The following is a 243,793-nucleotide window of genomic DNA, read 5'->3' on the forward strand; positions in this document are numbered from 1 at the left end:
CCACCTTCCCATAGTGGCCTCTGCCAGTTTAAGATTACGATATTCACTCTTCTACAGTGAACACATCAACCACATTCAAGTTTTAGGTTTCATTTCCTTTCCCCTTTCCTCCCATGTGTGTCCTCCCCTTAGTGTGTGACCCATGTCCAATAATATTACTGAATTTGTTTTGGGTCTATAATCTGTGAGGGAGAACATGAGATTTTTGGCCTTCTGTGCCTGGCTAACTTCGCTTAAGATGATGTTCTCCATCCAGTTCCATCTATTTACTTGTGAGTGACAAAATTTCATTCTTCTTTGTCCCTCAGTAAAATTCCATTGTGTATAAATACCACATTTTCTTTCTTTTTATTATTGTTTTATTATTCATATGTGCATACAAGGCTTGGGTCACTTCTCTCCCCTGCCCCCACCCCCTCCCTTACCACCCACTCCACCCCCTCCCTCTCCCTCGATACCCGGCAGAAACTATTTTGCCCTTATCTCTAATTTTGTTGTAGAGAGAGTATAAGCAATAATAGGAAGGAACAAGGGTTTTTGCTGGTTGAGATAAGGATAGCTATACAGGGAGTTGACTCACATTAATTTCTTGTGCATGTGTGTTACCTTCTAGGTTAATTCTTTTTGATCTAACCTTTTCTCTAGTTCCTGGTCCCCTATTCCTATTGGCCTCAGTTGCTTTTAAGGTATCTGCTTTAGTTTCTCTGCGTTAAGGGCAACAAATGCTAGCTAATATTTTAGGTGTTTTACCTATCCTCACCTCTCCCTTGTGTGCTCTCACTTTTATCATGTGCTCAAAGTCCAATCCCATTGTTGTGTTTGCCCTTGATCTAATGTCCACATATGAGGGAGAACATACGATTTTTGGTCTTTTGGGCCAGGCTAACCTCACTCAGAATGATGTTCTCCAATTCCATCCATTTACCAGCAAATGATAACATTTCGTTCTTCTTCATGGCTGCATAAAATTCCATTGTACCACATTTTCTTGATCCATTTGTCAGTAGTGGGGCACTGTGGCTGTTTCCATAGCTTGGCTATTGTAAATATAGTGCTGCAATAAACACAGGTGTGCAGGTGCTTTTGTAATAAGTTGAATCGCATTCCTTCAGGTATATTCCTAGGAGTGGGATTGCTGGATCATATAGCAGATCTATGTTTAGTTTTTTAAGAAGTCTCCATATCGTTTTCCAAAGTGGTGGTACTAGCTTGCATTCATTCCCACCAGCAGTGTATGGAGGGTTCCTTTTTCCTGCATCCTTGCCAGCATTTTTTGTTGGTGTTCTTGATGGTAGCTATTCTAACAAGAGTGAGGTGGAATCTTAGTATGGTTTTGATTTGCATTTCCTTGATGGCCAGGGATGGTGAGCATTTTTTTCATGTGTTTTTTTGCCATTTGGATTTCTTCTTTAGAAAAAGTTCTGTTTGTTTCAGTTGCCTACTTCTTTATTGGTTCATGGATTTTTGGGGAGTTTAGTTTTTTGAGCTCTCTGTATATTCTGGTTATCAGTCCTTTCTCTGATTTATAGCTAGCAAATATTTTCTCCCACTTAGTGGGTGGTCTCTTTAATTTAGAGACCATTTCTTTTGTTGTGCAGAAGCTTTTTAAATTTCATGTAGGCCCATTTGTCCATCCTTTCTCTTAGTTGCTGGGCTAATGGACTTCTACTGAGGAAGTCCTTGCCTATTCCTATTGTTTCCAGGGTATTCCCTCCTCTTTCACATACTAACTGCAAGGTTTTGGGTCTGATATTAAGGTCTTTAATCCACTTTGAGTTGATATTAGTGTAGGGTGACAGACATGGATCTATTTTCAGTTTTCTGCAGGCAGATAGCCACTTTACCCAGCAACATTTGTTGAAGAAACTGTCATTTCTCCACTGTATGTTTTTGGTGCCTTTGTCAAAAATAAGGTGGGTGTAGCTGTGTGGATTCATATCTGGGTCCTCTATTCTGTACCACTGGCCTTCATATCTGTTTTTGTTCTAGTACCATGCTGTTCTATTGCTATGGCTCTGTAATATAGTTGGAAGTTGCATATTGTGATACCTCCAGAATTGCTCTTTTTGCTCAGTACTGCCTTGGCTATTCATGGTCTTTTGTGTTTCCAAATGAACTTTAGGGTAAATTTTTCAATCTCTGTGATGAATGTAATTGGAATTTTGATGGGAATTGTGTTGAACAGGTAGATTGCTTTTGCTAGTATAACCATTTTTACTATGTTGTTTCTACCAATCCATGAGCATGGGAGATCTTTCCATCTTCTGTAGGCTTCCTTAATCTCTTTCTTCAGTGGTTTGTATTTCTCTTTGAAGAGGTCATTTACATCCTTTGTTAAGTTTACTCCTAGTATTTAATTTTTTTTTGAGGCTATTGTAAATGGAATTGTTTTCCTTCTCAATTGTTCATTGCTGGTATATAGAAAGGCTACTGATTTTTGTAAGTTGATTTTATATCCTGCTACATTGCTGAAATGGTTTATGGTGTCTAGAAGTTTTTGGGTGAAGTTTTTTTGGGTCTTTGAGGTATAGGATCATGTAGTCTGCAAGTAGGGGTATTTTGACTGTTTCTTTACCTATTTGTATTTCATGGGGATTTTGTTATCCTGGCCTCCTCCCCTCTCTTGTTTGCTATGTGGCCAGGAGCTGAGTTTTTCCCAGCCACATGCTGCCTGGATGAAGTAGCAACCCGACAGCCCTAAAAAAGGGGCCAACCTCTCATTGAATGGAACCTCCAAAACCATGAGCCAAACAAATGCTTTTTAAGTAGATCACTACAGGTATTTGTTATAACAATGAAAAGCTGACCACACACCTTTCCTCCCAACACCTGTTGGGTTTGCATTGAACCTAAAGCCCAATTTAGGGAGAACTGGAAGTGTAATGCTACTGAAGGTTGCATTCCATGAAAGTTCCATCTGTCCACATATTATATCTCATTGACCTCATCAGTGTTTGTACTTTTTAGGATTTTACACAGTTTTGATTAAATTTACTCAGAAAATACTTAGTGTTACTTGATGCTGTTATAAATGGTAGCTTCCCTAATTTCCAATTATTTGTTGTTGCAAATAGAACTATAATTCATTTTTGTGTGTTGACCTGATATCCTATACAATCACATTAAGCTCAATTCCTTTGTATTTCTATGTACAAATGATATTATCTGTGAATAATGGTTTTAATTTTTTCTGTTCAATTAATATGACTTAAAAAGTGTTTGGTGTCTTATTGCACTAGTTAGAGCCACTACTCAGTGAATAGATGTGGCAGGAGTGGACATCATTACATTCCTGACTTAGAAGAAGGTCACACAATAAGCCATCATTGATGAACTGACATCTAAACAACCAAGGACAAGAGTGAAAAAGAGGCCATGCTAAGGGGAGGGCACTAACAGGAGAGGGAGGGGAGATGTAGTAAGTAAAGAAGGTGGGAATAGTTGATGTACTTTCTATACAAGAATGAAAGTAGAATTTTAAATCTGTTGAAATCATCATAAGAAGGGGACTAGGGTAGAAAGGAGAAAAATGGAGGGGATGAACCAATTCAGGCTATAGTACATATATAAATGAAAATGTCATAATGAAACTCCCTGTATAGTTATCTTAAATTAACGAAAATGCCTTTTTTTCAAAACAAAGAATAGGAAGCTAAATTAGGTCTTGTCTGGGGGTTGGTGCCAGTAAAAGGGGGAGGATATAAAAAAAGGGTGAAGGAGGGTGAGTAAGTGGAAATATTATGCACTCCTGTATGAAAACAGAAAAATAAGATTTGTTGAAACTAAAGAAGAGAGTGAGGAGGGATAAAGGAGAATTGGGTAAAGTTGAATTTAACTAAGATATACTATAAACACTTTTGTAAATGTCACAATGTACTGCCAGTACAATAAAATTAAAAAAATGATTGTGGCTGGGCGCTGGTGGCTCACACCTATAATCCTAGCTATCTGAGAGGCTGAGACCAGGAGGATCACGAGCTCAGACCAGCTCAGGTCATGAGAACCCATCTCCAAAACATAACCAGGGTGAAGTGGACTGGTGTGGCTTAAGCAGTAGATACCTGCTTTGCAAGTATGAAGCCCTGAGTGCAACTCCAGTCTCATCAAAAAGAACAACAGTAACAACACAGTTTTTGTAGACCTGCTTTTCAATTGAGAAAATTCCCTCTATTATTAGTTTGTAGGGTGTTTTTTCTATGACCCAGTATTGACTTGAATCAATGGCTTTGTCTTCATCTATTGAGTTAATTGTGTGCTATGCTCCTTTATTTTGTTAATATGGTGAAAATGATATTGTCTGTCCATTTGTGCTATTATAACAGAGTACCACACCAAAGCAAAGAAAGTTATTCTCAGCATTCTGGAGGCTGGGAAGCCCCAGATTAAGGGGTTGGAACCCCACAGGGACCTTCTTATTGAGTCCTCACATGGCAGAAATAGGAAGGGCAAGGGAAAAATAACTCACTCCAGCAAGCCTGTTTTATAAACTCATCCGTGAAGGTGGAGTCCACATGACCTAATCCTCTCTCAAGTGGCCACACCTGTTGTACTGGGGATTAAGTTTCCAACATAGATATTTCAGATGGGACTTAAATGATGATATATACTGTTTGCCATTTGAAATGTTAAGCCTACTTTGCATTCCTAGAATAAATTCTACTTTTCATTAAAGCATTATCCCTTTTATATTTTGCTGAATTAATTTCCTTATAGTTATTAAGAATTTTTGTGTTTATGAGGACTATTAGTCTGTATTTTTCTTCTAATGACCTTTTCTCAATGTTTTATCAGTTTTATACACTGAGTTGGGAAATATTCTCTCTTCCTTTATATCCTGGAAGGGCTTATATATTATTACAATTACTTCTTCCTTAAAAATTTAGCAGAATTCAGAAGTGAATTCTGTGCCTGGAATTTTCTTTAAATTAGCCATTCAGTTCTTTAACAGATACATTCTCTTGAGAATTTTTATTTCTTCTTGTGCCACTTTTATAAAGTTATATTTTTAAAGGAATATGTGCATTGCTAAGGAATTTCTCAAATATATTGATAAAAAGTTTTTTATACTGTTCCTTCAGCATTTCTTTAATGTCATAGGATCTGCAGTTGTGCCCTTTTATTAATTCTGATATCAGCTGTAATTATTTTTCTCCTTCTTTTCTTGGTTTCCCTAATCTTCAAAAAATCTTTGGTCTTGCTATCTCTCCCATTTATCATTTTCTATTTCACAAGTTTCTTCTTGTATCTGTTGTTTCCCTCTTTTCACATCTGTGGGTTTACTTTGCTATTGTGGTTCAAGCCTCTTGAGGAGATAACTTATTTCATTGACTTTCTATATGCCATTTCTAATAAAGTGACGTCACTTAATAATAAGGACATATTCTGAGAAATGCATTGCAATTTTGTGATTGTGTGAATACCATAGGGTGTACTTATGCAAACTAGGTGGCTACACTATCACTAAGCAATACAGTATTATGGAACACTGTCATGTATGTCTGTTGTTGACCTATACCTCACTTTGTGACACATGACTCTGTGTGCATTTAAAGTTATGGAACTTTTTCTAATCATTGTTTTAATTACTTCCTGCAAATTTTGGTGTATCATATTTTTGTTATCATTGGGTACAAAATATTTTTCTGATTTCCAATGTGATTGCTATTTCAATCCATGGCTTCTTAAGAAGTGTACCACTGGTGGTGGTGGCTCATGTCTGTAATCCTGGCCACTTGGGAGCCAGAGACCTGGAGGACTGAGATTTGAGACAAGCCTGGGGCAGGAAGACAAGGAGGGGGAAGGGAGATAATGAGTGCTACAGTGAAACAAAGAAAAACTGGATTGAGGGAATGTTACCTAGGGTGAAAACAGAAGTGTCACCTCACCCTAGAAGTTAAAGTGGTCAATGAAATAGCATGTGACTATGTATGGGACAAGTTATACCCCTCCCCCATTTCTGTAGCCTGCTCTAAATGAAAGAATTCCTCTGTTCTCAGGGCTTAGCCTTTGGACTGCCAGCCTGCTTAATAAACTTGCTTCCAAAAGCTTTTGTGCCCCATCTCTCTGTCTGAGCCCTCCTGCAACATTTCTGGAGGCTCCTCTGGGATTTGGAGAACAGTACTTTCTCCTCCTGTTGTCAGCCCAGCATCCCTGGGCTGCTGGGAGGGCCACCCCTGTCAGGTGCCACCAGGCTGTGTTGATCCAAGGGGTGGAGCCTCTCTCCCAGTGAGCCTTGGAGGTGAGTTCTGGTTGCACAAAGGAACTGAAAATGCTCAGGAACTAACTTAGGAGCCCTGCTCATCAGACTGGTAAGAACCGAGTTTCAAATTCAGGCCTGCCTCAGGAGGCAGAAGGGGAGCCTGATCAACTCCCAAAGACACCCAAGTAATCCCATTTTTGTGGTGAAACTGTGTCTTTCAGGTTCAGGGAGTGGGGTTGAAGTACTGTGCTGTATGAGAGTGTGTGAAAATGTGAGCCTGAGACATAGCCTGGTTACAAAGCAAATGCAGAGCCCCAATCCACAGGTAGGTGGCAAACTCATATGGTCTAGGGTGAGCCCTAACAGGGCCTCCAGTCTGGGGCTTATACAGATTCTCCACAGCCAAGAGATGCCTAAATCCCTGCAAGGGGAGTGGCCAGAGATGGACGAAGCAAGTAGTGTTATTTGTTTTCCCTTGTGTGCCAGAAAGGATGACATCTTACCTCCTCCCCACAGCCTTCATCCCTTCCATCTTTATCTCTGTCTTGACATCTGGCAAACAAGAGAAATAGGAGGAAGTTAAAGAAAGAACACCCCCACTACAGTGCATGTTTAAGAACTTTAAGAGGGGACTTAATGGAGATTATGGGGTCAAGGTGACTCCTGGCAAGCTTAGGAACTTCTGTGAAATAGACTGGCCTGCTTTTGGTGCAGGATGGCCCTTGGAGGGGTCATTAGATAAGGTCATAGTCAATAGAGATTTTGAAGTGGATGCATGGGAACCTGGACATACCTGGACTTATATTGATTTCTGGCAGGATGCAGTCTTCAGTCAGCTCACATGGCTGAAGCTCCATCTAGATGAGGCATGTAGGGTCATGGAAGCCAGGGTGGCACAGCTTCCAAGTGCAGGGAAAAAATGTAAAAAGTCAGTGAAACCCACATGAGCAGGGAACCCTGCCCTCTTATGTGCCACTGTACCCACCTTTGCCACCACCATCTGCCTCTTCACCTCCACCCTTGGAAGGGGAGGCAGCATCCAATGGGGAAGCCCCAGCAGCAAGTACACCTAACAAGGCTGAGCCCAGCAATCCTTGAAACTGCAACAACCCCATCTTCCTCAGGCCTGATGGACCTCATGCTCACTCCAAACCCACCAGTCCTCACTCCACAGCTCCCTGCAAGACTGGGCCCTATGTTCAACCAGGAACACTTGAACAGCCCCACTATGGGCCTAGCCTTTCTCCCAGGACCCACTGCCCTGCAGATGCCCCTGAGAGAGGTCCAGGGCCAAATATATTATGACCAGCATAGTCCAATACAAGGAGGAAGGTGAACATTCTTCTGCCAGCCCTTCACCACCACAGACCTCCTTAATTGGAAGCAACATATCCCCTCCTTCATGGAAAAGCCTTGGGCCCTGATTGATCAAATGCAGTCCATCATCCAAACTCATAAGCCCACCTGGACAGACTTCTGACAACCTCTTCTTTATTTAATAGTAAGGGGCAACACTCTATAACCTTGGCAGCTCTAAAGTGGCTGGAAGACAATGTCCCTGTGGACACTCTAAATGCCCAAGCCTATGCTCAGGGACAGTTCCCTGAGGAGGACCTCCACTGGGACTCTAATGATGACCAAGATTACCAGTGGCTTGAGTGATATCAGGAGACATTATTGGGAGGCATGAAGAAAGGAAGGAAAGGCCATAAACATCAATAAGACAACAGAAGTCTACTAAGGGCCAGATGAGAGCCCCAGCCAGTTTTATGAGCACCTATATGAGGCCTTCTGCCTGTACACCCCTTTCAACTCATAGGCAGCTGAAAACCAGAAGATGATTAATGCAGCCTTTGTCAGTCAGGCCCAGGAGGACGTAAGGCAAAAATTGCAAAAGCTTGAGGTGTTTGCTGATGTGAATGCCAGCCAGCTTCTGGAGGTGGCTACAAAAGTCTTTGTCAATTGAGATCATAAGGCCAATAGAAAGATGAAAAAGAAGGTGGACCTCCTTGCTGCAGCTCTAGCTGGACAGTCAGGTGGGTCCTGGAGAGCAGGCCATGGCAAAGGAAGATCAATCCCCATGGACGGTGGTCAGCACTCCTAGAACAGCCTCACCCTAAAAAGGAACTGAGGTGAGACCAATGTGCCTACTGTTGTCAAGAAGGACACTGGAAAAAATGAATGCCTCCAATGGCCCAGGGACCCCCAGAAAGCCCCCCAAAAGAGGCAAAGACCAAAGTTATTGAAGGAAAGTTATTGGCCTGCTCAAGGGAAAAGTATCCCCTGATAATGAAAACATTATCAGACTGGCCATTTTTGAGGATTGTGAGGAGTACTAGGACAGATCAGGTTCCATTCTACTGGGCTGGAGTCAATTGTCCAAATGAAGATAGGGGGCTGTCTCATTGACCTAATTGTGGATGCTGGCATGACCCACTCAGTTGTAACGCAACCCATGTGCCCTCTCTCACAGAGGCATGTGACCATTGTCAGGGCCATGGGAGATCAGACTCACAACCCCTTCCTTGTATCCAGAGAATGCAATCTTGGAAAGCATGAAGTAAGGCATGAGTTCCTCTACCTTCCTGATTGCCTTGTGGCCTTGATGGGCAGAGATTTGTTGTGTAATCTAAGGGCACAGATAACTTTTGACTCTGATGGCAGCAGCCTTAAAGCTGAGAGGGCCTGAGGCTCAGATTCTGACCCTTGCAGTTGCATAATGGAGGAATAGCAACTTTATGCTTCTAAAAAAAGAAATTCCTGAGATGCGTTTGCTTCCCTTTAAGATTCCAAGACTATAGACTGAGGACAACCCCCCAACCCAGACTGGCTGAGAACATACCTCCACTGGGGGTAGAATTAAAGCTAGGAGCCATCTCCATTGTCCAGAGGCAATACTACATTCCTTGCAAGGCCCAGATTGGGATGCAAAAGCATCTTGACAGACTCCTGAAATATGGGATCTTTTGGCCTTGTCAGTCTCTCTCAAACATGCCCCACAGACACACTGCCCATCTAAAAACCAGGATCTGAAGACTTTAGGCCAGTTTAGGACCTCTGTGAAGTCAATTCAGCAACTGTTACCTTACACACTGTAGTCCCAAACCCGTACACACTTTGGGGCCTTATCCCAGCTGAGGCAAAATTCATTACCTGCCTGGATCTTAAGGATGCATTTTTCTGCATCTGCCTGGCCCCACAGAGCCAACCCATCTTTGTCCTCCAATGTGAAAATTCTAGTACTGTGAAAAGGGACAATTGATTTGGACTAGGTTGCCCCAAAGCTTCAAAATCTTTCCCACTATCTTTGGGACTGTCTTGATGTCTGACCTAAAGACTTTCTCAGCCGACCAGCATGGCTGCACACTCCTTCAGTATATAGGTGACCTGTTGGTTGGACCAAGTCAGGAGAATTGTATGAAAGGAGCTCACCTCCTTCTCTCCATTTTGTGGAAGGCAGGATATAAGGTTTCCCAGTAGAAAGCTCAGATTTGCCAGGATACTGTCAAATTCCTTGGGTTTCACCTGTCACAAGGACAACATAGACTGGGCCCTGAGAGGAATCAGGCCATCTGCTCCATTCGGACCCCCAAGACTATTGCCAGATTAGAGAATTTCTAGGAGCTGCAGGTTTCTACCAGATCTGGATCCCCAATTACTCTCTCTTGGCAAAACCTCTTTATGAAGCTACAAAGTGAGGGAGAGAGGAATCCTATGGTATGGGGAAAAGAGCAAGAAAAGGCCTTTAAAAAAATTAAGAGGGCACTTACAAACGCTCCTGCTTGGGGCTTGCCAGATGTGATGAAGCCCTTCTTCCTATATGTACCTGACAGACTGGGGACAGCTCTAGGAGTCTTGACCCAGCTGCTAGGTTCCTGGCATCACCTGGTAGCCTGTTTATCAAAGCAACTTGATGCAGTGTCCTAAGGCTAGCCACGCTGCCTACATGTCCTGGCAGCCACTGCTGTCTTGGTGGCTGAAGCAGACAAATTTACTTTGGGATAAGAACTCACAGTCCGAGTTCCCCACTCTGTTTTGAATCTCATGGAATATAAAGAAAAATATTGGTTAATAAACTCCTAAATGGTAAAATATCAAAGCATGTTATGTGAAAACCTTCATATCCAGCTAGAGGTTGTTAAGACTCTAAACCCTGCCATTACTGGTTGATTCAGGCCCCCCAGAGCATGACTGTTTAGAGGTTTTGGATGAGGTGTTCTCCAGCCAGCCAGACTTGACTAATCAACCTATCAGTCATCTGAACATTGAGTATTTCACAAATGGCAGTAGCTTTCTTTGGGACAGCACATGTTTTGCCAGATATGCAGTAGTGACTCTGGATGCTGTCACTGAAGCACAACCGCTGCCAGTTAGGACCTCTGCACAAAAGGCTGAGCTCATTGCTCTCACGTGGGCACTGCAGCTTGCTGCAGGAGTGTGAGTAAATATCTATACAGACACTAAATTTGCCTTCACCGCCATTCATGTCCATGGAGCCCTATAAAAAGAAAGAGGGCTCATTAACTTGGGAGGAAAAAGTATTAAGTATGGACAAGAAATTCTGGAACTACTAGAACTGTATGGACCCCTAAGCAAGTAGCAGTCATGCACTGCTGAGGGCACCAGAAGGGGGAGACAAAAGCTGTTTGGGGAAACCAAAAGGCTGATAGGGAAGCCAAGCAAACAGCCCTCACAGGAGAACAAACCTCAGCCTCATGGACAGCTGCCTTTTTCCCATGTCCCTTATCTGTATGGGACCCAGGCATACTTCACAATAACAGACTTGGTTTGAGACTGAAGGAGAAAATTTTCTACTGGATGGATGGTGGAAGTTTATTGATGGCCACATTGCCATACCTGAGTCACTGGCTCCCACATTTGTCAAGCAGTTCCATGAAGGAACTCAGGGTGGATAGCTCTCAAGATCACCTTGGCCCAGCATTTTTATGTCCCCAAGCTCTCCAACATAAGTAAGACAGTATGTGAGAGGTGAAATTTGTGTGCCAAAAACAATCCCTGACAAGGGCCAAGAGCACCCCCCCAGGTGCAAAGTGTCAGAGGAACTCCTTTTGAAAACCTGATTGTGGACTTTACGGAGATGCTACAGGCCAGAAGTTGTAAATATTTGTTGGTGTTTGTCTGCACGTTCTCAGGATGGGTGGAAGTCTTCCCCACTCAGACTGAGAAAGCCTGAGAAGTGGCCAGGTGCGTGTTAAAGAAAATCGTCCCTCAATTCAGAATACCTGTGTCTATTGGGTCATAGGCTGGCATTTGTGGCTGAGGTGATACAATTGATGGCTAAGGGATTAGGAATAACTTGGAAACTACACACAGCCTACCACCCCCACAGTTCAGGGAAAGTAGAATGTATGACTAGGACTCTAAAATTGCAATTGGGAAAACTATGCCAGGAGACCCACCTATAATGGGATCAATTACTTGCCATAGCCTTGCTCAGATGAGGTCAAACCCCACCAAATGGATGGGTCTCTCCTCCTTTGAAATTCTTTTGGGGCACCCACCCCCTTTAGTCAAGGGCCTGCAAGGGGACCTTAAGGAAATAGGTGACCTCACCCTGAGACAGCAGATACAGACCCTTGGGTTGATGCTCTCAAAAATCAATGACTGGGTAGGGGAGAGACTCCCCATTAGCCTGAAAACTTCCACGTACCCTTATAAACCAGGGGATGGTGTTTGGGTAAAGGAATGTGATGTTCAACCCCTAAAGCCCCACTGGAGTGGCCCTTTTGTTGTTGTTTTGTCCTCTCCCACTGCAGTTAAGGTAGCAGAGATCCACCTGGATCCACTGCAGCCAAGTGAAGCCAGCTATCCTCAAATGGGAGTGCATCCCTGACCCAGCCTCACCATACAAGGTCACCCTTCGGAATGCCTGTGCCCTTCCCCAACAGACCCTACTTCCCAGGAGACCATGGACGACGAGTTCTCAGCCCTGCTCTAGTCACTTCAGAAGCCGACTAGTCTATGCATGGTGGAAGCTTGAGGAGTCACCTATCTCACCTTTGAGGGTGAGTCTGTTCCATGTATTTTTCTTCCTAATCTTGGTCAGCTCTCTACCTGGGGACCCCAGGCTTTGGACTGTGACTCATGTATCTGCACTGCCTGAGCAGGGAGTGCTGTTAACAAAACTCAGATTTTCTATACTTATTATTCCTGTACAGGCACAGTTGTTGGGTCATGCACCCACAACCATATCACCTACTCAGTGTGCTCTCATGTTAGTTAGTATATCTGTTTTAACCCCATCTATTGCCCTCAGGAACAATGGCTAGAGGACCGAATCTTCACCATCAGTGGGAAGCTTGTTAACTGTACCCGGGTTAATGACCCTATCAAACCTGTGTCCACAAACTTTGATGTATGTGCTGCAATAGCTGAAAACACTGAGCCTTGGGGCAACTGTTGGGGGGCTAGCCTGGGAAAGGACCTATAGGTTAAATGACAAGTATATATGCTCGGAAGATGACAGTGGGACATCTGGTTGTGTGTCCTATGAACAACTCTCCTGCCCTTATTGGGGTTGTGAAAGGTGGGCAACTTGGTTAAAAAGGGAGGTCCATACCTCACATGGAACTGCTGCTCTTTTACAAAAAAGGGAAGCACCCCCCTCCCCCCGGCTGCACTCTTGGTGCCTGTAACCCTGTAAATTTCACTATTTTCAACCTAAATGAAACAGGCTGGGAAGTTGGGAAAAGTTTGGCATTTTAATCAATGGAAAGGAAACAGACTCCCATACTTTGCTGCATTTTCAACTCATCATGATCACTCCTGAGAGTGATTTCACTCCTTTTATGAAGCGATACAAAGTGAGTTTTCCATCTCAGTTACAACCAAAAACCTGTTCCTCTCACTAGCTGAGTCCATAACACAAAGTCTGAATGTAACTTTGTGTTATGTTTGTCAGGGAAGGAGTACAGGAGACCATTGGCCTGGGAGGCAAAAGAACTAAACCTGCAAGAGCCCTTTAATGAAACCATGCTCCCTAGCCTTGGTGAGAGCATTTGGCTCCAAAAAACCTCTATTTTTGGGAATTACTGTATCTGCCATCCAAAAGACTAATTCTCCACCCTGGTAGGAGACTTGATCTGCTTGGGACAAAAGTTTTACAACGATACTACTCAGGAGACTCAGTGGTGGGGGGGGGGTCCCAATCACACAGAGCCCTAAACCTCACCCTCTAGGTAACTTCCTAAAGCTTACAATAGCATGGAATAATCTAATCATGGGCATAGAGAGGTGGGTGCCTAAGGGGCCATATTGGATCTGTGGGGAACAAGCTTATACAATCCTTCCCAATGACGGGCTCTGATCCTGTGTTCTGGGAACCATCCAGCCTTCTTTTTTCTTGCCCCCCCTCAGACAAGGTGAAAAATTAGGAGTCTCCATAAATGAGGAAAGGATAAGCAGGAAAAAGTGAGATGCCCTACAAATAGGGGACTGGAAGGACAATAAGTGGCCTCCAGAGCAGATCACTCAAATATTATGGTCCTGCTACATGGGCAGAAGATGGCTCCTGAGGCTATCGCACCCCAATCTATATGTTCAACTGCCTCATTAGGCTTCAGGCAGTGGTTGAGATTATAACTAATGAAACAGCTAATGCCCGCAACATATTATCCAAACAACAAACTAAACTATGCAATGCTATCTACCTAAACCATTTGGCTTTAGACTATTTGCTAGCCTCAGAAGGTGGAATATGTGGAAAGTTCAGTTTTAGTAACTGCTGTTTAGAGATTGATGATGAGGGAAAGGTAACTGAAGTGATTACCGAAAAGACAAAAAAGCATGCCCATGTCCCTGTGCAGACCTGGAAGGGATGGAGTCCCAATGACCTGTTCAGGGGCTGGTTCCCAGCCCTAGGTGGGTTCAAGACCTTAATACGGGCAGTGTTCCTTGTCTTAGGAGTGTGCCTGATATTAATCCCCCCTACCCCGCCCCGGTACTGCGGTCTTTCAGGACCATTATGGAAGCCCCTATAAAAAGAAAGACAGCTAGCTGATCATATAATGGTCTTATGGAAATATAAACCTCTAGATCAAGATGATGCTCTTTGACCCAAAAGTGGGCCTAAGCATCAAAGAGGGGAATGTGTCAGGAAGGCAGGGAAGGGGAATAGAGATAATGAGTGCTACAGTGAAACAAAGAAAAAAACAGATTGGGGGAATGTTACCTGGGGTGAGACCAGAGAAGGGTCACCTTGCCCTAGAGGTTATAGTGGCCAATGACATAGCATGTGACCATGTATGGGACAAGCTGTACCCGCCCCCCTCCCATTTCTGTAACCTGTTCTAAATGGTATATAAGGAAGGCCCCCTTTGTTCTCAGGGCTCAGATTTTGGACTCGAGTCTGCTGAGTTGCTGCTGGCCTGCTGTTCCCGAAAGCTTTGGTGCCTCATCTCTCTGTCTCTGTCTGAGCCCTCCTGCAACAAACTCAGGCAAAAAGTTAGCAAGACCCCATTGCAACCAATAAGTTGGTGTTGGGGCACACACCTGTCATTCCAGCTAGATAGGAGGCAGTAGTTAGGTGGATGGAGGTCCAAGTGGATCTGTGCAAATGCAAGATGCTCGCTGGAAAATAACTAAAAAGTACAAAGGGCTGAGAGTAGTGCTCAAGTGGTAGAGTGCCCACTTAGCTTGGGTAAGACCTGGAGTTAAAATCCCAGTAACACTAAAAGCAAAACCAAACAATGACAAAAAGCACAAGTATACCTCCTTTTCATTTGGGGGTTTCCTAATTATTGTTACTGAGCTCTGGTTTAATTTTTTTGTGGTCCACTCCATTGGCACAGTTCAAGTCCTTTTCAAGGTAAAACACCATATTTCTTGAAATTTACTTCTTAACTACTTAACATGTAAAACTGTGTACTGTTTTTAAAATCAAGCTTAGTATTAGTCTCTTCTTTTTTAATGTGCCACTAACAAAATTTTTGAGTGCTGTGCTCCAATGCCACTTTCCCATAAATTCAAAAGTTTTATAGGGTGATTTTGAATACCATGATAAGTTTTAGTAACAACTACGCTGCATTCTAGCAGAACTGACTGTATTTAGAGAAAGGGTGAGATTTGGTGGATTGTGTTGATGAATAGGCTGTAAACTCCAGAGAGCAAAATAGAAGGGGTTTTATGAGAAAAGGGGGAGAAGAAGGCAAGGACAGAAAAACATATTCAGAACAGTAGGATTATTTGGATTCAGGCTATAAGGTATGCCCTGGGAGTCTGAGGATTGAACAAGAGACAAAGTGAAAAATGGGATTAGGACTGGGGTATCAAGGCCAACATTGGTGGTCAGACGGTGAGTGGTAAAGTCAAAAAGGGTAAAGTTCTTGATCTCTCACTATTTCTGCCAAAGGAAGCAAAGGAGTGTAGAGGTGAGAGGGTAGGGGCAGGTGGGTTTTCCCAAATGTTTCTTGTGAGTTAACACTTGAATGTGAATCATTTCAAGATTAAAAATGAGGTAATTGTTAGTGTCTGTTTAGAAAGAGGCAAGAGATTTCAAATGAGGAAAGACAATGCCTAAAAAGATGTGGAGGGACAAGATGGAGGGACAAGATGGAGGGACACAGGCCAATGCAGGAGGGAGAACATAGTACAAGGAGCAGGTTGGAGACACATGTAAATCAAAACAATTCTATGGCCTTCCCAGTTTTGCCCTGGTTTATTTTCAGTGCCAGAGCAGAAATTGTAATGGGGACTTGGAATTAAATCTGTCAAAACTGTCAGGTACTTTATGAAATGGTTTCAAAAGGGAAGATAACTCTTTGGATAGAAAACATCCTTACTTTATTTTAAAAATAAAGTTAATGTTCTTCCATAAAAAGTGAACAAAGTACTAAAAAAGCAAAGGAAGGGGAGAAAATATCCTTCTCCACCAAAACTTATTTCCACCTCTAGTATCTGAGTCTATTTTCTTTGAACATTTTCTGTGTTTTATCCTTTAATGCAAGTGGACCAGATAAAAAAGTATCTAAAAGGAGGATAACACATACCACTTATTTTTAAAACATTGCTTTCTGATTTTAAAAAACTTCATCTCAACATAAAAATCAGGAAATACAGAAAAATACCGAAGAAAATTAAGATTGCTAAGCATTCTGTCACTTTGAGTTTTATGTCTTCTTATCATCTAATTTATTTTACAGTTTGAGGCCATAATGTCGTACATGTGGTATGTTTAAATCATAGACATCAGAGGCCTATTTAGAGGTTCTATAGTGCTTCTCAAACTGTTGTGAAGGACATCTGCATCAGAAATTCCTTGAGTTTGTTGAAATTCTGGCTCTTGGGCTTTACCTCAGGGTCTTTGTATAGAAGCCTCCAAGGAGGGTGGGCTCAGGACTTAGTATTTGTTTTTTACAACTTCCTTATCTATTTCTTATAGTGAAATTTGAAAATATGATCTATATGGAAGATACTATAAAGAGGAACTTGAGTTAGCTATCTGACTCATTAGCCAATGAAAATAATTAAACTACCGAGGTCATACAGAAGTAATAAAACTTAAATTTAGTCAGCCATGAGGCTCCTGGTATTTTATATTTGAAGCCCAAATTTCCCCAAGACTCTGAGTACAACTTTAGAGACAGTAAAATCTTATTTCACTAAGGTGCATAACGCAATCCAGTCCTCTCCAAAGATTCTCCATCAGCTCCGGGAGCCTGTCTTGGCATCTCCTCTGTCCTCTCCAGAAACACTTGAGGATAGTAATTTACTAGTTTTAGAAATATTTCCCTCACTCTTCCCCCTTCTCTTTCTAATTCCACTGGCACCCGAGTTTCCCTAATTCAACCCCACTGGCACTCATAAAAGTTACATGAAGAAATTAAATAGCTTTTATGTTGTGACCTAATTATTAGAGATCATATATTATTATGTATTAAAATGATATTTCAGGTTATTTAAAGGAAACATTAAACTTTTTAAAACTAAATTTAAATTAGCAATTTCAATTAGCAATTGAATCTAATACTAAGGGAGAGGTTGTATTGGGGAGAATGTTCTGGTACTTAAAATGATTTCCTTTTCATTTTTAGCAAAAAATACTGCATTTCCTATTCTTTTATATTTCCCTATGTTATTTTATGTATACAATGGTTTCTTGAAAATAGAATATTTATGAACTTTCATTAATGAATATTTACTTCCTATGTGCAGTTACTAGAAACATTGGTGATCCCCCTACAACAGGCATGGGTGAGATGGAGGACTAGCCATGGAAAAAGCATCAGGCAAATCATTGTATAAGTAGCCTTCAGTGCCAAATGTGGGCACAGAGGAAAATGCAAGATGCAATGTGTAACAGGACCTTTGTCCTGGGGGCAATAAAGGATAAATTAGGGCTAATGTACCATCATATTGGGTGGAAGAAAAATGATTTCAGACAGAGGAAACAGAATGTACAAAGTTTCTGAGGCAGGAAAGAGCTTAGAGTGAACAAAAGAAGCATAATGTAGCTGAAGCCAAGGACTCATCCATGCAGACCACATAGCCATTGTGGAGGAGGATTTGGGACATTTTCCGGCATTGAATGAGAAACCTGTAAGTCTTTGAGGGAGGGTGGTACTGGGATCAGGTGTGTGTAATCTGAGATCACTCCTGATTCTTTGTGGAAAATAGAACGGGGGGTGGGTGGCAGTGGCCCTGAGATGGTTAGGAGGCTACTTGTAGTAGTCAGGAAGTTTAAGAGAAGCAAACCAACAGGATGTGTAACACACACGCACACACACATAAACACAGAGATTTATTTCAAGGCACTGGCTCATCTTACTATGAAAGCTGACAAGTCTCAAGATCTGTAATCAGCAAGCCAGAGACCCAGGAGAGCTGATGATGTCAGTTCCGGACAGAAGTCTGGTAGGCTCAGGACCCAAGAAAAGCCAATGTTTCAGTTCAAGTCCAAAGGCAGGAAAAGACCATGTCCCAGCTGAGGCATACAGGTATCTATTTTACTCACAGGAGGTCAGTCTTTTGGTTCTTTTCAGGCTTTCGACCGATTGGATGAGGCTCCCTCACATTAGAGCGGATAGTCTGCTTTACTTGATCTGCTAATCTAAATGTTAATCTCTCTCAGACCCACCCTCACAAAAACATGAAGAATAATGTTTGACCAACTGTCTGGCACCTTGTAGCCCAGTCAAATTGGCGCATAAAATTAACCATCCTACTGTAACTACTGAAGGGCAGTGAGGATGCCAGCTGGAATTAGTGTGATAGTGGGAAGTAGTGGACACCTTTACCAAATGTATAAGAGGCAGACTTGACATTCTTGGATGCAGATGAAGAGAGGGAGGAATCAAAATAATTGCCAACTGCTAGCACCATTAACTGTGAATGGCGTTGCCTTTTGTTTGGAAAGAATACACTGGAGGGGTGGCAGGCTTGAGGGGGAATATTTTGAGTGCAATCTAGACTCATTATTACCAAGATTTCTCAGGTGGAACAAATGTCAAATAAAAACTATGGTCTGGACTATTGCTACTTATATGGTCTGTTTTTAATCAAATCTGGGCAGACTAATTTTCTAGAATGAAAAGCATCACTTCCAGCTGGCCACCTGTTTTTCTACCCAGTTGGTTTTATGGTGACTACGTCACCAAATGGACTTTGGAAGAGAGCAATTTGCAATACTGGGGGAGGGAGTACGAGGAAGGTGAGGGAGTGCAGCAGCATTGTGGGTATCTCCAAAGAGGCTCATGCAGGATAGTAGCAGCTGTCCTTGTGTCTCCATGACTCAGGGCCTGGTATATCTGACCTGGGAAGTGACACACAGGCAGGAAGAAAGAATCTTTCCTTATTTTCTTCAGTTAGCCCCAGTTTGCATTGGACTTATGTTGAAATGATCCATACTACTAGATTTCCCTGGTGGTTTTCATTTTTATTATTTTCTGTGGTTGCACAGCCTGGAGCTGCCAGTGGAGCCCAGGCTGGTCTTGAATTTGTGATCCAGCTACCTCTGCCTCCTGAGTACTGGGGTTATAGGCCTGTGCTGTCATGACTGGCTATGCATAGAATGTTTGAAGGGAAGTTCACGAAGTCAGATCTGAGGCTGCTAGATAAACATCATGGCACATCAGCTCATAAATTTCTTATTTTTTCAAAAAAAATTGCAGAGCTGATTCTTTATAACTATATTATCATTATATTATTTAGAGCATTTCCCTTTAATTCAGAAATCTGTGAAAAATAATATTATATTATAAATAATTTTTCTGATTTTAAAAGCAGAGAATAGAAAGTGATGATGAGATTTAAATCCTGAGTCAAGCGTGGTGGTATAATCTCAGCCAGCACTTGGGAGGCTGAGGCAGGAGGATCTCAAGTTTGAGGCCGGCCTGGGCTACATGGCAAGACCTAGTTTCAAAAATCAAAACAAACAAAAAGAACTCATGTCCTTTAATTTACTAGATTTATATTTTAATGAGTCACTATTTACTATAAATAGAATATTTTGTTTTATCCCATTGAATAATTTATGTCTCAGAATTTAAAACCATAATAGTAACATAATGGACTATTATGTTTTCTTTAAATAAGGGAATATGGGGTTCTGAGTTTAAAACGAAAGTTTGGTATGTATACACATGTAAGAGAATTGTTATCTTTACCTAAGGATTTAAAAATTATTATTAGGCACTTGCTATCTAATTCATAATTAGTTACTGCCCAACTCAGTATGTTGGGAGATTGTAAAAGGTAACATCAAGCAGAAATGAATTGAATCAGGGTTCCTTCAATGAAAACCCCAGTGAACCCTTGTGCTTTATTCACTTTCTTTGTTTCCCTGGAGTGCTTGTATTATGAATATTTGGAAAAATATTTCATTATAGTATGTAAAATATGTTTGAACATCAAAAACCCATAAGCACTATCTTGTCCAAATGTCAAGTTTGTGTCTTTAGCATAAACTAAGACCATCTTTTAGTTTTAATTTATGCCAGTAAATCTTTCCCTTCTCTTTCTCCTTCCCTCCTTTCCTCCCTCACTTCCTTTCTTCTCTTACTCCTTCTCTCTCCTCCTCCATCCCTCCCTCCCTTCCTATCTTTTAACACAGGACCAAGCACAAAGCATTTTGCCAAATAGATAATGTCTTCATCCATTCCTACTACTATAACAAAATATCCTAGATTAAATATTTATAAATTATAAAAATTTATTTCACATAGTTTTGGAGGCTAAGATGTCTCATGAGGACCTAGTCTCTGCTTCCAAGATGGTGCTTGCTTCTGCTTCCTTCAGAGGAATAAATGTGTCTTCAGATGATAAGAAGGATGGAAGGCAAAGGGGACAATGTTGTGTCCTCACATGGTGGAGGAGATGCAGAAGCCAGGCAACTCTCTGAAGTCTCTTTTATAAGGGCATTGATCCCATTCATGAAGTCACTCTTAATCATTTACCAAAAAGGAAGTGATTTAATAATTTCCTCCAAGACCCTACCTTTTAATACCACTACCTTGGCGTTCACTTTCCAACATATGAATTTGAGGGGAGCATATGTATTCAAACCATAGCACATAAGAAGTAAGTATGTCTACAGCATATTTACCCTTTAAGGATCTACATCTAGTGATAGAAGACATTCAAAATATAAGAAGGAAAACCAAGATATTGAGGGAGTTGAATATGCACTAAATATGGAAGCAGTTAATTCCTGCAATCCAAATTGAAAAACTGAGTTCATGATGTGGTCTTGACAGAGCTAGGAGCAGGAAAACTGGCCAGATGGAAGGAGCCCTTTGAAATCACCTTAGTGTCTGTAGATCAAGCGATTTGCTGACAAAATTCCCAATTTGGTACTAAAAATGAGGATTTTTATGATTGAAAATTTTATGAGTAAAATTAGAAGCCATTAAAAGCAACACTTAGATCCAAATGACTTCACTTAACCAAGGGCCAAAATGGCTTTGTGGATCACAGTTGCTAATATGAATTGTGCTCAGTGGTGAATAAGGAGCCAGAGCAGACTGGGGCCCAGTTGTTGTACACATGAAGCCAGCACCTCTCAGTGAACCAGCTGCTGCATTCTGAACCTCCTGACACTTAGAGCTGCTTTGAAGGGTAGCTTCTAATAAAGAGACTTTGAACTTGGCCGTGATCCACTCAATAGTATTATAGATTCAAGGTAAAAATGTTTTATGGTTAAATAAGTGTGGGAAACACTGAGTCATAACAAAGTTACAAAACATTTTCTGCTGTAAGACCTCTCCAAGATTTTAACACACAAATACGAATTGTGAATTTACAAGAGTATTTCCCAAGTTTATTCATCCACTGAGCCCCCTTTTTTAGAGCATGTCTTAAAAGTTGTGCTCCACAAAATACATTTGGAGGAACATTTCATTAGATGAGTCCTTGGATACTGGTTATATCTAGGGGTAAGCATAGAATTTATTATATAATATAGGAGACTTTGAGACTGTGCAGGAGACTAGCAAGAATTATGCTTGACAGTAAATATAAACTGGGACTGTCTCGGGCAAACAGGATGTAGGATCCTTCTAGTTGTGGCCTATAAGGGATTACACCACAGCAATGATTATATTCTGACCATCAGTCTAAAAGCAGCAGGGTTAATAAGTGCATCAGTTTAAGTCTTTGGAAAAGCACGTAGTATTGAAGAGATTTGTGGGGAGAAACTCCTGTGAAGGATAAAGGTAGAGGGAACAAAAGGCAATAGATCTGATACCTGTAAAACAGAGGAGGAAGGAAGGAAGAGAGGGAGAAAAGGAGAAAAGGAAAGACGGAGGAAGGGAGGGAGGAAGAGAAGAGGAAGGAAGCAGAAAGAGCATTTTCCCTGCCCTGTCCAGGTCTGCCTCTCCTCTCAGAGAAAGAATTTACTTTAATTTCTAAATCTAGGTTCTGGAACTTTTTGAGGAAAACTTAAATTTGTTCTGCTCTTCTGGACCCTCTGGCAAGGTCTACAGCTGACCTTCAAAATGGAAGCTAGGAACAGCTGTTATGAATGAATGAGACCTACAGGGAGCCAGAGATCAAAAGGAATCAAAACTATGGAGTAAAAGAGAAAAATCCATTTAAAACAGGGATCTGGGATTGGAGTACAGCTCAGTAGCAGAGTGCTAACCTATCATGTTTGAGACCCTAGGTTTGATCTACAGAAGAAGAAAAATAATTTTTAAAATAAAATAAATCAGGGATCTGAATCTTTTTGTGTCTTATGAATCCCCTCTCAGGAAACTGCTTTAAAATGCATTAAATAAAACACATAGGATTACAAAGGACACCAACTATATTGATATATCATTACAAACGTTAAGAAATATACTTCTGATTTAGCAACATAAGTATTTTTTCTTGATGTCTTAACACAGCAAGATTTAGGAGTAAGTCTTGTAACTAAGGGAATTTCAAACTGGTGGCTTGTGTAATCTTTTGTGATGCCTGTGAACTGTTATGTTATGAAAATAAATGTGATTTCAAGTGGTTACAAAGTCACAGGTATTGCTAATGCTGTCGCAGTTTGTCCACAACATCATAACTGAAGAAAATACTAGATTCAGTTACAGGATAGTGAAATGAAGGTGCATTTTTGCCATGCAAGTTTCATGGATGCCGTATTAAGAACCATGGTTTTAAGAGGCAGAAGGATCAGAGTGGGCTGTGTACTGAGACCTAACTCAAAAGAAAGTTGAACTTTCATTATCTTAGCAGTTTCTAAACACTTCTCAACCAAGTGGAGACCAAGAGTCAACTTCAAAGGTGATTTTATTCTTTATTTTTGGAGGGATCACTTGAGTGGCCTCTGTCTACTGGGACAGTCAGTGTCATTCTTGTGCAATGGACCACTTGGTACCTTTTGTTATGAGACAATCACTCCTCTATAATTCTGTAAGTATTGGGCTGGCATGGAAGAGAGGAAGAGACAGGATTTAGTGAACTTCCAGGAAACGAAGATATTTCAGTCCCTTCCCTTATAAGTTTAAGGGAGACATGGCTAAGAGAATAGACTCTATATTTGTTAATGGGACTATATTTGTAAATTTTAATTTCCACACATGCACTCCTAGTATGAGAAATACATTGAATTTTGTGTGTTGGGTTTATATCCTGCTTGTTAGTTCTGAGAGGTTTTTGGAAAATTCCTTGGGGATTTTTCTGCATAGAACATCATGCCATCTGAATAGAGGTATGGTTTTATTTCTTCCTTTCTGATCCATATGCCTTTCATTTCCTTTCTTGCCATATTTCACTGGCAAAAAGTTTCAATATTATGTTGATTCAAAAGGATGAAAGTGAGCATCCTTGCAAAAAAATGAAAAATACACAAGTTCTGGAGTCAGCCATTTTAGTTCAAATCCCCCCTGCCTATTACTAGTTATGCTACCTTACTCCTCTGTGTCTCCATACTTTTGTCATAAAAATGGGGAACAATTAACATTTACTTCACAGGGCTCCTGTAAGCATTCAACAAAGTGCTTAGAACAAACTCTTAAGTATTAGCTGTTATTTTTGTTTCTATTCTCAAAGATCACATAATAGAATACCTTTGAAGAATGAGGTTGTATGATTGATGGACTTCCAAGATGGAACTCATATCAGGAGAAATGTGTCTGGACTGGTGCCTTGGATCAACATAGGATTGTTATGTTGATAACAATACTTGCTAGTTGAGTGCAACCTTTGGATAAGGCTGGAAATCACATGGCCTTCAAAAACTCTGGCAGCCAACACAAGCAATGGCAATGGCAATGAATGTAGGGACAAATCGAGTTCATTGCTTTCTCTTTACCTGCCATAGAGAACCAGGTAGATCACTTTTGATTAAGAATTTCTATAGTTGTTGGACCATTCTTAGCAATTAGGTATTTAAATAACTAACTTGAAATTTAAAGAGGTATAACCTTAACTTGTTTCCAAAGTTGGCGAGATAGTCATGTTTGTAAAAATGTTCTTTAGTGGATATTATAATAATTTTAATCTGTGAGTATATGTAGACTTGGAAGTAGTGTTGCAATTGAAGAATAAAGGAGGAATCACATTTAGGGTTTAAAATATACTTGAGACTTGTTTTTAAGTAATTTTGAATTAGCACTTATTTAAACATAGGGTAAACCATTTTCTAGTCCTCTGCAGTGGTACGGATGATCTAAAATTAATTCTCCCTTACAACTTCCAAAAACAGATATAGAAATTCAAGCCATAATTGATACTTTTTGAAGTGACAGTGAGTCATATCAGAGGTGTGACAATCCGGAAGGTAGGCTGAGATAATTCATAGTCACCCATCTGATGGACTGTGGTTTTGATCAAGTTTAAGCTTGTCCTCCAAAGGGACATTCTTGATTTTTAAATTTATTTTAATGCATATAACAAAAGCCATACATTTTTGCTAGCCTGTAAGTTGCAAGCTTTCTTTATGGGACTTTTATATTTACTTTGATTGGCTGGTGAGCAGTGACTTTCCATGGGCATTTGTTCCTATAGACTGGGTTCTCTTCCTCTATGACAGCTAAGAGGATGTCATCAAATGGAGAAAAGAACAATAAAAGGAGAAATAAAAAATGGAGTTTCTTGTCTTCTCTCTACCACTTGGTGACCATGTGACCTGAGAAAACCATTCACTTCACTGCATAAACAATGCCTTAGCTATTCAGGGTAAGTTACTGGATCAAAAAATCACTTAGGCTCCTTCCAAAAGAGGTAAGCTTTTATATAGCTGTTAAAAATTTTTGCCATGTGTCTGATTACAAGGATGATAGTATTTTAAAGTTATTTTATTTTTTGACTATTACACAATGAGTATATATTGATCATTGAAATTATTTAGTAAGGAACTTGCACCTTTATTACCATTTTCCAAATTGAAGAATGGCCAAAATGTTAACATTACAAATTTAAGAAGTTTTTGCTAGTGTAACTGGTTTCTATGTTATTTTACAAATGTAGTAGAAGAGTGATCTTGATGCTTAGTAACTGTCAGCATGAGGCTCTATAACAGATAAAAAATCTCTGTTATAACAGCCATCAAAATTCTTGCTTTGGCTTAAAATGTGAAGATAAGCTTTGGAGACTCAAATTCTTTCTGGTTGTGAGACCATGGGCTGGTTTCTTTATCTCTCTTTTTTGCCACCTGTGAAATAAGAGTTGCTGGATGTATTAGATAATGACTGCCATGACTTACAGATTACATTGCTCTAGATACTGATCAATATTTTGTTAATTAATTTCACTAACAGAAGAAAAGTCTTCTCAAGATTTTTCTTTGTATCAAAGTGGTTTTATTGTTTTTCCTATGACAGTGTCTGAGTACAGATTGCCGAACTTAAGTCATTATTTTATCTGTAATAATTTTTAAGTTGTCTTAAACTCGAATCTTGTCACAACAAGATGTTCAGTATGTTTTGATTCTTTAAAATCAAATGCTCTTATTAGAATACTCATACTTCAGATACAGGAAGAGTGAAAAAAAAAGAATCAACAAGTACTCATTACTTTATTTTTATCCAATTTCAATACACACTTGAATCTCTTCACTAAAATAACATTTCTACCTAATGAATTCATTTACTAGTGTACAAAAATTAATGGAAAGTAAAATTATGGAAATCTTCAAAGAATTATTAAGAGTTAAGCCTGTGCTTTTGACAGAATAGCAGTAGAAATATCTCAAAATTATAAGCAATTTAACTGGCTAAAATTTTAAGATCTATACTTTAGTAAATTTCAAGTATAAAGCAACTAAGTTGATTTGTCAAGAAACTGATCTAGATACAATCATTAGAAGGTGAAAATTCCAATCTAAATTTTTTCTTTTATGTTACACAGAAAATTCTTACTAAAGTTGCTTGCTGTACAATTTCTCTTTTGTCACCTTGAATATTTCTGTCATGAATACAATAATCCATTTGTCAGATTGTTTTGAAATGGCAGGCTTTTTCAGTTATTATTTTTTTATCTCGTTGCTAGATAACATTTATATCCTCATGAGACATAGTTTTTATTGTGCTACAAGTTTCTCGGGGACTTTGACACATTAATTAGTCTGTCACTTACTGCCCTAGAGTGTGGACATGCAGAAGTAAGAAGATACAATGTTCTTTCTGCAAAGCCTCTGACACATTAGACTTGTACATATCTTTTCTGTTGGGGAATCCTCTTCAGTCCTGAGATAATGTCGCTCCTTGTCTACCTGCACACTTGGCAAAGATCACAGGCTGTGAGTTTTATCTGGCTGGGACTGTCTGTGGATCTCATGTGTAAGCTTAATCAAAACTTCTGCTAATGTCATCTATCTCTAGAAATTAGTTTCCTGAAATATATATCCAATTCTTTCTCAGCACTCCTGGAAAATCATCAGTGCCTGTATATGTGTGTGTGTATGTCTATGTATATTTGGGCATATTTACTCATTAAAATGAGTAAAGCTAAGCTTGGATCAATCTGAGGTGTATTTCCAGAAATTTCCAAGAGATTCTCAACCACTAGCTTTGGTAACTGGCTTAATAACTTTGGTTACCTTCACTTCTTTGCACCAATTTCCCTCCTCACCTATCTGTATTCCTTTCACATCCCAGTAAACTGCCTTTTTATTCTTTTAGTCCACCCAGTCTTGCATGAGAGACCTCAGGAAGCAGTTTTTGCTGTGTGCATCATTCAGTTTTCTGGGATTCTACCACATTGCCTGAGTTTAGAAGTAAAAGGAAAATCTTCAGTCAATCCCAGTTTATCTTCTCTTTGTCTATTCAGAGCTGGCAATGGCCTTCTGAGGTTTGGATTGTTTCCTCTTTCCTACTCACCTTCCAGGATCACCGGCATACCCAGTAGTTTGCTCAAACATCTAGTCTAATCACCACTCAAGGCAGAAATGTTGTCAAAGTCCCTCTTCACTGTCACTGGAGACAGACATTTCAGTTATCTATCCCTCTATTACTCAAAACTATTTCTAAGCTGGATGTGGTAGGGCATGCCTCTAATCCCAGCACTAGGGAGGCTGAGACAGAAGGATCCTGAATTCAAAGCCATCCTAAGTAATAGAGTGAGAGATTGCCTCAAGAACAAACAAGCTTATTATAAAGCAACCACCACCATTTATGTCTTAGGATCCTTGGGTTCTCTGGGCTCAATTAAAATGTTCTTCTCCATTTAGTGTTGGTTGTACTCCCTTGGGTAGCTACATTCTGCTGGGAGCGCTACTGTAACTACAACATTCAAGATGGCTTCCTTCATATGTCAGGTCCCACAGCTGGTGTGGGGCTGGTTGCAGACTGGATGGGCCTCTCTTTCTTTGTCTGATCTCTCACCAGGTTATAGTCTTGCCCAAGTTTCTTTACACACTTGGCTTCCAAGAAAGGACAAGCAGAAGCTTCAAGGCATTTTAAGACTGTAGCTCACACATTCCAGTGACTTCCTTTGCTTTTTCTTGGTCAAAGCAAGTTGTTAGCCAGCCCAGATTCGAGGGGGAGAGAGAGTCTCCTTATTGATGAGGAGTGGCATGCATGTATAGGGATGTGGAGAATTATGGGTGACCACCTTGGCATTTATACACTAGAATATCTCATCATGTTCACTGATGGTTAACATCTTGTTTTCCTCCTCCCTTAATTACTTAGCCTACGTTGGCCAGAGATTTTCTTCTGATTTTCGTTGCGTTTCCACTCTATCAATGCCAATCCTCTCTATAATATGCCTCTTCTATGCATATATGCACAAGGCATAGAAGTACCATTGGGCACAGTAACCAGGATCTCTCCCATGTAGCTGCAATGGCAGAGCTCTTGATAATGACTTCAATAACACACTTTTATGCTTAAAATTCTAATTGATGGTTTCAATACAAAAAGTTGCAGGTATGTCAGGTAATTTTAATCTACCAAATCTTAATGCACACCTATAAGCTACTCAAGTGTTTTCACCATATAATCCTCTTCTTTTCATTTTACAAGAGGCACACATAACAGGAAATTAGAGTAGGCTGCTTGGTAAATTAGCTTTCCTTTCCTAGAATTTTAATAGGGGAGAAATCTAAGAAACTTACAGTTTTGCTTCTGCAGCTGCCACTGAGATGGCTTGGTGGCCTCGGCCTTGGGGAAAGCTGTTAGGCATTTCTGTCTCATTATCTACCAGTTTCTCCCAATGGAAAAGATCTGTGGACTTTAGCATTTGCCATCCTTTTCCCCATTACTCTCCTCAGAGAGCACTTCTTGAATTAAAAACAAGTTTAAAATCAGCCTTTTGGATGGGAGTGTTTATTCCTTTTTTATTACCCTCCTTTTCTGTTATTATTTTTTTTGGGGGGGGTTCTATTAAAAGATTTTCCCTACAGCCAAGAGAATTTTTTGGCAGTATTTTAGAGAAAAAATTAAAAGTTCCATTTTCTGTATCTTTGGTCTTAAATAAAGTGAAATTATTTACTGTTTGCCCTTTCCTCAGCTGGGAAATCATTATTCAGATGATCGAAAGCTATGTCCTCTCACCTCAATTTACAGATATATTTTGGATGCTTTTCCTGCCTCTCCAAAGTAGTTCAAGGAGCAAAGGAATTTGCATATTTAATGAGTCATGTTGTAAGTATAAAACAGAATCATCTAAGGAGCTGACAAGTTTATCATCACATTGCTATCATTTCATTCCATAGAACTTCCTTAGCCAGAACAAAAGTAGTTTCATCCACTGGATGCTGGGAAAATTCTATGTGGAGGCAGAAGAGACTGCTAGGGAGAAATATGATCAGCCAAGCAGCAGGCAAGCTAATAGTTGGGGGAGGGCAGCCTCTGGCAAAAGAGTTGGAGTGCTCCAAAGCCAGCCTGCCTTGGTGAGGGAGAATGCTGGCACAAGTAATGGCTGGAGGGTTAATCATGGACCCATAGAGACAGAGAAACTGCCATACCTAGTATGGCCTCCAACTACCACATAGAGATTTCAGTGGGAGCTATAGTTTGGATCTTGAGTGGTCCCCCAAAACTCTAGCTTGTCACTACTGGAATGTAGGGCTACATTTAGTAGGTGGGTCTTAGTGGAAAAAAGTTAGTTCTTGGAGGGGATATGAACTGAAACCTCTGAAACTATAAGCCAACATAAGTTGATTATCTCACATGTTTTTGTCACAGTAGCAGAAAGCTACTTTCCTCAGCTGGGAAATCATTATTCAGATGATTGAAAGCTATGTCCTCTCACCTAACATAGAGGAACATTAAATTTTTTTAAGCAGGTGACTCACAGAAGCAAAGCAGGATCTTAGTCCAAGAAGACCTAAGACTCTACACAGGGTTTCCAAGTGGGAAATGAAGTAAAGGCCATTTATCAGACAAGGAACACAGGTGTGTGGCTACTGGCTAAGCATGGAATCTTCAGACTCCTTCTAAACAAGGTGCCCATAGAGCAGCCACCTGACCTCTTCCCTGAGAAGTGAAGACTGCATACGTAGAAGCCAGCTCAAGGCTCTTTGGTCACTTTCTCTTGTCTATTGCACAAACTGCAACAAAGTATGGGAGAAGTTAGGGATGGTTTTAATCTAATGTGGTTTTATGATTCAAAGAAATTCTTCCTTGTGATCTATATATCCCAAAATTCTATGTATAGTTTTTTCTGCAGAAAAAAATTTAAATGACTTAAGTACAAAAATTCCTTCTTGTGTTTGACTCTCCAGGACAAGTTCTAGAACATTATAGTAATAGAGGATGACAGTGAGGTGGTTAGATTGTGGAGAGTGTTTGAGGGTATGGAATAGTTGATAAGGGAGGAGAAAACTCACTTCAGAGTTGCAGTAAAATTTAGTACAGAGGGCCCATGCTCATAATCCCAGTTACTCAGGAGGTGGAGATAGGGAGAATCACGGTTCAAGGCCAGCCTAGGCAAAGTTAGCGAGACCCCCCCCCATCCCACCCAACCTGGGTGAGGTGGTGCATGTCTTTAAGTTCAGTTATTCAGAAGGCACCTGTAGGAAGATCACCATCCAAGGTCAGCCCTTAGCAAAATCGTGAGACCCTATCTACAAAATAGCTAAAGCAAAAAAGGGCTAAGGGTATGCCTCAAGTGATAGAGTGCCTGCCCTTGAGTTCCAATACCAGTACCACTAAATAAAAATAAAGTTCGGACAGATGTGAACCATTGCAATATCCATATCTCATGTTGCTACCCATGATCCCTTGTTTCCCAAATTAATTTTATTCATTGAATCCAAACATTCACAATTTAGTTACCCCAGACTTAGCTGAGAAGGCAAGAATTGAATAAATGCACAATCTGATTTCTCCCCTAGAGAATTTTTAGAACTTGATAGACTATAACAGAAGACTATTTTTACCATCATTTAAAAAATCTCTCTCAGGTCAGGAACATAAGTTTGCAGTTTCTGTAGAAATTCATCTTTTCTGTTCATATGTCTGTAATTACTCAAGTCAACAAGTATACAAGCATATTTTGGATAATCCAGTACCATATTAAAGATTTTGGGCAAATCCAAATTAAGTAGATAACCTAGCTCTTGATATATTTATATACCCCATTCATTGAGTACTCCTTTTGCCAAAAATCTTGTTCTCTCTCTCTCTCTCTCTCTCTCTCTATATATATATATATATATATATAATACTTAAATATATTAATTCTCTTTGCTATTTATATATATAATATATATATATTAATTTTCATGATAGTCATTTGAGATATGATGCAATTATTATTTCTGTACAACATACAACCCCCAACCTTGCCAGCTTACAATGGTCATTTTTATCATAAGCACAGCTTCTGTGCAACAAGAATTTAGATGGCGCATAGAGGAAATGGTTTGTGTGAGAATCATGAATTAGGGTCTCGATTACATAATCATTTAAGAGCTAGAGAGCTATGCACCTGGAAGTGTCCTTCTTCATACAGCCTTTGGTACTTGCTAGCTATCAGCATGGCTCTTGACTAGAACACCTGTACGTGTAGCATGGAGGTCTCAAGACCTCCAAAACCTGGTGTTGACTGTATTGACTTTTCTGAGCAGACTTACAGGTCTTGCAATGCCATCTGTTTGTTCCAACTGAGTTACAACCTGACATAAATTCATAAAAATAGTGCATAGACCCCACCACTTGAAGAGAGGGCATCAGAGAATTTGCAGACATGTTTTAAAACAGCCATAATCGATCCTCATGCAAAACACACTTGCTTCCTTCTGGAGGCTCCTGAAAGTGACATCTTAATGAAGTCAGGATGAGACTTCAGGTCTAGAAAAAAGCAAGTACATTCGTGTTGATGGGTCATCAGGTACAATTTCTAAACTAAGGCTCTTCAAGTATAGTTCCTGTGTATCTGGAAATCTGTGAGCTAAAGAAACAAATGATCTGCTCCACATACACCCAACTTACCCTCCACCCAAAGTGAGATAGGCACAGGTTGACTGCTATACACGCTTGCAAACAGGAGGCACACAGCAGTCACAGGTTCATAGCAGTTCTGAAATCCAATCTGCACATGTTGCCAGAGCCCTGATTAAAACTCACTTCTGGTTTTTGTGAGTTAGCCTGTGTGAGTGCCCACTCTGTCCTCTGAGCTCCTGATTCCATTCTTTGCAATACTCTTCCTTTTCTATAAGAATCAACTCACGTTTGCAACTTAAAGTTTTCATTCTGCTTTCAGCCCATGGTAGTCAGGAGTCCAGCCAAAGGCTTCACTTCATTTTGTACTGTTTTTGTCCCTCTCAGGAAGAGCTGACATGTTTCCATCAATACAATTCCCTTAAAACTTTGTGCACTGTCTCTGAATGTCATTTTTGTTTACACCAACAGATAGAAGAGACAATTTCACCCCTTTTTAAGACAATTCTTGCTTTATCTTGGGGTCTTGAGAAGTTAGTGAGTGACAAGGACCTAAGATTACTGGAAGCCTTTTAAAATAAAAAGGAGGATCTATGAGCTATTTCCTTCAAGATCCTTAGAGGTCCTTTTTTACATCTGAAAGATTCTACAGGGCATCACCTTAAATCTTCTTGAGGCCTTAGCATATATTATAGTTCCTCTTCTAAATTTGATCTTTGCCCTGGAACCCCTTCTTAATTTGGAAATTTTTTGCCATTGGGAGATGTCAGGAATTAGAAATAGTTGCAACTTCTGGCTCCTTTGTATTTCCTCAAAATTTTGCTGCAAACTAAACAGTTTCCATTTTTGCTCAGCTCTCTTCTCTCATATTTTATTACAGACAGCAAGAAGAAGCCAGGTGGCTCTTTTAATATTTCATAGGCAAATCTGCTTAACTAGGTCATCACATTCCATAGGTCTATTTCCTACTTTTTTTTTGTATTTTGCCAAATGTAATAGTATAGCTACCTCTCCTCTACTAGGTATTAAGATTTTACTTTTGTAGAACATTTCCTTGATTTTCCTGAACCCCCCTCCAGTAACCTCATCTAGCACTGTCAGGCTTTCTCAGTCTTTTCAGAAACTGGACACATGGCTCAACTCTAGAGTGTCTGCCTAGTGAGACTGAAACCCTGAGTTCAAATCTTAGCACTTCCCCCACTCCCTGAAAAAACCAACCAAGCAAGCAACCAATCAGCCAACCAACAAAAAAAGCCCACCACAGTCTCTTCAAGACCTATTCAGCTCCTGCTAGACAGTGGTCTCAATGCCACTACCTCATGCTTTAGGTTTTCTATAGCATCACTCCACTTGTAGATATCAAATTTCTGTTCTAGTTATTATTGCTGCATAGAAAGTTACCCAAAATTAGTAGCTTAAAGCAATCATTTTATAGGACTCTGGCTCAGGAGTTTGGTCAGGGCAACACAGAAATGGCTTGTCTCTGCTCAGTGATGCCTGGGTCCTAAACAGGGAAGATTCAGTGAGCAGATGAGAACTTCATTGTTAAGAGCAGGAATCATTTGGAGCTGTCTTCACCCATGTGTCTGGCAATTGATGTTGGATCTTGGCTGGGACCTCAGCTGGGGCTTCCCACTGCAACACCTCACACGTGGCCTCTGTATACACAATTACAATGGTAATTGCAGTCTCAGAGTAGTTGGTCTTTTTTTTAAACTTAATATTTTTTGTAGAGTTTTGATAGGTTTCATTACATTTTCATGCATGATATGATGTACTCTGGTCATAGTGAACCCCCATTACTCTCTGTTGTCACCTTGTCTTCCTGTTCCCTATCTCCTTCCTTTTACCAAATAGGCCCCCTTCTACTCTCGTGTCTTTTTAATTTAGATTTAGTTTGTCTTTTTGAATCTCTAGTTCCATCCATTTTCCTACAAATGACATAATTTCATTCTTGTTAGTGGCTAAATGAAATTCCATTGGGTATGTACACCGCATTTTGGTTCTTAAATGATCATTTAAGTCTCCTAAAGTGAGTATCTCAGTGAACCAGGCAGAAGTTAGTGTGCTTTGATGTGATCTCAGAAGTTACTAAAGGTCATTCTTCTTGTATTCTATTGGTTACAGATAAGTCACAAACATGCCTAGCTTCAAGAGAAAGGTATATAGCTTCTGCCTAGTTATGAGAGGATTGTTAAAGAATTTATGGTCATATTTAAAGATGAGGTTTAAGGAAGTCATATTAATCCAAATTCAGTGTCTCCAAAATGAAACCTCTCAAGTATTTGGGTATATTGCTTCCAAAAATGCTAGAAAGTAAAGATTAGTCACAGAACAGTGATCATCTGGGGCTAAAAGATACCATTCTTAAGTTGAACTTAGGAAAAAGTGATAAAACAAGAAATATTGATGTTAATTTCAAAATTAGAGCTGGGCACAGTGGCTCATGCCTGTAATCTCGGCAATCTGGGGAAGCAGACATAGGATGATCATGATTGGAAGCCAGCCCAGACAAAACGTTAGTGAGACTGCATCTCAAAAACAAGCCACACAGTGGGTGTCAATGGCTCACACCTGTAATCCTACTTATTTAGGAGGCAGAGATCAGGAGGATTGTGTTTTGAAGCCTTACCTGGGTAAATAGGTTTGAAGCCTATCTTGAAAAAAACCCATCACTAAAAAGGCCTGGTGGAGTGGCTCAAGGTGTAGGCCCTGAGTTCAAACCCACCACTGAAAAAAAAAACAACAAAATACAACCAACCAAACAAACAAGCAGGCATTATGGCGCACGTCTATAATTCCCAGCTACATGGAAGGTGAAAGTAGGAGGACTGTGGTCCCGGGCTGTCCTGGGCAAAAGTGGGAGATTCTATCTGAAAAATAACTAAAGCAAAAGGGCTATTGGTGTGGCTCAAATAGTGGAGCACCTGCCTTGCAAGCCTGAGGCCGAGTTCAAACCCCAGTACTGTCAAGAAAAAAATCAGAAGGCAGTTTTCTTTGCCATAAAATAATCATTAATGAGTTGGCTTTCTTAAAATTAATCCAAGCTTGGAAGTGTGATAGATCAGAAAGAAGATCAACAAGCGTTATTTTCTGTACACTTTGGAATGGGGGGAGGGAAAAGCCTGGGAGGGAAGGGCAGAAGTTCTAGAAAAACACAATTTGCTTGAGAGGATGACAATGTGTTGGAAGAGCACAGGCTGCTCAGGCTTGGCTGGAATGATGATGGCCTGATGTGAAGACTGAACACCACACTTAGGAACTTGGACTTCATTCTGTAATCATGCCAGCTAAGGTTTCTCAGCAGGAAATAAAATGATCTCATCTTTGTTTAAGACAGATAATTATATAAGTAATATGATTATGTAAATTATATAAGAAATGTGATCTAATCTGTGTTGAAGACAAATAATTAATTTCAAGATGCTAGATGGATTAGAGAGTGGTAAAACTGCAGGCAAATAACTAGAGGATAATTATCAGGCATGATATTATTTTACTTCTGATCTATTTTTCCAAAGAGGCATTAGTCCTTTGTCTTAGTTTTACCTTCCCCACAAAAACAACTGCATTCTATAACAGATGGAATTATTTATATGTTTATACCCTTATTTATTTTATAAAGACTTTGATATAGTTTAAAAGCTAGGTACAGTGTGACCTTAATTTTAAAAAGATCAAGGCTAGAGAATATACAGGTTCTCTGACAACATAAGATCAGCTAGGAAATATTATGGAGCAAGGTAAGGCATAGGCCCTTTGAGTTTATTAAATTAGGCTACAGGTTTGATGTTGAACATCCAGGAAGCCAAAACAAAAGGGAAAACACAAACTGCCACAAAATTCATATCACCCATGCCATGAAAGATGTGGTGTAATTTCCTGGGGACAAATAGAATGACTGCAGCCCTGAGTTTGAAGGCAGCTATCACATGTATGTCAAATGAAATGAATCATTTGGTTATGGTTTTGGTAATAGAAGGAGGAAATTTGTGACAACTTTGAGGAACTGAGACAATGAGAAACAGTACTTGCCTTCCCTCAGCTTGAAGACTAAGAGACAAAGAATGAGCAAGGCAGGGATTAGAGAAAAAATCTGTCATGTCATGTCCTGGTCAGCCCACAGTGAGAGGACAAGATAGACAAGATGGTCTCACTCTGATTCTGTACCTCACAAAAAGAGTATGTGTAAAATATGTGTGTCACATATGTGCTCCAAACATTTAGTAGGTATTTTGTGGGTTTATAGATCTTTTATTATGTGCATATTTAATTTATAGTATCTGTACGTTAGTTTTCTGTAACTCTGACAAAATATTTGAGATACACAGCTTAAAAGGAGAAGCTGTTTATTTTGGCTCACAGTTTCAGTCCATGGTTAGTTGGCTCCATTGCTTTTGGGGCCTGTGATGTCACAGTACATCATGGCAGAGGAAGGCTGTTCACCTCATGGCAGAGGAAGGCTGTTCACCTCATGGCAGTTGGGAAGCAAAAACAGACAGAGAAGAGGCCGAGATCCTCTTAAGGGTATGCCATGTCCCCAGTGATCTCAGTTTCTTTCACTAGGTCCCACCTCCTAAAGGGCATAGCCCTTCCCAACAGGACCAGCAGCTGGCAACCAAGGCTTTTAGCACAAGTCCTTTGGGGACAGATCCAAACCACAACATTGTAAGATGTTAAAAGACCCACTAGTTTGATTGATTGACTTGTAGTGAAGGACCCTATTGATGATGGTCTCATAGCTGCAAAATTTAGCTTTATAGTAGAAATTATTCCAAGGTTCATGAAAAGTCAGGAAACATACAAAACCAAGCATTGTGCCACTGTGCCTTTTCTATGGCTTTCTGCTAGTATAATGTCTGCCATCAATATTCATTCCCTCTCACTTTTGTCTTTTTTCTACTAATGATCTTATTTTTGAAATATTCAAGGCAACTGGACAGGGATAATTTTCAGGGAAATATACTTAAAGCAAGACCTTTGCTGAGTGGCAATGACTCTGCAGCATGCAGCCGTCTGAGTCTCTTGATAGACAGGCTCCTCACAGCATAAAAACAACCCAAATCATCAGCATATAACCAACAATCTCATCCACTCTTCCTTTTCATAGCAAAAACAATTTGATGCCTAAATTTATGGCTCGTATTAAAAGCTTTGGAGTCTGAGATCTGCTATTTGAAGCATACTGTACCATTAATATCTTTTTTTTTTCAAAGGCTTCAAAGGAATGCACTTCTTCCCTCCTAAGCATCATCTTTCCAGCATAGAAAGTAGTTTTGGTTTGAAGTAGGAGAATTCAATTCTATTTGCATTTTCTTGATTCCTACCTATCACATGCAGGCAGCCATGGAAAGTACAAAGAGAGGTGAGATGATACAGGCATAGTTCAGGAAATGCAACCATATTCAAAGGAAATACAAATAGCTATGGGTAGGGCCAGGGTCAAGTTCTAGATACTGTCCTGTCTGATTGGGGTATAGAGAATCAAGAACAATTTTATAAGGGCGTGGGGTGTTCAATTCATGGAAATGAGAACAAGACGTTCAGTAAAATTAAGGGACACTTGCCACATTCAAAACAGATAGCTAACATTTAGGGAACATCTTTAGCCATACTACAAACTTAATGCACAACAGAATTTTAAGTGAATAAGAGAGGAAATAGTTCCTTAAGAGTAATGGAGATCCATCAATTGAATGTACTCTTCTAGTGACTGTCAGGAAAAAAAAAATGAGTTCCTCATCCCCCAAATAAGAACTCTGCCTGCAAGAGAATAAGTTGGAGTCATTCCACTCATACACCCATCTGCACAGCAAAGAGAGGAAATTCTATTTTTATCACTTTTAAATAGTAGAGTGGTCAACTCTAAAGTGTCTAAATGAGTGGAGACCACCGCAGTATGTTCCATAGGACCTCCTCCTTTTTCTCTACTTCCAAAAGTCATGATAGATTTTAGTTTTCTTTGGATTATCTGCAATTCAAGTAAAACCTAGGCTAGGAGTGACTACTTCTGAAATTTCAAGAGAAAATGAGCTCACAGATTAAGATGGTGTGACTTTTTATCTGAAGTATGTCATCCCACTGAGGCAATTTCTAACAGAGCTTTAAGCGTTTCTTGAGAAACAGCTTTTAAAGAAAGCTTTAGTTCAAAAAAATCCAAAGTAATGGAAGAATGACAGAGAAGTGACTTTGGTGCACATAAAAATGATTAAAACATTTACCAGTCTTCGTTCTAACAGGTCATTGACCGGCAGGACATTCATAACCTTAACACGCCAGAAAGAAGGCTTAACATGAGAAGAGCTGCTTCTGTGTAAGATCGATCTGTTGGTATAGTAGAAAAAACCCAAAGGAAAACCTGACATCTTGAACTGTAAGATAAACAAATCTGTACAAGTCCCCAGTCTGTGTTGAAATTCCTTGCTTGTTCCAAGGGAAGCTAAAATAGAATACTGTGTACTGAGCAAAAGAGGCCTGAATGGGAAGTCAGGGGACCAGGTCTGTATTCATGTCCTGTTCTTCCTCTTTGAGTTTAAAATCAGGAATAATAAATACTGTTATAAATCTCCAAGTCTCTCCTTGGACTTTTGTTGGGGATAAAATAAGATAATACATGTTGTAGCTTCTTTTTGTAGGGCAAAGTATAAGCTAACAATATTCACCACTGTTTAGATATATAGAGAATGTTTAGTATATATGCCAGGCCTAGGCTTAATGTGTAGTGTTTTATTTAAGCATCATAACAACCTTGCAGGTATCTCACTGTGCTATAAATAAGAACACAAAGATGCAGAGAGGCAAAGAATTTGCAAATAACCACAGCAATAACAAATGATAAAGCTAAGATTCTCTGATTCAGCCACTGCTACACAGTTACACATTTAGAAGTGAAAGGATCTATGGGTCGTTTTGTTCAGTCTTATAATCCAATAGGCATGTCTGTCTACTTTCTTATATTCTTCCTTCATTGTAAACCATTCTTCTCTGTTTTACATTGGTTCTTCAACTCAGCACCATTAAATTTATTTTTGCCCAAAACAATTCTACACCCTACTCTTCATCCTGCTATAACTCTGAAAGATTTCTAATTCAAATACCTCTGGAGGGATGAGATATCACACTCACCTCTGTATTCCTAGCATCAGCACAAACCTGGTCACTTAGGAGGAACTTTAATTCAGTGAAGGATTGATTGATGGATACTGAGACCCAGAAAAATGAATTCAATAGACCAATACCACGAGTCTGAGTGGATCCTCAGACATCTGAATCTACTGTTTTCTCTACTACATCACTGGGTCCTAAGTGTATTTCTTTTCATAAATAATGGGGTTTGAATTTGAATACTTAAACACAATCCATTAATTAAAATCTTAGTGATTCCTTGAATTAGTCATGCACTGTGAAATAGAACAATATATTATTTTGGTTTAGAAAAAAATCATCTGAAAGGAATATTGAGATAGATAAAATGAAATTTGGGACCAATTAATTACATGAGAGTTAGAAGGTAAAGGCAATATTCAGATATTAGAGAAAAGACTTGGGGCTATTTCATATTAATTTTTGTAGCATATGTAATATTTTTTGTTAATCTCATTTGAAGAATACAAAAATTCTCCTTACTACCGAGAAGTTCAATTTCAGCTTCTCTCTTCCAGGGTATAGCCATGTTAAAATAAACTAAAAGATTAAAGAAAAAGAATTATTATTATTATGTAAAGAACGGTTTTAATAAATTAAGGTGAATTTGTAATGCAGGGGCAGCATTGTAGTTTCAAAATGAGAAAAGATATTTTCATTTGTTAAGAAATGAGATAACTTAAAAGATGATGTCACCATGCCACAGAGTTGATATATGGTATTACTCATGTCAGTGGAATAATACATTTTCTCTTTCGCCTATTTAGTATAAAGCAATCACTATGCCACCTAGTGTTTATTAAAATTCATTGACAAATGATATACAGCAACATCAAGGGAAATGTGTCACACTTGTAGTGTGATTTATGCTTTCAACTTAGGGCCCATTTTCAACTAGCTTGGTAACCTGGAATGTTAATCTTACATGTTCATTATAGATGGACTGACTGAGATAAATTTGGAAGAGAGAAGAAAGCATGAATGTGTGTGTGCTTTTAAGCTCCTCCAGATAGACAATTTCAAACATCTACAGATACATAGAATATAGCCTAACATCCTACATTTTATCACTCTTTTAACAATTATCAGCTCAAGCCCAATTTTAGCCCATTTATACTCTTCTCTCTAACTAGATTGTTTTGAGGCATGCTCATTTGTCATTGAAGCAAATCTTATGATATTCTTTGATCCAAAAATATATAGTATGCAGCCCTAGAGCATAATAACTTTAAAAAATATAACCAGAGTATCATCTGTAAACCTAAATACATTAACAATGATTTCTTAATATTATCAACTGTTGGGTTAGTGTTCAAATTTGTCTGGTTATCTCACAGGTTTTCAATAGTCTATTTGTTTGAATTGAGATTCAAATAAGGTTTATATGGTGTAATTTGTTGGTATTGTTTCTTAAAATTGTTTTCATCTAAAGATTTCTCATATCTCCTCTCCTTTTCTTCATCATAAGTTCTTTCTTTTCCTCAATCTCTTCCTCCCTCCTTTCCCATCTTCCTTTCTTTTCTTTCTTTTTTTTGAAATAGGCTCTCCTTATACATTCAAAGCTGGCCTGGAATTCACCATCCTTCTACCTCAGTCTCCGGAGTGCTGGAATTACAATGTGATCACCATACCTGACTATAAGTTATTTCTAAAGAATACAAGGATATTTGTCTGTTGAGCTTCCCATATTCTGGAATTTTCTGATTGCCCCCTTGTAGTGTATGCTGTGATGTGTTTCTCTTTCTTGTATTTCCTGTGAACTGGAAAGTTAAGACTAAAGGCTTGATTGTTCAGGTTCAATGTTTTGGTAGTAATACTTCCTAAGAGATGTGTCTTTCTACCAGGAGGCACATGCTGTAGGGTGGGTTCTCTGTGATATTAGCAGCCATTAATGATCACTGCCTGGATCTAGAGTTCATTAAGATTTGTAAAGAAGCTCGTGTTCTATTTGGGTCATCTTTCTTCAAGTATTAGCCAAAATACTTCCAAAATTTCCCTTCATCAATTATTGTCACAAAGTGTAGTTCCAACACATAAGGCAAAGTGACTGCTTGATTTCATTGATTTGGAAATAACAAGTCCCCATGTGGCCAATGACTTTGTTTTGTCACTATTGACTAAAGGCTTGAAACATGTTTGATATGTTTCAACTAATTGCTCCCTTAATGTTCAAAATTATCCCCTCTTTGGCCAGTTGGAGTCTCTTCAATTTGACTCTTTAAGTCCTTTTGACATTTAGGCTTATCCTGGTATAACAAAAAATTTTAGGTTCACTTTGTACATTTCTTGACCTAGACCCCAAAGCAGTCATTTATCCAAGACGCTATGGTTTCTTTTGGTGCAAAATTATATTTATGTTTTGCAACTTGGACATTAAGGGGTGTTCATTGCTACTTGGGTTATTGTTATTAAGCTCTTTTAGTGGACAGAACTATGACATATGTTCTGAGTATATGTTTTTCAACTATATTAGTAGTTAATATTTATGTTTCAAATTGAAATGTTAGTATTACAGAGTTTTAAATTATTTCTTTGATTTTTATCTTTTTTCCTCATGACAAAAATCTTGGTTTCTGATAATCACAGGGTTACTCATTTGGCTTTTTTCTACATAATGGGTAACTGTTTTCTACATAATATGTAAGAGTGGCAGTGCCAATATAATTACTAACAATTTTATAGTGAAAAACAGTTTGATTTTCTGCTTGGTTATTTTTGGGGTATACATCACAATGATGTATCATCAGAGTACCATATTTTATAGTTACTTGAAATAATTCCCCTTTCTGCATTTATGCCACCAACTTGATGAATGGTTAGGCTTATTCATTTTGTTTTGCATTGATTTATAGGGATTTCTTTTAAAAATTGTGTTATAATTAGTAAAGCTGTGCTGTACCATATAACAACTATATTCTATACTGTCATCCTCATGAATCCGTTCTGCAGTATTAGGGCTACATATAAATATATATACTCAATATCCATCACCAGTCCTTATGTCAATGCCTCTTCAGTTGTTTGGTTGCCTGAATCATTTTCATGTAGCTCCTCAGGAAGGGTTAATGAGCACAGTACTCTCTGACTTTTTGTATTATCATAATTTGTGTATGACTTTAAATCTGAATGTCTCTTTGGTTGTATACAAAACCTGTGCCTATATTTTCTTACCATTTTTTTAAATTATTAGATTATTATTGTACATCATGACATTTTCAAAATTTCTAACAATATATCATAGTTAAATTCATCCCCTCATCATTCTCCTTTATTTCCCTTCGCTGCATTCCTAAAACAGTTTCAAAAAGTCTCATTTTTCCATTTTCATACATGACTACATAATATTTCTACCGTATTCACCCTCCTACTCTCCTATCCTTTGACATAAAATGCTGTTATTGAGAGGTCTACTTGTCAATTTATTTTTGTTTCCTTAAGTAATGGCTTGGTCATTTTGCTTTGATGTTTAAAAGTTTTGTTTTTCCTCCTTTTGAGGTTCAATACATTTACTAAGTCATATCTTATTTTGGTCATTCTGAGTTGATTTTCTACCTTGTGTGCTCTTTAAATATGTGGAGTTGGATTTTCTTTATTTTGGAACTATAATTTTAGTTTTTATCACTTATATTATATATACAAATATATAAGTACCTAGTCAGTTTTATGCTGCTCTAACAGAATACAAGCGTCTGAGTAATTTACAGAGAATAGAAGTTTATCTAGCTCATGGGTTGTAAGGCTAGGAATCCAAGAGTATGGCACCGGCATCCCACAAAGGTCTTCTTGCTGTGTTGTACCATGATGGAAGGGCAAACAGGAGTATGTATGAAAAATCAGACCAAGCTTATTCTTTTATCAGGATCCCAGTCCTTGGTTAGGTAACCCACTCCCCAGTAATGGCCTTAATCATTTCATACAACAGTATCCACATGACCTGATCACCTCTTAAAGGTCTGACTTCTTACTATTCAAGTCAATATCAGCATGAGTTTTGGAGGGTGTATTCTAACAATAGCAGTAAGTACTCATTGGTTGTCTTTACTTTTGTTCCTTTAAGTTTTTAAAAATTTTTCACCCATTCTCTTTCCTGTTTTTTTCTTTATGAGGTTTATTTTTCTTATGCTTGTCATACTAAGGTATTCCTAAAGTTATGATTTTTCTTTTACTTTTAATTCTTTCTCAAATTATCTACTTTAAAAACTTCTCATTTCTCATTTTTGTCTCATTTTTCTAATTCTGAATTATGCCATCCTAATCTCTAAACTCATTGGAAATAAAAGGGTCCAGATTTTTATTGTTGTATGGGCATGTCTTTATGGCATGATTTCATTCTCAATAGGAATGTGTCTCTGTCAAATATTATCTTTCTTCTTAAGATAACATGACATGGGAGTCAACCAGTTCTTGCTGTTGCCCCTGGCTCTGCTGTGTTCTTGGAGAGGATGGAACCAGAATATCTCCTAGCTTCAGTGTTGTAGGTCTCCACTTTCTGCTGTTGTTGGGTTGTGCTTGAATCTGTGGACTTAACCTCTCTGAGATGTGTTCCCTTCGCTCCCCCTCTTGGTGTGGCCTGGCCCTTGTCTCTTGCCTTTGGTGCTCCTGTTCTGTTCTGTTTATATCCAAGGCCGGGTACTTTCTCCTTGGTATGGGAATTTTCTCTGCTTTATGAAAGTGGCATTGAGTATTTGGATATAAATATTCACTATTGCACTTTTGTTGTGAATTTCAGTTTTTAGAATGACAAAGATTTCTTTATGGTTTACAACACATTTTGATATGAGCAATCTGAGAGTTTTCAGGGACTCTGGAGCCTGCAAACCCCTTCCCAGTTACCAGGGATGCTCTTGCTAGATTGGCCTCATTGATAGATTGGCCTGATTGATAGATGGCACCTTCCATACTGAAAGAGGACTTTTTTCCCTTGGGAGTTGAACTTGTTGGCATTGAACTTCTAGGTCTATTCATTGGAAGTCCCTGGTCTTTCTTCTGCTTCCTCTCGTGGTCTTTACCATATGAATCTTACTGCTCTCAGAGAGTTGAAGGCTCCCAGTCATGGGAGTACTGTATCACTGTTGTACATGTTGTCTATAAGGTTTTAGTTTTGTTATATCAATTGTTTCATCTTTTTTCCTGGAGGAATTTGAGGAAGATTAAAAGGTGACTACTGGGACTGCTGCTACCTTTTTGCCTGTGGGTAGCTTTAAGATACTGTGGCACTATAGACATTTTTAAACACATAGAACCTGAGGTGAGATTTTTACTTGTTTTTCTTTATAATTGAATTGTCCTCTCCCCATAAACATATCAGGTAATAAACATGATGCTGTTTGAAAATACAATGAAAACTGTTGAATAGGATTTGGAAAATCTCAAGGTTCTCAGGAGAGAAGGCCGTTTTGTCTGTGTTTGTAACATTGTTGAATAAATCATTCCAACTTCTTCAGAATAAATACCAAGAATTGTGACCTTTTTTCCTATGGTAAGCCTCTCGGAAATTCAAGCTTACAGAATGTATGAATACTAAGTCAAGAAACACAAACCAGATGAATGAAAAGGAAATGAACCTCTACATGTTAAAGATCTGTCTATTATTAGTCTGTTACTATACAATGTGTAACAGCTAACATCTTACATAATTTTTTTTCTATTCAAAAATGATGAATGGCAACTTATAATTTCTGATCACATGGTGTAACAATCAACTTACATAATTGAGTTCTGTTTTTTTTTTATTTATTTAAACTCTGTCTCAAAAGGATCTGATTTGCTTTAGGGAGGATTAAGTACAATGTCCAGCACTCAAAATCATTTCAATTGTCAGCTTCTATTTTGTATACAGATAGTGCTACCTTAATTAATATGCCCAATCCTGCAGAAATGACCATCAACCATTCAGTTTTCCAAGCTAGAAACTCAAACCTCATATTTGACTCTTTCTTCTACCTCCTCCTATAAAGGAACCATCATGTTCTGTTTATTTTATCTATATATAAATGTCTCTAAAGTTTTTCTACCTCTCTCTTATACCCCTGGCCATCATCTCTCTTGTCTGATCCATTGTAATACACACCTTTTCATTCCTCCTGCACCATTTCCGAATTTTGACTTTTCAAAGTACAAACTTTACTATGTCATTTCTCTACTTAAAACTATTTAAAGTCTTCTTGTTGCTCTGTGGATAAAATCTAGAATCCTCAATGTAAGTTTTAAAGTCCTCTGCCCTCTACCCCCTGCCTATCTCTGCAGCTTTTCCTTGACATACTTTAATCCTCATGTGTGCTGAAGTTCCTTTGTTGCCTGCATACTCTCTTGCTTCTAGGCCTTTCTGTATGCTGTCACCCATCTCCTCCTCCCCTCCTCATCAGTCTAGACAGTGCCTTTTCTACAGAGAGGTCATTCCCAAACTTGTACCCAGGTAAAGTCCTCTTACTATAAGTTCTTAGTGTTTTATTTGTAACACTGATCACCTGAACTGTTTTATGACCATTTCTCTCACTGGAAAAAAGGCTTCTTGAGGACAGTGGCTGTCTGTCTTGCTGACTATCCAATTCCTAGAAGTGAACCCATTTCTCGACATTCAGTAGGTATTACTGAGTTACAATAAGATTCACATATATAACATAAAACCTGTGGTCCCAAGGCTGGAATTTGGGTGATTTAGGGTCTTACCTCTAAATTCAGGTACCAAAAAAATTTGACATCAAGATAAATAATATTTATGATGATTAACTTTATGTGTCAACTTGACTAGACCACAAGATATCCACATATCTGATTAAATATTTTTTGGTGTGTCCATGAGGGTATTTCAGAGGGAATGAGTAGAGCAAGAGGCCTTCCCCAACATCATGGGCATTGTCTAAAGTGCTGAGGGCCTGGGTGGAGCACAAAGGTAGAGGGAGGACTGATGGGAGCTGAAACATCAAGATTCTCATCCCCTGGCACTCCTGGTTCCCAGAGCACATCAAAACTGAAAGCTGAATAACAGATGCTCCCGTCCCATGGAATTTCTTACTGGCTGCACTTTTTCTGCAGGGCACAATGATCCCCTTGCTAAGGGATTCTTCTTTCTTTCTATCCCTCTTCTCCTCATGCAGGGCTCTATTGAAGGGGTTCAGAGTATGAAGTCTTCAGACTCAGACTAGAATCAACACCATTGGCTCTCTGGTTCTCACACTTGTGAACTATATCACTGACTTTCCTGAGTCTCTAGTTTGTAGATAATGGAACTTCTCCATCCCTATAATTATGTGGCCAAGCTTTATAATAAATCTCCTCATATATATATAATATATACATAAAGTTTCTTATTGATTTTCCTTCTCTCTCTCCCCCCTTTCTTTCTTCTTTTCTTTCCTCCCTTGAATATTTACTTTAAATATGACACCCTTCTAAGTTCCAGAAATATAACAAGATGTAAACAAAGTTCCTACCCTCATGAAGTTTACATTTGAGCCACTGAGATAGGAAAATGGAGAGGACAGGGAAGGGGCAACAGAAAAACAAGTAAAATGTTAAAAATAAAACTTTCTATGCTATGTTATTCATTCCTGCACATAGAGGTCTGATTTCACAGAGTGACTCCACAGAGGACCATAAATAGCCCCACTAAAGCATGTACTGTGCCATAAAGGAAAACATGTTTAAAAGTCACTAACAACATCATGTCATTAATAACATAAAATATGTTCCTGTAGAATGGTAGTAAGTACTTATGTGTCCTTTAGTTTGAAACTTTTATTGTTTGAAGTCATACAACATAAGGACAAGAACCATTAGATAAGACTTTATGAGTTTAGTCAAAGTAACTGATGAGCCAAACGGTCAGTACAAAGAAATCTAATATAGGAATGAATCTTGAGAATGTAGCCCAAAATGTATATATACTTTGCTGAAGATAGAACAGTGTGTCTTTTTCACGTCTGCCTTTGGTGTGTATTTTTCATGTTTGCTAGTGAATCTGCTTAAATCTCATACCTAATGGAGACATTATGACTATATACTGAGTAGATAATAAACAAGCAAATATGCAATGTACATATGTTCAGAATGCCAGATGGTGTTAAGTACTGAAGCCACTCCATGACCCGCCCCCACTCCCAGCCAAAAGACAGCAAGGTATGGGGAAAGGGAGTGCTGGGGCATACAAATGTATGCAGCACAGGACCCATGCATTTACTACTTGTAATTTAGAAGTCTCTCCATCAGGATTCTTCCACATACATCTTTGCTGATGTGGAAAAGTGTGTCAGATTTACATCATTCTGTTCTCTGTAAGTTCTAAGTGCCTTTGCTGAATGTGTAGAATATTGCACTACTTGCTGTGAATGCTCCCAAATATCAGCAACACAGCCTGCAGATGAGACAACAGGAAGCCAAGGTCAAGTTTATTGAGAGTTGGAAGGTTGATTCAAAGTGAGGCCTTCAGAGTAGCTTGATTAGATTAGAGTAAGGATCATGTTTAGCAATTTAGGATGGATGCAAAGCAAGAAATTTGAGGCAAGAGATTCAAGTGCCTCAAGAACCATCAACCAACCTGTTGGCCCTTCCTCTGAAGAGTTGTTGGGTCTTCCAGGAATTTCTGGTAATGAACAATCAAACCATTGGCCAGGGCAAGATTATGCTAATAAGTCTATAAAGACAGTGTAATAATTAAGTCATGTTAATGTAGACACTGATTGTGTAAGTGAATTTAATACATTGTAAAACCAGGGCTTAAATTCCTCCTGTGAGGGAGCTCAAAAAACTAAACTCCCCAAAAATCAATGAACCAATAAAGAAATGGGCAACTGAACTAAACAGAACTTTTTCAAAGAAAGAAATTCCAATGGCCAAAAAACACATGAAAACATGCTCACCATGCCTGGCCATAAAGGAAATGCAAATCAAAACCAAAGATCCCACCTCATCCCCATTAGAATGGCTTCCATCAAGAACACCACCAACAACAAATATCAGCAAGGATCCAGGGCAAAAGGGATCCTCATACACTGCTGGTGGGAATGTCAGCTAGTACCACCACTTTGGAAAACAATATGGAGGCTCCTTAAAAAACTAACCATAGATCTGCCATATGATCCAGCAATCCCACTCCTGGGGACATACCCAAAGGAGTGCAACTCAGGTTACTCCACAGGCATCTGCACACCCATGTTTATTGCAGCGCTATTCACAATAGCCAAGCTATGGAAACAGCCAAGATGCCCCACTACCAATGAATGGATCAAGAAAATGTGGTATCTATACCCATTGGAATTTTTCTGAGCCACAGAGAAGAATGAAATTTTGTCATTCACAAGTAAATGAATGGAACTAGAGGAACATCATCTTAAGCAAAGTTAGCCAGGTACTTAAGGCCAAAAATCTCATGTTCTTCCTCATATGCGGATTATAGACCCAAAACAAATGCAGTAATATTATTGGACATGGGTCACACACTAAGGGGAGTATGCGCACGGGAGGAATAGAGAAAGGAAAAGAAACCTAAAACTTGAATGTGGTTGATGTGCTCACTGTAGAGAACATCTGTCAGAGGCCACTATGGGAAGGGGACCAGGAAGTAGAGAAGAGATCTAGCAGAGATGAACCAATGTTGTTTGCAATACACAAGTGCACAGAAGCAATGCTAGGAATTCCTCTGTATAATTTAACTATCTTTATTCCAAACTAGCAAAAACACTATCTCTTTCTTATTATCTCCTATGGTTTTTCTTTAACAAAATAGGAGAACAAGAGGACAGAACAGTTTCTGCCTGGAAGTGGTGTGGGGGGGCCTTAGAGGGAGGTGGCCCAAGCAATGTACATAGATGTACACATGTAAATGTAAAAACAATAAAATAAAATATCTTCCTATGATTCTGATAGATCATAATAACTGGGATAAATTTTTAAAGTTTTGTAAAGTTGGGTCTGGAAACTGTATACAGTATGATTGAAAGTGATTGTCAGTTTCAAATTTATTTTCTCTGTTTTCTATTCTGAAATTTTAGAGCTATTTTGACATACATTCTTTTTGTCATCCGGCTCCAAATTCTAAAATAGGACAAGATTTTGCTTCTAACCCATCTTAAATCTATACAGATAAATTATATGAAAGTACACTGTTCTATTTACCTAAGTTGATTATAGCTCAAATAGGGAGAGTCTAGGACAAAGTGTTTTTTCTTCATAACTTTGTGCAGATCATTAGGTCTTTATATTTTTTTCCCATTGTAAACTTAAGCTCTGACTTTATGCACTGCCTCATATATAAATGTAGTCCATTTATGATAGTGGCAGTGGTTAGAAAAGGGATGGGAGATAGTACAGAAAAGGCTTGTTTGGCAAGTTCCCCAAAATACCTTTTAAAAGGCTCTGGTCGATTTGAAGAAGTAGATCATAATTCATGTGTGGTTGACTGGGCCATTCATCCTCTTTGATACATTTCAGCTACCGCCCAGCTGTCAGGCCAAGGAAGTTATAAATCTTCCTACATGTTAACATTCACATTTAATTAATACTAATAGGCAAAGCTGTCTCTAGAGGGAGCTGATGTGATAAAGAGGCTGAAGTCTGAGAAGCAGATAATAAAGGTAGTAAGTGGAAATATTATTTCTAGATTAATCTGGTTTGATTGTTCAGAGTATTATCCTTTGTTGATATTTTTCCATAGTTTAATCTTTAGAATACTTTTCTGTGGTTTGGATTTGGGATTTTCTACTGCTTATTTTTACAAACTAGACACCTCTACTTTTTCTTTGGAAAAAGGAGTACACACTGAGACCCATCGAATTTCTCATGCAAGGTTTTAGAGCAGTTACTCTCATTCCTGATATCCATCAGTTTAATTATAGTCCCGGACAGTTTCTTTCAGGCATTGGCCTATGACAATGCCCAGAGGCTTGATTTCTAAATGGTCCTTGGGCTAAATCAAAGTCAAGTTGACTCAGCATCATTGAGAAATGCAGGCAATAGTCCTTTGACTATTTCCCCCTACACTTTTACACATTCAAAGACAGTCTCAAGGATGACCTTCCCCAAAGTCCTTAAGGCAATCCCTAAGTAGACAATGAGCAACCCACATAGAGTTTGGAAAACACCCACAGCACACCTAGGACAGTCTTATTCCAGTTGGGTTTAATGTGTAATGAGCTTCCAAAATTCACTGATGGGTGATGGGATAGAAAGCTTTATTGAACCATTTACCTTCAGAATCAGTCAAAATGATGCCTGATTAGGTGGCCCTCTAGGGAATTTCCAAATGTTCTTCTTCCTCAGAGATTATCTCACAGATGGTTTGAGTAATATGCAGCCACCTACAAACAATGAATAAAGTGGCCCAAGTATGTCCTATCTGGATGAGTTTATTTTGTTCTCCAGGCGCCAGTAAAGACACCTTCCCTTCTTTCCGGGACTAAAAGTTTCACTAATAAGATAATAGCTCTCCCATATCATCAGGGAATGCATTCCAAGAGCCCCAATGAAAAAGTTTGATTTATAAGTTAAAGTTGAATGTGGTGGCATATGCCTGTAATCCTAGTACTTTGGAGGTTCAGGCAAGAGCATCTCGAGTTCAAGGCCAGCCTGGGCTACATAGTGAGAAACTGTCTCAAAAAAGAAAAAAAGATAAAAATAAATTATTTACAATAAGAGATTAACAACAACAGTTAACAACAAAATAGGACAATTATAACAATATGCTGTAATAAAGTTATGTGACTGTGTTCTCCTTTCCCAAAGTATCTCCTCATGTTATGCTCACTCTTCTCCTTCTTTTATCATGGGCAACTGAAACCACAGAAAGCAAAACATGGATAAAGAGGGATTATTATATGCTATCTTCATAGGGCCACTTTAAAAATTTCTTGTGCATGATTTTAGCTTTCTGTGAGAATGGTGACCTGGAATGGACTGCTGACCTTCTTTCCTGAATCAACTTGGAAAGTCTAGAAGTGAGAAGGAAGCATGGATCTGAGAAGCTAACACAGAAATTCCATAGGCCTGCTGGGGAGCATGAATGACTGTGATGAAATGAGAGACATATGGGTGGGGGAGAGGTACAGCTTGATGAGAAGGACACTGTAGGCACAGTGAAAGCACAACATGGAAATGGCTCTTATGTTCTTCTTTTGCTTCTGCCTTCCAAGGCCTTAGTTCAGTTGTTACTAGATTCTTTATTGTAGAAATCAGCCGTTAATAGCCTCGTTCTGTGCTGCCAGGGTCTTTGAGGTAATAGCAGGGCAGGGTAAAATCCTTACAGGAGTGAGAAATGAATTAAAAATAGATGAGTAGTGACAAGCCACACTCTGGCATTTTCTTCACTTCTATCCCTCTATAGGGCAGGTAAATTGTGACTGAGACTACCTACTCACCATGTCTATTCATTTGAGAGTTTTAAAGAAGAATCCCTGACCAGATCAGGTGCTCATAAAGTGCCAAGTCCAATGTATATATTTAAAAGAATCCCTCACATGTAGAAGCTGTAGTAAAATGGAAGAACATCAAAGACAAAGAGAAGAATTATAAAAGTTTCTGGAGATAAATGGCATCACCTACAAAGAAACAAAATCAAACTTTCTGACACCAATACTGGATATATGAAAACAATGGCTAATTATTTTAGAAAGTATTGAAGATAAATAACTTTGAGCCAAGACTTTTATATCTTGTTTATTGGCATTTAAATAAGAGGGTATAAATAAAATTTAACTACTTCCTCTATGTGTGTTGTTTGTGTAGTAATAGTTGAGGACTAAGAATGCAATTTCCTGGTTTTGGGTCCCAGGTTCCTTCTATCATGTTGTTCTGTCATCCTTAGGTGCTAGACTTATCTGCCTGGGCATTGTGGCTCCAGCCACCACCATTGTATCTATATTTCAATCACTAGAAATGAGGATTGGGAAGCCATGCCCTAAGTTGTAACCAAAGAATGAACACATCACTGCTACTAATATCCCATGACCAGAACTTCATCACAAGTCTACTTCCATCTCTAGAAGGGATTGGAAAAGTCAATGTCAGTTCTGGATGAAGGTAAGTGTAGTTAAAGTTCAGAGGCTCTGTATCAAAATGGAAAAGTGAAAAAAGAAGGATATTTTTAAACCTCACTTATGTATTTCAAACCAAAACTATTCCCTTTAAGATAGGGAGAAAGAACTGGTGGAGTGACTCAAGTGGTAGCAGAGATCAAGCCTCAGTACTGCCAAAAAATATAAATAAAAGAAAAAGATATCAAAGACAAGAATACTTACTTGTTTCACTATTGCTAACATAATTCTAGAAAATGCTCTAAGAAAAAGAAATGGCATAGAATGCTTGGCCAAGAGCAAAATGGAACTTTCCTTGTCTTAGGTGGTATAATTTACCTTAAAGAAAAACAAAAAAATCAATATACAAGCTACTAAAACAATTAAGAGAATTAAGCAAAGTCACTGGATATGTAATCAACTTACAAAAATCAATGAATTTTTTTATACTTGTATTAACTATCTAGAAGGTACAATAAAAGGATTCACAATTCTAATAAAAAGTAAAGATAATTAGAAAATAACAAAGAATACAAAACCATTCTAAGAAAAATTTAAACTGAACAAAGAACATAGAAATAATTCTAAATAGACTTTCTAGGTCTCTGAGTAAATGTTAATATCATTGAAAGACATGAATATTTAGACTTACTAAATTTACCTATATACTCAAGGAAATCTCAATCAAATTTCTGCTTTAAATTGCTATAAAATTTATATGAGTGAATAAAAGTCCATGAACAGCTAATTCAGTCTTTTTTTTTATTTTTTATTTTTTTTTATTATTCATATGTGCATACAAGGCTTGGTTCATTTCTCCCCCCTGCACCCACCCCCTCCCTTACCACCCACTATGCCCCCTCCCCACCAATACCCAGCAGAAACTATTTTGCCCTTATTTCTAATTTTGTTGCAGAGAGAGTATAAGAAAATAGAGAAATGAGAGGGTTTTTGTTCTACCAGGCATTAAAAACATACTACGAAGTATCACAATAATAAAAACGAGGTGATATTGGCATAGGCCAATAGACCAATAGAAGGAAATAGACAACTCAATAGTGATATATGATAAAGATGACACTGCAAATTAATATGAAAGCATGCATGTTAGCAGATGGTATTGGAAAATTTGACTCTCCAAAGAAAGAGAAATGAAACTGATATCTCTCTAATACCATATACAAAGATGGGTTCCAGACAGATTAAAGACTGAATGTGGAACTATACATTCAAATTTAATAGAAGATGTAGTATGAAAATATATTCTTACATGGGGATTGAAAGTGTTTCTTCTTTGTTTCTAAATGGGACTGGGATTTGAACTCAGGGTTTCGTGCTTGTAAAGTAGGTGCTCTACCTCTTAAGCCACACACCCAGTCCATTTTGCTCTGGTTATTTTGGAGATGGGGTCTTGGAAACTCTTTGCCAGGGCTGGCCTCAAACCATAATCTTTCCAATCTCAGCCTCACAAGTAGCTGGGATTACAGGCATGAGCCACCAGTGCCCAGCAGAAAAGAGCTTCTTATACCTTATGCCATAAATTAAAAATTAAGTATCACCAACCTGAATCCAGATGTTGTTGATATCTTGTTGTCCTAGCTATCCAATATTGCATGCTTGCAAAAGTTAAAGTTTGGATGCTGATAACCACATGCTCCCAGATGCCAGCCATCAGGAGGGTATCAAGCATTCCCAGTCACTGAAGGAGGCCCCAAACTAGCGCCATCTGATCCAGAGACCATGTTGACACTTGAGATGATGACCTTGGGCTTATTGTAATCTCATTATAATGATAAAAAACACTTTCACTGGCACCAGGACAGATCTGACCATGCCCAAATTAGGGGAAAAAAAGTGGTGCTACCCTGATCTTGGAAATGTCCCCTAACCTTACAAAGCTCTAATGACAGCATGCATACTACTCTCCCTCCTAACCCAGCCCTTCTGAAAATCCAAGCCCCAGTCCTGCTTGTGGTGAAGGTGCCTTTAGAGCATGAGCTCCTCTTCTCCATTCACTGCTAATCAAAGAAAGCTTCCTGCCTGCTCCCAGAACTCTTTGGTTATTTGCAAACAGTGCCAAGTAAGAAAAGAGTCTGTAAATTCAATAACAAAGTTTTCCTTGAATGAAAGATGCCATTGACAAAGAAGTGACAGATATTCAAAAACTATTTGACAGTGCCCAAACCAGACAAAGGACCCAAACCTAGAATACGTAAAGAACTGGGAATCTGGAAATTAAGTAGAAGAAGGTAGGAATCCTAACAAAAAACAGGCTGAGAATATTAGTGGGCAATTTACAGAAGGGAAAGGCCTAAAGGTTAACAAATGCCAAAGAGTTGCTCAAATTCATTATTCATCAGAGTTGTAACTTAGTATTACAATAAAATATTCCACACATAACAGCCTGCCAAAATGATAGGGATGTAGAGTTCTGCCCTGGTGCGTGGCTGGGTTGAGTATAAATTGGTGCAGACATGCTGGAAAGCATTTTGGCAGGAAATAATCCAAGTACATGTACATTCTAAGATCCAGGAATTCTGTTTGTTGCTATTTCCCAAAGGAATTCACACACAGGCACACAAAAAAACATGTTTGTGGTTGTTCATCATAACATTGTTTGTGGAGTTGGAGGCAATCTGGGTGTTCCCCAAAGGATCTAGAGGATAGGGATATTGTTCCTTATGTCCACCCTGGAAGGCAGGGCAGCAGGTATGTACCCTCAGAAGTGCCAACAATCCTTGAAGACAGAGGACTGAGTGTCTAACATCAGAAAGAATGGTATCTGTGGTATTGATAACCAGTTGACAACAACACCATTTATGTAAAGCTGTAAAAATGTACACAGAATCAAAATAAACATCTTATAAGGATCAACATGGATAAGAGAATACTCGTTAAAGATATTACGGAGGTTGGTGTGGTATGATGGGGGAATGAGAGTGGGAAAAAGAAACAGAATAAATAGATGAGAGAGAGCTTAGCACACAAAGTCCATCCTAAAAGCATTTTTTTTTTGTTTCATTCATGAAAATATTAGAGTGGATTGGCTCATCAAGGGATCCTGGCCCTGAAGGAACACAGGTGAGGATGGCGATGGTGTGAGGACACCAATTTGAAACTAGGGCATGGATGAAGGACTCTTAATGCTACCCATAAGAGTTCCATTGAGGACGTTTGCTAGAAACCAGAGTGAGTACTGCTTTCTTCCTGCTTGTCCTAAGCAAAGTGCATAATCTTTACCTTGTAAAAAAATTCAAGGTCAAGTACAACCCACAGGAGGGCCTTTCCTTTATTAAAGGTGAAGATCCATCCTCTCAGAAGCCTAGAGTACTGAAGACTGGTGGGAAGGCTCAGTCTCACTTCACCAGGGAATTTCTGGCTCCACAATTAATTGCACCTGGGCTAACTTTCCAGGTGTAATTTGTCTCCATGAGAGACCAATCTTTAAAACATTGCAAGGCATCAAATATAGCAGAAAAAAGTGAAGTTAAAAGGGAAAAATAGTGATCTGAATTTAAAAATCATCTTTACAATAGTATTAAATGGCTCAATCCTGTATTTGTTTCTCTAGATTCTTCAGAAATGTTTTAAATATCTATATTTCAAAAATATTTAAAATCTCTCTTGAAATCTTCCTAAATCCTAAAGTGTTGCATTTTTGTGAGCCTTTGGTATATTTCTTCCTAAAACTGTGGTTTTGTTTCTTATTTTTGCTATTGAAAACAAATCTCAATTTAGAGTCACAAACAAATGAAATGAAGTAACATAATAAAACACTCCAGTATGGCTGTAAAATCGTCAATTGAAGAACATAATAGCACTGCAGAATATCATCTTATATAAAGATCTAAAATTGCTAAAATGTGTATTATTCTTATTATGAATACAGGCAGTGAAAGCAGATGGATTTTCTTGAATTCAGAAAATGACAAATATTTTAAGTGAAAGTTTCAAGGGGAAAATTGGTATTTGAGGTAGATTTTGAAAAATGTATAGACGTTAGGTGGTTGAAAAGGCCATTTAATACAGAGAGATCAATTTGAATGAAAGTTGAGAAATGATCAAAGTGAAGGCATGTTTGGGAAATGGTGAGTGGTCCTAATTGTTATGTTATAAAACTGACAAGAAACACTAATACAACACATACTAACTACGTGGCACTTTTCCAAGCACCTAATGTACATATATTAACTAATTTAATCTTTACCCAAGTCTAAGGAGCAACTTTTCAAGTGGAGAAACTGAAGCATAAGGAGTTGGCATCTGAGCTCACACAGGTGGTAAGAGACAAACATGGGGCATTGAACTCAGGTGTGTGGGTCCTGATAATTACAGGAGAGTGAAATTTGGGTGTTGACTGTGGAGTTGGTCTTAAGTGAGAGACATTGACAAATTGATTTTAGGACTTCATAACTTTTGTACGACAACTATAAAGAATGGTAGTTGCAGGAGAACAGGAAGAAAGTGAAGTAAAGGGATCACTTTCAATGCCATCACAGAGGAGGGTGTTGACATGACAGTGTAAAGAAGAGGTGGAAAGAGAGGGGGAGCAATTAATGAATCCAGAAAATCTAGCCCAAGAGGCTTGGCTGCAGACTTAGTGTCATCTTGTAAAATAGGGAGGCCATAAGGAAAGCTTAATTTGGGAAGAGGTAGGAGATGGATAATAGGTCATTAAAGAGGAGGAGCAGATAATCTTAGGAATTTACAGGAGGTACTAACAGAAAATCAAGGCAGAGATGCCCAGGAGTCTTCCAGAAATAGGAAGTTCTTTTTCCTTATAGAGGACAAAGCTGAAGTTACCCAATCAAAAAGGAAGGAATCCAATCCAGGCATATGAAATGTTATCTGAGGATCACAGTAGGACTGAAAACAAGCCCTCGGGGGGCGGTGGGGGGCGGTGCGGGGGGAAAGCCCGTGTTTTCCAGTGGTTTCCAATTTTTCTTCTATTCTCAAATCCTAGGCATACAACATACTCATGTCACCAGCAGACTCTCTGGTTGATTAATATGTGACTTAGTTCGGGATAGGGTTGCATAACCAGAGTTGTGATAGCTGTCTTACATGTTGATAATGCAATCTTTCTGGATAGGAGTAACTCTCTGCCTTTTTAAAAAAATCATTCTTTTCATTTTTATTAACATGTGTGATAGCTGTCTTACATGTTGATAATGCAATCTTTCTGGATAGGAGTAACTCTCTTTCTGCCTTTTTAAAAAAATCATTCTTTTCATTTTTATTAACATATAGTCATTGTATAGAGGAGATTCATTGTGACAATTCCCAATACCCTTTCATTGTACATTGGGTAGATTGTCCCCAACTTCTCCCCCCACCAATCTCCTCACCACCCTACTTCATCATTTTATTTCATGTATGTATATGAAGCCCATCAACCAAAAATCCTCAAATTAATCTTCACTTACCCTCCCCCCTCGCACGTGTACCACACATGCTGTACCTATTTTACAGTCCCATCTTTCATTTTCAATTCCAAAGTCAATGTTCAAAGGGGTTCCTCAATGCAGCCCAGCTGCCTCCCATACTGTTCGTTCCAACAGTATGGCTGAGTTTGGATTCAAACGGTCACCACTAGCTGTGGATTTTCATCAATAAGCTATTTGTTATTTTATGCTTTCTGGTTTCCCGTTTCTGAGATAATCCTGCAGGTGTTGATGTCACCACTTCTAAATAGGCTTGTCTTTTTCTCTAGTAAGAATGACATTTTTCCCTGGCTTGCCAGTATAAACTTAGGAGAAATTCTTATGCTCTGTGCATTTGAAACTTTGGTAAATCTCCCAGATCTACCATTTTCAGATTCAAAAAGTCACTTAATTTTTTTTAAATCTCAACTTAATACAGAACTTATTCATGAGAAATCATAATAATGTATTATTTTTGAGACAGGGTCTCACTATATAGCCCAGGCTGGTTCAAACTTGCAATTCCCCTCAGCCTCCTGTGTGCTCAGATTACAGGTGTGTATCTGTAATCACACCCAGCAATGAAACATATTTTCAAGTAACCTACTGGTCTGTGTATTACATGTCATCTAGCCATTCATTCTCAAATGTTTAACATCCCCATTTAAGTAACAGAACAGTTCTGAATGCTGGGGATAATGTGAACAAGACAAAATTGACATTGCATCCTCAGAGACCTTTGACTTCCAAGTGGAAGAACTGTGGGTTTTGATGTACTTCCTCAAATGAAACGGACAATGATGAAGAAGTAAGAGGGGATTTATGTGTAACTCAGGGTACAGCACTTTCCTGGCATGTGCAAGCCCTGGGTAAGAGATCCAGTAACACACACGCAGAAGAAGTAAAAGGAAGATTCAAATATCTTAAATATCTTGACGAAAACCAATTAAATAAAGTTAATTGGTTATTCATGAACAAAACAGAATGGGAAAACTATTTAACACGTGTGTAGGTCTCAAAATAAATCAGGCTATTCCAATATCTGTATTGAAACATTATAAATTCTGAAAATTTACTTTGTTGAAAATGAGCTGACAAGAAAAAAGCTGATGAGGAATTTTCCTTCCCTAGTGAGAACGGTTTGTGTCAGAGTGGAGGACTCTCCCTTACCTGTGTTTGATGACATCCATCCATTCAGCTCTTCTTAAACCTGATGGCTGACTCCATAAAAACGTGAATTCTTAAAACGGCAACGCATTCTCAGTCTAAAATTTTGGATTTTGCAATCTTTGGCATTAAATTTTAATTCTCCAGCTGTCCTTGTTCTTAATTAAATCTCTAAATTTTTTTTTTTTTTTTTTTTGGAGACACTGGTCTGTTCTGGTCTCTCTATGTCAACATCACTGACAAATTCCTCTAATTTGTACCTATGTACTTAAAAAACCTCCACGTAAAGATCTTCTTATTTTTAGGCATTTTCACTGAAAATGTGAGCCCCCAAACACTACTATTAATATTATACTTATTTAAACTATTGTTTAAAACTCCTTGTATAACTATCTTAAACAAACAAGAATATCTTTTTGCTTTTTTTAAACAAAAACAGAGATCAGGAGGGCAGAACAGATCCTGTCTGGAAGGTTGATAGAAGTGGGAGGGGTCAGACTGTGGTTTGAGACTGTGGGAGAGTGAATATGGTACCAATATTGTGTACTTATGTATGAAAATGGGAAAATGAGACCTGTTGAAACTATTCTAGGAATGAGGGAGGGAGAATAAAGAATGATGGAGGGGATAAATTCAACTACGATATATCGTAAGAACTTTTGTAAATGTCACAATGTACTACTCCCAGCACAACAATAATAATAATAAAAAAGAAACTATCGTTTGTAATAGGTTTAAAATAATTAGGATATCAGTATGGTGGAATAAAATTGGTTTATAGCAATAACATGCAGTTGTTCTCAGAAGAATGAAAAAATATCTTTTTTGAAGTCATCACCTGTACAGACAGTAGAGTCCTGATTCCACAGCTGCTAATAACCTGCATTGGGACTAGGAGAAAACTATTTCACTTCCTACCTGTTGGGCTTCCACAGCTGGAATAGGAATGGTAATTAGGCTGTTGTCTGGAAAAGGCAGCAAAGAAAATTCTAGCTCCGTTTGCTGTACACCAATAATCCAAACACAGAACATGACAGCCTCAAATGAAGTGAATAACTCCTTCAATCTTTTAGTTTATGCAAGCGTTGGTAACTTGACCAAAGCAGACAAAGTGGTACTCGACGAAATATTATAAATGCAAAACAAATCTAAGTGCCTGTGGGGGGAAAAAAAAAAGCAAAGATAATTGGTTGAGAGAGGATCAAAGTTCAACTCTCTCAGAGAAAACACAAGAACTCCAAGTTGTCTTGATTCGGTAATTTCAGTTGTGATATAAATTTGATTACATTTATATTTTAATTACATAGATGTAAGATATTCAATATTGTTGAAATGTCTTAATAGAATTAATGAGGTGATAAAATAGGATACAAAGTACCAGTTAGGTCAAACATGTAAGGTCTGTTACCAAAGCAGATAAAATGTCATGGTATCCTTTCTGTAACCTACAGAATAAATTCATTAAAATCAGGTGACTTTGAGCACAGGTGGAAATGAGAGTCATTCAGATATGCAAAACATAATTAAAGGAACATTTTCCTTGGGAAAATTAATTAAACTGTGTAAACATATGGGTTATCTCATAACTTAAATGTGAAAGTACCACCTTGCATATCATGTGGACGCAAAGAGAATAAGAATTCCGGTTTTAGAACATGGTGTACTGGAGCACTGCAGAGATCATTGTATTTGGGATGGAGCCATCCTAAGAAATTTAGTGAAGGAAACAATACAAAAAAGCATTCTCTGAAAACATGGTGAATTGAATGTGAAATACTAAATGGGTGGAGGCTGTCTCCTCATCGATAGTTCTTTAGAGGTACCTATCCATCTATAGTAGAACAGAAAAGACAATGACTAACAGATAGGGGTCTGAAATGTCTTATTTATTCACCAAGGACTTCCTTATTTCTCAGAGTGGTGTTAGCATAAATAAAAATTCCAGTTCTATTCATGTGACTCTAGATTAAAAAAAATACCTCCAAACTTTAATTTCTCATCTCCCATCCCAGCAGGATACACAAGAAGGATATTTAATATCTATGCTATTTTCCAATCATAGTAGTGCTATTTGCTAATCCCCAATTGACCAACTTTGATTTTCCATTTGGACATCCGATTTTCCATATTTAGCTTTTGGAGCAATTAAGTCTCCTTGTGGGTGTTTTATTTGTCTTTATTGTGCTTTTCTGGACTCTCAAGATTGCGTTTTAAGAACTGTGTTACTGATCCAAGAAACCTCTTTTACATGTTGAAAAACATGGTGACCCGTACTGCACTTTGAATAATTTCAGTATCTTTTTTAGAAAAAAATAAATATTTTATATATTTTATGGTAGATAAAATGTGTATAGTATTTAGAAAATCAATAGAAATACTTGGTTAGGTTTCTGGGCCATTAATTTGGACAACTTTTTCACAATATGTTAAGATCCTTAGAAACACCATGTATTTTATGTGTTCATTTGTAATAGAGCAGTTTGTAAGTCACAGTGGCTTTCATATTACCCTAGTAATTCTAGGTCAATATACTTTTCAAAAGGACCTTGCTTTCTACCACATGTTCAGTTCATCTTTTTCTTCTTCTTCTTCTTCTTCTTCTTCTTCTTCTTCTTCTTCTTCTTCTTCTTCTTCTTCTTCTTCTTCTTCTTCTTCTTTTTTTGAAATGGAAAAATTAGCAGGTACACAAACATGCTATTGTTTTAGAAACTGGGTTGATGAAATGGGTTATGGAGACTAGGTGTGGGGAATAAGTGACATACCTTCAGCAGCTGATGTTTAACAAGTTAGAAAACCTGCTACCTGTAGCTACTTCCTAATGTGCAAAACTGAGGGCTTATTATAGAAGTACTACAGAATTTCTTCCAGTTTCCATAACTGTTAGATCAGATTGGATCTCCCTCACTTGTATCTCAAAGTTCAAGAATGAAAAGATCAAAGTCACTTGTTTAATGTTTAATTTTTATTTTCACACCTGTTAAAAATGAAGAAAGTGCCAGGCACTGGTGGATCATGCCTGTAATCCTAGCTACTTGGAATGCTGAGATCAGGAGGATCATGGTTCAAGGCCAGCCCAAGCCAAAGGTTTGTTAGATCCTATTTTCAAAACAACTAGAGCAAAATGGAGTGGAGGCGTGGCTCAAGTGGTGGAGCACCTTTGCAACCATGAAGCCCTGAATTCAAACCCCAGTCACACAGGCACACACACACACACACACACACACACAAAGAAAGTGGCCAGGCATGGTAGTTCAAACCTGAAATCCTAGCTACTGTGGAGTCAGAGATTGGGAGGATTGTGGTTCAAGGCCAGCATAGGCAGAAAGTTCACAAGACCCCCCCATCTCAATCAATAGCTGGGCATAGTACTGCTTCTGTATCATCCAACTATTCAGGGACGTATAGAAAGAAGGAACTTGGTCCAAGCCAGCCCAGGCATAAAAGCAAGACCATATTTCAAAAACAACCAATACAAAAAGGACTGATGGAGAGACTCAAGGGGTAGAGTGCCTGCCTGGCAAGCTCAAAACCCTGAATTCAACCCACCCTGAACTGCCAAATACAGAAAAAAAAAAAAAGAAGAAGAAGCAAGCTGTAATAGATTGAGGTAGACACCTAAGCACCTTCATACTTCAGTAGGGATAGAAGTCTCAGCTCGACAGGATGAGCTACAGGGCAAAGTTGTCTGTTTACTAAATGTATGCAGGGTTTACACACACACACACTGGGGCACACACAAGGACATTAAAGTACACATGGGCTTCTTGCACACACTGGCAAGGTTTATGCAGTAAGGTTTGTCACTTCCACATGCTTCTCCAGGCGGGTGATTTGTACCCACCTACACAGAAGAAATAGGGCCATTTATTGGAAATCTATGGTGGGTGTTCTTGGCAAATACTTTGAGATAAATATTCTTACAAAAGGAATTCATTAGGACAGTTAAAACATATACCTAGCATTTAATTTGAAAAGATCAAAGGAATTTACAGTAGAATGTAAGTCTCACTCTTCTGAAGTAACCACAGCTACTAGTTCACGTGTACACAATGATATTTGATTAACACAAGCCTGTTTCTAAACAAGACAAATGGGACCATCCCATAGACAGTGTTGCTTTTGGTGCTTAATATTGAGAACAGCATTTTGTCTTTATTTCATAAATGAGGAAATTGCAGTTCAGAGAAGTTAGATTTGCTTAGCCATTGACAGAGCTGAGAATTCAAGTTTCTTTGACTTCAAGTCTCACGTTCATTTTCCTTCACGTTCTTGACTTAAAAGTACTGGGGTAATTTTTCTTCTAGAAATCACAGTGACTGTCACCAAGCCTAGGTGGATTTATAAAGCACCAGAACTTTATCCTCTCTTCTTTCTTGCTTTCTTTTCTCACTTCCTAAAATCCTCTCTCCCAGCACTAAACTTACAATGCCTTCAAAACACCCAACATTTGCTTTTTTTTCAGTACTGGGTTTGCACTTGCTAGGCAGTCACTCTACCACTTTGACCATGCCCTTTGCTTTAGTTATTTTTTTGGGTAGGAAATTGCATTTTTACCTGGAGCTGACCTGGACCACTCTCTTATTAATTCTTCTCATGTAGCTGGGACCACTGGTGTGTGCCACCACAACCAGCCTTTTTTTTTTCTTAATTGAGACAGAGTCTCCACTGGCCTCGAACTGCCACCACCCAAGTAGCTGAGATTATAGGTGTGAGCCACTGCGCCTGTTCTTATTATAGTGCTCTGTCCTTTACTGTTTTTTCCAGAAATGCTGAATGCACCTCTTTCAGTTCTCTTCTTTACACCCCTCACTCAACATTCATGAATTCTTTTTCTAAATAAAATAGCTAGTCACTCTATCTCAGGAAAGATAGGTAGAGAGCGGACAACTAGAGAACAGTCAAAGAACTCAGGCTCTAGTCACACAGCTGGGTACCTGACTATGGCAAGGCACTCACAGCTCTTTACTATTGCTAGAAACATGAACTCATGACCCAAACCAGGTCCTGCCCTAGTATTTTCCTAACTGAAGCTGGTGCGAAAGCTTTCTCTTTGTTAAGCTCTAAAGGGACAGGTGTGGAGCTGCCTATGACCTACTCCTCACAGAGGACCTTTTGCAACGGAGGAAAGGAAGTCTGCATGCAAAGTTCAAGAAAGGCTTTCTCAGAAATGTGAGGGCTGAGATGTGAATGACACATGGAAATTAACCAAGTGCAGGTCCAGGGGTGGTGGTGAGTACAGCACACAGGTAAGGGTTTTAGGTAGAGGGATGTGCAAAAGTCTAGAAGCAAGAGGGTATTCTGCCAGCTCAGCTGCAGGAGGGTAAGTATGGCTGGAATGAGAAAAAGGAAGCCAGAGAGGTGAGTAGTGCTTGAATTCCAAAGCCATGCTAAGGACTGTGGTGGTTTTGGGAAGTCACTGGAAGCAGGAAGTGGCTGGTAAGAGTTGAAGTGGGTGGGCACCTCTTGATGTGCCCATCAGTGCTCCTGGTTAGAAGCATGAATAATTGACATGAGTAGAAGTGGAATTTAGGGGCAGAATATTTGTGAGCTGGTTCTGGAAATACCAGGAGGGCTAGAGAACAGGGTTTAGAAAATGCATGTGGACCAAAGGGGGCAGAGGATGCACTACAGTTAGGATTCTGCAATGACTGCTGACCACAGACACACAATAGTGTCAGCGTCAAAGAGTTCTTACTGATGCCACTGCCACCGTGTCCTGCAGCTCTGCTTCACTTCCTTAATATTAATATTCAGGGTTTTTCTAGGGAAGGGGTGGTGTTAATGAGGATTGAACTTGGGGGTTTCCACTTGCTAGTTAAGTACACTACCACTTGAGACACAACACCAGACCTCTTGCTTTTTAGTTTGTTTTTCAAATAGGGTCTCACACTTTTGCCCAGGCCAGCTTCAGACCAGGTAGCTGGGACTACAAGTATGAGCCACCATTCCCAGCTCATTAACAGTTTTATTGAGGTAAGTGTCTAATTGACTACATCTGGATCACGGGCCCATAATTCAGCTTCCAGGGCATTTGGAGATAAAATTTTGCCTCCCAAAAACTTCTATCATGAAGCCTTGACCCCGCCTCCCAACACCAAAATTTATAAAACGTGAAATTCTCCCACAAAAATAAACAAAAGTGGGAAGAAGGATTAGAATAGCAGGTATCCAAGACAAGAGGTAAATTTCTGCTACTTATTTTCTTGCTTTTTAATTTTTCGAACTTTTGCTTAGTTTTCAGTTGAAAAGTAATACTTGTATATATTTATGGGGTACAACGTGAGGTTTAAAAAATACACATTGGGCAATGATGAAATCAGGCTAGCCTTCCCATCCCCTGATTTGTCTGTGGTGAGAACACTTAAAAGTCCATTCTCTTTAGCTATTTTGAGATGTGAACTATAATATGAGCCTTAGCCACCACACTGTGTAAAACATCACCACATGTTTGTATTTTGGAGTGATCGTTCTTTCTGCTATTTGGGGGATGGAGGGGAAGAGTTGGTCACACTGGCTATAATAAAATCAACTAAGAGAGAGAGCTAAGCAGGAGGTGAAGGTGGGAGGATCGTGGTTTGAAGCCATTCCCGGCAAAAAGTTAGCAAGACCACCATGCTGGACGTGGTGGAACACACCTGCAATCCCAGCTACACAAGGAGGCAATGGTAGGAGAATTGTGGTCTGAGTCTGGACCTAGGTAAAAATCACAAGATCCTATTTGAAAAATAGCTAAACCAAATATGGGCTGGGGGTATGGCTCAAATGGTAGAGCACCAGTTTAAGAAGTGCAAGGCCCTGAATTCAAACTCCAGTACCACCAAAAAAATAGCTAAGAGAGATGGTGATGCCCTGGACCATGGAAAAAGCGGAGGGCAGTATGGCTGGATAGAGAGAAATGAATAGATTGAAGAGAAGCTAATGACATGGATTGGAATTTATTAGTTGAGTATGGGGGCGGGGCTGAGGGCTCACTGAGGAAGAGTAAGGTGTGAAGGATGTCTTTCAGTTTCTGGCTTGGACATGCTGTGCCAGATGCTCTTCATTTAGAGGATCCAGGAGAAGGAATGGATTTCTAGAAGGTTCCTTGACTCCTGCTTTGCAGATGAAGAAACTCAGAGAGGTGAAATATCCTGCTGACAGTCAAACACCCAGCCAGGATGTACACCAGACCTGTTTGCATAAACACCTGTGTTCTTTATCTTCCAACGAGGTGCTCTGAGTATCTGAATAGGAAGACTGTGGAGGAGTCCATCAAAATCTCAGTACCTCATTTTCCTATGTCATCTTTTTGAAAGAAATATGACCAGCTGAAATTTTAATGGGAAGAAATATTTTCATAAGAAAGTAACTTACTGGAACTTTTCAGTGTGTGGACAAACTTTTTTTTTTCTGGACTTTCATGATAGTTTATTCTTACTGTTTAGTGACTAAAACTTTCCCTTATTTCAACTCTTATACTATGACTGTTATCGTGTCCATCTTTTCTATTGACATGTTCAGAGGGAAAGCAGCAGCTAGGCTCGCGGAAGAAAATGTATTAACTATATATTATAAACACTCAAGAGTTTATATTCATTTCTTATTTAACACATGCTTAGTTTGTGTCCTCTTCATGTTTTAAGTGCTGGGAATGGAAGAACAGGGCAAAAAAGAGCCGTGCCTTTGTGAAGCATTTATGTAATTGGGAGAAATTAACAATATATAAATAAATACTTAGTGTTCCAAGCACATCCCTCAAGGGATGGAGGTAGGAAATGCTGGGCATCTAGGGTTGAGTGGTAGTTCTCATTTTATTAAGGTCATATTTGATCAGACTAAGGAAAGAGAGGGCAAGCAGAAATATCTTTTCTGGCAGAGGAAAAGGAATGTCAAGTCCAAAGACACTGGGGCAAAATCATGCTGACTTCATGTTTCACCAATGCCTCATCCATTCCCTTCACCACAGTGTAGGAAAGGACTGTTGAAAGTGTTTGAAGGCAAGAAGAAAATTATCAGAGATATATGCCTGATTTCCAAATGTTTCCAACTATTTGTCTTTAATAGTGAAATGTAAGATTATGTACTAGAGAAATATCTGGAAGAAAGATGTCTTTAGTGAAAATTGAAAGTTGAATCACTTGTGTCAATGGAGCTGGAAACTTTCTCCTCAGTCTAAACTCTCCGTGCACAGAGGTGGAGCACAGAGGTCATACACATGAGTGGTGAGAATATCATTCCCATTAATTGCCACGGACTGTAAAATCAGACATTTTTCTAAATTTTTCTCTTTTCTATTTTTAGAGATAGCTATAACATCAATTCTAACTTGGAATGCTAAATATAGGAATGGAATAATTGATCATTTTCAATTACACTGATTCTTAGACTATGAATAAAGGTTTTTGAATGTTTTAGATGGTCTCATTTAGACTTAATGTTTTGATGGTATTAAGATATTTATTTTTAGCCGATTAGGTAGACAAATTACATGTCAAAACCCTCACAGGATCAGGAATATACTTCATTCAACATTTATTCAGACCCTGTCTATTTTCTGACTTGAAAGAAATTGTTTTCATTGAACAGTTATGCATGAGACTGCCTTTCTATTCTAGATGTTTATCATTTCTTTAGAATCTGCTATCAAAAGCATCCTAATTTGACAAAGATTTGTTTTCAATTTAGGGAAGATTACTAAATTTGTCCTTTGCTAGGATGATTATGATGTCCCTGCAATCATCAAATAATAAACTAGATGAAATTAGATCTTCTCACACTGAGCCATCCTTGCATCATGAGAATAAATGGTAACAGTTTTGGTCTAACAACCCTCAGACTGTGATATGTGGACTTTGTTCACTTATTGTAATTGCCGAATGAATAAACCACAAAATATTAGTCATTCTTCTACTGAGGGGTAACTAGGTTATTTCTACTTCTTTTCGTGATATGAAAATACTAGACTAAAAGTAATTTTGTCTTGGAATTTTGAAGGTGTTGTTCCATTGTCTTCTACTGCTGATAATGTTAACAGCTTCTTGCTTACCTTAGTTTATTATGTGCCCGGCACTGCCCTAACCTTTTTATGAAAAAATAATTTATCTTTACATCAGCATTATAAAGTGGATACTATTATTATTACCTTCCCCATTTTATATAAGGACACTGAGGCACAGAAAGGTTTTAAGTGCCTTGCCCCAAATCCCATAGCAGGCAACTGGGATGTCCAGATATGAACTCAGGCAGGCTGCTTTGCACGTTCCTTTTCAGCAACTGTATTTTCCATCTCTCATGATCATTTCATCCCTGGTCTTTAGTATGTATCCTGTTCGCTGCTCAGATTTCCATCCTAGTGCATGTGCAGCCTTCCACTGCTCAGTAGGTTACTCCTTCCCAGCCCTTCTCTGAGACCATTGTATATTGGTCAGATTTCCTCAGGAGCCCACCTGGCCCTCATTCATGGTCAACCTGCACATGGGGTAGTGACAGCTCAAGAGACAACTCTTGGAAAATGAAGAGAAAGTTTATCGATAAAAGCTCTCTGTATCTGACCTTTGAGTGGACAATTCTGAGATGTGTTCCATGTGGTTCCTTAGAAGGTGCCAGATGGGATTAGGCTCCATTTTCCTGTAGAATGAACCAATTAAGTCATGCTTTCTCTTGCCACATCCCTCACTTCTGCTTCTGAAGATCTATCTCTTCTCAGAGAAGCTTCCTACTTCATGCTTTTACCCCAGACTTTGCTTGGGGTGAGGGACTATAGCAGACCCCATCTGAGTCACACAGTGGCAAAGGTGAGAACCTTTCAGATCACAACTACCACGACTCCACTGGAGTAGGCTGGAGTGAAGAGCAGGCAAAGACAAAGCCATCAGTTCAGATTCAAATAAGGCCTTTGAATAGTGGAGCCATGGTAATTTAAGGATCATGGTTGGCCACTTTTGGCCAATGCTTTAAAAACTTTAAATGAAGAAAGTGGCAGGCATAAGTCAACTAAACATCAACTAATGGCCAGCTTCAAACACTAGACCTCTATTCTAGTATTTCAACAGCCTAGAATTACATGCAACTACAAAACTTTTGGGCCCAGAATTTAATCTCACAGATCACATAGCTACAAAAATTATTAAATCTATAGCTTTGATAACAAACAGCAAGGTTATGATAGGAAAAGAGTGAGACTTTGAGGGCTGTTATGGGGACATGTGGGAGCATTTGTAGAACCTCTTGAACACTTAGCTTCTCTAAATTCTCTGGACTGTAAGAACAGCCCTTTTTTCCCCTACTGATTAAGGAAAAGCAGCTTCCCTTTGCCTAGATATACTGCAAAGACCTCCTCATATCTTGAGGAGATCCTGTGACGTCTTCCTCAAGATATGCCCTACCTCCTTCAGTGCTTCCATATCAACAGTTAGGGTCAGGCCACAGATTGGCTTAAGCAAGAAAAGTCAGTGTGAACTTTAGGAGGAAAGAGTATATGACCAAAAGCATTACAGAACCTACTGGCAGAAACCAAGGGAACACACCTGGGCTTAGATCTCAAAGGTGCTGCAGCAGAGAAGGCAGAATATAAGATTGAAGAAAGGAGAATTTATTAAGATTGGGACACTCTCTGTGACTGAAGCTCAGATCTGGGGACATGGCACACTGCAGGACACCTGTCACTCATTCTGATGCAACCTGAAAATGTAATATTCAACAGCAACTGATGGAGAAATGCCAGCTTTCCCACAGGCAGACAATCCTGAGGCACATTGTGTGAAACTCATCAGAGAATCCCTGGCATGTGTCACCCAGAAGAGTGTCCAATTTGATGATGTGCTTTTACACTGGCTTGCTTTTTTCTGCTTTCCTTTCTCCAGGTGTTTTATTCTTCTTCCCAGGGATTTATTTTTAAAATAAAACACCTACATAAAAGTTCTTATGTCAGCTTTGTTTTGGAGATGGGCAGGACTAGGCTAAGATAGTATATTGTTTGGATGCTAGGTTCCTTGGAATAATCTCCTAATTAATTTTGTTTTTAGGCCAATTTGGGCAACCATATTGCACATTTTTTGGACTTATTCTGCTATATTTTCTCAGCATAAGTTAGATCTTAAATCATTGATTTTCAGTGTTTCATTTTTAATATATGCATTCAAGCTATAGATTGTCCTGCTTTTCTTATAGCCTACAATTTGATCTTCCTTTTCCTTATCTTCTCTTTTCCTTCACTTTTGCAGTACTAGGGATTGAACTCAGAGCCTTATACTTCCTAGGCAAGCAGCTCTACCATTTGAGCCATACCCTCAATACTTTGCTTTTGCTGTGTTTTTTAAATGGATATCAAGCTTCTGGCTGGATGACCTTGAGCCATGATCCTCCTACCACTACTTTCCTCATAGCTGGGATTACAGTTGTATACCATCATGCCCTGCTTTTTGAATTTTGCCCTGGCAGGATTTGAACCACAACCCTCCTGTCCTTCTCTGTGTTCTTTTTATTACTTGTTTTGTCTATGCATTTTCTAATTAAGATGACTTCTTGACCTATGAATTATTTGAATGTGTGCTGAAATATAGGGATGGCTTTATTTATGTTTTAAAAAATTAGTTGATAATTTTCTTGATTTCTGATCAGAGAATGTAATCTCTGTAATTATGTAGGATTTGTTGGGACTTGCTTTATAGACTGCAATATAGTTATTTTTCAGAATTATTCTAGAGTTCCAGGCTAGCTTGAGAAGATATTCTTTCAGATTGTCTTGTCTAATCCAGGTTTTTTTCTAGTTTTTTGGTCTCCTTGAGAGAGAGAAGTGTTGCATCCATCAAATATTTTTTGTGTGATTCAAGTTTACATTGTTGGTTGTTCCATGCCAATTCAACATTTTTATCTCTGCCTAGTGAGTTGTGCTCATTACTATTATGACAGAACCTCTACTTCCAACAGTATTTTCTACCCATGTATCTGTTTTTCAATGTTGTAGCTTTCTTTTGGATAGTTATTTCCTTGGTATGCAATTTTATAGACTATTGTTTTTATCTTTTATGTGTCATTTTATTTTGTTCTCTTTTTTAAATTCATTTATTATATGTGCATACATTGTTTGGGCCATTTCTTCCCCCTTTTCCCACCCCCTCTTTCTCCCCTCCCTCTTTCTTCCAGGCAGAACCTATTCTGCCCTCTCCTCCAATTTTGTTGAAGAGAAGTCATAAACAATAATAAGAAAGACATAGCATTTTTGCTAGTTTAAGATAAGGATAGCTAGAGATTCCTAGCATTGCTTCCAAGCACATGTGTATTACAACCAGAATTGATTCATCTCTACCTGTCCTTCTCACTACTTCCTGGTCACCTTCCCATATTGATCTCTGCCATTTTAAGGTTACTGTATTAGTTCCTCTGCAGTGGGCACATCAAACACTTTCAAGCTTTGGGTTTCCTATCTGTCTCTATTTCTCCTGTATGTGTGCCCCCCTTTGTGTGTGACCCAAGTCCAGTAATATTACTGTATTTGTTTTAGATCTAAAGTTCTCATATGAGAGAGAACATACAATTTTTGGCTTCCTGAGCCTGGCTAACTTTGCTTAAGATGATGTTCACCAGTTTCATCCATGTACTTGTGAATGACAAAATTTCATTCTTCTTCACAGCTGAGTACAATTCCATTGTGTATAAATACCACATTTTCTTAATCCATTCATCAGTAGTGGGTCATCTTCGCTGTTTCCATAACTTGGCTATTGTGAATGGTGCTGCAGTAAACATGGGTGTGCAGGTGCCTCTGGAGTAACCTGAGTCACATTCCTTTGGGTATATCCCTTGGAGTGGGATTGCTGGATCATATGGCAGATCTATGTGTAGATTTTTAAGAAGCCTCCATATTGTTTTCCAGAGTGGTTGCACTAGCTTGCATTCCCACCAGCAGTGCATGAGGGTTCCTTTTTCCCCATATCCTCACAAATATTTGTTGTTAGTGGTGTTCTTGATGATAGCTATTCTAACAGGGGTGAGGTGGAATCTTAGTGTGGCTTTGATTTGCATTTCCTTTATGGCCAGACATGGTGAGCATTTTTTCATGTGTTTTTTGGCCATTTTAATTTCTTCTTTTGAAAAGGTTATATTTAGTTCAGTTGCACATTTCTTTATTGGTTCATTGATTGTGGGGGAATTTAGTTCCTTAAGTTCCCTGTATATTCTGGATATCAGTCCTTTGTCTGATGTGTAGCTAGCAAATATTTTCTCCCACTCTGTGAGTGGTCTCTTCAGTTTAAAGACCATTTGTTGTTGTTGTTGTTTAGAAGCTTTTTAATTTCATTTAGTCTCATTTCTCCATCCTTTCTCTTTGTTGCTGAGCTGCTGGGGTTCTACTGAGGAAGTCCTTGCCTATACCTATTGCTTCCAGAGTATTCCCTGCACTTTTCTGTACTAGCTTCAGAGTTTCGGGTCTGATATTAAGGTCTTTGATCCACTTTGAGTTGATACTAGTACAGAGTGATAAACATGGATCTAGCTTCAGTTTTCTGCAGGAAGATAACCACTTTTCCCAGTAACATTTGTTGAAGAAGCCATCTTTTCTCCATCGTATGTTTTTAGCGCTTTTGTCAAAAATAAGGTGGTTATAGTTGTGTGGATTCATATCCAGGTCCTCTATTCTTTTCCACTGGTCTTCATGTCTGTTTTTGTGCCAGTACCATGCTGTTTTTATTGCTATTGTTTTGAAGTCAGATATTGTGATACCTCCAGCATTGCTCTTTTTGCTGAATATTGCCTTGGCTATTCGTGGTCTCTTGTGTTTCCAAATGAACTTTAAGGTATATTTTTCAATCTCCGTGATGAATGTCATTGGGATTTTGATGGGAATTGCATTAAACATGTAGATTGCTTTTTGGTAGTATAGCCATTTTCCTATGTTGATTCTACCAATCCATGAGCATGGGAGATCTTTCCATCTTCTGTAGCCTTCCTTGATCTCTTTCTTCAGAGGTTTGTAGTTCTCCTTGTAGAAGTTATTCATATCCATTGTTAAGTTTACTCCTAGTTATTTTTTTTTTTGAGGCTATTGCAAATGGAATTGTTTCCATATATTCTTTCTAATTTGTTCATTGTTGGTATATAGAAAAGCTAATGATTTTTATAAGTTGATTTTGTTTCCTGCCACCCTGCTGAAGCTGTTTATGGTGTTTAGAAGTTTTGGGGTAGAGTGTTTTGGGTCCTTAAAAGGTATAGGATCATATCCTCTGCAAATAGGGATATTTTGACAGTTTCTTTACTTATTTGTATTCCTTTTTTTCTTGTTCTTGTCTTATCACTCTGGCTAGGAATTCCAAGACTATGTTGAATAGGAGTGGGGATAGTGGGCACCCTTGTCTCATTCCCGATTTTAGGGGAAATGATTTCAGTTTTTATCCATTAAGTATGATGTTGGCTATAGGTTTGTCATATATAACCCTTACAATGTTGAGGTACTTTCCTTGTATTCCTAGTTTTCTTAGAGCTTTTATCATGAAGTGGTGATCTGCATCTGCATCTGTTGAAAATGTCTTTGCTTCTATTAATGTGCTATATTACATTTATTGATTTGCCTGTGTTGAACCATCCCTGCATCCCTGGGATGAAACTGACTTGGTCGTGGTGAATGATCTTTCTGATATGTTGTTGGATTCAGTTTGCCATTATTTTATTAAGGATTTTTGCATTGCTGCTCATTAAGGAGATTGGCCTATAGTTCTTTTTGGAAATGTCTTTGTCTGGTTTTGGGATGAGTGTAATACTGGCTTCATAGAATGAGTTAGGCAGTATTCCTTCCCTTTCCATTTTTTGGAAAAACTTAAAGGAGAGTTGGTATTAGTTCTTCTTTAAATGTCTGATAGAATTCAGCAAAGAATCCATGAGGTCCTGGACTTTTCTTTTTTGGGAGACTCTTTATTGCTTCTTCAATTTCATTTTGTGTTATAGATCTATTCAGGTGATTAATATCCTCTTGGTTCAATTTTGGATAGTCATAAGTATCTAGAAATCTGTTCATTTCTTCAAGATTTCAAATTTATTGGAATATAGGTTCTCAAAGTAGTCTCTGATGATTCCCTGATTACCATGGTGTTTGTTGTTATCTCCCCTTTGCATTTCTGATTTTATTGATTTGGGTTTTTTCTCCCTCATTTTAGTCAGATTTTCCAGGGGTCTGTGAATCTTATTTATTTTTTCAAAGAACCAACTTCTTGCTTCATTGATTCTTTGTATGGTTTTTTTTTTGTTTATTTCTATTTCATTGATTTCAGCCCTTATTTTATCCTTTTTTAATTTTTATTTTATTCATATGTGCATACAATGTTTGGGTCGTTTCTCCCTCCTTCCTCCACACCCTCCCTTACCCTCCTGCTCCCTCCCTCTCTCCCCCACCCCCTCGCTACCTGGAAGAAACTATTGTGCCCTTGTCTCTAATTTTGTTGAAGAGAGAGTATAAGCAATAATAGGAAGGACCAAGGGTTTTTGCTAGTTGAGATAAGGATAGCTATACAGGGAGTTGACTCGCATTGATTTCCTGTGCATGTGTGTTACCTTCTAAGTTAATTTTTCTTGAGCTAACCTTTTCTCTAGTTCCTGGTCTCCCTCTCCTATTGGCCTCAGTTGCCCCAAAGTATCTGCTTTAGTTTCTCTGCATTGAGGGCAACAAATGCTATCTAGTCTTTTGGGTATCTTACCTATCCTCATACCTCCCTTGTGTGCTCTCGCCTCATCATGTGATCAAAGTCCAATCCCCTTGTTGTGTTTGCCCTTGATCCAATGTCCACATATGAGGGAGAACATATGATTTTTGGTCTTTCGGACCAGGCTAACCTCACTCAAGATGATATTCTCCAATTCCATCCATTTACCAGCGAATGATAACATTTCATTCTTCTTCATGGCTGCATAAAATTCCATTGTGTATAAATACCATATTTTCTTGATCCATTCATCAGTAGTGGGGCATCTTGGCTGTTTCCATAACTTGGTTATTGTGAATAGTGCTGCAATAAACATGGGTGTGCAGGTGCCTCTGGAGTAAGCTGTGTCACATTCTTTTGGGTATATCACCAAGAGTTCAGCCCTTATTTTAATTATTTCTTTCCTTCTGCTTGTTTTGGGATTTGCTTGTTCTTGTTTTTCTAGGAGTTTGAGCTGTAATGTTAAGTTATTTATTTGAGATCTTTCTGTCCTTTTAATATACGCACTCATGGCTATAAACTTTTCTCTTAGGACTGCCTTTGCTGTGTCCCATAGGTTCTGGTAAGTTGTGTTTTCATTTTCATTAAGTTCCAGGAAATTTTTACTTTCCTCTTTTATTTCATCAATGAACCATAGATCATTGAACAATGTGTTGTTCAGCTTCCAATTGTTTGCATATTTTCTGCTTTTGTTTTTGTTGTTGAGTTCTAGTTTTAATGCATTGTGACCAGATAGAATGCAGTAGGTTATTTCTATTTTCTTATATTTGCTGAGGCTTGCTTTGTTCCCTAAGATATGATCAATTTTGAGAAAGTTCCATGGGCTGCTGATAAGAATGTATATTGTGCAAATGTTGGATGAACATCAGCTTGGTCCATTTTATCTATGGTATGAGTTAGTTCTAGAATTTCTTTATTGATTTTTTGTTTGGATGACCTATCTATTGGTGATAAGGGGTATTAAACTCTCCCACTACCACTGTGTTGGAGTCTATATATGTTTTTAGATCCTTTAGTGTATGTTTGATGAAATTGGGTGCACTGAAATTGGGTGCATTTAGGTTGGTAATTGTTATTTCCTTTTGGTGTATTTCCCCTTTTATTAGTATGAAGTGTCCTTCTTTATCTCATTTGATCAATGTAAGTTTGAAGTCTACTTTGTCTGAGATGAGCATTGCTATTCCTACCTGATTTGGGGGGCCATTGGCTTGGTAAATCTTCCATCCTTTCACCCTAAGCCATTGTTTGTTTATGTCAGTGAGATGGGTCTCCTGTAACAACAGATTGTTGGATCTTCCTTTTTAATCCAGTTTGCCAAATGGTGTCATTTGATGGGGGACTTGAGTCCATGGACATTCAGTGTTAGTATTGACAGGTATGTGGTGATCCTGCCATGTATTTGTTTTTGTTGTTTAAGGGTTTGATTGTGTGCAGCTGAATCCATGTTACTCTCTGATTCCTTGCCTTTTCTTCCCCTTGTTTTGATACTGTCTATCCTCTTGTGGTTTTATTTCCTTTCACTTTCTGTGCAGAATTCCTTGGAGAATCTTTTGTAGCGGTGGTTTGGTGGTCATATATTATTTTAATTTCTGCTTATTGTGGAAGACTTTTATTGCTCCATCTATTTTGAATGATAGTTTTGCTGGGTAGAGTATCCTGGGGTTGATGTTATTTTCATTCAGTGCCCAGAAGACCTCACTCCATGCCCTTCTTGCTTTTAAGGTTTCTGTTGAGTAATCTGCTGTGATTTTGATGGTCTTACCTTTGTATGTTATTTTTTTCCTCCCTTACAGCTTTCAATATTCTTTCTCTATTCTCTGTTCTTATTGTTTTAATGATAATATGTTGTGGAATAGTTCTACTTTGGTCAAGTCTGTTTGGTGTCCTGGAGGCTTCCTGTACCTGAATGGGCATAACTTTCTCTAGATTCGGGATATTTTCTGTTATTATTTTATTAAACATATTACAAATCCTTTTTGCTTAAAAACTAAATTCTCCCCAAATTAATGAACCAATAAAGAAATGGGCAAGTGAACTAAACAGAACTTTCTCAAAAGAAGAAATTCAAATGGCCAAAAAATACATGAAAAAATGCTCACCATCCCTAGCAATAAAGGAAATGCAAATTAAAACCACACCAAGATTCCACCTCACCTGTTAGAATAGCCATCATTAGCAACACCACTAACAACAAGTGTTGGCGAGGATGCAGGGAAAAAGGAACCCTCTTACACTGCTGGTGGGAATGTAAACTAGTACAACCACTCTGGAAAAAAATTTTGAGGCTTCTTAAAAATCTAAACATTGATCTACCATATGATTCAGCAATAGTACTCTTGGGGATATACCCAAAAGACTGTGACATAGGTTACTCCAGAGGCACCTACACACCCATGTTTATTACAGCACTATTCACAATAGCCAAGCTATGGAAACAGCCAAGATGCCCCACCACTGACAAATGGATTAAGAAAATGTGGTATTTATACACAATGGAATTTTATGCAGCCATGAAGAAGAATGAAATGTTATCATTCGCTGGTAAATGGATGGAATTGGAGAATATCATCTTGAGTGAGGTTAGCCTGGTCCGAAAGACCAAAAATCATATGTTCTCCCTCATATGTGGACATTAGATCAAGAGTAAACACAACAATGGGATTGGACTTTGAGCACATGATAAAGCGAGAACACACAGGAAGGTATGAGGATAGATAAGACACCCAAAAAACTAGATGGCATTTTTTACCCTCAATGCAGAGAAACTAAAGCAGATACTTTAAAGCAACTGAGGCCAATAGGAGAAGGGGACCAGGAACTAGAGAAAAAGTTATTTCGAGAATTAACCTAGAAGGTAACACACATGTACAGGAAAGCAATGCAAGTCAACTCCCTGTATAGCTATCCTTATCTCAACCAGCAAAAACCCTTGGTCCTTCCTATTATTGCTTATACTCTCTCTTCAACAAAATTAGAGATAAGGGCAAAATAGTTTCTGCCTGGTAGTGAGGGGTTAGGGTGGATAAGGGAGGGAGTGGGGGGAGGAAAAGAGGGAGTAGGGGGAAAGGGAGGGGGCAGGGGGAAGGGGGGAGAAATGACCCATACATTGTATGCATATATGAATTTAAAAAAAATCCTTTTTTGCTTGAACCTCTTCTTCTCCAGTGCCCCTGATTCTCAAGTTTGGTCTTTTGATGGAGTCAGTGAGTTCTTGCATATTCCTTTTGCAGGACTTGAGTTGTTTGTTAATAGCTCTTCAGTTTTTCCTTTAATTTCCATTTTATCTTCAAGTTCTGAGATTCTGTCTTCTGCTTGTTCTAGTCTGCTGGAGTGGCCTTCCACTGTGTTATGTGTTTCTGTTTCATTCTTTTTTCTGAGGCTTTCCATATCATGGGTCACTTCCTCTTTAATATTGTCTATTTTCATCTTTAATTCATTTATTTCTCTATTTATAGTGTTCTCTGTTTCACTTTGGTGTTTCTTTAGGGCTCCTATGAGTTCATTTATTTGTTTCTGTGTTTTCTCATATTCTTGAATATGAGAAAATATATTTGGTGTCTTGAAATTTCATGACTGCCTCTTGTATGTTTTGGTTAACTGTGTCTAGCATCTTCTCCATGAAATTCTCAGTGATTACTTGCAGGATTTCTTCTTTCAGGTTGCCCTTGTGGACATCATTGGGTTCCTTGGTGATTTTTTATCTTTGTTTTGTTGGAGTCTGGAACTGTGTATCCGTTTTCTTCATTTTCCGCTGAATCCTGTATTAAGTTATTTTAGGGAGGAGAATGGTTTACATCCTTTTTCCTTCTTCCCATTGCTCCACTTGGTGCGGTGCAACTATGTTCTTGATAGGCTAGTTGGTGGTTTCAGTCACCTGTTTTCTTTCCCTTGATTTAATTTTTGTTTGGTGGCTATCTTGGGTTTTTAGCTAAGTTGGTGTGCTATTTCTATCCTTGGTCTGGGTGTAATTTAGTATTAACTAATTTACAGGTTTAATACCCAACCAGAAGTTTATGTGTTATATAGAAGTCTCCTTGGTGGTAATATCTATGAGTAGTGGGAGTTGGGAGGTTAATGTTTATAATGGTAGCTATAGAAATTTGGGGAGTTGGATAGGGTTGCACTTAAGGAAGAGATGTGAAGTGGGGTGGGTGAGTGGGAAAAGCAGTGTGGAGGCTGGTGTATTTGTGGTCCTTGTGTGTGTTTAGGTATGTTTCTGTTGTTGTAGAAGAGGGTGTTTGTGTCAGGGATTGCAGGGGTTTGGGGTTGTATAAAGTTGGTATAGTAGATTGGTCAGTGAGTGATGGGTGTGAAGGAGAGGGGGTAGTCTGGTGACAGGTTGGGGGAGAATGGGAGGGGAAGGTGAGGGCTGGGAGAAGAGAGTGGGTGAGAGGGACAAAATGAGTTATTGGAGAGGGGAGTAATGTATTTAGCATAGGAGAAAGAGGGAAAGTGAAGGGGGATAGAGTAGGGATGAGAGGATGATGATGGTAAAGTTGATAACATAGAAAGAGAAATAAAAGATAATAGGAATAAAAATAAAAAAAGAAAATCCACAATAACAAAACTAACAACACCAACAACAAATAACCAAAGAAATCATCAGGGAGAAATGAACAAACAAACAAAAAACTCCAGGAACAATAGAATTTTAGTCTTAGTTTAAGTTCTGGAGTTGTTCCTCCAGCATCCAGTTCTGGTGTTTTCATATAAGCAGAAGCTCTGACATGGTCTCTCCAGATCGTTGGCTTGTGAGTAGTGTTTTGTTCTTCTGTCTTTCAGCTGCAGCTGCTTAGTCAACTCCTCCCCCAGTGAGGTGTGGCAGTTTAAGTTTGCATGCTGTCCTCAGGTTCAAGAGATTGGCTTTGTAGTCCACTAGTTGTCCTGTTTGGAGGTGGCTTTTTGCTGTGCTTGTTTACTGGGGGCTTATTTCTTTGCCCCACCCCCTTTCTCTGGGGCAGGATCAGTGTTCCATCAGCTCCCCTCCCCTGCTGTCAGTGTGTTACGATGGCTTGCTGTTTGTTTTTCAGTTTTGCAGGACAGTTTGACTTTGGGTGTTGCTCACTGGCTCAGGAGATGAGTTTTATGATCCGCCAACTGCCCTGCTTCAGGGGAGTCTCTTATCACCCGCCTGTTATAGGTCTTCCTGCCTTTCCAGCATTTGTTTACTGAAAGTTCAGATGGAAATTAGTTCCTTGCCCTTCCCCCTTTCTCTGTCGCACTTTCAGAGTTCCCACTCCCTCTGCTGTGTGGTAGTTTTCAGTTCCTTGTTTATTCAGTTTTTTTTTTTTTTTTATGTGGGGGTCATTCTGCCCAGAGGGCTATGCTGATTTATCCCAGGGGTGGCTGGGGGAATACCGTGTGACGCTTGGCACTCACCTGTTGGTCTGCCAAATGTCTCCTAAGCAAGTTTGGAGCCAGCATCTAGTGGTGGGAGTCCTCCTATTTTCTCAGTGTAAGGTGGCATGGAGAAGCTTTCCACAGGCTAGGGGTTCAGGGTGTTGAAGTTTTGATTCTCCTTGGTGCTTTATTTCCAAGTGTGGCTCCAGTGTCTCAGCAAGGTTTTTTATTCACAGAGCTCATGCTGTCTGCTTCCACACCCTAGTTGCCATCTTGGATCCTCCTTTTACAGGTATTTCTTTGCTGCTGCAGATCATCAGGTTTCATGGCAGACCACAAAACTGCATGCACTTACGCCTGTGTGCCACAGTCTACTTTTATTTTTATCTAATCTGTGAGTTTCTCTATTTTAAATGGGAACTTTAGTTTCACTATAATTAATGCATTTGAATTTGTTTATGCCACCTTACTTAGTATTTTATTTTCTACTTCCCTTTTCTGTTTTCTATTCAAAGGATTGATTTTCCTTTATTCCTTTTTCTCTTCCACTGGTTTAAGTGTTGCTGTATTTTAATCTTTTGACATTTAAAAAGTGGATATTTGACTTAATGTATAGAGATAACTACTATCTTACCTGCTTCCTGAATAAGACAAAGACTCTAGGATGCTTTAACCAATCCATCTTGTTCATCTTTCATGTTATCCTTTATTATTTTACTTTAATCTTGTTTTGTAGTTCCCTTTGCATGTTAGTAATCATTATTTTGATTTATATAGTCAATGTTGGTCAGATATTTCAGTCTTACCCTTATTCATCCTTTCTTTGAAGGTCAATTTCTTGCTTCCCAGAATGCACCATTTATAGTTTTTCTTTAAAAAGGACTGTGAGTGGTAGACTTTTCCCATCTGTGAAAACACTTTGTAATTTATCTTCACCTTCATGTGATAGTTTAACGATATATAAAATCTAAAAATGATAGTTATTATCTTCTAGCACATTGAAGATTCAGTTAAGTTTTAGGCTCTATTTTTTTGCTCATGAGAAATATGCCAGAATCTAATTATCATTTCTTTGTTAAGTTACATTCCTTTCCTCTTTGGTTGCATATTAGACTTTCTCTGTGTCTTTGGAATTCTAAAGTTTTATTAAAGTGTGTCTCGATTTAGATGTATTATTATTCATCTGGTCAGGACTTGTGAATTTTAAATCTGCAGTTTCATCTGAGCATGGTGTTACACATGTGTAATCCCAGCCACTAGGATTGTGGAGGTTCCTGGTCTCAGGTTGACACTGGGCAAAAGTATGAAACTATCTTAAAAATAAATTAAAGCAAAATGAGCTAGGGGATATGACTCAAATCATAGAGGCCCTGAGTTCAATCCCCAGTACCACTAGAAAAAAATCTAAAATTTCAAGTCATTAATTAATTCTGGAAAACTTTCATGTGCTTGTTATCTCTTCTGATATTACCACTTTCCCATTATCTCTGTTTCTCCTTCTAGAATTCCTATTATTCAAATATTGAGTTTCAATAGATTAAAGATAACCACAAATTGTTATTTTTCTAGAGATGAAGTCTTGTCGTCCCCTCACCCTCTGAACATATGCTAGGTTAAGAACTTTTGTGGCAATGAAAGGGTATAGAAGCAAGGTTTGGCACTGGTGGGATAGATCATAAGAAGCATGCAGCTTCCTCCTAGGCTACTCAGAACCATTTTCTCTGGGAACCATGGGCCTCTGTGTAAGGATTCTGGCTACCCTTAGGTCACAGTGCTGAAGAAGTCACTTGTAGACTCTTTAGTTGACAATACTAGCTGAGCCTATCTTTAGAGCCATCTGCACTCAAAGGCAAGATGTGAGTGAAACTGTCTTAAGCCCTGTAGACCATATGCGATACCAGTGAAACAGTGTCACCCAGCTGAGTGCTGCCTGAGGGCCTAGCCCATGGGATCTTTAGTTATAATCAGATTGTTATTGCTTTAAACCAGTAGGTGCTGGAATATTTTATTATGCAGTAGTAGTTAACAGAAATATAGACCTTATTATTTTCTACAGGTCTTTTAGCCTCTCATATTTTCCATCCCTTTCTCTTTCAATGGCTAATATTTTTCAGGGTCGTATTCCTTGTCATTGGTTTTGTAATTAGCCAGCTGTAATCTTATTACTTGATCTATCCATTGGTGGCATTTATATTGATAGCTATTTTTTCACTTCTCATAGTTCTATTGGCTTGTTAGAAAGCAATCATTATATTGACTTGTTCTTTCATGTTCTTATTTAAAAACTTGTGTAATTAATGTTGTGTTCTTGATTATTGCTCAAATAATCTGATTTGGAGGGCTGTCATCCTTTCATTAGTTATATCTACCAAGACATATTGATGGTGAATTCATGAATGTATTGTAATTTTTTGTTTTAAGTTCATTTTTAGTGAGATTTTATGGAACCAGGATGCATCCCAGGGCGTCAGTAGCCAGAGAGCGTTAATAGTCACAGTGGTCCTATGCGAACTATAGGTAGTGTAAAATTGAGCCACAAATTCAAACAAGGCAAATGTTTAAGAGTAAAATTCTTTGGCCCAGAGCTCAAGCAGAGACTAAAAATTGTCATTGTGCAAGGATGTGACTCTTTGTATTTCTAGTTCAGACATTAAAAAAAAACCAAAAACTTTGTGCACCAAGTTCAATTCTAACTTGGTCCCCCAGGAACACAGTCCTCTTCTTTCATTCTCTGAATAGATGCTAAAATCAAACCTTTCCTTACCAGGATGATCATGTATTCCTCCAAGTCACACAGTTACCACTCTTTTTTTCAATTCATTCCTCAATTCAAGTCCATGTTTGTTTTGTTGTTGTTTAGTTTTTTTGTTCTTAGGAGTTCAGTTATGAGCTGCATATGGAAGTTCATGCCTAATTCTGGATTCTAGGGAGGGAGGTGGGATGACTGCAAGTTTGAGGCTAGCCTAAGTTAAAAAAAAAAGTAATGAGACTTTGTCTCAAAAGCAAAATAATAACAATAAAAAAAGAGCTGGGGACATAGCTCAAGTGTCAGAAGTGCTTGTTTATCATGTGCAAGGTTATGGGTTCAGTCTCCAGTACTGCCAGAAAAAAAAAGACAATCCCCTTGTCTCTGCCTGTTGAGTGCTGAGATGATCACCAAGCCTGGAGCGTATTTTTTATAAAACATTCCTAAATGCAGTAGATACAAATACTGTTTAAATTGGCATTCTTCCTGTCTTTTGCTAAGAAGTTTGAGTTTTTCTTCCTCTTCCTTTTTCTTTAGATTTTTTTTTTTTTTTTGGTAAACTGATTATTTATTTATTTTGGCAAATAGGGACTGAACCCAGGGCTGGAGCATATGAGGCAAATCCTCAAGTTTTTTATTTTGTTTTTATTTTGTCTTTGAGTTAGCATCTCACAACCTTTGCCAGACCCTCATCTATCTCATGATCCTTCTGTCTTCACATCCCAAGTAGCCAGGATTCCAGGCATGCACCACCACACCTGGCTAATTATTACTTTTTTTGATTAACAAGTTTTGTTTTGGGCTTTTTTTTGTCTTTTCTTTTTTGGTGCTGGGATCAAACCCAGGGCCTCACGCATGCTAGGCAAGCACTGTACCACCGAGCTACATCCCAGCCCACAAGTTTTTTGTTTTTTTTTTAATGATGAATCTTAGATATCCATCCCAAAAGTTGAGAAAAGCGTGTGCTTTCATTGCATCCTTCATTCTTGGTCTTTAATACTTTTCATTATTTACCTTGAACTGGAATTTTACTTCCAAGGAAAATGCATCAACTCATTTTATACTTGTGTAGCTATTTTTAAGGAAAGAGTAATATATTGGAGAACCATATTATTTATATTTAATTCTATGTAAAAATTATCTCTTTCTCATCTAAGTTCTTTATGATCGAGACTTCTTCATTGTGAGTTATAGTCAGTCATATGTTGCTTAATAAAGGGGTTGTGTTCTGAGAACTGCATTGTTAAGCAATTCCATTCTTGTGTAAAAATAGTTAGATGACTTAGCTAACACACCTAGACTTTAAGGCACAGCCTATCACTCATAGACAACAAACCTGTATAGTATGTTGCTGTACTGAATATTATAAGTATTGTAACATAGTGGTATGTATTTGAGTATCTAAAACATAGAAAAGGTAACTTTTCCTGGCTGGCCTCAAAAATTATTAAGTTAATTAGGAAATTTTTAGCTCTATGTAATCTTATGGGACCATGGTTGTATATGTGGTCCATGGTTACGTGAAAAAAAATTGAGACATGGTTTAGCTATGTAGCCCAGGCTGACTTCAAATTCACAGTTTTCCTGCTTCAGTTTCTCGAGTGCTGGGATTACAGACATGTGCCCCCATGCCTGGCTGAAACATCATTACATAGTGTGTGGCTAGACGTATTTGGATTTGCATCTTATGGTTGAGTCATGAGCAAAGTTTTTTTCTTAACCAGGAGATACATGTAAGTGTTATATATCCTGTGTCCTTGAATATTTGAAAATACTAGAGAATTTCATATGTAAAAATAATTGCTTTTACTTATGAAAACTATCTTTTCTGCATACACAATTTTGGGGTCAAACATTTTCTGCTTAAACATTATGTAAATACAAGTAAAATACCAAGGTAAAACCCCACTGAAGAATGAATGGACTCTTCGCAATGGACAGGAATGTAAAGCAGGTCATGTTGAGCAGGGGACTAGTGGGAGGGGTAAGGTAAATGAAAAGGATAAAGAGGGTGGATATGGTTGAGGTACTTTCTATACATGTATGAATGTGGAACACTGAATCCTATTGAAGCCATATTAAGAAGGGAGAAGGAGAAGAGGGAGAATAACAAAGGAGATGAACCAAACCAGGGTGCATTGTACACATATATGGAAATGTCAGAATGAAACCCCACGTACAACTATCATATACTAATAAAAATATTTTAAATTAAAAAAATTTTGTTTCTTTTGAGTCTAATCCTGCTAAGATGGCATTGGAAACCAGATTAATTTTTTTATCTATTTCTTCTGTTCAGATACATTTAAGATTCTTTCTATATATCCCTGACTAATCTCCACAACAGAGTAAGTCATAAAGTTAGCTGTTCTCTATGAACTTTTCCTACAATACCATGAATTCACATAATAAGTTCCTATAATGAGAACAAAAATGTTGTACATTTTCTCTTTTTGTTTGTTTCAGGAAAATTTTCTTCTATTATATCCTTAAATGTTTCTAATATTTCATTTTATGCTTTAAAGAACACCTAATGCCCCTAATGATGTACATTTAGTATCTGTCTTTGATAAATACATATGTATGTATACATATTTAATCAACGTATTTTTCTTGTCTGTTTCCTGTTTTTTGGTAATTCATGTTCTCATTATCTTACGCATCTAATGAATAGAATTTCCATTGATAAAATCTGAACCAGTGTCATAAATATTAGGCAATATAAAGTCTATTCCTCTGACTCGTAAGATAATTCTAAGTTCTGCAACAGCGCTTTGTTTTTTACTGTTGTTAGCTTAGTTCTCATCAGCTCCTGTTCCCTTACCATCTCTTCTCTCAGTTCTTCTTTCTTCTTTGGATTCTCCTATTATAGTGTTTATACTCTATTTAAATTTCCTGGGGAGCATGAAGTGGTTATTGCTTTACTTTTCTGGTGTTTCCTGGAGTAAGTCTTGTTCTGACATATATTATTAATTTGACTTTTTACTGGTTACATCCCTTTCCTTTTATCATATTTTATAGAACATTTGCATAATGTTTTTTTTCTGCTTATTCATCCTTGAAAGAAGTTAAATCTGTTACTTTCTGCTGTTTGCCAGGACTAATACAAATGTCAAATCTTTGCCAGCACTTCCTTTTCATTTGTGCACCTATTGAAACTTGGTTTTGCACCAAGCACTTGCTATTGGATGGTTTTTAGTTATTTTCTTGCTCATAATTCGGGTTATATGGAATTAAGAGGTGGGGTAAAAAGTTGGTGGGAGAAATTTGACAGGTTTTGGTGTAGTATCTCTGCACACTCAACATCCACTCCTCAGTCTTTTGAAACAGCTGGGGTTCTGCCTGGTCCTGCAGAATCTGGAATTAATCAGGGTCCCCTGGGAGAAGCTGGTTCTTTGTAAAAGCCAGTGGTCCAAAGGTCTTTAGTTTATTTGGGTAGTTAGAATAGGTACTATTTTTTCTATGATAAATTAACTTTAATTGGTAGCAACAGCATTTTTTTGTAGGATGGGGTTTGAACTCAGGGTTTTGAGTTGCAAAGCAGGTGCTCTACCACTTGAATGATACCATCAGTCCATTTTGCTTTGGTTATTTTGGAGATGGGGTATCTTGAACCATTTGTCTGGTCTGGCCTCGAACTGAGATCCCCCTGATCTCAGTTTCCCAAGTAGCTAGGATTATAGGTGTGAGCCACTGGCACCCTGTCTGGAAGATTAGTTTTATCTTTGAGTCATCATTATTTTAACAAGAAAATTGTTGACTGAAAACAGAAATATTGGCCATCCACTTTCTTTTAGCCTTGCACATTGACGTGCAAGGCTACTTATTTTTGTTGAAACCCACCTGTGGCCTTTTTGCTTCCAAATTGAGTATTAGTAGGGCTTTGAAAACTTTCCCATTTTCTTTACCACAAATCTAAAGACATAAATAGGAGATATGTCTTGAACTTGGCATTCTTGTCCAGGAGGCATTCTTAGGAGTTTGTGGCATGGGATTGTGAGCATCTTCTAGTTTCAGGATAAATAATTTCCATTTCTCTTTTTGGTGTTTTATGATCTTTTTAAGTGGATTTCAGAGAGGGGAATTTTAGGAGTTTGAATGTTTTATACATTAAAAAGTGTCTTGTAAAGTAAATAATAGCCCTTGTTTTCTCTTGTAATTTTAGTTACACTATTGTTAAAGGTTAAAACTACTTTATACATGGAATTGCTTCTATTTTTATATTCAGTTATCAGTGAGCAAAATTCTGTAAGAAGATGTATTTGAAGAGATGTTCCTCATACAAGGTTATTGATTTCTTCAAGTTACTTCTGCTTTTGTTTATGTCCTATAATTTATTGAAAATATGCAGCCTTGGTTATACTATTCTTGTGCATTTCCTCTCCAAGGAGTAGTTTAATGTCATGAGTGTGCTGTTGTCCTGCAGCCCTCAAAATTCTTTAATATTACAAAAACCGACCAAACAGCCCGGAAGCATCAGATACTGCCCTTTCTAGACAGAGAGGTAAAAATGTCACCAAATAAAGAACACATTCTTTTTTTCCTTTATTATTGTGCTGGATGGGGTTACATTGTGGCATTTACAAAGTTTCTTACAGTGTATCAAATACATCATACTTAGTCTCACCCTCTCTATTGCTCTCTTTCACCCCCCCACATTCCTGTAATAGTTTCAACAGGTATCATTTTTGCATTTACAATCATGTGTACACATTTTTTGCACCATATTCATCCTCCTATCCCCTTTTCTCACCACCTCCCCCATCCCACTTGTACCAACCTCCCCCCCCCACCCCAGGAAGGACCTGTTATACCCTCCTGTTACCCAATTTTGTAGAAGAAAGAAGAAAAAAATGATATTTTTGCTTGGGCTTCCTTGTGATATTTCCATGTATATATGTATTATAACCCCAATTGATTCAATTCCTATATTTATCTCCATTCTACCTTAGTCCATTTCTTGTGGTGGTTTCAGCTAATTTAAGAATTTTATATTCATTCTTGTATAGAGAGTATGTCAACCATATTCATCTCCTTAGTTTCCTTCTTTTTTTTTTTGTTTATTCATATGTGCATACATTGTTTGGGCCATTTCTCCCCCCTACCCCTGGCCCCTTCCCTCTCCTCCCATCCAACCCCCTCACTTCCAGGCAGACACTGTTCTGCCCTTATCTCTAATTTTGCTGAAGAGAGAGTATAAACAATAATAAGAAAGACCAAGTGTTTTTGCTAGTTGAGATAAGGATAGTTATACAGAGAGATTCCTAGCATTGCTTCCATGTACAAATGTGTTACATTCTAAGTTGATTCATCTCTAACTGTCCTTTTTTCTAGTTCCTGATCCCCTTCTTATATTGACTTTTGTCGCTTTAAAGTTTCTGTATTAGTTCCTCTGCAGTGAGGACATCAAATACTATCATGTTTTGGGTTTATTACCTATCCCCATACCTCCCGTGTGGGCTCTCACCTTATCATATGCCCCAAGTCAACCACATTGCTGTATTTGTCCTAGACCTAAAGTCCGCATATGAGGGAGAACATACAATTTTTGGTTTTCTGAGCCTGGCTAACCTCACTCAGAATGTTCTCCAGTTCCATCCATTTACTTGCAAATGATAAGATTTCATTCTTCTTCGTGGCTGAGTAGAATTCCATTGTGTATAAATACCCATTCTCTTAATGCATTCATCAGTAGTGGGGCATCTTGACTGTTTCCATAACTTGGCTATTGTGAATAGTGCTGTAATAAACATGGGTGTGCAGGTGCCTCTGGAGTAACCTGAGTCGCATTCCTTTGGGTATATCCCTAGGAGTGGGAATGCTGGATCATGTGGCAGATCTATGTTTAGATTTTTAAGAAGCCTCCAAATTTTTTTCCAGAGTGGTTGTACTAGTTTGCATTCCCACCAGCATATACGAGGGTTCTTTTTTCCCCACATCCTTGCCAACACCTGTTATTAGTGGTATTTTTAATGACGGCTATTCTAACAGGGGTGAGCTGGAATCTTAATGTGGTTTTGATTTGCATTTCCTTTATGACTAGAGATGGTGAGCATTTTTTCATGTGTTTTTTGGCCATTTGAATTTCTTCTTTTGAGAAAGTTCTGTTTAGTTCACTTGCCCATTTCTTTATTGGTTCATTAATTTTAGGAGAGTTTACAATAGCCTCAAAAAAATCAAATACACTTAACAAAGGATGTGAATGATCTCTACAAGAAGAACTACAAACCCCTGAAGAAAGAGATTGAGGAAGACTACAGAAGGTGGAGAGATCTCCCATGCTCATGGATTGGTAGAAGCAACATAGGAAAAATGGCTATACTATCAAGCAATCTACATGTTTAATGCAATTCCCATCAAAATCCCAGTGACATTCATCACAGAAATTGAAAAATCTACAATAAAATTCATTTGGAAACACAAGAGACCGCAAATAGACAAGGCAATACTTAGCAAAAAGACCAATGCTGGAAGTATCACAATACCCAACTTCAAACTATATTACAAAGCAATAGCAATAAAAACAGCATGGTACTGGCACAAAAACAGACATGAAGACCAGTGGAACAGAATAGAGGACCCGGATATGAATCCACACAACTATGCCCACCTTATTTTTGACAAAGGTGCTAAAAATATACAATGGAGAAAAGACAGCCTCTTCATCAAATGTTGTTGGGAAAAGTCTGAAACTAGATCCATGTCTATCACCCTGTACTAGTATCAACTCAAAATGGATCAAGGACCTTAATATTCGACCCGAAACTCTAAAGTTGGTACAGGAAAGAGCAGGAAACACTCTGGAAGTGATAGGTATAGGCAAGGAATTCTTCAATAGAACCCAGCAGCTCAGCAACTAGAAGAAAGTATAGACAAATGGGACTTCATAAAACTAAGAAGCCTCTGCACAACAAAAGAGATGGTCTTTAAACTGAAGAGACCACACACAGAGTGGGAGAAAATATTTGCAAGCTACACATCAGACAAAGGACTGATAACCAGAATATACATGGAGCTCAAAAAACTAAATTCTCCCCAAAATTAGTTTCCTTCTTTTACCCTACCTCTCTTTTATGTGACTTCCCCTTAGTGTGACCATGTTTTCATAACATTGCTGCATTTGTGTTAGGTCTATATTCCACATATGAGAAGAACATGTGGCTTTTGGCCTTCTGAGCCTGGCTAACTTCACTTAAGATGATGGAAGAACAGATTGTTTGGTGCATCAATTTTCCGCATTTCTTACAGTACTCTTCTCTTTCCGTATATTGAAGATTCTCACCCATATGTATTGGTGAGCTATGTATACATATCTGTATCCAGATAGATGTAGATATATCCCAGTGTGTATCTATTATCTATCTATCCATTGATCTATCCATCTATCTATATCTATCTATCCATCCATCTATACACTATGTAAATAAACATATACATAGTGTATGTAAGTGCATATAAAATAGACTCCTGACATTTGACATTCGACTTCATGAATCCTCAAATCTGTGCCTGTGAAAATTGTATTCATTTCTAACTTTTCCTTGAACCATCTGCTTTTTTTTAAATTAGAAGTCACTTATTTGCACTACATAAAACCTTAAGTCAAAAATTAGAGATATCATCAGCTTTTAGGAAGATTTTCAATTACTTAGACTTTTTATATGTCAAAAATTCCCACTTTTTAAAAAAGTCATTTTATGAAAGTAAGGGCATTTGTGGTAATAAATAAAGAATTAGAAAAACCACATGAGAGCCAAATGCTAGGCAGACTTTGTGAGTGATGTCTGCTTATGTACTAGTTTGGGAGCTGCTTTTGCATATCGACCCAAGCCTCCTGGCCTCTGCAGTATCTCAAATTCTACATGGCATAAATCTTTGGGTTTTGCTGGTCAAACCTGCAAATATGAAGTCATTAAATGCATGGCATTTTGGAATAAGTTATATGGCTGATAATATTTAACACTTCATGTTTTCACCAAGTTCTTTATCTCTCAAGGAAAAGCAAGATAATTCATATCTTACCAAACCCTAGTCTTAAATTACAAAGTGTATGATAAAGTTCCCTACTGTCAAATTTTAACACTCAGCTTTGAATTCCCATTGCAAATTTATACTTGGTTTACCAATTAAAATGGGCTTTTGTGAGTCCCCTGCTGATAGCCACTGGCTTGATAAAAAGTAACTTCATTTGCAGCTAGGGTATTTAGGGAACCCAGTGCAAAGCTGACTCTTTTCCTGTTGCCTTAAGCCCACTGTGCTGAAATATTAAACTTTAGTAAATTAGGTAAAATTGCAGCTTCAAGGCTGATACGATAATGCCCTTCTCTTTTTGTCTGCAAACCATCTTTAGCTTGAGTTTTCTGTACAATCCTTCTGCAATGAGAGAAATAAAATTCAGAATATCTTCTAAATCCAGACAACTCTTCCATTCTCAAAATAATTGTGCCATACACATTTACTTAGCAGAGGGCTTAAAGTCTCAAATATGTAGAATTGTATTGCTATATTATTTTAGCTCTATCAGATTCTAGCAGTACATTATTATGTCATATCCAGATAAGCAACTGAGCCTAAAAAGGTCAGTCTTACATAAAAGTAGCAGTGTTTTCTTTCTTGATTAGTACTTATTTTAACAAAGTGGTGAGCAGTAGAAGGAAATCATTTTTAGTTACATTTATTTCTATCTTCTTGCTCCATTTTCTCTTGAAGAATAGCATTAGTTTTAGAGTGTTTTTTATTCATTGACCAAATATTTATTGATCAACTGCTGTGTGCAAAGTTCTGGTTTATTTTCAACCAAATATTTTTAGAGTACCTGCAGAATTAGCAGAAAGGGACTAGGCAATCTTGTATTTATCTTCTTGACATATGTTGTTATTTTTTTCTTCTGACAAAATCACTGGCAACAGCTTTATTTAGCTTCATTGCCTATTTGTTCCTCAACAGGCTTTCACACTTCTCTTTCAGGTTAAGAACTTACACCTTTAGGATACTTAGCAGGGAAGCAGCAAGCTAATTAAAATATAAATATTTTTGTTATTTGGGGAAGTAACTCATAATGTTAAATCATGAAAGCTTTTATAAAGTTTAAACTTTTTTCAAAATACTTTTATCAAGGTACTCCCAAAATGGAGTCCAAGGGTTGCTTTTGGAAAAGTCTCAAATCTAGTCAAAAATAGAATGACTAGTCTAATGAGTGCTCAACAACCATCATGAGGTTTTAGTTTTGTCAGTGTTCCTTACAAGTCCAGAGTTAGAAATAGATCTTAAGAAATTTGCTCAGTAGGGACCTTGGGCAGTCCATGGGCCATGTGTGGCCAAGATAGTTTAGGGCTGACTGAAAAAGTTGAGACCTATTTCTAAATAAAGTAACTGGAGAGCAGACTGTATCACATTGTAATTGGCTCACTCTCATGTGATAAATGAGATACTAATCAACACGATTCAAACAGGAGCCTGAAAAGTGCTTCCTGTCTTTTCTTGTAAAGACTGGAATCCTATCATGAGAGATCTATCCTTATAACCTGATCATTTCCCAAAGACCCAACTTCCAAAAACAATCACATTCCAGATTAGGGCTTCAACATAAGCATTTGGGAGGAACGAAAGCATTCAGTGCGTGGGAAATAAAACAAAAACTTCACACAAGTTAAATTCAGCGGTCTATTTGAGCAAAGGAGGATTCATGAATCAGGCAGCATTCAGAATCACAAGAGGTTGAGCGAGTTCTGCCAAGCAGTGTTAGCTGCAAGCTTTTATAGGTGGTGGTGCTAGGGAGGGACACCTGTTCAGAAGAGGAATCACCTGACTAGCTATAGTTAAGTGGCTGCCTTATTTGGGCATAGTATTATGAGTTGGCTGCTTATGACTGGCTGAAACCTGGTTGCCTGAGTTTGTCTGAAATTCAGGGGTTGGTTGTATACCTAAATTAGGTTCCAGGTTGGTTTAGGTAGGAATTCAAAATATAGACATAGCCTCAGGCTAATTGGTATTTTCCCATCAGTAGGCAATTTTTTTTTTTTTTTTTTTGGCTGGGAAGTGTCAGCTAATAAGTATTTTAGGTTTTGAGAGCTACAGAATCTCTGTCACCACTACTCAGTTCTGCCCTTGTAGTCCACCTGCAGCAATAAATCACACAAAGTAATGAACATGGAGGTGCCCCAATAAAACTATTCACAAAAACAGACAGGGGGTGGATATGATCGACCGACTCGGGGTGGTTTGTCACCAGCAAAGATTTCATGGTCCTTGGTATTCATTAGCCATCTCCGGAAATCTGGTTTACACAAGGCGAGGTTACTCTTCATGCAGTGCGGTGATCCATCCAACAGCCACCAAGTCCCCAGCAGCCTTTATGCGTGGGAGGATCTAGCCAAGCGTCTCAACAGTTTTCAAAGTTTTTTAAATGGGTCCTTCCTTTCCTCCTCTCGGTCCTTTTAAGCCCTCACTCTCAGAGGCTGCGACCCAGATAGAGAGCGTGTGGCGTGATCGGGTGGGCAGCTTGCGCTCCCGAGAAGCCACGCGGACACTCGGGGAGAAGGTGAGGGCGCGGAAAAGTTGGAGCCCAATCAGCACGGAGTTGAGCTCGCGCGCCCCAACCTTCAGGTGACCCCGCGCGGCGGCGGCGGCGGCGGCGGCGGCGGCGGCAGAGGCAGCGGCGGCTGCAGCGAGCGACCAGAGCCCGCAGCAGCTCGAAGCGCCTCCGGGAGGACAGGCGGCGAGCTCGGCGAATCGTCGCTGCCAGCCAAGCGCCGAGCTTCGGCGGCCCGGGCTGGGTGGAAGAAGCGAGAAGAGCGAGCGAGCAGGTCAGGGGACTCGGCTTCTTCCTCTCCCCGCCAAGACTGTGCAGGCTGGGCTCCGGGCGCCCCGCGGAGTGCGGGCCCACGCCGCGCGCTGTCATCGCCCCTCGCCGCCGCCTTTGGACACTGGGGGTGTGCGTGGCTGCGGCCGCGGTGGCGGCGGCTGCGGCGGCGGCGGGAGCGGCGAATCGGAGCCGCCCGGGCTGCGCTCCGTCGCCCCGGCAGCCGCGGCGGCGCCGGCGTCCGTGGCTCAGAATGCGGCCGGGGGGCGCGCTGCTCGCCCTGTTCGTCAGCCTACTGCTGTTGCTGCTGATGCGCCTGCTGTGGTGCCCGGCCGATGCGCCCGCCAGCTCCAGGTAACCCCCGGCCCCAGCCCGCCCACCTCCAGGTCCCGCGCACCCTGCCCGTGCGCCCCGCCGTGCGCTCCCGGAGCCTCGGAGCGCAGATCGGCTCGGCTGGCGGGCGCAGGGAACCAGAGGATGGGCAGTGGCTGCTTGAGGGTGGGGTGGGACTGGGAGGTCGCACAAAGGCGACCCTTGGACCAGTGGACACCGTACGATGGAGAAGGACCCGTCAGGGTGTAAGCGCTCCAGTGTTCATCACTGAGGGTGAGGGAGCTGCGGAGCGGGACCTGCCGTCGAGTTCCCCGTCAAGCTCCCGGGGCTCTCCATTCTGATCCTTGCTGTCCCTTCCTTCCCGCCCTAAGGCTTTTCCAACTCCGGGGGGTGGGGACTGGTCCCGGGAGTCGTGGTGCGCAAGGATGCCCCGGCCAGGTTGCCAGCCAACCGCTCCCAGCGAGGCGGTTGTCACAACTTAGTTTTCTCCCTGATCATGTAGGCTTTTGGTGGAGGAAAGCAGGGAGGACACCCGTGGCATTGGCACCTCCGCGGCGCTGAGGACGCTCAGGAGCCCGGCGACCCCGGTACCGCGCACCACGAACAGGTACTGCGTGGATGGGGGACCAGGCTGTACTTGCAGGACTTGAGTTGTCTGGTGTGGAGGGGGGGAGGGGGAGGTTAGAGAAACTCTCTCAACCTTTTAAAGCCCGGCCCTCCCTGTCAGTTCTTCACCCAAGGGAGATATTAAAACAGCAGCACTTAAAAGATGGGTGCCCAGTCCACTAATAATGGTGTCTGAAAACCCAGAAGCCGCTCAGCTCAGCCTGTCTTTATTGAGGAATTTGGTTGGTTTGCCTTTTGTTTTCTATGCTTTAAAGTGCACCAGTGTTAAGATTCAGGTTGGGAGGAATGGAATTTTTCCGTGTGCTCTCAGTGTGCTTGTCCTTAGTGAATGAAGACTTACACTTTTTCTTTATCGAATGGATATTAATCCATATACAATAGTTTTTTGATTCTATGTTTTTTTCTAATATAAAATAACATAACTTAGTGCAGAAAGTAAACAAGAGCAACGTATACAAGAAAAATACTCGCTCATAGTCCCAGCATCCACAGACAATATTCATGTTTGTTTTGGTCTCTTTCCTTCTAGCAATATTTCTTTTTTGTCCCCTATCTTTAAAAACGTTTTTGAGATTGTATTTTGTAGGGTTTTTTTTCCCCCTAAACACTTCTTTTCCCTTCTAAACAATCATAGACCTAAAAAAATCGTAACTTTCCCCCAAACGTTGCTTTTGGTTATTGAATTATTCGTCATTTGAATGTTCTATAATCTGACTGTTTTAATTTTTAGATATTTAGGTGGATTCCCTTTTTTGTTTTGTTTTCTTTGCCTTAAAATGTCTATTAAATCCATCCTTGTATGTACATCTTTATCTTCATTTTCAAATTAATTCTCCAGGATGGACTGTTAGGGGTTGGATTATTAAGTCAAAGAGTATGTGCATTTAAGATTCTAAATCACATTTCTGATTGCTTTCTAGAAGGGTCGAATGGATTGATGTTTTCAGCAATAGAATGCACTGCATCCTCCCTCTGCCTTGCTGTTGTTATTGCAATCTTATATACTATCTCTTGTTCCCTTTTTCCCCTTATGAGTCCCCTGTCTTCTGTGAATCTTCCTTTCTATTCTGAGCTCTGGATCCACCCCAATTTTCTAATTGCATGACTGCAGTCTTCTTCCTACATGGCTCTGACATGGCCCTAAGAAAGGTCTGGAAGTATCTGGATGAAACATTGGAGTGAGGTGTAACATTTCTTGTCACAATCCCCCCACTGGAATTTTATACTTTATTACAGGCCCTAAGAAATTCTGGAACAACAAAAGCTTCTGAGAAAAACACTGGTGTATAGTTTTATTTTATGTAGTTTGTACATACAGGTGGTCTAGCTTCCCCTATGAACTGTGGCTCATTCCATCTTTCCCCAAGTCACGGGACTATCATAGGTACTGGGGGTGCCCCTTTGGGAAAGTTTGAAAGCCTGTACTCATTAAATGATCTGGTCCAGCTCTTTTTTTGAGGCAGTACTTTGATGAATTTTTCAGTTTCTTTTGGCATACTTCTTTTCTTGGCATACTTCTTGAACTATAATATCAGTAATTCATATTTTTTGAATGTGGTCCATTTTACTAAGATTTTTTCATTTATACCATACTGCTGTTTGTAAAAAACCTCTCTGTCCTTTGGTCTATCCTATATCCCTTTTATCATTGATTATTTTGATTACTTATGTAGCAGGGGAGCAAATTTTAGGTCACCGTTCCACTTGGCTGTGCAGAGAAAGGGCAGTTTCTTCATTTTTCTGTAGCTAGTCTGAACTTCCTCATTAATGGTGTGATAATAATAAGGGTAGCCAACACCTAATGAACTGTTCTTATGGGGAAGACTTATACTTATTAACTCATTTAATCCTTAAAAATGTTAAGAGGAACCATTATCCTCATTTTATAGATGAGGAAACTAAAGCACAGGGAAATTAAGTAAATTGATCAAAGTCACAGAGTTAACAAATTGTCCAGGCAGAAGTTAAACCCAGGCCACTTGGATCTAGAATCCCACCCTCTTGACTCCCCACTGTGCATCCTTTTATAGGTGCTTGGCGAGTTGGGGGGAGGTGTGCCTAGATGTGGTATTGCAAGCAGCACTTTCTGCTAATATTTTTTCTCTCTGGGAGCACATGTGGTCTCTCATTTCGCTTCCACCCTCTCTTTTCACTTTACGGTGACGTTTAGATGTATGGGGAAAAGGGGCGTAGATGCTGTAGTGGTAGAGGTAAGAGTTGGAGTGCAAGGCCATGCTATACTTTGACTCCTTTAATCTACAAAGTGATGTCCCTTTTCTCTTTGGTGGCCAGGCACCCTGTCAGTAGGGAGTTATGAAAGACGTGCAGGTTGTGGTTTGTTCTTGTTCCTCAAATGTTGCATGTGCTGGCCTTTCCTTGCAGGAACTCTGAATGCCCACCACACTGCCTCTCTGGGATCCCTTGAAGATTTTTTTTTGATCCTGTCCTAGAGTGGCACTGCAACATCTGCTGAAGTGTGGTCTCACTCAGCAATAGCTAGCTAGCTCCACAGCCAGACTCTCAGTGACTTCTGCATGCCATCTAAACATACAAGAAAATGGATGACTCAGGAAATTAACACCAAGGCCTCTCTCCACCTGCCCCACCCTACTTGTAAGATAATTTTAAGACAGGGTGCCTAAAAGGTGGTCTATCTATTTCCAGAAATTAATTAGAGAAGGAGGCAGCCCTCCTCTCCCCTCTTCTTTTCCTTGGCATTACTTGTAATTTCCCCCACCTTTCTTTCTCCAAGCCAAAACTCTCCTTTGCCTTTTTCTCTCCTAATCTCGCCCTTATTCATGCTGGAAATGTCATGCTTTCCTCTGCTTCACACTTTCCTTGCCCTGACTCTCATCTTTAGGCCTGACTAGAACCTAAACTTTAATATAAATTGTGGGGAGCAAAAGAAAGGGACTGGGAAAACTCAGGGACGGGTCTCCAGGTGAGGCGGTTCATAGGATAAAGAGGACAAAGGAGGAATCGGAAAATCTTCTCCTGGAGCTGCAGTAAATTCTAGTTTGTTTGTCTACAGTAAAATGATACCTTATACTTTCTCTTTGCATCCCTTCAGAACAGTCTTGCTTTCTCCATTATCCCTGAAAGGATGGTCCAAATTGCCCATGGAAAGGTCATGAACTAAGAAAGACAAAAGAGAAGATATATTAGTAGTTTTCAAAATAGGACCCCTCTTTCAAAAAAGCTTTGTCAAAGTCTGCCATTGGCTTTCTTGTGAAACAATGAGCTTTTGAATTTATTTCTTAATTCTGATGTATTCCTGTATCCTATTTTTTGTGTTCCTTTTTAATTTTAAAATGTAATTCTTTTTTCCCAAAGTAATGATAATGTCTTGAAGTGCATGCTTGATTTTTTTATGTAACTTCTCTCTTACATTGTAAGAAAAATATCTAATGCTATGATTTTTCCTTTGGATGCAGCTTTGGACTCATTTATTTTTATTCTTTTTTATGATTTGGTGATAGTAAGGATTAAACCCACTTGTATGCTAGGTAAGTGCTCTACCACTGAGCTATATTCCCAGTTCTGGACTCATTTCTTATGTTTGAATGTGTAAGGGTTCAGATTTTGGAAATATATTCTAAGTTGTTATAATTATATTTAATTTAAAAAATTTTGTCTTAGTTATTTGGGATATTAGTTTTAAATTTTCAAGTAGTTGGAATTTTTCTCAATTATTAATTTAATATTTTCTCAAGTAATACTAATTTCTTTTTTTATTATAAACAAAATCCAATATAAACACTGCCACAATGTCATAAATAACTCCCAAATAGTCACTTATTAGAAATGAAGAGTTAGGTTATTGTGGGGCTAATGAAATTGTCAGCACAAAACTGTGTGACTATCTAAGTTGGAGTTCCAGGGTTCCTCCATGGGAACTATCACATCCTGGCTATGATTTGACACCTTTTTAATGGTAGTCATTCATTTTGCTTTCACATCAGTGGTGATGATCTAGGATCTTGTGACTAGCAGGGATTTTCATTCTCTGAATGTCCTGGTTAGTTGGTACCTGTTTTAGCCCATCTGAGATGGTTAGACAATGAGTTTTCCATGGATGTGGGGACCACTGCTCTTCCACCTCTGTTTTCCTAGGGCGATTTGCTCGCTTGTTCCCTTACTGACCTTTTTCTTCCTTCCTGTGATCCTTCTTTCCTGCATAAGTACTTTCATTTGTTCCAGCTTGAGAATGGGGCTAGGCAGATACAAGTGTCAATTATACTATGTCCAAGTTCACATCATGGTAGGGAGTGCCATTGTAGGGGCCTCATTACATGTATTTAGATGAACCCAAAGAAAAGGAAAACTGCCTGTCTTTCAACACCCAAGATGGCCACTATTCATATTTTGTTACCTTTTCAATATGTTCATATGCATATATGTAGTAATTTTCTTAGGTAGTAACTTTTTTTTAAACAACATCTCAACTTTTCTCCCTGTCGTTAGTATTCCTCTGCAAGGTAGTGGACCATGTAAATACATCCTAATTTAATTATTCTTACCTTTTGTATTCCAGGGTTATTCATTGTCTTTGATTTTGATTTATACTCTAACATGAATAACTTTAGATTCTTGCATACATTCTTGGTTATTTGGATAAATTACTAGAAGTGGATGTACTGCATCATGGAATATATGAAATTATAAAATGTTATAAGGACTGTTCCAACGATTTCTCACAATGCTTGTTCTAATTTTAGCAGTTTGTGAGAGTGACTGTTGACCCAAAACAAACTCTTTCCAGTACTATACATTAGATTTTTTCATTATTTCCTAATTTAATCCTCAAGATAAAAAATTGATGTCTTAATTTGTATTTGTTTACCATTGTGCTTAATTTTTAAGATATTTGTTGGCTATTTGAATTTTTTTCTTTTCTAAATTGGCTTTTTATATCTTTATTTATCTTTCCATTAAGATATTCTGTTTTGTATTGATTTATGAGAGGCTTATATATATCAAAAGTATAAAGTTGTGGACTTGACCATAAAAAAATTTCCTACTAGGTTTTCTATATGTTACTTTGTCAGCAGTCTGCCTACTGTGGACACTATTGCCCAGTAGAAATAACTATGCAATCCACAGGATTTTTTCCTATGGCTACTTCATTGCTAATGAGATTTTGTAATTGTATGTCTTTCTTGGTTATGTTGTGTTCATCTCTTGTGTTTTTGTCATGCAGGAAAAGAAGTATAAAACTTATACGCCATGTATTTAAATTATTTTATAGTTTTTAAACATTTAATTGTGTTTGTGATTACTTAGCCTGTAGACTAAAGTCTGCAATCCTTTTGTTGTCATATTCCTTATATTTACTGTTCTTTAACCAGTCTGTTTTCTAGTGCAATAAGTATACATCTCTCATTTTTGAATATGTTTTAAATAATCATTTTGGAACTTATTTTGGCATGAGACAAAAAGGGTGGAATTTTTATTAAGTTACTATTATTAAACATTTTCTCCTCTGAAGATGACATCTCACTTGAGAATTACTCTTAATTTAAATCAAGTTATTGCTTAAACATCCAGAAATACTATTTAGAGTCTCTTTCCAATGCTTGAACTCTGCCATTCTAAGTGATCCCTTTCCCATCTCTCCAGTTCTTTAATTTTATTCTTCTCTTGGTCAGCTGGCTTAAGTCTTCCAATATTTTTCGCTGTGGAATGTGGATTACAGTCTTTCTGAACTAGATGTTTTTCGTACGTGAGTACTGAGTTATTGGATTATAATATCACTTTCTTTGTTTTTTTCCTTCTTAAAACCTTTGTAGACATTGTTCCCTATTTTCTGGTGTTGAGGATTCTGAAAGAGAAAAACAGATGATCTTACTTTATTTCTTCTAAAGTAACTGTTTTGATTGTTTTTTATTGGATCCTAACAGTATTTTTTCTTTGTAGTTAACATTTAAAAAATTCATGATGATATGTCTAAAGAGTGGTCTCTCTTGGCTAATTTTGTCTGTAAGCCTCTTTAGTCACTGGGCTTGGTTAGTTTTAAATTCATTAAAAATTTTGTCATCGTATGTTTGATTATTTTGTGTTCCTCATTTTCTGATTATACTGTGAAGTGCATTTTCCTGTTCTGTCTTCTGTAACCATCATTCTCCCTTTTCCCCATTATCCAATCTCTTCCCTATGTAAAAAACTTTTTTAGATTTCTGGTATTTTTTTTTCTGTCCTTTTTCCCTACCTTCTGGATGACTTTTCCAATGTGTCCTTTGTATTACTGAATTAGTTTTTTCATTGTGTCAATACTCTGTTTTGCCCTGTCTAAAACAGTAAATAAATTTAGTTTTTACTGTACTTTTTCTTTTCTTTTCTTCTTTTTTTTTTTTTCTGGTGTACTGGGGATTGAACTCAAGGCTTCATGCAAGTATTCTACACTTGAGCCACACCACAAGTCCTTTTACTTTTAGTTTGTTTTGCAGATAGGATCTTGTGCTTTTGTACTGGCTGGGCTTGAACCATGGTCCTCCTACCTCTGCCTCTCCAGTAGTTGGGATTACAAGTGTATGTCAGCAGACCTAACTGCGTTTTTATTCTTTATGATTTTTTTCTTTCAGGATAGACTTTATCATATCCATTTCTAGCTCAGAGAGCATCTGAACCACTTGAGACTCCTTTTCTTATTTTCTTATCTCATATGAAGCACATGCTTTCCAAAGATGTCTTCAGTTTCTTATAGTAAATATTTTTCAAAATTATGATTTTTCTCTGCATTTTAAGAGCAATAGTCTCCTCCTGCAGTATAGAATCTTTTGTAAGCTTTATGAAAATTTATTTGTTTTTAATTTGGATATCCCTAAACGAGGAGCCTCTCCCTTGGCATTGTGCTTTTGGGGCCTTCAAACTCCTTACTGTCCACTCCAAGGGCTGAAGGAGCCCCTCTCCGAGTATCCACCAGATGAACAGCTGAGTCATAGAGCCCTTCAAATTTCTGAGTTTTTAAATTTTGAGTTAAAAAACATGATAAAATACACATAACACAAAGTTGACTAATTTGAGGTATTAAATATCAGACCCAAGAGAGGCATCTTGCTGTCATGTCTTGGTCTCATGACTGTCATGTGCATGTATTCCTGGGTGATTCTGGACTTCTGCTGCTGCCAGAAATGGTGCATGACAAATGTCACTTAACACCCACAGAGGTCAACTCACTGGACTTCCCAGGTAATTGCCAGCAAACTCACATCCCAGGGTGCAAAGACTGATTAATGTCCTTTTCCATTTCTATCTATTTCTTTATTGTTTCAATATAATATAATATAGTGAATGATATAATACAAGACATGATGACATGACATTATAATATAATGTAATATATAATAATATATAATATAATATAAAATGTAATCAAGGTACAATCTCAAGATGATGTAGAAAGAGAGCAGTGAATGAGCCTTTGGCCCAGTAGCTCCCAAATACCCTTCCTGTCACAGGAAACAGGTTCTTTCCTGTGTGGGAGAAACTACCTGATTTTCTGGTCTAGGCAGCTAAAGGAAGGCAGACTGTGGGAGGAAAAACACAGACTCTCTAGTTTTTTTCTCCCTGGACCTGCTCTGTTTCCAAGGTGAAAATTTACATCCACTGCTGGTGATTCCTCCATGAGCTCCTATCTGCATTCTTGTGAATAGTATCTCTTCCTTGAAGTAGACAAGTTTCTAAAGCAGCTGATCTGTTGCCACCCAAATGTGTGCTTGTCATTTTGTGTAGACTTGTGTACATTGATAAGAATGTAAATAGTCTGGAAGAGGGAAAATCAGGCACTGTCTCTGCTCCACTGTCGAATCCTGAAGGTTGTAATAATGTTTTATTTGACGTTTTTTGCTGTATATGTTCAAACTGGGTTCGTAACTGCAGGCTTCAGAAAATTCAAGATGAGATGAACTAGAACTTGGCAAAAAGACCATATAACTAAACATCCCTCTGGAGTCACCACAGTCAGATGAAGGCTATTGGATTTTACTTTAAGAGCAGTAAAAGCTTTTTCACTTTTGTGTCTTTGCTTCTTTGCTTTTAAAAGTAATGATACTAATGTGCTCTGATTTTTAAAATTTAGAATGCTTTAAAGTTGCCTTGAGCCTGGTTTCTGAAATACTTTGAAATGAGGCTTGAAATCTTGCATTCTGCCTCATTTTTTTTTCATCCTAATTCTGTCTTAATTGCATCCCTTCTCTTTTAAAGCTTAGAGGAATTTCTCAGTTTCTCTCCTAGTCGTTGGCTTTTCTCCTTGCTTGTCCTGTGTAGGGACATAGATTTCACTGTGGCTTCCCTGATTGACAGGTTTTTTTGGCACCTTTATTCCTGTCCCCTGTACCACCTCTGTGCCTGCCCTGCTATAGGAAAAGTGCTGAGCCTGTGTGTTGGGGCAGGTGACACAGACAGTGTCCTCAGAGCATGGACTGCATCACTCCTCAGCTTCTGTGGGCTTATTGACAGGTGACACAGGAGGGTTGGAGGGGGGCAAAGGACACAAAGAATTTTCTACATTGTGAGGTGGGTGGATGAGTAGGGCAGGAGTTCGTGAGGAAATGGTCTTAAATGGCTTTCCTCTCCTTTTGGAGGTTGTTGGAAGTGGAATTTTATTTTCATCACACTCAGGGAATTCCACTGCAGTTGTCCCCTGGTATCCATGGAGAACAGTCCACCTGAACCCCTGAGAATACCAAAATCCATAGATGTGCAAATCCTGTATATAAAAAGGTATGTTGAATTCTCATATAACCGATGCCCATCTTCCTGTACACCTTAGATTATCTCTCCTTTACTAATTATATCTAATATAATGTCAGCGTGAGATAAATAGTTGTTGTACTGTATTCCTTAGGAAATAATGTCAAGAAAAACCTGCACATGTTTAATACAGGTGCAGTTCTCCCCAGGTATTTTCTGTCTGCAGTTTGTTGAGTCCATGGATGTGAAACCCACACATGTAGAGAACCAACTGTATTTACTTGACTGCACTTCTCTGAACAAAGAAGCTGGGGTGTTTCTTTTTAGAACTTGTGAGGCAACATTCAGCAGACAATACCATTCACACGCATGTGTCAGAGTGAATGTTATCACGTCCAAGTATCAATACAGGAGGTCTTAGTGTTCTCTGACTGTGTGTATTAGGTCACTGTTCCCCAATAGACATTTTCTTAAGCCAACAGGCATTAGGATGGACTTGAAAGAAGAAAACCCCTGGCTGCCTGTGGGAGGGATGTAGGTCTTTGGTGGAGGTTGGTTAGAGAGAAATCATGAGATGGGAGATTCAGGCATAGAAGAGTAAAGAATGTAAGGAAAGGAATAGCTGCCTTTCTACCAGGTGACTCTAAAGTCACTCGTTTTTAGCTGCTCTGTGGTTAGACGTGCAAGAGTTCTCCAACCTCATTTGGGGCAGCCCTCTGAGGAGTCCCTGAGGCTTTGGGGATAAACAGTTGGCTTTGCGGAGAAAAGTGCTCTTATTTCTGCTACCTTGTTTTGTAGCTTTTGTTGTTATTAAGATAGGGTGTTATTCAGTCTTCTTCTGCTGTGACAAAAATACCTGCTTGAAAAACAACTTAATGAAGGAAAGATTTATTTTAGCTCATGACTTTAGAGGTTTCAGTTCATAGTCCAATTGACTCCATTACTTTGGGCCTGAGGTGAGGCTAGGTATGATGGAGAGGGTGTGATGGAGCACAGCTGCTCAACTGATGGCATCTGGGAAGCACAGAATCAAAGAGGAAAGGTCCAAGGACAAGAAATAACCTTCAAAGGCATGCCCTAGTGATCAATGTCCTCCAATTAGGCTCCACCTCCTTAACTAGTCTATTCAGCTATGAGTTCACAAGTGGATGGATCCACTGTATAAGTTAGAGCCCTCGTGATCCAACAGCCTCTCAGGAGCCCATTGGCTGGGCCACCAAGCCCTAAACACATGGATCTTTGGATGACATTTTTAGATTGGAACTATAACAGATGGGTATTGCCTTAGTTTTTATTAGTACACACATAGGAAGTTAGTTTGTTCAGGACAGTTAAGTCTATCTTTTCTATACTTTCAGATTTTTAAAAAAATTTTATTTTGTTTTACAAAGTACTGAGAATGATTTGTATACACACTAGCTCATCAGTCAGCAATTATTGGGAACATTCATACCATGACTATAATTATTTCTAAAGATAATTTTATAGGGCACAACCTGTTCTTCTGCTGTGATTGTAAAATAATTTCCATTATCCTATCCTGTTAGTTATTTATTGTTGGTTATTTTAAAGTACACTGAAATTCTTTAACATATAATTTTTAAGCTGTAGTATTCTAAAGAAGTTGAGGAAGAAAGGGATCATTGATTCTGCAAATGATTAAAGTCTTTCACTGTTGCTGGAACCTTAGTTGAGATACAACTGGTGCCCTCCCCTGATGTCTTTAGAGGATATATCCATATTTCATATATTCCTTTTGGAGATTACATCCTACTTTTTCCTTTCTTTATGGAATATAATAAATAACCTCCCAAACCTGATGTTTAAACTGTATCTTTTAATGTTATAGGATGTATTTTTAAAAATAATCTTTTTATGTTATGTCAGGAAGGCCCTTACAGCCTATCCTACATGTTTATATTTGTCAACATAGCTGTACTAACTGTACATTAAGTTCAAGGGCATATTTTTGCATTTTTGACATGAGAATTCATTCAACACTCCTGTTCACTTTGGAGATACCAAAATACTGATATTATCTATGCCTGGGAATGCTATTCATGCAATAGACTGCATTGCTGTGACGTCTTTGCCTTGTCTGTCTCTTTCATCACTATATCCCACTGTGTAATCTAAAACTCCACACATTGGGATTTGAGTCCTGCTGCAATGGTACTAGGTTGTTGGAGGTACACTTCATCATTTTGCAAGCCAGATAGAGATGTAGTAAGATTTACATGATAAAATATTAATGATAATAAAACCTGAGCTTATAGTTTGTGTGGGGGTATTTAAAATAAAATTTTATAATTAGAAGAAGATGAAAAATTAGGAAGTTGAAAACTCCTATCTATAATATTTTTTAAAGGAAGAATATATTGATATTAACAAAGATTTGAATAAGCAGACATGAAGTCTCCTGATACTTGTACTTAAGAGAATTCTTTTTTTTAATAAAAAAATTTAGAGATGAGTGATCATAAATATCTTTAATCAGTGTTATCATCCCTTGCTCTGTGGGGTTTTTGAGCACTCTTCGAAAAGCTATGAATCAATGGAAACTTTTTATAGAAATGTAACTTTAGATAAATAATGGATAAAAAATTTATCTTCAAAGGAAAAATTCAGTGTTCCTCAGGTTTATGGTGGGCTACTGCTGGAAGAGTCTTTTAAAGAAAACTGCCACATTCTAAGCTAGGAGATGGCCACATAGAAAACAGTTTTTATTTTATAGTGTATTGCTAGTACATGCTAATGTTAGGCTGCTTTCTTAGAAAAAGCCATAAAAACCTGAAAAGGTTTGACTTTACAAAATTTTAAACATCATGTAAGTTTTTTTTCCATTTTTCTTAAGTGTTTTCAATGAAGATAAGATATTATATCACATTTAAAAAATATTTCATATTAACTTTACTATGAAAATAATAAAAATCAGAAATTGAGCTGCTATCTGGAGAACATAGAAATTTCAGGTAAGTTTTTTTCCTAGTAAATATGATTTTATTGAGTGTGACAGTCTTTCAAATGAAATTAATTAAATTAATTAGCACATTTAGAAGTGAGATTTCCAGATGGTAGAATGAGGACAGTCTTTTCAATAAGTAATTCTGGCACAATTGGCTCTCTACGTGCAGAAAGGTAAGTGTCTTAGTCTGTTTCCTGCTTTTATTACAGAATACCAGAGATTTGGTGATTGTGAAGAACAGACATGTGGCTCATGATTCTGAGAGTCTCATGATTCTCATGAGGCTGGAAATTCCAAGGGCGCGTGGCAGCACTCTTGCTGTTGTGTTGCCCCATGTTGGAAGGGTTAACCTGCTTTCATGACCAACCTAGGCCTTTGATAATGACCTCAGTCCATTCAGTGGTACTCCGCCCTCATTACTGAATTTGGGAGGCACATTCCAGCCATAACAAGAAGTTTAGACCCTTATCTCACACCGTATGCAAAAACATTGCCTCAAAACAGATCATAGACTAAAGTTCTAAACCATGAAATTTCTAGAAGAAAATACAGGTGAAACATTCTGTAATCTTGGATCACGTAGAGTTCTTACACACAACACCTTGAACAAAAAGGGAAAAATGAATAATGTTTATTCTTACAAAATTAAACATCTTTCTGCTTCAACATACATCAATACATATAAAAGTGCAAGCCATAGACTGGGATAAAATATTTGTAAATTGTACATCCGATCAAAGACTTGCATCCAGAGTATATGAAGAACTCTCATAGCTTTGTAACAGGAAAAAAAAAACAACCCAGTTAAAAAATGTACAGAACAGCCAGGCAGGTGACACACATCTGCAATCTCAGCACTCTGGAGGTAGATACAGGAAAATCACAAGTTCAAGGCAATCTTGGACTACATAGCAAGACCCTATCTCAAAAAGCCAAGGCCCTGAGTTTGGTTCCCAGCATCACACATAAGGAATAGGTCAGAGGATTTGAGACATTTCACCAAAGAAGATATACATATATATACATAAACACATATGTGTATATATATATATATATATAGTTAATATGCTCATGAGAAAATGCTTAACATCATTAGTCATTACAGAAATGCAAATCAAACCACAAAGAGATACCAATTCACATCTTTTATAGCAATTTCCACTGTAACATGGAAAAGCTCCTTCCCAAGGTTAGGTTCTAATGCTGAAGGTCATCACAGTAGTCCTTTGGTATGTTCACTGAAAGGTTTATTACTCATATAGACAGGGAGTTTCTGGGGAGTAGGGAGAGGGAGGACGAATGTCCAGGAGAAGAGCTTGACGGGGAGATAGAATAGCCAGCATCTAACAGTTTTGTATCTTCCTATGGATCCATGGGTAGTCTTAAGACTTTGAGGCCAAGTTTTATATTTGACTAAATATACGTGTCCGTTTCCCTACAGGATTTGTGTAGTAATTTCTTATTTCTATGAAATCTGTGGGCATTACCATCTGAATGCTATAATCTCCCATTCAAATGGCCATAATGGGGGTGGAGCCAAAGCCAGCATCTGCCTGAAGAATGTTGCCAGTGGGACCAATCTTTGTTTCTTTATTGGGAGATTCATGGTTCTAGGAAGGTTTGAATTGAAAATGCCTACACATGTTCGTCGGCTTTGCAGGAAAGCTGCCATGACACCTTGGTGTCCTTTGAGTTCTAATGAGCTGTTTGAGCCTCATATTGCCACACAGTGACACCCCTGCCTCACATTTGGTTCCTGCTGGGTGCCCTGTGTTAACACACTGAAGGGTGGGAGTAAAGTGAGCCTCATTAAAAGTTTGCAGACAGTAACAGAGACCAGTGGGACATGAAACTTAGAGGCTACTGGCTTTTAACCAGACATCAGAAGAGTGCAATTAATTTGGAAAAGTTCAGCAGTTTCTTAAAGAGTTAAACATGAACTTCTCATATGATTATGATTCAGGAGTTCTACTGTTAGGTATCTACCCCAAATAAATGAAATATATAAGTCCACATGTTGCTGGGCATTGTAGCTCATACCAGTCATCTTGCTCTACTTAGGAGGCATAAGTAGATGGATCATGGTTAAGGCCAGCCTGGGCAAAAACCCTGAGACTCCACCTGAAAGATAATGAAAGCAAACCCACACACACACACACACACACACACACACAATCTACCCACATGAATGACTTATTTGTGAACACTTGTAGGAGCATTATTCATAATAGTCAAACAATGGAAGCAATACACATGTTCATCAATTTGGTGGATGCATAGGCAAAATGTGGTATATCCATACATGAAATATTACTTGGCAGTAAAAAGGAATGCTGCAACTGATAAACCTCAAAAACTTGCTAAGAAAAAGAAGCCAGAGACAAAAAAATTATGAGAGATGGCGATTAAAAGCTGCTCAGTTCTTGCTTGAGCCTGAAGGATGGAACTGGGGTTGACTGCAGATGGGTGTAAGGGACCTGTTTGGGATGTCCAAAATGTTCTAAATTGAGTTGCATTGATGCTTGCACAGCTCTATAAATTTGCTAAATATCATTAATTATGCAATTGCCCTTCCATGGGTGGGGAACTTTGTAATAAAATACATCTATTTGTGTCCAGGCTTTGATACATGTGGGTGTGTGAGCACCATGCTAGTGTGTGTGTCTATGTAGGTGGGTGTTAAGTATTGGTAGCTGACACATGGAAGTAAAGTTGTGTTGTTGGGGTATGCAGAGGATTTAAGTATTTTGGAAGAGCTCCAAATTAAAAAAAAAACTTCTTCTTGGTAATTACATAGTTATCAACAATAACTGTGGGGTCAGACACAGTAGATGCAAAGTTTTCACTTAGTGTGCTAATTTTTCTACATTTCTTGTAGGTTTCCTAGGCAGCTCATTTCAGGTTTGAATTGCTATTTATTTAAGGTAGCAATTAGTCATCAGTTGTGAGTACCTGTGATACCCAGGGCCTTGTACCAATCTCAACAGAATCAAGAAGGTTTAGCAATTATTGAGCTATTAATCTGTGCTGGGTTTTAGTAGCATTGTATCTATGACTTCATTTAATTCTACTAGTAGTGACAAGTATGATAGTCACATGTCACAGAAGGAGAAACCAAGACACAGATGGGGTAGTAACGTTGCAGGCCTCACAGCTGAACAGAGTACTGACTTGAGGGGCTGTGCTCCTTACACTCTTAGGCCCCAGGTGGAGAAACAGCAGTAGGCTACAGTGTGTCCATGGAAAATGCAGGGTAAACTTTCCAGGCCTTAGGGAGACTGGGGAGAGGAAGGGAGGTGAGTGATCACAAATGACTGAGTTTATGGGAACAGAGGACCTTGGGGAGAGGCAAGGGTGATGGAACTCAGCCTGGGAGCTATCGATCATCCTGAAGGCAGCAGACCAGCCTGGGGATCTTTAAATCCCTTCCAACTGTGCAGACTTCATGAATCAGATGTGCTTCAGCAACAAGGAATACACAACCAACCACAGGGAGAGGGCTGTAAATGGGCTATCTGATACCCCTGGAATGCAATCCAGGTTGGCCTTAAAAAGAGCCCTTATGGAGTTGTCCTCAGCATGGGAGGCCTTGCTAACCTGTGACTTAGAGCTACCCAAGGCCATGGTTTTGTATTCTGGTACTCACCTCCAAAATGTGACCCTCTCTTGTTACAAACAAAACCTTAAACCTGCTGCTTAAGGTGCACTGAGACCTTATTTACTTTCCATTTTTTACTTGTCCATTTTGGAGTTGTCAACTCAGACAACTTCCCTCTTCCCAGCTTTATCTAATTCCTATGTGTGCATATGTGTGTGAGTGTGCATGTGTGTGTGTAAGCATATGTCTCCGTCCCCTCTCCCTGCAGTTTCAGCACAGACTCAACCCTTTATTCCCACCGAGTGCCAGCTTTGTCTGTGGAATTGTCTTGTCCTTTCAGAAAGATATAAGGAACAAGCTTATCCATGCTACTCACTGTGACTTTCATTAAAAGCCAGTCCCCTAAGAAAAGAATGATTTGCAACCAAATCATTCTATCCCAATTCAGTCAAAAAGGTGATTTTCTTGTCTTTTGAAAATATTCTTCCCAGTCCAACTGACTCTAGTACACAGTCAAAGGTTATTAATGACTTCATTCATCCATTTAGCTGGTATGTATGCTTTAGGAGACCCACGCTCTTATCTTGGAGCATGGGTGCCAGGAAAGTGGCTTATGCAGGTGGAACCTAATTTGATTTGGAGGGAAAACATCCTTTTATACTTTGGGAGGCAGTTGCCACATTCACTCAGCATTGTTTGTGGCAAAGCATATCAATAGTCTAATCTCTAGAGATCTTCTGAGGCTCTGTCTTGGTCAGCCAGAGTGATAGGATCTGTGACCTTGTTGTGAAGGAGTGTCCCTCCTGATCTCAAAGACTCTGTCATCCAGAGAGCAAGAGGCAGCACATGTAATGACCACTCAGTGCAAATACTGTCCCTGGAACATGTCAAGGCATAGAGGAGATACCCAAGGGAGGGAAGGCAGGGGAACTGGACAGGTCATGGTGCTATGTAAGTCTCAGAATTGTAAGTTGAAATTCCATAAACAGAGAGGGAAGCAAATGTTTTCAACAGGTGAAAAGGCTGGGAGATATAAGAGCAAGATGCATCTGTGAAGCTGAAAACCATTCAGGATGTCTGGATGTTAGTTGGGGAGTAATGGACTAGCGATTAAGAAGTATCTATTTCAGATAGGTTGGGGTCTCTTGGACACAGTTCCATGGGCAGAAGTTAGACTGAAAAGGGAAGGAACTGAAGGTGGAGAACCACTCTGGAGACCATAGTGGCCAGAAATTAGGATGGGCCTGAGCTAACACCCATGGGCTGGGAATGGAGGGGAATTTAAGGAGACACCTTAAGACTTGGTGACTGAATGGAATTGGGGTGACAAGAGAAGCCTGATCAAGGTCAAGGGCACGTGCAGTTTCAGACCATGTTAGTTTATATGGCTGCTGTAACAAAGTACCACAGACAGGATAACTTAAACAACAGGAATTTATTGTCTGACTTCTAGAGGCTGGAAATCTAAGGTCAAGGTCTTGGTTTCTTCTAAGAGTTGTGAAGCGTCTTTTCTAGGCTTCTTTCCTTGGCTTGTGAATAACCATCTTCTTGCTGTCATCTTCTTCTTTCTATGCCTGTGCCCAAATTTCAGCTTCTTATGAGGACACCAGTCATATTAAACTAGATCACCCTAACAACCTCATTTTAACTTAATTACCTCCTTAAGACTCTGGGACATACAGTCACAGTATGAGGTACTGGGAGTTAGGACATCAACATATGCATTTTGGGGGGACACCAAATGCATATTACTTTATGCATAAAACATTATCGTCTAGTTCGCTAAAGTTGTTCATTGTTGAGGTAACATGTAATGGGCCTTGGCTGAACTTCTGATGACCAGAGTTGATGTGTTATTTGTGCAGTGGGAGGGCAACATTTATGCGAAGACCTTCTTGGAAAGAATTCCATGACCCAAGTCAAGGCTGCAGAGCTCTAACATGGTTTTGAAAATTGAGATTTTCTCAAGGTGAGTACCGAGACTTTGGTTTCCATGGCTATGTTTGGGGGGAGATGGGCCTATGGGTTTAAGTCTAAGATTTCTGGAGTGGTCAGAGTGCAGTGCTGTGAGCTCTGGATGGGGTGCATGCCCTGCATGTGAGTGTGGGTGTGTTGAGTGTGCACGGGGATGTGTGAGCATGTGTGGTGGATTATTTGGAGGTAGAAGAAATGAGCTCTTAAATCTGGGAGAAGTCTAGATTCTCATCTTTCTTCAGCCTGTCTTAGTCTATTCAAGCCATCTCTGGAGACAGAGAGGGAGAAAGGGGGGAGATGGAGAGAGAAAAGGGGTTTCTCTTCTTGTCAGGGCACTAATCCCTATGCTCAGGGCCCCACCTTCATGACCTCACCTGAACCTAATTACTTCCCAAATTCCCCATATCAAATACCATCACATTAGGAGGGAGAAGACCACAGGGCTTTTGCACATGAATTTTGAGGGACACTTTCAGTCCATAACAGCACCTATAGGACCTTTATTTCCTGTCTTTGTCCATGTGAATAGCTATAACAAATACCTCAGACTGGCTAATTTATAAACAATAGAAATTTATTTCTCACAGTTCTGGAGGCTGGGAAGTCCAATAGCAAGGCGCCGGCAGGTTCAGTGTCTGGCAAGGGTCTGTTCCTCACAGGTGGTGCCTTACTGTGTCCTCCCATGGCACTGCAAACTCTCTCTGATCTCTTTTTTTAAGGGCACGGATCCCACGCATGAGGGTTCTGCCTTTATGGTCTAAATGCTTCCTAAAGGCTCCACCTGTTCTATTGTGACAGTGACTAGATTCCAATGTATGAGTTTTTAGGAGTGTACATGCATTCATGCCATAGCACCATCCTAACTATATAATCTTAGGAAATTGACCTACCCTTTCATTGGCGTCCTCTCTCCATATCTGAAGGTGGTAGGTAGGGATGAATGAGATAATGACAGGCTGTCAGAGCCTGGCATAGAGCAGAGGTTCCATCAGTGAGAGCTCCCTTTTGTAGAAACACTGAAAGCAAATGCTGTCTCATTATATTCTACTTCTGTCTGTGGTGCCCAGTTTATTAATGGTGTGTGCTCTTATAAGAATTGTACTTTAAGCGAGGCACCAGTGCTTCATGACTGTAATCCTAGATATGAGGGAGGCTTAGATCAGGTGGATTGTGGTTCCAAGCCAACCCAGGGAAAAAGTTTCCAAGATCCTGTCTCAGAAAGTAGCTAGGCATGGTGGTACGCACTTGTCATCCCAGCTGTGATAGAAGCCTAAAATAAGAAGATTGCAGTCTAGGCCAGTCTGGACAAAAAGCAAGATCCTATGTCCAAAATAACCAGTGCAGAAAGGGCTGGAGGCATGGCTTAAGCCACAGAGCACCTTCTTAGCAAGTGTGAAGCCCAGAGTGCAAATCCCAGTACCACTACAAAATATTGCACTTTATATTTAAAGATACCTGAAACCCTTGCACTTAAATTACGTAGCTTCAGATATAAGCTACTGTGTCCTATTTTCACATTGATTTTAATTTTTTTGTTAGATAGTCCATCAAATAGTTAAAAAGTCAGAATACTATTAAATCATTCTTTTTTTCTAGAAAAAAATTATATATGTGTGGCTTGGACTAGTGTTAATGACTGGAAGGAATAGATTTAATTCTTTTATTCTCCATCCTACCATCAAAAGACAGACAGACAGACACATATACACACAGATTTCTTCCCACTCTTCTAATATTGCTATTGCAATTTCCAATTAATTCTATATTCAATTACATTACTGTGAGTTTGTAAATATTGTTCACAGCTGAATCATGTACTGGTCTATGATTACATCTCTTCCTTTCCATTCTCTTGGATCTTTTTCCTGGTTTTTTGTTTTTGTTTTTTTTTTTCTTTTGGTTTGGTGAACAGCTGTCATAGATTTTATGCCAAATTCTCCAAAGGAGCAATAAAACCCCATTCAGTACGACCCAACATCAGATAATCTCTCAGTTCAATTTCTTTTTCTAGGAAACACTCCCCTTAGAGCCAGCATGCTGCTCTACCTCCATGAGGACTGGTCGCTCTCCCTGCTGTTTCAGTGTGATGCTTACACTCATTATTTTCAGGTCATTCTGCAGTTTCTCAGTCTTTCCTTAAACTAGGACCCCTGTTTCCCAAATCTCAGACTTTTTTTGTGTGTCCCTCATTGTGGTGAATACATCCTCTGAGAGCTTCCTCAGAAAGGTCACATGAAAGAACAACTCTTTAAACCTTTGTGTGTCTGGAAACTTCTTTATTCCACCTTCCCACTTCATGAAAGTTAAGTCTGGAATTTATAGTTGGTATACACTTTCCTCAGACATTTAAAGGCATTTCTCTGGCTTCTCGTGCTGCTGTTGAGAAACCTGGTGCCATTCGGATTGCTCATTTATTCACCCTGCAAAGCTCTGGGAAACCAGTTCCTCACCTACCGCCACATGCCAAGCTCCCTTCAAGTTATAGGCACCTGGAGCAAAATAGATAAAGTTTCTTGCTTCACACAGCTTTTTTCTGCCTTCTGGTGTGTTTGCGATCATCAATTTTTTTATCTATTTATTTTCTGTTCAGAAGACACACCAATTCCTTGCCTGGAGGGGGTCTGAGTCTGACTGCAAGGATTCTAGGGGTCCAGTGAGACCCCTCCAGTGGGAGGAGGGGTTGAGGTGATTTTCACTGAATCACCTGCCACCCTACTCCGTCATTGGTGAATCTAGTATGTAAGTTTCTGGTTCTGTTTCTCCAGAGAATATACATTTGGAGATATACAAGAGATGGCTGGAGAGGAGTTGGGGGACTCTCCTATGTTAACTAACCCTGTGGTAGATGACACCACCCCTCCAGCCTTCTGAGATCCTTCATACTTCCAATTTCTGTACCTTTTGAAGTTGTGTGTGTAGTTCTGATTTTTTTTTTTTTTGAGGTGCTGGAGATTGAATCCAGGGCCTCATGCATGCTAGTCAAGTGCTCTACCACTGAGCCATCCACTTCCCCCAGCTGTGTGATTCTAGTCATCATCTTTGTTGTGGGGATCCTCTGTGAGCATAGTAGGTTTGATCTTTTTTTTGCTTTATTGAGCCAGTTACTAATCATTCATCTACCTTCTATCTTCCAAAAATTGTTTACACCTCTCACTTGCTACCTTGCTCTTTCTTATTTAAAAATCTTTGTTACTTTTAAAAAATCATTTTAGTGGGAATTTATGAGGAAATGAAGATAAACATATTCCTTTATTCTATCATGTTCCTACTCAGAAATTGTGACATATTATTCCAAAAATTTAACCTAAATGAACATACAGTTTTCATGTTAATATATTTGTTTTAACTTCAAAAGGGAGGGTGGGGCCATTTCAAGTTTTTAGAATATAGTATTAATATTTCACATATTAATTGACAAATTTACTGGGAAGCAGACACCTAAAACTGTCTCAAAACAGCAGCCTTCACTGTAGTTTTCCTGATGGAGAGAAGATGAGATACATATTTTCAACATCTCCCCCATGGACCCCTCAAAATTCAGAGAACCATGTGTTAGAAATTATGCTCAATAATTTTTTTTGTTGCTTTATACATTTTTATATTAATTTGAAAATAACCTTAGTGTAGGCTGCTGTCAGAAAATGCTGTAACCTGGACAGATCGTTAGCAGCAGGAATTTATTTCCCAGAGTTCTAGAAACTAGAAGTCTCAGCCAGCATGGTTGGGTGCTAGTGAGGATTCGATCCAGTGTGCAGGAAGCTAAAATCTCCTTGTGTTGTCACATAGCAGAAAGAGGGTGAAAGCACTCTCTGAGGGTTCCTATTATAGGGCTCTAATCCCATTCATGAGGGCCCCACCCTCAAGACCCAGTCACCTCCCAAAGACCCTAACCTCACAATAGTCTGGGGTTTAAGATTTCAACATATGGATTTTGGAGGGACACAATCATTCAGTCCATGACATAGATTTTTTTGCATGAATTTAGCATCTAAGATCTAAATGACTCTTTCCTTATACTGGACAATATAACTACTTGTCTCCTATTGTAACAGAAAGTATTCAAAATGGTAATTGCTGCTTTGGTCAAAACTGACTTCTTATTCTCATATTGCCCATTTAAAACAAAGCATGGTGACTTCAGAGAACAAACTGGGGACTTTTTAATAAAAATAAAAGCCAACCTCAGAAACAGAGCATACCATTCTCTTCTTCCAGTGTTGCCCCTGAGATGTCAGTCAGGGCTCACCTTCCAGTCTAGAGCAGGGTCAACTGGGGAGTCTTTTTTTTTTTTTTTTTTTTTTTACAGTGCTCGTGTCTGATCGCAGGGCCTTGCATTTGCTAAGCAGGTGCTTTACCACCTGAGCCCCACCCCCAGCCCTTTTTGCTTTAGTTATTTTTCAGATAGGGTCTTGCATTTTTACCTGAGCTGGCCTCAGACTGCAGTCCTACGTACACCTCCTTTATAGCTGGGATTACAGACATGTACTGGTTTTTTAGATGAAATAAGGTCTTACCAACTTTTTACTTGGGCTAGCCTTGAACAGTGATGCTTCCAATCTCTGCCTCCAGAGTAGCTGGGATTACAAGTGTAAGCCACCCCACCTGGCCCAAACCAGGGAGTCTTATTGGAACAAATGAAGCCTGCAGACTCCTGGACCCACCCTTGGAGACTGTGACTCAGGAGGGTGGAGCTCAGCACTTTGCATTGCAGCAAGTGGGTTAGATAGTTCTGATTAGAAGATTCTCTGATGATCCTTTGAGAACTGTGGCTCTGGAGGACCCCAAAATAATTTCAGTTAGTCTTCAGTTTCTAAGCTCTGCTCATTAGTTTCCTGAGTCACATAAAGAAGCCAGAAAATTTGGAATTCAACCTGTCCGTGGCCTCATCTGTTTCCTTGGGACATTGAGCAGGCTCAGAGCACGACACCAAAATATATCTTCATCATTGTCCATGAGCTATAATATGTAGCTGTACTGGTTGGCTGTGTTTTTTCCTGGTTGCATGTTTTTACCATAAAGGTCACAAACCAGCAATGATAATGTATCCTAGTTATGCATTGTCTTGTAACTTACGTTCATAATCATGACGTCATGGCAAACTGGTGTAGCAGGAGAGAGCCATCACCACCCGTCTGCCAGGATTGCTATCATTGCCTCAGAACTTGTGCCCTTCCAGTGTCTATTCAAAACAGCACGCTCAGTGGTCTTTTGAATATAAACTCCATTCTGTCACTGTCTTGTAGTGTGTCCCCAGTTCACAAAGAGCAACAGCCAAATCCTTCAGAGGCCTGTGAGTCATTATAACATCAGGGCCCCACTGCCTCTCTTGTCTTGATCCCGTCCAGCCCTCCTTGCTCACTGTACTCCAGTCCCATGGAACTTCCAGCTATGTCTAGAACATTCTAGTTTCATCTGTCTCTGGTGATGGTCTCTGCCTGGACTACTGCACCCCATCTATGACCCCCCCCAATACTGGCCTAGACTGTTCTCTCACCTCCCTGAGGTCTTTCTTCAAATCTCAGCAAGGGGAGGCCTCCTGCCCCTCCCTACCGTCAGTGAAGTCTCAGCTGCTAGTGCCACTCACTGTCACCCGTTCCCTGCTTCCTTTTTCTCTGTTTCACTGTCTCACTTTCACTACAGAATGTTAACAACTTACAACATTAGTTGTCTCCTCACACTAAGCAGCGATATCCTCATGGGCTTGGATTTTTGCCTGTTGCCTTTCCTACAGCTGTGCCTAGCATAAAACCTGACACACATAGAAGAAACTGAGTAGTATTGGTTAATTCCCATCTTACAAAAGTCAGAAATGAAGCACAGAGAAGTCAAATGGTTTGCCTAACATCACACTGGTGTAAGACTTGGGACGTGAACCCATGATGCCTGCCAGGGCTATAATTAGGACAGTAAGGTTCTCACCTCTGGCTTTCTGAATTCCTTCTTTGTTTTTACAGCAGGTACTTCTAGTTAATGCTTTCTTCACTGGAACCTAGACAGCCTATATTTTTCAATATGCAGATAAATTTATATTACAACCACACCCTTTTAAAAATGAAGTTTTTATTGTTCATTATAATGACTGCTTTCAAATCAGTATATCTGGTCACACTTTGAAGTGACATGCTTAAAATACCTTTAAAGCAGCCCTGTGAAGAAATACCTTTCAGATTAAAATGTGGCTTAAAATTAACATCCTTGACTTTCTTCCCTCTAACCTCCATCTTAAGGTGGAATTTGCTTGACCATCAGGATAGATACCACCAAGCTGTCCCCTAATTTCTCCCTTATTCTGTCTGAGTAGCATTGTGTTAGCTGGAATGGACCTAGGAGGTCACCACGCCTTGTGATATCAAGAGCCTCTGGCTTTTTCTGAGGAAGGTGCCAAAGTGAGGGGGAGTAGGTAGAACTTTGGGTTCCCCACCTGCTTCATCCAGAGATGTATCTCCAACTTGATACAAGTTGATCAAATTTGCACTAAATCTTATTAGTTGAAATGGGTTCAAGGCTGGGATGTGGCTTAGTGCTGGAGTGCTTGCTTAGCATGTGTGAGGCCCTGGGTTTGATCCCCAGCACTACAGAAAAAAAAGAGGTGCTCCTTAGCAAAGCGTTTGAGAACCATTTGCCTAGTTGTTTTACAGCTGAGGCTCAGAGAAGCTGCTTATGCTACAACTTCCTCCCCTGCTCAGTCCAGGCTTCCTTGGTTTATGGTTTTATGGCCTTTAGCAGAGTTTAAAACCCGGCCACCATCATACGCATAATTATCATGTGGGATGTTCAGGATAAATGAAAATTCCTGGACTTCACTTCAGTCCTGTGGCATCAGAATGCCTGGGTCCAGGGCCCGGGAATCTGAATTTTTGTTGGTGCTGGGGTCTCTGAACTCAAGACCTCAGTGCTTATAAGGCAGGTGCCCTACCACTTGAGCCATGCCCAGCCCCCCAATCCCCAAGTCCTTTAGGTTTCTGGCTGTTTTTCAGATAGGCTGTCATGCTTTTTGCCCCAGCTCACCTCATACTACAATCCTTCTTCTTTTGCTTCCTTTGTAGATGGGATTACAGGTATAAACCACCATGCCTGGCCCAGGAATCTGTATTTTAAAACAAGCCATGTCATTCTTCATTCTTATACATTCTGGTACTTTCTCCTGATACACACTCTGGTCATTGCACTCACCTGCTTCTCCCTTCTCATCATAGCCTCAAGACCCTGTCTGCTCTCTACTATCTACTACTAGATCTTCTTTGCCTTCCTCCCCCATCTTTCCTCTCCCTCAATTTATGTATCAGGGAACACTCATCCAGTTTTATTGGTGTGACCCATGCAACTTTATACTTTCTTGCACAGGAAAGTCTCTAGGTCCTTAAATGCTTTCTTTCTAGGAGCCAAGAGGATCCAGAAATCTGTGAAACCAAGTTGTCTGATAGGAGGTCTCTCTGCAGACCCGGGTTATGTCAGAGGCAACAAGGAGATGGGCAGTTTCTTTTGCATGAACTTGGAGCTGCCTAGCGCTGGACAGAAGACAGCATGAGGTTGGAGGGCTCCCCAGCCTGAAGGGGCCACACGGAGCAATGGGCACCAGTAAAGTACCTGCTTGTGATGCTTCCAGAAATATGCCACCTAAGGTTATCTTCAACAATGAGGAACAGGGGCTGTAGAAACAGCTATGCTTTTCGCTTAGGAAGAAGTGCTGAGCTAGCTGTCCAGGTCTGTTCAGAAGCTCCCCTGTGTCATCATTTTCCTGGGTGCCTTCTGTCTCTCAGCTTCACTGCACTCAGCAGGTGCTTCTCATCTTCTTGTCAGCCAAGCATGGCTGCCTTCTGGGTGGTCTACGTTTCAGCTGGGAGGAAAAAGGAAGGGCGACTGCAAAGAGCTTTCTTCTAATGAGGCTTTGCCTTTACAGTTGGAAAGAAAGTTCCAACCCAAAGATCTATGCTTAAATATTCTTGATCCTAATTGTTAACACGCCCTACCTGGCTTCAGGGAACTCTAGAAAGATAAATGTTGTAGCTTCTGTAACCTGTACATTTGAGGAAGACAAAGAAAAGGAATTAGTGAATGGTTTGGGGGCTGTTGATCCACTCTCTGCCACAAGGGGGAACTCCAGGTCACATTGAGCAAGGGCTTTGTTTAACCCTACTGATAGGAATATGGATACTTGAAAGAAGAGGGGCCCTGCAGAACAAAGCAATGGATGCTAAATGAAACCCCTAATCGTAAAGTGTGAGGGACACACAAAAGTTAAAAGGTACCCAGGAGTAGGTGGGGGTAATGGTGGTGGGGTTAGTCATGGTAACAGTGGATAATATCCCTAAAGAGAAAAACTGGCAGTATAAATGTGTAAAGGATGATAATAGAGATACTCCAAAATTTTAAATATGAATGTAAAAATTATATCTGCAAATGCTAGGTATAGATCAATAACAATGCATGTCTGTTCCCAGGATACTCTCGACTGGTATGATTGTGAATCCCACCACGATGGGATTTACAAGGATGAAGATGTATCTCAGTCTACAAGAAACATACAGCATGTTTATGTTCAACTCCAACTCATTCTCCAAGCTATTGCAGGCTGACTTCTTCCTCTACCTACTGTTTCTGGAAGTCCTTTTACTGAGGTTATCAGCAACATAGTCAATGGACACTTGTTAATCTCTGTGGTCCTTGATTCTCAAACTGGTTTTCTCCTTGGACTCCCATGATGCCAGGTTGTGGACATCCATCTTCTTTGGCCTGTCCTTCTCGGCTTCCTTTCTCATGGTTCAGACACCTCCTGCTCTCTGGCCTTTGAGCCCTTATATGGTGTACTTGCTGCTCCTTTTGCTCAGCCTTCTCCTTCTTTACCTGACTGGTTCCTCTCTCTTTTCTAGAAACCTACCTCAGCTACCCTGCCCTTGGGGAGTTTTCCAGCTGTCTTTTCTCCCTCCTTCTAACCTTCTCCCTCTTGTGTTTCTTTTCAGAGTTCATTGTCACACTAGAGAAAAGTGACCCTTCATTTACCATCTCTTGGGGAGACTGAGGGCTTGCCTGTCATTCTTGTATCTCCAGCATTTACTGAGTGTCACATAACAAATAAAAATCAGTGTTTGTTAAATCAGTCAATGAATGAAAGTGCTAACTATACAGGAAAAAAACAACAATCAAGACAACAAAGGAGGTTAGAGTGTGGGAAGGAGGAGCAAGACTAATAGAGCTGCAGAGGGTCAGACCCAGCTGGCACCTGACACCTATGACCTTATCACCATAGCAACCCATGAGATACATGTTATGCTATTTATATTATAGTATTTAAGGAAATGGTCATTGAGAAAGATTTAGTCACTGAGCTAGTAAGTGAGGAAAACTGGCAGGGATGATACTAAAAGTTAATAGGGCTTAAAATGAAGTCAAAACAATGCCTTCAAACACTGACAGTAAGGAAAATGGTCTTATTCGTTTTCTTCACACAAGTGGTTCTCTTGTGTACTCCTTCCACACTTGAATTCAGTGGAAAAAATGTAGAGCTAGTCAAGGCTGTCCTCTTTTTATGAGCAAGTGGAGTTCCATGAAATCAAGACACCAGGTTGTTTCCAACAGATTCCTGCTTCTGCATCTTCAAGAGTTAAGGATTGAAGTGCCAGCCATGGATTCATGCCCACCTGTTGTCTGTACAAGAATGACCCTGACTTCAGTTCTCCATATTGCTTCCTTTGGAGACCTTTGGTTCTCTATCCATAGAGGAGAGTGTCAGTGTTCATCAGGACCTTGCTGAACTGAATGTTCACTGCCACCATTAAGAATAATCATACATGGCGTAATGACAAGGATTCATTCTGAGAAATGAGTTGCCAGGCGATTTTGTCCTTGTGTGACCATCACAAAGTGTACTTACACAAGCCTGCATTGTGTAGCCCAATCACTTGACCTGGTTTCTTTAGGTAGTCAAGTGATGTGGTAAACACAAGATGTAACAAGGTATCATCATACTATAATCCCAGTTATTCAGGAAGCAAACACAGAGAAAGTTAAAGTTTGAGGCCAGCCTGGGAAAAACTTAGGAGGACCCCCATCTCAACCAATAAGCCAGGTATGATAGTGTGTGCCTGAAATCCCAGCTTCACAGGAAGCAGAGGTAGGTGGCTTGAAGTCTAAGGCCAGTGTTGGACAAAAAGTCCAAGAACCTATCTGAAAAATATTCAAAGTAAAAAAGGCTAGAGATATGGTTCATGTGCTCGAGTACCTGGCTAACAAGTATAAGGTTCTGAATTCAAACCCTAGTACTGTAAAAAAAAAAAAAAAAGCACAAGATGTATGAGTCCAGCCTGCTAAACGTTCTTTTTATAAGTAGCAGTGCTTTCTAAAATAATGGTTTAAAAAGTATAGTATAGTTACTGCATTAGGTAGGGATATAGTCATTTATTATCAAGTATTGTGCTGTACATAGTTATAGGTGCTGTACTTTTGGACCGGCAGTGCAGGAGGAGATGTGTTTACACCAGAGTTCACCAGAGTGAATGCTGCATTGCCCTGCAAGATTACAATGCTGCGTCTGTCTTCACTGGGCTACAGGAACTTTTCAGCTCCATTCTGGTCTCATGGGATCTCCATTGTATATGTGGTCTCATTAATTGAAAGGCTGTTAGGCAGTTCATCACTGTACTTGTTTTTATCCAAGTTGTCTTCTTGACCTTGGCCTATAGAAAGGAAATCTCATTACCCGCTCTAAGTACAAGACAGTGTAGACAAAGCTGCTGAGTTTTCTTTCAGGACTTTCCCTCATGTTTTGATGGCCCATTGCACTGTTGACAGGGCCTGCTCTGGTCTCATAATGACTGTCACATCCTTATCACTCAGCACAGGTCACTATTTTTGAAGACTTGGTTTCAGAGTCTTAGCCTGGGGCCATGTGAGGCCCTGGACTGGCAGCATAGACCTCACTGGAGAGCTTGCCAGAAATATTCTCAGGCCTCACCCTAGATGACTTCCTGAGAGTCTCTGGATTGGGGGCCAAGCCCTCTAAATGATTTCCATGCATGGACAGTCTGGAACAGAGATAGACTGGCATTCTATTTTATCCAACCAAACCATTGGACATTTCTCTTTATTTCTTTTGTCCTCTTTTCATGCATAGAATTTATCTGTACTAAGAGATCGATTCAATCTGTAGATCCGTGGATTTTGTAGACAAAATTGGGACAAGATTTTGGCATAAAAGACCACTGCCCTTTCCCATGTGACAGCTGGGTGTCTGTCCATGTCCACTCAGGCCTTAGAGTTGCTGTGTTTCAGGGCAACTTTCACCTGACAGTCCAAGCATTCCTTTGCTTGAGGGCTTTCATGGCAGGTTGAACCCCTTTGCCTGAGATGTGGGAGAATTTATATCCCTGGAGGGCAGCTCTCCATCTGTGACTGACAGGAGTTGGCTTTTACAAGCCCCAGCTACTTTACCACTTATGGAAGGTACCTCTGAGGCTGGTTCTGACTGGCTTCAAGAACTCTCCAGAGGGCTTTAGCTCCATTATTCAGTTAGCCACGGTACTAACTCGTTTGATAGTGCACATTTTATTGCATGCTTTCCCTTCTGTATCCATTTTAATTGCCTCCTATAGTTCCTGTTGGTGAAGGAGGGATTCTCACCCCAGGATTACAGAGATGCCCACACACACCCAACACTAGGTAGATGAGATCATGGTAATTTATTAGTCACATATACTCAAGATGGAGACTGCATGCCTCTGTTGCATGGAACCACAGTATGGGAGGAAGGCTTTGTAGTATCCAAGAACATGAGTGTCCCCTGGTTCCTATGGGAGGATGTGAGTGACTTGTTTGAGTAACTCCACAAGCTAACAAGGAACTGAAGCCCACGGCTTGGGGACCCCCAGGAACTGGGCCTGGTTTCTGTGATAACAAGGGGACAGTGGATAGGGAACCCTATCTGTGGAACAGAGTGGGTGGGGGGCTTGGAGTTAGGCCATTGAGACTCTCCAGTTTCCTTCAGATGTCAAAGCATACATAATATTGGACTTTAAGTTTAGGTCTTATACCACAGTATATCCCCTCCACTCCCACCCACGACCGCCTACTCTGAGATCATCTCCCAAACACCCTGCTGGCACTTCAGTCCTTGCCTCATGGTCTGTTTTCAGGAGAGCCCAAATTAAGATGATAATATGTATACATGCAAGCATGACTTGCTACCATAGATGCATAGGTGTTTGTTTGTATATATATTAAAATTGCACATTCAGTATATATTACATATATAAACATACGTAGTGAATTTGTTATTTCTGAAAGTTGTTTTATAACATATTTCTAGGTTATCACTCCAGTTTTGAGTTCCAAATAACTTGTGGCAAAGTGAGGTGAGTACCACTTACAGTAACCCTGGTGATGTTATATATTATTTCTTTCTAAAAGAAAAAAAGAATGGTTGATGACTCATGGGTTACAGGCTGAAAGTAAAAACTGGAGCTAATTAAATAAGTATGAATAAGTGGGCTGATAGGGAAACTCATATCAGACCAGTGAAAGTGTCCTGGAAAATGAAAACACAGTCTTTCTTCTATAATTGACAAGAAAAACAAAAAGTTTTAAATGAAGCCATTAATAGAGGGTTTCATATACTCATTCATATACATCATTTTGGATACAGAGAGGATTGTACTATGGTATCTGTTACAATGACAATAATGCAAAGCCACCAGAACTTGGAAATAATGCTTTAGAAGGCCTTTCACCCTTGTTAACCCATCTGAAGAAGGGTATGATGTCAGCGTAAACCAGGAGTTAGGGGTGATGAGAAGAATGCTGCTTTGTGAAGCAACAAGAAGTTGAAAGTATAAGCATAACCATAGTCGGACAAAAGAATCAATGAAAATTTGTTGTATTTTTGATGTTGGATGATTTTTGGAGTAAGTGACCTGTGGTAGATGATCAATTAATACCTGTGGTTTCTGCACCTCTTTACTTTCCTATAGGGGATAAGTAAATATATACTAGGAGAATATGTATCATGTTCTTCTGTAGATTTCCAAGGGAAATGTAAGATTCCCATGAAGATTCTTACTTATGTATTTTGGGGACCATCGTGGATGCCTGAATGCACTGGAACAAGTGATCTATTTTGGTGTTCACAGTACAAAGGGGTGGGAGGAACTGCCCCTTTTCTGTAAATGTCAAGGTGTTCTAGGGATGCTGTCTGCTATTGTATTCTTATCAGAGTGGTAGCAAAAGAGAAAGTAACAGTGTCTAGAGACAATGCAAGTAACCACCAAAAAGAGACTAGAAAACAAAGAAGAATGCTGAGAAGTCAAGAAGATTATCTACTCATTTTTCAAAGTATACTTGGAGCACCTGTAATGTATCTCACACTACATGAGGCATATAGGAAATCAGACATGATGTCTTTGGCTTTGTGGAGCTGGTAGTCTAGTTGGGGGAGGGAAACTTTAATTACTGAATCCCAGGAACGCTAAGTTATTTTCAGGAAAAGAAAATAAGATGCTATGGAATCCTTAACAAGGGGACCAGTTTGGGGGGATTGGAGGTTTCTCTGAGGACACAGTTAGGATTGGAAAAACAGGAATGAGCAGTTGTACCTGTGGCAAATTTCACAAGCTTCCATTTGTTTCTTTTATAGGGTTGGAATTTGTGGGATGGCTCTTTTTTCTGGTGCAGTTTCAATAATTCCATCTAATTACTGACTCATTTGGCTACGTATTATATCAGACACATATTTTTTGTTACCCAGCACTCTCTGAGTATCTTCTTGGCTCTGGTGCTGCTGAATGAATGGCACCAATATTCTATTAAAAATTTCTCCAGTCACATTTATTTTCTGTTATGATGAAAGGGATTTCATCATTTTCCAGTTAGCTCTATTCAACGTAAAATTACCACTGTCCATCATCCTTTCTAGTACCTACTGTTAAACAATGGCTATATTTTCTTTCATTCCCTCTCTACCTCTTAGTAAGCTTAATATTGCTTAGAAATTAAGTTTTGAAAATTTTAGCAAAATCCAATTGACTTTAAGTGATATTGAATCAATGAAATGCAGGCATTTCAGATAATTTTTAAGTAACAGTGACTGTAAAGACTAGAGCATCATCATTAAAGTAGAGGAAGATAAATTGTTGCCCCTAAGAGTTTTTTTTTTACAGTTCATTTCACTAAGTGTTTAAAATGTGTATTACCTGATTAGTCAATGTGTCATGAACCGTGACAACGTCAATGTATCTTCACTCTTAGTTCAGGCACAGCAGTGAGAGAAGAGAATTACTCAAGCCTCTGTTTGCTATGGGGGAGTGCATTCTTAGGTTCATGATGAAAGTAGCTGTTGGCTATGTTTGGGTAAAGAGAAGGTAAGTGTTGTGGGAAGACAGAGAAAGATATACAAGTGTTGTCTTTCTGTTCATGATAATTGTATTTGATGGGCTAAATCACATCCCATAAACCCATCCGTAACTACTTATGAGGACGAGCTTCAGGCAAAATGCTAACTCAGAGCACAAATTCATTAATTAAGAGAATAAAAATGGTGTTTCATAAAAGTTTTAGAATTGTTGAAGCTTGCATGTGGAAGCTTCCCCTAAAGATATTTTTATTGGTTTTGTTTTTAAATATCAGGTTTTCCTCTTGAAACATGAATAAATTCTATCTCTATTGACTTAACAGTTACTGTTCTCTTTCTTAAAAGTAAAACGAGGGACCTGAGGTCATCATTAGGTGTTCTACTTTATGGAAGTAGATTTAAGACTGAAATTATCTGTATGCATGGAATTATGAATTCTAGACTATTATAATAAATAATGAACTCTATAATAAATCTGAAAAGGGTTGTATAAAGCAAACTCCTAGAGCCTTTTATTTCTCCAGTTGCTTCCTTTATATGTTTAGAGCTTTTTTTCTTCAGTGTCTAGAATGCCAGGCAAAGGAAGGGGAAGACAAAGGGGCCACCCCTGTCACAGCTGGGGATGTGAGTGAAGCTGGGATGGCTTCATTCTGAGTTGTGAAGAATGGAAGTAAGGGCCCACTAGTGACTGGTCATTGAATGTGGCTGCCTCCCAGAGAATGTGACCTTGAAGCTCCTTTCCCTGAGGACAATTCTTGGAGAAGGACCCTGTGAAGGCCATTACCAGACAAACTCAAAGAAGCTGGGTGAAGGTACACATTGCAATCCTGAATCAGGGGTCTGGTGGCACACCACAGCGTCCTCTGCAGGTATTGTCCCTGCCTAAACTGACAGTAGGAGGTATTCAACAGTTTCTATTCCCTGGTGACCTCACAGAGAATTTTTGGAGACAATCAGAAGCAATGCAGATATTCACATGACTTTCCTCAGGTAAAGAAGTTAATTATATTTTATATAAAACATTTTACAGTCTTTGAATTGTAATTTTTAAAACATCTACTATCATGGCTATCAATCTTAATACCTCTTTCTTCTCTGATTAGATTAGAAAACAGCATATTTAAGGCTTGCTACGTGAAAAAAAAAAAAAAACCTCCCTAAAAATGAAATTCTGATGATACAAATACAAATTAAAATATAGGGAAACATCTTTTAAATTAGTACAACTGTACGATCTCAGATTCAGAAAGGGGGAGTGAAGAGATGAAGTAAGTATAGAAGGATGGGCACAAAAGAACGAGCCGATGTAAGATTGTGAAAGAAAGCCAAAGAATATGGTGAACTGCTGATGGTTTTTGGAAGCCAGAGTTTAAGCTAAAAACAAGAAAGAGATGTGCTCTTTGCTCCTTGGGGCCAGTTGGATAGTCCTCCTGCTTGTAAGGGAATCAGAACTGTTCCTCTTCTGTTTCCAGCTTCCTTTTTGAGGACAGTGATCTTTAAACAGGAAAAATGGAGATGCAGAAGAGGTGGAATGGAAACCTATGACAGTGAGGGGCCACTTTAAGTAATTTCAGCTCTTCAGATGGAGACATATTATGTGCCAGGTGTGCTGACCATTCTTTATGTCTAAAACTGGCTTCTCCCTTTTTAACGAATCACATAAACAGTAGAAAACTAGAAAGGGCACAAATTTTATTTTGATATAAAGAAAACCAGAAAATGGTGAACTTGACCTAAGTCGGTGTGAACAGTTGGAAGGGAAAATGTTAATAATAGGAGATCCCATAGCCAGCTAACCTCATTTCCTGTTTTAGAGGGAAATACACAGAGTCTAATATAAATAAAACACTATAGGCAGAAGCCTCAGGTTTGAATCCTGTTTTGCCACATTTGCTGATGGACGGTGGTTGTGTCACATAACCTCTCAGAACTTCAGTTTTTTGTAAATATGTGACACTGTTGAAATCATGGGCCCTTGTAGGTCAGCCTCAGGAAGCAGAACTCAACAGAAAAAAAATATTACTTTCCTCTCATTTAAAATGCACAAAAAGTGTCCAATTCAGAATTCTCATGAATTGGCAGTTCATGTCCAATTTACAGTTTTTACTTTTTTCTTTCCCATACCCTGTAGGAATTCACATTTGACAAATGCTGAAAGAATTCTCTCTCTTACACCTGGACCATATAGATTTCTTTCCCTTTCCAGCACTTCCTCCCCTACCTACTCACTCACACCTGTGTTCTTTATTATTTTTGACTGACAACCATTTCTCCAAGTCTGTCCCCTCCTAAGTCTTTCAGGTTCTATCTTGCTCTATTAATTCTCTGTCAATTCTCTAACTTCAATGTACAAAGAACCTGGGACCAGTCTGGCTGAGCTAGCTCTGCTTAAGAGATAAATGGGGTGGTAACAGAATGCAGAATTAGGGAAGGCAATTATGGGCTTCTTTTGGCTTCCTGGAAGAGGGAGGGAGTCTGAGATCAATTCCCTCCTTTGAGTGAGCAGCTCTTGTATGCCAGGTATATGCTTGGTGCTGGAGAACCAGCAGGGAGTATGGAAGACAAAGTCATGCTTCTTGGGTCATTGTGATTAGTATGAAAGAATCAGAAAGAAAATGCTGAGGGTGGGAGTATGGAGAGGTCAATATTAGGTAGGGCAGAGGGAAAGTCACTTTGAGCAACTGATATTTGAGTTAAGACCTGGAGGATGCAAAGGAATGTTTGAGGTGGAGGGAACAGGAAATACACAGATCCTGAGTTTGATATGTTTGAAGAGCAGAAAGAATGGAGCACGGAAAGCAAAGAAGGAAACAGTAAAAGCAACACAGAAAGTCAGACTACGTGATAGGATACAAGCCTCAGTGAGGATTTTCAGTTTTTTGTTTTGTTTTGTTTTGGTGGTACTGGGTGTTGAACTCAGGGCCTCACACTGCTAGGCAAGCACTCAACTACTTGAATCATACCCTCAATCTTTTTTGTTTTAGTTTATTTTTAGATAAGATCTGATGTGTCTTGTACTGGGACGACAGAAGTAGAAACAAAGAAAAGTGGATGGGTTGGAGGCAGAATAACTGAAAACCTGGGGTATAAGTGAGAAGAGGAGGAATTAAGGATAATAAACTTTTGACTTGAGCCATTCATTGTCATCCATGGAGATAGGAAAGACTAAAAAAGGGAGAAGGAAGTCAAGGGTTATGTTTAGATTGGCTGCATTTGGGAAGTCTATTAGACACCCAGTCAGAATGTCAATAGAGGCCTGTGGGCTGTATAAATGTGTCTGAGAGCCCAAGGGAGAGGTTGGAACACCACAGATGAATTTGCATGTTATCACTAGGAAAATATTCAAAGGCAGGGAATGGATGAGCTCACTCAGCACTGGAAGTGGCTAGAGAGCAGAATAGGATCCAGGGGCAAATTCTAGGACTTTCCAACATTCAGATGACTGGAAAGAGAAGCAGGAGCTGGCAAAGGAGGGGGAGAAGGAGCAATCAGTGAATTAGAGAGAAAACCAGGAGCGCATGATGTCATAATTTCAATGATAGCAGAGTTTTCAGGGAAGAGGGTGGTCCACTATTGAAAGATGGAGAAAGATGAGAAGAGAGAAGGATCCTTGAATGTGGAACATGGGAGCTATTGATGAGTTTGAGGCAAGCAGTTTTAGCCAGTTGACAATGGTTTGATGAGTTGCATAAACTGTTGAGGAAGAGAAGGCAGTGATCTTAAATAATTCTTTAGAGAACTAGTGTTTCAAAGGGAGAAAGATGAGTAGGGAGATGGGGAGGTTGTGAAGTCAAAGAAGAAATGTGAGAAGAATCTAAGGAGGTAGAGACTGGTAACACAGAGACAGAAGAGATGAGTTCACATGATGTTTAAGACAGTGAGAGGGCTAGGATCCAGAGTACACTGGGGGCTATTGATTTTTAATGAGAGCAGAGACACTTCTTGTGTTGTAATGTGGTAAGATGAGGAGTATGGACACAGTTATGGACTGAATTGTGCTCCCCCAAATCCAAATTCATATTGAAGTCTTAATCTCCATGTGACTATACTTGGAAAGACAATAAATTTCAGTTGTTTAAGCCTCTCGTCCTGTGCTCTTTTGTTATGGCAGCCCCAGCCAACTTCCATAGAAGCTGGGAGAATTTTAAGTATAAGTGGAAGGGTCATGGAAGTGTTGCTCTCTGTGGACTTCTGTTTTCTCAACAAAGTATAAGATATGGTCATCAGCTCAGAGTGGGTGTGGAGCGGTGGGTATGAAGGTGCAGAGAAGAAATATCAATTCTGAATGAGGAGTATGGAATTTATTTGGGAAACAGAGTAGTATTGCCAGGTATAATTAAATGCCCATTTGAAGCTCATGGTGCTGAATTTATAGTGAAATCATTCAGGAGAGTTGTGTGATTTTTTTCCTCAAACAATATATGGCTGGTGAGGAATAGGCCCAGAAAGCAGAGTTGGGTATATCCAGGGCTCAAATTTGCCAGTCAAGGGTAACAGAAAGCAAGATAGTGAAGAATGTCTTTAAAGACACAAGTTGGGAAATGAGGGAAGATAGGAGATATGTATTAGGTGAGGCATTCTCAATGGCATTAAAAAATCATTGCAGAGAAAATACAAGAGTAAGTTCTCTGGACAAAAATAATGTGTTAACATTTATAGTAATAAATTATATTCATTATATGTAACTGGTGATAAAAATACTCCTTTCATTGAGTTATTCAAAAGATCAAATGAAAATACTGGTAAATTATTAAGATGAGTTATCAGCCTGGTAAGCTAAGTAGTGTAGCAGATATATCTTGATATCCTTAGGGCATTCTACTGTAGCTGTTACTGTCATGATCAAAATCATAACATGGAAATGACACATTAATTGGCTTTATGGTTGGTTGAAGAATATCATCAACAATTGTTCATTCTGCTTATTTTCATTTTGGGCCAATTCCTTGGCCAATTATCTTGATAAAATAGTTAGCAGTTCCATGTCAGACAACCTTAAAGTGAAAAATTGGGGTGGGATACTGTATAAGGAAGGCATTTGATGTTTTCCAGATGCCAGCAATGATTATATGGAAAAGGTATTAAGAAACATAATTTCAATTTCAGGAATCTTAAGCAAAGAGTTATAAGAACTCAGAAGAAATAGATAGTATGTACTTTTTATATCCAGAGTTGCTCAGGCAAAATGAGAATGTGATAAGACTTGTAAATTCTAAATTACATTCAATTGCATCCAATAAAGAGATTTAAGAAGTTGAGAAAATATATATTATTACTGAGAAAGAAATGGAGTTAAGAACAAAAAGATAATAAGTAGTTGAACTAGATGGAAGCTTTCAGTTCCCAAGGAAAAACCCCCAGAGCCGCAATAGAAATAATCATTGTGAATATTCTATTCCTTGAATTTAAAAAATGCATTCAGACTTTGATAGAGTTGAAAAAAGAGGTGTCTTAGATAACAAAATGCTAGCGCCTGTCTACATTTATCTCAAAGTCTCATTAATTCTCTTATATTAATATGCACTTACATTGATTACTACACCGTTTCTATAAAATTCTTTATGAGGTCCATGCATGTATCAGGAAAATACAGCTTCAGACTATATGACCACACCTTGACACAGCCGTTTTGATGTAGCTCAGGAAGACATTTACCTGCACAGGACAACAAATTGGTCCTCACTCAAGTCTCAGTACATGGTCTTATCATAGTGTACCATCTCCCCTGCCTAGTATCAGATACAAATAGGGTATGGTTTTGAGGATCGCCTCTCTGCCCAAAATTTGGAACCTGTGTCATCATCAGAATTTCTACTTTGATTGAGTCAATACTTTCTCTGATCCTTGGTCAAGGAGGCTTGAGGCTGGCTTGACCAATTGTGTTGATTGATGGATGGGATAGGCTGAGGTCCTATGAAGTGACAGTTGGAAGAGGACAGGTGTTCTTCAGGGCAACAAGATATAAAATGTCAGTGATGTGAGAGTGGTCATAGTGATTGCTAATCCTTGCCAAGAGAGATCTTCATCTGGGTGTGGTGGTGCATGCCTGTAATCCTAGTCTTTTAGAGGTTGAAACAGGAGAACCATGAATTCAAGGCCAGTCTGGGCAACAGAAGAGATCTTGTCTCAAAAAAAAAAATGAAAAGAAAAGAAAAGAGATATTGTCAAAGATGCAAACTGAGAACTGAAGCAAATGTATTTAGCATTCATTTATGGCACTGGAAGTTGAGACTTTGGTAGGCAGGGGCAGGCTGGTGGGGCAAGAAGGGTTACAGCAGAGAGGCTCAAATGTTGCATTTCTCTAAATAGATCAGCTGTGGCTCTTCTTTGGTTTTACTTAAAGGAGACAGGGTTGGGAGTGGGGAAAGAAAAAGAATTCCTTAAAAGCATGTTTGAAATGCAAATATGTTCATTGTGAGGTGTGATACATTAAAAGCTCATTAGAACTCATTACCATGCATGATCCTACTCAGAAAGACTAGTTTTTCAGATGAATAAGAAATGGGGATAGGAATTAGTTCAAGAGCAAGATCAGAAACCCTTCAGGTAGAAGGAGCTTTAGAGGAAAACCTGAGAGCTCTTGGAAAAAATGTTTTTCTGGGGTGAATGGAGCCAGCTTCTGGGCTCTGCCAAGGTAAAATGGAGACAGCAAAAGAAAAAGAAAAAGGAAAACCTCAGCATACCTCCCTCCCCACCCCTCAAATCCATAACTAGACAAAGTGGCTCCAGTTTAACTAGATTCAGATTATTCCAAATCGTTAAGTGAAATAACAGCAGGACATTTTATCAGCTGGGAAATTGTGAATAAGCAGATAAGAGATTAATATACTTTAATGTAATCAAGAGTTCAATTTTGTTGAGTAGGTTTATTGCTCCTGCATTGCCTGAAATGACACTTGATTGACTGCACTTCTCAGAACCTAACACCATATTCAAGTAATTTTATTCCATCTTTTCAAAGATTATTACTTTGTGCTGTTTCCTTGTTGAATTTTATCTGTAATTATATTGCTGCATCTTGTGATTGATAGGTCTCTGGGGGCATACTCCTAACTTTTCCTAATTAGTTTACCTAAGCACAGTAAATTTGGTTAAGCAATTCTCTTACGCTTTCATTAAATATTAATGAGAACATTTGAATAACAACAATTTAAATACAGTAAAATCTCAATTAAATAGAGTGAACAGAGATTGGGTTCTTATAGGTAACTAAATCTTATAATTAGCTGGGGTTTCATGAGAGGATCCTTTTGACTACTTCCTGTTGATTTTTTTCTAGAATGTTTTATTTTAGTTTTTAGTCTGACCAGCTCCCGAATTTATTTTTCCCTGGATGAATTATAACCTTACAGAACTCATGTTTAGTTTGTCATTCATTCATTCATTCATTTGTTCCAATCTGAATTTATTAAAGGGCTACTAATAAGTAAGGAAGATAGTCATACCAGAGACCAGCATGGAAACAATGCAATAGAGAAGCAAGGGCAAACCCTAAATTCTAGTTTATAGTTTTGTCATCATTGTCTTACAAAACATAGGTCATAGAGAAAAAATGTTAATTGATAGGAAAGTTCTGGTGTGCTTTCTATAAACTGAATGGAATAGTTTCCCTCTTTGCATTACAGAATCTTAGAAGTCATCGTTATTCTTTGATGGAACCTTTTGCCTCATTTTACATTTATAAAATTCCCACAGTAAGATGAGGTGTTCCACTTGCAATTTTAAGAAGACATACTCTTCTTGTAATTTTATTTTGTATTTAAGGTGCCTGCAAACACTTGGACTTGACTTATGAAAGATGTTTTTGCACTGATCTTTGTCCTGGTGACACAAATTAGAACGCCCCAAATAAACCCCATATAGCCTTTAGAAGATCTACAAACACCCACCAGTTTATAAACACCCACCAGTTGTGAATGTTAAGCTAGCAAATTATGATTTTGCTCATGGCTCACATGTGTTTGGCAGCCAGTTTTTGTAGAGTTGAGGTTCTTGTGGCAGATAACTTCCACAGAGCCTCCACTTTGGTTAGGCAGCCTCTCCAAATTGGCTTTCAGTCTTGCATCTGTTTTCATTGGTTTAATTTTTCTTTGCTCAGATGGTCAGAAATGGACCATATTACCTTATTAAACTTTGTTCTTTTATCATTTTAAAGAAGATCACATAAAACTTTGTACAGGAAGTTCCTAGTTTTTCAACATAATACTTTTCTGAAAATGAATATAACATATTTATATATAAAAGCTGAGCTATAGGCTTACAGGTTATAAAAGAGAAGACTAAACCTCATAATAAAACTGTAGTTATGGTTTGAATAATCAGCTACTTGTAAATTCTTGAATGTTTAATGAGTGCTGAGTGTTACAATGACTACAGAATGGTAACATTAGATAAAGATAAAAGATAACTTCTTTTTGGTGCAAACTTTAATCCCAGCACTCAGGATACTGAGGCAAGAGGATTACCAGTTCAAGGCCAGCCTGGAGTACACAGTGAAACCTTGTCTCAAAAATAATAAAACAAAACAACATAAAGATATGTTCTTGTTAAAGTTCTTATCTCAAAATTTATCCCTCCAAGATTTAGTGAAGAAATATTTCGTTGGCACAGAAATTTATTTATTTTGTTGTGAAGAACTTGCTGATGATGATTACATGGCCAAAAGGGAGACTTAGACATGGAAATACACACACACATGCACACATGCACACACCACACACAAGGACATTTCTAGAATTGGCATCCTTGACTGTTTTCTCAGTCATCTTCAAGTTTACTTGCTCAATGCCCATCCAAGGGTTGCATTTTCTGGGCCAGATCCAGTGCTGAACCCTCCTCAAGCTTTTAGCCTTGATGGAGGCCAGTCTACCTTCCTTGTAGCAGAGCTCCTGGAAATCTGAGCCATACAGGAAAGCAATTATATTAAGTGTTCTCAGTAATAAGTCTTCTCACAGATTATTTCCTTTGTTGTGCTTTTATCTGGAAAAATAAACCCCACTTATTGACATGTGATTTAGCTCATTTTACTTTTGTAATTTTTATGTCATTGCTCTTTTCACTAATGCTTCACTGAAAACTGTAAGAAATTCTCATATTTGTGAAGTCTTTCTATAGGCTATTATGAAAAAAGATTATGAGGGCAGAAGAACTTGCTCTATGTGACTTGTAAGACCTTGTTACACAAAATGTGATTCTCACTCCAGCTTCCACCTGGAGACTTCTTAGTAGGCTCGACCCCCAGTCTACTAAACCAGAATCTGTATTTTAAGTTTTACAGGTGATTTGTGGACACATTGAAGTTAGAGAGGTGCTGTTTCAAGAGGTGTGTCAAAATAATAATTACCACCACTCTATAGATTACTGCTCATGAATACTGCTTGTTAAGTGAACTCACTTTCCATACCAGTGACTGTGCTGAGCATTTTCATGCATTATCTCTTACATATTTTTTACCCAGTCCAACCAAGAGATAGTATTATCCTCATTTTACACACAAGAAAGCTGAAAACATAGAAAGGTTAAGTAACTGAAGGTTAATCCTCTGGTTGTATAGCAGAATAGAAACTTCAATTATTGGTTTTTTGCCACTAAAGTTTATCTTCTTGATCAGTGGACTATGTTTAGTCAATTCAGAAATGTTTTCAACACTGTCATTCAGAGTGTTAAAAGGTAATTTTTATAAAAATGTAAATCCATGTCTTTCAGACAGATATGAAAATGAACATTTTTTAAAGATTTCAAGGAAACAGGTAAGGTGTTACATCCAGTTCAAAGAGAATCTGCAGAACAGACATGTTTGTAGTTCAGGAATAGTGAAAATGGAGGCAAAGCTAATTTTTCCTTGCTGTGCATGTAAGAGAGTTAGTCCTCTTTCCACTGGACATAATTCATTTGCATGCCTATAAACAAGAATTATTTTGAATGGATATTATTATCTACAATATACAGAATTGAAAAAAAATTACATTAAGGAAAAAATTATTCATGACACTTGTTAAAATGGTAAGGCAGACTATTCAATACTATCATGATAGGTGTTACTGAAGTGGATTCTTGCAGATGAGTGAGCTCAACTCCAAGTAAAATGGGACAGTGGGAAATTATACCTAAGGAGCAGGGTGGGAGTCAACAGGTGGAAATCTACTAAGAGGAAACATCAGGGTTGTGGGGATGTTGCATTTTGGCTATACCGAACTGATAGGATTGTTGCTGAAGGCAGGCCAAGGTGATGAGACATCACCTAAGCATGGCGGGCAGTGAGGAATTTGGTCAGATACCGAGGATGATCAGATAGCAAGGCTGGGAGATGCTGATTAAACTGACTTAGCAGGGTTATTGCTAAAACTGAGTTCAATAACCGGCACTAGTTGGAAAGAGGTCAAGGGACTTGGAGTAGAGTTTGGAAGAGAATCTTAGCTCCCTTGAGGAGGTGGTAACCTGGAGGAGGTGGTGATGTTACAGACAATGAAATAGTTCTCTGTGAAGGGGAAAAGTTTCCTTATAAGGAGATGAAGAACAGAATGGTGGTTAAGACCACAGAACCATAATACGTGGATTTCAAATTCTACTCCTAACTAACAGTATGACTTTGGAGGTATCTTTTAAACTTACAGTGTCTTATTTTCCTCATCTATAAAATGCACCCAGTACCTAAGTTGCATGTTTATTGTGAAGAGTAAATGATACGAGACACATACAAGGTGTTTTAAACACCTGGTCCCTAATGACCACCCCATATAATATATATTGTTATATAACATCCATTCTAACCAAAAAGGCATCTGAGAATTTTTTGCATCAAGGGATATGGATATTAATATTGAAATATACTCAGTATATCAAAAATCACCTAAAGAAAGATCAAAGAATCTTGGCAGTATACAATAAGAAAATACTGTTGGAGGCAGGTTATAAAGAAGACTTACTTTTCTGGTTCTAGAGTTACTCTGAAACCAGAGTGGGAAAAAACTTAGACATATCACACTGTGGGCAAATTCTACCCTTACTCTACACTTTTAAGCTTGTCTCAAACACCCAAGGACTTCTCACTTCTAACCAGTGAAGCAAGGCATGGATACCCCAAGGCTTGCCCAGTCTGCTCCTATTTTATTCTCTTTGCTTTACTAAAGATGCTGTTTCCAACTTAGAACCCACTCTTGCCCACTTGCATGTGAAGTTTTCACAAATTTCTGTCTCAGGCTTGTCCTTTTGGTAACTCTCACTTCAGCCTACTCAGGTAAGTCAGTGCTTCCTGGCAGCCCCAATGGACTCACACCTAAATCAGGTCCATCTGTTTCTCCATGCTGTGGAGTAGAAAGGAACTAATATTCAGAAGAAGCAAGTCTTTTAGGTTTGGTACTGTAAGTCCTTCCTTAAACATTATAGCAATGGATAGCCATACTGTTAAAGATATAGGGGCAATTTTGTGCTTCAGTGAATAAGTTTGCTGTGTTTATATCACACATCTCTGAGTTATCTGATTCTATCCTATGGGAGCTATTGGACAACTCTAAGTTGTAGATAACACAGATAGCAATGCAGACACTGTTGTCTATAAATATACAAATTCTGCCCTTTCTGGTAGAGACCCAAAGGACTTTCCTGTTCCTCTCTGACCAGTTTTACCTGCATTTGCACATCCATCTCAATATTCCTGATTTATAAGCATGTTGTTAGTTGGGATTCTTCTTTGAATTGGTTCCCATATTATAAGCAAAATAAAATCTTTAATGCATATCATTTTATATCTGTGTGACAGTTATGATTTTAACTTTTAGAAACTATCTTTTCACAATAGTAGGGTGCAAGAATACATACTGTAACTGATTTGATATTAGAGAAGTAACTAACTAATCTTCATGAAAAGTAACCAAAAACAGATATAAACCAGGTAAGCAAAGATTATCTGCAGAATATTTTACAATGTAAGTTGGCAGCAATGTTCATGTATAAAAGAGTAAGTTCTATATAGTCAGTTAACATTTTGAATTAAATGACACCAACCAAAACACAGTCATGTTTTTTTTAATTAATATGATTATAGAAAGTAACTGGCTTTTATTCTGCAAACTAGATGGTGAGTGTGTATTTACTTGTTCATCCTCCCCAGCAGACTGTTCCTAAGGCAACAGTGGCACGATCTTGTTCACTCCAGTTTTATCTCCAGTGCCAGTCCTTCTCTCTGGCACATGGTATGGGCTCCATAGGTATGTGGTGAATGACTAAACAAAGGGCAGACCAGAATCCACCCATCAATTTTGTAGGCACCAAGACTTGATTTTGCCAATTCCTAGGTATAATGGGTATTCCAAAGGTAGACTTTTGCTAACTAGACCCATAAACCAGAATGTGACTTTTGTCAATTAAAGAGAGTAACTAAGTATGAAGTGGTCTGGGATGCTTGCCCTTTTTCCCTCTGATAACTATAGGGGATGGGGGAGGTATACTGAGAAGTTTGCTTGGTGAGGTTGGAGTCGGAACACATAGTAGTCACTACGGCCACTGTCCCAAAGGCAGGCCGGCCCATTATACCCCCAGGAGGGGGTTTTCTGCCAGTGGTCAGGATGCTTCTCTGTGTTATTTTCTGTAATGAAGAAGAAGTGTGAGAAATATGTGGAAAAATCTTAGTCTTCAGACTTTCTGTTTGTAGGAAATATTCCCTGTCTGTTAATGCATTCTTCAGAAAGAGTAAAATTGATTATGCTTTAAAGCTAACATTTAGATTCACAATCCAGTTTTGTCCCCATTATGGGTCACCATAAATAGAATTTTGATGCACTTGAAATTCCTTAGTAACTCATAATGCAGATTGTTCCAGGATGTTTTGCTTGGCCGGGGGACTGATTGCATGATTACAGGTCATATTTAGAAGGTGACATTAATTCTGCATTTTAGAAGCCTTGGAAGATGCTCAGTAAGCACTAATGACATTATTTTCTAGGGGTTGAATAACTTGCTTCCTTTGAAAGATACTCTTTGTGTTACCAGAGTCTTAATTTTTATTTTGCAAGAGCCATTGTAGTCACTAAGCTTCTTGCTTTTCTGTGAAATGTTGCCAGCTGGTCTTGTAAAGTGATCACTTTCAACTCAAGAATGACTTATAAAGACAGAATTTTTGAAAAGCATAGCCTCCACACAGATAACAGTGATAGCAGAAATGCCTGTTTTTGTGTATCTTTTCTCCCAATCTTATTAAAGATTTTCTTCCTCCTGACATGTTGAAGTGATGAAGATGTGCCTGAAGGCTTTGGTTGCCAGTACCAAACAAATAAATTCTGCAATTAAATAATAAAGCACTCAGTCTTGCAGGGAATGAAAAAAGAGAAATTTGTACCATTTATTGGTTAGCAAACTGTCAGTAAACTCACAAAAGCCAACTGGTGGATGGTTTGGATGTCCCACTGAGGAGTGGCAAGCATGCCCTATGAATGATGGGGACCATAGAAAGCTTTGGAGCAGATAAATGACATAATCAGATGTACATGTGAGACAAGCCACCTGAGGTGATGAAGATAGAGATGAAGGAAAAAGAGGTCAGTGGAGAGGTTTAGGGAAAACAAAGAGACCGAGAAGTCAACAGTTGCAGAAGCAGTGTCCTGGAGAATACCTATAACCAGATGCCAGCCAAACACTGTAAAGTCACAACAGAAAAAAGAACTATCAGAACTACCAACACTTACAGAATGGCTCAGAGAAGGACCCTGACTAGGAATCAGAGAGTGAGGAACAAGAAGAGAAGACCTGATGGAAACCAGGTGTGCAGTGAGTGGTCAGCAGTGCAGACACTGCTGAGAGTTGGAGGACTGCTCGGATCCCCTGGCACTTGGTGATGCTTTCCAAGAGTGGCTCCAGGGATTTCTAGGTAAGCAATAGGGACAGCAGTGAATTGCAATCTGCATGAGAGGTAAGGCAATAGGAGAACAGCACAGTGAGTTATCTTGTTTATGATTTTGAGGTGTTAGAGAAGAAGACAGTGGTAGGGAGAGGGTAAAAATTAAAAGTGAGAGAAAAATGAAGGGAGGGATCTGATCTCAGAGGAGATGGCAGGCGGTAGGAGGATTATCCTTATGTGAGATAGGAGGCATCTCTTTTTCTGAATGAGAGGTCAGGATGAAGGGCAGCTAAGGATGAAGCTGCAGCTATCAGTACAAAGTTCATGTTCAGGAAGCACAAATAAATGAGAAATTAGGAAGGCAAAGAGCAGCCAGACAGTAGAACTGTGCTGTGTAGAGTAGACAGTAAGGGATCTGAGACTTGTAACAGAATTGTTAAATGTACAGAAGACCTGTAAAACTGGACTCCATGGATTTATCAAGGTACCAGTCCACATACCTTTGTGATTTTTTTTTTCTGGAAACCCCCAGGAGTGAGGTATGGGAATATCTTATGCCAGGCGCTATAAGGCTCCCTTATGCATATTTGTGAGGTGGATGTGAGATGACGTCATTGGAGCAACAAGGTGGGACAGTGCTACATAAGGGCAGATAAAAAACTTGCACAATGAGAGGCGGCAGAGATTGTGATCTGACTGTGGAACAGCTAAAGGGCATTGGCAGGACAGTTAGTGCCATCCCAGCTGGCTGGTCTGGGACATCTCAAGTGCTGAGTTCATCTACAAGTCCTAGCAGAGCTCCAGGAGGAGGGCCATTGTCCCTTCCATGACCTGTCCCCTTGGGAGGAGTCTCAATGTAGAATTTGGCAGTTCATATAAAAGCAGATCCATCCGTCCTTCCATCCATCCTTCCTCCCTCCTTCCCTCCCTTCCTCTCTCCCTCCCTCCCTTCCTTCCTTTCTTCCTTCCATCTTTCCTTTCATTTCCTTTTTCCCTCTCCCTTGTCTTCTCTTTTATTGTTTGTTTGTTTTTGAGACAGGGTCTCACTATGTAGCCCAGGCTGGCCTGGAACTCTCTGTCTACCCTAGGATGGCCTTGAATCCTTCTGCCTCTGCCTTTCAAGTTCTGGTTTACAGATGTACATCACCACACCCTGCCAAAAGCTGATCCTTTTTTCTGCTTCAGCAAATTTTGTTAAGTTTTTAAGAGGTGTTTCCACCAGAAAATTGGAATGAATTGAAACTATCTAAAAAAATTAAGTCTTGATGTTGACAGTGTTTAAACAGAATTCTTAGTTTGAGCCTGCAGAATCTGGGTCCAGGGTTTTGGGTTATTTAGAGTGGGCCCAGCAGCCCTCCTGAGTCCTGCTCTGTTTTACCTCCCTACATCAATTGCTCAGACCACCAACATGAGTTAGTTTAGATGGACCCCTCTCCATCCATATCTTTGACTTCTAAAAATGAGCTTCCAGGAGTAGGCTCTGATGTTTTTCACCTTCATTGCTGGCTTCCTGGACCACTTCAAGTTCTCTCTGATGTCCAGTCCTTTTAGATGGGCCACCCTTACCTGATCCCAGCAACCCTTCTTGGGGTTACAAAGAAGCCCACACTTCTCCCATGGGAATCTCTTGTTCCATCAGGTTGTTTCTGATCCTGAATCATTGAGGTTCCTACTTTCATCTCAATCAGTTTTTGTCTGTCCCCTTTGCTTGTTTGAGAGCTGTCCCCAAATCAGAAGTCAGAGAGGACTTGCCCTAACACCTTCCTCTGTGGCATCTGCCAACCTCCCACCTAGTACCCATCCACAGTTGCTGTCTTCTCTCATCACAGAAGTGAGATGGTTTCTTGTTTCCCTTTTCCAGAGTAAGTTTGGGTGATGTTAGATGAAAAGGAAGAAAACTGAAGAATTTTGAATGAAAAGAGGACAGAAGAGGCACAGAAAGCCAAGAACGTTAAAAGGGCTTCCTTATCTGTTCTTTTTGTTATTGAGTGACTCCATGTAGCCATGACAGTTTTCCAACCCACTGTGATAAACAATGATGGGCTTGAGGAATGACTACTGTAGTGAGTCTAGGAGAATGAGAGCACATTTATTTGTTGACTTCTGCCCTGTAGTTTATACACAGCCCATTTAATTTCGTTAACTACTTTGTTAAGAAAGTAAACCTTTATAGGTCAGAGTGGAGCACAGATTCAAGGCCAGATCTGATGACTCTAAAGACCCCCTTTTCTTCCCTGACTTCATTCTGTCATCTTCACTTTTTAGTTATTTAATTTTGTTTACTTATTTAGTTAGTTTGGGGCAGTATTGGGGTTTGAACTCAAGGCTATTTCATGTTTGAGGTAGGTGCTCTAAAGCTTGAGCCTCCAGCTGTCATCCCCACTTTAACTCCTCTCATTGGCTCTCCATGTTTCCTCTCTGATTTTTAGTTGGGAAAATGTATTTTGAGGTTTTATTAAGAAAGATACTCTCCAATTTAAGGAAAGTCTGTTGGTGCCTGGTTGTCACCGTTTCACATTTCAATATTACAAAAGCCATCATAATTCAAAGCACTGCTAGCTTGGTAATTCACTTCATTAACAGTGCTGCCTGAATAAAATACATAACAAATTAGAAATAAACAAATCCTTGAAAAGTATGGTAATGCATTCAGAAAGCACAGGCGGTGAGGTATATAGACAAACCAGAGAGAGAGAGAGACAGGGGGGGGGGGGAAGGAAGTTGTGGAGAGAGAAATCATATCAAGATTAAGAGGGATTTTGTGAGCCCACCAATACTATGAATCCAGTATATTAAAAAGCATTTCTGAGAAATACTGGAGAATTAGTTATGAATCTGTTTTGTTTATAGCTTTGCACCCACTTCTTCCTCCCACATCCAATGTATTGTGAAGTCTTGTCTGTCTTGATACCAGAATAGCTCTGAAAGCTGTCCACCTCTCTCCCTGCTGATGGACACAGGTATGGTGAAGTTTCCAGTGCACACCTGTGTCCAGCTCTCCTTTATGGGCAAACAGGAAGATTGTTCATTTCTGTTTCCCACTTTGCAGTCAGCTACGTCATTGGTTCTGGCCAATGACACATCTTACTTCTGGGTTAAAACATTCAGATACAGGGTCACACTTTCTGGCATTTTGTCCTCCTGCCACAGCACAAATGAAAGCTGGTTGTTAAAATGAAGATACGGGTCCCTGCTTCTCCAGAGAGGTGGAACCAACAGAACATATATAAATACAGAGAAAGATCCATGATGAGGAGTTGGCTCATGAAATTATGGAGAAGTTCCATCATCTGCCATCTGCAATTTGGAGCTCCAGGAAGGCTGACAGTGTAATCCAATCCAAGTCCAAAGGCCTAAAAACTAGGAAAGCCATCGGGGAAAATCCCAGTCTAACTTCAAAGGCCCAGGAATCAACTGGTATGAGTCCCAGTCTGCGTGCGAAGACCTGAGAACCAGGAGCACAGATATTCAAGTGCAAGAAAAGTTGATTGTCCCAGCTGTGGAAAAGAGAGTGGATTCATCCTTCTTTTGCTATTCTGGCCCTTGATGGATTGGATAATGCTCACCTGCTTTGGTGGGGTGGATCTTTTTTACTCTATCAGTTCAAATGCTAATTTCATCCAGAAACACCCTCAGACCCACTTAGAAATAATGTTTCACCATATGTCTGGGCATCCCTTAGTCCAGACAAGTTTACATATAAAGTTAACCATCACAATCTGTGAGCTGCAGGGGACACAGCTGCCTTAGGAGACTATCTATACATACTGTGTGCATTTTATGAAAACGAAAGAAAATAACCTTTATTTCGCAAAGCAGCTCAGAGTGTGGTGGTGTTTGTTATCACATCATACAAAATCACTGTTCTATTCTGAGTAGTAAAACAAATTATCCTCTCTCCCTTGGACTCTTGTACAAACTTCTTAATCTTTCAACTTCCCTTCCAGCCCTGTCTCCCCTCCTTTCCCTGCAAAGTGATCATAGTGAAACTTTAAGGCATGCATCAGGTCACATTGCTCTCTTGTCCACAAATCCTCTATTGTTTTCCCTTATTATTTGGATAAATTCTAAACTCCTTGATAGGGCTTTCTGGTCCTGCATGGTGTGGTCCCTGCTTACTCTTCTAAGCAACCCACCACTCTTTAGCCTCTGCTCTCAAGCCCCTCCTTTGGTTCCTCAAATATCCTAGGGTACTCCTCATTCTGGGGCCTTTCATGTGCTTTGACCTCTGCCTGAAATGTGCTCCCCGCCCCCTCTGCCATCACTGACTTCCCAAAGTTCATCAAGCTTACTTGGATTTCTACCTAAATATCACTCCTTCAGAGGCCTCTCAGACCTATCTGTGTGATGAGGCTTCCCTTTTCCACTCTTCCATGCTTCCAACTCTGTTTTACCCACACTACTCACAATTCATAATCCTATATTCATTTGTGTGGTTTTATGCTTGATAAATATCTTTCTTTTTTTTTTTTTTGTTCTCAAAGGAAAATATTTATTGCAAGGATGGGCACCTGTCTTTTTTTTTTATTGTTTTATTTTTTTTTCCTTTTATTATTCATATGTGCATACAATGCTTGGGTCATTTCTCCCCCCTGCCCCCACCCCCTCCCTTACCACCCACTTCGCCCCCTCCCTCTCCCCCTCCTCAATACCCAGCAGAAACTATTTTGCCCTTATTTCTAATTTTGTTGTAGAGAGAGTATAAGCAATAATAGGAAGGAACAAGGGTTTTTGCTGGTTGAGATAAAGATAGCTATACAGGGAGTTGACTCACATTGATTTCCTGTGCGTGTGTGTTACCTTCTAGGTTAATTCTTTTTGATCTAAACTTTTCTCTAGTATCTGGTCCCCTTCTCCTATTGGCTTCAGTTGCTTTTAAGGTATCTGCTTTAGTTTTTCTGCGTTAAGGGCAACAAATGCTAGCTAGTTTTTTAGGTGTCTTACCTATCCTCACCCCTACCTTGTGTGCTCTCGCTTTTATCATGTGCTCAAAGTCCAATCCCATTGTTGTGTTTGCCCTTGATCTAATGTCCACATATGAGGGAGAACATACGATTTTTGGTCTTTTGGGCCAGGCTAACCTCACTCAGAATGATGTTCTCCAATTCCATCCATTTACCAGCGAATGATAACATTTCGTAATTCTTCATGGCTGCATAAAATTCCATTGTGTATAGATACCACATTTTCTTAATACATTCATCAGTGGTGGGGTATCTTGGCTGTTTCCATAACTTGGCTATTGTGAATAGTGCCGCAATAAACATGGGTGTGCAGGTGCCTCTGAAGTAACCTGTGTCACAGTCTTTTGGGTATATCCCCAAGAGTGGTATTGCTGCATCAAATGGTAGATCAATGTTTAGCTTTTTAAGTAGCCTCCAAATTTTTTTCCAGAGTGGTTGTACTAGTTTACATTCCCACCAACAGTGTAAGAGGGTTCTTTTTTCCCCGCATCCTCGCCAACACCTGTTGTTGGTGGTGTTGCTGATGATGGCTATTCTAACAGGGGTGAGGTGGAATCTTAGCATGGTTTTAATTTGCATTTCCTTTATTGCTAGAGATGGTGAGCATTTTTTCATGTGTTTTTTGGCCATTTGAATTTCTTCTTTTGAGAAAGTTCTGTTTAGTTCACTTGCCCATTTCTTTATTGGTTCATTAGTTTTGGGAGAATTTAGTTTTTTAAGTTCCCTATATATTCTGGTTATCAGTCCTTTGATATATAGCTGGCAAATATTTTCTCTCACTCTGTGGGTGTTCTCTTCAGTTTAGAGACCATTTCTTTTGATGAACAGAAGCTTTTTAGCTTTATGAGGTCCCATTTATCTATGCTATCTCTTAGTTGCTGTGCTGCTGGGGTTTCGTTGAGAAAGTTCTTACCTATACCTACTAACTCCAGAGTATTTCCTACTCTTTCCTGTATCAACTTTAGAGTTTGTGGTCTGATATTAAGATCCTTGATCCATTTTGAGTTAATCTTGGTATAGGGTGATATACATGGATCTAGTTTCAGTTTTTTGCAGACTGCTAACCAGTTTTCCCAGCAGTTTTTGTTGAAGAGGCTGCTATTTCTCCATCGTATATTTTTAGCTCCTTTGTCAAAGACAAGTTGGTTATAGTTGTTTGGCTTCATATCTGGGTCCTCTACTCTGTTCTACGGGTCTTCATGTCTGTTTTTGTGCCAGTACCATGCTGTTTTTATTGCTACTGCTTTGTAATATAGTTTGAAGTCAGGTATTGTGATACCTCCTGCATTGTTCTTTTGACTGAGTATTGCCTTGGCTATTCGTGGCTTCCTGTGTTTCCATATAAATTTAATGGTAGATTTTTCAATCTCTTTAATGAATGTCATTGGAATTTTGATGGGAATTGCATTAAACATGTAGATTACTTTAGGGAGTATCGACATTTTTACTATGTTGATTCTACCAATCCATGAGCATGGGAGATCTCTCCACTTTCTATAGTCTTCCTCAATCTCTTTCTTCAGAAGTGCATAGTTTTCCTAGTAGAGGTCTTTCACATCTTTTGTTAGGCTTACACCTAGGTATTTCATTTTTTTTGAGGCTATTGTAAATGGAATTATTTTCATGTATTCTTTTTCAGTTTGCTCATTATTAGTGTATAAAAATGCTAATGATTTTTCTATGTTGATTTTATATCCTGCTACCTTGCGGTAGCTATTGATGATGTCTAGAACCTTCTGAGTAGAGATTTTTGGGTCTTTAAGGTATAGGATCATGTCTTCTACAAATAGGGATATTTTGACAGTTTCTTTACCTATTTGTATTCCTTTTATTCCTTCTTCTTGCCTAATTGCTCTGGCTAGGAATTCCAGTACTATGTTGAATAGGAGTGGAGATAGTGGGCATCCTTGTCTGGTTCCTGATTTTAGAGGGAATGGTTTCAGTTTTTCTCTGTTAAGTATAATGCTGGCTGTAGGTTTGTCATAGATAGCTTTTATAATGTTGAGGTACTTTCCTTCTATTCCTAGTTTTCTTAGAGCTTTTATCATGAAATGATGTTGGATCTTATCAAAGGCTTTTTCTGCATCTACTGAGATGATCAAGTGGTTTTTGTCTTTGCTTCTGTTAATGTGGTTTATTACGTTTATTGATTTTCGTATGTTGAACCACCCTTGCATCCCTGGGATGAAGCCTACTTGGTCGTAGTGAATGATCTTTTTGATGTGTTGTTGAATTCGGTTTGCCATTATTTTGTTGAGGATTTTTGCATTAGTGTTCATTAAGGAGATTGGCCTATAGTTCTCCTTTTTGGAGGTGTCTTTGCCTGGTTTTGGGATAAGTGTAATACTGGCTTCATAAAATGTGTTTGGCAGTTTTCCTTCCCTTTCTATTTCGTGGAACAGTTTAAGGAGGGTTGGTAACAGTTCTTCTTTAAAGTCTGATAGAATTCAGCAGAGAATCCATCAGGTCCTGGACTTTTCTTTTTGGGGAGACTCTTGATTGCTGCTTCAATTTCATTTTGTGTTATAGGTCTATTCAGGTGATTAATTTCCTCTTGGTTCAGTTTTGGATGGTCATATGTATCTAGAAATCTGTCCATTTCTTTAAGATTTTCAAATTTATTTGAATATATGTTCTCAAAGTAGTCTCTGATGATTTCCTGGACTTCCATGGTGTTTGTTGTTATCTCCCCTTTTGCATTCCTGACTCTAGTAATTTGGGTTTTTTCTCTCCTCATTTTAGTCAGGTTTGCCAGGGATCTATCGATCTTGTTTATTTTTTCAAAGAACCAACTTTTTGTTTCATTAATTCTTTGTATGGTTTTTTTGGTTTCTATTTCATTGATTTCAGCTCTTATTTTTATTATTTCTCTCCTTCCATTTGTTTTGGGATTTGCTTGTTCTTGTTTTTCTAGGAGTTTGACATGTATCATTAGGTCATTGATTTGGGATCTTTCAGTCTTTTTAATATATGCACTCATGGCTATAAACTTTTGTCTCAGGACTGCCTTAGCTGTGTCCCATAGGTTCCGGTAAGTTATGTTTTCATTTTCATTGACTTCCAGGACCTTTTTAATTTCCTCTTTTATTTCATCGATGATCCATTCTTCATTAAGTAATGAGTTATTTAGTTTCCAGCTGTTTGCATATTTTTTGTCTTTACTTTTGTTGTTGAGTTCTAGGTTTACTGCATTGTGATCAGATAGTAAGCATGGTATAATTTCTATTTTCTTGTATTTGCTGAGGCTTGCTTTGTGCCCTAGGATATGATCTATTTTGGAGAAGGTTCCCTGGGCTGCTGAGAAGAATGTATATTGTGTAGAAATTGGATGAAATGTTCTGTAGACATCTACTAGGTCCATTTGATCTATTGCATATTTTAGATCTTGGATTTCTTTATTGATTTTTTGTTTGGATGACCGATCTATTGATGATAATGGGGTGTTAAAGTCTCCCACAACCACTGTGTTGGCGTTTATATATGCTTTTAGGTCTTTCAGGATATGTTTGATGAAATTGGGTGTGTTGACATTGGGTGCATACAGGTTGATAATTGTTATTTCCTTTTGGTCTATTTTCCCTTTTATTAGTGTGGAATGTCCTTCTTTATCTCATTTGATCAATGTAGGTTTGAAGTCTACTTTGTTAATGATAAGTATTGCTACTTCTGCCTGTTTTCGGGGGCCATTGGCTTGGTAAATCTTTTTCCAGCCTTTCATCCTTAGCCTATGCTTATTTCTGTCGGTGAGATGGGTCTCCTGTAAGCAACAAATTGTTGGATCTTCCTTTTTAATCCATTTCGTCAAGCGGTGCCTTTTGATGGGTGAATTGAGTCCATTAACATTAAGTGTTATTACTGATAGGTATGTGGTGATTCCTGTCATTTAGTTGTCTTAGTTGTTTGAAGGTTTGATTGTGTGTACCTAAGTTGATGTTACTCTCTACCTTCTTGCTTTTTCTTTTCCTGTGGTTTAGTGCTGCCTGTCTATTCATGGTTAAGTTGGGTTTCACTTTCTGTGTGCAGAATCCCTTGCAGAATCCTTTGTAGTGGTGGCTTTGTGGTCACATATTGTTTTATTTTCTGCTTATCATGGAAGACTTTTATTGCTCCATCTATTTTGAATGATGGTTTTGCTGGGTAGAGTATCCTGGGGTTGAAGTTATTTTCATTCAGTGCCCGGAAGATCTCACCCCATGCTCTTCTTGCTTTTAATGTTTCTGTTGAGAAGTCTGCTGAGATTTTGATGGGTTTACCTTTGTATGTTACTTGTTTTTTCTCTCTTACAGCCTTCAATATTCTTTCCTTAGTTTCTGAACTTGTTGTTTTAATGATGATATGTCGTGGGGTAGTTCTATTTTGATCTGGTCTGTTTGGTGTCCTGGAGGCCTCTTGCATCTGTATGGGTATATCCTTCTCTAGATTTGGGAAATTTCCCGTTATTATTTTGTTAAATATATTACGCATTCCCTTCACTTGTACCTGTTCTCCTTCTTCGATGCCCATGATTCTCAAGTTTGGTCTTTTGATGGAGTCAGTGAGTTCTTGCATTTTCTTTTCACAGGTCTTGAGTTGTTTAATTAATAGTTCTTCGGTTTTTCCTTTAATTACATTTCATCTTCAAGTTCTGAGATTCTGTCTTGTGTTTGTTCTATTCTGCTGGATTGGCCTTCCATTTTGTTTTGCAGTTCTGTTTCGTTCTTTTTTCTGAGGTTTTCCATATCCTGGCTGTTTTCCTCTTTATTGTTGTCTATTTTTGTCCTGAGCTCATTTATCTGTTTATTCATCGTGTTCTCTCTTTCTCTTTGGTGTTTATACAGTGCTTCTATGGTTTCCTTTATTTCTTCTTTTGTTTTTCAAATTCTCTATTTTTGTTGTCTTGGAATTTCTTGAGTGTCTCCTGTACATTTTGGTTGACCCTATCCAGTATCATCTCTATAAAATTCTCATTGAGTACCTGTAGTATGTCTTCTTTTAAATTATTCTTGTGGGCTTCATTGGGTCCTTTGGCATAGTTTATCTTCATTTTGTTGGAGTCTGGATCTGAGTACCTATTTTCTTCATTCCCCTCTGGTTCCTGTACTAATTTTTTGCTGTGGGAAAACTGGTTTCCCTGTTTTTTCTGTCTTCCTGTCATTGTCTTTGGTGTTGTTACTGTCCCTGTACTGTGTGCCATTAAGTATTTTCTAGCTTGTAATAATAACAATGGTAATATTTAGAATGGAAGGGTGAGCTGAGATGGAAGGCAAGAAGTTAGAGAAATGGGAAAAACAAATACACAGACTGGAGGGAGAATACAGAACAAGGTGTCAGACAAGAAGATTTCAAAGGTATAAACAGGGAGCTTTAGTGTACTAATCGACAGTAAGCTGAACAGACATTAGAGAGACGGAGGATTGAAAATCAAAAATAAAAAAAATAAAGGTAAGAATAAAAATAAAAAAGTAAATGAAAGAAAAATCTATTTATAAAAATGTATTAAAATGAAAAAATAGAAAATTTTAAAAAACCAAAAAACCTCCAAGTTCAAATGCAGTGAAGTCTCAGTCTCCAATCCTGGAGATGGTGCCTCAGATGTTGTTCTGTAGTTGTCTCATCAAAGGGGACGCATAAAGAAGAACAAAACTACATACACACGCACAAAAAAAACCCCACCAAGTGTCCCAAGTTCAAATGCAATACAGTTTCAGTAAGTTTTTCAGCTTGCAGGTGTATTTCGGTTCTTCTCTCATCAAAGGTAGGGAGACAAAGAAAAAAAAAAAAAGAGTCTGGAGACAGTTCTGAGAGTGGTATCTGCAACTGTGGCTTGCCTGCCCGCTACTGTCAGCCTGCTGTTGCTGGAGGCATTATTTATGCAGATCTCTGGGGTGAACTTAGCACTCACCTGGCCCCGCAGGCTTTGTTTGTTCAGAGTTCTCCTGTGTGGGAGCCTCTGCTACAGGCTTTCCCCTTTCTAAGCACTGGGAAAGGTGACACTGCACCCATGTTGTCAGGCATGCGTGTTTATTTATAGTTCATGTGGGAAGTGGGTCTTCCCCACTCTCCTGTGCAGTTCTCCTCCCACCTCTGCTTTCACAAGCTTTCCTGCTCCTGATTACTGGGCGGTGCTGCTGCTCCTGCCAGCCGCCATGTTTGTTTACAGCTCACGTGAGAAGTGGGTCTTCCCTCCTCTCCTGTGGAGTTTTCCTCCCTCCACCACTCTCACAAGCTTTCCCGCTCCTGGTTGCTGGGTGCGCGCCCCGCCCCCGCTCCAGCCAGAGGCTCTCCGGCCTGCCTGGCTTGTTTATTTACAGTTTATTTACAGTCCCAGGAAGGATTCCCTTCCCCCAATCTTTGATGCTCAGTGTGCCCCACCCTCTTTCCTGTGTGTCTTATTGTTCTTACTGCTTATTACTCAGTTTCTCTTTTTTTTCTCCGGGTGGAGGTCAGTCTGTCCAGGGGGCTATGCTGCTCTGGCCCAGGCTTGTCTGTGGGAGTACCGCAGTACCGAGAAGCTCACCTGGTCCGCGTCTTCCCAAGCCGTCTGGGTGCCAGCGACTGGTGGCCTGGGGCCCTCCTTGTTTCTCCGTTTAACATGAAGTGGAGACTCTCTGCGCCAGCTGGAGGTGTGGAAGGGTCAAAGTTATGCCTTTTCTCAGTGATTATGCCTGCAAAGTGTGTCTCTGGTGTCTCTCCAAGATTTCACTGTAAGAGGCTCGCTTTCTGCTTCCTCCCTCTAGCCGCCATCTTGGAATCCAGTATCTTTCTATTTAGCCAAACCATAGGCTCCTCTACGGAGAGACCATGTCTCTTTTCTCCACCTCTCTATCCTAAGCTTCCTGTGTCCAGACCCCAGCCCATAATAAGTCCCCAGCAAAATCCTTCTGGATGATTAAATAAATGCATTAACAGCAAGTCAGAGTTTTACGTATTTTTAAAGTCTAAGGAAAGTGATAGTTTGTATTTCTTAAGCGCTTGCTCTTTCTGAGTAAGTCAAGTGTTTTTTGTTGTTTTGCACAGCATGTGTGTATCATGACAGTAACAATGTGAGGTGAGCACTGTTGTCTTGGCTTCGCATTTTCCTGAAGCAGTTAAATAGCATGGCTGTGTCCACAAGACTCTTTGTGACCATGACCTATTACTTAAGTTCTGAAACTACTTTTTGGTTTAGTTTTGTCCTACCTCCAATTTTCTAAGTTCATTATATCACAGCTATAATATTAATCAAAGACCAGCTCTATGCATTTTTTTATGGAGAAAATATTATCTCCTGTGTGTCTCTGCTTTCTACCAGAGACAGTATCTCTTTAAAGTACAGGCTATTATCATACACAGTGTAAAACTACTCAGTAATTTGTTTGGTGTAAATATTAACCTCAAAATATGAAAATCTGGAAATATAACATCTCTGACATAAATTTCTTTGCAGTTTTACTTTACAGTGCAAACTTTCTTTTTTAAATTTAGATCCGTCAAAGGTGAAAAATATCAATTTCCTTTTCCATGGAAAAATCCAATAATGGAATGAAAATCAGACTTCATTTAGAGACACTTTATCAATTAAATCTGATTTTGGTTAACAATATCTTATGAGCTTTCATTTTAAATCAATCTCTCTCTCTCTTTTTATCTCTTTCATGCAACAGCACATATCTAAATGAGAAGTCACTCCAACTGAGAGAGAAATGCAAAAATCTGCAATATGGCTCTAAGTCTTTATCTAACAAAACAAAGCGGTAAGTTCCACTCTTCACATTTAATTTAATTTAAAACTAAGTATTTTGTATTCAGAGAGCACTCCATAGCATCTTTGAAATCATTTGGAAAATAAGACTGTGTTCATTCTCAGGCCTGGAGAATGTCCTGTTGGTGAGGAGGATGGGCCAGGCAGGGTCACACCCTGACAATGGGACTCAACTTATTAAAATATGTGGGTCTCCTGGCTATATTTTCAAAGGTAAAAGACTGAAATGACTGGAAGAAAAACAAGAGTGTGCTGGCTACATTCTAGTGGCACTCAAATCCTTTTGACAATCCAATAGCTACATGTTCTGGACTCTATCTATAAAAATGACCCCTTGTCCCAAATTTTTGTTACAATTTTAGGTAAATGATTTCCCTCCCATCCCAGCTGTGGCTCTCCCCAGTTCACCTCTTCTGCTTACCATCTTGTATTTTAGAGAATTCCAGTACATCCTCTTCTTCAAGCTGGAGAGAAGGAAATCCAAAAGCTCCTTGCTTCACACATGGAGGCACTGAGGGCCTGAGACTCTGGTGTGAGAAACACTGTTTGGATGGCACCTGGAAGGAGCAGAGCCTAGCAGTTCTGACAAAACAAGTGCGAGTGCTGTTGTGGGATTGTGCACTATGCAAAGGAGACCCGGGATCCTTCTCCTCCATGTTTTTCTCTTTCTCTTCCTATTAATTTCTCTTTCTCTTCCTCCCTTCCACCTCTCCCTCCCTCTTTCTGATACACCCACCCACCCACCATTCTCTTCCTCTTTTAATTGTAAAAGTAGTGAGTGCTTGTGGGAGGAAGGAGTAAAATCAGTTGCCTATAATCCTTCACTGGGGTGGGGTGTGGGAGGTTAAGCTGGAGAAGAAGCAAGCTAAGTTACCTGGTCTAACCTGCTTCTACTGAACCTCTTGGTAACAGGCTTTGAACTTTTGCTCATCAATTGATGGTCCCTGGCAGGCAGGTTGATCCTGCCTGGTTCAGGTAGTATTTACAGTAAGTGGAACCTGGGTCCCTAGAGAATGGCACATGGGCTGTGCAACTTTCTGAGTATTAGAGGAAAATGTTTTATGATTTAAAAGTTCCTGCTGTCTGAAGAGTCCCATGCACCTCTCCTACAGAGCTCAACTACAGTCCTGGGCCAGGTCCAATGTGGGAATACAGAACCAAGGTGGCCACCTTCCCTGTCCCAGACCTTGCTCTCTTTTATCTGAGCCTTTTGAATGCCAAGATCCTTGAAATTCTTAGAAAGCTGAATACTGGCTATGAACTCTGATCTAAGTTAAACTGGTTTGCCATTCCAATGCTGTATGTTAGCTCTGATTATTACAGAAGCATAGCCCTATTAAGATTTTTGTTTTCTTTGCCTTAAATTCCAAGAGATGATCCCTCAACCTGCTGGAGGGCTCCACTGTGCTGTGTACCCTTCATTTGCCACACCTGATGTACTGCCAACCCTTCCAGCCCTTTACTGCACACTGATCTTTGGCTGTCTTTGTCCAGAAAGACAGACCTACCTGGACTTCATCAATAAACGGGCTCTTTGCAATCTCTCTTTTTCTTTGGGATTGGCCAAGCAGGAGAGTGAGAAAGAAATCAAAAAAGAGGGAGGAAGGAAAAGCAGCTGTCTCCTTTGGGGTATTGTTGCAGGCTAACTGAAATCCTGCATCATTTGAATAAAGATCATGACCTTTTCTTTTCTCTTTCTTTCTTCCTTCTTTTCCTTCCCCTCTTCCTTCCTTCCTTCCTTCCTTCCTTCCTTCCTTCCTTCCTTCCTGTCTCCCTCCCTCCCTCCCTCCCTCTCTGTTGCTCTCTCATTCTTTCTTCTTTCTTTTTTTTTTTAAACAGGTTCTCACTTTGTAGCCAAGGCTGCACTCAAACCCCCAATCCTCTTTCCTCAGCCTCCTGAGTGCTGGGGTGGCAAGCAAGTACCACCATACCTGACAAAACATTTGGGAACAGCCCTTTCTTGAAGGCTTTCATGAAGTACTCCATTTGGGGCTGGACATGGTAGTACATGCCTGTGATTCTAGCTACAGTGGAGGTAGAAATGGGAGGATCACAGCTCAAGGTCAATCCAAGCAAACAATTTAGCAAGACTCCATCTGAATAAACAAGCCAGGCATGGTGGTACACCAGGCTGTCATTCCAGCTTTGCAGGAGGCTAAGCTAGGAGGATCTCAGTCCAAGGCCTGCCTGGGGAAAAAGGTTAGTGAGATCCTACCTGAAAAATGAAGAAAAAAGAGCAGAGTGGGGCATTACTCAAGTGATAGAGCCTAGCAAGTGTGAGACCCTGGGCTCAAACCTCAGAACTAAAAAGAAAAAATTATACATTTTGACCCCTTTTGGCTCTCATAGAGATCCCAGGTTCCTGCAGATCAGGCAGATCACTTGTGCAAATGCTCTCTTCTCTCACCATAAATTGTCTGGACTTAGGTACAAGTTTGTGTGTTATGTAGATGACTTTCCATCCGTTTTGATGTTGTGGGACCTGGTCATGCGGTTTGCTGGTTTTGGGGTGTGTGGATGTGCAAGGCTCTGTCAAACTTTTCCTGAGGGACTTGAGTTCCTTGGCACTGCATTTCTCACATCAGACCTCTGGTTCGAGGACCTATGACAAGGAGAACTGGGAGAAATTGCTCCTTGCTGCAGGATATCTGCAGAAACCTGGTTACTCCTTCCCCAGTGTGCACATTAGTGTATGACCACTGCCTTCAGCTCTGTGCAGCTCTCTCAATGACACTAGCCACTGTTGCTTCCCAAAGTGACAGCAGTCTTCAACTCAAGATTGATTACTATCTGCACAATGTAGCCAAGCACTGAGTCACCATTGGAGAAAATTCTCTTATCATGGAAGGTATCTGTCTGTTTCAAGGCAAAGAATTTGACAACTCTTCTGTGTGCATCAGCAACAGTGCTTAACTGCAGGATGCTAATAGAATGCCTGGGCACAAACCCTCATGTCTGCTTTCCCAGTTTTCCCCTGTGGTTTTGTATTGGATGGCAAGACCTTTTCTCAGCTGTTCTTTGGGGGGGTTGTCTTTCCATTAGGCACACAATTTTCAGTGAGCTCATCTAATTACCCGCACTTGTAGACTGTGCAGCAGAGGTCTAGGGAGAGCAGGCACGGATTGCCCATCGCTACCAAAGTGTTATTTTGCACACAGGAGGCTAATTCTTTTGGTTGTATTGTCTATTGTCAGGAATTGTGCGTTCTGCAGCAAGTGCTATTACAGATTCAGGGGACAATTGGGAAAGCCATTCGGTGTATGGTGATAAAAAAGTAATTTCATTTTCTTAGAAATAATTATTTAGCCTTATTTTTGTTATGGTCTGTTAAAGACTCAGAATTTTCTCTTTCTTCAGGCAATTTGTCCCTTCAGATTGCTAAAGCAGAATTTAGGAAGACAGTGTTATAATGGGGGGGAAATAGCAGTCTTTATTTTTGCTAGTCTTGATTACATTCTTGAATAAAATTAAGGCCAGACATGGTGGCTCACTTCTGTTATACCAACCTTTTGGAGGCAGAGATTGGGAGGATCATGGTACTAGGCCAGCTGAGGCAAAAATAACCTCATCTCAACAGTCTGAGGTCATGCCTGTAATTCAAGATAAAAGGGAATGTCACATACAAGGACAGCCCCATGCAAAAATAACCAAAACAAAAATGGGCGGGGAGCATGGCTCAGGTGATAAAATACCTACCTAGCAAGTGTGAGGCTCTGTTTTCAATCCCCAGTACCTCCACAACAAAAAGAATGAAAAGAGAGAGAGAGAGAGAGAAACAAATAAACAAACAAGCAAACAAAAAAACAAAGAAAGAAAATTAAGCATTTGTCATTAGGACAACCAGTGGGATAGGATATTGTATACCATAATTCTTTATGTCTGTTTAAGACTGTGAGCTCCAAGAAGACAGGATAGTGTCTTGTTCACAGGTCTATCTGCGCTGCCTGGCACAGGCCTGAGCAGGAATTAGTTGCTCAGGAAATATTTGTTGGATAAATGAAGGAATGTATTTCTTGGGTCTTCAAAACACTTACTATGCTATGTCTGATTTCTAGGTGTTAAAAATTATCTATAAATCCATCAAATTTACTCCTTTTATATATGACTTTTACCTCCTTTGAGCTTTCTTCTTACTTTAGATTTGTACGTTTCCATTTTTTTTTCCTAACTCATCCTTTGCCCCTGAATGTCTCACTGGGTTTCCCTAGTACAATCTTTTCACTAGGTTATCACCCAGATAAAAATATTATACTGAATTAAAAGTGCTATACAGCCAGCTATCGTATCATTGCTAGTTTGCTCATTTTTCAGTGTGGCAAACATTACTTGAAATCTTTTCTGCTCATATTTTTAGAAAAATGGCTCCTTTCATATTCAAACTGTCCATCTCAGTTGTCATTGCTTCTGACAGTTATTTTAAAAAATGCTGATCAAGGAAATGAACTCACTGTCTCACTCCTGGGTTTTTCTGCCTCTGTTGCTGTTAGGCAGCTTTCCATATTACTATAACAAATGCCTGAGATTAATCAACATACAAAGAGAAAAGGTTTGGCTGGGCATGGTGGTACATGGCTGTAATCCCAGCACTGGGGAGGCTGAGACAGGAGGAATGAGAGTTGTAGGCTAACTTGAGCTGCACAGCAAATTCAAGGCCAGCCAGGGCTACAAAGTGAGACCCTATCAAGACAGAAAGAGAGAGAGAGAAAAAAAAAAAAGGTGTATTTGTTGGGGGGGAGCTTAGGAGGGTCCAGTTTGGAGGTTCCCATAATCCAGCAGACACATTGCTTCAGGCCTCTGGTAATAGTGGGGGTAAGGGTGCAGTGTGTCATGGCACATTCAGGCACCTTGTGGCTGGAATGGAAAGAGAAAGAGACCTGGGTCCCAGAATCCCCCTCCAATGACCTAAAACTCCACTAGGCCACACCTCTCAAGAGATCTACCATCTTTCAGTAGTATTCAACTGGGGTCTACGTGTTTAAAGCATGGGCTTTAGGGAACATTTATAATCAAACTGTAGCATTTTCTTAGCTTACTCCATCTTATACTTCTTGTCCATTATTCCAAGAATCCAGATACCAAGAAAATGTTACATTTGTTTAAATTCCATCATTTGGTCAGAGTAGATGAACTGCTTTTAACAAAATCTTTCAAAATTCAATGTCTTAATGCAAAATTTTACTGTCCTTCTCTACATCTCTTCTTGATTAGGCAACTCTCTTGTGTGGCTCTTGTATTGACTCTAGGATTCTTCTGGCTCCTACCTCTCTCAGTGCAGGTATGGTCAACAGGGGATACTCAGGCTTGCTGCTGAAAGGAAAGACAACAGGAAAGCCTGTATGCCACACAACCTGGATGGGGCTCAAGTAACTAGTTGTTCCATTCACATTTCATTGACTGGTGGGGATCATGTGAGTGGTTTGGGCCAATAGAATGTGAGTGGAGTTGATGTGGGGGTGGTGTTAGAAATGTAGTGGCCTGGCTGGGCAGCTGTCCAGAGTAACTGTATGTTAGGGAAAGAGAATAGTAATCAGAGAAAGAGAGAGAGAGAGAGCGAAAGTTTGAAAGAGAGGGATTATCTTATTTATTATAAGTGCCTAAAGTGTCTCTTAAAGAGGAAAGAAGCATTTTTTAAGCAACATAAAATTTGTGCATCTTTTGAGCCCTTGAGCAATTTAAATAGTGTCATTAGTGAAAGGATTTGGTCTTCTCTGGAATAGAGTATAAACCACTGCCCTAGTGATTTCTGCAAAATCACTAAGGCATGGAAGACTAACTTGTAATCAAATTGCTTTTGGGGGTAAAATACAAATTCTCAGAGTTACAATTCAGAATTAAGATCTGCCTTGCATTGTTGGGGAGTGATTTGAACCATCCCCTACTCAGTGAGTAAATGTGTTTAATCAGCTGGTTTTTGTGTCATTTAAAATTACAGGGAACAACAGAATTTTCTGAAAGTTGTCTTCTTCATGGGTGACATAAAAATGCTAGTCAGAAGGTGCCATTTTACAGGGTAAAACAAGGTGATTTGAAGACCAGCCCTCAGTGTTCTTCATTCTTTATATCCTGGGGAGAACAACATGACCTCAACTGCTGCATGAAAAGAGGAGGTGTAAATTATGCCAGATCAAACTTCAAAAAGCCTGAGTGTGAGCATATCAGTGACAGCTTGCTAACAAAGCAAGTATTCCTAAATTTCAAGTTGTCTGCCAGGAAGAAAGATTTTTGGTGATATGCAAGATCTTTTTGGCCTAGAATGATAGATGACTTGCTTTTATTTGGCATTAAATCCATTGCCGCCTTACTTGTTTCTTAAAGTCATCCATACACTTTTGTCTGTCTGTTCATCTCTGAAATTTTAACTTGCCTTTTCTAGGTCAACTTTTTAAGGGCTCCAAGATCTAGTACTGCTTCCTTTCATTGGTAGGGAGAAATAGCTAGAAAATATGAAGTTAATACCAAACAGATAATCATACCAACCTGTTGTTACATTTTTAATATTTTAAATTTCACTTGGTAACGAAGGCAGTGAGACTGTATTTGCTGACGTAAAGTATTTTGAGAGAGTGATACTAGGGGTTGTACTCAGGACCTCACACTTCCTGCTAGCTTGTGAGGCCAGGTGCTCTACCACCTGAGCCACACCCTCAGTCCTTTTTATTTTACTTATTTTTCAGATAGGGTCTTCTGGTTTTCTCCTGGGCTTCCCTTAGACTGTGATCCTCGTATTTATGCCTCCCATATAGCTGGGACAATAGGTTTGTGCAACCACACCTGACTTGATATAAAGTTTTAAATTGGGAGGCACATGACCTGGTGTAGAAGCCATTATAGAAGTCTCTGAAAACTTTCTGCACTTGCACCAGAAGTCATGACAAATCTATTAAAAGGTTGTTTAACAATCATCTGTACCTTGCAGAGTGCATGGAAATAAAAACATCATCATCTTAAATTCTTCTAATCCATATGCATTTTTGTCTTCATTATATTTTCACTTTTAATTTTAAAAGAAATCCATTTCCTTCAGTTTAAAGATAAAAAATGAGATTATGACTTGTTCCAGTTCTGACAACCTGTTAGTGAAAGAGTGAGCAATAAAAGACCTTTTTCTGTGTGTGTTGTTGATGTTGAAGAATAACCATCATAATCCTAATCCAAATTCCTTAAGTAACACTTAAGGAAAAATAATTAGAATTATTTCTGATTTTAGAGATGGCACAAAGAAAAGAAAGCAATTATATTACTATATTCAAAACCTTCAAATATAGCAGGCAATGTTAAAGACATAATTTATTTACTCTTTGTGGTAGACAGACCTCCAACATGGCCCCCAAAGTCATCTTCCTGTTTTTTACCCAATTCTAAAGTCCTTGCCACCCACACTGAAGGGGTCTATCCTGGGTAACCATTAAGATAAATGAGGATGGGTGGCTTTCAGGACTAAGTCATAAAAGACTTGAGTTCTGCCTTGCTGGCTCCTGGGTTGCTTGCCCTGGTGAAAGTCAGCTGACATATCATGAAGACTTAGGGTGGTCTACATGGCAAGGACTCTAAACTTCCTGCCAAAGTCATCTAACCAGCCATGTGAGTGAGCTGCTTAGAGGTAGATCCTGCAGCCAAACCAGTATCTTGACTTTGAATCTAATCCAAGATGCTGGGCCAAAACCACTCAGCTAAGATGCTTATAATTCCTGATTGGTACAATAACAGATGTTTACTATTGCTTCAAGCCACTAAGTTTTGGAATAATTTCTTACATAGTCATATATAGATAATTCATTACTCAATTCATAATCCTGTTCATTATTATAGTTCACCATAATTATCATTACCTAGTTTTGAATAGTGATAATGATAGCTGCCATTTTTTGGGCCTGCAACCTGCCAGGTAATTTATATATATCTGTAGTTATTGCAATGATTCTTCAGACTAGCTTGTATTATTTTAATTTTAAAAGTGAGACAGATGAACTCTGATGTGCCTTACAGAACATCAGAGAGCCAGGATTTGGTCATCTTTTTATAAGTCTATGGTACCACTTGTAATGGGAGCAGTATTATAAGTCACAAAATTAGTAAGAAAGACATTTGATTTTAATGTAAAGTTACTCAAAAGTGATCCATTTATAAAATATTATACATGTTTCTTCCTTTTTGCTAATTATTTTAATTAAGCTTCTGTAGACATAACTATATTTGCAAAGCATTATCTTGCCTAGAAGCTACCTTAATTTCAACTTGGGTTATTAGGGTGGTTTCTTTTGGTAAGATCATGGCTGGAGGCTAATTAATTCTCTAGTTCAAAATTAATATCCAAAGTCTTTTATGCTCTACCTATCAGTTATATTTGAATGTCACAAGTGCTATGTGTCCATCACTATGACAAACCCAGGGTCAGTCATTCTGAGATCAGCTGGCGGGATGTCTCATATGCACTGGGGAGATTTTTCAAAGTAAGCAGGGTTGAAAACAGATTGAGAACTCTTTCATGAGGGGCATGGCTATAAAGACATTATTTCTTTTAGCAGCTCACAGTTTATTAAGAGAGTCAAATATTTAACCATATTTACAGTACACTGGCTTCTCTTCCTCATTCTTCACTGCAGATTCCCCCTCATCTCCTTACTTTTGGCCCTGAGATGCCCCACAAGTCAATCCCCAGCCTCATTTCTCTTCATTCTTAACTTTCAAGGACGTTTCAGGCTCATGGATTTAAATCCCATCAACATACTAATGATTTCCAAATTTCTATCTACCACCTGAACCTCTTCCAGATTTATACATACCTCTACCAAGTTAGGAGTTTTCTGAAATGTTTACAAAGGCTCTTAAGCCTAGCAGATCTCACACTGATCACCTGGACTTCCTCCTAAACTTCATACTCCATCATTATTTTGTTGTTGTTGTTTTTAAGCAGAGTTTCACTATATAGTCCAGGTTAGTCTGGAAGTGGTCTGCAATTTTTGATCAGCAATCCTGTCTCCACTCCTGAGGACTGGGATTTCAAGCATATTCTACCACATCCAGCTCATACGCTAGCACTCTTCCTCTGTTCTGTTAATAGCATGTGTATGCTTCCATTTTCTCAGGTCTACAGCCCTGATTCTTCTCCTCTTGTCCACATTTAATATATCATCAAGCCTTGTTGGCTACCATCCCATCACATCCAAAAGTGATGTTGTCTTTTAACTTCACCACTCCCACTTCAGTCCAAGCCACCTTCATGTCTTTTCTGGATTATGGCAAACATCTCTTAATTGTTCTCCCAACTCTCACTCTTGCTTTCTTAGAACCCAATCAGATCAGATAACTGCTCTGCTTCATTGTCTTCCCATTTCACTCAAAATTAAAGACAAAGTTTTTGCAGTGGCCTATAAGGCCCTTACAAGTTTCTCCCAAATAATGTATTTGCTAATAATAGCAGAAAGGAAGAGGTAGGAGCAAAGCTGTATTGTACTAAAGAAGTGACTAGAGATTACAAGGTAATAACTATAATAATGTATAGTTAGATTTTAGCATTAATAGATGTAATATGAAGAATAATAATATCACAAAACAAAAAGGAATAGATCTATATAGGAGTACTGTTTCTATGTATCATTTTAATTAAGCTCCTCTAACTATGAAGCCAATTCTGGTGTTAAGATATATATGGTGAATCACAGAACAACCACTTAAATACTTAAAAATTATTAAAGACATTAGAATGCTACATTCTATTAGAAAAATTCCGTTAAGGTTAAGGAAAGCTGTAAAGGAGGAATGTAGAAACAAAGAGGACATAAAGCAGGGACTGGGAGTGTGGTTCAGAGGGTAGAACACCTGCCCAACAAGCACAAGCCGTGAGTTCAAACCCAAGTACCACCCCCAAAAAGACATAAAACACACCAAATGAATGGTAAATGGCAGGCATATCTAATTATATGAATAAAACATTAAATTTGAATGGATTAAATCATCCAATCAAAAAGCAGAGATTGTCAGACTGTATTAAAAGACATGACTCGACTCGATATTGTCTACGTAAGATGCACAATAGACTCAAAGATAAAGTTCACTGAAAGTTAAAGGTTAGAAAAAGAAATGTCATGCAAACAGCAATCACATGAAAGCCAGAGTGGCTATACTAATATTAGATAAAATAGGCTTTCTAAAACTTTTTATTTTTATTATTATTGTATTGGGGGTACATTGTGACAAAATAAACTTTATTTTGAGGCAGGATTTCACTATATAGCCCAGACTGGCTTAAATTCATAATCTTCCTGCCTAAGCCTCAAGTACTGGGATTATAGGTGTGTATCACAATGCCCAGCTCCAAATAGATTTTAAAATGAAAAGAAGGTTAAAAATATAAGGAAGGAAAGTTTATGATGACAGAATTATCACTATATCAGGGTTATATAACAATTACAAACAAATATGCACCTAATAACAGAGCATCAAAATACATGAAGCAAGGGTTGTAGATGTAGCCCAGTGGTAGAGCACTTTCTAATATGTGTGAGACACTGAGTTTGATCTTCTTCAGCATATAAAAAATGCGTAAAGTAAAAGCTGGCATAGAGAAATGATTAAACAATAATAATTTGAGATTTCAATATCCTACTTTCAAAAGTGGTTGGAACACGTAGACAGAGCAACAAAGAAATACAAGCTTGAAGAACAATATAAACCAGCTAGCCCTAACAGATATCTATGAATACTTCATCCAACAACAGCAGGGTGTACATTGTTCTCAAATACACATAAAGCATTCTCCATGATAGTTCATATGCTAGGTCATTATTAAAATTCAGTAAATTTAAAAGGATAGAAATAATAAAAGTATGTTATTTGATCACATGGTATGAAATTAGAAGTCAATAGCAAACAATGATTGTAAATTTGGAAATTTACAAATAACACACTCATAAGTATCCAATGCATTCAAGAAAAAATCAAAACAGAAATAAAAAATACTTTGAGATGAATGAAAATGAAGACAAAACATACCAAAATTTATGGGATGCAGGAGGTGATAGATAAAGGATATAAGATTTCTTTTGGAGGTAAAGAAACTGATCTAAAATTGTGATGATGGTTGAACAGATCTATGAATATGATTAAAATATTAAATGACACACTTAAAATGGATGAATTGTACGTATGCAAGCTATAATACAATAAAGCTGTTAAAAATAAAGGTCTAATGTGCCTATGAATCACCTGGGATATTTGTTTTAATACAGATTCTGATTTTGTAGGTATGTGATGAGTCTTGAGATTCTCCACGTCCAACAAGCCTGTGTGTGTGATACTAGGACTGCTAGCATCCATGCTTGGTGTTACAAGGCCTATAGCATTAGGTTTCTCCTTACCTTTCTGATCACATCTTTGACCACTTTCATGAGTGATTGAAGAGTGACTTGTGGATGGATTCCAGCCAGCTCCTGATTATCTTGTTCTTCCACCACTCTATGCTTACCTCTACCTACAGCCTTTGCAGTTGTCATTCTCTTTGCCTAGAATGCGCCTTCCATACCCAAACACCCCAAACAATCTTTGCTCAATTATCACCCCTGGCCATCTTACCTAAATTGCAACCCTTCTCTATATTTTCCTTATTGTCCTGCTTTGTTTTTCTTCATATTACTTAGCAGATAGAAGTAGCTATCACTTCAACATGCTATTAATTTATGTGTTAGTTTGATTTACTGTGTATCATCTCCTATTACAAAATAAACTTCATGAGAGCATGCATGGATTTTTAATACCCACTGTTCTGGGTATTATTTGTACCCAGAACAGTGACTCATTCATAGCAGGTACCCAAGACATCTTATTCAGCAAATACATGACAACATGTATAGGTATATGAAGAAGATATAGAGGTGATACCAAGGAGACAGAAGAGGGAAGGGTCAACTCTTTCCATGTAAGTTGGAAGAATTCAAAAGGCCAAGGGCTAATAATAGCTCAGATATGGCTTAAAAAACTTACCAGGTATTCTTTACATACCAGTTCCTTCTCTATTATAACTCATTCTAACAATACAATATTATTCAAGTGATGGAGAAATATGAACTTTATTGGCTGTCACAGATTGCTTGCAATATATAGGAAATTTGTAAAAACTGACATTGCAAGATCACTAGATTATTATTGTTTTTATCTCTGGATATCTTCTCATATGTTTGTAGATTTTCTTTCTAGAAACTTGAAAAGTAGTCATCTTTTTTTTTTTCATCTTCCAAAGTCTGATAGTAGTCATATTTTAAAAGGAAGTATGAAAATCTTAAATAGCATGTTCTGTCGTTGCTTATTATCCTTTGTAGCCCAATGGTGTATTTGTGCATGGCAGACATTTGTGGAGAAGAAACTTCCAAATAGTGAGAATTATATTTTGTCTTTTGCTGTGAGGTACTTCTTGATTTTTGCATTGCACCAAACTATTCAACTGCAGCAAAATTCAGTTACTTCCCCAAAATACCAAGAAATAGCACCATGAGTAGGTTTTCATTTGTGCTATGTTTTCTCTGCTAACTATCCAAATGTGCTTCCTGCTGTTTTACTTGTGTGCTCATGATGGCTGAATTCCTTGGACTACATTAGTTGGACTTTTACTCTTTGACTTCTAGTCAGCCTGCGGGAATTATGGGTGAAAGAGTGGAAGATGGGAGGAGTTTGGAATTTATTCCCCTGGATCTCTCTGTGGGCAGGGTTAGGGTATTTTCCACTGTAAACCATAGTTCCTGTCTAGCAACCCTCTTCTTCACCTACTCCCACAGCTGTATAGGTAACCCATAGACATGGGATGGTAGCAACAATCCTTCTCTACCTTGTTGCTAGTCTTCAGTTGCTTTACCAATCTGTGTAGCCTTTCCTACATTACTTCCCCAGTCCTCTGAAGAATAACAGCATTCCCTCTTGATTGGCTAGGGTTAGTTATTGCTCACAGCACTTCCTAGCATGTGTCTTATATAATTAATTTTGATATCCCCAAATTTAATTTCCTAGGAAACAAAGTTTTGTTTGTTTGTTTTTTTAAATCAATGTTGAACTTTTTCAAATAATGTGGTATGGAACTTTGGAGATTTCACTGGGGCTGTGAAGAAGTTATGTTGATGTCTTTAGGAATTAAAATATACACTTGCTAGGTAATATTTATTTAACTTGTCTGAGGGACATTAAAAGTTATGAGGAGAATAAAAGTTTGAGATCCTTTTCTCCCAGGTCAATTGACAATACCTACTGCATTCTAATTAGAAGTCACTGTCATGCAGAGTAGAAAACCAATGCAAATTGAAGTCATCTACCATTAGTGGATGAAATGCTAGTGTTATTTGCAGGGTGCCACTCACTCCTCTTCATTTCACATTCATACACTCAATCAGCCTATCCAGTAGAAAGTGGAACCCAGTGGAAGTGATTTGCTGTATTCACTGAAAATCTTCTAGCATTGTATTCATTTGCAGGATTTATTTTCATGTAGAATTGAGCTCTTCAAGGGACTTGGTGGCAGCTGCAGAGGTATTTTGATATACCCAGCGCATTGCACAGAAACCTACTGATTTAATATTAGTGGGCTGTTCCCACCCATTTCAATGGCCAGGAGAGTTGACTTGCAGCAGGAAGAGATGTTATGAGAAACTAAATCGATGTTGCAGCTGACTGAATGACACTAATAAATGAATATCCCAAGATAAATTTGAGGCACCTAATAAGTACCCAACAAATACTTGGGTACTTACCCAACATTAGAGCATGTAATAAAACCAATTTTATCTTAACTGAGATTATATGAATCACAGCATATGAATCTTCATCTTCAAAGAGACAGTTCTAGAAAAAAACTTAAACATTTAGTAAGATATTTACTTAATATCATTTTGTATGTTATTTATAATTTGTGTCTCACTTGGGGTATTATTAATAATGATTTTAAAAGATATTATTTATTCTCTTGAAAATAACTTGCTGCATTATTTAGTGTGATTTATTGTAGGTCTTGAGACCAGAAAATGTTTCTGATGGGATTAATTTTCAGTTGCGTTATGAAAATAGATGAGATGCAGCATAATATATTGGAAATATAGATCAATCTCAAAATAATTATTCTGAATGAAGGAAGCCAGACCACAAAAAGAATACACAATGCAGACAGCATCCAGAAAATGCAAACCAGTGCAGAGTAACAAAGCATATCAGGGGTTTCCTGGGGATGTGGATGGAAGTGCCCAGGCAGTGGAAGAGAGGAATGGATTACAGCAGAGCACCAGAAAACTTTTGTGGATGATGGAGGGTCATAATCTTCATTGTACTGATGGTGTGTTCACATGCCAAGATCTTTCACTTCAGGGGGGATTGACTTAACAGCCTTAAAAAAATTTTAAATATTCATTACTAGACTAAAAGTTAAATTTTTCCATAATGCTATAGCTAAGATAATAAGCATTATTTTATTAACAATTGTTATGGATCAAATATCTAAATTTTGAAATTCTAGCTACTAAAAACTTAGAGAATGTTTAAATTAATATGATTTTTAAAGACTTCCTGGGATAGCTAAGTTGCTACTTCTTACCAGCTCTCAGAGTACCTTGACCAATAATTCTATAAGAGCTTTTCTCCCACTGAATTCTACATGTTGGTTTCCCACTCCACCCTCTTCCCCTGAGGACTCTGAAGACTGATCATCGCTAGCCCTCAATCCCTAAGACATGTAGATTATGCATGATAATCTAGAAAATGCACATTTAAACACAAACATGAAATGTAACGAGGCCATATACTACTCAGAAAAGGCTCAAAGCAACGTTTCCTTTATTCCATGGATTGTGGCTTCTACTTACTCTCCCCAGTTCTGACTTCCTCTGACTGGTCCTATGGAAAGTTAGGAAGGGTCAGCTGGGTTATTAGACTGATAGAATTGAGCTACAATGTGAAACTTCTTGGGCAATTCATTGAAGGAGGTCCAGGTGGTAATATAGGGCTCTTTGAGCTATTAATATTGCTTAAATGTTTGATAAAATTCTTTAGTGAAGCCATTTAGGCTTGGAGTTTTCTCTATGGAAAGGATTTTAATTATAATTTTGTAATAGCTATGGGACTACTTGTGTCTCTGTTTCTTCTTGAGTGAGTTTGGTAGTTTGTGTCTTAAGTAAGAATACCCATTGCATTTAAGTTAGTTAAAATTTTTGGCATAAAGTTATACTGCTATTGTTTCTTTAGGAGGGTTGTTTGCCCTGCACCCTCATTCCCAACAATAATTATTTTTATCTTCTTTACTTTCTCTTGATCAGTGTGACAAGAGGTCACATCAATTTTGTTAATGTTTTCAGTGAGCTGGTTTTTATCTCATTGATTCTTTTCTTATTATTTCATTATTTTGTGAGCTTACCTTATGTTTTTCATGATAATATTCCTTGCTCAGGAGTACTATTTTTTCATGGTAATATTCCCTGTTCAGAATCTACTATGAATAGAGCCACTCCAACTTTGTTTTAATTCATTCTACTGTGGAACATCTTTTTTTATTTACTTCTTACTTTTACTTTATTTGATTGTTTGTATGAAGTTGGCTTCTTGTAGACAACATATAATTGGTTCTTTGTAAAAAATCCAATCTAATATTTTCTGCCTTTTAATTGGTATGTTTAGATCACTTACATTTAATGTGCTTATTCATTTATTTGGGTTTAAATCTGTCATCTTGTTATTTGTTTTCTATTTGTGTGTTCTTTGCTTTCTTTCCTCCCTTTTCTGCATCCTTTTGATTTGAATATTTTTATTATATTTTGTGGCTTTGTTTTTTACTGATTGCTTTATACATAGTATACATCATTTTCTTATTATAGTCTACTTTCAAGCAATTTATAGCATTTCTAATTCTGCTCCTTTCTCCTCAGCCCTGCCTTCTAGCCTTTATTCCACAGTTGTCATATTTTTATTTTTACATATTTTGTAACTCCCTTGATGTATTATTATTATATTCACTTTAAACTGTTAATGATCATCTTTTGAAAAGGTTTTAAAAATAAGAAAAGGTTTTTCATTTCTGTTTACATATTTTATTCTCATTGTTCTATGTTATTTTTTTCAACCCAGACACCAGACTGATTTCATTTCTGCTCTGCCTAAAGCCTTCCTTTTTACATTGCTTTTACTATAGGTTTACTGGTTATGAACCTTTCAGATTTTCATGTCTGGCAAAGCCATTATTTCACCTTTATTTTTGAAAAAGACTTTCAGAGTACAGAATTCTAGAATGACAATTTCTCCCAAATCCCATTCTGTTTTCAAGTTATCATTCTACTGCCTTCCAGTTTCCATGGTTTCTGACAAGAAGTATACTGCCATGCTTATCATTGTTTCTTTGTACAAAATGTGTTTTGTCTCTAATTACTTTTAAGATGTTCTCTTTACCACTAGCTTTAAGAATTCTAATGTGTCTTGTTTTTGTGCATTTTTCTTGTGCTTCAGATTTGCTGGTCTTCTTAGATTTCTGGATTTATAGTTTTCATTAAATTTGGGAAAAATTTCCAATATAATTTCTTCAAATTTGTCTCCTTTCTTTTGCTATAATTACACATGTACTAAGCCATTTGAGGTTGTCTCACAGCTGAATGATTCTTTGTTCATTTCATTCAGCTTTTACCTTTGTTTTAAATTTTCAATACTTTCTAATACTAACCCTTCAAGTTCACAAATCCTAGTTATACGTCATGAGAAACTTAATTCACCTTTCACCTAATCAGTACCATTTAAATAAAAGTTTGAACTCTGGCACATTTAGTTTCATGGCAGAATGATAACTATGCATTTATTTAATATTTCCTTTATCTTGCCTTAAACTAAAATTGCAGTTCTCTTTGATTAGACATACTATTTGTATTTATCCCTCTTCCCTTTCAGTTTCTTTTTACTTGAATTTATATTTTGTTATTCTTGCTCATGGACCCTTATATATATATAGTGCTCTCATTGCTGTGCTGTCAATATAATGATAAAATTTAAAGCCACGCTTTGGGGATAAACAAGACTTCCCCAGATGGAGAGAACTTATGATGTTATACTTCTCTTTATGAGCCAGCATTAATTACAGGATATGGTGGTGCACACCTATAACCCTAGTGACTCAGGAAGCAGATATGAGGAAGATCATGGTTTGAAGCCAGCCTGGGCAAAATGTTAGCAAGACCCCCACTTTAACAAATAAGCCATGTGTGGTGGTAGAGATCTGCAATTCCAGCTATTTAGGAGGCATAGATAGTAGGATTGCAGTCCAAAGCATGAGACTTTAGTGAAAAATAGAGCAAAAAGAGCAAGGGAGTGGCCCAAATGATAGAGTGCTTGCCTAGCAAGCAGAGAACCTGTGTTCAAATGCCAGTACTACCAAAAATAAAAAATACAAAGCCAACATTGAGAAAGTTTTGGGTAGGTTGCTGAATGTGTACTTCTTTTTTGAGTTTAACAATGACTTGCAAGGGTCTCTGGGTGTCTCCCATCACGGGGAGACAGATAATGTTCATTTCAGCCAGGAAGTATCTTTTCTAGCCAACATTTTGGGGTCACAGTGCTGTGCTCTCCTGATACTGAGTATACCAAGACAAGTCCTAGCACCCATGCAGTGATCTGAATCTGTTGGAGTTGGAAGACTTTGTGCTGTAAAACTATTTTTAATTCCTCCTGTGGTAGCTCTTTGCTTAGCTTCTCTTTTAGTATTTAATAGAGTCTTTTGAGTCTTTCAGGTAATCTCAGCTGGGTCAGTAGGAACCAAGGAAAAACATTTTTGATTCATGTTGATAGCTTTACTGAAAAGAGAGCAACCCAAGAGGAAGGCAAATTTCTGGGACAAAGGAGTTACTTGTTTGGCTACATTCCCCACCCATAAGAAATTCTTTTAAAGATAAACTTTAGAGAAACTTCATTTTACTTATGTGGATGGGAGAATAATTTTCCCAGACAACACCTTCCCCTTCCCACTTCCCATCCAGCTCACCAGCATATACTCTATTTCCATGTTATACCATCTTGATCTCTAAGATGAATTAAAGAAAATGTAAGGATTTTCTCACTTCAAGGGATATTTGCATTTCAAGTGAGCACCCTTCAAGATGAAACAATATACTGTACTTTAGGAATTAATACATCATGGTGGAATTTCAGATAGGGGAAGATCTGTAGGGACTGAGCTGCTCCCCAGGCTTCTCAACCGGTACCACTGTGCCCATAGGTTTTTATGCCAATATACATCTCTCTTACCTTAGTCCAATCTGGTTTTTAAATTTCCTGTTCAAAGTTAAAACTTAAGAAGGTTATTTTGCGGGAAATTTTATCTATGTATCCCAAGGTAAATCTATCAACTTAGAGTCTGAAAAAAAAATGATTAGCTATCTATTTATGACAAACATCTATAAAGTATATATATTCATTCATCAATCAGGCAAAGCTAAGAGGAAATGACTAGATGATGTATATGTGTTGTCCTAGTTTGTAATACTAGATTAAGTTTATGAAATATACAATTTATGTATTCCTAAACCAACAGAATAATTATTTTCAAGTTGTATGTTCTTAGAGGTTTTGAAATGAGTATGATATTTCATTATTTCATCTTGATTTCAGAAATGATATAGCAGGCTAAAATAGTAGAAGTGTCTTCTAGGAAAGTCCTCTATGAGATCTTTATTTTCTAATTATATTGACTTTTAACTTTTAGATATTCAGAGGATGACTACCTTCAGATTATCACAAATATACAGGGCTGTCCATGGAAACGGCAAGCAGAAGAATATGAGAACTTCAGGTAAAAGTTTTCCATACATAATATGAGTGAAAAATGTTTTGTTCATTTTCTTTTTAGGAAAATAAGCAACATGATGTTAAAAAGAAAAGTAGGAGCAGCCAACTGGCAATCAGGATAATTGAATTCTAAGGCCCTCTTGTGTGACACCTGGTAATCCATCTCCATTGCTTCTACAGAAATTTGTAATTTTGCTAGTAGAATCACAAAATTCTATGTTCAAAAGAAAGTTTTCATTATGCTTTCAATTATGTTTTAGAAGATGTCACTTTTTGTACCACTTGTATTTGGCATATACTTATTTATTTTGTAAATAAAATACAATAGCATTAGAGAAATTTTGGAAAACATAGAAGGATGAAATTTGTCCCTAATCACATGATTTTAGAACAAAATTTGTTTTCTTTCTATGCATTTTCTTCCAGTTTTTCTCGCTAGCTTTGTAATACAAGTCACAGTGAGAAATGTGAGTTGCTCTAGTTAATGACCCATCAATGAGTCATCAGCAGGCAGCACTAGGTTTTCAGTTGATCATTAAAGAGTTGTCTGCTGTGCTTGGAGAACTTGCAGCTCACCCTGATAGAAAATACTTTTATTAAAGCAGTGTGATGTGGAGGTCCACGACCCCCTCAGCACCCCTTTCTCCAGTACTTCCACATCTCACAGCTAGGTAATTTTTTTTGTGCTTGCCTGGTCTAGATTATTATGGGTTTTGTTTCATGGTCCATATTTTGATTCTTTGCTGTGAATTCCACTCAGGTTTTGGCCTGTGCTAAATTATTTTATTATATTACTATCCAGAGGCATGTCTTTACTTGTTCATATTTTCAGGTAATAAGCATTAAGTCTTTCAAATATTACTAGTGAGATTGCTTTCTCTTAAAATACTGCAAGAAGTATCTGCTGCTTGGTTTTTTCTATGGGAAGGCCGTTGTTGATTGCCTGGTGCTATGGCTCTGCCAGCCCTCCCTTAGTAAGTACTTGCTGGTGTTGTTAGAACTGCCTCTGATTGCATTGCTAGTATAAGCAGGTTCTAGTCAGAACCCATTGGATGAAAGATTAACTTCCTGATAGAGTCAAAGCTAAAAGTAAATACCTTCCTTCCACTGGTAGATATGGGTGTCATGACTTCCTATAGAATACCATGAAGCACCTTTCCTAACTGTCATTTCAGGGTGAGAGGCTCAAACAGGGAATCCTATTTAACTATTTAATCTCCAGGATATTTTTGCTACCTAGTCTAATTCAAGACTGGACTTCAGAGATCCTGGTAGCAGGATCCTCATAGGAACTTGCACAGACAATCATAACCTAAGCAATCACAGAGCTAACAAGTGGAAACAGAATCTGATCTTGAGAGACCTTTTCACATGTGCAGAATAGACAAAAAAGAAAGAGGAAGCTATTGAGGTATTGAACTATTAAGGATCAATTCGAGATAATTAGCTAGAAAGTCAGATGAGAAGTGACAGCAAGAAAACCAGCGGTAAAGGAGCTTCTATTTCAGGCTGTTAAGTTAATTGAGACCAAGTCTCCTGAGAATAAGACAAAAAACAAAATATACTAAACCCCTATTTGAAAGCTTTTGGGGCAGGGAGATTTACAGGACTAAGATCCAGAGTAAGAGGGAAGCCAAGAGAGGTGAACCCAGCACTCGGAGCTGCTTTTTTTCACAGGACATTTGTTGAATGTAAAGCCACTGGCTGAGAGGCAGAGAAGCTGAGCAGAGCTTCCAAAAATCCCCAGAAAAGGCCAGCTCTCAAAAGGACCGAAGCCTGAATTTGAATTATTTCCACCCTCCGTAGACTTTAGGAGATTTGTCCTTAGCCTAGATAACTAATAGACACAAAGTAAATCCTCTCTGGAAGAAGATAATGCTATTCCAAGCCTTATGTGATCTCTGCAAGTTTTCTCATACAAAGTCTGACTCAATTAAAAATATTTTTTCTCTAAAGTTTTTTTGTTCTTTCTTTCCTTTTTAAAAAAAGACAAAAAAACCATCAGTCTCTTTAAATCAAAAGCTGCACGAGCATCCCGCTGCAGATGAGATGGATAGAGGCTCGATAGATGGATGGTATGTTTTCTCTTAGTAACAGCTCAGGATAAAAGGTACATCAATAACCATAATGACTACCCAAAAGCCTACACATCCCTTCAGGACCAATTTAAGTAAACATCTGGGCTGTCCCATTTATTGTTTGTTGTTGTTCAAGAGAATAGTCATGGTGACATTTACTTATTTACTTGCATATGTATTCTATTACAATGTTTATTTTATGGACATATTTGTAAGCTGCCTTGTGCAAACCCTCCACAGAAGTCTGGGCAATTAAATCATAATAAACCATCCTCTTTCCTCATTTTTTTACAAGTATAGCTGGCCAAATCTGGAAGCCTCTGTCTATTTATAAAGCTGGATTTATAGAAACATCCCCTGTTATTATAGATGTCAAGTAGCTGAACAGTTTTTCATTTTATTTATTTATAGCATTTTATATCAAATTGAAGGAAAGTAGAATGTGAGCTTTAAAAAGGCAATAATATTCTTTTAAGAAGCCATTACAAAACTTCCATTAAATTCTGAGGAATATAAGCAAATAAATATATAATAAATCCATCTGCAGCCCAATCATTGAGACTTCCTACAGTTGACACCTGGGGATTATTTGCAAATAATGGAACTCTTGTGGTCAAGTGATTAAAACTAAGGGAGCTTCAAAGTCATGTTTTCTTTTCTTTTTTTTTTATTAATATGTGCATACAATGTTTGGGCCATTTCTCCCCCCTCCCCCACCCCCTCCCTTACCACCCACCTCACCCCTCCCTCTCCCCCCCATCCCCCAATACCTGGCAGAAACTATTTTGCCCTTATCTCTAATTTTGTTGAAGAGAGAGTATAAGCAATAATAGGAAGGAACAAGGGTTTTTGCTAGTTGAGATAAGGATAGCTAGACAGGGAGTTGACTCACATTACTTTCCTGTGCATGTGTGTTACCTTCTAGGTTAATTCTTCTTGATCTAACCTTTTCTCTAGTTCCTGGTCCCCTTCTCCTATTGGCCTCAGTTGCTTTTAAGGTATCTGATTTAGTCTCTGCATTGAGGGCAACAGATGCTATCTAGTTTTTTTAGGTGTCTTACCTATCCTCACACCTCCCTTGTGTGCTCTCACAAAGTCATGTTTTCTTAAATAAACATGCTGCTTGCTAGCAAAGAGGGTAAAATGTGTACATCTGCAAATATCTGTGTAGAATTTACTGTGTCAAAACATTGCAGAACCCCTTAGTGCATGGATAATGTGTACAAAGGAGGGACTGAAGAAACAGTTATTAAGTACCAGATGCATGAAAGCAAACAAGAAAATGAAAAGTTTCTTTACTGACCTCAAAAAATTTATAGTCTGTTTGGAGAGAAAAGAAATTAAAAACATGATGGCCAGGCACAGTGGTTCACATTTATAATTCCAGCTACTCAGAAGGCAGAGATCCAGAAGATCATGGTTTGAGGCCCTCAAGAACAAAAAGTTAGCAAGACCCCACCATAATCAATCAATGGTAAGTGGCGGTGCGTGCCTGTCATCCCAGCTCACGGGAAGCATAAATAGGAGGCTCACAGCCCCCCTAAAAAAACCCTGAAGCAGAAAGAGCTGAAGGTGTGGCTCAAACAGTAGTGTGCCTGTCAAGCAAGCATGAGGGCCTGAGTTCAAAACCTAGTACCACCCAAAAATATGAATATGTGTGATTCAATGTCAAAATGAATGTTTTACACAGAAACTCTGATATCAGTGCAAGATCATGAATTTCTTGAAACATTTTGTAGAAAGAAGCAGGACTTGAGCTATAGCTCTGAGGATGGACAGAAAAGGAGACAGCAACCAATTTAAGAATGATGGGGCTAGGCATGAAGGCTAGCTGGGTAGGAGCCATGCACTTGTATTACAGGGTACTTAGGATAAAGGGCATAATTGTAGACAGATGGGGGCAGGGCCTGATGATGCACAGGGCTTTAATTATCATGGTGAAGTCCACAGGAAATTTTTAGAAACCAAGAATACAGTAAAGATAGTCCTTTGTTTTAGGGAAAGTATTCAGTCAGCACAATGCTATGGGAACTGGAGAGTTAGGAGGAAGGGAATAGTTCAAATAAGGAAGAGCCATTAGGTGTTGGTTGTAGAAAAGCAACCATAAGCTAAGCTTGATGGTGCATGTCTGTCATCCCAGCTACTCAGGAGACAAAAGTAGGAGGATCACAGTCTGACATCAGCCCAGGCAAAGTTACTGTGAGACCCTCTCTGAAAAAGAAACTCCTATCTGAAAAACAAACTGAAAACAAAGGACTGGGAGTGTGGCTCAAGTGGTAGAGCATCTGCCTAGCACATGTGAGACCCTGAGGTCAATCCCTAGTGACCACAGGAAAATGAGAATCTAAAACATCAATGGTAGCTATGAAAATATCAAGGGAGAGACACTTGATCATCATCTCTTTGGGGAAGGGCCTATCTTCCTCATCTTTGCATCTCCAGTGTCCGTCACAAAGATGGTCCCAATAAATAGCTGTGTGACTGAGACTTAGTAGGACTTGGTTGCTTTTTGACTTCTGGTGCTGTGATTGAGGGAAGAAGAAAATACTCACTGAGAAATTTTGAATCTGGTTGTTTGAGATAATCATGGTGCTTCTGATAGACTGAAAGATTTCAAAGGGAAATGCTTTGGAGGAGATAAGCCTGCTCTGAACAGGCTGACTTTGGGATGACTTATTATAGAAGACCTCTCCTTGGCCTGGGACCTGTCCTTGGCATTTATATTTATAAAATATAAATGCTAAGAAAATGGACTCTTCCAAGAAAGAAAACAACTGCAGCTTAAAGCTGACTTATGTAGAAATATGGCCTAGAAAGTCTACCTTCTCAGCAGGCTTTTCTTTTCCTTTCTTTCTGTGTTATATATATATATATATATTTTTTTTTTTTTTTTTTTTTAAGGTACTCGGGTTTGACCTCAGGATCTAGAGTCTCTTGAGCCATGCCTCCAGCCTTTGTACATTAGATTATTTTTCAGATACAGTCTTCTGCTTTTTGCCCAGGTCATTCTCAGAATGCAGTCCTCTTATCTGCATCTCCTACAGAGCTGTTATTACAGTTGTGTTCCATCACATCTGGCTTATTGGTTAACTCTCACTAACTTTTTGCACTCACTAGCCTCAGACTGCAATCTTCCCAAGGATTTTTGCCTGCTGAGTAGCTGGGATTACATGCATAAGCCACCATGCCTGGCTTTCATTTTGCATTTTATGTGGGTGTGAGAAGTTTGATGGTTGGAATTTGTGTCTCTAATTTCTCTCAGCCTTTATCTGGAAACACAAAAGGTTTAACTGGAAAGGTTCTGAATCTCAAGTCCAAGTCAGAGGTTTCCTAAAACCCTTGAAATTGCATGTGAAATTTTGTGCATGTTTCTGGGAAAAGATTTACAACTTTCTTCTATTATTTTTGTCTGTACTAGAGTTTGAACTCAAGGCCTGGTACTTGCTAGTCAGAAGGCTCCACCACTGGAGCCACACCTCAGTCCTTTGCTTTTAGTTTGTTTTTCAGATAGGGTCTCTTGCTTCTGCCAGGTCAGCCTTGGATTTCATTCCTTCTACCTCCACCTTCCAAGTAGCTAGGATTATAGGCATGTGCCACCGTGGCCAGCAGGGATCCACAACTTTCATCAGATTCTCAAGGGATCTAGAATTCCTTCCCAAATGGACTAAAGTATTTCTAAGGACTTCTCTGGGTTGAGGGTTCTGTATCTTTGAGATTTGATTGCTTATTTTGCCTTCCATGTAGTGTGGTTACCACAAGTCTAGGTGTGGATCTGGTTTGAATTTACCCCTCCCTCTTCTCCAGACATTCAAAGTTTCAACTGAGAATTTGTATTTTTTGTGAGATTATAGTTGAATCTAGTTAAAGAGGTATTTAATTGAGAGTTGAAGATGTCCTGCCCCATTTTTTCTTGACATCTAATTTCATTTACATACAACTGTACAAAGTCAACAACTTTGCGTGTCTGCCTTCTCTCCTTTATCGATCCTCCTATGAGAAGTTTCTGCCTGTTCTGCCCACCTCCCTCCCACAATCACAAGCATATTCACAGAACACTTTGTGGGACATTTACCTGGATTTCAGCCTAGGAAATGACTGTTCTTCGCGTTACTCCCTATCGATTTTAGAAATTAATGGCTGATTATTTGCTTGACCAGGACACTCAGATATTTGAAAATAACATTAAGATGCTTTAATTGACACTAAATATGATAAGAAATTCCTCCTATTCCTCCTTCCCTGCTTCACCTACTTCATCTTTGAAAACTCCTTTGTAAGGTGAGATCAAAAAGAATTAACCTAGAAGGTAACACACACACACAGGAAATTAATGTGAGTCAACTCCCTGTATAGCTATCCTTATCTCAACCAGCAAAAACCCTCGTTCCTTCCTATTATGACTTATACTCTCTCTACAACAAAATTAGAAATAAGGGAAAAATAGTTTCTGCTGGGTATTGAGGGGATGGGGGGGAGAGGGAGTGCGCCGACCCAAGCCTTGTATGCACCTATGAATAATAAAATTAAAAAAAAAAAAAGAAAACTCCTTTGTAAAGCTCTGGAAATTTCTGGTAAGCAGGCATTATCCCAACACAAGATCTTTGAGCTTCAGTAATTAGTTGTAGATTCCTTGGGTAACTTGCATGGTAATTACTGCATTAGCTTTCTTTCTTGAATGGTTTTCTAACTTAAAAGAACTGTATTCATTTGTGTGGCCAATTACAGAAATAACGAATGCATAGCAACAGTGCTAATTTTCATGTTACTTACACTTTTTTCAGAAATGCATACACTGTTATCTTGATTTTAGTTTTTACAGATCCCATTTGGTTTCTTTAGACCCCCTCATGTTTCAAAGACATGAGTTGGAATCGAAGAGACTGAAAATTCCAATCACATGTTTACTGAAAACTTAGTGGCAAATACAATGTTATTATGTAAATACACAAGCTTAAGACTCAGGCAAACAAGATGCGTTTCAAATGACTTGGAAAACAGGTATTTTGTGCCTGATTACTTTGCACACATAGCTAGTATGCAGGAACAATTTTATTAAATCTTGAATTATCCCCTCAGGTTTGATTAAATTAAAATTTCTTGAAAGAAATTCTGTTCTCTTTCTTGTGTTGAACATGCAAGAAAAGATCCCAATGCTGTGTTAGTAGATTCATTGATACTCCTAAAATAACAGCCAGTGTGCTACTTTCATTTTTATTTAAGCTCCTTGTGTGTGTGTGGAGGACAGTGTTAAACAAAATAAACTTATGTTCCATACCATATGTTGATATTTAAAAGCTATATGTATTTACATTATTAAGAGTAATGGATTATATAAGATAGAAAACCAAATTTAGTTTTACCAACAAAGTTTTCAGCTATTTTCTGCAGTATTTCTCCCAAAGCGATATTACTAGTTACGGTTGTGAACACTTTGTGGGCTTATACTTTTTCATCCAGTCAATGCTTATTGAGCAGTATTTTTGTTCTGTAGCACAGATTTTATGGAGGGAAGCAAAACCCATCTCTATTGCGCACATCTTTTGATGATATGAGATCATGTCCATTTTTCTGATCCACTATATTCCTCCTTTCCATTCCCTTTAAGTGTTTGTTGATTATGATTCATACACGGTAACTGATGACAGCTGAAAGCAATGCATATTTTATTTTTTCCAAATTTAAGAAGATGTGCATGCTTTATGCTAGGTGTTTTGGGTCAGTTGTCAGACAGAAAAAGCCTCTTTTCCTCATTTCCTCTGCATAGAGACCGTTTTTCACTGTTAATATCCTGTCATCTCATTTCCTATTTGTCATGCCATGCAGCATGCCTGTGCATTTAGAAAAGCAACGAAACCACACCATGTCATTACTTCTGCCATATTTAATAATAGAAACTAGCTTTGTACATTAGGGACTGGTTCCTCTTCTTACTGTTCAGAATACAAGCTTCACCATAAAAAAGCATCAAACTCATGTGAGAGTCACTGGTCTTCTAAATTCTATTTCAAAGCTTATCTCTCAAGTTGTACTATGTATTAACTATATTATCTTATGTGTTCATGTCAGGTAAGTCTCCTTCAAGCCTGCCTAGACTTACAAATCCTCTTCCCCTTGTAACATTGCTTGCAATGTCTTCACCACTATATTACATTGTTTAAACACTGCTACAATATCCCAGTAGACAGACCTACTGCAGAGTTTCAGCTCCTTTACTTCTGAGTTTACATTTCAATTGATTTCTTCTTCTTTCTTTGAAGAAACAGGGTCTTCCTATGTAGCCCACACTGACCTCGAACTCACTATCCTCCTGCCTTAGTCTCCTCAGTGCTGGGATCACAGGTGTGCACCACCACACCCAACTTCTCTTCTTTGCTTTGATAATCATATTCTTATATTTTATTTTACTTTGATTTAGTTCTTATAATCTGCTAAAATATACAAACTCCTGTTTCATAAACTTAAAATCACCTGTGCACACACTAGCCATTAAGGGCAAAACTCAGTTATCTGAGTTGCTGATTCCTCCTTTTTAGACTAAAACAGGGGTTGAGCCCATGTTGAATTTTGGCTTGCATAACCCTGTGCCATGTTGTGAAGAACTTTGAGTGGGTTAAGGGTATAGCTAGGATAAAGTCTCAGCAAATTACAGTGTGTGACATGTTCATTTATTTTATATTTCATATATATTTCCAAATGCATTGAGTATCTGCTCTACATGAGTTCCTGGGGTTCCTTCCCTCCTTTTCTCAAAGTACTCTGTAAATTGTCCCTTTCTTCTCTTCTCTTCTTCTTGGTACTCAATGTAATGCCCAGGGAATCCAGGGCCAGCATGCCATTTTGTGTCCATGTTCCCAAATGTTCTCGTCCTCACTCTGATATACTAACTCACCTTAGCTGTGAGTGATTGATGAACTGGCTTTGAAAAGAAATGAGGCAACTGAATCCTTACTTAGGGCCCTACTCCATTCCAGGCACATTGTATGACTTTTTAAAGTGGTTTCTAGTATATTCACAGAGTTGTGTCACCATCACCACTAATTCCAGAATATTTTCGTTCCCACAAAAGAAATCCATTCCCATTAGCAGCAGTTTCCCCTCCCCTAGTCCTCACAATCTACTTTATGACCTATAGATTTGTCTGTCCTGGAAGTTTCACACATAGGGAATTCTATAATACATGGCTCTTGTTTACTGGCTTCTTTCACTTAGCATGATACTGAGATAATTCCATAAAAATGTATCTCGATACTTCATTCCTTCATGTTGTCAAATTATATCCCACTATGTGGATATGCCATGTTTTGTTTACTATTTTGTAGTTAATGAACATTTGTGAGGCTTTTTTTTGACTTTTGGATCATGAATAATTCTTTTGATGAACACTTGCGTTTGCAAACATGTGTTTTCATTGCTCTTGTTTACACGTAGGAGTGGAATTGCTGTGTTATAGGTAACTATATTTAACATTTTGAGGAACTGCCAAACTGTTTTTCAAAAGTGGCTGCACCACTTTACAGTTCCAACAGCAATGTGTAAAGGTTCTAATTTCTCTGCATCCTCAGCAACATGTGTTATCAATCTTTTAAAATTTGTGTGAAATAGCATCTTACCATGGTTTCAATTTGCATTTTGTTAGTCTTGAAATGATGTTGAATACCTTTCATGTGCTGAATGACTATTTTTATATCTTCTTTGGAGAAATGTCTATTCCAATCCTTTACTCATTTTAAAATTGGACCATTACCTTATTACTGAGTTGTAAATATTCCTTATTTATTTTGGACACAAGTTCCTTCTCAGATGTAAGTAATTTCTCTGATTCTGTGAGTTGCTTTTTCACTGCTTTGACTATGTTCTTTGAAGTACCAAACTTTAAAAGTTTTGATGGAATGCATTTTATTTTGTTTTGTCGCTTATGTTCTTGGTTTTATAACTAAGAAAACATTTGCTGATCCAAGATCATGATGTATGTCTATATTTTCTTTAAAGACTTTACAGTTTTAGCTTTTACATTTGGGTCTGGGAACCATTTTGAATTACTGTGTATGAAATAAGGTAGAGATCCAACTTCATATCCTAGTACCATTTATTTAAATACCTAGTCTTTCCAATGTTTTCTTGGAAGCCTTATGAAAAGTTAATTTACCATAAATGTGAGTGTTTATTTCTGAACTCTCACTTCCATTGATCAAGTACCACAGAGTCTTGATTACAGTACCTTCTATAAGGTTTGAAGTTTGGAGGTCTGAGTACTACTTCACAACTTATATTCAGTACACCTTGGAAAGTGGTAAGACTGCTCAGTTCTGTATTCCTCCTCTCGTTTTCCCTTCTTCTTCTCCTTTCATTTTAATCTTTTCATACTACTACGTGAGGGCAGCCTGCCTTGTGTGGGCACTTTCTCTATTCCTCTTCTTTTGAGTACTCTTGTTTCTTCATCGAGGTCTTTAACAACACATGCAAATCTACACAACATATTGTGTCCTTATTTAGCTATATTAATTTTTGATGAATCAATGCTTACATGCTATAATATTAGCCAATGGAGGTGGTTTTGTTATTGTGCAAATATTAATATGAAAACTCTGTGAGGAGATTGAAGAAAACTGGAGTAGTTAAAAGCTTGGAAGAAGAAGCCTGACAGGAGGAAAGCAAATTCAAGATTATCAGCCATCTCTTAAAGCCCCACATCAGGAGTACAGCAGACAAAGCCCTGGGCATTTGGGGTCTTGTCTTAGCTTTCCCAGTGCCTGGCTAGTGATTCAGAAGAAGTCTATGGTCCTCTATTTCCTCTTGTGTAAAGTGAGAACTTGTAGCAAGCAACTTTGTCATCATTCTTCCTTCCTTGCATGAGCCCCTCAGACTATGGCAGTAGAAGGGAGGTAAATCCCTTCTTCTCATGGGTGTTAAGAACAATGGAGTCATCCAAATTAACATGCATATGTCATATATTTCATATTAACAAATGTATTTTCTTGAGTATTTAAAATATACAAAGGCTATATGTGCAGGTAGCTGGTAGGTACTGAGCATCCTTGATGTTCTTCTTTTAATGTGAATGAAAGAAACTTCTCTGAAAGATCTTTCATATACATAGTGACATATGTGTAGGGGTAGGTAACAACCAGTAAGAGATAAAATACGGCATAAACTCAAAGATTGCTGTTGATCTCAGAGGAAGAGCCGATCCTGAAGCATGGAGTTAAAAAGACAGTTTCATGGAGGAAGGAAGTCTGAGCTTGAGGAACAGGAAGCATTCAGAAGGGAAGAAAGGAAGGGCATGGAGAAAATGCTCCAGAGCATTTACAAAATCTCAAAGGTAGAATGGACAGGCAATTTTCATATGGTGTCATGTTATATGGGGCCTTAGAAATTTGAATTTGAATTATGATAGTAGAATAATTCAAAGGTAAATATAGCTGTCATGATTATATTACTAAAAAAATCTATACTTTTATCCTGGAGGAAACTTAAGGAATTTTATCCACTGTCAAAAGTGATTAATCCAGTCATCTTGTGAAGAATGGATATGACAGGTGATCTCTTCTGTACAAGGCCAGGTGTGAAGTGATAAAGACTTGGATGAAGGAACCAACCCAGTAGAACAATCTAGAAGGGAGATGCTGAGATGTGGCAGAGGCACGGAGCACTCAGTTCTTAGAGAAAGGGAAAAGTGACAAGACAGTGGCATGCAGCTTCTGTAAGTACTATAGTCTAATAATATTCAGAATGTTCTGATCACCACATCTTTCATCTATCCCTTACTAGATTCATTAAAGGACAATCACTGGTGTACAATTTTCTAATTTTCAATCTATAGGCTATCACACCTTCCTAATTTTGTGTGAGCCACGACTTTGAAGGTAACACTCCACTGACTGATTAATCTCATATATTAACCTGAAGCAGGGGTAGCTATCAAACCCCCATCCTACCTCTCAGTGTGCTGCCAGCTTAGCAGTCACACAGACTAACAGCAGATCCTCTCTGATTGCTGGGATGCTCCCAGTGTTCCACATAGTTCTGTCTTGTGCAGAATTCTATTTTAACCTAGGCATAGAGGGTTGCTAAATAGAGGTGATATCTATTTGAAGCTCTTAATTTTTCTGATATACTGGGACTGAAGTGGAATGTTTTCTTGCTTTTAGAATCCTTGTTAATCACTGGCGTTCTTTAGATTGTTATATTGTTAGTAATAAAAACTATTGGTTTAGTTTGAAGCATGCTTCCTTTGTGAGTCAGTTGATTCTAAAACTTACATATTTTAGTATTATCTCTTTCTCCTCCACTACCCATCCAAACCCTGGAAGAGTTATTTAAACTCACCATCTCACGTTACTTTCTGTGTAACCTGTGACCTCTCTGATCACGACACACTGTGCCAGGTCTTTCTCAGCCACTTCTAGCACATTAGCCAGAAAGCGGTTTTTTCTTAATGCAAATTGGACTATGGACTTTGGCCACAACTTGCTTCTACCACTTACACCTCTGCTCCAACTTGCTTGGAACCCTTTGGTGTGTTATCATTGACTCTACATAAAACATCCCATGAGACCTTGTGTTGCCTGGGAACCACCTGCCTCATTGTGTCCCACACCACGCCCCCACCCCCGGCTCTTTTTTGTTTCTCTGTTTTGGTCGATTACTTCGTCAAATGAAGGCTCAGCCTCTGAGCCTTGAAAATGCTGACTCTTCTGCCTCTCCCACCTTCCCTGGTTAATAAGTATTAATCTTCCAGTTTATACCTTTCTCAGGCAAGCCTGCTCTGAACAATCTGATGATGTCATTGCTACTGTCCTTCAGTATCTATCTTCAGAACACAAGTCACAAATATACATTTTCATTGTGTATATGATTAATTTATAGACCTGTTAAGTAGATCTAATCCACGATCCACATTTTTATGGCGTACAAAATAATGATTGGAAAATAATCTTTGCCAGGAGGAACTAAGAACTTTTCTAGATGGTTCTGAAAATTGATGAAGGCTCAGTATGAAAACTAGGAGTTGGAGAGTATAGTTCAGTGTCTGGGTTCAGCAGCATTAGGCTTAGCTTTAAATTGACTCTACGTATCTTATTGACATTATTTTTATTATTATCCTTACTCTTGTCTTCAGGGAATGCGTTCCAAGATCCGTGATTCCAAGTACTATGGGAAACCACAGATAGTACTGAACTCTGCATACACTGTGTGTTTCTCTTATACATACGTACTTGTGATAAAGTTAGTTTACAAATCAGGCTCAGTAAAAGAGTAGCAATAACTAGTAATAGAATAATTATAATCACATACTCTAACCAAACTGCTAATGTTAGGGTCCGAGAATCCTATTCCTCCGAGAGACAGAGAGTCACGCGTGAATGCAATCAACAAAGCAGAGTTTATTGAGCTGGCAAGCCAGGGTCAAGCTCCCACACAGACACACAGGTCCGATTGGGCAGACAGGACCCCGAGCCTCTTTAGGGAAGATCTTATATAGGCCCCTACCGGCCGTTACAGCAAAAGCCCGCACAGTACATAGCCAATGAGTTTGTAACACCACATACATTTCCAGCCTATCCATTTAAGAGTACATTACTTCTTAGCCTATAGATTCAAGGGTCAGTATTCGTGCACACGGATACATTTAGCAAGCAGGCAGGGCACATCTTGCACGTACTTCTAGTCATCTTTCGCAATCTGCTCACATTCCTCACATTCCTCACATTCCACCTGCCCCCATCCTGTTTATCTTATCCTGCACGGGGCATCCTGTGCTGGCTTTACTGGTTTCTGCTATGGGGATCTGCTGGGGCAAAGGGCACATCCTTTCACTAGTACCTCTAGTCTTGCACTTTGGGGCCATCATTAAATAAAGATTAGTGGACCACAAGTACTGCCATACCATGACAGCTGATCTAATAGCCAGATGGCCACTAAGTGACTAGCGTGTGGATGGCATATAAAACATGGACACTCTAGACAAAGGCTGATTGATGCCCATAGGCAGGGCAGTGTGAGATATCACCATACTACTCAGAATGGTGTGCAATTTAAAACTTACAAATTTTTTGTTTCTGGAATTTTCTAGACCACTGTTGAGCATAAGTAAGTGAAACTTTGGAAAGCAAAACCATGGACTTTATATTAAATTGGGTCTTTTCTGTGAGTGAATGAATTCTCAGTAGAGTATTAAAGATGCCATTTTATCTTTGATGCTGACAATTTGTGACATCATGATCATCATCATTACTAGACTAAGCCACTTCTGGCTAGTCTATTGGTAAACTGGATAATTTTACCAATATTTGCTTCAGGGAGTTTTTATGAATATTCCTTATGCAAAGTATTCAAAATGTTCAGTATGGAATCTGTTGTCTCTTAGCATCTTATTTCATTATTCTTATTATTATTTCAAGTTTAATATCATTTTGCTAGCTTGCAATTAATATTTTACTAAAGAGAGTTTAAACTCTTGGTATCTATAATACATATGGAAAGCCCATTGTATAGCAATAAAGTTCTAGTAGTTTTAGTTTTAGCCTCAAGAGAAGTATAAACACATATATGCCCCATTTTTTCTTTGTGATCATTTCATATGGATTATACCATGCACTTGGTAAGAACCAACACTTCCTATTCAATTTGTTCTATCTGAACTTTCTTTGATCTTTTCATGATAGAAAATAGGTCACACAGAGCAGCAAGTATTAAGCTTCAAACTTAACAAGTTATAATAACCCAGTGCATTTCTTTTGAGAGAGAAGGAGTTCCCTTTACATGAACAGTCTGTGACTTGTTCCTCCTTTCCAGGGTGGCTGAATTGACTCTGACTTGCCTAAAAATTAACCAGCCTAGTTATTTAGCCCTCAATTAGAACTAAGTAAGGGATGATGAGTCCAACAAGGGAATGGCTGGATAATTCACGTTTGCGATTCTGTTAGGCAAAGCCTGAGGGCAGAGATGAAAAGTCAGGATCTGGAAGAAAGCCAGAGGCCAATAGCAGGAGCATAGGTGGCGAGTTTCCAGAGGCCAGGCAACACAGAAGTTGAATTTGGAGATGAATCCAAACAACAGAAGAGAATGAATTCCCATAGTGAGCCATGGCAGCTGTTTGGAGGGATTCCCCTGAGATTAGAGCTGTCTTTCTAGGAGCTCTTGGGACCAGTTATGTATGTGAAGCAGGCTCATTCAATGACCAGGATCATGGCCTGACTCTCTGCTCCTCCACCTGCACAAGCTGGCGACTCCCATCCATCGCGGATGAAACCCCTTTGTGCATGGCCTTTCACTGGAGTAGACAATCATACTTGGTCTATTAAGTTGAAGTTCATGAAATGACAAGACCTTTCACAAAAGAAAGTGGCATCAGCACAAAACATACTGAAACATTTCCCTTAAGAAGTGCTTCCCAAAGTAGCATGTTGGTGTAATTACACAAAAGACCCTGTTCAGCATGATTGCACAACTTATGTGATTAGACTTAGTTCAGGATCTCAATATGTTGCCAGACAATGTCCACAAAAAAAGTTTCTTGGTCTTCTTTTTTCCTTCCCCTAAAAATATCTCACTAAATGCAAGTATAGTCCCTGTCAACAAGAGTTTGCTATAAATGACTTCTCTACATTTTCTTCACACGTTGAACAATAACGGCAGTGACCTGGATTTGTTTTATCTGAAAGCTAAAATATATTCAGAAATCTTAACATTCATTTTAGCAGCATTTTAGAACTTGCTTTCCACACTTACATCATTCACAATTGACTTTAACAGTTTTGGAAAAGACAGGGGACAGTCACGCAACTGGAGCTCTGTTGGGATTCTGAAGAGGTCCATTCAGCAGTAGCTTTGTGATTATCCCAAAAAGCCTCTGAAGTAACTGAATGATGGTGAGATCTTTCTCTTGGTTTCAAAGACTCACAACTGTGCTCTTTCTCAAGTCAACTTCTACTTCTACTGCTCCAAGGTGAGTCAATTTCCAATTCCAAGTCTTAGTATGAATTAAAACTACAAAAGGTGCATCACTATCAATAGGCCAATTCTTAGGCTCTTCCTTCAGGCAACACCCTCCTCCCAATCAGAAACCCAGGCAAGATCCTCCTCATTCTTCATATTTCCTTCCCACGCCCATTTTCAGTCAATCACCAAATGTTAGCAGTCCTAAATATGTTTCAAATCTATCTACTTGTCTCGATCTCCCCCATCACATCACTACGCTGGACCATTCTTTGTCTTGGTTCATCTGGCCCCAAGCCATCCATTGACTGCAGGGTGGGAATTTTTGACCTTAGCCTTGACTTCAGCTCCCAACCTTCAGCTCCTTGACTTGTATCTGGCTAGGTCTTCCCTGACCCTGTGAGGGAGAGATTTAAGCACTATTTTATTCTTTTAGTATGCATGGATATGTGAACACTGAGCACAATTTTAAAATACTTAATCACAATTTGCTAACTATCTCTATCATGATGTATTTTCCCATGAAGTCTGAGTTGATCCACATGTCTTGTGACAGTGGCCAGGTGAACCATCTGTTTTTCTCTTCATATGCCTCCATTATGGTTTATTTCCACATATATAAGACGACACTTAGGAGGAAACAGCAGTATCACATGGACTAGACTGCCTGGGTTCAAGTCCCAGTCATGTCATTTACTGGCTATGTGACCTCAGGCAAGGCACTTCATTCCCTGACTCAGCCTCTATATCAGGACTGGGGAGAATAATAATGATAATAGTTTTTACCCTCACAGGGCTGTTATAAGGATTAAATAAGTTAATACAGAAAGTTCTTGGAGTAATTCCCTGCATATACCTTCTGTTATTATTTATGTATCTGTGTACATTAGGCTCAGACTTACATGTTTCTTCCTTTTGTGTGTGGCGTGGTACTAGGCATTGAACCCAGGGCCTCCCACTTGCTACACAGGCACTCTACCATTTATGCCATGCCCCCAGTCATTTTGATTTTAGTTTTTCACATAGATTCTCAAGCTAACTTTGCCCAGATGGCATTGGACCACAATCCTCCTACCTCCAACTCCCGTGTAGCTGGGATTACAGTTGCGCATCACCACACCTGGCCCCATGTTTCTCCTTTTCAAGCGCTTATCTGGATGTCTAGCTTGTATCTTTCTTTCTGGCCTTCTTTCTGTGGACTTTTCTGTTTGTGTAAAGCTGAGGTTCTGGTAATAATATGTGTGTTTGTATTTCTTTCTGTGTACTTCATGTGTCTCCATATCCCTCATGTCTGTGCAACTGCCTTTTACCTTCTGTCTCTTCCACTCTTCTCAGGGCTTCCTTTCTGTTTCCTTTCACATCTCTCTTTTTCTTGTCTTCTCTGTCTCTGCTGTGTCCATCCCTTCTTTTTCTTCCCCCTTGGTTTCTCTACAGTTTTAGTTTTCTCTTTCTGTTTAAGTTTTCTACCCATCTTCTGCAGTTAGGAAAACTGAAAATTTAAAAACTAAAAAAAGAAGCTTTCTGAATTCATTAAATGGCTTTCTATTACCTTTTCAAAAATTTATAATCTTCTGAATATAATCTTTTCTGTGGCTCTCTGGGGGAGGAATCAAATTGTTCTTGCACAGCAGCTGCTGATTTTCTGCCCTATGGTTTGGTGACACTTTGCAGAAAAAAGACTCCCCATCTGGCTGACCCTCCCTCTAGACCATAATTACCAAACTGTTAATCACCTTTATTGCTTTGCCCTGAGACTTCTCCCATTTTCTACTTCTCATCTTTTTGTTGTTATCATTATTACTAGCTATTTTTTTGAATAGGGTCTCATATTTTTTTTTTTGCCTGGGACCAGCTTCAGACTGCAGTCCTCCCACGTATACCTCCTGAGTAGCTGGGATTACAGATGGAATCCACTGCACCCAGCCCTCTACATCTCATCTTTATTGTAGTGTTCTATGTGCAAGTCAGGGCAAGATCCAGCTTGGCTTATCCAAGGCCCGGTGTGGTACCTGGAGCACCAGATGTTCTAGATGAATACTTTTCAAATGAAGAGTCCCCTGCGTGTGCTGAGCTTTGGGAAAAGCCAAGAAGTGCACTTGTCACCCCACCATGGTCTTATCACAAGCAGCCCTACTTTATCCCTTATCTTTGTTCTTTGCACCTGGTAAATATGTCTCATATCTGTCCCTCCTCTTGTACCCTAAAACTTTCTTACTGTCACCCTACCTTTAACTAGAGGCTTCCCTCACAGTAGCCTTCCAGCCCACCTTCCTCTCTCTTTCTGTCTCCCACTGTTGTTCATCCTCTGTTACCTGAATGACTGTTCTCAACCCAGGGTGATTCATTCAACAAACAAATATTTATCCAGAACCTCCAGTGTAGTGGGTGGGCACTGTGCTAACATCACCTTTACAAAGCCTTCCTCTGACCCCAGAGTTAGTTGAAGGGTACTTCCTATGGACTCCTATCAAAAGCTCTTCTTACCTCAACCCGTACTATATTGAAGTGAGAACAAAATGCCAGGTACATCTTGTCTCTGTCTCTCCTAATGTAAGTAAGCTCCCAGAGGCAGGCTCACCCATGTTTAATTCAATTAGTATTTACTAATTCATAAGTTGTAATTCCCACGACTTTGGTCATGAATATCACCTGCTGACCACCACTGAATGTGTGCTGAATTGTTGCATGCATCAATCCTTGTCTTAGTCAGCTTGGACAGCTATAACAAAATGCCCTAGACTGAGTGCCTTAAGCAACATTTAATTTTCACAGTTTTGGAGGCCAGAAGCCCAAGATCAGGGTGCCAGCATAGTTCTGGCAAGTTGCAGTGAGGTCCCTTCTCTAGGTGACAGGCAACCTACTTCTCACTGTAACCTTACATTCCTTAGCACTCCACCCTCATGACATCATCTATCCCAGAAGACCCCACCTCCTAATACCATCCCATTGGGGGTTAGCATTCTGACATGTAAATGTTGGGGTCACAAGCATTCAACCCACAGTGTCCTGGTTCTGTATCTTGAAGCTACAGGGGTTAACTAATTCTTCCTTCACATTATAGTCGTTAAAATATTTAAAGATAGCTATTGGATGCCCTGAACCTGCCCTTCTTCAGTCTGGACATTATTAGTTCTTTTTTTTTCTTTTTTTATTATCAGATTATTGTTGTCCTGAGGGTATATTGTGGCATTTACAAAGGTTCTTACAATGTATCATAGTTAAATTCATTCTCCTTTATCTCCTCTCTCCCCATTCCTGGAATAGTTTCAACAGGTCTCATTTTTCTATTTTTATACATAAGTACATAATATTTTCACCATATCACCCTCCTACATCCTTTCCTCTTATCCTTCCCCTCCCACTAGTACCAACCCCCAGACAGGACCTATTTTTCCTTCCTGTTTGTTTAAGATAGCTATACAGGGATTTTCATTGTGACATTTCCATGTGTTTATGTATTTTAAACCGAAGTGATTCATCACTTCTATTTTTCTCCTTTCTACCTTAGTCCCTTTCTTGTGGTGATTTCAACAGCTTTAAAATTTCTGTATTCATCTTTGTATAGAAACTATATTGATCGTATTCACCTTCTTAGCTTCCTTTTTTTTACCCTCCCTCTCCTGTTAATGGCCTCCCCTTAGCATGACTTATTTTTCATAATATTGCTTGTATTTGTATTAGGCTTATACTCCACATATGAGAAAAAACATGCAGCCTTTGGCTAACTTTAGTTAAGATGATGTTCTCCACTTTCATTTTTTACATGACAAAATTTCATTCTTCTTTATAACTGGATAAAATTCCATTTAATATAAATACCACATTTTCTTAATCCATTCATCAGTAGTGGGCATCTTGGCTGTTTCCATAGCTTGGCTATTGTGAACAGTACTGCAATAAACATGGGTGTGCAGGTGTCTTTATTGTCACCTGACTTATGTTCAGGTATATCCCTAGGAGTGGAATTGTTGGATCATATGGCAGTTTTATTTTTAGTTTTTTGAGGAGCCTGCATACTATTTTCCATAGTGATTGTCCTAATTTACATTCCCACCAACAGTGTATGAGGATTCCTTTTTCCTCACATCCTCAACAACATTTGTTGTTGTGTTCTTGATGATAGCCATTCTAAGAGGGGTGATGTGGAATCTTAATGTGGTTTTGGTTTGCATTTCCTTTATGCCCAGGGATGGTGAGCATTTCTTCATGTGTATTTTAGCCATTTGGAGTTCTTCCTTTGAAAAAGCTCTGTTCAGTTCATTTGCCCACTTCTTCATTGAGTCCTTGATTTGGGGGAGGGAAGTTTAGTTTTTTGTGCTCCTTGTATATTCTGGTTATTAATCCCTTATCAGAGGAACCGCTGACAAAAGATTTTCTCCCATTCTTTGGGCAGCTTCTTCAGTTTAGAAACCATTTCTTTTGTTGTGAAGAAGCTTTTTAATTTCATGTAGTCCCATTTGTCAATCCTTTTTCTTAGTTGCTGAACAGCTTGAGTTCTACTGAGGAAGTCATTGCCTATACTTATTGCTTCCAGTGTATTCCCTGCTCTTTACTTTACTAGCTTCAAAGGTTCAGGTCTTATATTAAGGTCCTTAATCCACTTTGAGTTGATACTTGTACAAAGACATGGATCTAGTTCCAGTTTTCTGCATGCATATATCCAGTTTTCCCAGCAACGTTTGTTTGAAGAGGCTGTCTTTTCTCCATTATATATTTTGGGTGCCTTTATAAAAAATCAGGTGGGCATAGCTGTGTGGATTCTTATCTGGGTCTTCTGTTCTGTTGAACATTATTAGTTCTTCACTCATCATGGATTTCCATTTGTCCCCTCCAAATGGGTCCTGATTTGTCAATGTGCCATTGAAAGAAACTCTTTCACAACAGACCCGAGCACTCTCAGTATGGTTTGAGTATCAGAGTGGAATGTTTCTCTCCCTCTTCTCCTATTCCTTTAATTATGCAATATCAGACCAATTCCAGTCTTGGCAAGCCAGTGCACACTGCTGAGTTACAGCAACACAATTAAAAACCTGCAAATCTTCAGCATTCCTTAAATGGTCTCTAACCAGGGATGACTTGGTCTCAACCTCCAATACTAAACTTTTCCTTCTCTGCCTGAGTTGTCCTTATCTGTAAAAAGACTTTTGTCCATATTTAGCTTGTAGGGTTATTGTGCAACCTATATACAATTTGATCATTTATCTAAAATATTTGGCACTCAGTGAGACTTCAGTAAATGCTTGTTTTTTGATATTTCTGGTCAATCAATAAATTGTACAATGTTGGGTGGGACCAGAGGACAACACACAAAGGAAGGGGAATTAAATACATTTTTGTTCATTATAAATGTAAATGAAAAGAAAAGAAAGAGACTTGTACAGGAGAGAGGCAGTTGGTGTATTGCTTGGCCTCTATGTGTTGTGGTTTTGGTGAGGAAAACAATGCATTGTTATATTAGAAATGGTTAGAATAGTAATAAGTCCTTTGCATTTTGCAGGTGCTTATATTTTAAAACTCATTTTCCCAAGACCCTCATCAAAATGATAGCAAATGAAGGAATCCTGGAAAATGAGCTTTTTGTTAAGACTTAGAATGTGCCTGCAGCCCTTCCATCACCCTAAGTGGCCCACATCTCATTAGGGAATCTCAGAGAGTAATAAATGAAGAGATGCCTGGGAGTCATGGGCTCAGCCTATAGGTCATTAGTACTCAGGCTGTCCTGTGGTGTCCTGCCCACTGTCAGCCTTAAGGAGTCATTAACATTTCATGGAAACCCAGGATATATTCAGTGTAGAACTAAAGGAGAATTTTGACCCGAGACTCTAAATGAATAAAAAAAAATAAGTAAAGCAAAAAATAAAAACAAAATAGCACCTATGGTGAAAAAGAAAAGAGATATTTACACAATTTTAACAAATATCCTTTTCTTAACCTAGAAGGTAACACCCACACACAGGAAATCAATGTGAGTCAATGCCCTGTATAGCTATCCTTATCTCAACCAGCAAAACCCCTTGTTCCTTCCTATTATTGCTTATACTCTCTCTACAACAAAATTAGAGATAAGGGCAAAATAGTTTCTGCTGGGTATTGAGGGGGGGAGCGGGAGGGGGTGGAGTGGGTGGTAAGGGAGGGGGTGGGGGCAGGGGGGAGAAATGAACCAAGCCTTGTATGCACATATGAATAATAAAAGAAAAATGAAAAAAAAAAAAAAAAAACAAATATCCTTTTCTCAAAAGTATGTTTACTAAACCATCTGTGATGCAAAGATGAGTTAGCATATTGTCAAATTCTGTCTTTAGAGATGGAGGCTTAAAGTATTAGGCTGGTTTCAGCCTACTCCTTGAAAGCTAATCACTTCTGTAAGCACATGATGAACTCTCCAGAATTCTGGAACCGCATGCCATCCAGGTGTCTCAGTTGTCCCCTGGGCATGGAGGGCACTGTATTCTCTTTTGAAGTTGGATTGTGTAGAGAAACTTGCTGTCAATGGGACCCAGCAAAAGTTTAGGATGCTTTGGATCACTTGATAACCCTGGTCCCATAGAGGACCTTGTACACCCTCTGTGTAAAACAAGAGCTCAAATGTTTTACTTGGGTAGAGTTTGAAACATTTAGTATAAATTGAATGTAGCCCCGAGTTGTGTCTGGGCAGATATGTAGACTGGTAATGCTGCCAGCATTACTTTGTGAGTGACTGTTTTTATCAAGGTAACTATTATATCACAGTACCATTTTGGAAAGTATCCTAAAGAAAGGAGCTTAAATGACAGCATTTCTCCTAGCATCAACACACTCTGTTGTAGACCATAAAGAAATGAATGTTGTAAGACATAGGTTTTATTTGTTTACAACCCATATTTCTTTTTTTTTTCTTTTATTATTCATATGTGCATACAAGACTTGGGTCATTTCTCCCCCCTGCCCCCACCCCCTTCCTTACCACCCACTCCGCCCCCTCCCTCTCCCCCCTACCCCCTCAATACCCGACAGAAACTATTTTGCCCTTATTTCTAATTTTGTTGTAGAGAGAGTATAAGCAATAATAGGAAGGAACAAGGGTTTTTGCTGGTTGAAATAAGGATAGCTATACAGGGAGTTGACTCACATTAATTTCCTGTGCGTGGGTGTTACCTTCTAGGTTAATTGTTTTTGACCTAACCTTTTCTCTAGTTCCTGGTCCCCTTCTCCTATTGGCCTCAGTTGCTTTTAAGGTATCTGCTTTAGTTTCTCCGCGTTAAGGGCAACAAATGCTAGCTAATTTTTTTAGGTGTCTTACCTATCCTCATACCTCCCTTGTGTGCTCTCGCTTTTATCATGTGCTCAAAGTCCAATCCCATTGTTGTGTTTGCCCTTGATCTAGTGTCCACATATGAGGGAGAACATACGATTTTTGGTCTTTTGGGCCAGGCTAACCTCACTCAGAATGATGTTCTCCAATTCCATCCATTTACCAGCGAATGATAACATTTTGTTCTTCTTCATGGCTGCATAAAATTCCATTGTGTATAGATACCACATTTTCTTAATCCATTCATCAGTGGTGGGGCATCTTGGCTGTTTCCATAACTTGGCTATTGTGAATAGTGCCACAATAAACATGGGTGTGCAGGTGCCTCTGGAGTAACCTGTGTCACAGTCTTTTGGGTATATCCCCAAGAGTGGTATTGCTGCATCAAATGGTAGATCAATGTCTAGCTTTTTAAGTAGCCTCCAAATTTTTTTCCAGAGTGGTTGTACTAGTTTACATTCCCACCAACAGTGTAAGAGGGTTCCTTTTTCTCCGCATCCTCGCCAACACCTGTTGTTGGTGGTGTTACTGATGATGGCTATTCTAACAGGGGTGAGGTGGAATCTTAGTGTGGTTTTAATTTGCATTTCCTTTATTGCTAGAGATGGTGAGCATTTTTTCATGTGTTTTTTGGCCATTTGAATTTCTTCTTTTAAGAAAGTTCTGTTTAGTTCACGTGCCCATTTCTTTATTGGTTCATTAGTTTTGGGAGAATTTAGTTTTTTAAGTTCCCTATATATTCTGGTTATCAGTCCTTTGTCTGATGTATAGCTGGCAAATATTTTCTCCCACTCTGTGGGTGTTCTCTTCAGTTTAGACACCATTTCTTTTAATGAACAGAAGCTTTTTAGTTTTATGAGGTCCCATTTATCTATGCTATCTCTTAGTTGCTGTGCTACTGGGGTTTCATTGAGAAAGTTCTTACCTACACCTACTAACTCCAGAGTATTTCCTACTCTTTCCTGTATCAACTTTAAAGTTTGTGGTCTGATATTAAGATCCTTGATCCATTTTGAGTTAATCTTGGTATAGAGTGATATACATGGATCTAGTTTCAGTTTTTTGCAGATGGCTAACCAGTTTTCCCAGCAGTTTTTGTTGAAGAGGCTGCTATTTCTCCATCATATATTTTTAGCTCCTTTGTCAAAGACAAGTTGGTTATAGTTGTTTGGCTTCATATCTGGGTCCTCTACTCTGTTCCACTGGTCTTTATGTCTGTTTTTGTGCCAGTCCCATGCTGTTTTTATTGTTATTGCTTTGTAATATAGTTTGAAGTCAGGTATTGTGATACCTCCAGCATTGCTCTTTTGACTGAATATTGCCTTGGCTATTCGTGGCCTCTTGTGTTTCCATATAAATTTAACGGTAGATTTTTTCAATCTCTTTAATGAATGTCATTGGACTTTTGATGGGAATTGCATTAAACATGTAGATTACTTTAGGGAGTATCGACATTTTTACTATGTTGATTCTACCAATCCATGAGCATGGGAGATCTCTCCACTTTCTATAGTCTTCCTCAATCTCTTTCTTCAGAAGTGTATAGTTTTCCTTGTAGAGGTCTTTCACACCTTTTGTTAGGTTTACACCTAGGTATTTCATTTTTTTTGAGGCTATTGTAAATGGAATTGTTTTCATAAATTCTTTTTCAGTTTGCTCATTGTTAGTGTATAGAAATGCTAATGATTTTTCTATGTTGATTTTATATCCTGCTACCTTGCTATAGCTATTGATGATGTCTAGAAGCTTCTGAGTAGAGTTTTTGGTTCTTTAAGGTATAGGATCATGTCATCTGCAAATAGGGATATTTTGACAGTTCCTTTACCTATTTGTATTCCTTTTATTCCTTCTTCTTGCCTAATTGCTCTGGCTAGGAATTCCAGCACTATGTTGAATGGGAGTGGAGATAGTGGGCATCCTTGTCTGGTTCCTGATTTTAGAGGGAATGGTTTCAGTTTTTTTCTGTTAAGTATAATGCTGGCTATAGGTTTGTCATATATAGCTTTTATAATGTTGAGGTACTTTCCTTCTATTCCTAGTTTTCTTAGAGCTTTTATCATGAAATGGTGTTGGATCTTATCACAGGCTTTTTCTGCATCTACTGAGATGATCAAGTGGTTTTTGTCTTTGCTTCTGTTAATGTGGCTTATTATGTTTATTGATTTTCGTATGTTGAACCACCCCTGCATCCCTGGGATGAAGCCTACTTGGTCGTGGTGAATAATCTTTTTGATATGTTGTTGAATTCGGTTTGCCATTATTTTGTTGAGGATTTTTGCATCAGTGTTCACTAAGGAGATTGGCCTATAGTTCTCCTTCTTGGAGGTGTCTTTGCCTGGTTTTGGGATAAGTGTAATACTGGCTTCATAAAATGTGTTAGGTAGTTTTCCTTCCCTTTCTATTTCGTGGAACAGTTTAAGGAGGGTTGGTATCAGTTCTTTAAAGGTCTGATAGAATTCAGCAGAGAATCCATCAGGTCCTGGACTTTTCTTTTTGGGGAGACTCTTGATTGCTGCTTCAATTTCATTTTGTGTTATAGATCTATTCAGGTGATTAATTTCCTCTTGGTTCAGTTTTGGATGGTCATATGTATCTAGAAATCTGTCCATTTCTTTAAGATTTTCAAATTTATTTGAATATATGTTCTCAAAGTAGTCTCTGATGATTTCCTGGACTTCCATGGTGTTTGTTGTTATCTCCCCTTTTGCATTCCTGATTCTACTAATTTGGGTTTTTTTCTCTCCTCATTTTAGTCAGGTTTGCCAGGGGTCTATCAATCTTGTTTATTTTTTCAAAGAACCAACTTTTTGTTTCATTAATTCTTTGTATGGTTTTTTTTGGTTTCTATTTCGTTGATTTCAGCTCTTATTTTTATTATTTCTCTCCTTCTATTTGTTTTGGGATTTGCTTGTTCTTGTTTTTCTAGGAGTTTGACATGTATCATTAGGTCATTGATTTGGGATCTTTCAGTCTTTTTAATATATGCACTCATGGCTATAAACTTTTGTCTCAGGACTGCCTTAGCTGTGTCCCATAGGTTCCGGTAGGTTGTGTTTTCATTTTCATTGACTTCCAGGAACTTTTTAATTTCCTCTTTTATTTCATCAATGATCCATTCTTCATTAAGTAATGAGTTATTTAGTTTCCAGCTGTTTGCATGTTTTTTGTCTTTACTTTTGTTGTTGAGTTCTACTTTTACTGCATTGTGATCAGATAGTATGCATGGTATAATTCCTATTTCCTTATATTTGCTGAGACTTGCTTTGTGCCCTAGGATATGATCTAACAATCCATATTTCTTTGTATAAGTGAGGTGATTTGCAACCTGTATTTCTTGGTCATGTCACTTACCATTTCTCAACCCCATTTTTCTCATCTCTAAATTGGTATAATAGATAGTATTGTCTTCCTCCCTGCCTCTGTAGGAATCAACAGGACAACGCATATGAGAATGCTCTGGAAAGTGCATGGGGCTTTGTAGGTCAATGGCTTATGCCTGCTGAGCTGATTGGAACATTTACTGTTGGTCCAGGTTAAACCCCACATTTTAGATTATGTAGGTGCATTGAACTGGCAAGTTTTCTAGTTAACATCAACAATTTCCTCTATTTCTTAATATATCTTCCTCTTTTTATCACAAGAAGGGAAGAATTGCCATGCATGTTATTAACATAGCTGGTTGACTTTGGTGTCACCAAAGATCAAATTTGACTCTGTTTAGGGTGATAGGAATGAAATAACAGATAAAACCAGTCTTATTTTAGTCATTAAAGCAATTCAGTTTTACATTATTCCAGGCTATCACTCCAGCACTGGCATGAGTTGGCAGGTAACAAAGAGCATACCTTGATCATTTTGCCATGGATTACAAAGTATTTACAAGTCCTATCAGTCTGTGACTAAAGTTAGGCTTCAGAAATGGCATTTTAATTGTTATACTAATATTTTTCCTAGGGGATTATTATGCATGGGAATTTAATAGTGATTTCTTAAAAAGTGTAAGGCCAATGGGTAAAGCAACATGGTATATCCGTACCATGAATACCACTACACCATAGAAAGGAACAGACTGCCTCCACACAGTAACATGTATGAGCTGCTGAGTGAAAGAAGTCTTACATAAAATCACACACACCATATGATTCTGTTTCTATTCTGTAACAGCGGAACCATCCTGTAAGGTGAAAAATAACCACAAGAGTGGTTGGGAAGATGGACACCATTTAGAGGGCAAACATAATGAGAACTTTGATTTACTTTAAATTACACCAACTACCACATTTCAGCGATGTGACTTGTTGGATAGATGCACAATGATACATAGCTAATAAAAATTAATTAGTTGCAGAATCTATCTAATGGTTGTTCAAGTACCCGTTGTCCAAATTTGTGGCAAGTTTGAAAATTTTATGGTAATACATTTCAAACATAGAACTTCAGAAAAATCTATTAATATAAAAAAGTACAAAGGCAACTCTTGCTTAGTGTTTTTGGTGATGTGATATTCTTGCAAGCATTGAATATCCTTACAGATATTAAGCTACTTGTCAAAGCTAAATGAGAATTTATTACCTTGCCTTTTCTCAGAATGCTGAATAAAAGAGACATCGAAAATGATAAACACATAAGAATTTCTGAGTTTTCAGTGTATCACATGAATTGTTATCAAATTAAAGTTGTAATTAAAAACTACTTATTACCATATTTTTGACTGCACATCATTTCACATACATTGTTTTCTTTTGTTAATCTCCATGAACCATCTTTTTAGAAATGGTAGAGTCTAAAAGACAAAAAAAAAAGCAATAAACAAGTGACAGAATTCAATTCAGAATATACCATTTTATGAAATAAGTTACTGATAAAGAAGCATTGTTGAAAGCCTTGACTTTGAGGTACAAATAATATCACCTTGACTTTTCATACCCTGAAAATTATTGGAATTCAGAAAAACTGAATTTAAAAGAGTGTGACAAATTAGAGCATTGTATTTCTTTGAAAGGACAAAATTCAGGAGGTACATGTATAAAAGCATGCCCTTCAGAACCAAGAACTAATAATAAAAATATGGAGTGGGGAAGCACCACTTATAAAGAATCTAGCCATGATCGCCTCTCACTGACTATTCCCTGTCTTCTGCACGAAGGTTGGGTCTGGCTTACACACATATTTTGTAAGTAATATGGAAAAATAAGACAGGATTGAAAGATGATGAAAATAATGAAAAACTGATACCATTAGGAAAATCTGAGGGTAGATGAAATTCTTTAAACTCTTAACAAGGTTGAATGGTTACCCAAGAGTTGATTACTATTTTCAGTTACATGAAGTATCTTCATAAGGACATTCTATGAAAAACTATCAAAGGAAATGGATTAAGTTAGGAGATAGTTTAGTTGTGCAAATGCAAGAATCTCCAAATTTGAGGCTGGTTGAACACTAGAATAATTATGAAGAGACATTTTGGCATCTATGTCCCTGGAAAATTACATAAACATAGCATAAATTCTCTGTATTTAGACATTTACCTGCTAGAAGTTAAGAGCTAATTCGAATGACCCCCTAAATTCGTAAAATAGACCTGCATAAAATGATAATAACAATTCATCCTACAATAATAATTTGAAATACCAACTTTAAAGTTTACTTAATAATCACTACATGTAATGATTCTTTTTGTCAGTGAACATGTCAAATTATATATTTCTTTGGTGTCTATAATACTATTCTTAACTTCATTTTTGTATTGTATAATTATTATAAAGTAATTATACAGTATTCTACCCTTATCCTTTGGAGATAATGTTTCAGAATCTCTAAGGGGATGCTTGGAACCACATGAAGTTCTGAACCCTGTATATACTGTTTTTTTCTGTACATACAATGATAAAGTTTAATATATAAGTTAGACACAGTAGGAGATTAAAATAATAGCTAACAATAAAATAGAATAATTAGAACAAGATACTGTAATAAAAGTTATATGAATATGATCTTTTTCTCTTAAAAGGGTCCAGACAGATATTAATATTCCTTGGTCATAGTTGACTTGCGGCAAACTGAAACTATGCAGTGAACTGTGTGTAAGAGGAAATACTGTAATGCCAACTCTCACTTAGGAGCTGGGACTGTAGCTCGGGGATTAAGTGTTTGTGTAGCATGCACAAGGCCCTGGGTTCAATACCTAGTAACAAAAAAATGTGTAAACTCTCATCTTCTGTGACTGTTAACAACAATATCATTGCAGGGAGGTTTTATATTTACAACTGTTATACTCATGAGTGTTTTCCCTTGGTAGGGTTAAATAGATCCATGTCTATTTAACATGCTTTGCCATTTTACTCTGCTACAGCACCATCCTACCATCCAGAACAGGTGAGAACTGAATGAGATAAAAATGTCACCTTGTGAAAGTCAAGCAAAATCCTCTTTTGCCTCATCTATTGTAATCTCTGTTTTGGTTTCTTCATCTTATTTCTTGGCTCACTTTTATTCTTATCCATTACAGAGCAAAACTTGCTTCCTGTTGTGATGCTGTTCAAAACTTCGTGGTTTCTCAAAACAACACTCCAGTTGGAACTAACATGAGTTACGAGGTGGAAAGTAAAAGGCGAATTCCAATTAGAGAGAACATATTCCATATGTTGCCCGTGGTGAGTAGAGATTGATTGTGGGTGAATTTTCCCTCACTTATTACTTACAGTAACGAATGAATAATTGCAATACTACTGTGAGAATCAACTAAGTCAGGTCTTTTCTGTCAAAGGGATTAATGTGTAGTATATTATCATTGTACAGATGTCAGCTTAACTTCCCTGAATTGTTGCCTATGTGGCTTGTGAGGTGTCACTTAATCCCGTAAATTCCTTTGTTTTAAACAAAGAGCTATTCTTCATTGCTGGGCAAGTTCCTGTTGCTCTCCTGCCCCAAGGGCACTTAACCTGTGTGGCCCATTTCAAATTAGCCAATCATGGAGATAGTGAACCCAAAACCCATTCAACAGGGTTTCAGCAGACTTGCGTTACAGATAAAAACCTGAGAGGACTTCTCAACCAGTGTGCTTGCTAACTGGACTCTTTGTCTGTGGCACACCCTTCTGCAGAAGTAAATTTTGCCTTGCCTTTTGACTTCTGAGTTGTGTTATCTATCTTGTGACACCCCAATATCCTGAATTCATTTCTAACACTACTGTACTCCATTTTGTTGTATAAAATACATATAGTGGGCCATTTTTTTGTTTTGGTAATGCTGGGGTTTGAACTCGGGGTTTCATGCTTGGTAGGCAGGTACTCGATCACTTGAGTCACACCTCCAGCCCTTTTTGCTCTGGTTATTTTTGAAATAGGTCTCATTTTTTGCCCAGATTGGCTTGGACCACGATCCTCCTGTTTTACATTTCCTGATGTAATTGGGATGACAGGTGCACACAACCATGCCCAGCTTTTTCTGTTGAGGTGGTGGGTCTCCAGAACTTTTTTGCCTGGGCTGATCTCAAACCTGTGCAATGTTTGCTGCTGTTTACCTTGCTTTCAGCCACCCAACGCTGAGGAGCTGAAGCGATTCTGCCTCTCATTAGGCACTTTGAAAGGAATACACTTGACATAGGCTTGATAAGTCTCTATGCATTAACAGCTACATCCACTTTCCAAGTTTATACCGAACCCCCTGATCTGGGGCCAGGCACAGGGGTTCATGCCTGTAATCTCAGCTACTTGAGAGACAGAGACAGGAAAGTCATGGTTTGAGACTAGCCTGGGCAAAAGTTAATATAACCCTATCTCAGAAAACAAGGTGGGGGTGGTGGTGGTAAACTCTGTAATCCGAGCTACATGGGAGGTAGAGGCAGGAGGATCACAGTGACTAGCTTCAGGCAAAAGCACAAGACCCTATCTGAAAAATGACCAAAGCAAAATAGCTCGGAGTATGGCCCAAGTGGTAGAGCACCTGCCTAGCAAGCATGAGGCCCTGAGTTCAAACCCCAATACTCAAAAAAATATATATAAAGAGAAGAAATCATACAGCCAACACAGTGACTGTCGCAAAGCTATTTCAAGTTCTTGGGTTGTTTCACCCTTCTCCTCCCGTGGGTGGGGTTCAGATTAGAACTGACCTTGATCCCACTGCCCGCCATGTTGTACTCTGCCCCTGCACACATACACCCCCACTACAACTGCTTTTGACAACACAATGTGGAGGAACTTCCCCCAAAAACCTTTGCCAAGTTACTTGGATAGAGAAACAGCAAAGTTGATTTCTAGCCACAGCGAGCTGTGAGCAGCCATTGAGCTGTGTGTGCCAATTTACATTTTCTTGGGAGGTTTATTTTAGGGAACACTGAGGTTTGTAATTTATTTCAGCTCCTACTGAGCATGAGATCCCAAAGCATAGAAATGTTTCCTCCCTGTTGACCAAGAAACCAGAGAACGCATTCATTGTTTTGAGCGCTTAATTTGAGATATATTTCCTTCGGTCTTCTTTTCTTTTGTACCATAAAGAGCATATTTGCATTTTGGCATTCTACCCTATTTATAAAATTCATAATTTATTGTGGTACTATTGGGCAAACACTGTCTGAAGACATCCTGAGCTAGAATTTCAGTGATATGGTGTAGCCTGAGGTATCTGGGAACCATTCATTTTAGAGCCAAGCCCTGGGTTAGGCATTGTGGATATAAAGAAAAACAAGGCACATAATTAAGTTCACAGGTTAAAGCACTGACAGTAGGAAGCTGTATGCTGTGCTGTGTTAAAAGCAGGTTCTCTAGGGCACAATGCCTGAGTTCATATCCCAGCTTTGCCTATTTGTAAGTGTGGCTTAAATTGATAACCTCTATTTTCCTGTCTGTAAAGTGCTCATGAGGTGGTTGTGTGAATTAAATGTGCTTATAAGTTATGCACTGAAAACATTGTGTCTCATACAGTCAGAATAATGTGACTGTTAAAGTTTAGAGAACTCTACAAAAACAGAAGTAAGTTCTCTTTGGTTCTTGGGCATCACTCAGACACAGCAGGTAGCAAGTGGCTCTCAGTGATTCAAGGATCTGCTGGCAGTCTGGGCTGCTCAGAACCACATCGGTCCCTTTGGCTTTTTGCCAATGGTGCCTTTGGTGTGTGAGTGCCTCAATTTTTGCTACTTTTCCCATTTTCAGTGGTTTAGGAATCAGCCCTTTAACAGATCTCACGTTACCAATGGTTTAACCACCAGGTCACAGAATTCCTGCATATTGCCCAGTTGGCTCTTTCAGTCTTCTGCACACTGCTGGGGTTGTGCCAGAGGGGCCACTGAGCTAACGAGTACTTATGGAAAACTCACTGTGTATAGCATGGTACTAGATATGGAGTGAAGGATGAAGGGAAATGAAAAACTAAGAAGCACCTTCTCTGGTATGGAGGACTTACATTCTAGTATCAGAGACCAAAATAAGTGAATCAGGAACTCATCACCTTGGGCTATGACCAGCCACCCTTTCTGCAGCCTCAAAGATGCATTGTGACTCTGGGAAAGTAATCAGAAAAGGAAGTGTTCACCATTGGATTGAAAAGTTATCTTTTGGACTGTGGAGGACTTGGGGAAAGTGGGAAACCTTCTTGGGTAAGCAAGGTGGGTTCTAGAAAGAAATAAAATATATTTAGGCCTCAGAAATTAACTTGAAATATGTCAGTGCAGTGTGGGTCAGCCTCCCCCAGAAAACCCTGGCTGATCATTTGCAGACATGACAGACATTAATCTACTGCCTTTATTAAGCCTGCAGGTCTAAGGTCTAACTATTTTAAAGGCAGGGAAACTTCTGCTAAATTAACAATTAATTTTATGCCTTAGAATAAAAAGATTTAATTCTACTTTCTTCTCTCTCTCTTTGGCTGAAAATATCCCTATTTTATAGGTTGGAAAGGCACAATGTGGGATTTTGCCGTCCCCCTTTTATTACTTAATTATGTGATATAAGATACATTATATCACATTTTGTATACTAATATGGTTTGCAGTCTTAGATTGTGTTGTTATTATGATGTTTATTTATTTCAAGAGAAATGAAGCAGGTTTACGTGATGATTTTTTATTGTAAGTTGGAAGTTGATCAGCACATTGTCCTGGTTTTGTTGTTGTTGTTGTTGTTCTTATTGGTTTTTTTTTTTTTCTTTTAGTGCTTTTCCTGTTTTTCTTGGTTCTGTTTTGTTTTTCATCATTAGCCTGGGTGGGAGGTTAAGTTGCTGGCACTAAGCTGGTATCTGTGTTTCTCAAGCCAGCGGCATCTCATGTAGACTTTTGTTCCCTCCCTATAGTCCCAGCCTTTTGCCGAGTACCCTTACAATCATTGTGCTGTGGTTGGAAATGGGGGAATTCTGAACAAGTCTCTCTGTGGAGCTGAAATAGATAAATCTGACTTCGTTTTTAGGTAAGACTTGTCAGAGTGATAACTTTCAAACCAAAGATCTGTTGGATTTTTTAAACGGGTTATGTTAAGGTGCCCGGGTCAATTTTGATGATTGAGTTGTGTTCCTGGAGTCTACAAATTACCAAGATGGATTCTTTTCCTTTTTGAGTTCCTCAGACTGTTCATACCAGAAAGATAAAAATGTGCCATAGTCATCTAATTTTAGGGAACTAGATGAAATCTTGGTGAAAGAGGGCTGGGAAATATAGGACTTATCAGGTCCTTACTGTGGCACCCTTGGAAGGACTCCACAGAGGTACATTTCCCAGACTCACCTGACCTTTTTTTCTTTTCAATTTTTACTTTTTTTTTTTTTAGTTACAGAGCATTTCAAGGAAGTTTTGTTCCCCAGATGAAATGCTGATTTAGGCATGTTACACACCTGCAACATCATTTTCTAAATCTCTGCCTTGAAATAAAAAAAAAATTCTTGGTAATTCTGGTTCTTTAAAACAGCTTTATCTCAATACCAACTAGTTTATGAAAATAGAAACAAGAATGGCTTCTATGTGCACTTCATTCTAATAGCCATGCTACAAAACATCTCTACTTTGAGACTATAACAGAAGGTGATTCATCCATCTGAGGATGGATTTCAGTTGAAACGTACCTTTTTCAACAGTAAGTAGAAATCTGCCTTTTTCTTTTTCAGGAGTATTGATTTTATATATCAGAGACCCTTTGATTCCCATTGATTTAATGCTTCCCTTTCGAAAAATGAAAATAATCCAATGTTCAATAAATAGCTCCTCCCTCATGTTGGTCTCATTTAGATTTTATGCCGAAGGTAATTAGCCCACAGTAGATCTGACAGTCCAACAATTATTGAATGTGCTCTTCATGAGTAATGAATGGTAAGGTGGCTAGTATCTGAATGGTTTGGTCATTTTGTGCAAGCTCTTAATGTGAAAAATGCCATAATGAAGATAAATAATTCTTCATGCACTAGATTTTTCATAGACTTAAAATTCCCCAAACATCTCTGGTAAGTATTGTGCCTAAACATTAATTTTACTTCATACAAAGAATAGGGAAGACAACTTTAGGTTACTCTTAAAACTAATTCTCAGCAGTGATTTGATTTATAACTCTAAAATAAATACCTGTGTTTCTAGCCTCCACTTTTGCTGATACAAGGTGCTTTTCTGAATATAGTGGTCTCTTTGAAGCTGGCCATTCAAACTGAAAGGTAAAATAAGGCTACATGTGGTTGGTGTCATTAAAATATATTTAATTTTTTAAGCCTGTACTTATTTTGCCTATGTTTATAAAACTATTTGGAAATTGCTTATTTATTTTTATTTCAAAAGATTGGGAGACAGGAATTAAGTATGTAAGGAAGAAAAATAATCATTAACTATACTGCTGCCCTACTATGACTGTACGACTGTGTCTCTGTGTATATACTTTATATAATATGTTACTTATATGTATACACATATATGCATATGTGAGATTTATGTGTAAATATATACCCCAATGTTTCCCCAGGAGTCTGTGATACTATATTAAAATCACTTTTAATTCTTCAAAAGAATGTGAGACTATGATTTGTTGCAAAAAGCCCACTAATAAGGTCATTCTGTGGCCCATATCTATAATTAATATTTATTTCCTGATGCATCTTTTATATCAAAGAAGGAAGTACATGTTTCCTTCATTCATATTTCATAGGGCATGGAATAGAATATTTCAGCTCCACTCCCATTACAGACCACGTCATGTTTAACAACTTTCCTTGGGAAGCGCTTGGTGTTTCCTTTTTATGCTTAGCTTTAAAGAGATGGTCCTACTTGAAATTTAAACTGTGTTTAGGGAGTCATAACCATCTTTCCTCTTTTTTTGATTGTAATATACACAGAATTCTTAATTTGTTTTCCAATGTAAAAACAAATTAGTACTCAAAGGAAAATGAGAACAAGATGAAAACATCACTATAAAAACATTAGGGTTTTATTTATTAATACTATAACTTGGTAGCAGAACTATCCATATGGAAATCAGAAGATTTTGGTGTTTCTATGTAATTCTTTCTCTGGCAGATGCTGTATCTTTACTTGCAATGCTTCAATTTTTTATGTCTGTAAATTACTTGGTCATTCTACTATAAGAATATAATCAATATAAATTAATATAAATAATAATTTTAATAAAAAGATTAGCAACACTTTGAAAGCTAGACAAGGTATAATTTTCATTGCTGGCTTTGATACTTAAAAATATCAATGAGACTATTGAAAGCAGGTACCAAGTATGCACATTTTATATAATGTTGAAATGTCAACTAAGGGTTCAGTCCTGGTCACATAGGAGTCCTAGGATCTCATAATGCAGTGATTTTCTCTGATATAAAGACAATTATGGGTATCATGTGTGGATGGTATATAAACTTGTTTTTTAACAATTCATATTTTGAAAATATTCTCTCTTCCGAACTTCCAGATGTAACTTGCCTCCGACCACAGGAAATGTTAGTGAAGATGTTGGCAGCAAGACAAATCTGGTGACTGTAAATCCCAGCATTATAACACTCAAGTAAGTGCCTCTGAGTTACGTAGCTATTCGAGAGCACCTTTCATTGTTTAACATGACTCTAGTCTAAGTGCTAATCTCTTGAGAGGCTGACCTGCAACATGGCTGCAGTGGCTTTTGGGGGGAAATACAAAAGAACCCATTTGCAAATTTTGACATCGCATCACAGCTGTGGCTCATCATAGGTATGAATCAGTTGTACTTCTGGTGTCATAGCTAAATATTTCTAATGAAATGAGAACTTATTTATCCCTTCATTTTTTAAATAATAGTGAATTTAGTTTCTTTCCATTTTATCATTACTCTTTTGTCTTGGGAGCACTTTCTTGATAAAATAGTCGGTTTAGAAATTCTAGAGTAAGCCTTGGTACAGCCTGGCAAAGTACAGTTTTTACTTTGGATAGTTTATTACCATAAAATAATTTCCACCTCCATTTCTATAATGTGACTACTACAAAATGTTAATTAGTTCATTAAAAAACCCACACATATTTTCACTTCATTGTTTTCATCAAAAGTGATTGATAATGCTAGGTGGCTCACATATGTAATCCTAGCTACCTGGGAGGCTGAGATTGGGAGGATCATGGTTCTAGGCCAGCCTGGGTAAAAAAAGTTCATGAGACCCCCCATCTCATCTGAAAAAAACTGGATGTGGTGGTGCATTCCTGTCATCCCAGAAATGGCCAGAAGTGTAAAATAGGAAGATTTCACAGTCTGGCCTGGGAAAAAAGAAAGACACCCATCTCCAAAATAACCAGAACAAAAGGGGATGGAGGCATGGCTCAAGTGGTAGAGCCCTGATTTCAAACCCCATTACCACCAAAAAAAAAGTGACTAATAATTGTTATTAATAGGATTTGTCCCTCCAGACAGTTCTAGAATCTCTTCAGAGAAAGCAAATATTGTGCTTCCCTTCTTTTGGAAGACTTACTTTCTAAACACAATTGTTCTTACAGGAATACTTATTTAGGTGTCATTGATCTTGTACCTATAGTGATAGCACAATTGCATGGAAGAAGATTTTAACATTATATATATATATATATATATATTATAATTATATATCTAATATATATATATTAGATATTTTATGTTTTCAAAAGGAAACTTCTAATGAACTTTAAAAAATGTATAGCTATACATGCTATGCCTGAAAATATATAAATTTGGAAGGCATTAAATATAAAAGAGGAGTGTTAGAAAATATTGCTGAGTTGGAATATAAAACAATACAAGAAACCAGTAAGAATGTAGCCCAATACAGAAGTAAAAATCAAAAGTCTATCTATACCAAGATCAGACTCTTGATAATTACATGTCTGCTTAACTGAATTTTCTCTCAGCCCAGGATTTGTCCCTTTTATGTATGGGAATATAAAAAATTAATTTGACCAGACAAACTCAGCTTCTTGTTTCTAAAACATTTACTTTGATTATTATTATATGATTATTTTGATTTCCTGAAATTTGGCAGATATGGGAACTTAAAGGAGAAGAAAGCAACGTTTCTGGAGGACATTGCCACTTATGGAGATGCATTCCTCCTTCTGCCAGCGTTTTCCTTCCGGGCCAACACTGGCACCTCTTTCAAAGTGTACTACACACTCAAACAGTCTCAAGCAAGGCAAAAGGTTCTCTTTTTCCATCCCAAGTACCTGAAACACCTTGCCCTTTTCTGGAGAACTAAAGGTGTGACTGCCTACCGCCTGTCCACTGGCTTGATGATCACAAGTGTTGCAGTGGAACTGTGTGAAAATGTGAAGCTGTATGGATTCTGGCCCTTCTCTAAAACTATAGAAGACACACCCATCAGCCATCACTACTACGACAACACGCTACCTAAACGTGGTTTCCACCAGATGCCCAAGGAATATAACCAAATCCTCCAGCTTCATGTGAAAGGAATCCTCAAACTACAATTTAGCAAATGTCAAGTAGCTTAAAGTTTCTTAAAGTGAAAATCATTTCAATAGAATACAATAAGTAGGTGAGTAATAGGTAAAGGAGGTGGTTATACAATACTGTAGGAGCACTCCAAAGCTTGGTTTGACCAAAGCTCCTCCATGACCTTAGCAGCCTCCATCAGTCATTCAGTCTTTCCAATCTTCATTTCCTTCCCTGTAAAATGGGGATCATGATAAGTTATCAAAATGGGATAATTTGTGAAAACTCTTGGTAATAGCTTTGGTGTGAGGTAGGGACTCAGTGACTTTCCCTTGTTAATATTTATAGCAGCCATTTCCACACCCAGCAGACTAATGAAAGGCATGGTGTCCTGCAAATCTTTTCTGAAGAGAATGGCTGAATCATCCATGTTTATTGGGTTTTTTTCTCTCAGACTTCTCTTTATTAATAATACCCTTCCCACTTTTCTCTCTGTCTTAAAAGAGTACATACAAGAAATTTGCATAGGTAAACAGTAAATCCTTGGCCATTCAGCAGTGAAATTCTTCTCCCTGTATGGCAGTGTCCCTGCTTCTGATTAAATTCACTCATAATATAATCTGCGCTGATATGTTAGTTGGATATTGACCCTTTCATTTCCTCTTTCATCTTTATTTTTAGTCACTTATTATCATTATATACTAACTTCCTGCTTCAAGCTTTGGTCTTTTCCTCTTCTACTGACAGGATCTACTTTGAGAGCATAAATAGTTACAATATCCAGGATGGCTCACCTGCTGTCTTTTCTGTGGGGTCACTCATTCAATTTATTTTAATTACTGAACAATTATTTCATGCCAGGTCCTGTACCAGGCTCTGTGAGAGTAATATAAAGATGACTGTTTCTGGCAGGAGAAAATAGATTATTGTTAACAAATATGGTGCAACAAGTGTTAAAATGATGATAGCTACAGTTATAATAAAGTGCCATAGGAATATTCATATGCAGGAATAATTAAATCTGTTTCTGTGTAATCTATTTCAGTGTACCAATTCTAAACAAGAGGTGATTTTGGAATTAAAACAGGAAAATGAGTTAAGTTTTTAACAAATGAAGATTCTAAGAAGAGGGAATAGAATGGGGTGAAAGTTGTTCCCTTAATTCTGATCCATCAAAATGAGAATATTTGAAAGGAGATCATGATTTTTGCCCTAAAACCTGCCATACAAGGAGGAGCTACCATGTGCAGGGGTGGCACTTTGGTCCCACATCAGTGAATGGGAATAATTCAGATCCACCCAATTGCACTAGGAAGGCTTATGGATGAAAACACCCCAAGACTTAATTTGCACCAGGAAAGACATATGCCTGCCTGAGAAATAAAGCTAATAATTTAAGCATCACTATCAAACTTAAGGAGATATTAGCCTTTTACACCACTTCCTTATATTATGATGGTACCTATTTACATGTCATCAATGCCTCTACTGAATACACTGACATACAGAAATAATCATAGAGTGTAGTAGACCAGATCTATGTGCCAAATAATTGTAAATATAAATTTTGAATTCCTACCCAAGCCAGATTATTATTTTACCAAATGCTTGCTTTTATGAACACTGTGGGGTAAAATACTCATTTTAATAATAATCAAAATGATCTTTACTTTGTAGTTGACATTTGTAATGTTATTTTGAGTTTTTATTTTCATTTGTTCTTTTATAGCAAATAAAAGCTATTAGCTTTATAAATTGATTAGAAGTTCCTATAAAAATATTTTCCAAAAGGAAAATGCTTGTTACATAAAGTCTAATTCATTTATGATCTTTATTTTTGTGGTAAGTGTGGTGACTTATTCCTATTACTCCTAATAGATTTAATTAGTTTAAAATAATCTGTTGGAAGTACTGGTAATGTTTCAATCACAGTACATCAATGGATTATTAAAAATAGATCAGAACTCTTTAGTATTTTATAGTTATTATATGTTACTACATGTCTCTCCCAAAATGTTCTATGGCAGGTAGAAAAAACTTTCTTTTTGATGATTTTAGAAATATATTGTTTATGAGTAAAAGTAATAGAATATATGAAATATAGCATTAAATAGACAATGTGAGCATTTATATATTATTTCAATGAAAATTATATGTGATTAGGACATTTGGAGCTTAAGTTTTTTTTCTGTATAATATGCTATTTTAACTTAGGGAATTTTCTCTAGAGTTCAAAACAGAATCTCCAGTGTCACTGACATAAATTTCAGAAATACTCAAAATAATTTGAGATCAAGTTACATAGTCATACCCATGTCCCAATTAACAGTTCAGTAGAAACAATGTTTGTGGAAATTTTGCAGAGAAAATTGTAGACCTTTCCATATGCACACACTGAAGTTTATTTCTTGATTAACATTCTTCTTGTCATCCTAAGAGCATGTTTGAAAACTTTATCATAACTCTATCTAGATTTGTATTATCCAAAGTCATTGATCAAACAGACACCTGGATATTTCTTGAGAGTATCACAGTGTCAGCTTTAGTTATGGTTAATCTACAAGTGCAAGACAGAGTTTATACTTTTTGTCTTCATCTTGGTGACAAGCTTGTCACAACTCACAACTACATAATAAAAAGAATGGTGTCTTACATTTTACAATCTACAAATCCAATACGCTACATTGTCAAGATTCGTGTTCAGTCATATTTTATATGCTGTGTGTGTCACGTGCCACCCATACGTATCACCACTTGTGCATTCTTTGTATCTCTTTCCAAAATTGGTGTGTAGTTGTGATTTTAAAACAGTTCAGTCTTACAAGTCATTATTTGAAACTCTCCTACACTCTCTCTAGAGGAGTTTGTGTGTTGTGGAGAACCAAAGGAGTGGGAGGAGGCACAGGAGCTTAATTCACATGGTAAATTTCCTTCCTGGTAGAAAAAGACCTACTTGTTTCATTGTGATGTGCCAATAATGTCCTTTTGTTCCAAAGCAGAACATTACTTAAAACTTTCTGAAATATAATGGAACATGAATTTTGACAATACAGCATATCAACTATGTAAATTATGAAACATAAGCCACAGTCCTTTTTGTTCTGTAATGGTGTATTATTGCAAACTTTTCATCAAGATCAAAAACAAAGACTATGAACTCTTCTCAGACACTTGTAGATTAACTACCAACAAGTCTGATGGGAACACTCTCAAGGAATCTCTGTGTATAACAAGAGAATGTTGTTATATGGATCAAGTTTGATGTTTTGTTCTTAAATTCAAGTATATCCATGAGCATTGAAAAACGGGACGTCTGAGAATTGGTGCTGCATAACAGGAGACCTTTAGGATGCAGCTCATATCACCATACACTACGAAATTCTAAGGGCAATACGGGCTTGGTTGATTTTATTTTCTATTGTTGTTTGGCATCTTTGGAAATATAACAGAATAACAAGATTCCAAAATAATTTTCAGCTCAAACCAAGGGTAAAGAAGAAACATTCAAGTCCATAGTCTATGGTGCTGTGTGTTTCCTGAAAAGGACTCCATGGAAAATTGAATAGTTAATTTGTACACAATGTAACAGTCCTTAAAGACGCTGATGTTTTTCCCTCCAGACAAAAGGCAAAAAAACAGATCATGACTTAATGAAAGAAGATTTCCCTCTGCATGTAAATTCCAACTCAGTAAATGTGTAGGCTCTCAGCCAGGTAGTCAAGGACATTTTTTGACGATTTTCTATGTAGATAGAATACTGAATTAGGCCATAAATCAGACCTATTTTGCTCAGATTTTTTCTTGCTTACAAAAAATTTACCAGTTAAATGCTGTATCATATCAAGTCCTTTAAATCATTCTATGCATTTCAGGAAGCTTTTGGAAAATTGAAAACTTGTGGATAACAGGTCCACTAACATCCTAAACAGCTATTGCAGGAGTGTAGTTTGGATGTGATATAATATAATTATGACATGACAAATATTTGATTCATGTAACATTATATGGAAACATATTATTATTCCACTAAATTGAAGGCCTTGCAGAAATTTACTTGATATCTGGGGCACTTGACCTAATAAGACTACTTCTTTCTTTATACTTATTCCAAAAATCCATTTGGAATCACTAGATTTTTTTGTCTTGTTTTTTTGAGATAGTGTCTTACTATGTAGCCCCGGCTGAACTTAACTCATGACCCTCTTATCTCAGTTTCTTGAGTGTTAGATTATAGGTAGGTGCCACCATGACTGGCTCTTTTTTTGTTTAGTAGTGTTTAACGTTTCCTATTTGCATGTAGTTTCAGAAAGCTGACTTCATACTCAGTATTTTCACTATTATCCTCCCCAGCATGAATATTTCTTTTTACTTTTGTTGTTCTGGTCATCATTCTCCCAGGAACATTCTTCATTTTATATAAAAAGTAGGTGCTATGTTATGAAGATGTGTCACTAACATGAAGCCAGGAAAAACTTTTCAGCAGAATATTAGAACATGGCTTATTACATAAGAAAAAATAAATGCCTGCATTGCACCAGGTAAAAAGTTAGACTCCAGATAGATTAGAAGTGGATGAAAAAGGAAAAGTACAAAGCTAATAGAAGAAAATGTAAGAGAGTTAGTCTAAGATGTAGGTAAGGAATTGTACTTCTAAAACATGACCCAATAATAATTTTTAAGGAACTAGCCTAAGAAAATGATGACTATATTAAAAATGAAAGATTTCTAATCATAAGATGATGGCAGATTGGAATAACTTTTAGAATGTATAAAATTTATAGCATGAATAGATATTTCAAGGAACTGCAAATCAATAAGTAAAAGAAAACCCAATTCAAAAAATGAGCAAAAATAGGAATCCAACAAGTTCTAAATTATTTATTTTATTATTTTTGTTATATTAGACAAGTGTACATCCAAGTGCCCATCTCTTAAGGAGTTGATGAGTTAGCTTTGTTGGATACACAATATAGAAAATAACATAGTTGTGAGAGAAGCAATTTACTGAATATATAGAAAACAACAGGGTAGATATTTAAAATTTAGCATAAAGGAGAAAATAAGAGCTATAGTACAAAGTAATTTAATTACTTTGAAGCATATCCACAAATACATGCATATATATCTAAGGGGATATGTCACCTACAAGTAGGATGCCCATAAAGAGAGGATACTGGGAGTTGATTTAGGGATAATATAATGTATATGTCATCGTGTGTAATACAGCAAGCCATTGACACATATATTCTTATCTCACATAAAGTATTCTTACTATCACATAAACAAACACAGAAGTCAAGACTCAAAACTATAAGCAACACATGTTAAGGCTGCATTCTAATAACAGAGCTATCATTAAAACTCACCTGTTTGACGATGAAGCCATAATTTTTCCATCATGCAAGTATAAAATGAAAATGGAAATCAACATCATTCGATATAGCTGCACATATGTAAAGTACACGATTTGAAAAGATATGTATACCACAAGTGAAGCTGTCTTCATAATCAAGAAAATGTGCACATCCATTATCCAAATGTTACCTTGTGCCACTTTGTAACCAATTATGCCTTCTTACTCCTTCTCATCCATTCCTTCCTAGTTTCCAAAAAATCTCTGATTCACTTTTCTATAGACTAGGTTTACATTTTTACACTTTAGACTGTTTACATTTTTTAGAACTTTGTATAAATGTAATCAGACTGTGCACATTCATTTTTTGTCTTGCTCTTTTGCTCAGCATAATATGAAGAGCCATCCATGTTGTTTGTGTATAAATAGTTCATTTCCTTATTTGCTGAGTAAAATGCTGTTATATGTATCTACCATAATTTATTTTTTCATTCACCTGTTTATGTATATTTTAATTGTCTCCAGTTTGGGCTATTACAAACAAAATTACTGTGAACATTCATGTGTGAACAGTGAACATTTGTGTGAATGTATATTTCCATTTCCTTGGGGAAAATATCCAGTACTGAAATGGCTAGGACACCTGGTCAATGTATGCCTAGCATTTTAAAAAACTACAAAACTGTTTTTCATAGTAGTTGTACTATCTCATACTCCTATCAGCAGTGAATTGCAATCACAGTTACCTCTCATCCTTAGCAAAATTTGATGCTATGGGTCTTAATTTTAGACATCCCATTGAGTATATAGTTATATTTCATTGTGATTTTAATTTGCATTTCCCTATGATTACTTTTCATGTGTTTATTTGCCTTCCTTATATCTTCTTTGGTAAAATGTCTGTTCAAATAAAATGGGTTTTCTTCCTAAAATTGAGTTACAAGAAATTTTTATATATCCTAGTACCTCTTCATTTCCTTTTTTTTAGACAGTCTTGCTATGAGCCCAGGCTGTTGTAGAATGCTCCTTCCTTCTTTAGCGTCTGAAATGCTGTGATTACAGCATGCCCAGCTTTTTGCCTTTTCATTTTCTTACTTTTTTGTTTGTTTGTTTGTTTTGTTTTTCTTTTGTTTTCCAGTACTGGGATTTGAATTCAGGGACTTGTGCTTGTTAGACAGGTACTCTACCATTTGAACCATGCCCCCAGTCCTTTTGCCTTAGTATTTTTGAGATTTGGTCTTGCATTTATGTGTTGGGGCCAGCCTGGACAATGATCCTCCTATTAGAGCTTTACATGTATTGAGAATGACAGGTATGCACCACCATGCCTCACTTTTGTTGGTTGAGTTGGGGTCTAGTGACTTTGCCCTGACTCGTCACAAACCATAATCTTCTTGATCTCCACTTCACAAGCAGTATTACAGGCAGACCTATGGTATCTGGGCTCCATTTTCTTAATAAGGTCTATTGCACAGCAAACATTTTTAATTTTACTGAAGTCTACTTTATTGATTGTTAGAGTTTTTATAGTTTGTGCTTTTTATATCGAATTTAAGAAATCTTTTCCAAATCCAAGGCTACTGAGCTCTTCTTTGTTTTCACCTAGAAGAAATATTTATATTTTGACTCTGCTCTTTTTAAGTCTATTAGCCATTTTGACTTAATTATTTTTTGTGCATTAGGGTGTGAGGTAAGGTAAAAGCTAATATTTTGCATATGTCTACCCAAATGTTCAAGTAAAAGTTGTTGAAGTGATTTCCCCCCATTATATTCCTTGGTACCAAGATTGAAAATCAATTGACTTACAGATAGACTTATTTATTTGTGGAATCTATCTAAATTTGTCTATTTTTTTTCATTATGTGATTTTGATTAACATAGCTTTGTAACAAGTCATGAATAAGATAGTATTCCAATCTTTGTCAAAGTTTTGTGTTACTTGCTGTTGTTTTTGTTTGTTTGCTAATGTGTAAGTTTTGTCTTTTTTTTCCCTAAACATTGATAAAATTCACCAGAGAAAGCATTTATTTCACCTACAATGTTTTGTAAGGAAAGATTTTAATTTTGTGTCTTTTCTCTCTTTTCCCCCTAATCTATCTGGCTCAAGGTTTATCATTATATTGATCAACTCAAAAAAACAGTTTTTGGTCTCCACTTGGGTCTCTCATATTCATTATGTCTGTTCTCTTTTCTTTCAAATTTTTTTGCTTTTATTTTTATGGTTGTTTTTATCATGGGATTTAGCACAATATTTTTCTCTAAATGCTTTTAGGTATTTCCTATAAATTTTGATAAGTCATGTTTTAGTTTTCATCCACTTCAAAATGAAGTAAATTCCAATTAAGCCATTCCTAATAATTTGGGGTTAGAGTTATTTTTACTTTTCTAGTAGCTTCAGGTGTATCATTTGTATTTATTTGATATCTCTCTGAGTTTTTGATATAGGTACTCATAGCAATGAAATTTCCTCTTAGCACTGCCTTTGTTGTATCCCAGAGGCTCTGCTTTTTAGTCCAACCTGTCATTCTCTGTCTTTTGACTGGAGAATTGAAACCATTAACATTTAATGTTAATATTGAAAGATATGTACTTTTTTCCTGACATTTTGTTGAGGGTTTTTTTTGGGGGGAGGGGAGTATGTTTGTTTCTTTCCTAATCCTAATTTGCTAATATATGCCTCTAATGGGATTTGTTCTTTCCTACATTTTCCTGTTTGTGTTTAACTTCCTCTTCTGTGTATAGAATTCTTCATATATCTTCTACAGTGCTGGTTTGGTGGTCATGAATTCCTTTAGTTCTTGTTTATTGGGGAAGGTTTTTCTTCTTAAATTACGAAGAAGAATTTTGCTGTGTATAGTAACCTAGGTTAACAAGTTATTTTCTTTCATTGCTTGAAATATATCATTCCATGCCCTCCTTGCTTTTAGGGTTTCTTTTGAACAATCTGCCATTATTCTGATGGGTTTTCTGTTATAAGTGATTTGTTGCTTCTCTCACAGTTTTCAGTATTCTTTCTTTGTTCTGTATATCTAGTGTTTTAACTAGCAGTGTTTCTCTTCTTGCCTACTTGTGTTTGAAAACCCTCCCATACTTGGATGATACTCTCTTTGTTAAGATTGGGGAAGTTTTCTGCTATTATTTTGGCAAACAACTATCTGTGCCTACAGTTTGTACCTCTTCTCCTTCTTCCATGCCCATAATTTGTAAGTTTGACCTTTTAATGATGTCACAGGGTTCTTATATGTCTATTTATGCTTTCTTATTATTGTCAGTTGTCTTTCTCTGAGTATTCTAATTCTTCTATCTTTTCTTCAAGCTGTGATATTCTGTCTTCACCTTGATCCATTTTATTTATGAGAATTTCAACTGAGATTTTTGTATTTGAGTTATTAAATTTTTCATTTCCACAATTTCAGTTTGATTCTTTTTCAGGATTTCTGCATCTTTATTATAAGTCTGCCTTTCATATTCTTCATTGTCTTCCTTATTTCACCAGCTGTTGATTTGTGTTCGTTTTGAATTCAGTCAGGTATTTGTATATATCCTCTTTAATTTTGTTGATCATTCTTATTGTCATTTGGGTTCATTGTTTGAGAGTTCATCCACCTCACTTTAACTCAAGTCCTTTATTTTGTGGTTGTTACTTTTTTAAGGAGTCACATTGCCTTGTTTTTTCATTTTACTTATGTTTCTACCTTGAGATTTATGCACCTAAGGCCAAGTCATTGGTTGAAGGTTTCACACCCCTTTTAAGGTTATATACTATAGTAACTAAGATTCTTATACAATATGCTAGGATTTTATAAATATTGAAGGCATAGTAGTTAAGAATGGACAAGTAAACTGGAGAGGAGAAGGGAAGATGTGGAAAAGTTCGTGAAGTATATGGGATGAGGGTATAAGAACTAATAGTGTTCTTAATACAAGTGAAAGACAATAAAAAATGATAAAAATTAAGAATAATGAAAAGTAAAATAAAATTAAATTTGAAACGTTTAAAATACAAAATGAAATTTGGTAATTCTTTCTTGTTCAAGAGAAGAGTGTCTATCAGTTGTGCTCAGTAAATGCAGCAAGTGTTCTTATCCCATCTCTGGCCTTGGTGTTCTATCCCAGTGTGTTCACTCTCAGGTTGCCCTCTGGGCCCAGTATTACCTGAAATTCTACTCTGGGTGCCTCCTGATTATAGTGGTCATTTATTGGTTTAGGCTTTGGCCCAGAGGCAGTGACTGGATGGTTGATGGGGGCATGGCAGGTTCTGTGGAGTTGTAGGGATCCACTGAATGGGGTTGCTCCAAGGGTGAGGCTGCTATGACCCTCTGCAGCTCTGGTAGGGTTAGAGCTATTCCAGGGGTGTGTGGGAGTTACTGGGAGCAAGTGGTCTCCCACTAATGGTCCTCCTAATGGTCAGGGCATGCTTTGTAATTCTGTCCCCTACTGCAGCTGATCACAGGGCATGCTTTGTAATTCTGTCCCCTACTGCAGCTGATCACAGGGCATGCTTTGTAATTCTGTCCCCTACTGCAGCTGATCACTGGGCATGCTTTGTAATTCTGTCCCCTACTGCAGCTGATCACTGGGCATGCTTTGTAATTCTGTCCCCTACTGCAGCTGATCACTGGGCCTACTCCTTGCCTCAGGCAGGTGACTCAGAGTACCACATAACTCCTGCTTGTCTGCAGATATGATTGTCACATTGTGCTCAGTTAAGCATTTGGCCATGCCTGAGGGGTTTTTCCCTGGGCAGGAGACACAGACTCCACTCAGATTAGTTGATTAGCCCCTGGTCATTTGCAATGATCTTTGCTGGCTTCCCCCAACCTGCTGGGCACTATACACCATTCCAGTAAGCCTATGGAGCTGCTCTGGGCTCCACTGGAGTGATTTTTTTCCCCTTTATTTCTTTAACGCATCTAAAGTTAAATATTTCTTGATTTCCCTTGTCCTGTTTTTTGTTTTTGTTTTTTGTTTTTTTAAACTGGTACCCTCCTCTGCTTACCAAATTACCTTTCTTTTCTTGTAGCTGCATGTTGAGGTTTTATTTCAGGTTCATGGAAGTACTGAAATGTGGTGGGTATTTTTTATCTGAGATAGTTCTGTCTCCTCATGAAATAGATTTGTATCATCTCCATTTTATAAGTGAGAAAACTGAGGCTGAGAAACTTCCCAAGGGTAATAGTACATAGTGTCAGAGCCAAGTTTCAAATTCAAATTATATACCTATGAGATTAATCTTGCGTTTTACATTATTAATGTTGTTTATTTGGAAAAATTAACTTTCCAAAAGTTTTACAGTTAGAATTTTACTATCATCACAGCAAAATTGGATTCTTATATTTTTATTGTCTTATTCTTTTTGATATCTCACAGGTTTTAAATTCTCTAAGTTAAGAAATGAACATTCAAGCTTATATTATAAAATTTTATTATAATCTATTGGTTATATCTTAATTTTAATTTTGAAAGTATCTAATAGATTATAGCCTTGTAGGGTTTTGTTTTTGTTTTTGCTTTTGTTTTTTTAATGGTATTGATGTTTAACTTATGGCCTTGTGCCACACCTCCAATTCTTTTTGTTTCAGTTTAGTTTTAGATAGAGTCTTGTGTTTTTGTTTTGGGTTGGCCTGGACTGTGCTGCTGTTACCTATGGCCTTCTCCATAGCTGAGCCACAGGTGTGCATTACCATGCCTGACTTATTGGCTGAGATGGGGGTGTTGCTAACTTCTTGCCCAGGCTGAACTCAAACTGTGATACTCCTAATCTCTGTCTCCCAAATAGCTGGGATTACAGGTAAGAGTTACCATGCCTGGCTTGTCTTTTTTAATATGAAAAATTAATGTTTCTTCTAAGCTTTTAAGGGTGTTTGTGTGTATGTGTGTAAGTGGGTGATAGCCAAGAAAATATTGTAGCATTAGTATTTTTTTTCCTTGTGTTTTGAATATCTCAAAAAGATTTAAAATCTTATCTCAGCTATTATGATATGTTCTTTGGAAGCTAATACCACCAGTCTCATTTGTTATGGAAATGCAAGCAATCAACAATCAAGGCTGTTAAGGATTTGTCTATGTTAATTGTTAGCAAAGTTAATAACAAGTACAAAATGTGCAGACAACCAACCAAGTCTGGTGTCACTTATTAAAAGCTTCAATTGTGCCAAGCACTGTAGGTAATACTTTACATGTATTATCATAAATTATTGCAAGATTATAAGGTAGCTATCCATCTGATTTTCACAGATGAAAAAATGCTTTTAGCTGCAAATATCAAAATGCCCCTCAATGTGGCTTAAACTTCAGAATTCTTGGCCTACAGATCTAGAAGTTCACTGACAGGGCAGATTAACAGTTGCCTTAATTCCCAGCATCTGGCTTCATTTCCCTACGAGCAACTCAATCCAGTTTACCTTTGTGTGTTAACGTCATCCTAAGACTGACTTGAGTAAATGTAGCTCAGGCAGGACTCAACTCTATATCTCTGCACATATCCAGAGAAGGGGCAAGCATTCTTTTGGATCACCCTAGAAGAAGGAAGAAGAACTTCTCTCAAACCCCCAGCAAACCTTCCCTTGTTTTCTTGTTGGTTCAGATTGGTTGTGTGTCCATTCCTGAACCCAATCATTGACAAAGAGATTGAGGGTATAACCTTTAGGTTTAGTCCTACCCCTGGTACACATTGTCTCCAAAGGGGACAGATGTGCACCTGAGCAAACTCAGGGTTCTGTTGGGAAGGAGGAAGGGAGGAATAGATGTTGAATGAGCACAAACCATATTTGCTAGAAGTGACTTTTTCTATGTCACTAGTCTACTAAGTGATAAAACTAAAAAAGTATTTCTGACTCCAAATTCAATGATCCTTCTCTCATACCCTGAAGCTCCTTAGTATGCATTCCTGGTGATCACTGAGAAATATGCTGTAAGTAACGTTTAAAGTTTTTTCCACAAAACTAGTTACTACACATGAAATTCATTAATTCCAGAAAGAATTCTTCTATACACATTACCTTTTAAAAATGTCTTTGGGGCATTATCTCTCTTTGTATTAAGTCAAAATATAATGTATAGGACCCAGTATTCTTATTTGTCTTTCTCATTTAAATTAAGACAATGCCTTGTTTAATTTTCCATCAAATATGTGAAATGAAATGTTTGCTCGTGTATGAAGTCTTAGAAATAGTTATTAAGACTTTACCTAATAGTAATCTTTGTGGGCCTACTAATCTTTGGGTAAATATAGTGCTATTTTAACAACTTAGCCCAAAGAGCTTCAAGCTCTTTAGCTTTCTAGGATGGATACTCATCCAATTTGCTCTTTTAATAATCATGAAATTTTCTTATATGAGCAGCACCATAGTAGTTCTAGTGACAAGGGAATGGTTGGCCACCAAGTAGAAAATATCTGTAAAGAGTGTGCCTTCTTCCAGTTTACATCACGAAGTCAATGGCTTATGGAAACTTTATCCCTGTTCATTCTCAGAGGTATCCAGTTTGAATGGCAATGCATAGAGTCACCCAGGTTCTTTGAAATTAGTGTTTTATGAACAGGATTCAGTGGTTGTGTGTCATATAACTTAGTTAAAAGCTTAAAGTTCAGATTTTAAAGTCTCTGCCTCTCTGAGATTCAAGAGGACATTAGTATATAGTCCTACAAGAGGGTAAAATTCATCAAGGGACTTGTCTGGATTTTGAACCTGTTTTGTCCCCACAGTGAATGGATTTTGTGTTCTGAATATGCACTTCTCTAGAAAAGACTCATAATCAGAAGGCTAGTGGTCAGTTCCAATACTTGTCTGGTGTACTCCAGTGCCAGTTTCTTTTTGGGGAATGGGCATATTTAATCTCTCCTCTTTTTTACTTCATGCTAAGAAATGCACTCCACAGATTGTCTTCATAAATTAATATAGTCACTGTTTTAAAGGTAAAATCTACCTATCATTCAACTATTTTAGCATATTTAACTATTGTCAGTTTGTCAAAATATTTCTAGGTAGAATGAAAGTTAGACATTAAAGGTGCTAAAGTAATTATAGCTCTCACAAGGTTCTGAAAAATAATTCACTGTGTGAAAAACAGCACTGGTCTTAATTATAACTCGAATGTCAGCTCACTCAAGAGGAGGTATCAATACTTATTTTTTCTGTTTATAAAATATTTCTCCCACCTCTATTATGACACAGTGAGAACAGTGAATAGCTGCATTGTCTATACATGCCCCAAACTATTATTAACATTTTGATTGCATCTAGGGAAACTTAGAGAAATAGTTTTTTGCTTCTTATTTTTTGTCTGTCTTTCCTTTTTTTTTTTTTTAAAGAGACTACTAAAATCCCACAGTTTCTAAATAAATGATAATGTCTGAAAATTCTCAAACCCTTTAGTTTTAGTTAATAAATGTCTTTGGATATATATGTTTGTTTTATAATTAGAGAATTTCCCTAAAAGCCTGCTTTATATTTTTACTCACAAAAATTGAGTATCACTGAGTGTTAATGGGCATTTGTTAAAGATGATGGCAGCATATTTTATTGCCATAGTTGATATCATGTAAGGAATTAGCTGCTTATAATTGACCAAAACCAAAATTATCAGACATTAAGCAGAAAATAGTTATGAAGATTTGTATTAAACTGTTACTAACTTTTCTTTAGTTATTATTTTCATTAGCTTCTTTGATGTCACCAACATTTTATCCTCTTTTCATAGACTAGAAAATTGAGACTTCCAAAGAGAAAATAACTTGAACCAGTTTATATAGCCAATACAGCAAATAGTTTATACTTTGCATACGTAATATAATAATTTCCCCATATATATACCTCTTCACAAGGAATCACTAAGGGGAAATGGATGAGATTATGAGCCTTTACCCTAAATCAACAATCCCCAAATATAGGAATGAATTTCAAGAAACAAACTTTCTTCTTAACCAACATGATTGATTCCCTTCTCATTCTGAATGAAAAACAACTATATATATATAAAACCCTCAACTCAGCCATTTATTGGTTTCTGGGAATAATTTCTCAGTGTTTCTGCTGTGCTTGGTATATTTGCAAGTCAACAAAGGAGGACTATTTTGGATTGTCAGGAAATACAGTCTGAAAACACTTCACAAAATTCTTATTATGATAACTCATTTCTAGCCAGCCTTTTAAACAGCCTAGGTGGCCTCAGGATGCACATTAGGAAATCAGGTGAGGTGGAAGTCAGCAGGGTTCCTCATCCACAATATCATCCAACAAATTTACTGCAGTGAATCAAACAACAGAGCCCTGAGGCTTCCAAAGCCTCTGACTTCTGCATGTTTCCAGGGTCATTTTTGTCACAGGCATTCTGAGGTTATTACTAATACCATCAGTTTTTATGTTTCCTCCACCTTCACTCCATTTCAGGAATGGTGAGCCCTACTTCAAACACATCCTTAAACAGGACTTTTCACCCACCTTGTGCTATGTAGCCTATGGATGTTTTCCTTTCTTCTCCATAACACATGTTGGAGACAATGAATTCTGACCTTTTAGTTTTGTAACATTTCCTGGTTGAGCCACACACCTACTAGCATTTTGCGAGCACTCAACATTTGATATCATTTCAAAGCAGGACACAAAAACACACAAAGCCCTTACAACTGACAAATTTGATTTATAGTTCTATTTCCTTAGACAGTAAAAGTGTGTGCATAACATAAGACACTTAGAGGTATGACCTGCCAATCTCTGAGACTCCTGAGTTTACAAAACACCTTGGTTTAATGATTAGCAAAACAAAAAGCTGCTTTTGACACCAACCACTGCGTCTGTATTTCCTAAAACACTTGTAAGGCATATTCCTGAAGAGACAATGATCACATTCTCATTTCATTTTTCATATACTACAGTGTCACAGCTTAAAGCTGCTGCTGCTGCTGTTGTTATTGCTACTATTGTTGCTGTTTGGGGGATTGAACCCAAAGCCTTGCACATGCTACAGCAAGTATTGTACCACTGAGCCTCAACTCCCGCCCCAAAGCTGTCACATTCTTGAAGTTCCAGTGTTTCAACTCTATATCAGATCCCTTGAATTACTGATCTTAACTTTCTTCCCTTGCAGTGACTGTACCTGCTTGACAGCTAGGTAGGTCTCAGAGATAACTGCTCTCACATGTTTGCTGTCTTCACCTCTAAAGTTGTTTTCTTCACTCTCCTGAATCAATGAACCAGGGGAGAATATTTTGTCTAAGATAAAGGGAGAAAAAGGACATTTTAGAAGAGATGGCTCTTGGGAGAATTTTAGATAAAGTTAATTATTTCTTTAAATTGCTTTTAAAGCTTTTGGAAGCAGTTGGCTGTACTCTGTAAATAAAGGTTTTGTCTTCAATATTAAATAATCTAAGTACTCCAACTATCCCAAACTTGAGGAAATGAATAATAAGAGCTATAATAAGAGAACACAATGGCTTTTTCTGTTAAATTTGTCTTAATGTGAGATATATGATATTAATTTTTGCCAAATAATCATATGTATTTCAACTCCTAGGATTTCATGCTAAAGAAATTGTTGTAGAAAACTGCTACTCTCTGTTAAAGTAATTTTCCTCCATTTCCTTTCAGTTCACCTTCTTAAATGTGTTGACATTTTGTTTCTCAAATGTGATTAATAGAAAACCATTTTAAGGTGAGGCTTGGTTATTGCTGGTATGTGCCTATAATCAGGCTACTCAGGAAGTGGGGTTAGGATGAGAACTATATGAGAAACGGATAGATTCTAAAAGCAAAAGCACTGGGGACTGGCTTAAGTGTTACAGCACTTGCCTAGCAAGTATATGACTCTGAATTCAATCCCCAGCACTGCAAAACAACAATTTTGAAATCCAGCATGTATTTTCATACTAAAACTAATGTTATTTTCCTTAATTCTCCAAATAACAATGAAATATTTATTATATGCTAGTTGCCAGGAATACAAACATGGATAGTTAATCTTCAGATCCTAGAAGTAGCACAAAAATGTTAAGGAATTGCAATAAAATTTAGTAATGTGATAATAGAAATTGCCCAGAGGATTATGGACACCCAGAAGAGATGCCCCTAACTATAGCTGCTTATTTGCTGTTGAAGGTTTTAGCATCCACTTAAAGGCAGATACTCAGGAATAGCCAGTGTTCATAGATTTACACATTTTAATTTCATTATTTTAATACTTAGCAACATAAGTCTTTAAAAACTGAATTGGTTTTAATCTTACCTCCTCAACAGAGTCTCTGGCACATATTTGACTTAAGATTTTTCTTCTTTCTCCCTTCTCTCTGATCTGTAATATGCCAAGAACAATAATCAAGGCCACCACATGCAGCTGCGGAGACTGCACTACACGACTGTGGGAAATACCATTCACATAGACCAGTACATAACAGTGGTGCCTCCTGGAGCTGGACAGCTATTATTAACAAAGGAATATTCTTCAGCCATTAAGAAGAATGAAATTATGTCATGGAACTGAAGAACATTGTGTTAAGTGAAGTAAGCCAGGTTCAGAAAGACAAAGGTCACCTGTTTTCTCTCATACATGGAAGACAGATTCAAATACAAGCATTATCATATATACACATATATATACAGAACACCTTTCCAAAAAAGTAGAACTGTTAGAGGAGACTAAGGATGAAAAGAATGATAGAGAGTGAATAAAATTGGAATATATCACACCTGTGTAGGAAAAAGGTACAAACTGTTGAACAATACAGAGTAGGCGGAAAAAAGGAAGAGGATAGAGGGGTTGACTGGTTAAAGTACAATTTTTTCAGTTAAAACACCAAGGCAAAAGCCCCACTAATCAATGAACAGACACTAAAACAATGAAAGACAGGAATATAAAACAGGTCATGTTAAAGGGAGGGTACTAGCAGGAGGGAGAGGGTAAATGAAGAGGTTAAAGGATTGTGATTATGGTTGATGCATTTCTACACGTATGAATATGGAACACTGAAAATTGTCAAAATCACTTTAAGAAGTGGACTAGGGGGAGAGGGAGAATAAAGGAAGGGATGAACCAAACCAGGGTACAATATATTTCCTGTCTAACTATCATATACTAATAAAAATGTTTTATAAAACTTACTGCCTGTAGAAATGTGGGGAAGATTAAATTAACCATGTAAACTAGAAAGTACAGTGGTAAAAACATAAGATCTCAATACATATAGTCATTGATATTATTATCTCACACATATTATTTTTATATCTTTTAGAATGTAGAGTAAAGATGCATCAGCAAGGAAATCTTAAAAGCTGGTGATATGTAAACGTTGCTTCTAATGAAATAAATTCAAAATTACATATTTGAAGAGACTTCTCTGAAATTAAGGAAGAAAAAGTATCTTATGATTTTTTATTCTGAGGCATATAAATGGCTGTCTTCCGTTTTTTGGGGGGGGTGGGGTGGAGCAATATTTAGTACTTACCCTGCATTTCCCCTACCTTACTTTTGTTCCAGTGTAATGTAGCTTTCTATTTTTTTAACCTATACTTGATTGAAGTTTTTTCAAATAAATTAATCACAGCTGGTTTCAAAGGTATATTTGAATGGTGGGACCTTTCAAACATTACCATTTGAGGGAGGCAAAACTAATATATTCAAGGTTGCTTTTAAAACATCTAAAGACCTATTGAAACTATTCCAGGTATGGAGGGGAAGGGTGAGGGATAAAGAAGAATGATAGAGGGAGTGAATTCGACTATGATATATTGTAAGAACATTTGTAAATGTCACAATGTACCCCAATACAACAATAATAAAAATGAAAAAAAAAAAATAAAACCAACTTAGTTAGGAACAAAAAAGAATAGAAGTACATAAACCTATGAAATGGTGAGGATTGTGAAACTCTACATCAAAAATCAAAGCAATTAGTGTCTAACAATTACTGTGTTGTTTTCTTGAACATTAAAGGCATTTTGACATTTAATGTCATCCCCCTGCAAAAAAAAGAAGTATTGTCAAAATACGTTAGTAACAATATCTTGAAGAACTATAAAAATACATTTGGCTCAGTACTGGTCATTTCCTAAGAACTCTGTAGATATTATTGACATTTTAGTATTCATGTATTGTAATAATAAAGATATGCTGGATATATTTTTGTGCCTTCACTGATGCAAACTCCAAAAGAGAGTATTTGTCCATGTATTTAATTTCATTGATTATGATCAGGTGGAATTCTCATTCCTTTTCCCTTTGCATTTGAGGAGTCTCCTGAAATTTATCAAACACATTATCAGAAAATTTTATCAAAAAACCAAATAAATTCAAATGTCAAATATTCAGTTTAGAGTCAAGCCAGGATACATATTCAACAAATCTCAAGATGCATAATGGCTCAAATGATGTTTATTTCTGAATCTTTCAAAAGTCAACAGTAGGTGGTTCTGACCAGTAGGCAGCTTACTGTAGGCAGCAACAATTTTAGGATTTTCACTCTTTCATCTTATGATCCTCTGCCTTCAGGATGATTTCTTTTGGAGTTTTTTCTTTTTTAACATTTTTATTTGCATATATTAATTGCACAGGAGGGTTCATTGTGACAGTTCCATATGTGCTTAGTTCCCCCCCATCATTCTCCCTCATCCCCCCGCCACTTCTTAAAGCAATTTCAACAGGCTTCATTGTTCTATTTTCATATACGTTTATCAAGTGCATCAACCATATTCACTGTTCCCCCTCCCCCCTCCACTTAGTGCCTGCCTCTGAATAGGACCTGTTTTGCATTCCTGTCTTTTTTCTTTTTAGTTTATATTGACTGTTCAAAGGGTTTTCACTGCAGCATTTCACACATGGATATGAATATATTTTACTTTAATCACATTAACCCCTTCTATTACTCTCTTTCCCTTCCTGCCATTTTTTAACAGCTTTTGGTGTGTTTTGTTAGGCAATTTTCATATACAGATACATGTTTGTATATTCTCTCTCCATCATCATTCTCTTTTCCTCTCCTGCCTCCCCCAGTTCTCTCAAACAGTCCCACAAATTACAAACATGTTCTCTCTCTCTCTCTCTCTCTCTCTCTCTCTCTATATATATATATATATATATACACACACACACACACACACACATATATATCTGATATAGATAGACGGATAGATGTGTGATCATGTATGTATTTATGCATTTGCTTATCTTTAGGTCTAACTTCCACACCTGAGAGAAAGCATCTAGCATGTGATTTCTAAATTTTCACATCCACACCCATTTACAGATGCCTGAACATTCATCTATGTGCCTAAGAAAGAAAGAACAGATTTGGAATGAACAGCTAGAAGTTTTTATAAATCAGACTCTTTTTTTGCTACTTTTCCTGCACATATAAAACCTACTCTCTCCAAAAGATAAGACCAGAATATTTTTTCTGAGATTGTCACCGACCAACCGTCATAATTTCAAAGTATTAAGGACCGCTGCTAGCTACATAGTTTTAGTTGAAACTTTTAGCATTCATGAATATAACTGGTAATTTCCACTTATTTAGGCAATTTAATAAATAGAAAAAGCACATAATGAAAGCCAATGTAATCTTCATTAGAGGATTTTCCACTACCCTCATTATAAGTGTAATCTGAATCTGAATTCAATAATGGATGAAAATGCCTTATTTTCATCTATAAACACATGAACATTGCACATGTATATTCACATGCAAATATACACATGGGTACACCTTAATCAGAGCCCTGTGACCCATTAGCAGTGCCACTGAGAAAGACACATTGCAAAAACTTTGTACTTGTTTCTAGAAAGTATGTTAGCATAAATTATATTTTCTACCAATGTACTGTTTTCCTCTGTTAACTGGTTTCCTTTAAAATATTTGTCTTGATTGCAAATGTATTCCTGTTTAATTCATAAGGAAAAGTAACATAATAGCAATAACTGCCATTTATTGAATATGCGTGCTAGTATTTTACATAGGTCATTTAACTTTCACAATTGCCCTCACATCAAAATGTTATTCTCCTTATAGTACACATGGGTATTTTACTTTCATTTAGTGGAAAATTTACTTTAGAATACCTTACACAAGAAAAGGAAATTTACTAAAATTTGCTATCTCACTAAAGATCTATTTGGTCTCACGTCTGAGTTAAACAAGAAATAGAAAGCCGTTGGAGACTAAGACAGTTACTTTATTAGTCATTCTCCCACTTTCTGGAACCACACTAACTTTTGTTTCTACATCTAATTCTAGTTTCTTTTCTGCTCGCTATCTGGTTCTCTTCTTTTCCTTGCACATGCAATTCCATCATTGTCTGGTTCCAGCTACAAGCAGAGACTTGGTGATTGACATTTCATCTAAATTTCAACTTCTCAAGGGAAGAAATCTGGTTATCTAGGTTCGGGTCAGGCGTCCACTCCAGGTAGCAGTCATACAATGTGAGACATAGCTGCCGTATTATTCACAATAACCAAGATAAGGAAGCAACCTAAGTGTCTATCGATAGATAAATAGATAGGGAAATGCATATACGCATGCACAATGGAATGTGATTCAGTCTTTATTTTAAGTAGTTGACTGATCCACTTGTTTTCCTTTATTTATTTGTTTTCTTTTTTATTATCATATTGTTGTTTTACTGGGGGTACATTATGACATTTACAAAAGTTCTTGTGATATATTATAGTTGTATTTACTCCCTCCATCATTCTCCTTTCTCCCCCTGGAATGTGATTCAGTCTTTAAAAAAAAGGAAATCCTGCCATTCACACACTATGGATAAACCTGGAGGGAAGTACGTTAAGTAAAATAGAAATAAGCACAGAAAAACCAGTATTGCATGATCTCGCTTGTTTGTTTGTTTGTTTATTTATTAGCATATTATAGTTGCACCGGGGGTACATTGTGACATTTACAAAAGCTCTTACAGTATAGGTTAGTAAGATTCACCCCACTTGTATGTGGACCCTAAAGTAGCGGAATAGAGTTGCTGGGGCTTTGTGTGTATGTGTCTATGTGGGGGTGGGGAGGGTGACAGTTTTAAGAAAACTAAGATCTGGAGGCCTAATATGCAGCAAAATGACTATATTAATAATTAATTGTTGTACACTAGAAGGTTGCTAAGATGGTGTCTCCAGCACTGTCACCACGCATAATGGTTACTGTGTAGGTGATGAATATGTTCATCAGCTTGATTGTGATAACCATTTCACAATGTATGCATACACCCAAGATCACATTGTGCTCATCAATCAATAAATTTGTATTTGTCTCAAAAAAGTTGCAGGAAAAAAAATCATGGCTGCCAACACCTCAATCTAAGGAGCACAAGAGGAGGCACTGTACACAGAGAAAGGACCCTATCCGGGTTAAGCCGATGTCATAAAGAGTATACTACAATCTCCATTTTATTTATTTATTAAACAAGAAGTTTATTTAAACAAGATGCTTGATGTGAAGGGAAAGCTAGCTACGATTTTCTTAATAGTAATTGACCCCTATTTAAAGACAGATTGCCCTACAGGTAGCAGCTACATAAAAAAAATGTATAAAATTGTCCTTGGTTTTACAATGATAAGTGAAAATATTGAAATTCTCCAATCAAGCAAAGTAAGCAAGGATTTTTATGCTGTTGGGTTTTTTTTTTTTTGTTAAAACAGTGAAAGCAAAATAACTTAGTAGAAAATAAAGATAAAAGTTGAATGAGCATGCCACTAATATGAAAAGGGGATATTTTCACAAAACTAGTGTTTTTCCCCATTCCATCTCCATTTGATGTTTATCAAAACATACTTGGCCATTCAGTAAAAAAGAAAAGAAAGAAAAAGAAAAGCAGTATGCTTGTGCACATACACCAGTTACTTTTTGTACAATAAAGGAATGAGGAAAGGAGAAAATGCAAGAATAAGCTATACTGTAATAGTCAAGATGTGGTGGAACCAAGTTGCAGCTTTCTAATTGAGAATGTATTCTTGGTTTATTAGAACAACAAAGCTCTGGAGTAAAGTAGCAGCTTCCCTTTTTAGTAGACACCTCCTGTCTGCTGCTGGAACACATCAACTGTATCTTCACCTTCCATTCCAACTGTGCAGGTGCGTCTGTTTCATTGACTGGCTGTCCATCAAATTGGAATCTGACCTACCTCATTGACAAACGTCTTTTACAATACGCTTTCATTAATTTACTAAGTGGTGTATGCCTCTTAATCTCAAACTGCACTACAGAACCATCCTGCCCTGCCACCTTCAAATTAATGTCATCTTTGTTCTCAGTCTTGACTTCTTCCATCTGTTTGCTTAATGAGTCTCAAATCTGCCTCTCCAGTCGAGATCTTTCTTTGAGCGTTGAGCTTCTGAACATCTCCACTTGGATGTCCCAGAGGCACCTCAAATGCAGTATATCGCAACTAAACCTCTTCATTTCACAATCAGTATTTTAAAAGTAAGGAAACTGAGACATTGAGGAGGTAAATAGTTTAGACAAAGCTTGGAGAAGTTAACAGGATTTCAATTGACTCTGTATAAATCCAAAAGCCTTATTACCCAATTTACTGTACAGTATTAATCAACAGTTTTTGAATTGTTATCTTCTGTCTTCACTATCTGGAGTCAGGTGTGTATAAATCCTAAATAAATTGAAACCCCATTATGTTGTAATCCTCAGCTCTTTTTGAGATTTTAATAAATTTCCAATTAACTGCTCTTGTTCAGAATTTCTCAAATACTAATACACACTAAAGGAACAAGTAAGATTTAAAAGCTTTTCTATTCATTTATTTTCCCAGTAAATTCAGTGGATGGCCCAAAAAATTAAATAGGAGAAAAAAATTCTTAAGTCATTGATAAATGAAAATATGAAACCCACTGAGTAGATAATAGGGTTCCGCAGGAGATGAGACTTTTTTATATTCATGATTGGCTATTGGTTGTAATTGGAGTCTGTAATTCTCCTTGATAACTAACATGAAGGAACCCACTGTGATCAAACTGATTTCCTGGTTATGACGCTTCTGGCCTGCAAAGAGAAATGAAGGTTATAGATGGTGAAATGTTTGCTTGTTTGCTGGGAAACAAAGATTTTATGATTGTGGGAAATCAAAAAGTATTAAGAGCAATACCAGATAAAGGATTCTGCTCAGATGTGAGTAAGCTTTCAATCTCACAAGGAGAAAAGTGATCCCACTCTATGGTACTGGAACCTGTCGAAGTGGAAACAGATTGTCATATAAAATCAGCAGGAATTCATAGTACAATGGCTTTTTTATATGGATTTACTATCCTGTAGGGCCCCCTAGGGACTGAAATGCAATCTCTGAGACTCATTTCAATCAGACCCCAGAACAAGAGGTGAAACCATAATGTTCAGGCCATGCAGGCTTCAGCTCAATCTTGCTGTCAAGAGAGTTCCCTCAACATGCTATTTGATTTCATTCAGTAGCTGCAACTAGTATTTGAGGGATGAAGGAAGGGGCACAGGCACATTTTCTTAAAGGATTATTATTTTTAGCCAAAAGTAGCTGTCATAGAACAGAAGTTTCATAATCACTACCATCTCCTAATAACTCTCACTGTGGTGAAATCAGATTTGATCTCCTCCTGAAATGGAGGATTAGTGGAATTGCAGTGCTGAAGTGGCAATTTGATGTAAGCTTCTATTTTTCTGCAGTTTAAAAGAGGTGAGAGTCATTGACACGGTATGGAACTGGCATCCAGTAGAATGTGTAATACTGATGGCCATGTGGAAAGGTGTCTGCTCTAATAAATGATTCTTCCTTGTTACACAGACTGCTACAAACAAGCTGTAAACTCTGGAAAGTCAAAGAATTATAAATTGCAATCACAGGATTTACTCTGGATTAAACCAGTCTCCACGTTGCTGATTGGTGACTTGGGCAGTTTTTATCTCCTGTTTCTGACCTTCAAAATCTTTTTGAGGATGTTTTGGATTATTCATAGGTCAATGTTCCTTTATTATTTCATAGTAAAATGAAATTCTTACCTTCTTGGTATGGGGACAATCTTTCCCCTCAAAAAAAAGTACAACTTGAGCGTTGTGGCACACACCTGTAATCCTAGCACTCAGAAGGCAGAGGCAGGAGGATCATGAGTTCCAGGACAGCCAGGGCTACAAAGTGAGACACATTCTCAAAAAAAAGTACAATGTACAATAGAGATGATTTTCCCATTTGCTTGCTTGGTATTCAGCTTGTAAAGTCTTCAGTATTTACATGACTTTATTGTTGACCATCTTGAAAAGTCTTCATCAAGTGAGTTGTCTGTGTTATAAATGATTTAGTGGGAACTCAAAAATATTTATTGATTCATAATTTAATAGATGTAGTGCAACTGACTGGAGAAGATAAAAATAATACTGTTTCTTTCTAAATAAAATAACACTCAATAAAAAAATTTGTTCTCTTTATCCTCTTTATCAGGCTAGACATTAATCCTATAATGCTCCACCCATTTTGAAATGCAGTAGTTCAAAGAAGTATCTCTTGCCTTATATGTGCATGTGTGTGTGAGAGAGATGCTGGATGATTGGATGCACATAAGCCACCTTCTGTGATTGTAACTGATTCTGACTTACTAGCAAACACAGTAGGGCTACAAGTAACCATATGGACAGCATGAGTAACATTGACACTATATTGTAAAAAAGAAAATTATGAAATTATTACCCCTAACCCTCTCATTTTTTCCATAAGGACTTCAGGTTGAAGCTCTTGACCAGTAGTTTCAAAAACTGCAACTTACACGTTTTGATTTAAAAAGAAAAACGAAGCTGGGTACTGGTGGCTCACATCTGTAATCCTAGTTTACTTGGGAGGCTGAGATTAGGAGGATCACTGTTTAAGCCTGGACAGAAAGTTAGTGAGATCCCATCTTAACCAATAGCTTGGTACAGTAGTATGAGCCTATCATCCCAGCTATGGCGGGAAGCATAAAATAAGATTGCTGTCCAAGCTGGCTTGGACAAAAAGTAAGACCCTATTTCCAAAATAATCACAGCAGAAAATACTGTCCAAATTATTGATTTAATATCCAAGTCATTTATTCAAAGTAGCACTGTTCACCAAATACCATCTATAGTCTATGTTCCCAACATAGAAGAATCATGTCCCAGGACCACCCAGAGCTAAAATGAAAGACCGTATTTGAAAAACAAACTAAAAGCAAAAGGGCTGGAGGCATGGCTTTAAGAGGTAGAGTGTGAGACACTGAATTCAAAACCAAGTGTTCAAACTTTGTATGAAATGGCTTATGATAATGAATGCTAAAGCCATTCTTTGAGACTGCCCTAGTGATGCTCCTTTTATTTCAACACCAACTACAGCAAAATTCATCCCTGGGATTTCACAAGGTCTTTTTGCCACCAGGCATTCCAGCAGGTTGTTTGCATTATCCCCTTCTCTTCTCTGCCCCCTTATTCTATAGATGAGGAAAGGACAAAGCTGTGAAGTTGTGTAAATTACCAGGGGCAACCTAGGGACAAAGCAAATGAAAAATGTTCCACTAATGATTCGGCCTTAAAATACTCCAATGCCAGGCTGGGATTTATGTGTTTGAGAAGACAAACCAGTAGCACCTCTTTCTGTGTTAATTTTCCTAAAACATTCACTCACTCAAAAAACTTCACTATGGCTGGTCATGTAGTTCAGTGGTAGAGAGCTTGCCTAGCACACACAAGACCCTGTCTTCAATCCCAGGCACTGCAAGAAAACAAAACAAAACAAATCAGTACCTTTCCTTTCTCCCCACCTCAAAAATAGGGGCAGAAGATAAGAAATTCTATGGTCAAATTAGATCAAGAAACATTTTGTGCTATACTCTGTACTGGGGGACAGAGGGGACTTACCATGCTTATTGGTATATGGAAGGCTTCCAGTATATGGAAGGCTCTGGAAGTTCCAAAGTAAGTAGAGCCATTTGGGTTCATTCATTTCAACATGTTCCAATAAATACTTAATAAATCTCTCACAAAATTAGCTTTCTTTGAAAACGCCTAATTTAGAAAAGGTAAAATTTACTGCATGCTTATATCTACATATACATATATTTGTTTTTAGTTTATCTTACAAAAATTTTGTTTTCTTCCACTCATAAAATAAGACATGATTAATTAAAATAATGATGCTCACCCTAGACCATTTAATTTTGGAGGTGTGTCTTCTAGATATCAATTTATACTCATGCACATACAAAGCAAACATAAATATCACACACATTATTTAATATTGAACCTCTCTCCTTCTCTCTCTCTCTTCTTCTTTTCCTTCCCTCTTAAACACTGGCACTACTATCAGCTTTCTGCACCACCAGCAGGGTACCTAGTGCCACAAGTGGCTGTGTTTCATTCTGTACCTTTCTTCGGGTTTCATGAAGATACTGGTTCAGGAAAGTGCTAACTCTGCGGGTCTGGCTGCTAAACCCTTGCATGTTCCCAAGAGCATCTTGTCCTCAGAACTAGTCCTTACCAGGCTCTCGGGAGATGAGTTCTGAGTGTTGGAATATCCAGCTCAATAAGTGAGTTTTTACATGACATATTTCTTGGGCCATTGATACTGGTTTAATTAGATGACTATGCTAATAATGTGATTTCAGGTAAATATCTGTTCTGCTCTGAGTGATGGAGGTCTGTCTTATAGGCACTGAATGCCTCCCTTACAGGCTTCCAATAAAAGCCCTGGACAGTAAGATCAGGTGAGCTGCTCTGGTTGACAATATTTTACATGTGTTGTCCTTCATCACTAAAAGGATTAAATGCGTCTGGGAAACTCCACTAGGAGAGAACACTTGGAAGTCTGCACTTGGTTTCTACTGGATGTCACCTCATGGGCCTTCTCCTTTTACTGCTTTTTAGCACATATCCTTCCCCAGCATAAAGGATTATGTGAAAACAATGGCCTTTCGGAGTCCTAAGAGTACTTGGAGGCAATTGTCTAGCCCAAGGTTAGTCCTGAGAATCCCTGACACAGCTTCCAGTGAGCATAATGTTACCCAGAGGGTCCAGAAGAGTCTTCCTTTCAATGTTTTCTCTATATTTCATAATTTCATTTTTTTCTACTATGCAAGATTCATTTCAAAGTAGACTTCTTATTTGCTGAGTAATGGAGGCATATTTTTATGTTTGCCTAATTTTATTGCTTTATTACCACAGAATTTGGTTGGGTGTCTTAAAATTTTGACTTTTGAGAATGTTTTTCTCTTTGCAAACAAGTACCTTCTTAGTCAAATGACATTTCTTTACCATTATATGAAAACCAGATATAGTTCCTATATATTTCAGAGACTCTTATTTCTCCACTGCTTCCTCCCACCATATTCCAAAAAGAAGATAAATGGAGAATACTTTAATTTTACTTAACTCCTTCCCATCCCCTCAAGTCCTAGGTTTTGCTGAATTTATAACTCTCAGTGCTAGACTATTATTGACATTTCACTCACAGCGTGTGGAAGAAAAAAGCTGGAGTGTGTGGATCAGATCTGACAGAGGCAGCACTTCTAGAACTGTTAGGAAAAGAACTGGTTTAAAAAAAAGAAAGGCTCTCTGAAAAACAGGAGAATGAGCACAGTGTAATGGATTCCTTATCACAATGCCAGAAAGTTCATTATGAATCGTAAGTTATCCCATGGCCTACAAGTTAATTTACAGCTGAAGAGAAGAAAATCAATTTCTTATAAAAAACATTTTAAAGTATTGTGGTTATGCCATTATATTTACAAGCCTAGTTGTTAAATTCTTTTATTTCTCAGGAAATATTGTTTTTCCTCATAATCATCAAAGTTAGAATACTATCTCTAACCAAATTAGTATCTGGTTTAATCTCCAAGACCACGAACCCTTCTAGCTAACTTCCAGCATTGTTTGTCTGTCTGTTTAAAGTGCTATTTTAAAGTACTAATTTTGATTAGATATGCATAGAGATGCTTCTAGCATACTCAATTGTTGAATCCTAGACTCAGTTGATACAGTAAGTAGAATAATGGCCCCCTAAAGATGTTCTAATCTCAAAACCTTCAATATGTTATGTTGTATCAAAGGAGAAATAAAATTGTAGGTAGAATTAAGATTGCTAATCAATTGATCTTGAGATGGGAAGTTTATCATGGATTATCTGGGTGGTCATTACAAATGAATAAAGGAGGCAGGAAATTCAGAGTCCCACAGATATTTAAAGATGCTACAAAAAGAAGGAAGATGGAGGTAGGGGCAAAAATCCAAGGAATGTAGGCAGCCTCTAATAGACAAGGAAATGGATTTTCCTCTAAAGCCTCTTGAAGGAAGTCAGCCCTGCTGACACTAATTTTCAGTCCAGTGAGACCCATTTTGGTGATCTAACCTCCAGAACTATAATAAATTAATGCTGTTTAAAACTATTAAGTGTATTATAATTTGTGACAGTAGTAATAGAGGGTTAATACAGTTGGTCTGGCATCAGATTAAAAGAACCCTGCATAAGCTTCTGCTGTTGGCTCCTCTACTCCCCACCAGGTATGCTAATGGTGAGCAAGTTCCAGAAAGTGGAGAAACAGGTGGAAATTGTAATCAAGAGAAGGGAACAGCAGAAAAGCACTAAGGTTGCCTCTGGTCAATTTTTTCTCTAGATAGGATTTTTCTATGTAGCTCAGGTTGACCTCAACCTCCTGATCTTCCTGCCTTGGCTTCCCAAGGGCTGGGATTATAGCCATGAACCACCACATCTAGTTGCCTTTTACTAAAATCTTTTCAGCATTTTCTTCTACCAATTCCTATCTCACTATACCTCCCTTTAGCCCTGGGATCATTTCTCTAGTACAACTGAACTACTGACTATTTTGTACTGTTTGTTTGAGTTTTATTGTTCAATCATATTACAAATGTAAAGGCAAAAGAAAAAAAAGAGTGGGGAAGAAAACAAACTAGGTTTTAAAAACAAAGTCACTGTCAGGTATTGCTTTTTCTGTCTAGGAGATAAAACTAACAGGACTATAAGTTAGAGAGATTTTGACATTCCCTGAGCTGTGTAGGTTGAGGCAGCCTCTGTCTGAGATAAACAAACAAATTAGTGAGAATAACTGACATGACCTAGCCTACAACTAAGATTAAGCTAGAGAAAAGACTTAACTGGATAAGGATAAAGTCATGCCCAAGACTTCTAGTAGGGGAATTAAAAAGCAACAAATCAAATTAAGTAGTCTAGTATACCATTTAGAATTTGGAATTTGCTTCTTAATTAGAAACCTTGCTCTATTTAGCAATAATTACTGCTGACTAGAAAATGTACATATGCAGTAATGTTCTTTTTAATGAAGGAAATGCTTTCTCAAACATAATTCTCTATCAACATTTGTATTGTCATGGGAAGAAATAGGTAGAAGACATAGATCTATGTTTAGGCTATCAGACTATAGGAAAACAATAGTTTAAGAAATGACGTAAACTAATATCAAATGTTTGGGGAAGAACAAGTTTTTGTTTGGAGAGAAGAGTAGTGCACTGCATAAGTCAGAAACCACCACCAGGGGTAAAGGCTAGCTGAGATGGGAATGTCCTGACTCTGAGAAGGGGCAAGAGGTTACTAGAGCAGGGTTAACAAGCTACAGCCCAGGGGCACAATCCTACCTGCTCATAAAGTCAGACTAGAACATAGTCATATTAACTGATCAGTTGTTATTAAAAGAGAAAATTACAGCAAATTTGGGTTTACAGATATTAATTGGCTTTATTTGTGAAACTGACATAAGTTTGGCCCAAAAAAATGGTTCAGAATCCTTCGCATTACCACATGGGCAGGTTGTGTATATAGCCAGAGAAAAGAAAGTAACATGGAGAAAATAGAAGTGAGGTACACAGACAGCTTGATTGGTTATAGCTCATGTCTGTCTCACTTGAATATGATTTGAACAGTTGGCCACTTGTGATTTGCTGAGACTCAGCAGCTTGTGACAAGAGTAGATTATAGTCTTTTAAACATCAAGTTAGGTTACAGTTCAGTATGCAGGAGAAACATTAAGCTGAACTTAAAATACATACAGAGGCAGCTTTCGGCCAAACTTAGCACTCTTTTTTTTTTATTGTTTTATTATTCATATGTGCATACAAGGCTTGGGTCATTTCCCCCCCTTCTCCCACCCCCTCCCTTACCACCCACTCCACCCCCTCCCTCTCCCCCCCCTCAATACCCAGCAGAAACTATTTTGCCCTTATCTCTAATTTTGTTGTAGAGAGAGTAAAAGCAATAATAGGAAGGAACAAGGGGTTTTGCTGGTTGAGATAAGGATAGCTATACAGGGCATTGACTCACATTGATTTCCTGTGCATGTGTGTTACCTTCTAGGTTATTTCTTTTTGATCTAACCTTTTCTCTAGTTCCTGGTCCCCTTTTCCTATTGGCCTCAGTTGCTTTTAAGGTATCTGCTTTAGTTTCTCTGCATTAAGGGCAACAAATGCTAGCTAATTTTTTTAGGTGTCTTATCTATCCTCACCCCTCCCTTGTGTGCTCTCGCTTTTATCATGTGCTCAAAGTCCAATCCCATTATTGTCAAACTTAGCACTCTGACCATTTAAAATTGCTTTTGTGCTATCACAGCAGTTTATTAGTTGTCACAATGACTACATGACCCACAAAGCTGAAAAATTTTTAAATCTGGGCCTTTTATGGAAGAAGTTTGCTGGCCTCTTGGTTAGAGGAAGTTCTACAGGATTTAAAAATTAAAATAGAATGGATTCAATGTTATCCTCATGAATAGCTCTGATGTGTTCTGTTTGGGAAAGAAATAGATAGTTAAAGCTATTAAGCAGAATCTCATGTTTCCTTAGTAACCTTGGAGCAAGTTATATGATAGACACAATTCATATTTATCATAAATATCTGCTAGAAAAACAAAGCTGAAAACTGCTTCCTAAGAGAAAACTGTGTTAAGGGTTTGAGGAAGTGTGTGTGTGTGTGTGTGTGTGTGTGTGTGTGTGTGTGTGTGTGTGTTATGGTTTGAATATGAAATGCCCCCAGTAGGCTCATGTGTTGACTGCTTAGTCCTCACCTGGTGGTGCTGTTTTAGGAGGTCTGAAAACTTTAGGTGGTAGGGCCAAGCTGGAAGAAATATGTCACTGGGGGCTGTCCTTAGGGCTATATATTGTCTCAAGTCTCTCTTTCTCTCTCTTTCTCTCTCTCTCTCTCTCTCTCTCTCTCTCTCTCTCTCTGTCTCCTCTCTCTGCTTTCTATCCATCAAGAGGTAAATAGCCTCTTCTTCCATGTGCTCCACCACCATGATGTCCTGCTTCACCATGGGCCCAGAATCAATAGAGCCAAGAACTGTGGACTGAAATCCCAGAAACTGAAAGCCAAAAATAAATCTTTCCTCCCTTAGGTTATTTCCATCAGGTATTTTGTCAGGTATATTGTCACAGCAATGAGAAAAGTAACTAATACAGAAAGTGGGGCCATTGCTGTTGAGTAAACCTGACCATAAGTTTCCCAAGCATTTTAAAGTGGTTTGTGGAAGGAATGTGGAAGAATTTGGAGATGTTGACTAGAGAAGTCATAGAATGCTATAAACTCAGCTTAATGGGCAGTTGAGGTTGGAACTCAGAAGACCAGCATGCTGATAGAAAGGCAGACAGTTAAGATTGTATTCATGAGGTTTTAGATGGAAACAAGGACTGGATTCCTTGCTCTGGGAATTGGGCTACAGGCCATTCATGTTACATCCTGGCAAAGAACATGTATACATTTTTTTCTGTGTCCTGAGACTTTGTTGAGGCTGAGTCTAATGGTAACATACAAATTAATCTGGTGAAAAAAATTTCAAGGCAGCCCAGAATTCAGGCTGTGGAATTGTTATTGCTGACTGCCTTTAGCTAGGTTTATAGTATGAACTGGGGCAAAAAAGCAGAATGGAGAGATTTTAAAAATGTGTACTTCAGTCAGAAAAGTTCTATGCCAAGAAAGGTGTGGTTGTTGAAGAGATTAAGATCATTTAAAAAAAGCCATGTTCCAGGACAGTAGGAAAGATGCCATGAGGCTATCTCAGAAATCAAGGAGACCCCACACATTATAGCATTAAGAGTAGAAATGTGTAAAGTCATTTAGAACAACTTTTCCTTGAGAAGAGTGAACTGTTGGACACCATGTTGGCACAAGGACCACCTAAAAAGTTCCCACAGGATTCATTTCACTATGTTCAGCTGTCCAGGGGTTTAGAGGACACTGTAGCCATTGTCTAAGGGGGCCTGGCTACTGTTTGAGATGGTGGCCGGCCTTGGCATGGTCCATTGTGATGCTAATTTTGCAGGCATGTAGAATGAAAGGGTTGTGGGGTTGTGGGGTGGTAGAGGCTTCCATGCAGATTTCAACGGAAGGCCTGGGAGGTGGGAGATTCTTTGCAGTGAGCCCCTGAGAGGTTGACATATAACACTGAGGCTGAAGATGCAATGGAGGCCCCAGAAAGGTGGAGATACCAGGAATGTTGAAAGCAAGGCCAGCCCCAGACAGAGGCTGTAGTGGAGGGGTTGCCTAATCCTTTTGGAGCCCATATCATGACACCACATGACCCAGACACGGGACTATAGGATTTAATATTTGCACTGCTGATTTTGGTCTTGTTTTGGTCCCGTCCCTCCCTTCTATGCTTCTATTCCTCTTTTTTGAAATGGGAATGTTTACTTTGTATCATTGGATGTTGAAAGTATGTAATCTATTTTTTATTTTTACAGGGATTCACAGTAACAGTTTGCCTTCAGTATCAGAGGAGACCTTGAACTTGGACTTTTGAGCAGTCCTGGAACCGTTAAAACTCTGCAAGAGCATGTATTGAATGCTTGATCCCCAGCTAGTGGCACTATTTGGAGGGAGGTTCTGGAAACTTCAGGAACTGGGGACTAACTGGATGAAGTAGGTCATGGAAGGTATATTCCTAGGGGCTTTATCTTATCCTGGACCCCTCTTTCTGCTTCCTCTCCATCACAGTGTTCTCCTCCACTTGCTTTGTCACTGTGATGTTCTGCCTCACTGTGGACCCAGAATCATTGGCGCCAAGGACTGTGAATGAAAATCTCTGAAATTGTGAGCCAAACTCAATCCTTCCACTCTTAGGTTGTTTTTTTCCAGGTGTTTTGTTACAGAGTTGAGAAAAATAACTAATAGTGTATGTGTATGTGTATGTGTGTGTGTGTGTGTGTGTGTGTGTGTGTGTTAGTAATGAGGAGACCCAGGGACCTTTTCTCCTTTAGCTGGACTAGGCTTCTAGCAGCCCCTTCTTTTGCCTCCTCATAAGATGCAGAGAAAATTCTAAGAATGCATGCTTTTATGATAGGCAATAAAAACTTCAACATCAGATTTTCCTTCAGACCAGATGAAAAGGCCTAATGTGATTTCAGGAACTCTTATATACTGAAAATATTCTACTCTCTTTGTTGGAAGTTTGGGGTCATGACAGTGGCGGGAAGATGTGGATGGGGTAGGGGATTTAGGATGAGAAATTTAAAGAAATTGTGATGTGTGGCTGAGCAAACATATCAGAGTGAATTGCTTTCAATCTGAGTCTCTAATTGATTTATATAGATGCTTCCTAGTTTTGGTAGCAAGGGGAAATGAGATGCATAATTGCATAATGTATGCTGAAAAGCAGAAAATGGGAACATTCTTGCTAAGGCAGAAATGAGGTGTTGAAGGCAGAAACTGGATCTACAGAGAGAAAAATTGAAGGTAATAACTTTATAAGCTGCTGAATCTTTTAATTTCAATTCACCAGGACAAACCAAACTTTAAATCAAAGTAGGGTCATTTCTTTTCAAAGTAGACCCTCTTATGTGACTTAGATACTTGAGTTTGTTTTAATTACATTAGCTTTGTGGTTTAAATCACATATGTAAATTCCAAGTGCTTTAAAGTCTAGGCTTCTGTTCTGTTCTATTTTATTCTTTTCTATTCTATTCTATTCTATTCTATTCTATTCCATTCTATCCATGTGCTAGCACTTGACAATATCTTTTATATGATAGTCAATAAAATTGGTAATTGAAATTAATTTTAGATGCATCACAAATGGTCATTTAGCTCGTTTGCAAATGCTTGTCCAGGTATTTAATATACAGTAGGGATTTTGTTCCTGGAGGGAAGTGATGTTAATACTTCATTTGGGAGAACTGGAATATTTTTGGTATCTACCTCAATAGACATATTGCTCCAAATTTTTGCTTAAAAACTGTCTCAGGAGGGAAATTATAAGAATTCACTGTATGTATGTATGTGTGCGTGTGTGTGTGTGTGTGTGTGTGTGTGTGTGTGTGTGTAAATGATTTTGGTGTTTATTCTTTAAACTTCTGGAGGGTGGGTTTTTTTCTTGTTCACTGTGAATCCTTTTTTTTTATTCATTCACATGTGCATACATCATTTGGGCCATTTCCCCCACCCTTCTCCCGTCCCCTGCCCCCTCCCTCTCCCTCCACCTGTTCTGCCCGTATCTCTAATTTTGTTGAAGACAAAATAAGAATATAAAATAATAAGAAAGACAAAGCATTTTTGCTAGTTGAGATAAGGATAGTTATACACAGAGATTCCTACCATTGCTTCCATGTACAAATGTGTTACAACCAAGTTTATTCATCTCAAACTGAGTTTTTCACTAGTTCCTGATCCCCTTTTCATATTGACCTCTGTTGCTTTAAGTTTTCTGTATTAGTTCCTCTGCAGTGGGCACATCAAACGCTTTCATGTTTTGAGTTTCTTACCTATCCCCA

The 243,793-nt window shown here is 38.4% G+C and overlaps 1 protein-coding gene and 1 pseudogene across 1 annotated transcript; one reads left to right on the plus strand and one right to left on the minus strand.

The window, feature by feature from the left end:
* The first annotated feature begins 93,001 nt into the window (after positions 1–93,001).
* On the plus strand, positions 93,002–210,377 carry St8sia6 (ST8 alpha-N-acetyl-neuraminide alpha-2,8-sialyltransferase 6). The gene is made up of 8 exons (XM_020151212.2): positions 93,002–93,122; positions 93,604–93,708; positions 151,712–151,801; positions 170,510–170,596; positions 200,408–200,552; positions 204,184–204,296; positions 206,778–206,870; positions 208,345–210,377. The coding sequence occupies exons 1-8, from the start codon at positions 93,022–93,024 to the stop codon at positions 208,811–208,813; spliced, it is 1,203 nt and encodes a 400-aa protein (XP_020006801.2). The 5' UTR covers positions 93,002–93,021; the 3' UTR covers positions 208,814–210,377.
* A 20,718-nt stretch (positions 210,378–231,095) lies between these two features.
* LOC109700443 (small ubiquitin-related modifier 2 pseudogene) lies at positions 231,096–231,361 on the minus strand (annotated as a pseudogene).
* Positions 231,362–243,793: the final 12,432 nt, after the last annotated feature.

The sequence above is a fragment of the Castor canadensis genome, chromosome 15 (assembly GCF_047511655.1).
Source record: "Castor canadensis chromosome 15, mCasCan1.hap1v2, whole genome shotgun sequence".
NCBI classification, from domain to species: domain Eukaryota; kingdom Metazoa; phylum Chordata; class Mammalia; order Rodentia; family Castoridae; genus Castor; species Castor canadensis.

Coding starts and splice junctions, on each gene's coding strand:
- St8sia6 (XM_020151212.2), top strand. CDS start 93,022: ATGCGGCCGGGGGGCGCGCTGCTCGCCCTGTTCGTCAGCCTACTGCTG. Junction 93,123..93,603: donor GATGCGCCCGCCAGCTCCAG/GTAACCCCCGGC, acceptor CTGATCATGTAG/GCTTTTGGTGGAGGAAAGCA. Junction 170,597..200,407: donor GAAGAATATGAGAACTTCAG/GTAAAAGTTTTC, acceptor TATCCATTACAG/AGCAAAACTTGCTTCCTGTT.